General features: G+C 38.6%; 1 protein-coding gene across 3 annotated transcripts; it reads right to left on the bottom strand.

Moving 5' to 3' along the window:
* Positions 1-22,735: 22,735 nt before the first annotated feature.
* On the bottom strand, positions 22,736-244,185 carry aff2 (AF4/FMR2 family, member 2). Of its 3 annotated transcripts, none has more exons than XM_055016689.1 (26): positions 243,971-244,185; positions 185,698-185,818; positions 175,578-176,244; positions 173,694-174,127; positions 123,689-123,733; positions 118,321-118,407; positions 114,868-114,904; positions 112,747-112,807; positions 106,504-106,558; positions 91,964-92,001; positions 70,143-70,260; positions 69,128-69,233; positions 68,894-69,044; positions 68,506-68,721; positions 66,466-66,670; positions 56,955-58,004; positions 56,734-56,849; positions 50,399-50,642; positions 49,212-49,345; positions 47,582-47,645; positions 46,848-46,984; positions 45,281-45,352; positions 39,789-39,882; positions 36,250-36,302; positions 33,277-33,500; positions 22,736-32,093 (listed from the first exon to the last, which is right to left on the bottom strand). In XM_055016689.1, the coding sequence occupies exons 1-26, from the start codon at positions 244,021-244,023 to the stop codon at positions 31,972-31,974; spliced, it is 4,704 nt and encodes a 1,567-aa protein (XP_054872664.1). In that variant the 5' UTR covers positions 244,024-244,185; the 3' UTR covers positions 22,736-31,971. The 3 variants fall into 3 exon arrangements, with proteins under 3 accessions (XP_054872664.1, XP_054872665.1, XP_054872666.1); XM_055016690.1 differs by having other exon boundaries at positions 50,399-50,639; XM_055016691.1 differs by having other exon boundaries at positions 68,894-69,008.
* Positions 244,186-248,718: the final 4,533 nt, after the last annotated feature.

Here is a 248,718-nt window from a genome sequence, read left to right as displayed (position 1 = left end):
TGAAGTCAAAAAATGTCCCAAAGACCAGGGCAGCACTTCACATCTCTCCCCTACCAATTTCACCTCTTCTAATCATTTCTTCTCTTTTCAGTCAGTGCTTCTTCTTGGCCTTTGAACACATCCGCATTCAGCTTTGCTTTGTGGTATGCATTTCTTTATCTGTATCAGTGTGATGCTACTTAAAGACGCACTGTTAGAAATATTTTATTGATCAGCTTAAATGTGCAATAACTGATTTTTCTGACCACTCAGAGGCAGCAGAACCAGATTAACAATGATTTCAATAAGATATATGAAGGTAATTCTGTGCTTTTGACAACCTGCAGTGTTATTGAGCAATGATTTTACAGTTGGGCCTCTGCTAAAAGACAACAAGATACAGATTTCTTAACCTTTATTTAACCAGATGAAACGCCTTGAGATCAGGATCTCATTCACAAGGGTGTCCTGGCCAAGAGGTCTGCAGCACACGTCATAAAAACAATTACGAGATGACAGCATGAGTTAAAACACAATTTTGAAGGTGCAAAAGGGTGCTACAGTAAAAAAGTGCGGCAGCTGTAACACAGACAATGAGCAACAATTTAAAATGTGAAAACACAAGCACTGTTCAATGCTCTCACACAGTCTATCCCTCAGGATAGAACGGAAGGCTTGAAGTCAGGGGTGTCAAACTCGTTTTAGTTCAGAGGCCACATTCAGGCAATTTGATCTCAAGTGGGCTGGACAAGAAAATACAGAGCATCATAACCCATAAATAACCACAACTTCAATTCCATGTCCCCTTTGTTTTAGTGCATGAACATGTTCACACTTAATGAAAAATCTTTTGACAAAACATTCTGAACTTGAAATTTCTTAAGAAAAGTAAAGGCAATTCCAACATTATGCCTCATTTTATCATTTACACACTACGACTGACAGATCAGTGTCTACAACTCAACAATATAGTATTTTGCTTTATGATCCAAGCAACTTGTCAAGATCTAGAAATTATTTGAAAGTCATAGTTTTACAAATTTTCAATTTACAATTAATGTCTTCTCTGTAATTTTTGCCCTTTTCAAATTCATCCCTTGAGCCGGGTTGGACCCTCTGACAGGCCGGTTTTGGCCCACGGGCTGCTTGTTTGACACCCCTGCCGTAAGTGGCATAAATTCAGACAGTTTCAGTTCCGTCTGTGAAGTGTTCCTTGTTGAAGGGGCAGCAAAGCTGTAAGCTCTTTTTCCAAATTCAGTCCTTACATGAGGAACAGATAAAACAAGAGTGGTGCAGGAACGTAAGGCAGAGCAGCTGTTTGTTGTTTGTAATAAATGCACAAATAGGGAGGAATTATGTCTAAAAGAGCCATATAAATTAGAGTTTAAAATACAATTGACAATGGTGGGTGAGACGCCTACAGCCAGCAACAAATGTCAGTGCCGAGTGAAAAACAGTGCCCAAGGACTGGAGACATTTGGATGAAGCATTCGAATAAAGCATTTCTCCATAATCAATTATGGGTAAGAAGGTCGCTGTCACTAATTTCTTTCTGACCCTGAGAGAGAAGCTGGTTTTATTTCTGAAAAAGAACCCAAGCTTCACCCCAAGTTTAGAGACCAAGTTGGTGACATGGGCTTTAAATGAAAGCTCCTGCATTGCTTCTTGTTTCACTCTTTCTGCAGATTGACACTTGGCAAAGGCAGGAAATTCTTCTACAAGTTTGTTCGACATAAATGATGGAACAGTGGAATGTGGGGAGAAAAGCTAAATGTACAGGGCACCAGCATAGTAAACATTTGCCTATTTACTTGAGTCTTATGCCATGCCCAGCACAACAGTCATTTCCAGGTCCAAATACTTTCAGATCACGACAGCGAATGAAACCTGTGAGTATCTACACAATGGATTGCTTCATAAAAGAGCCACCATTGAGAGTTCCTGCAACTTCCCTCTGTAGGAACTCTGGACAAGTACAAAGGGTGCAAATATTAACAGTAATACTCACGTAAATATCCCTTTCAGCCTGTCTGGTTCCATTGCAATGTAGCATCCGACGGCTTCGACCACGACAAATGCACCAAAACAACAAATAGTAGCTACTGGATGTGACTCCGGTTCGATGAGCACAGAGGAAAAGGAACAATGAGAATGTATGTTACCCTGTAGTGAATTTTTTGCTGAAGATGATTAGAGGCCACTGAAAATGGCCCGAAAAGAAATTGGGGTGGTTGTTATGGTAGGAAGAGGCACAAAGGTTTAGGGTTCCCTAAAGCCGTCTACATGTTTCTGCAATGGAAAACGCTCTGTTATATTTGCTCCTCCAGGTGGTACAGTTAAGAGCAGAATGCAGACATCCATGAAGAAGAGGATTTGTGAGGTTGAAGTGAGTTAGATCTTGGTAGTATAGTTGCTCGCTAGGTGACATCTTAAGAAGAGCTATCATGTTCTGACAACAACAAAAAACCCACAAAGGACTGTTAAAACTGTGGATGTGAACGATCACGAAGAACTAAACATGTACCAGCCAGATTTTCGAGGGTTAGTGAAGCTAGACAAGTGACCATAGACCATGACCATGAACTGCTACCTCACTGCTCTGATATAAGCGGCACCGGAAATGTGTTTTATAAGTGTTAGAATCAGGATGAGACTGTTTTCAGTTGGCTATAGGTGCACGTTCCAGAGAAAAGTGCCATCATGTGGCAGTCTTGTTGATTTGGGTTGAGAAAAATGTGTCCTGCATCGACTTGGAATGCCTGTATTGTAAGAAAAATGAAGGATTGAATGACAAGTCAATCGTGTTTTGGACTCAAATCTATTCAGACAACAAGTGACACAGCACTGCATCATGTTCAAAAGACGAGAGAACCCAAAAACGGTCTTATAGAAGGTTGTCACATCTCAACAAACATTTTTACACATCCAGCAGTAACAGATTAACATCTAGAACTGGGTTTATGGCCACCAGATGAACATTAGTCTGACATTTTCTTATTTCTTTGAACTTTATTTTGGTCTCCACCACCTCCAGAGTGGAGTATCTGACTCTTTTGCTACTGTGATCATCAGCAAGCTGTGAAAGATCTCAGTATGCTGATTTAGTTTTTCTTCCATTGGAAAAGTTTTATGCAATACAACTACATGATTGATACGAATAAACCAGCGCAAAGTTGCATTCTGTGAAAAACCAAAACAAAGAGCTAAAAGGTGATAAAAGTGGCACTGCAGAGCCTGGTGGTAATTCTCTGGAGGTCTGGCACCAAAGTTTACTCCTTTCCCTCGGTCAGTTGATAGCTTGAAGCCAAATAGGCCAGCTTTGTTTGATATTTCATGGAGCAGTTTGTGTGTTGGTGCCTTGCCCTCCTGAGTTTCATGCTCATGCTTTGAAAGTAAAGATAAAGTGTGAGTCAGAGCAGCTGTAGCTGCTCTCCACTCTGCCTGTATTCATGTCAGCTCATATTTCTGCCTCAGTGGTTTTATCAGATCAATATTTATCATCACAAGCACTGATCTCTGACCACAATCAAATTGATCTAATGGCAATTACATTACTGTTTACCTGCTGCTGTTTTTTTCTCTTCTCTCCGGCTGCCTTGGCTGCTGCTGCTGTCCTCTTTTTTTTTTCCTCCATCTTACCTGCTCCTTCTCTCTCATCCACTCTGTCTTTGTCTCACTCTCATCGTCTATCATTATGTTTCATACACTGGTAATCGCATTACCGCTATGGGCTCATATTCTGGCAGGTCACACTGCCTTTCTGTTAACGGTGGTGACATACACAATTACATTAGAGAGAGGCAGAGCGTGCGCGTAGAAAGCGCTTAGCTCAGCTGCATTAAGACCAGAGTTCGTCTCAAGGGTGTGCGTGTGTTTACTGTGTGTGAATGAATGCAGGGATAGTAAACAAACTGTACTCGGCCTCCCAAGGACTTGATGAAGTGGACTTGAAGAGTACTTTGTCAGATGAACTGTTTTTCAGCTGAACTGCAGGCTAGTTAGCTAATTAGCTGCTCAGCTGCAGCTAGGGTTGCCACCTGTCCCTGAAAATACGGAAACGTCCTTTATTCGACAGTTAATTGTTGCTTCCCATATTGAATCAATACGGGACGCAAGTCGTTCCGTATTTTCATAAATGCCCCGTACACGTCTGTCATACACTCATCAAAGCTGCATAATGAATAAAATAAAACAGGAAATATTAAGGGCAGCCATTTTCCTCTTCGTAGGACCCACGTAGCGAGGACCCGATGCCAGGTCCAGTGGACAGACTTCAGACGTCTCTGTGTGTCCGGTCCTGTCCGGTCCTGTCTCTGGTTGCCAGGTTACAGACGCTGCTGCACCCGCACGTTTAAAAATGTCTACACCTGAAACTCCACCACGTCTAAAGAAGCAAAAACGTTTGCAAATGTACAGACTGGAGTGGGAAGAGTGGAACCCCTGGCGGTGGGTACAAGGCAAACTGTGTTTTCTGTTGCTCATGGACTGGCTGAAGTAAGGCAGCATCAGGAGACAAACATGGAGGAAATATGAGAACAGAGAGAACCCAACCAGCAGGTCACAGTTTATCATCATCTAATCATCTCCTGAAGTCCATATGGTAAGAGACATCATGATGAGATCAGCTAGATTTCCTACAGTATATGGCTGTGAATTTACCAGAGGATGCTTATAATAATGCTGATGTGGCCGTAGACTCTACACTATTTTAGTGACTCAGTAAATGCCTAAGTTGGTTATTATTTTTTAATGCTTTTTATTTTTTAATAAACATTTATTTAATAGCCTATTTGTAATCAGAAATGCCCTTTGCCTAAAAAGAATATTTCATTGCACAAGTAAATGTATAGTAATTTTTAAAACTGTTCAAATTATTATATGTTGTTAAAAAAACTAACAAAAAAACAAACAAAAAACACATCATAGTAATATGTCAATTAAAAAAAGCCTATAGTATAGCGTGTTGCCCAACAAACGTCATAGTATGGCCTTTGGTCCAGAAAATGTCCATAGTATAGCATGTCGCCCGAAAAACGTCATAGTATAGCCTTTGGTCTAAAAATGTCATAGTATAGCCTTTGGTCCAACAAACGTCATAGTATAGCATGTTGCTCTTAAAACGTCATAGTATAGCATGTCGCCCAAAAAACGTCATAGTATAACATGTCGCTCAAAAAAACGTCATAGTATAGCCTTTGGTCTAAAAACGTCATAGTATAGAATGTCACTCTAAAATTGTCATACTTTAGCATGTCGTCCAAAAGACGTCATCCTATAGCCTTTGGTCTAAAAATGTCATAGTGTAGCCTTTGGTCTAAAACATCATAATATAGCATGTCACCCAGACAACATCACAGTATAGCCTTTGGTCTAAAAACGTCATAGTATAGCATCTCATCCAACAAACATCATAGTATACCATGTCGTTCTTAAAATGTCATAGTATAGCATGTTACTCTAAAACTGTCATAGTATAGCATGTCGCTCCAAAAACGTCAGAGTATAGCCTTTGGTCCAACAAATGTCATAGTATAGCATGTCACTCTAAAATTGTCATAGTTTAGCATGTTGCTCTTAAGACATCATAGTATAGCATGTCATCCAAAAAACATCATAGTATAGCATGTCATCCAAAAAATGTCAGAGTATAGCCTTTGGTCCAAAACATGTCATAGTATAGGATGTCGCCCAACAAACGTCATAGTATAATGTCACCCAAAAAACATCATAGCATAGCATGTCATCCAAAAAACACCATCGAATAGCCTTTGGTCTAAAAACATCATAGTATAGCATGTCGCTCTAAAACTGTCATAGTTTAGCATGTCACTCTTAAATCGTCATAGTATATCATGTCATCCAAAAAATGTCATAGTATAGCATGTCATCCAACAAACGTCATAGTATAGCATGTCGCTCTTAAAACGTCATAGTACAGCATGTCACTCAGAAAACGTCACAGTATAGCCTTTGGTCTAAAAACGTCATAGTATAGCATGTCGCTCAAAAATGTCATAGTATAGCATGTCGCTCTAAAAACGTCATAGTATAGCATGTCGCTCTAAAAACGTCATAGTATAGCATGTCACTCTAAAGATGTCATAGTATAGCATGTCGCTCTGAAACGTCATAGAAAAGCATTTAGTCCACAAAACGTTGTTATGTCCCGGCTGTCTAAAGTAGGTGAGGAGCAACACAAAAACAGTCCAAACGCTGGTTTCCAGAGGGTTAGACGAGTATTTATTTGAAAGAGTAAGTTTACAACAACACAACATGTGAGGGAGTTAAAAGCAAATGGGTGTTAGTAAAATAAAAATAAATAAACAGAATTAAAAGTGAACTTCACGTTGACATTGATGGGCATTCCAACCAGGAACAAAGTAAAAGATAATCAATACAAAAAAAAAAAAACTCTTCCTGTTCACCTCTTAAAACCCAAAAACACACCGCAGTAGCACCCTAAACTAAAACTACCAATGGGTTCCCTGTTTTCCTTTCTGAACAATTCAAAGGTCCCTCTCTATCTCCCCACACATCCACCAACCACTGGAACACATCTCCAAAGTTCTGCTGGGCCAGCTCAGCTTCCCTTCAGAAGAAGTGCTGCCACCTGCCAGATGAAGGAGCCTTTTGAGAGGCAGCTGGCATCGTGATTGGACTGTACTTTGGTCTGTTCCAATCCAGCTTCAGCTCCAGAGACGGCAGGCGGGACGAGTCAACGGAGGCCGGATGGACGAAGGCATGAAGCTGAGTACAATCCAGAAAACAACAGAGGAGGAGTGCAGTGACCCAGAGCCAGAACAAACACAGTATGTCTCTTAGAAAACATCATAGTATAGCCTTTGGGATGAAAAAACGCCATCATATACATTGTATATTGTACAAATAACAAGTCAAAGGAAAGAGACATACATTGTAAAATTGTAGTAATTGTGGGCTGACTGATTTACTGATTATGAGTATTTTATTTTTTACTGATTTATGGTAATAAATCAATTTAAAAATGGTGCTACTTTGGCTCTGAACCATTATCTACCTGTGGTCGCTCTGTCTTCTGGAGTGATTTGATTGGTTATACGTCATGAATAAAACTCCTTTAACATCTGTAAACAAAACAAAAACGTATCAACAATGTTTTCTGTTAGAGTTTGTGTTCTTCTAAGTTTAACTCCAAGATTTTAAATACTTTCATTTACTGCAAATGAATAACTACTCCAAATGTCTCACTAATAATCATTATCAGCCTTAAAAACCCACAAAACACCCCTCTATACTCGACCACACTTAGTACAGTCTAGTTTCCCTTTCTATAAATCTGCTTGGAATCGTCCACTTCCTGTTTGTCAAAGTGGCCTTCTACCTGGACAGGTTTTGTTGGAGCTCATGCAACAAACATTTTGGGTAACTGCACTTTAATATGGATGGATGACACTGAATTAGAGTCTGTTTTAATGAGACTGAGTTAAGATGTGTAGCTCTGTCATTAAATAGTAAATTATTTCTCAGAATTCACAGAGAAAAGTCTGAAATGTTTGCTAGGTTAGCGTCCCACATGTTCTTTGGCTCAGCTAAAGCTAACTCTCTCCAACTTCTGGATCTCTTGAGTTGCTTGTTGTTAAAATATCTTGCTAGAGGTGCTGAAGCTCAGAAAGTCTGAGATGTTTGTTCAAAATAAGCTCATTCTCAAGTCTTATCTGAACTGTCCTCTTTTGTTTGAACTTTCCCTAAACTTAGTAGTTAAAGACAGAGCAGCACATCCAGGCTCAGTCTCATTTATGTAGAGATTAAACTTCAGTGTCATTCATTGATGTTAAAGTGCAGTTTTTCAAATGTTTGTTGCACATGCTCCCGACCAAACCAGTCCAGGTGGAAGACGATGTGAAGAGAAAGCTCCAGAGGATGAATATCACACATTTACATTGGAAATAACTGTCCTTTCATTAGACATTGTCATGCAAAAGTTGGATTTCCCTTTAATGATGTTCAAATCTTTGTTGAGTGTTTTGTTGATGTTGGTTTCTAAATGTTTTCTGACACTCGGTCCCAAAGATTTAAACCTCCTACGGCTCACAAGCTGCAACAATTCACACATTATCAACAATCTTTCTGACTAAACTAAGATAAAAAAGTGGAAAACTGCCTGATTCCTGCATCATGAATGTAAATGTTTTTGGTTTTTATGACAGTAAACTGAATGTATTTGGGTTTGACATTTTATAAGCCAAAACAAGAAATGAATTAGTGGAGAAAAGAATCAACAGATTAATGGACAATGAAAATGTGTTTTCCAACATATATGGCTGAATTACTCCAACATTACAAGATACATACAATTTTAATTCAATTTTATTTATATAACGCCAATTACAGGTCAGATTGTCTCAAGACGCTTTATTTTTATATTTTTTTGGTCATATTTAAAATATGACAAAGTAAGAAATTTAAACCTCTTGAGTAATCCAATTTATAATTTGTTTTTTAAGAGACTAATCGACAACTAAAATAACTTTCTCCACTAAAACTAATAAACATGAGGTCAAATAGAAGGAACAGTTTTAAATACTGCAGTCCCACGACGACAAGAATAAAGTATGTCAACAAAAACTAAATCTGCTGGTGGATTCCATTAAAGACATAATAAATGATAATAAAGTGTGATACTAAAGGTTTGTGGTGCTAAAAATCTCCAAGTAAAGATATCAAGTTGAACATCTGGATGGAGGTTGATAAAAGTTGACCTCCCTTCATTTCTCTGGAGCGACTCCATGGATTTTATGGATGGTGGTTAAAGACCTACTCTTCTAGTCGTCTTCCTTCTAGTTGCTGTAAAAAGTCAGTCCATCCTGGCCGACTTCAACACCTCTTCATGACAACTTGTTCTGCGTCCGACCTGGTGGAAACTCAAGAAACTCGGGGAAAACCTGTTGAGACTCGAAGAACTCGTGGAGACTCGAAGAACTCGTCGGGCGGGGGAAGGTGTGGTGGGCGGTGGGGGAAGGTGGGGGAGTAGAGGGGGGAGGCCGCCACCCACCTCCCCGCCTACTCTCCACCCTGACTCCACCCAGTCTCCGCCTTGCCTCCGCCCATGTGGTCACTTCAGGAACTACGATGCCAAAGGGACGACGAAATCATTTCTTTTCATCTGATCTGTAGCTCAGTGAGTTAAGGATTTGCCTATGGAGCTGCAGGTCGCTGGTTCAAGACCAGGTCCTGCTTAAGTTTTATCAAAATCCTGACAAAGACAAAGAAAGAAAACTGCCACTGGCCGGTCTCGAACCTGCGACCTTCCACTTGGTAGTCCTCTTCTTATCCCCCTGAGCTACTTGCTCAGATACTAATTCTCCTTTTTTTTGCGCATTTATCATCTATTTTTTGTCGTTTTCGATTTTTTTTTTTTAACTCGAGTCTCGTCTCGACCGTTTTTCTCAGGAGGTTGGACTTCAGCCTTTGTGCTGGAGGGTGGAACCCTCAGTTCCAAGACTTTCCAAAGCCTCCACACCTCCCAAGTCCTCAGGACCTGAGCTTTCACACAGTCTTAGGGCTGAAATTTTCTAAGTCCCACAGTAGTTCTCTGTTAGTTTGAACCTTCAGACAGTCCAAGGACTGATATCTTCTAAGTTCCTGAGTAGTTCTCTGTTAGTCTGAACCTTCAGACAGTCTGAGGACTGAAAACCTAAAAGTTTCTCAGTACTTCTCTGTTCGTTTGAACTTTCTGGTTAACAGAAGCCTTAAAACTTGTGACCATGAGTCTTGATTTAACATTTAGACCATCCATCTGAGTTCCTCTCAGACCTTCACCTGTGAGTTTTTTAGAAATCCTCAACAAACTTTGATTCTCTTCACTGAACAATAAAGTTTGTGGAGATCAGAAGGTAACATTAGTTTGATCAATGCCTTCAACGACAAGTAGACTTTGTCTGGAAAGCAGTTTTCTGAAATGAGTTCTTAGTAAATCTACCCGCAATCAAACCAAGAACATAGAAAGAGGAAATGTTTGAAGAAGCAACTTGATGTTTTCATTTCAGACTAGAAAAGGCTTTAAGACATTTATCTGTTTTTGCTCTTTTTGATCGTTTTATTGTCTCTTCTGTTTAATTTGATCTTCTGAAGTTTAACTGGTGTCTTTTCAAATGTTTTGTGTTTAGTTTGATTCTTCTTAAATGTTTAGTTTTGCTCTTTTCTCACCTTTTATTTGTTTCTCATGTTTAATTTGATTTAAAAATGTTTTGTCTTTTTAATGTTTGTTGTTTTTTCAAACGTTTTATCGACTTGTTTGAAAAACTTCCTTTTTCTTTCCCAATGTTTAATTTTTTGATTAAATCTTTGTTAAGGTTTTTCTTTTTAAATCTTTTACCACCTTTTAATGTTTAATTTTCTTTTAAATGCTTCATTGTATTTTCTGTTTAATTCCTATTCAAAGTTTTATTGTCTTTAAGATTTAATTTTCTAATTAAACATTTAATTTTTGAATTAAAAGTTTTGTCTTTTTAAAGGTTTAATAATCTAATTAAATGTTTTGTATTTTTTTTAAATGTTTAATATTCTTGTATAATTGCATTTTTAAATGTTTAATTATCTAAAATATTTCATCTTTAATGTTTAATATTTCTTTAAATAATTTGTTTAATTTCATGACATGTTTTGTAGCTTCTGTTTCATTATCTAATTGAGTATTTTCTGTTTAATATAATATAACTTCATTTAATGTTTAATTTTCTTTTTAAAAGTTTTATTGTATTAAATGTTTGTTTCCTTTGATTTAATTGCTTTTTTAAAATGTAGTTTATTTCTTTAATCGTTTTTTTTCAGTCAAGATTTTAACCCCAACCTTAAAAATGAAACAAACCCTTAAATCACAATGAAAATACTTCTGCTGTCACAATCATGAGTTAGTCAATTATTCAGTTTATCAATTCAACTTTATTTGTTTAGCACCTTTCACACAGATGACAAAACTAAACAAGCAAAGAGAAAAAAACGATGCTAAAACTGATTAAAACTCAAAAACATATTTTAAAAAAATAAAGATTTAACATGGTAATAAAACATGTCAAGGGGATGGAGGGAGTTTATTGAAGTCTTCTTGGGCTCACATGGGAAATCATTTAAAATATAAACTTGATATTCAGTCTAAGGAAACTGGAAACTGCAGAGCGACAGAAGAACCAACAATATCTCCTGTTTTCTCCTTTAATGAGTCGACTCTTCTTGTGCTTTCAGACCAAAGAACTATAGACTCTTCACAACCTGCTCAAACTCTTGGTACAGGACCTCACCACACGGGTCAAGAAGGTTTCTGTCTCATTTCTACTCTGAAGCTCACCTTCTCCTGCTCAAACTGCTGACAAATGTTTCTGCTGCTCTAAAGTCTGGTCTCCAGAACTTCCTAAAAACTCTCAAAGTCTCTTCTGCTGCAGGTTGCTTTGTAGAACTGTTCCAGAAAACCTCACTAAAGCACATGGAGTTGCCTCAAGATAGTCGTCCAAATGAAACCGTACAAAAACCAAACTAGCACAACCCAAACACTAAAGTCTCCTGCAGCCTACCAGAGAACCTCTGAGAACAGAGAATCAGGACAGGAACTCTTACCTTCTGGACAACCAACGTTGCTTCACAAACAAGGATACAGAATGTGTCTGACCAAAAACCTCTAAAGACTCACTACAGCCAAGATAAAGACACAACTCAGCTGCACCAAATCCACTAATCACTGCACACATTAACACCACGTGCAAACTGTGGCTAAAGAACCACATTTACCAAGACAACTATCCGGTACAAAGACCTAAAACACACCAAGAAACACATTAAAGACGATTTTACTGCTGGAAGCTGCAAGCCAACGCCTAAAGAGGAAACAAAAGCAATGGAGCCAAACCCGGTTCAGTGGTGAACAGAAGCAGAGGAAATGTTTGGATGCAGCTAAATAAAGCAGGAAGACACGGAGCGGCTCAGGTGTTCCTGATAACACCAAGCAGCCACCTGGACAGCCAATAGGAACACAGCTTACTGGAAGTCCAGAGGGCTGGGTTAGTCAAGTAAATTTAATTTAAAGTTGAAGCAGAAAGTTAACAAAGAAAGTTGAAAACCACCTTCTGATACCTGAAATCTTTGAGTTTTCACACAGATAACACCTGAACATGTCAAACTGGTTTCATAGTAGAACCATCATTGTAAAAACGTCATAGTATGGTGTGTTGCTCAAAAAACATTACGACCCGGTTGTCTAGGGTCGCCGAGGAGCAACACAAAAACAGGACAAATGCTGGTTTCCAGGGGGTTAGGCTGCTATTTATTTGAAAGAGGAAGTTTACAACAACACAACATGTGAGCAGAAAAATCACAAAGTCTGTCTTTAGTTCAGCTGAAAATATTAATTTTTGTCTTTCTTATTGACCAAACTTTTCAGGAAGTAGATGAAGAATAATTAAAGCTCTCATGTAGAAGTCCAACTTATTTTGGATCCTTGTGGAGAGTTTAATCTTCGAGTTTGTCAAGCTGTTGAGTTTTTAGAGTCACATGGATTGTTTTGACATCTAATAACTGAGTCCTGAAATAAAATTACAGTTGTGGATTTCTGTCATTTAGTCTGGACTAAACAAATAACAGCAGCATAAATCTCAAACGTCATGAGGAGTCTGGATTGAGGTTTCTCACTTGATTATGATCAAAACATGAAATTTAGGTTGGTTTAAAGGAATATTCCACCTTAAATCTTTGAATGTTGACCTAAAAGGTTGGTTTCAAGAAGTATTCCACCTACAAGGTCCTCACACATCCACCTTAAAGGAACATTCCACCAAAAATCCTTGGACAGGCACCTAAAATGTTGGTTTAACCGAGTATTCCATCCAAAATCCTCAAAGAGACCTGAGGGGCTGGTTAAAAGGAATATTCCACCTTAAACCTCAAATATAGACCCGAAAGGGTGGTTTAGAAAAGATCCTTCAATGTAGACCAAAAAAGTTATGCGATTTTTCAGCATGTTATAAAAACGTGCCATACGATCAAATAATGTAAAGTAGGCTGTGAAAAACACTCCAGAAAGGTTTTCTTTGAAAAAAAATCATCATGAATTTTGGCGTAAAAAAACGCCATAGTATACTATGATAAAAAAAAGAATGCGATTTTTCAACATGTTGTAAAAACGTGCTATATCATGAAATAATGCAAAGGAGGCTGTCAAAGACACTCCAGAAAGGTTTTCTTTGAAAAAAAAAATTATCATGAATTTTGGCACAAAAAAAACGCCATAGTATACTATGTCGAAAAAAAAATGCAATTTTTCAACATGTGAAAACATGCCATATGATGAAATAATGTAAAGGAGGCCGTGTAAAACACTATGGTAAGGTTTTCTTTGAAAAAAAAATCATAATGAATTTTGGCGCAAAAAAACGCCATAGTATACTATGTCGAAAAATGTCATTTTTCAACATGTGTTGTGAAAACGTAAGTATGGAGGAATATTCCACCTGAAATGTAGACCTGAGAAGTTGGTTTGGAAGACTATACCATCCTAAACATCCTTAAATGTAGACTAAAAGACGGTTTGGAAGAATATTCCACCTAAAATCCTCCAATGTAGACCTGAAAGGTGAGTTTAATGGTATATTCCATCTAAAATTCACTACTGTAGACCTTGGAGGTTGGTCTGATGGTATATTCCACCCAACATCCTTCAACATAAACTTAAAAAGTTCGTTCAAAGGAATATTCCACCCAAAATCCTTCAATGTAGACCAAAAAAATCTTGGTGTAAAGGAGTATTCCACCTTAAATGTAGAGCTAAAGGATGGTTTGGAGTAATATTCTACTCTAAAATCTTCCAATGTAGACCTAAAAGGTTTATCTGATGGTATATTCTACCCAACATCCTGGAACATTTACCTAAAAGGTTGGTTGAATGGTATATTCCCAGAAGAACCCTTGAACATTGGGCTTAATGGTATATTGCACCCAAAATACTTGTACATAAACCAAGAAGTCAGTGTAAAGGAAATGTAGACCTAAAAGGATTGTTTAAAGGAATATTTAAACGATTATTTTCATTATTTAATAATCTGTTATCAGTCAGAACCCTGGCAAACTTATTTTCATCAGTTTTTTTTAGTGGAAGTCACAAATAAAGGAGCTCTTGGTTTTTCCCGGCGTTACTGAGTCCAAAGCTGCTGTTTCAACACAGACACGTTCACATGCATCCACAAACCTCTCAGCACTCAAACACCCACAGACAGGAGGCCGGCTGGGCCGAGGCTCGGCGGCGTCCTCAGACCCACGAGTCGGGGAGTCGGTGAACTTGTTGGTCCGGTTTGAAGGCCTCTGTGTGGTCCAGTAGAAGTCCATGTAGTCGGTGTTGGCTTTGAACCGCAGCCACTGGCCGCCATCAGGTGGACCGGCTCGTCCTCGTAGGACTCCTCCTGTAGCCTTGAGGGGACCACAGGAACATTCAGTAGCTGTTGGAGTTCTTCCTGTCAGGCTCGTGGTAGAACGGCTCTGAAGAATCTCGTACTTGTCTTATTTGGAACAATCTAACAGCCTAAACTGTTAACAGCAGTGTAAAGAAGCAAACACACAGGCATAGATTAGGACTCAAACTAGATTTATTTTAGAAAACAAATCAGCTTAGAGGCATTTGTTCACACGTGGCTGAATAGGAGGCCGTCCAATCAGATTTGAGGTCTTCACTCTGTAGGTTGTTTGTTGGGTGAGACTCTTGGACCTCCATCAGCTCACGTGGATGTTTGATGGTCTTCCTCTCTAGTGCCATATGATTCATCCATGAATTCAGCAGCTACAGACTGAAATGAAGCTCATGCTGCCGTTATTGAATTCCTGTTCCAGATCAAATGTTCAGAGCTCACCTTGAATGCAGCCGTCTGCTGTCTGATAGTTTTTCTCATTGTAGTCTTCAATAAAGTCTTTTTCCTCATGTCAGGATGTGGTGAGACTCTTTCTCAGTCGCTGCAGACGTCCCTCATTGTGCATCTCCAGAGAAGAAACAGAAAAACTGGTCACTGCTTCAGCATCACAAACGTTCTCCAGCATTGAGAGTGTTTTAGGAATTCATTCATTGTGTTGTGAACTTTGAAGGAGCAGAAACTTCACAGCTGCCAAAGATATGAGCTCCAATTCTGGATGTTTTAGGAAATGAAGTTCATCAAATGAACACTTGATTTTTGCTGATAACTCTCATTAAATTACTGAAGAAATCTAACATAAAAACCTGTAAACTCTCAGGCAGCTTTTGTTAAAGTTTGTCTATAATTCTATCATCATGTTCTGGAACCAGGACTCTGCAGAAGTTCCTTCAATCAGATACTTGTGTGTTTCTATTTAAGGCCTCAGGTTTGAACGTACAGCAGAGGATTAGAAAGGAATGATTTTGATATTTAAATCAGTCCAGTAAATGTTTGGAGTAAAAGTGATTAAAATTTTGATTTAGATAGATTTGTGTCAAATAATATTGTAGAGTCTCACTTAAATATATCCAAATGAGTTCAGTGTATTTACATTTTATAGAATATTTGATTTCTTAATCTCAATACTGTCGGGTCTGACCCTAAATATTATAATAATGATGTAAATTTAAATAATAAATAATATTGTAGTGCAGAGTCATAAACTTTATTCAGCTAAACTTACATAATAAATATCACTGTACAATCTTAACCTGAACATTCATATTATTGAGGTAAATTTACATAAATCATGATATTCTAGAGTCTTAACTGGAATATGTCTAACATGAATCTTTTTGTATTGTGCTGATAAACAACAATAACCTGACTTTCAGATAATATTTATTCACTGTGTATTGGGTAGTACAGAAGTATTAGTACAGAATATTATTTCTTGTTTTATGTGTGATAATTGGCAGTAAACATTCTAAGAAGTGGAAATTGACAGGGTTGTAATAGTGCTGTTCTTGCACAATATTTGTCACTTAATTGCCCTCAGGATGCTGTCGTTGAGCTACCAGTTTTACAGAACAGGCAGATGTTGCATCAATGATGTTGTAATTCACATAAACAAGGAAACAAGTCCATCATAATTTGAATGTTAACAGTCCAAAATGAAAAGGTCATATACAGCTTTCCTATTGGGTTAAAGAGCCAAAAAAAACCATGAAAAATACTTTGTAAAAGCGAGAGGTTGGTAGCAGCTTTCATTTTTTCTTACAACCCCCCCAAAATATCTGTTGTACCCCCCTGTGCCCCCCACTAAAATTAATCTAGATCCGCCCCTGTCTGACATGAAAGCTCGGATCGTTCTGCAGTTACTGTCCTCAACGAGCAGCAGGCGGCGCTGTGAGCTCCTCCCCTTCCAAAGCACAGGGGGTCAGTCTAGTGACCTGCAGCATCCCACTGTCTGATTAGAGGAAGGAGACCCACATCACTCCATGTCCAGACGGCAGATAAATCAAAGTCTCTGCAGATCCCGTCCTGCTTACAGAGCGGGATGGAAATGAAAATGTTTCTTCACTGTCACACTAAAATAAATCACTGCATTTAGCCTCTAGTTCAGAAACATATTTTGGGTATTTTAAACTCACTTTTTGTCTCTCCTACAACGTTGATTACAATTACATGCAAACTGGAAATTATGCAAATTAGGCGATGAGGTCATTTAGCGACTTCTAGTGACTTTTAGGACAGCCAATAGCTACTTTCCTTACTGAGGAGTTGGCAACACTGGTCAAAACATAAACGATGCCTCTTTTCCATCGTTGTAAGGTAGACAATGTGCTACAAGCCCAGTTTTATCAACAGTAGCTGTCTTTCAAGCTGCATGAATAACATTGATGTCTATGGAGTGAACAGGGACCTTCTGCAAATTGCAAAACTGCTGCAACAGCAAAGAGAGACACAAATATTCAATAGCTTCTCTCTGATACACTGTAGTGTCACCAGAATCACTGCAGCCTTCAACTGGCTCCTGTTGACACCAATGTTATTTGTGCAGCTCGAAAGACAGCTACTGTTGATAAAACTGGGCTTGTAGCACACTGTCTACCTTACAACCATGGAAAAGAGGGATCGTTTATAATGAGGTATTGATGGTGGAATTCTGAATCTGTGAATATCTTTCCGATTTTACTGAACTGTGGCCCCAAGGAGCCGTGGTGGGCATCCTTTATTTTCATTTCTGAAAGGTGGCAACCCTAGCTGCACCACATTAAACAGCATGTAAACCAGGCTGCAATGTCACTTTGTTAGATGCTAGTGTGGTAATGGTTCAATGCTGCTGTTCAATGCTCAATGCACACTGTGGGCCCATGATGTCTAGAAAAATTAAAACAACAGTTTGTGGTTTTTGGGGGAGTTATTTCTTAACTCTCAAGCCGTTTCCCTCTGCGTCCAGTCATTATGCTAAGCTAAGCTAATCACCTCCTGCTTTGAGCTCTTCACTGACAAACAGACGTCAGATTAGTAAAGATCTTTCACGCAAACTCTAAGAAAGAAACTGTATTTCCCAAAATGCTGAAATCTTCTGTTAGTGTTGTGATGTTGAAAGCTTTGTAGCAAGTTGACATGGGGTTTATCATGGTAAAATACTGCCGTGGTCCATAGAGCAGAGCTGGATGAGTACTTTATACATTTTTACCTGATGTGACAGTGGTTTTGGCACCTGACAGGGGAACATGTTGGAAAACACAACATCACCTTTATTAGGAGGATGTTGTGTCTTCTCATCCTCATGCCGGTGTTTTCATGTCCTCCGGCTTTTCTTTGCTTCACTGTCTTCTTTCTGACCCGAGATGTAGACATCTCCAGAGTGCACACAGCATCGAAGAAGCAGCCAATTAGAAGTCAGACAAGATGCGATATGTTGCCTGTCAGTGTGAAACTATTTTAATCAGGAGTCATTCAATTAGAGCTGACGAGCTCTTACCTCGTTAGCGCCTCTGGAGCGGTGAAACACAGAGCTGAATAGAAAACTCCCTGTTTTAACAAAATCACTTGGCAAAGAATGAAGGGAGGGGCAATCCATTAAACCTGCCACTCGGCACGTCGAGACAGAGGGAATGGATTTCTGAGTGGGTTTCTTTTAATGAAGTTGAATGGCTGTAATCAACTCTTTTGGTGGCAGGCGGTGAGGGAAGTCTGGCTTTGAAGAAGGGGTAAAATGCATTTTTAGTGGAATGTCTTTGTAGTAATAATGGACTACTAAGATAAAAAAAAATGTGAGAAAAATCAGGATTTTTTAAAAATAGAAGTGTGTCTTCTGGTTCAGTAGTCCTCCGTGAGTTTGTCTTTATGGTATTGTAAGAAGGTAAAATGATGTTTTTATGTCATGAAATTAGGAGTCTAAGTAGTATCATCCTGGACAACTTCTTAAGTTTTGTTGTCATCTTGGATTAGGATGCTGGCTTTTTGTTAAATTTTGCATTCATGAGCTGTCAGATTCACTACAGCACTCTGATGGCTCTTGTTAACCCAAAAGAGAGGCTGATCTAGAATATCTTATGCATTTAAGAAAATGTATACATCTATGCACAGGTATGAAAACCACATGTGCCTCTGTTGGGATGAGACTGAGCCAACAAATGAGGTACATGAGGACAAAACCCACATTACTGTAGATGTGAAAGACGTCACAAAACATTGTTATATATCTATGCAAATTCCCCAAGTTTGGGTTTTCTATTTTAGTTGAATTTTATTTATATAGCACCAATACACTACATATACCATCTCCAGGCACTTCACATAGGAACGTGAAGAAGTTACAAATTTTAAACAGAGAAACCCAATAAATTTAAGGTTTCCTTTAGATTTCCTTTGAGTAGTACTGAATGACAGTTGGGGGGGTCCAAAAATCCTCCCCCAAAAAACAAAAACCTCCACCTCTACCAGATTCCTGGGAGTTTGAGGGTTCTGCACAGTATCTCTGCTGTTTCTAGGAGTACACTGATCTGGACAGGGATCTCAGAAGTTGCACCTGGAACCAGGGGCGTACCTAGTCATTTGGGGGCCCAAGGCAAACCCAGTCATTGGGGCCCTCGACATTCTGGTACTGCACTGTCTAAAGTTTTATTCTCACCTCAACATGTCTTCAGTGTGGCAGCAGGAGCAGGTTCAGCCTGGAGTTCCCTGCATGCTGTGTTACTATAAAAGAAGACACCACAAAATATAACAAGGTCAATTATGAGAACAAAAATTTCAACAGTATAATTTTTTTAAAATCAAATTTACCTTTTGTCTTTCTTTCTTTCTCCCTTTTCTATTTTCTTTCAGTCCCTCATGTCTTTGTGATGTTTCTTCTCTCCCTCTTTTTTCCTCTCCCTTTTTCTCTGATGATTTTCTCTCCCTGTTTTCTTTGTGATGTTTTCTTCTCTCCCTCTTTTTTATCATGTTTTATTCTCTCCATCTTTCTTTCTCTCCTTTTTTCTGTTCTTTGTTCTCTTCCTCTTTGTTTGTTGTGTTTTCTTCTCTCCCTGTTTCTTTCTCTCTCTTCCCTTTTCTTTGTGATGGTTTTGTCTCCCTGTTTTCTTTGTGATGTTTCCTTATTTCCCCTTTTCTTTGTGGTGGTTTCTTCTCTCCTTTCTTCCTATTGCTCCCTTTTCTTTGTAATGGTTTGTCTCCCTTTTTTCTGTGATATTTTCTTCTCTTCTCTTTTCTTTGTGATGTTTTCTATTCTCCTTTTTTCACTTCCATTTTTCTTTGTGATTTTTTTCTTCCTCAATTTTATTAAAATTATCACACTAAAATTTGACTTTTCGAGCCTTTGCCTCAGTAAACCTTGAAATGAGTAGGTCCATATCCACTGACTTTCTGACTTCCTGCTCAATGGAAAGAACTGCAAGTGCTGACAGCCTATACTGGGACATAGTTGACCTCAGGTAGGTTTTAATCATTTTTAGTTTTGAAAAACTTCTCTCACCTGAAGCCACTGTGACTGGAAGAGTGAGAAGTAGTCTAAGAGCGATAGTTTTAGTTTACCATCACGACCGATGTAGTACTCACAACTTCGTGAAAAGCATCCCTTGCGTCACTTTCCACTTTCTCTCCTCCAGGGCTGACACTGACAGCTGAGCTGCTACTGACGGCAGCATCTGGCTCTGTCTGTCGTCCTCCTGTATTTGGCACCACCGTGAAAAAGGTTGATACCTTTGGTAGTTTTGATAAAAACTGTTGGTTTTCCTCTCGCCTTCTCCTCTTCTCTGCTCCACTGGGCTAACTCCACTTCATCTTGCTCACTGCTCACCTCTCAAAACCGCGCCAACAAGTTTGTTTTGCTGCCGTCTTCCTGAATTAAGCCTGCACATGCGCAGTAACGTGGAATAGTCCATTGTGTGAGAAATGAGGGGGGAGAACGATCATGACAGTGATAGACCAACCATTTTAATGTATTTTCAAGCGCACAAATTAAGACAAGAAAAAAGTATTTGTTTCAAATCAAAGAAGCGTTTATTATTCAGATTTTATGAGACGTTTGGGGGCCCCTGGAAATCTCGGGGCCCTAGGCAATTGCCTATGTTTGCCTAATGGTAGGTACGCCCCTGCCTGGAACCTGCTGGAGCCAGTCTTCCAGTTTGGTAATCATGCCCTTATTGCCACCGGGAGCATCTTCCACTTCACTTTCCACCATCTGTTTCCTTCATTTTGGTACTCTCTTTGTCTTCTCACGCTCCTTCTTCCTGATGTTACTGTCAGCTGTCATGTCTACTACAACTCCTCTTTTCGGCTCCTCTTTGGAGACCAATATTTCAGTGTTCACCTGTTGTTGACTCCCTGAGATCCTCATCATGGATCCAATTGGACACTGAGATTTCCAGGCACTCAGGCATATGGGTTCTGTAAAGCGTCTTGAAGCAGTTTGAATTGTAACTGGTGCAATATAAATAAAATTGAATTGAACTGAATTACTTATAGCTGTCCTGCCTTGTGGTATCTCCACCTCCTCAGCCATGATCGCCGTAGCCCTATTTAGCACTACACTACAACTACATTAAATTACAGCCTTCTAGGATGTATGAAGAATCCTATTCCTACCATTGATCTGTTATATTCTACGGCAGTATTTGTTCAGTTTCTTGTTACTACAGAAATTCTTTCCGTATACTACTCACCGACTTGATAGTTAGTGGTTTTAATGGTGTCATTAAATTCTATTTGATGTTTAAAATGAGACCCCATAAACGAGCCATCCTTCCATCTCATCTTCTCTAACCACTTGGCCTTCGAATCAGGAAAGTCAGGCTGCTCACATTTTACAGCAGGACACAAGGACAAAGCAATGCTATTTTCATGTTATAGATATACTGTATATGCTACTAAGATGTCCTTGATGCAGATTCAGCAGAAATCAGAGTAATTGTTGGTTGTGGCTGACCGCCTTTTTACTGCCGGTGGAACTAATAATTCAGAAACATACATATTCCCAGTAGTATTAGTTCTAATCATAAAGCACTGAAGTTACTTTCTTTCAAAAATTCTGCATTTCATTTGAATACGTATCCATTAAAAATGAGCTCTCTGCTGCTCAAAGTCAAGTCCAGCATGTTTTCCTTTTAAAGGCACAACGTGGAGCTTTTTATTCACTGGAAGAATTTAACATGGGAATGGATAATGAGCCCTTTCACAACTTCCAAACTCTTGTCTGCATGCCGGGAGCATTCAGAAAGGGAAGGGAAGGCTCTCACATCGGCCGTCTTGATCACAGCGCCAGTCCACATGTAGAAGTCGATAACGGCGGTTCCAGCGCTCACGCTCCATTAGCTGTGTTTCTCTGCAGCTGTCTCAACACTCCTCTGAAACGTCACACAGAATAAATGCAGCGTGTTGTAGCTTGCTGCACTTCAATGCTCATTTTCAGTGCAGTAATTTTAAAAAGTGATACGTTAAAGTCACTTTCGTATTCTGCTCAGGTCACATTTGCCCATTGGGGCTAATGGACACTTATTTCTGGAATATGTGTGTGTGTGTGTGCGCGTGTGTGTGTGTGTGTGTGTGTGTGTGTGTGTGCTAACCCATATCTCTGAGAGCTTATTTGACTGCATGGTTACCTATGGCAATTAAACCTATAAATCTAAGCTGTCAGTGTGTTGTCTCTACACCAAGGACACACACACACACACACACACACACACACACACACACACACACACACACACACACACACACACACACACACACACACACACACACACACACACACACACACACACACACACACACACACACGGTCTTGCATATCTGAAGGCCTGCAAATAGGCTTTCCACCTCCTTACTCATTTATGGAAATACTTAATTAGACAGGATTTATGTCTGGCAGAAAATACACTTTAATTCCTCGTTTAACAGCAGACTCCTTCATTCTTCTCATTTCTCTCACACACTCTGAAGTCCGTCTCCCTTTTTTTTTCCATCATCACACATGACTTCTCCTCTTCCCTCTTGAATTGTAATGTGCTGCTACATTCAATGAATTAATCATGCATGGTGAAGTAGGCTAATAGTTGCTATGATGTAGAAATAAGAGTTCATTAGTGCTAATAAGAAGACTCGCCTGCTTCTTATAATGTACATCAAGGCCACTCAAAGGCTGTTATTTATAAAAGAGTGTAAAATTCCTATTGTGCTCTTATTAAAAGAGTGTACATTGTGTTTTTTAATGATTTAAAAATGCTTTTAGCTTTCTTTTGTTACCTTTACCTAATAGGAAACTCTATCATGCAGCGTCAAAGTGAAGTTTGATGTTTTTGCAGCTGATTTAATAAAACAGAAGTAAGACAGCCAGTGCAGCAGGATCACTATTTCCAACAGATTTTAATCCATATTTCAGAGACATTAAATATTTAAAAACAATGGAACTGTGTCACAACTTCTGATCATCACATAGAACAACTTCATTATAAAAAGAACAATAGAAAAGGCCAAAAGATCGCACTGATAGAAACAGAAAAACAGCTGAAGATGTGCAACACAGTTTAAAAATACAATGCAACCCATGTTGGACAGGTGTGTTAGTTTGTCTTTACAATGTTGTGTTTACTCAGTGATGTACGTCAGATCCAGAGACAGCTGTGTCTGAGTTGGATCAGAGGCACTGTGTTGCTGCTGTACTCAAAACCACCAAAGTCTGGCTTGAAATGAGTCAATGGAATCATATTTGGATGCCCAACAGGTTCTGCCCAACATTTTAACATTATAAAAACAGATTTGGACTCTTTTGTGTAATTGCTGTAACCAAATCCGACTATCCCCATGAACACCGCGAGTCTGGATGCTTTATGGCACTAATCAGGAAAAGGTTCTGCTCCTGCTGAGGACTACTGAGGCTCCACAAGTCATAAGATGTTACCACAGTCCCAGTTTTTTGGATAATTATACCAATGAATCTCAAGCAATTTCACTATTATGGTTTGATGCCTAAAAACTGCTACATCTCACACTTCTAAAGATTCATTATTAAGAGTTGCAGAGCAGAATCCAACCAGCAGTTTTTCACCGCAGGGAACAGAACCACTGATAACCTTAAAGAAACTTGTTTTTAATGGTCGGTTTCACTCGGTCTGTTTTGATTTCCCACATGATTTAATGCTGCAGGAGGGAAGCAAAGTGGCAATCACAGAAATACACGAGACAGTGAACGCTTCGTGGTGGAAGTTAACGTGATTTCAAAAGGAATATGATATTACTGATTGGTTGGAAGCAGAATTCTGCTTTTTTTTGCTGTTTACTGTAAAATAGGGAGCAAGTTGACAAATTTTATGAACACACAGCTGATATCTGATGATTAAATGAGAAGCAACTTCACTGTAGGACAAGCAGTGTTGGTTTTCTACTACAACGGGTTTAAAGGAAGAGTTTCGCATTCTAGGAAACATTCTGGATTATTTTATATATATATATAGTGTTAAATATGGAACCAGAACCAGGAGGTTTGTAGCTTAGCTTGGCATTAAGACTGGAAGTAAGTTAATTTTGTTCTGTTCAAAGTTTAAAAGTCTGACAGTTAATGCTGCTAAACTCACTAATTAACAAACTGTATCAGGTTTATTTAACTGACTTGTACTGGTCACTTGTACAATTGCTTTCCAAATTCAGGGGTGTCTGTATGTAGCATGATATTTAAAAATGAAATGTTGGCATAATGTTAATATTACACATATGATCAGAGTTGTGAAGCTGCAGGAGTGTGTACCTGAACTGTATTGCCATTTCATTTTTCTCTAAGTAAGGAAAGCAAATATTTGCAGTTTGCTAATAACATTAAAATCCAAACATTTCTAAAGTGTAAAAGCAAGAGAGCCAATACAAAAATGACCAGTTAGTGTTTTTCTCTAGTTTATATGTTAACTATTAAGGGATGAAAGGCAGAAAATTATCCTTCTGTTTTGTGGAACAGCTACAACAGTACAATAAAACAACTTCAAACTGATTTGAAGCTCCTATTTATACCTTAGTCGTCACTAATAATGCTAGACTTCATAATTGTTGGGGTTTTAAGTCGAGTTGTAACATATTTATTTTTAAAAAATTGCTTAATTATCGGTCATTTAACTGATAACACTGAGACAGCACTGATAAAATCCTTTTGATGCTGTTCTTTTTGTAAATAACTGAGTTGCAGCCAGACTTTAGGACTTAATGAACTCCTCGTTGCTTGTGTTTTCAGTTCTGACTAATGTATGTAAACTTGCTTTCACAGGAAAAATGCTAGGAAAAAAATATTATACAGCTTTAGAAATGAGTCACAACTTAACTGTGCACAGACATGGGTGTCAAAACTGTGATTCAGCACATAAGCAAACAGCACTATTTCCCTTCATTTGATAATATTGTGAATAATCCAGTAGTATAACTACTGTGTAGTTATAAAGATTTTTATTTGCCTATACTTGTATTTTTAGTGCAGTTCATTTGCCAAAACAGAGACAAAATACACATTGAACAAAGTTAACAAGAAAAGCACTCAGAGAGCGCAGTACTCCGCCAAGGCTGTTCATTCCCCCAAATGGTATTATCAGAAATGCAGCATTTTTATTTTTTAAGAAATGCAGCATTTGTTTATTCGTTATTGATGATCAGAAATCACGGCAACATAGAATGTGACCATTTAATATAGATGTAGCCACAAACAAAATGACCTTGCGCTGAGCACAGGCATGTTATGCATGTATACGTAATGTACGGACACCGAGGTTCTACTGGCTTTTTAGCTTTATGCTAAGCTAGGCTAAATACCTCCTGGTTCCACATCCAAGCTTCCATTCACAAAATCAAGAGTGCTGAACTCGTCCTTTTACTTGCTTTGCAAACAAATACATGTAGACAGAGCCACAGTAATTTAGCTGCAGAGCTCATTCACCAATTTGGTGCATTCTACGACAACACTAGTTCGTTTTCTCAGGAACAAATTGAAAGGGACTTGTTGGTTAAATATAAATAAATACAAATTAAGAAACATTATGTAACATTTAGCACTTATTTTCTACAAGCGAACAGTGTGGTAGTGAGAGCGTATTATTGTCTGCTTCCAGTGACCTCAGCAAATGGTTATTTATTGGATAGAGAATAGATTTTCATATTTCTAACACTGTTGCATGACGCTGATTCGACAACTGAGGACAATTGAATACGAGAAAAAAACAAGACAAAAGCATCATTCTGATAGATTATAGGAATTTTCAAAGAAAGAAACCAAACTCTTTATTATCCTTGTAAATACTGTTAATTCATTTACTGTATTAGCCTGTTCCAAAGCAATCAAAGTGTATCTGTGATTTTGTGAAATGCAAACAAATATTTGAGACACTCATCACAACTGGAGAGATTATCAGTGTATTATCGGCTTGCTTCCATCTGTTGTCAAAAAATAAATCAGTCTGTTTATCTCTCTATTGTAATCACAACAGCAGTGATGTTGTTTCTCTGTCACTGCTGCCTTTGATAAACAAGTTGACAACTGTGATAATGCAACAGGAGCTAATGGGATATTTAATAAGATGCCAGCAGAACAACAGGCCATGCTGAGGAAGTCTGTCTCCAAAATGTGTCAGAATATACCCACATATTGACATTGCATATAAATGAACTGCTGCATGAATTCAACATTTACTGTAGCCATCATGTGGCGTAATAATGGAATGAAACTGATGTCTCCCATGTCACCGATGCAATGTTTTTGACTTTTTACAGCATATTATTGAGTATTTTACCGCTGCATATAATCAAAAGAAGGGACCATTGAGTGAAATTAACAATAACCATATAGTAACATCACTGTTTCACCATAAAACAAAACAACACCAAACATCATTGAATTGGACTGAGCAACACTGTGGATCAACTACTGACTGCTGATGACTGAGGTCAAACAGAAACAGATTGTGGGTTTTGTGTGCTGGCTGTCGCAGAAATTCATTGGCTCATTGGGACATTCCTAATTTGACTTCATGACCTCAAACAATTAAAAAAAACATCTTTAAAAGGCATTTTTGTTAAAAAAAAATAAAACAAACAGGAAGGAGTTTGGACTGTTGTCCAGAAATGTCACTAGTAAACATATTCAGGTGTTCAGATGAAGAAACATGAGTCCATTTTAACAGAATAGTTTGACAAGTTTGCTTTCTGGCTGAGAGTTAGAGAACAACATTGTCTGTACTGTAGTGAATAGACAGAGCTCGCTGTAGGTCAATAGTTACTTTTTTTTGGTCACTGTCCTTTTAATAGGTGTTCCAATTTATGCTTTTCAGTTGTTGACAACTTAAATTGTTCTATGAGTTCATGTGTAGGTGTGGCTCCATCCCTGCTGTAAAGGTCCACTATGAGCAGCCACTTAGCCTAGCTTAGCATAAAGACTACAAACAATGGGAAACAGCTAGCTTGGTTCTGTCCAAAGTTAACAACATGTGACGACCAGCTTCCCAGAAGCCCACTTACTAAGACATTATATTATTATTATTTAGGCTGTACAGAAACATTTATTGTGCCCAGACAAGAAACAATCTGTAACTCCCAACACACGTTTCCTTTACACGTTTTATATATGTTTTTGGACATAATAATCAAGCTACATACAATGTGTTTTATTAGTGAGTGTTGGAGGACACATCTGGCTACCTTTGGATGGAGCCAAACTAGTTGTTTCAGCATTTCCAGCCTTTACGCTATGCTAAGCTGACTAGCTGCTAGCTCTAGCTACATATTTAATGTACAAACATGAACGCTGTGTCTTACTCTCAGCGAGAAATAAGCTGAACTAATGTAATTACCAAAATATCCAATTGTTTATTGAAGGGTTTGTGTTGTTTTTAAGAGACGTGTCCACCAATGTGTGTTTTTGACCAGCTGGTAGTGCTTTTGAGCGTTTTGGATGTGCAGGTTTTTTTTTGTTTGTTTGTTTGTTTGTTTTTTCAGCTGAGACACTTTGGTTGCTATAATATGCAATATTTGTGGAAATAATGTGCTGCAAGTAGTTAAAAAAATCGGCAGATAGTTTTTGTCAAATGTATTGAATCTAAGTAGAGAGGAAAGTCTATTTTAACTGCAAAAAATTAGCATTCTCCTGACATTTTTAGTGTAATGTAAATTTTGCAGACCATTATGACCATTCGACAGTCTGACTGTATCTCATTATCATTCTGCTATAGGGAGGATAAAGCCTCGTTGTATTTCTTTAAAGCGATTACAATAGTCCAAGCCCAGGATGCAGTGATGGAGCCCCGTCAAAATAGTAACTGGGGAATTGATTTGGTGACACATTTGGATGCTGGGAGCCGAGCACTGCAATTAAAATGGCCACTTCAGCAAATAAACAAGCAGATCTGCCTTATTGCATGATCCAAATGCTCAGCAAAATTTGGTATTTTTACTGTGTACATTGATCCTCAGAGGTTTTTGTTGTTGTTTCCCCAAAGCAAATGATTTAGAAAACAGCAACATGCAGATAGTGGAAGTGCAAATGATTAAAAGACATCTGCTGGCCTCAGGAGAATCACTCTGGTGGACACGTCCTGTCAGTGTTGTTCACTTAAAGCGGCTTCATGTTTCCAGGTGAAGTTAAACATTCACACTGTAAATGACTTGTGCAACAGGAAGTACATTGACTGTTTTTTTTTTTTCTTTTTCCAAATGGGCACAAGTAGTTCTTGGTCTGAAGCTATCATTTATTGCATGCGATGACTTTAAAATTTCAGGCATTTCAGACAAACCCATTCTTGCTCAAATCATTAAAAAAAGAAAATACAGCAACTGATGCAAATTTGACACGTTAAATCACACGTCTTTTTTTCTTAAAGCCAAACCCTGGTGTCGTCATAAACGCCAGTAAAAAGCTTATGGAAACATTTGATTTTACGAAAAACAATCTCATATTTATACCAATATGGTATGGAAAATCATTTAGATTCATTCTTTGTTTTTAAATAAATAGAGCAATTCCCACCGGACACAAATAGAGGCACTTGAGTTTCTTGTTTTTTTTTCTTTTTGTCAAAGTGAAAATTACTTTTCACATCCGCATTGTCTTCCATACACATTCAGCGATGGTCAAATGATCCAAAACTTAAAAGCTCATGCTTGATGTGCTGGATTTACAGAGACCATGTTAATAAAGGGATTTTAAATCTTTATAGCACATGGGAAGATTAAAGAGAATTCACTTAGAAACTGTGTAGACTCTTGTTTTAATGCGCCACAAAGAGTTAAAAACACACTATTTTTGGTGCTGTGTAAATGCAGCCATAGCCTGTGCATGGACACGCACACACACACACACACACACACACACACACACACACACACACACACACACACCCACACACATATATAGATCCCTATTTTCTTCCTTCACTTCTTCATTCATTCACATTGACTCATTCACAAGACACTAAAAAACAAAAACAAACACTGTTTTCAGGAGTCACAGTCTGTACATTATGGTACACAAACATCGTTACTGTTCAGTCAGGTAATGATTTAAATAGACTTGACAATCAGCTGTACACGTATACACACTAACAACACAACACAACAAATGTTGGGAAACCACTATAAGATGCCCAGCAGTTGATTTGATCTCATTAAGTGCTGTACAACGTCGCAGATTTTATTTTGACATCAGGGCAGAAAAGCCGACGTGAGATTTTCACCCTGTTTACTTGCTCTGCACGTGGGTGGGGGCTTAATTAGAGCCAAATCATACTGAATCTTGTAGTTTTTCCCCCCGCAAGTGTTTGACGCCTTAGTGGGAGGGTTACTATGGGAACTAGAACTGAGTGGAATTTCACAAAAGCCCATAACCAGCAAGGGGAGAACCAGAAAAGTGCTTTATTTGACTTGAGAAAAGGTTCGTTTGTGGGACCAGTAAGCTGACTGCTTGTTCTTCTGACCAGGTTCTACTTAAACAAAAAGCTCATCTGACTCTTACAGACGTCCAGGTCCATGTCCTGACCAGAGTGGTACCAACATGTCTGGTCACACTGGTAATGCTACTTTTAGACTGTACTTTTCAGGAAAAGTCAGGCGTTGTCCACATGTACATGGGTACTATATAAAAAGTAGCTCTGTGTGTTTTGTCCACAAGCAAATACAGTTTTAGGTCACTGAAAAGGGAGATTTTGTAAAAGTTTAAGATATTTGGAAACTCCATTTGCAGTGTAGACAGGAAAGGCTGAGTTTTAGCTTGTGAGAGTCAGAGTTTGTGCCATTATCTTTGTTTATATGAGACACTTTTGTGTAATGGTGGCCAAAGCAGTGCTGATGCTAACCGCGCTGACGGGACGTTTTATCTGAAGGCCTTATTCTTACATTACACATCATAACAATACATTATTCGGCAAAGAACAGCCTTTGGTTAGCCTACTGGAAAGTGTAATAGATTTTTTCAGGCTTCTGGTTGGTCAACATGGCTTTGATTGGTCAACATGGCTTTAGGGTTTGGGTTATGTCGCCACCTGTTGGCTTGGCATGCTCATGACAGCCACTGTGCTCATCCTGTGTATACCCACACTGTATATAAGACACTTTAATGCTCTCCTCTGGTTAGATGGGAAACTACATTTTGTTGTCTTAGTGCTTGTACTTTGTGCAGTGACAGTAAAGATGATCTTATTAAACCTAATGTGGACCAGGCCTCAGATAGCTGCTATTTTGGCTTCAATCATCAAATAAAGAGAAGGAAATTGGGTAATGCTTTAGATCACAAATGACAAGGGAATAAGCACCTGAAAATAAATGACACTGTAAATACGTATTAACCAGTAGCCTTTAAGTCTTAACAGCTATGTCTTATAAAGGATTAAAACTACAGGTTTTCTCTAATATCATTTTTTATCATGAGGTGGTTTACCACAACATTACTGCTCCCCAGCGTTTTATATTAACTTTGCAAACATACACAAGTATCTCACAGCCGTAGCTATAAAGACACAACTTTCCTTTTAATATTAATAATGAACACCATATTTACCCACTTTTTACAGTGCATGTTACTAAACTAAACTAACTAACTAACTAAAGCTAGTTTCATTGCAGCGTCGGTGCTGTTACAGGCTTTTTCCTGCTCCAAACAGGCCTTTAGGGGGTGATTACACACAACAGCAAGCATGATTTCTCCCCATTCAGTAAAAGCAGTGTGTCTGTGTTGTCTTATTTGACAGAAATCTATGCATTTTCTTGTTATTTATGAACCCTTGAAAACTGATAAAAAGTGTGATATTATTCAGTAAAAGACACTCCAATTAACTTTTATTCTCAATTCTTATAATTGTGGTGATCTTTCTTTGGTGCTGCCGGAAGTATCTTTGGAAGATCGCCAAAACTAATTCCCATTTGCAGGTAAAACACTGTTACTCTGTTTCTTGGATGTTTCCCGCCTTGTTACCCGGTAACAACATTACTGTCTACCATTATTTAATATAAACTTAGCATATAAGTGCAGTGTCATTTATTTCTTGCTCTTTGCCATACACTTGTTTCTCCTTATTCTTTATCCTCTTGTGTTTTTCTTCTATGGTAACAAATTTGATCCAGAATAAGTGTCCAAAAAAGTGCTTTATTACTACCCCATAAGTAGTAGTGTATATTTACATTGTAATCTGTGGGATACAATCTAAAGCGCTGTCAAAATTTTGTATTTCTTACGTTTATTGATAATAAAACTCATTTATATTGAGACAAGACCAAGAAAAATGCATTAAGAGTCAGGTGAGGTATTTGAATAAACTGATGGTAACCTGGAAGGTCATCAGGTTAGGGAGCAAATCTAAATGTAAAAATGTCAAATTTGACAGATTTGGCCATAATTCTTTTCACGCAGCAGCTTCTAGTTGTAGGTTGTTTCTGAGGCTTCGTCTCTAAAGACAGAAGATGGACTGAAATAGAAGCAGAAGGCTGATTCAACCTCCATTAATTCAGCTCTTGTGTTTGGAGCCGAGCCTCTTTCCTTTACTAGTATGGTCCTTATCTAATGGATTGGACCGGTACTTTTCCACTCGGATCAATAGCAGCCCGAGGCTTTAATTCTAGTCCCAATCACTGACACATTTCTGGTCCACTGCTGAAGGAGATGAGCCTCAGTTGAGCTCTTTCCCTACATTCAACCTCCTTAATCACAGCAGCCTCTCACTTATCTTGTTGAAAATGATCCCATCTTAGTAAAACCTTTTTACATTTCTATTCAGGGACACAGGATGGTTTGGAGCACAGTATTGTCCCTTCAGCATTTAAAGCTACCAGCACTGACAAACTGTTGCTCCAAAACAAGCAGCATCAGCCAGATTTTTAATACGCTAATTTGTATTTTGCGATTCCCAGCTGAAATTCCCAAACTTATTTACTGCTCAGTCCTAATTGCTGGTGAATTTCAGTCCAATTTATCCACACAGTGTTTGCCATTACATTACCATGCGTGGCGTCGGGTCATTTGAAGGATCCCAGTGGGAACCGAAGCATCGTCCAGAGTCTCATCTCACTCGTTATCCCAGTTCTAGCTCCCAGGCCCATTTCTCTTTTGAAAATGTTGGCTCCGGTCCAGTCTTTACAGCAGGTGAGCCTCTATGCGGAGCCAGTGCAGTCCTTGCCTGATGTAGCGGACCAGCTCCGTCATGCTGCTCTGCTGACTCAACGGCTCCATCACCGAGTCCAGCTCCTGGAAGAAGCCTACAGGAGGGAGAGGCAGAGTTACTGAGGCTTACAGTATCTGAAGGGAAACATGCAGCTACAGCTGGAGGTTTTCTGATGGCGCTGTGGGCAACAACAGACAGGCGAGTTATTACTCCGCCAAGGAAGTTATGTGACGATTGGCGCTGGTTTGTCTGTCTGTTAGCAACATTACTCAAAAACGGACTAACAGGTCAGAAATGACACAAGGACCAAGTGATTAGATTTTGGCAGTGATGCAGCTTATAGTCTGGATCCACAGATTTGTTAAAGATTTCTGTATCATTGCAAGATAGTGGCACAGCATTACTGTAACCATGACAACAAGTGAACGCTACATCAGCTGCCTGCTGACGATCACAACCAAAATCCAGCGAATTTCGCTGGATTTTGGTTTATTTTTTTCTGAATGTTCTTAAGAAAAATTTCTAACATTTCTTTTTTTCCACCAAAAAATGTTCAAAGATTTCCCAAAAATGTTGAAAATGTGGACATCAGAAGTTTCACTGTGAAAATATATTTTTTTCCGCATTTTCAAACTTTAAAACAGGTCAATTTTGACCCACAGGATGACACGAGGGTTAAACTTATTGAGTTTTCTTGTAAAATACAACTCAAAACAAGATTGTTTGACTTAACAAGATATTTGAGATGCATTGTCTTAAAACAAGTCCCTCCATCCTGCTGAAATGTCACTTGTTCAGTGAATTTATCTTAAATCGAGTGGGATGAGACATTTTGACTAAAAATAAGACAAACAGACTTGGTAAGATTTCAAGTTTTTGCAGTGTACTGGTATGAATCAACTGCTTCTCTGTAATATTCTGCTGCCTACTCTGTGTGGCTGCGATCTACAGCTAGTTCATAAAAGCTTTTCTATTATGCTCCTCCAAACGCCTGCTGTCTGGTGGGTGTTAAAACACCTCTGGAGCACAACTTTTTACTATTGCAGCAGAAAAGACAGCAGGTTAGTGCGAGCTGCGATTCACACTGTGGTAGAAAATGACAGAAACCACAGACCTCTGGTGCAAACTACAGCAAAAGAGATTTATGACTAACCATGATTCCAGATGTTAGAAATGTGAAGTCATGCTCAGTCAACAGAGCTGATTGATTTTCATCCTTTTTCCCTCCGTATGTGGCCGCCGATCTGAAAGTACATGTAAAGTAAGTGTAGTACTACCTTGGCTGTCGGTGGCCAGCCGGTCAGCCGTCTCCCAGTGTTCATAGCTCCGCAGGATGTTGTTGGTGATGTTAACGTGACTGGCGGCCATGTGGTGGATCCTCTGGGGGATCGCCACGCTGCCCGCTGACCCCGGTGCTCCCCCGGATCCTCCTCCTGCTCCTCCTCCTCCACTGCTGGCTGGAGACGGGCTGAGAGAGAGGGGAGATGGAGTCCCGTTGACTCTGAAAACACAGAACACCAGTCAGTCCCAGTAACCTGAGGGGAACTAAACAGGGAGGCTCTGTGGGCTGGAGGGGCTTTTGGAGCTGAAACATATGAAGACAAAGTGTTCAGGTGTTACATTCTTTTCTGAACAGCCTCAATGCCCTGTTTTCTTTATTTACGAGGGTACGTCAAAAAATTCTTCACCTCAACAGAAAACGCCACAGGAAAAAGATTGTTCTTTGCAATACTGATCAACATAGTCTCCTTTAATTTCAGTGCACTTCATCCACCCGTGTTCAAGCTTCACTATCCCTCTGTGGAAGGAAGAGACACATCTTGGACCTTCAGATTCTCCTCAGAAACATGCATGACCTTTTCATCATTCAGAAAATGATGAATATACAGAGTAAGGTACCAGTGCAGGGCGGATGAGGAAGGTTCATGGAGCAACAGTTCAAAGCCTCATTTGGCTGCTTCCACCACCTGATGCTGTGTGGAGCGACACATTGTTCTGGAGCAACAGCAGCCAGCTCCAAGCTTTCCTCTCTCTTTTTATCATTAACTGCTTGAAACATTTGAGTTTTTGCAGACAGAGTTATAAGGTTTTATAGTATATGATTACGCCCCAAAACAGGAGTTACGTCGCTTGTTTCCTGGTGAAGGCAAGAACTTTTCAAAAGGCATAATGAGGCCATAGCTGGACTTGACGACTACACATTAAGCTAGTTAGCATTTAGCAAAACTAGTTTGTCTGACGTTCCATTTTCTACACATTCTAATTTAAAATTTAGCATTGTAATATTTACTTCAATAAGAAAAACTCAATCACTAAGATTTTGAGACTTCAAAATTGAAATTTCAATCAGAAAAAAATGAAAAAAATGTGTGAATTAGCCAAAGCTAATGGTATCGTACCTGCTAGCTGTAATTAGCCAGAGTGCAGTCACTGTAGCTATTTTTTTCTTTATCTCCAATTTACAGAAATTCCTATGTTTTTTCCTTCTCCAAAATTAAATATTTGATGGTATAATGGTTGCTATTGTGGCATAAAAACTCAGCCGGACTCAGTCAGATTTTGGTCTAAACTCAACTGACACACATTGTGTTTTGAGTTTGTAAAGCAAAGCTGTCGAAAATAATCTTCTATCAATACATTAAGGGGGGCCGGTGGGAAACAAAATCAAAACAAAAAACAAACAACCTTATCTATCAGCCTAAGGAAAGTAAAAGGTGGAAAGTCAAATATGTCATATGCCAGGTAGAGGCAAGCGATTTAGAGCGACATAATGCCAGCATTAACAAACAATGTGATATTAATGCTGCTTTTAATATGTTCTGTTGGCCACTAGGGGGCAGGAGGACAAGCTGTAAACACCACACTGACATATTAACAGATATGGAGCAACATTCTCAATAATTCTGCTTGTCATCCTGCTTACTAGATGACTTAAAGCTGAGCTAGGCAGTTTTTTATATGGTAAAAATCCCATGCTAACCATTCAGACTGTTGTAATTGAAGTGATGTGAGAGGAAACAAAACTTCGGCAGATCCTATTGACTTCATTTTCAAGCTTTAGAAAATCTATCCTGTGATGAGATATTTCAACCAATCACAGGGCTTAAAATCTTTAGCCTTGGATCAGGTGAGTTTGTGTAAGCAGCAATTAAGTCCAATTACATGAGAGTAGGTTGAAAAACTGAGGATTTTCACTTGGGAGAGCAGGGTTTGAATCCCACGGGAAAGTCTTGCTGTATATTTTGTAATTCTGGTGTGTTTATTTAGATTTTTCAGGATTTCTGCCAACTACAGCTTTAAAGTACAGCATTCTCTGCCTCTCTATGACTCATTATAGTCACTTTATTTTAGCTCCAGGTTGCTAATTTAGAAAAAGCTGAAAACATCCGTATTGAAATAGCGCTTTTAAGAGGGTAAAATTAAACCAAATCAGTTTCTTTGTGTGAACGATACAATCAAAACAGTTTCATTTTTTTAATAGTAATTTGATCAGATGTACACATAACTGCTTTAAATTGTGCACTTAGCTCTGTGGTTGGTTAGAACAACAACAAAAAAGAAATTTAAATTGTTATATTACAGCTGCTGGTAGAAACAGTGAAAAGCAGCTAAATTAACAATGATACAGTTTACTGATCTTTATAATGGAGCACATTAATTATAGAGGAAATTAGTCAGACAAAACAACAGTCTTTTGTTGTGGCTTTGACTTTACTGGGGACTTTTTCAAATGTGAGGAAAGAGATGTAATTTCAGGGCAGTAAAAATGCTAAATGTTTCTGATTTTCACTGTAACATTGCTGGTACAAGCTGCTCTTCCTGTCCTGCCCGGCGCTGGCAGTGATGTAAGGTCTGTGATGTGGCCTTGACCCTCGCTGACCCACAACTTGTGCCTGATTCACGCACAAAAACACACACACACACACACACACAGACACACACTGAGCTCCAGTCCTGCTGTTGTGCAGCGTCAGAGCTGTCCAAACTCATTAGCTTCACATCCTCCACGCCTCTCCTCCTCCATCCATCATCACTCCCTCCATCACTCCTCGCCTGGCAGCCCCTCCAGTCTTCTGCTTCTCACATCTACAACAAATCAATCCCTTTATTTGCTTCCTGAGGGGTTTGTTTGAGCAAGTGGCTGTCAGGGCCGGTGTGGTATTCTGCAGCCGAGCTCCGGTGAATTATAAATTCTCAATTATGTGGGTGAATGAAGGCGGGTTGATGCTGAGCAGCGTGTTTGTACTCACTTCCCATTGGTCCTCCACGGAGACGGGGCTTGGTGGGAAGTCTTGGCTGAATTCTGGATCACAAAAACACACATTTGTTAAACCTCAGTGTTTAAGGCTCACCAGTGGTGGAAAAAGTACCAAACTTTGAGTAAAAGTACCAATACAAAAAGCAAAAATGGAAGTTAAAGTCCTGCAAATAAAAGCTCACCAAAGTAAAGGTACAAAGTATTATCAAAACAGTAGTTGTTTCAGTGGTTGATGACAGATGGAAGAAGAATTAAGAATAAAACTGTCATTTCTTTCTCTAATTATTCTCTAATAATTGGAGTAATGTGTAAAGGGGGTTTTCTACTGTTTTTAATCTGTTAGCTTAATTTCAAAAGCAACTGGGAGCTGCAGTTGTCAGTAAAGTAAAAAGTTCCCTGTGAAATATAGTGAATCAAAGTTATAAAGTAGCATATTATTGAAATAAAGTAAAAACAGAAGAACCTCAAAATGGTTCTAAACTACAATATTTGAGTAAATTGACTTTTTAGAACTGCAGTGGTGCATTAGATACATGAAAGACTAGAATGAAGAGTGAAGGAATAATACGCACCAAACGTCATCATTTACATTTAAAAGAACAGTTTGTTGAAATATGTTTAGTCATTTTCTTGTTTTGAGTTAAATAAGAAGATGGACTCTCATTTCTCTCCCTTCAATACAAAGCAACAGTAAGAAAGAGTAGCTCAGCTTTCACAGAAACTGGAATCTCACTAATTAACTCTTCGGATCTCATTTGGTAAAAACAATAATTTTCATGCACAGGTCACCTTTCTGGCATATTTAGCTTTATTACCACATTTTCTTTCAGACAGGTGGAAAGAAAAATCATCTAGGTGTTTATTGTACTACATCGGCCAGATATCGCGTATTTAATCATGTAATTCCTAATTTGCATATTTAAACTAACTAATTTCTGACAACTTGTAATCCATGAAACAACTGTCAACTCAGGAGGTTTTATGGTCATATCTAACAGTTAAAAATTTTACACTGAAGTAGTGCTTTCTAATATAAATGTGTGAATTCTACAATGAATACCTCCACAGGCTATTTTCTCAAGATGAGATTCTTCTTCCACTCTGAGCCAGAAATCTCCACTTCAGTAGCACTCAGAGTCAGCAAACTCTCCACTTTTATTCTTATTTGTGTTCTCAATGTTTGTAGAGAGCCGGATTTAAAGATTTATAGAACATTTTATTCGTAAAAACATTGTTTTTTTGCTGGTTATGAGGTGTCCACAATGCCCTCAATGAAAACCTTAAGACTTTATTATGCCAACTAAAGGAAACCACTATTTTAAGCTGGTTTTATCCAGTGTTTAGATTCGTATTTTGGAAATTATTGCTAATTTGGACATTTTTAGACATTAATTACTTAAATTGTATATTTAAACATAGCAGTTCAGAATTGTCCTACTGTAAGTAATCAACAGTGGACGCTTCATGTTGGAGCATATTTTGTTTAATAACATGTCTTCTTACAGATAAGTGAAAAGAAAACTTCAGAAACAATCACCAAGGTGTTTACTACATTTAGTGTATTAGACAATTATGTAAAATAGGGCATTTTTAATAAGATAATGCCTTATTTGCATATTTAACCCTCCTGTTGTCGTCATTAATGGGCACCAAAAATTGTTTCCTTGTCTGAAAAAATCAGCAAAAAAATTCCCCAAATTTTTGAAAATTTGCAAAACCTTCAGAAAGAAAATTTCAATAATTTCTTAAAAGCTTCCCTTTAAAGTTTTATTTAAAAAAAAAAAAAATCCCCCAAATTTGGCAAGAAAATTCTTGTAAATACTTAAAAAAAAAAGACTAAAAATCTTCCAATAAAATCCTAAAAATGTCTAAAGTGATTACATATATATCAGTAAAATTTTTATATTTTCTTTAAGAACAATCACATAAAAATCAATCAAAACCCAGCGAAATTCACTGGATTTTGGTAGATTTTTTTGTGAATGTTCTTAAGAAACACTTTTAACATTTCTGTTTTTCCACCAAAAAATGTTCAAAGATTTCACAGAAATGTTGAAAATGTGGACAACAGAAGTTTCACTGTGAAAATATTTTTTTTGCCCACGTTTTCAAACTTTAAAACGGGTCAATTTTCACCCGCAGGACGACATGAGGGTTAAACATAGTAGGTATATGTAACTCGTCAAGACAAATGAAAATGTAATGACAACCACACCTAAAACACAACAGGAAGCCGGCCATTTTGATTCATGTGTCATATTTTGGACGATTTTGGACCAATTTTTGCACATTTGCAAAAGCTATGAACTCAAACATGGTAACCCTGGGGCACTATGGAGCCATTTTGCCACATACGTGTGCATTTCCCTTAAAATATAAAATTTTTGGACAGTCCTGATGTGTGTGCAAATTTTTTCAAGTTTTCAAGTATGTTTAGGGCCTCAAAAATGCATTTGTTTCATCTGGAGAAGGAAGGATAATAATAAGAAAAATAAAAAACCCATGGGTTTCAATAGGGTCTTTACATCATTCGGTGCTCGGACTCTAATTAAACTGGTTTAATCCGACGTTCACAATTTTATTTGCACAATTTCCTTAGCTGCATATTTAAACATAACATTTCAGAAAACTTGTAATAGAAAAACAATCATTGTCTTATTATAAATAATGAAGAGGTGAAGTTTCATGTTGATAAAAATGTTACCCTTTTCACCTGTATGTCGCAGCTTAATCCTCACCAAAGCAAAACTGTAAAAAAGTTGTGGTTTTATGGAGGTTATGTGCAGAGTTTTTCCACATTGGGAAGAAACAAGTCTCACTTCTTGCCTGGTTTCAATCATTCAGTTTATGCCAGGCAGTGCTGATGAAAAATAAATCAATAAAGCAACTGAAGTGGAATAAGTTTGAAGTAACTGCTACCTTTTAATTGCAATTTTTAATCAAATAGCAAGTTGTAATTTATGTTAGTTTGAAACCCAGCTGAATATTAATACTAATATAATCTCTGAACATTGAACAGGTTGTAATATTATTCATTGGTGAGAATTTAAAATCCAAATTGAAAAAAAAAAAAAACTGGATTACAGCCTGTTTTTGTGCCATTTTTCTTTCAAACTGAACTGCTCTGACTCTCTGTCAACACAAACTGTATGTACACAGCCTGCACACACATGCGCAGCTAAACCCCCAGTCAGCCGCTTCCAGAAATCCAATCCCATCAATGCAAATGCAGCACTGTGATAATGACATCCTCAGTAATTAATTAAACTAAACATAATTAATCAAAACAAGCACATTAAACCCTAACAATTCACTGTGATGATTGATGGTGCTAATTAATACATTAATATCAAAGAGAAAGAATGGAATTTAATAATGCCATGCAAAATTAATGCACAGGCACCATGGAAATGAATATGAAATGTATTGAGGGCTTGTAATTGACTTTGCGTGTGTTTTTTTTTTTTTTCACAGAGGGAGAAAATTAGAGTGAGAGTGGAAGGAAACAAAGTCCAAGCGTGTGTGTTTTACCTTGAAGTACTCCATGAGCGACCGCGAGTACTTGACAGCGTGGTCTTTCTTCAGATGGAACATCCTCAGATACAGCAGAGACAGACAGCGGTTACTATGGAAACAAAAGCATTAGAAGGCAGATGAGTCCACCGAACAAAATTCCCCCTTTTAAAGCTCAGTGTTATTTTTCATGTTGTCCATGCAAAATGCACCCGGACTTCAAAGACGAATCTCAAGTTCTTGCAGATTAGGAGGAAATTCAGCAGACTGAAGAACATGGGGAATGTCGAATACTGTTATATGGAAACAGAGAGTTTGTGTTTACAGTGTTTGTGCTTTATGAGTCCATTTAATCAAAGTACAACAATCAGAGTTGCTAAAAACACACTCAACATTGTGTGGATCACTCTAGGGAACAGCAGTCCTTTCCTCTGAAATATAGTGGAGCAGAGTTTTTTAAGGTACCAAATAACTGAAACTCTGAAATAAAACAGGAGCATCTAAAAATGCTTCTGTACTACAGTATTTGAATAAATGAATGCAGCTCACAGTGATATATTAAACTAGAAAAAAAAGAAAAAAACAGAGAATAAAGAAAGGAAAGGGGATACGATGATAACCAGACATCATAATTTACGTTTAAAAGATTTTGGAAACATGTGTAGTCAATTTGTTAAGAGTTAAGCCATAAGTTTTCATTTCTCTCACTTAAATATGAAGCAACAGCAAAGTGACAAAATCCATCTAAATCCTTCTCTTAAGTTCACTAATTAGCACATTATTAATTAAGTGGAGTAAAGAATTTATAAAAAGAAAGCTGAGCAACATTACTCAAAAAAAGACTAACGGATTTGGATGAAATTTTCAGTGAAAGTCAGAAATGACACAAGGACCAAGTGATTAGATTTTGGCAGTGATACCGCTAATAGTCTGGATCCACGAATTTGTTCAAGATTTCTGTATCATTGCGAGATAGCAGCACGGCATCACTGTAACCATGACAACAAGTGAACACTACATCAGCTGCCTGCTGATGATCACCTGATTGTGATCCTACTACAAATCCACCGCTGCGGACTCATCAGGACTTATTCGTCAGAAATGATACAAGGAACAATTGATTAAATTGCAGAGTACTTGGCGGAGTACTGCGCTGTCTGAGTGCTTTTCTTGTTTATTCTATTTTAGCTTTCCTTTTATACTTGAGTCTGGGAGTACCTCTGTAATTTCACTGTAATGCTGGCAACAGTTTACAATGACAACTAGAAAAGCACTCAGAGAGCGCAGTACTCCGCCAAGGCTGCTCAGTTGATGTATAATTTCCGAAGGATGAAATCTTTAATAAAAAATGACCTTGTGCTGAGCACAGGCATGTGTTATGCATGTGCATGTTCTGTATGGATACAGAATTGCATGTAAATCACTCTTATAATGGTCTATTGATCCGTTCATCATTTTTGGCAAGCCTTTGTTTTGCTAGTGTTAAAATAACCGTTCCCTCCATGCTTTTATTTTGAAGGCGTATTTTTAATGGTACGGGCTTTTATTTTGTCACCATTCCAGCGGCACAGGAAGTGTTTATCTAATAAGTGGTTTCTTGACATGATGAAGACGCTGCCGAAAAGTCCAAAAATTCACGTAGAGATGAAAGAAAACGGTTCCAGCTGTTGCTGTCTAGCAAAGGATGTGTCTAAACTTAGAAGCAGCTGGAATGGAGACAAGTTCTGACGGTGTTTCCTGAAGAAAGGAGGGAAGGACAAAAAGGTGAATTTGTGTTTAAAATAAGGCTGATGGCAGAACGTAAATAAAGGCTTTGTGAATCATCAGGAGCTTCACCATTGTCTGGCTGGGGTTTGCTACATACGTGACCTGAATATGTAGCCGGCGGCAGGAATTAATGGGACTCAGAAACACCCCACAGTTTAATCATTTCTTCCTTGTATGATTTCCAACTGATAAATCACAGTCAATTTGTAGTAGAATCACAATCATTTGATTGTCAGCAGGTAACTGACACAGTGTTTACTTCTTGTCATGGTTACAGCGTCACCGTACAGGCAGCTATATCTCCCAATGGGAAATCTTTAAAAAAGCCGTGAATCCAGACTATAAGCCGCATCACTGTGAAAATTTAATGAGGTGGTCCTTGTGTCATCTCTGACTTTCCTTGAAAATTTCATCCAAATCCGTTAGTCTGTTTTTGAGTAATGTTGCACACAGACAGACAAACAGATTTACAGACAAATGTACGCTGATCGTCACATAACTCCGCTGTTCCTTGGCGGAGTAACAAAACCTCTTATGTCTTTTGCCTAATGAATGTGTGAAATGTATAAAACTGTTAAAAGAAAACAGAAAAATTTAACATTTTGTTTTTACAGTTCTTGTGCATTATAAATTCATTTAATTACAGAGCTACAAATAACACATAGAAGACATTTGCTGGAAGACAATCTCCCAGTGAAATAGGAGCAGAGTTTTAGAGTAGCATGTTACTAAAACACTGAAGTAAAACAGAAGCTCCTAAAATGATTGTAAACCACAGTATCTGAGTAAATGCATGTGGCTTATAGTGATATATTAGAAAGTCAGAGAAGGAACAACATGCAGCAGATGTCTTAATTTATATTTAAAAGAATATTTTCAACCTGTGTGGAGTCAGTTTCTGGTTAAATAAATCTGTTTTTGTTTCCTTCAATTTAAAGCAACAGCAAGGTGACAAAATCCACCTAAATCCGTCTCTGAAGTTACTAAGTAGTACTTCATAAAATTCAGTGGACTAATGTGGAGAAGGTGAGAAATGTAGAAAAGTATTATATGAAAATAGGAAAACCCAACAGTTTGTGTTTATAACGCTTGTGCATTATCACAAGACCCACTGAGGTACAAAAACACACTCAAAATGTTTGTGGAAAAGAAAAAACTACAGGTTGTAGAGTCAAATTAAAAAAATTGTAGCTTTGGAACAGCTTTGTTCTTTCAATCAAATGTTCCTCCTCCACTGATATTTTCAAGACAAAGCTCAAGACGTCTGTGTTTTCAATGATCTCTGGCTGCTGTTTATGGTGCTAACATTTCCTATTTATTTCTCTTTTAGAAATTGATCTTAGAAGCTGCTATCCTCTTTTGCCTGTTTTAGTGTTTTACATTGTTTTACTGTGTGATTTTACTAGTTTTTTATTGTCTAAATATGAACAGTCGAGAACAGAAGTTTCTGTACACATTTAAAGTCTTTATATGTACATCTCAACTGTAAAATCACTTCATCTTGTAGTTTATTTGTCAGAACAATTCATCACGTGACGCTGCAGGTAATGAGCGTCCCTCTCATGGTAGCTTGGTGAATTAGAATTAAAGATGACACAATTAGTCTAATGATGTTCAGATAAACGAAACAATGAAAAAATGAAACAATGCCACGTTATTATCTTGTTCCAGCCTTGTAAACGTGAGAATTTACTATATTTCTCTGTAACATGAATAGCTTTAGTTATCAGCAAACATGAGATATGTTTGATATCTGATATTAAACATATGTAAATATTGTGTAAATCAGGGAAGTCTTGAGTTTCCAATGACTCCCATAAATCCGAATTTTCTGTGATGAAATCATTACAGTACATCTGTTTTGGTCACAAAAGAACAATCATATATTTTGGTTGTTTCATAGATTTATTACAGGTTTTCTGAAAAAATGACAAAATGTGATGGGCCAAAAATATCCTTACAGCAACTTGAATTATCAGTTTTCATGATGTAGAAAGTTGTGTTAATCTAACTTTTCCATCAATGTTCTGAATTCAGAGTTGCTGGAGTCATTTGAAACTCAAGACTGCATTAATATACATGACCTTCACAAGTGTATGGAAACTTTTGTTCATGACTGTATCATTTATATTGTCTATTTTATTTTTATCACATCATTTTTGTGAATGTGGGGTCAATTTAAGTTGTTTTTAAATGTGCTATATAAATCAGTTTGATCGGATTAATTCCACAATAAATAACCTAGACATAGTGGGGACTTTATAAATGGTCCTACGAAGAACCACTTGAACTGAGTGGTTCTTAAATATTTAAGTGAATTTGTTGCATTAACTAAATTTCTCTGCTTTGTCATTAAACTATAATTAAACTCCTTGTTACTGCAGGACTGCTGCTCTGATCTCTGAATGAAAGTGGAGTTTCTCTCTGCAGCAGCTGCCTCAGTCTTCATGCAGGTTTCTGTCATTGCTGTCAGGTCATTGCACCCAACAGTGCACCATCACCTGCTACAAGCCCATAATATTCTTATCCATCTCCGTGACTGGCAAATCCCCTCGACTTCCCATCAAAGTCAGGACCCACATCGCTTTAGCAAAAAAGGGTTTTTCTTTTTTAGCATCCACCTTTATGTTAAACCTCTGAACCGCAACACACTGATGGGTGGAAAGGCATGTTTTACTAAAAGAAAAAAAAACACCAAAATTACCATTATCAGAGTCAGAAACTGTAAAAACTGAAAGAATTGTCAGATTTCTGTGCTGTAAAAAAACTCAACGTGCTAAAAATCATGCCAGTTTTTCTAAATCACCTTATTACTCTGCCAAGGAATTGATGGGACTTGGAAACACCCCCACAATTTAATCAATTGTTCCTTGTATCATTTCTGATGGCTAAGTCCTGGTAAGTCCGCAGCAGTCGATTTGTAGTAGGATCTCAATCATGTGATCATCAGCAGGCAGCTGACGTAGTGTTCACTTGTTGTCATAGTTATAGTGAAGCCATGCCACTATCTCACAATGATACAGAAATCTTTAACAAACCCCTGGATCCAGACTATAAGCTGCATCACTGTCAAAATCTAATCACTTCGTCCTTGTGTCATTTCTGACCTTCCCTGAAGATTTCATCCAAATCTATTAGTCCATTTTTGAGTAATGCTGCTAACAGACAGACCAACAGACAAAGAAATGTACACTGATCGTCACGTAACTTCATCATTCCCTAGCGGAGTAATGAAAAAAATCTAATAAAAGCAAAACTAATAAATTAACTTTTAGTGTGGTTTTAGGAATCTCCCCATAAAGTTGTAGCACTCATCAGGTTAAATATTTCAATAAATACATTTAATCAATATGACTAGTTTATCTGGTCAGGAAAGTTTGCTCACTCCAGTTTTAAATACTCAAGCAAAACTCATGCATATTTTTTCCTTTTTTTATTTCTTTAAATTCTATTCCTATTACATTTTCTAATTCTGATCATCATCTATCATTTTTGCTTTTGATAGTAGAAAAATGGCAGCAAATTAGAGAGGAGGTGGGACAAACAACAAAACTCCCATGTCCAATTCAAAGTCAACCTTTTAATTAAATATTAATCATCTAAAGAGTCAAAAGAGAGACTTTTTTGGTGTCTGGTCAAAATAGTGTGAGTGCTGTAAGAAACTGATGACATGTTTCCTAAATCCTCTGCACCTGCTGTATTTTACACACAAACACAAAGACAAAGACAGAAGAAAATCGTACCACAACACAGCGAGCTTCTTTTCAGAGACGGTGGCTGAATGGCTGGTGAAGTTCTTCAACCTCATGGCGTACCTGCAGCACAGAGACGCTCATTACTCATCTGTTGACATTTCCAGAGATTTATGAGGGAGAAATGTAAACACGCAATTGAATGGACGTATACTCAAGGTTCATTTTAATTAGAAAATCAAGGTTAAAATCATTCAGAGAGCTGCTCTTCATGACAACAGGGGGACGGTGGTTAGTGATTAATTCCTTCAGCTCGCTGGCAGCCGGCAGAAACCCTGCTGAAGTGGCCTTCGGCAAAACAAGCTACATGTGAGCTTTAGCTAACCCTGTGGAAGGAAGGAAGGATACACTTCTCCTTCAGTTATTTATTAGATAGTTAAAAAACTCCTTCAGTGGTCAGCTGTTGCCTCCTGCCTTTGGTGACCGAATCAACCTTCTCTGCTTAGCGACGGTTTATCAGTCCAAATGAAATCAAGTGAGAGGAGTCACACTTTAATACTTTATTGATTTCAGCAGGAAGATTCAGGTCCTTTCTCTTCAGGGAGGTCAGAGGTCGTAGCCTCTGATTAGCAGCCCTGCAGCTGTTGAAGATTCTGTGTTTGGCTCAAGGACACTTCAGCAGGATGGATGATTGCAGCCGGGCAGATCTTGAACCTGAGCTCTGTGGTTTCTATCCCACAACACCACCCTGCTGTCGACCTGCTGACTTTCACATGTAGCAGTCATTTATTATCCTCAGTTTGCTCTCTTTGAAGTTACACTTGGCGACTTCACATATTTTCTGCTCTCAAAAACTGAAAACCTGCAGTTCCTGTAGTGTGGCACTAGTTAAATTACACCAACCAGCAGCCTTGCAGGTCTGCAAAGCTGTAGACAACAAAGACAGAAAATACAGAAGTGGAGAGTCCAGCTTTTTAAGAATGCAGCACTGGTTCACGCTTACTTCGTTGGCAAACAGAATATTATTTGAACTTATCCTACCGTTCAAAAGTTTGGGCTCACCCAGGCACTTCCATGTTTGCCATGAAAACTCACACTTTTATTCATGTTCTAGCATAACTGCACAAGGGTTTTCTAATCATCAATGAGCCTTTCAACACCATTAGCTAACACAATGTAGCATTAGAACACAGGAGTGATGGTTGCTGGAAATTTATATTTCTAAGGGATCCCAAACTTTTGAACCGTAGTGTATTTCTCATGTATGATTGCACAGTTATCACTCCTGATGTTTAGTTTCATTGCAGCGACTGTTTTGCAAAATACTATGCTTCCTGTTTTAAAATAGTTTTACAGTATTTTTAATAGGTTCTGGAAAGAAACGATCACCGCAATCTGTCTTTATACACAGCAACATTCTCAAAGAGTTTGGTTTTCTGAACAAACTAAACACTGTCTACATTTCCTGTATAATTAGCAGCACATGACAAAGTGCTTTGAAGGAACTTTCCCTAGAAAAAATAGCAGTTATCACCTTCATCCTGCAAACTCATTAGGAAACAAGAAAGCTATAAATTCCAGTGAATCCTGTTTGTTCCTTTTTGCTGTCTGTCCATACCTGATTAGCTCCACAGTCTCAGAGTACATCGTATACGGTGATTTGGCCTCCAGTGGATCTCGCTCCATGGCGTTTCCACACTCGATGAAGGAGAGAGCTCCGTCTGCGTAGTTCACCGCTTTACCAAATTTGTCCATCTGCAGGTGAAGTGTAAGAAAACGAATGAGACGGACAGAAACAGAGTGACAGAGACAAAGATGAGATGAAAAGAGATGTGACAGAGAGAGGAGACATGAATAAGTGATGGAATAAGCGACGTCTTAACAGCATTGTGGCAGAAGCTCAGCCTTCTCTTTGAATAATCTCCCACTAAGATGCAAATCCCCAGATAAATCCGAGGAAACAACGCGTAAACATAAGATAAATAACAAGTTAAATAAATCTCATTTCATTGTTCGGGGGGGATCCGATAATTCTTTTGATATTGTATAATCTTGGAGACATCATCAGTCCTTGAATGCAATGTTCCCTTGGAGACAAATGGTGCAATAAATAACACAAATTATACAGTACGGTCCTCGATACGAAATAGGTTTTCATTCTACGGAGACTTCCAGTGCACACATAATTACAGTCTAGACTGTAGATGTTAACATTGTGTGTTTTGCTTTCTGTGTGTTTCTAACCATCTGTCTTCTCTTTGCCTCCTGTATGTGCTTCAGCACGGAGGAGTAAATATGTATGTCTTCCACTGATTGATTTTCGGTGAAGTGTTGAGCCTCACAACGTCTTACCAAAGCATCAGCCTTGTGCTTCAGTCTCTTGGCCTCCTGCATGTAGAAATCGGCGCTGTGGACTCTGCAAACAGCACAGAGAAAAACAGAACATAAAGAGTGCATCTGCACCGACACATCGTTTAACAAAAACTAAAAAAAAAAAAAAGGAACATCCTGCATGATAGAGAGCGATTTACATAATCACTGAGTACAAGCAGCTCACAGTGAGCCGTACACAGTCGCCTACTTAGGTATACACACCTCGGGCTCAGTGTAACCTTAGTATAACAGCAAAACATGTTGTATAATGAATAATGCAGAACCCTTTTGGGACAAATAAGTAAGAAGATGCATCATCTTTCCAGGTTTCAGCAGAACTGGACAAGTGGTGCAGCAGTTACAGCTATTTCCACCATCTATATTACACTAACAGGCCACCATTTGGCTCAGACGTACAGCGAAATAGTTGTGTTACGACAGACAAGACAATACAACAATACATTACAGGTTCTCGTGGGTCCACTCGGTTCTTAGTATCGCAAACTCAAACCCAAGATCCAAATTGGACTGTGCCCAAATAATATTTAGTGTAATCGGGCTGCGCAGCTGCAAGCCTCAGGTATACCGGGACTTTCCTGCATACATAATCACAATGTTTGTGTAGGCAGCCTGCAAAGAAGTTATCGTCTGCACTAAACTGAGAACTGAGAATGAAAAAAAGTCTGTTTTGTTTATCAGTTTTATAGATAGATAGATAGATAGATAGATAGATAGATAGATAGATAGATAGATAGATAGATAGATAGATAGATAGATAGATAGATAGATAGATAGATAGATAGATAGATAGATAGATAGATAGATAGATAGATCTTCTGAGGCAGTCAGTGTCTGCAGGATAATACTATGAGAATACAGTCTTCCCTCACCATATCACGGTTTACTTTTCACAGTCTCACTGTATCACGGCTTTTGAAATTGCATTTGGTATTGCGGGAGTTTGCAGTATATTTTATATATTTATTATTTTTATTATTTTTGCAGTAAAATAAGCATTTTCTAGTCTAAAAAATTGAAAACGATATTTAAAAAAATAAAAAACAATGATTAAAACATATTAAAAGAATAATAAATCGCTAATTCATCATCATCTTCATCATTCAATCTATAGTATATTCACTGGTGAATACCCATGTAGAATTTTACATGTTGTTAAAATTACATAGGTTTAAGAGTGTAGAAAGTGTTTAAGAGCATAGGAAGTGTTTATAAGAGTGTGGAAAGTGTTAATAAGAGTGTGGCTAGGGTTGATAAAACCTTAAAATATATATAAATAATAAAATAAATATGGCCGCTGCTTCGCTGATTTTCCTCCCCTGGGATAGACGAGGGACCACTGTAATAGGAATTTATTGATAAAGAATCAACATTTGCATGTTACAGCTGAACAAATAAGCACTTCCATGTAAAGAGAAAACACCTTTTGTGTTCTAAGAGCTACGTGCAGAGAGAACAAGTACAATAAAAGCCTTTTTTACTGAATAGATGTCTATAGGAGACCAAGCCTTTCTTCGTAACTGTCCAGAGCACTTATCTGATAATGACTTCTAACGAATCATAATACATGCTGCTTTGTTCTTTTACATACGTGTCACTGAACAACAGTCTCGGCCTGCGAGGTTCTGCGGGATCCATCAGCGGTTCCGACCACGCCTCTGAGTCTGAATGGCCGTTGGCATGGTAACCGTCTCCGCAGGGCTTCTCGCCGTGGGAATCTATTTCCTGTAGCACAGAAGGCATTGAAATTGGTATCGTAATGTGTGAGCTTTTCAAACTTTATTGCTGAGCTGCTCATTCACTTCACCAACTGAATTACAGGACCAGTCAAGGTTTTGAGCGGCAGTTGAAAGAACTTCCTCAATCACACATAAATGGTTCTTTTCAGTGTATTTTGCTTCTTGGTTCAGTGTCATATTCTACTGTGGACATGTGGAAAATCAGCAGGTGGGATTGTGGGACTTTTTGTATCATAGTTGACATTTTTGCTGTTTTCAAGCCTAAAATCAACATGGTCACCTATAACCAAACACCACATGGTATTTTTACAGAAAGAGTCTTCTAAATATTATATGTACAACTGAGTAAAATTGAAAGTTATTTCTAAAGATATTGTAGTAAACCTGTTGACATGCCATAAATCCACACTTGACTCAAACACTACTTTACATTAAATAACTCAGAAAGCCTTGGAGTCTGGCCAGTCTTTTCTTCAGGAGGAAATGACATCATGTGGAGCAGGTCATATGATCTGGAATTAATACACTTCCTTGAGAGGTGTTTTTGTAATGGGGAACTTGGTTGAAAGTGATTTCTTGGACACAGACACAACTTGATATTTTCCATATAGAATTTGATATATTGTCCAAAAAGAAATATCTGTCATGATTATCTCAACTTAATGAAAAGAACACAATCAAAACAGTTTCTGAATAAGCTCATTTTATTGTTGTTTGGCTAATTAGAAGGTGGTTGTTATTAAATATGGACGGTTATTTAGTTGACATTTTAGTGATATCCAGTCATTTTTTTTTATTAATAAGTGACTGTTTCCATAATAAATAATCATGAAATTTGTAAAGACATGATCATAACGAACATAAAAACAGTATTTTTTATTTTATTTTTTTTTTACTTTTAATAAAAATATATGCAAGATATATCCCATGGACTTCAAAAGTCCCTCAACTATATATTGACCCAGGTGTTTATCCTGACAGCATTGCACAATCACATTAAGCTTTGTCATGTAAACGTTGACCTACGGTGGTCACTTACGTTGCCGTTTCTCACGTGCGATGACGCCTTTCCTTCACCTCTCCTGTGTCTGTGTGAGGAGGAAGAGGAGGTGGAAGTTGAGGAGGCGGGGCAGGGCAGCATCCCGGCGGCGCCGCCCTCCTGGCTGAGAGAGGAACCGCCGTCGCAGCTTCGTTTCCGAGGGGGATCATCAGAGAGGGGGGACAGGAGGGGCGGGAGCAGCTTCTCATCACGTCGTCGAGACTGCTTCCTGTTTATAGAGCTGCTGAACACACAAACACAGTGTTTATTTTGATAACAAGATGGCACTGAATGCTTTTTACTGCATGTTCTGTGTCGGATTTGTGCTCTTGGAGATCAGAGGTCTTGGAAGAATCCTGCTCACATGAAACACCTGTGTTATTGTTTTCTTTCTGTTCCATCCTGAAGTCCTGTTGTTTTTCAAAAGTGCTGCTTCTCCTCCATCCAACAATTCTCCCCTCGATCCCCAAACTGATTCTCTGAGCTGCTCGTCCTTCTAGCCTTCCTCTCAGCCCCTGTTGAACTGTTGCTGGACTTTTTTAAGGACCCACTTGTATGTCTATTTTTCTGTCTTTTAGTTTTAATATTATCTTTTGAGTTGAGTCAAATATCTTGTTGATTATTGTATAATGACACAGAATTTCAGGGCTAATTATTGGACTTTTTTTGTCGGAATCAGTGCAATCTAACACAAACACATCCAGCTCATGAATCCCTCCTTCTATAAGCCCAGCTAACAAGACCTAACTATGTTGTTGCTACTTCATTTGCGGTGTCTGAATGATATTTTCCTTCTCAAATTGTTGTAATTCTGTCTTTCCTGGTAGCGCCTCGATGATTATTCCCTCAGCTGCCTTATGGTAGCTCTTGTGACTCATATTGTTTGCAACACAACAGATAATAGTTTTATGTTTTTCCTCTGCCTGAGAAACTCGGGGGGTTTGATGCAGCGAGAAAGTTGCTGAGCTCGCAGAACAAGGCCCCGGGCACCGACATTAGTGATAATATACAAAATCAGGGAGACAGAGACTAATTAGCTGCTGTAGAGAGTGTGTGTGCGAGTGTGTGAGCACGCTTTTGTGTTTGTGTGCGGCATACTTAATGTGTGTGAGTGTGTTTGTGTGTATGACTATGCTAATTTGCGTGTATTTGTGTGTATCTATCCTTAAGTGGATGCTGCCAAAGTGTGTGTGTGTGTGTGTGTGTGTGTGTGTGTGTGTGTGTGTGTGTGTGTGTGTGTGTGTGTGTGTGTGTGTGTGTGTGTGTGTGTTAGCAGGGAAGCAGGTGAGAGCGCTCTTCTCTTAAAGGCAGAACAAGTTAAGAAATTTAGAGTCCATTAGCATAAGCTGACCACAGTGTTTCTGCCAAATGTTCATCTGTAATACATTTGCAATGACTCAACAGTTACTTAGTCAAGTGGGAAGATGAAATTAAATGTCAATTTTGTCTGAAACAACATGAATATTTGCTCTGTAAATGTGATGTACCCTGTTCTCCTTTGAGGAACAAATCAGGCAGACTTTCAGATTTGGGATTTTTTTTGTAGGAATACCTTTATATGAGGACCTTATTTTGATGCAGCTGATTAAAATACTGTGTTATATTATGGGCAGACGGCAGTACACATAACAGCAAAACAATCTGCATCAGCTTTTCTTGCAGAAGCCTCCTTGTTATCTAACTTACCAACACTGCTGACGTCAGTTTTCAGTTAGCTCATTAGCCGCTCAGCTGCAGCGCATTAAACAGCATGTAAATGTGCCTGCGAATGCCTGACCCTTCAGTAACTGCAAACAAAACTACCTGCTGCTGACTTGTTACAGCTACAGAACAAATTCACTCAGCTCAACTCAGCCTTCAAAGTGCCGTCAGTGAAATATAGAAACCAACACGTCCCTTCAGCTAGCATACACATTTCTGATATTTCAGCTTTTTTTCAGGACATTTTTGCAAAGATTCAACACTGATTTAACCTTAGTCAGAGCCAATGAGTTGTTCTGACACAGTGTTAATGTTGCTCTTTGTTGTGTTATCAGCTAAAACTAAAATATGCGTGTTATATTAGACAATCAGCTCAGGTTTTGAGCTTAAAACAGCTGCACAAAATGATGCAATATTCAGAGCTTTAAAGGATTCAGATTAGTAGAAAGTCGTAGCTGTGTTTACATATAACTGTCAGCAAAATGCTAATTACTCTGCCAAGGAATGACAGAGTTATGTGACGAGCGACATACGTTTGTCTATCCGTTAGCAACATTACTCAAAAACCGAATAACGGATTTTGATGAAATTTTCAGGGAAGGTCAGAAATGACACAAGGAGGATTAAATTTTGGCAGTGATGCGGCTTATAGTCTGGATCCACAGATTTCTTAAAGATTTCTGTATCATTGTGAGATAGCGGTACGGCATCACTGTAACTATGACAACAAGTGAACATTACGTCAGCTGCCTGCTGATGATCACATGACTGTGATCCTACTACAAATCCACCACTGTGGACCGTCGGAGATGACACAAGGAACAACTGATTAAATTGTGGGGGTGTTTCTGAGCCCCATCAATTCCCGCCACCCGCTACATATTTAGGTCATGCGTTCCGGTATCCGTACATAATGTACACATGCATAACACACTCCTGTGTTCAGCGCAATGTCATTTTGTTTTTGGGAACATCTATATTAAATGGCCACGTTCTATAGTGATTTTTTTCAAGATTTCATCTGTTGGAAATGATACAACTGAGCAGCCTTGGTGGGGTACTGCGCTCTTTGACTACTTTCCTTGTTAGATTTGTTTCTATTAACTGCTTTGGTGTGAACACACGTGATTGTGCAGTCTTGCAGTTGTATTGCTTTAATAAACAGATTAGAAAAAGTAGAGGTTGTATATTGGAAACAAATTCAGTTTGTCAACTGTTACAAAAAAGCAAAAGGAAACAAGCAAAAACTTTGGCCATCTACAGTACAGCAGAAAAATGGAGGAAATTCTTTAGGATTTTTGTTTGATTGAACAAGTTGTAATTCTAAACATTATTAAACATATTTCATGTTGTCCAGACAATGAAAGAGCTGGTCAGACATAAGCTTAAAGTTTGCTGCACTTATCTGAAAAAGGTGTTTCCATTTTCCATTATCTGCATAAACAGTTTTTTCAAAAAGTCACAAACCGCCTCATACAATTTATTTTGCAACATTTAGGATGATTTTCCTTTAAATTTTGTCATTTCTCTGATGATTTTCTAATGAAATACTTCAAAATATGCATAACATGTAACACAGCTTGTGACATGTTGGTTTTAAAACAGCAACCGACACTGAAAAAAAATAAATTAGACCAACAGTGCAGAAGAATAATCTGTTGGTACACTTAAGTTAATTCAGTGTTTATGTTGGTGCTATGTGGGCCCAGTGAATTTAGAGTACATGAACAACACATCACAAAAACACACTGAAAATGTATTCTTGACTACAAGAAAGGGATTAAATTGGGTGTCAGATTGTTTATGGCCTTAAATGAGTGAACACTTCATCCAAGTTTCAAAGGCTCAAGACAAGAATATAAAAGGCAAAACAGAAATCTGAGTCGCTGCAAATTGTCTGTTGTCAGATTATGTCTCCAGTGATGAAAACACTTCAGATGATAACTGTCAAAAACTAACAAGAAGCTGCTAACTGGCTCTCAACAGGACGACCACATCACCTGGTTTACAGCCTGATAAACACTCAGTGTCACAGGTTCAGCTCCAGGTCACTTCCTCTTTTCCCTTCCACGTCTCACTGCTTTATGCTCTTTGATAATGCTGAGATGCTATAAAAATATTTCCTCCGTAGCTGTCGCATTGAGGCTTATTTATAGAGACAGCCAGCTTAGTGTGTTTTTAATAATTCACACGGAAAGCTGAAATTCACGGTTTGTCATTCCTGTGTCACACTGTGAATTGAACTCGCCTGTCTGGTGGCTTCATCACTACATTCACATTTAAGGCTTCCCTAAAAAAAAATTCTCAGTCTCCAGTTAACTTGTCTGATTACCTCGACTAGCGTCTGTGGCAGCCACTTGAGGCTGGGCTGTTTAGTAGAAGAATTACTTCAGTCATGTTTTTGAAAGGTAGAGCATTTTAAATGCTATAGACACACTATTACTGACATCACTGAAGCAATGCATGACAGCGTCTTACGTTTCCATCACATGGCTCAAATCTCGTTCTCCACATTCTCTTGTTTATTAGAAACAGAGTAAGAAACCTGCTCTGCAAAGCTGAATTGCAAGTGAGTGATAAAGTAAGAGAGTTCAATTTATCCTGTGGAGGTTTTGACAACGAAAACAACCTTGTGGAGCATTTTTTTAAGGATTTGTTGCCATCAAGGGTGCTGTTAATAAGAGGGTCAGGAGTCATTGGCTACAGCTAACTGTGTTATCTTTATAAGGATGATAGTAGGTCATTTACATTGGCTGTGTTTAGGCTACTAGAAGCCACAAACAAGGAGTAAATCAAAATGGAAGGAGGATGGAGACAGCAATAGGATGTTCTAAAAAGCAGTGTACTTTGGGAAGTTGGTGGCTGGCGACGTGAGGTTCCTGCAGGTTTGGATATGCTTAGTAGAGAGCATCATGGGTGTAGATGGGTCAGAGGGTGACTAAGCAGTGTTACAGGTAAGTTCTGAATAAATACAGACACATTGCATGTGTCCACTTTGTACTTAGCTTGAGCCTTTATTTCCATCCACTGTCATACAGGTGTCAGGATGGAAAAACACAGTGCATAAAAAAGCCATACATTTTGGCTGGATCACATTAGGCATCACAGAAGTCTTTGTCATGGTGCCCATTGCTAGCTAAACTTGTGCAATGCTTTGAAGAACAGCTAAAAGTCCCACGGAGCACTTCCTCGTGTACTAAACAGTAAGAAGCTGCAGCTAATCGACTGAACATTTTCTGACATTCACGTCATAAACACAGGCCATCTTTCTGAGCTTGTGGAGCCACATTACATCTCTAACACTACTTTCAGACAGTGTCCTAGTGGAGCTTTACAACAAGGTTCCTGCCACTTAAAGAACAATAAGGAACAGTTTGGATGCAGAAATGCATTTTTTTTTTAAATTGCAGAGCTGTTTTGTTGTCAAGCATATAGATTGTATTGATTTGAACAACTTTAATGTACTTAAAGTGTGTATTATCCAGGAAAAGTATCAGATTGTGATTCTGTATCGGCAGACAGTAACTGTTACATGATTTGTATCAGATCAGTGGCTATATTGGATGGTTCAGCTCCACTCACGGCTGTCAGGAATTTGTCCATCCATCACACAAAATGAACTCGATCAAGCTGCATTACATTTCTTTTACAAGTATTCCTTCAGTTTCTGATCGCTGATGACTACAAAACATTGTCTAGATAAGAACAGTGCAGAGTTGTAGAAGCAGACAGATGTGTGCTTTTATATCCAGCAGGCTAGACTACTGTAATACTCTCCTATTCTCAGTCTACCCAAAAAAGCTTTAAGTCAGTGACAAATGATGGAGAACTCTGCAGGCCAGGAGCAGGAAAGAAGACATCAAACAGGTTTTGAAGTCCGTACATTGGTTGTCTGTCAGTTTCAGTATCGATTTCGAAATTCTTCTACTTGTCTTAAAAGCACTTCACGGTCTTGCACCAATCTACTCTGACGTGTTCAGTCTCTGAACCAGGACGATCTCTCACAAAGTCCAGCAGGACTCTTCTAGGTGTTCCAAAGTGCAAGGCAAAAAGTTTTGGTGAGGCAGCTTTTAACTTTTATGCTCTGATGGAGGGTTTTAGAACAGCTCTGACCTTTGAAACGTTAAAACACAAACTCAGCGCCTGTCTGTTTAGACCTGCTTTTAATTATACAGTTCTATGGCCATGATTTCAATGTATTTTAATGTATTTTTATTGCTCTGTTCCCTCTTATTGATTTAATTTCACTTTGTCTTTTATCTATTTTGATCTGTTCTGTTCTATTTTATTGTATTTATTCGGTTTTACAATTGTTGTCATTGCTGTTGTTACAATTATTATAAATATTTTATTGGTCTCAGTATGAATTCTAGACCACTTTGTGCATTCTGGTCTTGGATTTGTTTAATTTTTTTTCCCTTTGAACTGTGACATTGTCAACTTTTCCATCATGTGTAAAGCTCTAACCTGTATAAAAGTCACTCTACTAAGTTTACAGCATGTCTTCCTTTCTAGTCTACTAGGACTACTGTTGGTTGACTGTTATTAGCAACCTAATCTTCATACTGTTTCAGTACAGTATCGTCCTGTTGCAGAGCTGAAGTGATGGGTGTGTTTCTACTCTTGATACTCACTCTGCTGAGCTGTTCTTGTGGTTGTGTATCGGTGAGATGCAGGGTGGGAGAAGCAGACAGTCTTTGTCCAGTCGCAGCTTCTTATTGCCGTTGACCGAAGACTCTCCGTGGTCCGACTGGGAACGTAAAACACACACATGAATGGGAGTAAAATACACAAATACCAGAATTTTGAGGGACTTTGATACAGAGAATTTCAGGAGGAAAATCCTGTTTCACACCTTGTGTTTCCTCTTGCTCTTGCTGTTGTGTTTCTCTGTTGGAACCACCATGTTTGCAGCTGCCTGCCTCCTGTGTTTACCTCCGTTTTCTCCTCTCTCCGTCCTCCCGGTCAGCCTGGGATTACTCTGCTCCTGCACAGGGGGGTTGTCCAGGACCCCCAGACCTTGGCATATCTTCTCCCTGTCCCTCGCCGCCGTCCTCTCCCCGAGTCCGAATCTCTCCCTGTCCTCTCTATCCGTCTGCCTCTCCCTCTCTGCTAATCTGTCTCTGTCACCTTGCCTCTCTCTGTCCTGCACTAATCGCTCATTTTCTTCCTCCTGTCTCTCCCCTTTTGTCAGTTTCTGTCTCTCTCTCAGGCCTGGCCAGTCTCTGTCCTCCTGTTTCTGTCTTTCTCTCTCTGCCACACCTATCCTCTCCCTCTCTCTCCCTTCACTTCCATCTCTTTCTGTAATGCCCACCCTAGGTCTCTCCCCCAGCCCCTGACCAGGAACCCTGCTGAGCAAACTCAGGTCGATTTTCACCCATAAACTCTGGATCTCCTGATATTCCCTTAAGGGGGAAAGAGGCACCTCGTGTCCCACATTGGAAGGTGGCGACATGGACTCCAGGTCTTTACTCTGCCCTCCTAACCCTCCAGGATCGGGAACAGACGTACCAAACGAACCACTTATGTTGCTGATGCTGAGGGAGTTACAGCTGCTACTGCTGCCATTACTGCCGCTGCTGATGCTACTATTACTACTGCTGCTACCATTAGTGGTCACATTGCTACCATCTTTGACTCGGAGTCCTTTCCCTCCAAATGTTCCCAGACTCCCCACACTGCCGGCAGAGCCAAGACATGGGAGCAGAGGCGTGTGGATGTGCGTGTTGGACAGAGTTTGCGTGTTAATCGCGGAGCGTGTCGGCTGAGGCGGCAGTGTCGGGATTTTGATGGCTTCCTCGGTGTCCGACTGGCATTCTGACGAAGAGGAGGAGGAATCTGTTTCGATAAATTCTCTGGACTTGGGCGTGATCCTGGTACTGGGACCTCTGTGTTTCCTTTTATCCTATGTATATGAGAACAATGAGAAAAGAAAAGAGTATTTTAAACAGAACTACTCATAATTAGTCAAATGCGCCAACGTTTAAAGATCACTGTGGCTGCAAATGTAGAAAAAGCAACATGTAAAGCCCACACAGCTTATCTTCTCTCCATTTAGTCAAAGATTGAACCACCGCCATGATAAAAAGAGCTTTTTATCTTCTATCTTACACTATCTAACTGAGAAAATCTGGCTTATATGCCATCCACTGATGCACTTTTAAACCCAGACAGAAAAAAAAAACTGCTGTAGACAAACATTCTAATCAAAAGCTAAGCATATACAGTGTATTACTGAATGTGATAATATCATGCAAATTAGGCAGCACAAGTTGCCAGCTTGTTCTACTAATCTGTGAAGTGAAATGAAACATGTTTGACTGTCTAATTTTGAATGTCAGCGATATTCGCTGCACACAAGTCACACAGCTGAGCACAGGCAGTCTGTTTGTCACATGCAAATTAAAAGATGCATCTCACATTTCTTATTCTGAAGGATGTCTGAGCAGCAAGTGCTCAGTTTGATTGGAAAAAGGGTAGCTTTGCCATACTGTAGATAACTGTGTCCACTGAGAGTAAATCCTCAGTGGCTGCAGCAATAGTAATAAAAATAATAATGAAACTAACAGCAATAATGTCACAAAAATGATTCATGCATGGATTAAAAAGAACAGTAAGATAATAAAAAGAACAATTAAACATTAAGAAAACATCAGTTAAAATTGCCACAGATATGAAAGACTTAAAAACTGACTTGAAGTGGAGAGAACTCAAAAATTGTACGTATTTTCTGCAGTAAGTCAATGTTATAATGCCCAAAATAATACAAAAAGGAAAAATAAGTTAGATTTCTTCAATTTTTCATTTGACTAAAATTGTGAAAATCAGGAATCAATGTTTCAAATGCTCACAGATTTAACCAACACTGGCAAAAAAAGGGCATATATATATATATTTCATAGCTTTTATTTTTACAAACTTGATGTTTGTCACACTTCTCTGCAGCTTGAGAAACACATTTCACAGTGCTGAATTGATCTTTCAGCAGCTTGCTTAATCTATATACTGTATTTTAGCCATAATGTAGCTCAAATATGTTATATTTTACACTCTGTCTCTTTTATATGTTTTCATACTTGTCTCCTATCAGCTTTGTGGAAACACAGCCTGCAGTTAAGCTAAAAAGGTCAACATGGATTCTCAACTGTGCTGAGGAGCGCAGAATTTTTTAGCTTTTTTTTTTTTAACAGAATCTATTCCAAACTATTTATTTTTGGCAGATTTCTCAATGAGGTATGTATGTTAATAATGATTGTAACAAAAAATATATCTCAATTTTAAGCTCATATCACGCATGAGTAGTTCAAGGGCTGTAGGAAAGTGGAAAACCATATGTTTGTTTCTGTTTTCACAGCTTCTGGTTCTGACGAACAGTGCAATTTTGGCAATTTTTAAAATGATATCATGTTCCATCTGAACCTACTAGGGGGTTTTGGGGTTCATGGCTTAATGCAGAACTACATCAGTTCCATGTTTGAATTCAACTTTATGACGTCTACAGAATTCGTGATAGTTTTCCTCTTGTTTTCTTTTCTGAAATTCATTTTTCTCTATAACAACATTTCAGGAATACTGTTGATATTTTAAAATAATGTTTAGTCTCTGTCTATGGAGCTCAGGATCCAATAAGACAAACTGGTCATAAATATACAGTTTCATACTCTAAAGCAAATATATAATTTCCTACATCAACAGGGGACTGTAGTTTTTTGAAAATGTCGCTGAAATTACGAACTTTTTGAGGACTATTTTCATTTTTGTTGATTAGTACACATCTGATTTTCTAGTGAGTATTGACAGTAATAAACATCACAACAACACAATCTGGTTTTGTGCAGCTATGGAGCCTGATGACAGAAGAACAAGCAATGTCAGGCTCTAGTTATAAAGACAATAGTTGTCAGAAGGAGAACTGATTGTTAGTTTAATTTTACAGTTTGTTAAAAATGGAAAAAATCTCACCCAGGTTTATGTTTTAAGAAACTGGCTTCCTGTTTGTGTATCATCAATTCAACATCTTGGCAATTATTGTTCTTTCTTCTTGTATGAACAATGTGCCAGCCAACACAACCAGCCAAAATCCTCTTATTTTCTTCTCCAGTGCTGCACAGACACACCTGCATCTCTGGCCTTGTCTTGTTTCCAATCAAAACTGACCATCTGATGTTTGAATGCTTAATTTCAGATGTGTACTGATCAATTGTCCTCAGTTGAAACAAAGGGAAGTGAGGAGCAGCTCTGTCTGCGCAACATCAACACAGGAAAGTGACTACAGAGGCAGATGCAGTGAAGAAAACACCACTAATGTTCCCAGTCTTCAGCAAAACCCACTCGCTTGGCAGACGCAAACTTCTGGAATCTCTCCAATGCATGTTGCTATCTGCAAAATCCATTCTCAGTAAATGCCATGTTGTGTTTTGTTGAAGAGGGAAAAAAAGGGGGGAGAACTGTCCCTTGTATAATGGTTATTTAGACTGCTGGAAAATGCTTTGCCTTTCTTAAACGAAAGTCCTCGGCCCTGTTTTCTGGAAAGTTCACCTCTTCTCGCTGTTGACATTAGCTGTCATGCCAGCTGTTCTGCACAGCTAAAGCTGGCAGAGGATCAAACGGTGTGACAGCACTCACAGCACAGGTTGCAGATGTTCGCACTCATCCTGCTTTTCAGGTAATTTAAGGAAAGCTATATCTTTTAACAAAACAAGAGAATTTTCGGCTGTGTAGTCTCAGGTTGTTGTTGACAGAAGGCAGTGTAATGAACACCTACATGCATACTGCAGAAAATGTATGCAATGTGAAACCATTACATCAATACTAAGTGTAATTTGGTGTCATGGACGGTTCTACATTTTATAGTTTAAATTTAAATTGTCTGTGTAGCTACTCAGTCATCCAGGTCGTGATACAGACGGGTGACAAAAGAAAGGAAAACATAGTATAAAGTTTCTCAGTAAGCTGCTGGACCACCAGAACAGCTTTAGTTCTCTTTGAAGTGGACAATGTTGTATTGATTAGCAGTGACTCTTCCGTCTTATGGTGGATCCAAACCATGCCAGCAAAATTCCCCTCAAAGCATAACAGAGCCACCAGATCTCCTCACTGTAGGGGTCGAAGGTTTAGATTTTTTTTAAATTTTTTTTCTCTAAATCAAAGTGATAAACCGAAGGCAGCTCAGCTTGAGTTTCTTGAAGACGTTTCACCCCTGATCCGGTCGGAAGCCTCACTTATTACTCCGCCAAGGAGGTGGAACCTTCGCCAGAGTTATGTGACGACCGCCATTGGTTTGTCTGTCTGTTAGCAACATTACTCAATAATGGACACACGGATTTGGATGAAATTCTCAGGGAAGGTCAGAAATGACACAAGGAGGATTAAATTTTGGCAGTGATGCTGCTTTTAGTCTGGATCCATGGATTTGCTAAACATTTCTGTATCATTACGAGATAGCAGCACGGCGTCACTGTTCACAACAAGTGAACACTATGTCAGCTGCCTGCTGATGATCACATGATTGCGATCCCACTGCAAATCCACCACTGTGGACTTATCAGAACTTATCTGTTGGAAATGATACAAGGAACAACTGATTAAATTGTGGGGGTGTTTCTGAGTCCCATCACTTCCTGCCTCCCGCTACATATTTAGGTCACGTGATTTGATATCCGTACACATGTATAACACACCTCTGTGCTCAGCGCAAGGTCATTTTGTTTGGGGGTACATCTATATTAAATGGACACATTCTATGTTGCTGTGATTTCTGCCCCAATTTTTTTTCAAGATTTCTGTTGTCGGAAATGATACAACGACTGAGCAGCCTTGGCGGAGTACTGCGTTCTCTGAGTGCTTTTCTTGTTTAAGTCCTGCATCTCTATGGAAACAGCATAACCTGGACTAGATGTACAGAAATCTCACAAATGTGTTTTATGCAGTAAAGTACAGTTAGAATACCCTCAATCATACAAAAAGACAAAAACAAGTTGAATTTCTTTGATAATTTTTTTTTGTCTTATCTGTGTCTTGTGACTTACCTGAGTCTAGTCTCTCCAATTAGCTCTCTCTGTATATATAGTTTTGGATTGTCCCGTCTTCCTGTTCACTACCCTCCTGTTTAGTCTTTGAGTTTGCTACCGTATTCTGATCTTGGATTAAATGCCTGTTTGTCCTCCTGTGTTGTGTACTATTTAGTCTCCAGCTGACCTATTCCAGCCTGACCTCTTCCTTGTGCTCCATGTGGTCCTTTGTTCATTAGATTTGTGTATTTTTGGTTTTCTCTGGATCAGTTACTTTAGATATTTTCTGGACCTCCAAACAGCTTTTGTTTGCTCTTCTGCCATCCTGAGTTACAACCTTTTGTTAGTTAAAGTTTGATTAAAGTTTCTTTTGCACTTTCACCTGCCTGTTGGTAGTGTCTGCATTTGGGTCTTTCCCTGCTAATCCCGTGACACTTTCTCAAGCTTGTGGCTAAAGGTCCGTTATTTGTTACTATTTTATGGTATAGATACAGAGGTACAGCCTGCAATGTACATAGGTGAAAATGTTACCAAAACCAATAACCTTCCTTAAATTACCCAAAAAACAAGGTAGGTGCTAACATGTGTTTCACGAATGATCTAACAAAGGATGGGACTCCCACCAGTCAGCTAGGGCTAAAGAAGCCTTCGGGATGGAAGGTGGAACATCTTCAAGAAACTAGGACAAGTCTAGAGTCCTATTCATGTCTTCTGTATGCTCATTGGTGACAAATGTAGACTGTGGTCTTGGAAAACACATTGAACAAAGAATACGCTTGGACTCCTATTAATGTTTCTGGAAGTGTGACTTTGCACTTTTGACAGTATATGGTTGGTCCAGATTGGACTGAAGCACCATATCAATGAAATTATTCCAGAAGTGGGACGAGCACAATGAGTGGACAAAGGTCAGAATATCTGGGCAATTTCTGGACAGTGTTTTGGCACCACCATGAAAAGGACGTACTAATTAAAGCACCTTCAAAATCTGGCACCAACCACTTCAATTATAACTCTTAACTTGTGTAGATGACGAAATTTATGTCATGTGGTCCCTTGCAGGAAAATAGAAGTATGAACTGATGTAGATGTAGATTTACATTCATACACTTTAGATGAGGTAAAGCCTTGTAGAGACATAATTTGAATGATAGTCTTTTATTTTGCTTTCCTGAAGCCAATTGTTGTTGAAAAGAGCAAAACACAACATGTTGATGAGTAGATATTGAATAATTAATTACACGTGCTGAGAGAATTAATTCAAATGTTGAGCTCTGGATAGCTGCCAGGTTGACTGAAGCTCACTGCTGACGTGGAAGGCGTCGGGGTCGGATGTGTCGTACTGGGTCACATCTCTAAGTCTTGTGTCAGGCTGTGACAGATGAGCTGCTGTTTGCTAGTTATTGCAGTTTTCCTTGTTTTAACATCAATGACAGCTGTCAGAATAATTTCCTCAAACTGACGGCATAAAAATGGAGAGGAAATTTGTTTTCAAAGCAAACAAAGATAATGATGCGAGGCACCTGTGTCATAAAGATCAACAAGAATCAAAATGTGGCACATCCTGAAAAAAAAAATCCTCCAGTGTGTTGTGTGAACTGATGTTGATGTCTTTTGTTCTTCCAAAGTCGAGTGCATATATTAATCTCTCTCACGCATCAACCCTGCTCCAGTTGTCTGGAAAGTTTTCCTCTCGAGTTACATGAGGTCAACATTTACAGAATATGGGCTCCTACAGAGGCAGCTTTACTTTGACCTCAGTTCATCCTTGAGGGTTATTTCACCACCTTTACATCTCAGCTCTTATCCTACTCAATATCAGGGTCAGCCATACATGCTGTATCTTGTTTTGTTTGGTCTCGGCTCTGAGAATCTTTCATTATTTTAATATAATAACACTTGCAGGGTTTATTTATGATAGCCTTTATACCAAAGAAAAATTATTATGAAATTGGAATGTTATTGCTCATATATGACCATAAAATGTTTGCAATACAGATGGGTCAATATATAATTGTGGGACTTTTTGTATTACAGTTGACATTTTTGCTGTTTTTGGGCCTAAAATCAACATGGCCGCCTATGACCAAACACCACATGGCATTTTTACAGAAAGATTCTTCTAAAATATTATATATACAATTGTGTAAAATTGAAAGTTATTTATAAAGATATCGTAGTAAACCTGTTGACATGCGATAAATCCACACTTGACTCACACACTACTTTATATTAAATAACTCAGAAAGCCTTGGAGTCTTTTCTTCAGAAGGAAATGACATCATGTGGAGCAGGTCATGTGATCTGGAATTAACACACTTCCTTGAGAGGTGTTTTTGTAATGGGGAACTTAGTGGAAAGTGATTTCTTTGACATGGATACAATTTGTTATTTTCCATATAAAAACTGATATATTACCAAAAATAAACATCTGTCATGATTATCTCAACTTAATAAAAAGAACACAATCAAAACAATTTTTGAATAAACTCATTTTATTATTGTTTAGCTAATTAGAAGGTGGTTGTCATTAAAGTTGGACAGTTATTTAGTTGACGTTTTAGTGATATCCAGTCATTTTTTATTAATAAGTGATTGTTTCCATAATAAATAATTTTGGAATTTGTAAAGACATGATCATAATGAACATAAATAACATCAGTTTTTTTTTTTTTTTTTAATTTAAAAAAAAAAAAAAAAAAAAAGCAAGATATATCCCATGGACTTCCAAAGTCCCTCAATTATATATTGACCCAGATATCTTTTCATAATTGTATAAGGGAGATTGTCTGGAGTTGGATTATATCACAACCATAATATTGGGATACTGCATGGCTCAGCACTGGGGAAGAATATGTGCTTACTGCCAGACAGAAATACAGTAACTGCCATTATTTAATTCACATTTACAGCAGACTACCTTTGAATCATTGCAATCAAAAACGAATCAATTATTTTCTGTTTATTTTTCAGACAAGGTTGGATGTAATGTTGGAGACACAGAGCAGGAATGTGCTGTAATTTCAAAACCAGACCACCCTTTGGCACACAGAGAAACAACCAGAATCACTGGAAAGGCTGAGTTATGCGGTTTAATTTTATATGCAGTATGTCATGAAATGATGGGGACTTCTTGAGCTATCCACCCGAGAAGTAGGAGTGAGAAAAGGAGGGAAAGAAAGTAGCAAGAAAAACACTTTGTTGAGGTGTGATCTGTCTCTTATATGTTATCACTTTAGTATGTACAAATATGTAACAAGCAGAAATGCAGAGCTTCATTCCTGCTCTTTCTTTTGAAATTATATTAACTTACCTTTGTGATGATGAGCCCATGAGTAACTGAAACAAGATGGATGCTGTAACATTGTAACTATGATTAAACTTGATGTAAATTTGAACTCATTTTTTTCGCTGAGCACACAGACAAGCAGCTGGCATTGTTGGAAAGCTGAAGTTGCGTAGTTTCATTTGATATGTGCCACATCTTATTGCAATAAACATTTCCAAAGCAATTCAACTGAGAAGAAGGGATGTGAATTTGGATGCAGAGTGCAGAGTCTGATGGTAAATATTATTATCGTAATACACTACCGGTCAAAAGTTTGGGCACACCTTCTCATTCAGTGATTTTTATTTAATTATTTTGTACATTGTAGATTAATACTGAAGACATCCAAACTATAAAATGATACATATGGCATTATGCTGAAAACAAAAAAGTGTTAATCTTTAGTATTAATCTACAATGTAGACAATAATACAAATAAATGAAAAGCACTGAATGAGAAGGCGTGTCCAAACTTTTGACTGGTAGTATATATCGTACAATGTAAAAACATGTAATTTTTATGTCATACTGTGTTGATCTGCTGGTGTTTCAATACAAACATGTTGTATTTAAGCCATTTATTTGAAGAAACTCTATTTCCCTTCTCATTAATAAGTAAAGAAGAGTGAGATTTTCATGTGCTGCATTCATTTCCTTGTATAATTTATTGTCCAGTCTGTGCTTTTCTTTTATATATATATATATATATATATATCTCAGTTACATAAAGCCTCTTGATTGAAAGGTTTCTATCTTTCTTTCTTTACGAGTCAGTGATTAACCATATTATTCATAATACATTTTTTATGCTGCATGACTTTGACGAATCATCTACAGACGTTAAGATGAAGTGATCATTACAGGATACATGGACAATGTATTACATATGTGCAGGATTTGGAGTTGAATTGTATTCCAGATGTTTCGGAGTGCAGGGAAACTCTCCTACGGTGCTCAAGTCATGCACTCCATTTGTCAAAACACACACACACACACATGCAAGTATCCGAACCCTCCAGAAAACGAACCTGGTTTACGCTGACAGCAGGTACTGGCACCGGGGTTTGCTGTAGTGCTGCCGGTGGAGCGACTGTGTTGTTGTTTGTGTTGGTAGCACTGCGAGGTTCCTTTCTCGGGGCTGTTTTCCCACTGGGGGGTTTGCTTCGTGGCCTTGCAGGGTTCTGGTGCTCCAGGGAGGGGGGAGGCAACAGGTCCTTGTCCCTGGCTGCAGGGCTGAGGGGGGAGGAGGGGAGAAAATGCAATGAAAAAGAGGAAGCTGGCTTCACCCTTGAGCAAGGCACTGAAGCTCCACCTAGTCGTACACTTGCCAACAGTGGAAGATAATGTTTGTCTCGGAGAGCTCCAGGGGGTGAATGTGTGTTCAAATGAAAAAAAATATAAGACAGCATGAAATAATTGAAAACAGCATGTATTCAGCTGAACTTGTTTGGATGTGGGGAGCTTAAAATGGAAAGAAGGAGGAAGGAGTGATTGAGGGAGAGGAAAATAATAAAAATAAAGCTAGGGAATCAACTTTTTTTGTTTTTTTTCTAATTGGCCTTACATCCAGTTGTGCGCTGAATTTGGCATGGCTTCTACCCAATCTGAGCATTATTTTCCCCCAACAGACATGGGAGTGACAGTCTTCAGTGGCTCAGTGATCCAGTGCAGTCCCTGTTAGCTCTTTATACTACAGTAAGTGGCAGCGTGAGGCAGGCTGGTAAAGGTCCTAACAGTGATTGTAATAGTTTGACCAATAACATACATATAGCATCCTGTCAGTTCTGTCAGCTACAAATTAATAAATACGATTTTTGCATTTATTTTATTCTCTTTGAAATATTTGGTGGAAGTTGAAACACTTTAATGTTTCCCTCCACCTTCTGGTCGTGTTTTCCTACAAAGGAAGCTATGATAAAAAATAGCTGACTTAACTGTGTTGATTCAAAGGGATGAATGCAGACATAAAAGGTCTGCTTGTACATTATAAATTCAAGAGTCACTGGTTTCCAGTGCAGCTTTTGGTTTAATCCTATTTTAAACAAACATTATAGAGAAATGCTGGGACACTTCCTGGTTCGAAAACCATAATATATATGAGGTTGCCAAGCGAAGATCCAACCTTTAATATTAATATTTCAATATATCAGTAACAAAAAAATTAGATTCTCATGCAATTTCATTTTTATGCAGATGATGCTGCACTGATAATTGATATTAAACTATAGTAGATAAGTTCAACAACATGTTGGGTGGCTGAATCAAATATAAATACATAACAAATCAAAAATACAAGGCATTTTGCAGTCTCTTCACTTACTTTCTTTGGACCCTCCCCTTGACCTAGAACAAATGCAATATTCCCTAACAAATCATTCTGTATTACTGAATAAAGATATGCTAAAAGGTCATTCCTGTTACAATCAGTGAATAAATGAACCCGTCTAGATCCGAACTCTGTCAGTACTGATTGGTTTGACCAATGAAATATTTTTATGTCTGAGAGAATTTAAAAAACTATCGGTCTTGCCTCCGCATCTCATTTGTCCTTCTGCAAAATTTGTCATAATATAAAGAAGTTGAAATTATGACAAATATATATGTCTTAAATCAAACCAGGATCAACTTGGACAATATTCCTACATGTTAGAGGCATATGTAACAGCTGTCTCTGAGATTCATATCATCTGGCTTCAAGCAGCAATATCAGCACAGGACAAGTGTCCAGTGTGCTTAACATGCAATAGAGATTAATTAATTAATTAGTGTCTTTAGCCTTGGGGATCTAACAATTTTGCTTCTTTGTCAGGACTGAAAGTTTGCAGTGTTTTGCGTTTTTGCTTGTGTAATAATAATTTAAACTAATTTACCTAAAAACAGTAAATATCATCAATCATCATTTCTCTGTGTATAATGGAAAAGCTGTTGACCACCACCAACAACAAAAAGTTGCTTTAAGGTAATGGTCACCAATGCTTTTGAATTTGAAATGAGTTATAATCAATCTGTACATATGAGATGCATCTCTTTTTACCAAAATGGAAAGAGCCTGTCAGTTCTTCCCTTACCTGTGCTGGTTTGTCCGGCTCCATGTCTGGTTCTGATTATCCTCCACACTGTTTGACCTCTCCGTCCGTCTGGGCTGTTTCTTCCCTGTGGTGTTCCTCCTCGGGGTCGTGACCTCTGGCCCTGACAACAGGCCCGGCGACAGCCTCATCTTCGACCTCTGACCCTCCCCTGAGGCCTTCTGGCTGAGCTTGGCCTTGGCCTTCTCTCTGCCTGGGCTGCAGAGAGAGAAAAATAGATTTTTTTCTTTTATGGCCAGAGACACATTTTTGTCAGCTGCTGCCAACAATTTGTTCACCCATCTGTCAGTGTTTCGTCCATTCATTCATTTATTCAACAGATGTTCTTCAAAAAGTGACTTTGGCAGTGCTCTGCACTTGTAGCGCCTACCAGAAGGTCGCCCTGGTATCCTTGTGCTCGACTGTAGGTGCAGCTGGAACCGGTGTGTTGCTGCTTCCACAGGGTTTGGTCTTGGCAGCCGAACCCACTGCTGGTGCTTCACTCCCTGGAGAGAAAGTCTCCTGAGCTTGGTTGATGGAGCCTAAGCAGTGGACCACAATCATTATTTCCAGTCAAACTAAAGCTACTCAGACACTATGACTTTAAGTTTCCGTATCTACTGACCTGTGCCATGATGCTCTTGCTGTGGGGGAACCAAGGGTTTGGTTTGAGCTTGGACTTTATTCAACCAACTGTCCAGCTGCCATTTGTTAGTAGATGGAGGCTCCGGCTAGAAGAAGAAAACAGCTTCATAAATATATCAGGAAATATACTACATTTCTTTTAGGATGGTCAGACAAAATTTTATCTGGTCATAAACCAGTAGAAAACTCAAGGGAAGTTTCAAATGAAGCTTTAAAGGACAGTACGTCTCAGAATCATAAATCACTGAAAAGTTTTTTCAGTGAAATATGAAAGTAACTATTTATTCTGCTGTAACATAGTCCGCTTTGCATGTTTGGACTGAAGCAGCTCCACTGTCACGATTTTCTTTCTTTTTATCTGCATTTTTCTCTCACTTCCCCTCAATGTGTTTGACTGCATAAGCCTATAAAACCAGGCGGCATTGAGTCATCAAAATAATGTGATAAATAATGATATAATTCGGCTTTCTGCAGTTGGAGTTTTATGACTTTCAGAATGCCGCCGAGAGACTGTGGGAAGAGAGCATTTAATGTACGGTCAGACTCATGGTGAAGTGAATAGTGGTGAATCAGAGGGAATAAAAAAGGCAGTGAAAGTGCATCTGTCTCTTTGCAAAATATAAACAGAACTGGAGAAACTGAAGACGTCCACTAACTCAGTGTGCTTTTTTTTTTTTTTTTTTTTACTGTTGAATGATTGTGAAACTGTTTTTCTGCAGAACAGGCTAATGCTAATTCTAGAAAAAAAGTGGAAAATTAGATTTAATATCTAGTAAAAACAAAACCTTATATGATATATTAGTTCATATTATAGTACTGATTTATTAACATTGCTATTCTGGGATTTTTACCAACTGCACTTATTCATTAAACTTGACTAATTGACAACTCTGAGTCAACCATTCCACATGATCACATTACCCACTGTGTGCACACAGTATCTGGGAATATTCACCTACACACAACAACACAGACACACACAGTTGTTGTCGTACCTCTGGAGTGTTTGTGCGGGAGGCCTGATTATACTCGCTGTCGCTGGAGCTGCTTTCTGACTCGTCGGTGTCAGACTCTGAGCTGCTCTCTGATTCACTGCTGCTCCCCGATGCACCACTGAAACAGAAAGAAGAGAATCAACATGTCACAATCCAACAAAACTAAGCCGGTTCACTCGATACTGAGGGAGCATATTGATGGACACTGTCACCAGAATGTTTCACTCCAAACTTTTACACTCTGGACAGGCGTGTTCACATTCTCCTTTCCTTTTTGGTATTTTAAATGAACCACCTTTCAGCACAATGAAAAAAGAAAAAAAAACAAGGAATTGCTGTAAAATCAGAACACAATATTAACATCTATGCAGATGATGGTCTACTTTATCTTCAAGCAATACATCACCAACAAGTGTAAATCAACCATACTTACTGTCTCAGAAGCTATTTCCTTTCACCAAACAGAGTAATGATATTTACTGCAGGCTACATGAGAGGTTTAATCTTAAACTAAAGTCCTTCTCCGAGAAAAATATGACAAGATTTTAAAATTCTCCACCTTGAGTCAATTATGTCTTTTTATTGATTCCAAACTTTCTACAGCTTTCTGCAAACAATCAGGCACTGAATTCATTTTCTTCTCGACAAAAACTCAAACCTCGCTGCCTATTCCAAATTTAACTTTTCATTGTCAACTTTGGAAGGTAAATTTTCTTACATGCAAAAATATATTAGATTTGAGCTACACATGTAAATATATCTATAACCATAAATAATTATGTTCTTTACTTCAGTATAAGTTCTAATACCACACTGTAAAAGTACTCCAAGTAAAAGCCCGTGTAATTGTTATAGTGTTGATGAAAGTCTGATTAAATCTTCAGATTATTTTGAATTTATTTAGTTTCCAACCGCAACTAATAATTATTTTTGTTATTATTTAATCAACTGATTATTTTTTCTATTCATCTTTTGACTATTTAGCTTGTAAAAGTCCTGAACATAGTTAAAAAATAAGAAAAGGCCTTAAAATGTACCCAGAAAAATTATCAAAGTTGCCTATTTTCTGCCAGCTGACAAACCAATTAATCAACTGATTGTTTCAGCTGTACTTGTATGAACATTTACTCAGGGTACAGTACTTGAGTAAATGTACTTTGGTACATTCCTTCTCTCCATATACTTGCTTCAAAATCCCTCTAAAAATATTTTAGAGGGATTTTGGAGGGATCGTTTAAACCTGATGGACTTCTGTTTATATTAACAACCTACAAATGAAAAAGCCATCAGTGTTAGCTGAGACGTTTGATTCTCTGCTCGTAAATGAAGCCCTGAAGTCTTTTCTGACTCATCTGTCAGTTACAGCCTCAATCAGTGTCAAGGTTATTTAAGGTGCTTGATGGGTCACGGCTTCCTCTCTTTCACCGATTTGTTCTCCGGCTTTGATGTCGAGCTTGTAGCTCCACAGTTTGATTGAGATAAGCTGTAAGCTCAGATGTTTCTTTGACATCTCTATAGAGTGGCAATTAGAGAGCTGGACATCTATTGTATTTATCAATCAGTCAGTCAAACTGAGTTATATAGCACTTTTTAAACAAACCACATGGAAGTACTTTACAAGCAATTGATGAAAACATAAACTTAGAAGCTAAAACACACCAATCAACAAAATACAATGAGACAAAATAGAAGATGGGTGTTAGTAAGATGACAAAGCAATGTAAACTAGCGCACCAAAACAGCTTTTGCCAGTTAATATGTCCTGCTGTAATTATACAGAAGGTATAACTTATATAAGCACATTTTACTTTGAAAAGCCAGCTGTTTCACAAGCCCTGAGCAGTATCTTTTAACTTGTTTGAGCTTTTACTTTGAAAGTGTAGAATAGTGCAGATCAATCAATCAGCTGTGAGTCACTGATCGCAGAATTATATATATTTTTTAAAAATAACACAAACTGCGACTGTGTAAAAACCATAAAAGATTTTAAAACCAGGATTTATATCAGTCATATTTAAAGCTGTATGGCCCATTTAAACATTAGATTTATACTTTTAAAAATGCCAGAGCTACAGGGTTTCAAACATGGCTGGGTTTTGGCAGTTATCTTCCCATTCATTTTAATAGGAATTTCAAGGCAGTTCTATTCGAGTTCGTAAAAATCATATGACGAAGAAGTCTACTACCAGAAGTCACAGCACACAATTACCGACTTCTTTACATCTAATTTGTATGGTTTTTGTAAAAGCTGCAGGATGAGTTAGGCGCCGAAAATCGTGTCGGAAGAATCTATACCAATTAGCCCAAGAAACAGTGGTGTGTCCTTCAAAGCTTAAGCACTGGTACATTTACTTCAATTAAATAAAAAACTATAAACAAGCAATAATGATGAATGATAAAATAAACAGTGCCTATGGTACATGTTTGGTGGAAAGTCACGCTAATATAGTACCATCTCAGTAAAGCTGCTGTTATGTAAGTTAACCACCAGAGGCCTTGACTTGGAAGCAAGTTTAGCATAACCAGGATATGTTTTCATGATCTGGCTTAAATAAACCTGACAGCTGCAGTCATCCGAAGTTGTCACATTTCACCTCGATCAGTCTGAACTTAGCTACAAGTGTGTTCACATTTTTAAAGAAGAAAATCACAAGACAAACAAACTACGACCCTAAACCAAAGAAATTTTTTAAAATAATATATTACAGGGTGAAAGGTACACAGGATAGTCAGGTAACAAAGGAGGTAAGAAACTGCAGACTGTGTGAAAGTAAATTAACATGCTTATCAATAACACCGTCCTAACATTAAAGGCACCAGCAGATCTGACTTATAATTGGGCTGCAATCGTGTATTTTTTGCTTAGATGCTGCCTTTTGCTATGGTGTGTAAGTTTTATCCTTATTCTCTCAGCTCAACTTTTGGTGATAAACACTCTTTGGAGTACATTAAAACATAATAACTCCAACCGGTATGTAGACCTACTGCGACTCTTTTAAGGTCAACAAGTGCAAAGCTTTAGTGCTTTGTCAGTTTCCTGCTTTAAGATAATACAAAGCTCTACAGAAAAACTCAACTGCTTTGCAATTTCTTTCACTCGACAGGAAAAAAAGGAAGAAGCAAGACTCAAGTTCACTCCATTTTGTCTGTCATATCTGTGTTTATATGCACCATAAGTTACCATGGCGATGCACCCATGTAAGAAGTGAACCGTAGTCGAAGCCCTGAAAACTCACAGTTAAACTTGAAGTCACGACCTCAAACTGTGCTTCAGATGCAGGTCTCAGTTCTTAACAGTGTTTTCAAATATACAGAATAGAATAGAATAGAAATATTTTCTGATATCTGAAGGGAAATTTTGTTGCTACAGTAGCAAAGTGACTACCGCTACATTAGAAAAATATTAAATAAAATATAAATATAAAAACAAATACTAAGGTACAAAATGCACAATAAAATATAAAATATACTCTGAATAAAATATACTAAATTGAAAAATGCACCATAAAGTGTCAAATGCTAAATGCTAAAACAGCACATTACTCTCATTTATGCACTGTGTGGATGAGGAAGGTGAAATCTTTTCCACTGTTACCAAAGCAAGACCAAGGCAATTCATAACCTTCTCCTACCACTGCAATTACTGCGACATAACAGCAAACTCTTCAGAAAAAAACAACACTCTAAACTGTATGAATTAAACCTTGTTTTCTGCTCAGTTACGGTTTTATCTCAATGTTGAAAAGGGATAATAATCAAAGAGGTCAAACACCTTGTAGCTCACTAAAAGCTCACTAAAAATGAAGCATCTGATGGAGAATGTAATAAAATGGCTATTAATAAAGGCATAAACACAGTGTTTTGAACCTGCTCAATTGTCTCATCTTCTCTGGTGCTTCAGCTCGGCCTTGTGTTCATCCTCCCCTCCACAGTGCTTTAAATGGCCTCCTGGAGGCAACACACAGCCGCTCGGCCCGACTTAAGAATACACACAAATGCACTTGCGCACGTAGAAATTGCAATTATGTGTAGTGCCTTTGTGTACGTGTGTGTGTGTGTGTGTGTGTGTGTGTGTGTGTGTGTGTGTGTGACAGTGTGCATGTAATTTCAGTTCAAGGCTGCCATCACAGCAGGCACCAATCTGTGTGAGCAGTCAAGCAGCAAATCCATCAACTGTTCCTCAGGCAACACACACACACACACACACACACACACACACACACACACACACACACACACACACACACACACACACACACACACACACACACACACACACACACACACACACACACACACACACACACACACACACACACAGCAACAGTGACAGATACTGTATGAATGCAGTCCCTGTCCTGTTTTTCTTCTTTTATCATTACTCATCTATTCTCTGTCTCTCCTTAGATTCTGTCTTTCAATTTCAATTAAATTTTCACGTCTGTTCGCTCTATTAGCGTTCCATTTGAAACAATATTGGCAAAATGTCGAGTGAAACCTTTGTGCATGTTTGTGCATGAGTGTGTGTGTGTTCTTTATGCAGACTCTACTTGCCACTTGTGTGTTTGGGCGACGTACTAAAGCAGCTTCAGACAACATTTTGATCTAATACAAGTGATTTCACTAAACAATGCAACCTACAGAGAATCGCAATATGTTTTCTTCATTTTCTTCTAAGGTTTTCATGCCGGTGCCTGGCTGTAAAATCACAATAAAACAAGAAATGAGCCAGAGATATGATTCTCAATTAACTATATTTTCCCCCTTCTTGTTAAATTCAGCTTTTTCTTTTAGCAGGAGACTTTGAATTTCCACTGTGCTGTGACAGCTGTGTACATAGAGTTTAATGTCAGGATCATCAGATACCCTTTATTATGCCCCTGGGGGAATTTATTGATGAGGCAGAGTGCTTTCAAACAAAAATTAGCTGTATATCACAGCAGGCAGGGCAATTAAATACAACAGGAGTGTCAAAGACAGCGCTGTAAGAGCTGTAAGAGTAATATCTACCACATTAAGTAATGATTGTAGTGCCACCATCAATGCAAGTAGCTGGAGTTTAAAGTATTAATTTACTGTTACTGGCCCCTGGCAGGCAGCATGATGAGCTATAAGCAAGAATAACATATTATCATCTTACAGGCTAATATACTTTTTAAGCAATTATTTTTGGGGCATTTTTGTGCTTTTATCAACAGAGAGACTGGACAAGAAAAATGGAAATATTGGGGAAGAGAGCAGAGAAAAGACAGTTGCCTGTTTATACAATAGGGCCATTCCAGAACTGGAGGACATTTTACGTCCCACCTATCAAATTTCAAATAATCAATGTACAAAATACTACAACATGCAATTGTTGCGTAAATGTACTTGTCCTGAGACCAAATCTGAAAAAAATGGGAGAAAAGAATGTTTGAAAATATTTTTAAAATACAAAATAAATCTGGAGCTCCCCCTAAATGCCAAAAAGATATTTTTATTTTTGCTTTTCTTCTCTACTGTTTTCCATCAGTCAGTTTGTCCTCTTGGTCAGCAGTAACAGCTAACTAAATATCTAGCTTCTACTGCTGAGAAAAAGCTAACATTAGCATGGATTAGCAACCCTGTTACTGTGATTAGAGTAGGGTTAGCAAACAACTAATAAAACATGGAATAATAATGGTACCATTGATGTGTAAGCTGAGCCAATCAAGCCTTTGATAGTTTATTACCTATTATTGATGAATATGAAGCAGAAAATTGTAAAAGAGAAGGTTTATTTTTTAAAAATTTTGAATACCAAATGTCCTCTAATTGTAGAATGACCTAATAGCAGACAATATTCATTTTTTCACACTGAGTGATCGTTATTGTCATTTGATAAATATAATTCCAATATTCGCTCCACTATTTGCTCTATTTTTGTCTCCACCAAAACTCAGGCAAATATTTGGCTCTATTGAAGCTTAAAGCTCCCATTTCTTCTCTTGCTAACTTTGTCTGTTGTTTGGTGCTATTAGTCAGTGTACAGAGGCTTTATCTGTGCTTTATAGCTAAGAATACCTGTGTGGGAGCATAAGGAGTAAGAATGAACCAAAACAAAAAGCTGAAAGAAGCTAAAACATTCAAAGGAGCTCTGCAGCTTTCAGAGGAAGATAATTCTCTGCAAAATTATTACTAAAAGAGACATCTTTCATATTAAATACGTATATTATCTACTACAGCAGGCAACACTGCCATATGCAGATATGGATATTTAAAGTTTTAGCAATGAACTGTAAACAGGCTGTACCCAAATCTCTCATTCATTCACTACTTCTTATACCATAGATACTACATGGTTTACCACCATTACTACTGTAGGTTACTTTATGTTCAGCAGTAAATTGACACTGATCAATAATGTTACATCACACACTGATCAATCAATTTTATGTCATCCTGACAGAATGATATTTTTCCTCAGCTATAAAACTGATAGCAAAAACCAGTATTTAGACTATGGACACCGTTTTACTCCATTGTCGGAGTTCTCAGTTGCTAATTCATATTCACTTATTTAACTGCCAGACGGTGAATAGGCTACTATTGTGAATATGTTAAAAGTATTTGTGTATTTACTGTAATTTTAGACAAAATAATCTGCTGATTAACCAGTTGCTTGTTGCTGCTCTAAATCTCTTGAACATAATCTTGAATTTTTCCTATTTGTCCATTATCAGTGCAGTTTTGGGCAGCAGGATTGTTTCTAAAATACAACATCTCTCTACACTGGACTATAAAGTATGTGTTGTGCCTATTAGCTGCTATAGCTGTCTGATAAGCAAGTGGGATGTAATCTGACAAATGATGTGCAAAAACAACAGATATGACAATTCTTGGATGAGGATTGTCAAACATTGTTTCAGTCGCTGTAGGCAACAGCCTGTTTTTGCACGGATTACTGGAAGACCGAGGTAGCGAAGCCAGACAGTTGGTGATAGCAGACATATCCTGGACTTGTGTCTAGGTCTACTTTTTATGTCCCTTATTGCCTTTAAAGAATCTTTTGATGTGCGACTATAAAGAACCCAGAGTGCTGTGTGTGAGTCAGCAGCAGTTCTCTCTTGCAGAGGAGACTCATTAGTATTATTGATTCAAATCCAAAAGATCCGGACTGTGGCGCAGCTACAGTATGTTACTTTTTATTCATCTGAGGAACGGACAACTTTTTGAATAGACAACTGGGGCCGACATTTTAATCAGGTTTCTGCGGTTGTGAACAGCAGCAGCAGCATTCAAATGTTCAAAAACAGTAATTTCACTATAACTTAAGAAACACCAAGATCATGAGACAAACCCCCCCTAATGACTACAACAAAGTCATGCTTTGGGGATTTTTCATACTCGGCAGCCCAGTTTCAATGGTGCGGTTTCTCTTAAAGTCAAACAAAGTCACCTCCTGGATTTTTTTTCTCAGTTCTACCAGTAATTTTGGCAAACTTAAATAGATATTTTAGGAAACTATTGAGAAGGTAGGATTCATGAATAACCCCAAAACAGTATAGACCTCTCAAGCCTATTACAGAAGATATGACTTCAGTATCTTCAATGCCTGGCTGCATGGTGGCTAAGTGGTTAGCACGTTCGCCTTGCAGCTAGAAGATCCTCTGTTTGCGTCCCGGCCTTCCCAGGATCTTTCTGTATGGAGTTTGCATGTTCTCCCAGTGCATGTGTGGGTTTTCTCCGGGTTCTCCAGCTTCCTCCCACAGTCCAAAAACATGCCCAGGTTAACTGATATTTCTAAACTGACCATAGGTGTGAATGTGATTGTGATTGTTTGTCTCTCTGTGTAGCTCTGCAATAGACTGTTACCTGTCCAGGTGTCCCCTTCCTTCACCCTAAGTCAGCTGGGATAGACTCCAGCCCCCCATGACCCTAATGAGGATTAAGCCCTATATAGATAATGGATGGATGGATGGATGGATGGATGGACGGATGGATGGACGGATGGATGGATGGATAGATGGACGGATGGATGGATGGATGGATGGATGGATGGATAGATGGATGGATAGATCTTCAGTGCCTTCATCACAGCACCAAACCCTGCCAGGTCCCATGTCCATTTCCCAAAAATGGTTGGATGCTCATGATGAATGCAAATGTGAATTTTCAGGGAAACATAATGAGTCATTCTGAATAATCCTTTAGGGACCATGATTATTTGTGCAAAATCCATCCAAATATTTGAGATATTTCTGTCTGTGGTGGATCAGCCAACTGGCCGACACACTTTTTCATCCCGGGAATCATGATAATAGTTCCTATTCATAACTTTCATTCAGTAATATATCATGCACAGATCAGCAACAACATTAAAACCAACAGGTTAAATGTTTCCTCCAGCAGGATAATGCCGTTAACCTCTGAAACTGCTTAGGAATGGCTCAAGGAACACGGCAAAGATCCCAAGGCGTTGACTTGACCTCTAAACTCTGCAAACCCCTAACTAATGAAGTATTTGTGGGATCCAGTCCACTGAGTATTGACCTCACAATACAATGGATGCAAAGGATTCACTGCTAACATCTATGACTGTTTTAGCAACATGAAGGGAACCTATAAAATATTCTGCAGCTGGATTCAATGTTGTGGCTGCACTTGTTTTTACTGGAGAATAATGATTATCTGGGATTCTGCTCCACTTCAGCCAGATTGATTAGGAGATGGCATGCAGACGGTCTACAGTTTATCACAGATACTGTCCAACTGTTTCTCTTTCTGCCACCAAAAAAACAACAACAAAAAACATTTGGAGGATGCTTTCATCTAAAGCACCTCATTGTTTGATGAGTGCCTACATTGTAACTCCAGGAAACAAATCACTTCCCCTGGTGGGCTAGCCCACATTGTCGATAAGACATTTGGCAGGAAATCAAGGTGAGAACAAACATCAGCTGAGTGTCTGCTGCACAGAAGAGCACTGTTCTCACTTGTCATTAGTGCTGGATAAGAGAGGATTTCTGGGAGCGCTGGGCTTCGCCTCGTATGAGTCCCTCTGCAGACTGAAGCAGTGCACGGAAAAATGAATGATTTAAGTCCGTCGGTATGATTTTTGGTTTTTTTTTAATCCGCTGTCTTGCTATTAGACGTTTACAACATGAAATTGTCTTTTATGTCATGAGAGAAACTCTCCAAAAGGCTGTGCGTAATAGACCAAATAGTGCAGGAGACATTTAATAAATGTGATGGTGGATGGTTTTTATGGCATCTCATATCAGCCTTTCGTTTGCCAAAAGATAAAATTGACTGGAAGCATGAGTCGAGTGTATATTTCCCACTCTGATATGTTTGTCTTTTTGTTTAAATAGCGCCGTGATAAGTTAAAGGAAAGCGTGAGCGTCTTTTACTCTCACTGGGATTTTCAGCTGAGTGCTCTCTATAGCCTATTTTATTCTGGCAACATAAACAGTGTGTGTTAGAGGAACAAGATGAAAGGAGACGAGTATGTGTGTGAAAGCATTACATCTGGCTCGCTTTCCTCCTCTTTTTTTCCCAGGAATCAGCCATCAGCCGTCAAAAATAATTTAATGCCGTGGTTGGTGCCAAATTAAAATGCAACACCAGCTGGTGCAGACTGACAGAGCAGCTTTTAACTGGACATTTCTGCTGTATTTCTATGATGTTTAGTTGAAGTTAAGACATATAAACTTCATCCAGGAGTTTGTCTATCTGGAAAGATGACTTGCAGGACACTGAGTTCCTATTTTTGTGAAATATATCTTCCTTGCAGTCAGTTAGAAATGGAAAAAAGGTCAGTTATTTGTCAGTAAAATACCATAGCTCTTTATCCACAGAGCAAAGTATCTTATTTTATTACCCACATATTCTTTGTATTTTATCTTTCCCATAATATTTCCTCATCTGTGCATTTAGAATCTTTATTCAGCTCCATGTAATTACACTAACATAAATAAATAACCATACAACATAACCTTAGTGACAAAAAAGTCTATTAAAGATAATTTCCTGTTCAAGTTGGTGTCTTTCTGCTCCTTTCTATATCTTATGCATCCACCGTGTTGTGCTTATTTAGGACACAGAGGCTTCACTCTCTATTTTTTTGTGTGTACGCCTGTGTCAACGTTGCATAAGTAACACAGATAAGACTTACAAAATAGCCTTTGTCAGATCCTCAGGCTCCAGCAGAAGCTTTGGTGTCTGTCTGTTTATTTGTGTGATAAAATCACAAGCACAACAGGGGAAATGAAAACCTTACAGCCTTGACAAAATGATCTGTTGGTTTGATATGTCCAGTGGGCCTCACAAGATCCACACGACACCCACATACTTAAAGGCTGCAGCAGAGCCACGCTTGTGAATACAAGGACTTTACAAAGCTGCCAGTATTCATGGTCGGAACCAACAACAAGGTCAAGAGGAGAACTGGCTGCGAGTAAATAATGTGGTTTTACATTACACCTGAGAGACATCTGAAAAAGACAGTTGTTCAGTTCAGTCATGCCGTGGCCTTAAACTAGACGGTTTCTAACTTTGGTTGCAGATGCACTTGAGCTCGTCCTTTTGTACCAGCTAACAATCTTCTAACACATTATAAGCAGGAGCTCGAAACTCAAGGTGTAAAATTTCAGTTTTCACCTTGAAAGCAATTATCTGAAAATCTTAAATACTTCCTCTACTACTTTTTGTTAGCACTTTCTACTACAGGAGCATGCAGTTCACAGTTTTTCTCAGCCAAAGCATTGGGCTCTCTAGGCAGGGATTATTCACAAATGAGTTTAAAAACTGGTTTTATTAGTTTGCTAACACCTAAATAGAAATAATGAGCCTTTATTTGCATTAACCCTGTCTCATTAAAATTATATCTTGAAAATACTACATAATTTGAAACGGGTTTACATTTGAAATATGCTGAAAACGTAGTGACTCCAAGGTCATAATAAACCCTTAGATGCATAAGTGGGTCAAAAATGACCCGGTGAGGTTGTTTGTCATGAAAAGCTTTTATCATTTCATATTCCAGCTATACCTAAAAAAAAAACATGTTTTTGATATCATCCCATTTAAAAATTTTAAGTTAACTTTAATACTTGAAATTGTATTTTTTGTATTATGACTCCAAGCTCTTGGTCACTGAAAACATCATACAAGAGGTGATGCACAAAATTGGACGAATGGAAAGTAACAATAGCTGGAGGAAAAGAATGGAAAATGTTAACAAAATCAATGATGACATTCTTCTATTGCTGTTCTGTGTAATATTCTTCTTTTTCAACTATCAAAATGTTCAAAATCTGTTATAAAGTGAAAAATAAACATATTTCAAACATAAAATCATTCTTGTATTGACAAAAATAGAATATAAACAATAATATAAATTATTATTCTTAACCAAAATGACAACAATAGCATAAAAACACATTGATTCTTATATAGGTCTTTTTGACCCACTTATGGATGAGTGTAGGGTCCACTCACTGGAGCATCTAAGAGTTAAAGAACATTATTAAATGAAAATTTGTGTAACATTTATGCTGAATATATCAGCAAAATGTTCACCTAATACAGTGTTAATTTGGTCTCTTACAATATGTACTCATACTTGGTGAAGGTTGGAGAAACATCATGGTCTTGACTAAATATTGAAAAAATCAATAATTCACATTTATTCCGCTTCACATGCCCACCACCAGCCCAGAACACCTCCCTGTGACTTAATTGCAATACAAGAACAAAGCACTTTAGGTGGAAATATCCATCGCCTATAAACATAATTCGTGTGTGTTACACTTAAACTGCATTAAGTATTTGGTCATTTTTAGGAGACAGCATGTACCAGACTGAAACAGACACAGAACAGCCACAAACCACACAAATGTCTTTTTTGGGGGTCATTTTTGTTGCTTATCGCTGATTGGCATCTCCTTGTGTTCATTTTAAGCCTCTTTGTAGTCATTTTTCGTCATTTTGTGGTCATTTAGTGTCTCATTTTGGTGGTTTTGAATCTTTTTGTGTCTCACTTTGTGTCTCATTTTGTTGTCTTGTGATTCATTTGGTCTTGCTGCATCTCTTTATTGTGATTTTGTGTTTCTTTTGTTCATTTTACGTCCTTCTTGGGGCTTTTTGAAGGTAATGACTGAGGAATTCCTTGTGCCCATTCAGTAATTCATTCATGGTTGACCCTGAGTTCTAAATCAGGATCTGAAGTACGTTTTGCATCTTTTGATTGAGATTATGTATCTTCATCATGATGTGAGGGAATGCCTTTCTTTTTTTCTTTTACCAACTGCTGTGTACTGATTGTGTCCTGAATTCTCTTCTCTCCCTAATGGATTCCTAAACTGTCCTTTTTATTTTGTTTATAATGTACTTTTGAAATATGTCTGATTTTTACATTTTATCCAAAGTCCTTGGAAAGACATTTACAGGGATAGTGGACAACTCTATTGTTCCGAATATTTATTAACCTACTATGACATGATTTGTTAACAAGAATATTACAACCACAGAGAAAACACTATAACAGAAAATAACAATTTCTCTCTTTTTTAATCTTAATGTTGGAATTTGAAGGCCGATTCTGAAGATTTTCACACTCAATCTCTGTATTTTACTCCAGTATCTTAGTGATAATGCCTTCTGTATAACTTTTTGAATATACCCCTGATACCAATGTTTGCAGAAATCACTGGGTTTGGTTTTAAAAATGTTTCATTGTTCTGTTTTTGATATTATGTACAGTCCATATATTGATTACCTGGACCTTAATTACAGCTAATTATAGTTAATTATGCAAATATGCCGTCCTACTCCTCATACATGATTTTCTGAACAGTGACACACGTTGTATTGCTCTAAAATCAGTATGTTTTCCTCGTGCCTTCTACAATCCTCCAGGGTCCATGTGTGCTACACTGTACTGTTCTGTTTGGACTCTGCCACCATTAATTAACCAGCAGGAATTGAACATAAGGAGGACAATCAACAGACAATAGACAGTCGCAGCTTTTTTTCACGGTCCAATTGCTTCTGCTGTAAAACTGAATTGATCCGCCTGTACAGACAATGAAGCGGGTGGCTTTGAGCCAAGACGGGCCATGGCTCAGATAAACTGCAGCCAGTGGAGACGAGATGTAGCAGAGAGTGTGGAATCATGCTGAACAGGTAAATATGGGTTCTTAAAATAACTGAAGAAGCGAGTGAAAATACGTGGAATTATAACGGCATTACGGAGCTGTGAAGTGAAGATGTGCAGGCCATCTGGGCTCAGTTCATCTGTCATCTTATCATCTGCCTTCAGCTCGCTGGTTCTGCCCTCCACTTGGCAGAGATTCCTGCTGCACAGCTGGCTTTACAATCTCTCTCTGTCTGCCTCTCAATCATGGGAGTGTATACGCACCAGCAAGTGTTTGTGCATCCACTTGCATGTGTGCTTGCTTGCCACATTTGTATGTGTGTGCAAACCTATAATACATGAAGCGTTTTCAAAGTATTTATGACATTACCACAGTTACTGTAACGCAAAGACATCAAAATACATTGAACCATTTGAACCGCTTACAGGAAAATGGTGCACAATTGTACTAAACGTGAAGGAATGTCATTAACAAATCCATAAATCCAAAATTACAGATGGTTAAGATTAATATTATTGCACTAACTAAATCATACAGTACATCTACTATACATGGTCCCTTCATAAATCACCAATTCAAAGCTGAAAAATAGAACTTTTGCTCATTTGCTGATTGATTCTAGCACTCGGCACAGCGTACATGTGTGTGTTTGTGTGAAAGTGTGTTTGCCTGGGGCAGTACTGTGGGGAAGGCTATAATAGGTTTCCATTTCTACATATGTAGTGTAATGCTCCCTGGCAGCAGCAGGAGTGACAGTGTTTGAAAAGGTGTTTCACATTTGAACTCATGTCACACTACATGCACCTGACTGGCAGGGTGCACTTACACTGCTTAACCTGTGCGTTTGTAACCTGCCAACATGTTTGTATTATTGATCGTGGGCGTGAGGGCATATATCTCTGATGAGCTACATTATAGGACAACTGAGCTGATGCTTCTGTTTAGCAGATCTGAGTAAAATGCTATTCTTCTCTGGCATTAACACAGCGCAGGCTTGTTTCTCCAGTGGTGAGAGCTAAAGACTGTTGTTGCTGTAGTGAGGTTATCAACACTGAAGACTGAGAGGCATTTTCAGAGGTCCTGGAGTATGTGATTTCAAAAGACATTGAGTTCACCAGGCCAAACACTCAAGCGTTGCAAAAAAAAAAAGATGCTACCAATAAATGTAACCTTAAGGGCACCAGAATGTAATAGCAAAATCTTAGAGCAAAAAAGGAGCGAATCTGCACTTATCTTTCGCATCCTCATGTAAATAAATTTGCACCATTGACCAATAACAAACCATCTCGACAGTAATGACCTTTGAGCAACAGGGAGCCAGAACAGACGAAGCGATCAGTCATAGCTTTAGCTGTGTTGCAAGATCAACTTTTATTTAACCTTCTCTGCTGGAGCAAAACGCTCCATCAAAGTTATGAGACAGGAGCCAATGGTACAGATAAATAAACTAGGTTGCCAACTTTCAGCTACCTACCAGCTGGAGTGAGAATCAGAGAAGGCCGAGGAGGGTGATAGTAAATTAGCCAAGAAGAAGATGCTGCGGTGTATTCGAAGGGAAAAACCTTCACCCATAGGCAAGACATCTAAAATTAATTTAACACTGAGAATTCTGTCTATGTGTGATGATTATTTAACTACAGCCACTTATAGCACCGTAAAACTGTTAGTGGACAACCTGTTGCCAAATTGCGGTATCTGCTTAAACAGATGGACAAGTTCTACATATAGTTATAGGAATATATAAATAAAATATCCTGCTGTTAGACTGTGAAACTGAAAAATCTTGGTCATAAAAAAGGATATAAAGCTGTTGTGTCACGTACGTAAATACAGGCTACTGCATCCTGCTGTGGTCCAAAGCTACATGATGCTATTACAGACTCTATTTCCATTACAGTAAAGTTGTATTTTTACTGAAATTTCATTTGTAGTTGCAAAACTGTAGAGAAAGGTGAATGAGGCAAGGCTCATAAAGGATGTTTTATGACTTTCGGAGGGGTCTGTATGTGTGCTCCTGCCAACTAAGTGCATGCAAACTGTGTCTTTTGCAATCTCAATGTGGTGCTAAAATATGTACAAAAGCCTGATGTTGGGATTTGGTCCTGTGTGTAGAGAAAGATTCTTTTTAATAAATTAGGGGCTCTGAGGCTTCCTCTTGTTTGGCATTGGTTTGGGCAGTGAGAGTGTGAGACTGAAAGCGGTGTCTGGTGCCAAAAGCACGAGAGTTGGCAACCCTGATGTAAATTGTGTGAACTAATTGTCCTGTTAGCAACCAACCCAGCTACCATGCTAATTGATAGTCAACAATCAGTTGGTTCTACGAGCTACCGAAACTGTGGACTGTATGTAAAAGGTGGACGTAGCCTCCTGGTCTGAAAAGTAAAGCCAACATTATGGCCACCTGCCTAATATTGTGTTGGTCCCCCAGGGTCTGGATCAGATGACCTCTCAGTGTGTCCTATGGGGTCTGGATCAGATGACCTCTCAGTGTGTCCTATGGGGTCTGGATCAGATGACCTCTCAGGGCGTCCTATGGGGTCTGGACCAGAGGACCTCTCAGGGTGTCCTATGGAGTCTGGATCAGATGACCTCTCAGGACGTCCTATGGGGTCTGGATCAGATGACCTCTCAGGGTGTCCTATGGGGTCTGGATCAGATGACCTCTCAGGATGTCCTATGGGGTCTGGATCAGATGACCTCTCAGGGCGTCCTATGGGGTCTGGATCAGATGACCTCTCAGTGTGTCCTATGGGGTCTGGACCAGATGACCTCTCAGGGTGTCCTATGGGGTCTGGACCAGATGACCTCTCAGGGCGTCCTATGGGGTCTGGACCAGAGGACCTCTCAGGGTGTCCTATGGGGTCTGGATCAGATGACCTCTCAGGGCGTCCTATGGGGTCTGGATCAGATGACCTCTCAGGGTGTCCTATGGGGTCTGGCACCAGGACGTTGGCAGTGGATCCTTTGGGTGCTCTGGGTTGTGCAGTGGGGCATCTGGAAATCAAACTTGTTCAACTGCATCTTGTTGATGTTTTACCAGAATGGGGTCTTGGAAGTTTGGAGGTCAAATCCACATCTTGGGCGATTGTCGTGTTCCTCAAGATGTTCCGTTTTTTTGATGTGGTGGGGTGTAATTTCCTGCAGGGGTAGGCCAGTGACATTTAGGTTTGCTATTTGCATGAGGGAGTGTGTTTGTTCTGAGACAATGTTTATATGGGTGTCTATGTCTCATCAACATGGATGCCAGAATCCAAGGTTTTCCAGCAGAACACCACATAGTACCAATATTATCAATGTTATTCACTTCACCTGTCAGTGGTTTTAATGTTGTGGCTGATCGGTGTAGGTCTGATTGTATAGAAGTCTATGAGGAAATGTCTCTTCTTCTCACTTGATCTGTTACCTTATTAAAAATGTTCCTAATGATTTTATGGTCTAGCTAGTTTCAAGTCTCCTTCAATACAGCATGATCCTCTTTTTGGAAATGATGTTCCTGTGTTGAATAAAACAGACAATAAAGCAGGTCATGTTACAGGGTAGGGTGACATTATAACTGACACGTTGTTGCTGTATTGTCGAGCACAGTGTCCTCAAGTTCAAATCCATCCATCCCTCACTCATCATGTCCAGTTTCAAAAGACAAGACAGCAATGATCAAATTGCAAACTCACAGTAGTCCACAAAACAGTGGGTGATGTCCTAATGGCTGCACTACTACATCTGTCTTTAATTAAAGTCTGTGATTGTAAGTAACCAGTGCTAAAATGCTTTCACATGACTTGTTTGCAGTTAGCTCATGCGGCGTTAACACTATGTTAAGAAGCTTCTGGTATTACTTAACCTGGCTGTGTTACTTTCTGGTGTGGCCAGGAGTTAAGACATAACTGGTCATTGTTGTCAACTTTGATTTAGAGACTTTTCAGAATTCTTCAGTCTTTCGTGTCTTTTCTCCCCCAAATTTTGCATTTAGCGAGATATATATTGTTTTTCCTCTGTGCATCTAATGTCCTGTCCCACAGCATTCTTTGGTCTTTAACTCACGCGTAGGAGTTTGTCAGATGACGTCACAGTTTCAAAATCAATACACTGGGGATGCAGAGCAGCAGCCTGGACATGACATTTAAAGCGACCATTGATGAACATATAGTCTTAAGATTCAGTAACTATTTCCTATTCATGCTATCATCTAACAACAGAAACAGAAAAACACTTAAATGAGAACAGCTTTACAGAGAATTCAGCTATATTTCAGGAACAAAGTATAATATATGTGAGCACAGAAGAGAGCAGGAGAGAAGCTAAGAGAAACTACAGGCTAACACTGGCTAATATTAGGCAAAATGCTGATATCATGCTGGTGAATTACTGAATGGTGTAATTTAACTACATTTAATAGCTTTTCACGCAGGCTTTACCTACTTTCCATTAAAAGTAGGTGGCAAAACAATGTAAGTGCTTTCAGACTGGTTATCTCAAAGCCTAAAAGTCACTATTTTCTCCATATCCATCTCTTTTTCCTCTTGTCTTGGTATGGTAATGAATTACAGTCAGAAAACATCAGTGCAAGAACAACTTTTTTTTGCTCACATTGATATTTCTAAGCTCACGTGTTCACTTCAAAATGGTGTCTGGGGGAGAATTTTTGTCCATTCATGTCCATCTCTTCCCCCCTGACTTTGTATGCAATAACACCCCCTTTTAGAGAACAACAGAGCTGAGAAAAGACAGCAAAACAGCTATTAGTAGAATTAGGGGTCAGCATTTCTCCTCACCGGCTGATATTATTTTACTCAAAAATTCTTCTGCGATGCCAAAAACATTCTGTTGTGTTTCCTTTTTGTGTATTGAGCACAGGACACACCGAGTTGACAGCCGGCATCTGCAACCTGTTTTCACTATCGATCACGAATAGCAAGCACATTCATCTTTGTTGAGTTATACTGTATTGAGCTATTGATTTCCCCATGTCTGAAGTGTTTTGAGTCATTGCTCATCCCAGTTATGAATACACAGGACCTGTAAATCAAATAGCTCTCAGTAAACACCCATGGAACGCAATTCACAATACCACCGAGTAAAATAACGTTATCCATACAGTATCTCCACTAGCTACTACTAGTACTTCTGCTATTTAAAATAATTACAATAAAAATCCATATCACTGCAAGCAATTTTTCTCAGCAGGGTGATGAAGGATGCACACAGGATATAATGGACTAAACAGAAGCAGATTGTAAAGATTACAGAGCAGCAATATAAGACGCTGTAATATACACTGCTGGGATGATGGGGTGGGTGGTTGCATGTGCGCGAGTGTGGCAGCAGAATAACGATTGGTATGTGGGTGAGGCTGTCAGAGGAAGGATTAAAAAAAAAAAAAAAAGAAGTGTGTCTGTATGGATGGTGTGAGGAGTGTGGGTGAGACAGTGTGTGTTGCTTTCCGTGGGGGATATAGCCGGTGGATCGCTCGCAGCATCTCCAGTCCCAGCGTCCCCGTGGATGCATGTGTGTGCGGCGTTCGCTAGATTGGGCTGCAGAGTGAATGGGCTCATTAGCGGTAGCAGAGTAGCACATGGCCTGGGGCACACACAGACACACAACACACACACTCCCTCTCTCCCTCTCTCTTTCGCTGTCTGGCTGCCTCGCTCGCTCGCACACAGTCACACTCCAGACTTGCATACTAATGCCCTCAGATTGTGAGCACAACGAGCCTCATTTATAAAAGATTCTTATATTCTTATGCCTGGACTCCTTCAACACAATCCCCAGCAAAGGAGGAACTTATGAAAAATTGATCTTGGTGCCAAAATCAGCTGTTTACATGAGTTCTCTCCAATGTTCCAAAGCAGTTTTTTTCCTCTCTCTAATGATTAAGTAGGTGACATGTTCCCTCAAGATGTTAACTCTTAACCAGAAGACAATAATGTGTAGCCCACACAGTGCTGAATGGCAAATGAAAGAATGTTTAAAATAATGGAAATGGGCGGCAACACCTCCAGAAAAGTTATTATTGATGACAATGTTTCATTTACGTCGTCTCCAGCCAATTACATTTACTTTTAGCAGAAGAAGGAGAGCCTCATACCTCAACCCATATTTTAGATTATTTTAATTAGATAATGAAAAAAAAAATACTAATATGCAAATCTCCAGAGAAAACTCGACGCATCTGACTAAACATCTCTGAAGATATTTGTTTAATCACAGCCTAAGCTTGTAACTGTGATATCAAATACATTTTTTCCTGTAAATGTAAAAAAAAAAATGAAATCAGTGTACCAGTCAGTTGTTCCCTAAATTTCCACAAAAAGTCCTCAAACCAGTGAGACTGTAGAGGTCGTTTGTTCCTCCCCTCTGACTGGGACCCACAGGAGTGTTTCCTGAATTAGCATCAGCAGGTTATACAGCACAGATATTTTTCACCTTTCTAGGGTTAAGTGCCTGAGGGAAAAATCAGGGTTTGGGTTTAAGAAGGCGACTTTTGTTTTCATGGTGGTTTTGGAACAGTCACAGCTAAAAGTAACTCTTATTACCAGTTTGAAATATGAAAAAAAAAAAAAAAAAAAAAAATGAAATATGAAATGAACATTAAATGAAGACAAATGTTCTGCTGACCCATCCATCCACCCCAACCTCCTCCCTACGTGGTATTTTTATCTCTCTGACTTCACCACCTTATTCCTCCCTTTGCTCCTATGATATTTTCTATAGCCAATAAAGGATGCTGTCTGAGTAAAACTAATTATGGGCTGCATGCATTAGTTTTTATGGAAGAAAGCATGTCAATTTCGTAAAAGCAGATTGTGCAGTTTAAAAAAAAAAACTTCTTACTGATCTGTCACTGTCCGCCAGATGTGGTAATTTCTTTCTCATATATTTAATGTAATTTAAATAAGTCTGAATGATGCTGACCAGCTGGACAAATGTAGCTTCTTGCAACAAATCTAATGTCAATATCTGCTAATTAATTTTAAATTCCGACATTAAATTCCCTTCCACCGCTACAAATGTGCATCTTTAGTCTTTTCTTAAACCAAGGACAGCCAAACCCTAAGAATGAGGAATTAATTTAGGTTCTCATTTTATATCATATTAAAGGGTTATTATTGCTCCGCCAAGGAACAGTGCAGTTATGTGACGATCCCAGTATGTTTGTCTGTTTGTCCGTCTGTCTGTGCGCAAAATTACTCAAAAATGGACTAACGGATTTAGATAAAATTTTCAGGGAAGGTCAGAAATGACACGAGGACCAAGTGATTAGATTTTGGCAGTGATGCGGCTTATAGTGTGGATCCACAGGTTTGTTAAAGATTTCTGTATCATTGCAAGATAGCAGCACGGTGTCACTGTAACTATGACAACAAGTGAACACTACCTCAGCTGCCTGCTGATGATCACATGATTGTGATCCTACTACAAATCGACAGGTGCGGATTTATCGGGACTTGTCTGTCAGAAATGATACAAGGAACAACTGATTAAATTGTGGGGGTGTTTCTGAGTCCCATCAATTCCCGCTACATATTTAGATCAGGCGATTTGGTATCCGTACATAACGTACACATGCATAACACACACCTGTGCTCAGCGCAAGGTCATTTTGTTTGTGGGTACATCTATATTAAATGGACACATTCTATAGAGATTCTATTGAGATTAACATAACTGTCCTATTAATGTAATACAGTAAAAAGTACATTTATTTTTGTGATATTCTATAAATTAACACCCAACAAAAGTACCAACACCTAAAAATTGCATTTATGTACAATAGGTTGCAATAAATCCATATAACAAACTACCAAACAACACAATGCTTGAAATGTGTCAAAGCCAAATTAAAGAACAAAGTGCTGCACACTTGAATGGACATCAGAATGCCAACATGTTAAAACTGTGTTAAGCTGTAATGAGGCTACATTTAATAAAAGGGGCCTGAAGACGTTTTACTCGCTGACCTTCAAACATCAAGCGTGCACGCATGTACACAAGACTGAATGTTTCCTCCTTTGAACCGCAGTCCGTGCGTGCAGAGATCCTCTTCAGGTTTGAGAAAGTTTCAGCTCCACAAACAGTGAGTACAAAGGACATCTGCTGTCTAAATGCAAATGTTACAGACTGGAGTGTGTGAGTGTGGGCTGCTGACTGGGTTTATCAAGTGGGCACCTGTCATCACAGATATTTCACTGAATTAGAGCCACTACACCTCCAGAAGCCTTAACGCTGACTGCATTTGCAATAACCTTCAACTATTACGACTCCTTAATGAATCTTGCATCCTCATGAAACACTTAAGCAGCATCCAGTAGCTTAAATCTGCCCATCTTTTAGATTTAAGGTGGGAAATAATAACTCTGTACACTCCTGCTGAGGGGCTATGTGGACTGACTTTGGTTTTCAATGTATTTGACCTTAACAGTGCTTTCAAAAACCACAGCTACCTCATCTGTATGTTTCAGGATTAAAAAAACATGTCTTTCTAGCTTGTTTTTTGATTGATATTGAAATGCTTCATTGCATTTCCTCTGCAAGAGATATACTGACCACCAGGAATATATGGATTTAACTTACTTTCTGTGACACACGTCATCTTAAGAGCTTGTATATGCAAAATGTGCAGCTCTTTGCTCCATTATTTTGAGCGATAAAAGATGTGAAATGGAGATAAATGTTACAACACAGTCTGGCTATTTGTCTTACCTTAGAGCTGTGCCTCTGGCTTTGGGCTTGTCAGACACCTGTCAACACACAAAGGCAAAAACAAAAGGAATGTTAAGACACTGTATTTAAAATTTCAGGACAAACTGTGCCAACAACATTAAAAAAAGAAGAGGAGTGAATCTTAGCAGCGTACAATGAATGTGATTAGTTCTTGTATTTATGTAAACTGATCATTTTCAGGTTCTTAGATAAAAATCCACACCGTGATTGATTCCGTAATTCTGTGATCAGCAGTGAAGACGAATGGTTTGATTCGAATCAATTCTCTGCACAGTGTCAATTAATTGATTTGTTCAATAATTAGATTAAGTTCAATTAGATTAAATTACAGCAGCCACTGAGTAAACAAAGAATCGACCAAATCAGCACTGTCAGGAGAAAACTGTAAACAGGATCTAATGAGCATCAGAACCAGCTGCATCTTCACCTTTGTCACAACACTTTATTAGGTCATCCAGCGGTTTGTTCAGCCACAAACACAGAAGAACATTCAGGGAAATCCTTCATCACAAAAACTGAATTAGTACATATGGCAACACCAACACCACATTCTCATATATTTACAGTAAAGTGAAGAAAAACATCTAAAAAATGCAACATTATCCATATTCACTATATTCTACAAACTGAATCGCATCAGTGTAGCTATTTGTTCAATATATAAATTATAAAACATCATATGAGATCACATATTTCTGTCTGTTTGGATCAGATTTTGCTGTCAGTGGTGACAAGAGATGATATTACAAAGAGGTCCAAAAAATAAAAGAAAAAGAAATAATAAATAAATGCAAATGATCATTTGGACAATCAAGTCACAATATTATGAGATAAAAACTTTTGTTTGTAGTCTATTTTGAGAATAAATAATGATAAACAAGTATTTTATCAATATAGAAAATGATAATATAGTTATAAATATTGACTGGTGTATTCTGCTACTATTCTATATTAAATACTAGTAATAAAATTATATTATGGTTATGTTATGACTGCTCCTTTGTGTTGGCATTATGTCCATGCTTACTGTGGGTCTCAGGTGTCGGTTGTTTTGAGTGTTTTTAATGTTATCTTCATTGAAAAAAAGGTGCTCTTCTTTCAAAAATAAAGACATTTCTAAGTGACCCCAAACTTTTGAACACGGGTATATACACACACACACACACACACACACACACACACACACACACACACACACACACACACACACACACACACACACACACACACACACACACACACACACACACACACACACACACACACACACATTTGGTGCCTTTTGGTAACTTTGGTGTATTACTGTTCAGCAGTGGAATAAATACTCAGATCCTTTACTTCAGTACAAGTACCACTACAGCAGCAATGTCAACAACACTCCATTGCAAGTTAAAGTGCTGCATGAAAAATCTGACTTTAGCAAGAGTATATATGTATTTTATTCAAAATGTAGCTAAAGTATTGAAGTAAAAGTATGATTTGGTCCCTCTGATGTAATATTGTATAGGACATAACAGGTTTAATAATAGTGAAGCATCAGAGTGTCAGCAGTATGTTACTGTTGTAGCTGCTGCTGGTTTGAACTACTTTATATCTAGTTTTATAAACAGAGACAGGAGATAAATCTGAGGGTCCAAACATAATTAATGTGAGAACAACAAAATTCTGATCCACAAATCTGTCCTGGGTTTTTCATTAGTCTTTGATTTTTGGTGGGATATTGAATCAGTGGAACATTTATTGAAATGTGAGAAGTTTATAGAGAAAAATCTGTATTTGGAGAAAATGACATCTGAAATGTGACCTAGATGGCTGATTTAATCTTTGACATTGTATTGTATTTAGAACTTATCGCATTTTCCATGGTGTTAAATCAAATGATATAAATAGAATGCAATGCAGTCTTTATTTACATTAGACAGGTTATACTGAACAAGGCTAGTTCAGTATTTTACAGTTAATAAAGCTACAGAATAAATGACAGACTGCACTAATTGATACAACATGAAGCCACAATCTACCTTTCACCCTCTTAAACCTTCACTCCTCTTAAACTGGCTTTTCTCTCCTCATTCAGCCCCTTTTCTCTCCCTGTCCTTCGTAAGAAGAAGAGAAGGGCTCCTTGTCATTAAAAGGACAAGAAAACCTCTCTATTTTCTCATTATCCTCTCTTCCTTCATCCCCTCCTTCCCTTGTTTCCTCGCTGCCCTCTCTCTTCACCCCAGCCTCTGTTCACGCCTTTATTTCTATTCATACTTTTCCTCCTTTCAGCCAAAGAATGGGGTGATTAAGTTTGTCAGTGGAGTCTTTCCTAACCCCCCCCAAACCCGTCTCCCTCATCCTCTCCTCCTCCCTCCATCACCTCCCAGTCAATTTTGTACATGACTACATCAATTACAATAACAAAACAAAAACAGTAAACTCAATTTCTGCAAATATCAGCAATTAATTTCTCTTCAAGCACTGTGGGCCGACAATTAATATGAATTAGTCAAACAAAAACGGGACCTTTTCTCGCCTCTGGCTTGTTGCTTCCCTCTCTCTCTTGGAATAAGGTGATTAACTGGACCAGTGAAGTTTCTGATAGATCGATGCAGAGCTGCAGGCTAGAACAACAAACCTCCTCAGATCTTTGGCTTTGGGAGACTTGCAGGGCTCACGGAGAGGATCTATGTGTGAATATATTTAGCTAGCTGGTGGCTTTACTCGGATTTAAATAAAGAACAACCCAACCGGCTTTTACTGTATTCACACAACCTCCTCTGTTACGGCACATCTGGAAGTATTGCTCCTGACACAATGAAAAGCCGTTTCACCGAAAACAAGACAATTCAGACCTTAAAGCTTTCAGAGATGTGTGTGATTTCATTTCTAAAAATCTCCGTATCCTCCTCTCTGCTCTTTTCTCACGTGGGTGCAACACATCACTATGTTTCACAGCAGGCCCGGCAATACAGTTTTAACAAGGCTTTAGACACCCCCACACCATCTTGAACAGCGACTGAACAATGAATTCTTTGCTTGTCTTCACGGCGTCGCTTTACTTTGCGTGAGAGACTTTATAAAGGATTTCTAACACCTGAACGCCGAGTTCAAAATCCCGAATTTCCTGATGCAACTCTTGCGCAGGGCTTGCATTGACTGAAAATGTAGCAGCTACTGGATTTTCACTAGTGGAAAACAAAGAGACTCCACAGGCTGCATGTTAGCATCTTCCCATCGGCTGCCAGCTGGATTTGACACAGAGAGTCCGAGTTCCCAAAGACTTGTGGCTGCATTCACAAATACTAATCTGTCCTACATGCACAGTCCACCTCGCCTCCTTCCTCTATTACCAATCATGTACAGCAGATAAGACACAAAATGAGCAAATGTTTTCCTTTCCCACATGCCAGCCAAGATATGAGACGTCTCTATTTACTCACCTGCCTTTAACTCCATGTAGTCACTCCTCTCCTTTCCATTTACTCAGTAACCTTGTGAACCCATCGATCGATACCTTTCCATACCTCACACATTCCTGTTTGCGGTAGTTTGTGCTGACTGTCTGGTTTGCTCTGACCCTTTGTTACATGTTATCACCGTTTCAAGGTTTATTAGTAGCCTTTGCACTTGGCTTTTTTTTCCCCTGGATGCATTTTGCTGCTTCTCTACGAAAAAAAAAGAAGAAGCTGGACACAAAGCACCGACTTGATTTGTAATGCACAGCCCATACCACTGGACATAATCTGAGCTCTGAGGTGCAGCACCTATCATTACCCTGAGAATAAACAAATGATGAGGTGTGTTTACTTCATCATAGCAGCCGACTGGCAAAACAGGTGATTATACAGACAGAAAGTGAGTGAAAAATACCATATCTAGCTAGAAATAAGCATAATTATTCCAAAAAATCTCCAGTTTGAGCTCCTTTAATCAAAGCTGTGCTCCATGCAGAGTTTTGACCCTTGTCCATTAGGCCTCGGCTTCTCTGCAAACACCCATTTTTTTTTAGATTTTCTTTATACACAATGCATTGCACATTTACACCAATGAAAACTGTGATTTGAGGTCACTCTAGAACTGCATGCTTCAGTTGGAGGGTGCTATTAAACTGGTAAAGGTCAGCACTGCTCACTTCAATACCACACTGCTGGCAGATGTAGAGTCAATATGCTTAAAGGTAACTCAAACACAGCTTTGCTTAGTTTCTCACTACAGTGCAATATTTGAGAATTTAATGTATTGTCTTCATAAAACACACAACAAATCAGATATGTCCATCATGCATTTACATCTGTTTTCTTGCTAGCAGTCCTCTTGCTGTGTTTTTTGATGAATTGACAATTGATCAGTAAAAGACTAATTTGTCATGTGTAGTTTTCTACATGTGAAAAATTGGCATTTTCCCATGACTCGTGTGGTTACTACAAAATGCAGGACATACTTCGAACTTGAAAACATCCGATCAATGCATTGTTTCTAATGAATTCATCCACCTAAAGTCATTCACTACTTCAAACCAAAGGATAAAATACAATGCTAGTTTAGGAATATTCTCATTCAAAAACATCAATTTCAACAAAGGAGTTTTCTTTTTATAATCTCGTGTTATCAAATGTGTCAGGCAGAAAACATCTGCAATCCAGTGGGCCTGTAGATGTAGACTCAGTATGCTTAAAGGGTACCTGAAGCACAGTTTTGCTTAAACTGTTTCTCACTACAGTGAATTATTTGAGCCATTAATGTATGTCTTCTTCACAAAACACACAACAAATCAAATCCTGCATGTACATCTGTTTTCTTGCTAGCAGTCCTTTTGCAGTTCACGCTAAAATACAAACAAAATTTGGAGTAATGCACAAAAACACTGCTTTGTGGCATTATTAGAGATCAAACGGTCCACAGTATAACTTTAACTATGCATTTTGTGATCCATCAAGAACACAGATATTATTCCAGAGCTTCTCACAGTGTTTTAAAGTGCTACTGAGTCCACTATTGTCAGAGGAGATTATTACATTTTATGAAGTATCAGTCCTTCTAAGCCTCGGGGTGCAGCGGTGCTACATCACATAGCAAAGGCTGCATATTTAATGAGAGGCTGTTTAAACACTCGTCTGCTCTGATTAGCCACAGCATTAAAAACAATGACAGGTGACTGGCTCACATGATGTCCTGCTGGTGAACCTGGTTACTGGCATTTATGTGGATGTTACTTTGACATGACAATATACCCGACCACACACCGAAAACTGTTCTGCAATGGAACAAGGAAGACAACAAAGAGCCCAAAATGTTAACCTCAAAACTCTGAAGATTCCAAGCTGAACAAGCCTCAGGTAGCACCAAAACATGCCCGATCACTGGAGGCCTCACCCTTCTCCCCACAGGACATAAAGGATCTGCTGCCAATGATTATATTCCAGACACCACAGGACACCTCTAGATATGCTGTGTCCATGTCCTGACAATTTAGATGTAGCATGAAGGTGACCTCAACAATATTTAGCAATATTTTTCATGTTGTGACTGATCAGAGTAGTCCGACAGTGAGATGAGATGTATTAGGATATATTGGATCTCCTAAACTTTTCTGTCTTTGACCCCCAAAACATCTGACACAACCATAATAATATTATTTTATACTAGTATTTGATATTGGTTAGTAGCAGAATACATCAATCAAAGCAATGTATACTACCTCTCAAAGGTTTGGGGTCACTTAGAAATGTCTTCATTTTTGAAAGAAAAGCAGATTTTTTCAGTGAAGATAACATTAATCAGAAATCCAGTCTAGACATTGTTAATGCAGTAAATGACTATTCTAGCTAGAAACGGCTGATTTCTAATGTAATATCTAGCTGATTTGCACAGACACTAGTGATGTCTGTAACAAGCTGCGTTTAACTACAATTTTTGCAAAGATTTTTGACTAAAATATTGAATTCCTATGTCCATCCATCCATCCATCCATCCATCCATCCATCTTCTACCGCTGGTCCGGGTCGGGTCGCGGGGGCAGCAGCTTTAGGAGGGAAGCCCAGACCTCCCTCTCCCCGGCCACATCATCTAGCTCCTCTCGGGAGACCCCAAGGCGTTCCCAGGCCAGCTGGGAGACATAGTCTCTCCAGCGTGTCCTGGGTCTTCCCCGGGGTCTCCTCCCAGTGGGACGTGCCCTAAACACCTCACCGGGGAGGCGTCCGGGGGGCATCCTAATTAGATGCCCGAGCCACCTCATCTGGCTCCTCTCTACGCGGAGGAGCAGCGGCTCTACTCTGAGATCCTCCCGGATGGCCGAGCTTCTCACCCTATCTCTAAGGGAGAGCCCAGCCACCCTGCGGAGGAAACTCATTTCAGCCGCTTGTACCCGCGATCTTGTTCTTTCGGTCACTACCCAAAGCTCGTGACCATAGGTGAGGGTAGGAACGTAGATCGTCCGGTAAATTGAGAGAATGAATTTCTATGTGTTTAAAAATTTTTTATTGGATTTCTGCAAATCATCTCACAACCCAAACTGATTTACCTCAGTAGGTAGAACAGTAGACGATGTTCACAGCACAGACTTTGATTTGTCGAGTTACTAAAAACAGACGTGTAATAAGTGTAACTGAGGTTTTGTTAGAAAATTTGTGTCATCTGTGCTTTTCTGGCTATGACAAATCAAACTTTCTGCTGTGGACATGGGCTGTTGATTGATTGAGCACAATGTATATCCACTTTACAATAGATAATAAAAGAATAAAAGGAAATGAGTTGGAGAACCACAATCACCTGACGATGTGTTAAATGAATGAAATTATTCCATCATAACACCAGCAATCACTGGTTTGATGCAGATTTTGCACCACTACTTCTCTAAAATTCCACCTTACGAAAAGCTTTAAATAAAAAATCTTAAATATGGCCACTGGATTCCATTAAGCTGCTCCAGTTTCAGGATCCTTGTATTTTTCAGGCTGGCTCACTGCCACAATGGCTTTAACAGAACAGAGCCACTGTTAATCTTAACACCTGTACTCTTCCTGCTGTAAATGACTATAGCGTGCATCAAACTGGAGTTAGTTTAAAGTTTGTGTTGACCAGATGGACTTCTATCATCAGTGGCTGTAATTAGATGAAGTTTGATGCACGCAAGCTTCCAATAAGCTTCCAAACGCAAAACCCTCGAGGCTATTATAATTATTTCCTTAAGACTGATGTCATCCATGGATTTATCTTAAAGCCACACAGTCTATCAGTACAACACCTCATAAAACCTGTGAATAGTTTTGCAGAACCACATCCACCCCCTTGTGCATTGGACATTTATTATTTTTTTTTTTTTACCAACTGTGCTTTTATATGAAGACAGAACTTTTAGCCTGACTTTGCTCAGACCAAGGTGATCTGTCATCGCGAGCTCGCGCCGAGAAAAAGAGAGAAATACAGGGAGATGGAGACAAAGGACAGTCCTGCAGCAGTAATTGGGTTGCTGTTTTTCTGTCAGTTTCTAAAGTCATTAGGAGCATCTCTCTCTCTCTGCTGCTATCACTCATTCCCTCTCCTCTCTCCTCCATCTCTCCTTCCTCTGCTCTTTCTTTCAATTCCCTCCTCTCCGCCGTCTCTTTTGCTCTGTGCCAAAAACATATTCATCATACTCCTCTGCTGCCCTCACAGCGTTGTGCCACAGCATACTAATGACGGTGTGCATCTGTGTGTGCATCTGTGTGTGCGTCTGTGTGTGTGTTACACGGAGACTATGTCAGCATGTGTTTATATTTATGTGTTTGCTGGCGTAAATGCTTGTGAGTATAAAGTCTGCGGCGGCACACTGTATGCTCTTGTATGTATATTTGGGTGCACGTGTGTAATACATGCGAGGCTGTGTGTTTTATTGTGAATGTGTGTGTGTGTGTTGTGTTTCACTTCGGGCTATAAAAGCTTGATAATACACCATGCACTCATTTGCTATAAGCCTGTTAACAGCATGCACAGAAAAATGCCACTGAATTCATCTCAGCCTCTCTCTCTCTCTCTGTCTTCTCTTTGGTCTCAGACTTCTTGTTTTCTCTCCATCTCTTTTCTCTTTATCTTCGCCTGCTGTCTCTGTTGTTATCAGCCTGTCTCGTCTGTTTTGGTCTTTCTCTCTCCATCAGTGTCCCACTAACTTATTCGCTTCTTTCCTTTCTTTCTTTCTTTCTTTCTCACTTCCCTCTCTGTTTATTTAAATCACCCTCCACGTCTGTCTTGCACTGAGATTGACGACGGGATAAAAATACACACAGAGGGAACGTGTGGTGGAGATTCAAAAGAATACTTCAACGTTTTTTTGGAGACACACTTATTCACAGTGAAAAGCAAAATACTTTCCCTAAGACTTAATCCTGCACCCTATAGCTTCCTCCTGGCATGTGCCAAATACGCTTTGTAATTTTATATAAAATTCTAGAACATATACAAAATTTATGTTATTTTGAACATGAAGGTGTCTACATAAATTTGTCCAATGCAACCTAATTCAATCATCGGGAAGCACATGAATGGCCATAAATCTCAGTATGTATTCCCTCACAATAAGCTGCACAAAGAAAATGAAAAAGCACCTGCACACTGCTATCATCCTGCTTCTTTTGGATTCTGCAATGACTTGACAATGTGTCACCCACACTTAGCGGCCCGAGGTGTGGCTGAAACGTTGCCAAGTCCGTAGAGCCACTAACAAAAGCTGTCATACCAGTCGGCAGTTAGCTTGTGGGCTACAGCAGCTAGCAGAGGAATGTTGCTCACCAAAATCAAAAATATACCTCTGCAGCTGACTTAGAAACACGTTGAAAGAAAAAAATGTGTGGATTTAGGGGGAGTTATGTACTGAAACTATGTTATTTATATTAATATAGTTATTAAAATTATCTGCAGGACAGTGACAGCATATGAAACTATTGGCACCACAAGACAAGACCATGCAGTAACCATGCAGTTCCATCAATGTCCACTTGAGGCTGGCTCCAAAAGTGAGTCAATCCCTATAGACTCCCATATTAAAATGTCCAGCTTTACAGCTGAAATAAATATGTGTACAGCCTTGTGCAAAAACAGCTTTTGGTCTCTACAGCTAATTTTCCCATTCAAGACAAATGCACAGGGTGTGAATTTTTACATAACTCAGCCATTTAAATCGTCTAAAGGCTTAAATTTATGCCTAGTTAAGAGCGCGGCCAATTTGAGTAAATGCTGGGTGCCCTCACAGGACAGTCTACAGGCCTCATCTCCATTCATGCTTCACATCTTTGCTCATTTTTAGATTAGCCAGAAGTCAGTGCCGTAGCTAGAGATGCTGCATGGAGCTGTGAGGTGGATGTATTCTGCAAAAATGTGGATCTAATTCTTCAAAGCCCTGAATATCTATATGTTTTATAATAATAATGTGTAAAATGACACTGTGTAGTATAGGGAGTTTCAGCTCATTATCCATGTGGTTCCATCTCGTGGTTTTTTAACCCTTAGATGCATAAATGGGTCAAAAATTACTCGGTGAGGTCGTTTTCTTACAATATCTATGTAATGAAAAGTTTTCATCATTTCATATTCCAGCTATTCCTCAAAAAACATGTTTTTGACATTATTCAGTTTAAAACTTTAAGTTACCTTTTATATTTTTAAAGAAATGGTTATATTTGTATTACTACCCCAAGCTCTTTATTACTGATAATATCATACAAGAGGTGATGCACAAATTTGGAGGTTGACATTCTTCTATTGCTGTTCCATGCAATATTCTTCTTTTTCAATCATCAAAATATTCAAAATCTGTTATAAAGCAAAAAATAAACATTTTTCAAACAAGAAATCATTCTTGTGTGGACAAAACTATAATACAAACAATAATACAAAGGATTATTCTTAACCAAAAAAAAAAAAAAAGGCAAAACCCCCCACATTGATTCTTATATGGGTCATTTTTGACCCACTTATGGAAGAGTGTAGGGTCTAATCACTCACGCATCTAAAAGTTAAGACAGATGGGGCCAGCCAGTTACCCAAAATCACATTTCATTGGCCAAATAGATGAAGATCAGACTTCAAAAATAGTGTAATACTTTACAGGAAGTAATAAACAATATATGTTAACATAAAATAGTGATTAATGCAGCAGTTTTTATGTCACAGTGTTTTTAAGGTGGGATAAATGCTCTGAAATCCAACAGGAAACAAAGCAAGACAAAAAATTAAGGTATATTTTGAAGCAGAAAAGTGAGATATAGACAAAGAAGAAAAAATAATTGTACACATCCTATTTCATCCTGTCTATTTTTCCAATGCCAATAGTAATCATATATGAGCCCTATGATTAGGGAAGCCACTTGTGCTACAATTCTGAATGCATACTAACTATCTGTAATTAACAGGTCTACTTTCAACATAATTATAATAACTAAAAGCACTATAAATGACCTGCCATCATTTATAATTACAATATCTACCATCGTGGCAATTATACAATCAGAAGGCCAGTTAAAAGAGGATGAGAGGAATGGGTATCTTTTCATTAACAGAAAATATCTCTCAGACTCTTTGATGAGCGCTGGTATCCTTCTGCACAGTGGGGGAGGGGGCAGCGACGAGACCCCCACCGACCGCTTTGAACTCATCTCTGGCATCATTAGTGCGCGATGACAGTGATTAGAGCAGAAAGGGCCACCATGCCAATTTTCATGCTGGAAAACAAGACAGGAAGAGCAGGACAACTGCACGGCTCATATGCAAAGTGCCCCAGAGTGACAATCCCAACCCCTTTAGTCGGTGGACACTGCCTAACACGCTGCTGCACCCCCACCTCTCTCTGAATAAACAACAGCAGGAGGAATCGCCGCTCCAAGGTTTGCAAACATCACACAAGTGATGGAGCAGCTATGGCATTTCAAAGTTTGAGTTTTTTTAGCCGCAAAATTAGCATGCAGAGCCTGGAGTGACTGAATGGCTTAAGTGTATTTAACCGTAATAAAGTGATCAAATGAAACAGCTGTTATAAAATAATGCATTAAAGCAGTATTTAGATGATGTATTATAAAACCTAATGTTAAAAAACACATCATTACATTTCCTAAATCTGCCTTCAAATAACTAGTCAAGGATTCCTGTAAAAGTATTCAAAGGTTTTGAATTTCTTCTTTGTTTGAATGCTTAAAGACATTACATCTGACTTTTCTACACATCTGTGATCGCTTTTTATTGAAAACAATCTTCCATTTATGAGCTCTCCTGGAGCTTTCACACAAGTGGCATGATCTTCATCCCAAGATGGAGTTACAATAGTAATATTAAGGAAATGAAATGCTCACAGAAAATGCAAAATTCTATGCTAACTGAGCAGCTTATCACCATGTGATCTGACTGAAAGCTCCAGAAAGGCTTCCAAATGGACAAAACAAGGATCAAAACCTTTCTTTACATTTTTTTTAACTTTTTAATGCATTATTTTTGTTGAAGCTACATTAAAACAATTACTATTACTCCGCCAAGGAACACGGTGGAGTTATGTGACGATCGGCGTACGTTTGTCCATCTGTTTGTCTCTCTGTTTGCAACATTACTCAAAGATGGAATAACAGATTTAGATGACATTTTCAGGGAAGGTCAGAAATGACACAAGGATCAACTGAATAGATTTTGGCAGTGATGCGGCTTATAGTCTGGATCCATGAATTTGTTAAAGATTTCTGTATCATTGCACGGCATCACTGTAACCATGACAACAAGTGAACACTACATCAGCTGCCTGCTGACGATCACATGATTATGATCCTACTACAAATCCACCACTGAGGACTTATCAGGACTTATCCGTCAGAAATGATACAACGAACAATTGATTAAATTGTGGGGGTGTTTCCGAATCCAATCAATTCCCACCACCCGCTACATATTTAGGTCACATGATTCGGTATCCATACATAACGTACACATGCATAACACACGCCTGTGCTCAGCGCAAGGTCATTCTGTTTGTGGGTACATCTATATTAAATGGACATGTTCTATGTTGCCGTGATTTCTGATCATCATTAACTAATAAACAAATGCTGCATTTCTTAAAAAAAAAAGCTACATTTCTACAAAAATATGCTGCAATTCTGACAATGACATATGGGGGAATGAACAGCCTTGGAGGAGTACTGTGCTCTCTGAGTGTTTTTCTTGTTATTTATTATTATTATTATTACATAGTTTTTGTTTACATTAATATTACTATTTTATTATGTTGCTCTTATTATGTATCATTTTCTGAATAAGTAAATGTACCCTATAAATAGATCATGATAAATTTGCTTTAAAATATCAGCTCATTTGACATCAATGCTGCAAATACCTACTAGCAGCCCTGCTTTTGGTCACTGTGCCTTTTGTGGCACTGCTCGGCAGGTTTAAGAATTACAGTCAAGAGGAACAAAAACTCAACAGCTCAATCCTTTCTGAGTGGACACAGTTAATGTGTGAACTACAGTCAGGGGAAACCTAGCTTCTCTTAATAAGCCATAAGCTCCTCTTAAAACAGGCTAATTTTGCCATACATCTTTGTTTTTCAGTATCTTCACCGTCATGAATCATGTTAGACTAATACTGATGGATGACTGATGATGGCAATTCATCACTAATTCACGTTAAAATCATAATGTGTGCTTTTCTTGCCATCGTCATCAAAGCATGGTGGTGCAACTTTGCATATCAAAACAGAAAAACAACATGGAGCTGAATGCAGACAGCATTGGTTACTTTTCTTCTGTTTATTTATTTATTGTTGTCAATAGGAATAATGATAAATAAAAGGTAAATTAGGTGTTTTATAAACGCTGTATATGTAATTTCAGAACACGGAAGTGAAATTGGTCTCAACAGAAAACATATACTCATGTTCAGTTCCTTGCAGGTTTATTTTTTTCATTCTACCACTTGTGTCATCAGAAATGTGACTTGAAAGCTGCTTCTATTGTCAAATGTAGCCAGAGCAAACCCACCACACTGAAAATGTCAAACGTTGCCAAGGATTTGAATTGTGTCGTAAGGAAGCCCCGTTTTTGTTTTGTTTTCTTCTCAGTGAATTCCATCTTAACCACAGTGATTGTCTTTCTGCATGAAAATGTTCCATCACAATAGTTTCTATCATTACTATTTTAAGGAAACACCAAAGCCGCATCCTTTGCTAAACTCACAATGACTGTGATTGGTTTAAAGAAATACAAACAAGCCAAAGCGTTTTTTTTTCTCCTATAGCAGAAGGAAACTTTGGTGTAGCCAGATACTAATGTTCTACAGTATCGACAGGTTAACCAAGACCAAGACTATAACTCAGTGGTCATATTTAGCTTGCTGCTTAACACCATTTAGTCTAAATAATAGACAGTTTTTTGAAAAAACCTTAAACACAAGGGTTTCAGATTTATCCTGTGCCACTCAACAAGTCAATAAACAAATCAGAATGAATATTTTGGAACAAATGAGTCAAACTGTGACCTAGAAAAGAGTCATTATGGCCACCCTTACACAGTAATGATGTACAGTTCCTCTGTCAAAAAACCCTGATCTACCACTTGATTACTACAAAGCAGGATCTACACTTTAGCCTGCTGCCGTCTCTACAAGACTCAGGCAGTTCAAAAGGCAGACCTTTTTCCTACAACATTTATACAATAAAACTTGAGCTTTTACATCCTAAACCTTTTACAACTCCAGTACAAACATTTAACTGGAAGGTTGTTTTAAAGTGCTTTGCTTTTTACCAGGCCATGATAGTTTGTTACTGCAGTGATTTAGGCAACTTCCTATTAGATTTGACTTAACAACATTTAATCGCAAATAGTCTTCCTCAGCTGTCTGTAGACCGATGTAGGATCCGAGAAGCATAGAAGAAAAAGAAGTTCTGCAGATTATTGACCGCCAACACCATTAAATATATACATGTATGGATGGACAGTATTCTTTACACATAGTTACCTGTTAACCCATTAATTCGCTGCAGAAGGACAGTACTCTGAACACTGTTTAGCTGAGTTTTGGACATGAACTAACTGGTTTATCTCACTATCAGTCAACCTATTAATAACTGAGGTTCCTTGAAGTCTTCGGAATTAAGGTACTGACTATTACCTGTAATGTTTCAGAATAATCCTGGACTACCTACTGTCACCTACTGTGAACTATCGAAAACGACATTGCATTCATTTACTGTCTATTATTGCAATACTTATATAAAATACACACAATGCAGGTATTGACCCTTGACCTCTATGACGTCACAAATGTTAGTGATGTGCTTTTTTTGCACTAAAAAATGAAAGCTAATATTGTAATTATTGGTAAGAATCAAGTCAATCCTACTAAAACAAGTTTTTTTTCTAATAAACAAGCATTTTGTGAAATTTTTACAACAACCGCTTGTAAATGTCATGCCAGTTGAGTGTTAAGCAATGTATGTTAGTGGATGAATCACCGACTGGTGGAGGACAAGTGAGCGAGGGATGATGTGCAGTAATTGAATAAATGGACTTGTGGTGGGAGCTCACCTGTTGTTCGGCCTCTTCCTCATCGCTGCTGATCTTCAGGTCATCCTCCAACATTCTGCACAGAGACAAAGGGACACGTGTTATTGCAGCCGTGACCTCCTGTCTGCCTGCATTAGGTGGGATACGGCAAGTCGTGATCTGCAATTCCCTTTGAAGAACCTTTCTGGTGAACGGATTAATTACAGAGCCAAAGTGGAGCTGGTGGTTCATGTTGAGGGAAAGAGGAAACAGACATTCACGACTAAAAAACCCACCAGATGTTTCAGCTCTGAGAGCTCGAAAAGAAAAGCCAGATTGTTATTTCACCTGGAAACTTTCTGTCTGACAACTGCTGACCTACAGCCAAGAATTCCTTGGAAACAAGGGGGACGTGCATGGCTGAGATCGGCCCTTCATCTGGGTTGCGCATTGATGTTTAAAGAGGCTTCTAATTGGAAAAAGAACCAGGTCATTGTCCCGCTTCTTCTACTTGTTCTGTTTGTTTTACTCTCCCAATGCTAGGCATCAAATTCCAACAATATAGATATATGCATGCTATGAAAAAGATATACAAGGCAGAGTCGATAACATGACCTCCCTCAAAGCATCACCTGCTCCTTACCACACAAATTATTCAGTATTTATGTGCTGTGCATTGGCAAGTTCCCATGTTTTATTGCTTTATATAAACCCTCCACACAAACTACTGTTATTTTAAGCTGGCACTGCTATTGTTATGACAGGAGAATCCCCTAAAGGGATTTTTACTGCCTCACGAACCACTCTTGTCAGTGCTTGCACCACTAAAAAACACTCCCCAGTGTTGTGGTGTTTTCAGATGGGGCCGTACGAGTCGTGAATAACTGAAGCACAATAAGAAAAAGCTTTGCAGATAAGGGGCACAGTGCAGCACACGGCGGTGATAGATATGTTTGAATGAATGAATAATGGATTCATACTTTATTTCATAAGAAGGGACAGATGGAGAGAGGGAGATAGTGAGTGAGATGGAGATGATAATGACGGGGAAGTGAAGGGGAGCGAGTGGCAGGGGGGATAGAAAGAGAGAGGGAGGTGGAGGCTGAACAGAGAGAGAGAGGCCTGGGAGCATGGCAGGAAAATGAATAAAAAGCACAAGAGAGAATAAGCGTCTATGAGGACAGACGCAGTCAGATATAAATGTGTTATGGACTAAAGCATCCATGACACGCAGGGCTTAGAAAGCAGAACATCACATTTCTACTAGGTGCGGATGCCCTTAATTGCCTTTATAAAATGGAGTCTTTTTATTGCGAAAAGTAAAGCGCTGCTAGAGCTTCATTACTTGTGGAAGTTTGTCTGAGAGGATTTTCATATTTTCCAAAGCCAAATCAAAGCCTTGCTCAGTTAATGACTAATTGCTCAACACTCGGCAGTGGAGAATTTCAGATGCACATCTACTCAGACTGCAAAACAAAATGTACCCATGAAGTGATTGGCTCGTCTGAAGCCGAACAAGCAGCTCATAGCTTTCATTTCTGTCAGTCCTGCTTCTTCCTGCTCATTCTCTTGCTGTGGTTTGCATGGAGGTCTGTATTATCCTGCAATTTACACATTATTTTTACTTCAGTTTGGTGCTAAGGGACTGTTGCTATACTCAATGACTGCAGGTTCACCTTGGACTTCCTTTAAAGGCTTATAAAGTTCTGTAGTTGGAACCAATAATATAATAATAATATATATATATAGTATATACATATATCATGTCTGTGCCAGATGGGTCTTCTAGGAAATACACTGATCAGCCACAACAATAAAACCACTGACAGGTGAAGAGAATGATATTGATCACCTTGTTAAAATGCAATGTTCTGTTGGGAAACTGTAAGTGCTGACATTTCAGTGGATGTTACTGTACCGACGAATTGTTGCAGACCTAGCACACCCCATTGTGGAGACTAACCAAGTAACCACAAAAACTGCTCAGGAGCTAAAAACTACAACATACAGCATAAGATATTGACCCAACTGCGGATCTACAGGATGTGCCAGAAGAAACCAAACTCTCAGAAGCCCCAACATGCAACCAAAAAGACCCAAAGGATCTGCAATGCCTATGGTCCAATCAGTTTGAGCTGTTTTGGCGCCATAAGGGAGACCTACACAATATTAAGCATTAGGTGTTTCAATGCCGTGGCTCATCGACATGATCTGATCAATATGTTGGGGTCTCACTACTCTGATTAGCCTAGAATCTTGCTGCAAGAGGTAGCTGTTTTTAGCAAAATGATTGTGATAAACCCACTACCTTCCTAATATCAGATAGCAACAACAGCAGACAGACAAATTAGCAACTAGCTGCTGAAGCTAGTGAAGTAATTAGCAGCTACAGAGCCAAACATGTCTGTCAGGAGTTGGTAAAGTCCAAAACAGTGTGAAAAGTGGAGTAAAAATCAGACACTGTAAATAGGCATGGTATGTTATATGTCTATGTCGAATTTACATCTTGTTGTGTTGTTCCAAGTGAGAAAAATGCTGAAACAACAACAAAATAAAACTTTAGCAACCAAGTTCTTGCATCATCTGACCACCTTATGAATGATATTAAAGGTGGAGAAGCGGCAGAAGGCCAGTGCAGTAAAACACTGTAGCTGTAGTCCAACAAGATGATGTCCATCATACACAAGTTTAACAGTTGTTTCGCAAACTGAGACCTTTGGGTTGCTTTTACCCACTTCTGGGTCAAGAGTATTGAACAGCAATCTTCATGTCCTGAACAACACAGGGAACTTAACCACGGTATTGTTTGTGTCTTTCTCTGCATATTGTCCACCACAGTACAGGGCTCTACCTCTGCATATTGCTTTAGCAGCTGAACCAATGTGGGAACCAAATCCAGCACTACGTAAGTTTGAGCCCTTTGTGTTAATAAAAGCAGACGTTTTCTGGGTTTCTGAGCCAGCAACACATAAAAGCTGGCTTCACTCTGGGAGAGTTTTACTCACTTCTTCCACTCTGCTACATACATGCAGATGTCTGAGCATCATATGATTGGATCAGATACAATATGCTCTTTACTCATTGCTCTAATGAAGGAAAACATAAACAGCTCAATTCTCTCGGATTTATTTGTACTGAATTAAGGTGCAGAGCCAGTTTGAGAGGAATTACTGTTGGATGAGTTTTCTGTAATGCCAGACATCGTAAATATTCAGCAAAGAATATAGCAATTAGCCTAAATAGCTCAATTACTCTTGAATAAGATGAAGTAGGCCTATTCATTATCTAGAACATTTTATGCTTTTGAGCGTCACAATAAAAAAACAGAGAAGAGCCTAATGGCTGCAGTAAACAAGGCATTGTTTTAACCAATAACAATTATTTCACCCTAATAAACAAAGCAGCATTTATGTTTGAATAACCTACAAGATGGGGAAAAAAATTACACCTCGGGGCATACATTGGTAATCAACAGAAATAGGCTTATCAGCTTCACAAGCAAAATAGTGTAACAAGCCACAAAAACCACAACAGCTCCGGCACACACCATCCTAACAGAGATATAATTAACTATTTAGTTACATACCCAGAGTGGTGGAAATTAGACTTTATACGCCAACCTGGAACTTTCATCAAACTATCCAACTGAATTACTCCAAAGACCATAATGACTTTTTCTTAACTTGCAGGATTTTTGCATCATCTTCTGGCATCGAGTCTCTTTTAAATTTTAAACATATACTGTAAGCTCACCACACATTCTCTTCCCTTTTTTTAAATTGGCTTATTGATAAAATGCATACATAAAGCATTAAACATAGCACTTGAAAACCCTCATTAGATATGTTGTACCAGAAGTGGTGAGAGCTAAAGAAATTAAACAAGAAGAAGCACAGCAATGGTTGCTTTCCTGCCATGTTTTGCTACGGTGATGTCAAAAGTCCCCATTTTGGGTTTATATTATTCTGATACCACAAATAGAGGCAAGTCTTTAGTTTGGGTTTATTTTTCTTTCTTTCAAAGCCTAAGCAACTTTGTTCTGAAAAAAATTACTGTTTGCTAACCGTTGCTATTCTGTTTGCTAATTTTATTGCTATGCCTACTAAGCTACACACAGCACATTTCAGTGGTACAGTGACTTGCCATGAAAAAATATTTTGGCAACAATAACAAAAGAGCAGGTGTTAACTGTGGCTGAAATAAGACCTCTGCTCAACTCATTTGTGTGTCTTGTAACTTGTTTATAAATGGTAATACCGCAAAAGGGATTTACATGCTTTAAATAGCTACATATGGAATATTGTGCTAAAAGTGTGAGTCTAAAGCAACACAACCCTGGCAAAAACAACAACAACAAAAATCATCACTGACCTGCTGAGGATTCATTTAGGAGATGCAGAATCAGCATTGCTCTTGAACTGCAGAGTAGACCTAGTTAGGTCTACTCTTATTTGTATATTAAAGAAAAATGTATGCTAACATTATCATTTTGTTCTAATACAACTATCTGTCACTGTTGAGATTACATATTTGTTATCTTCAAATAATACTGTATGTTTAGTGCTCACGGAGGAAAGGTTTATAACATAAAGACTATCCAGTGTGTTTGCCAAACATATTGTTATATTTGATGCGAGTTTTGGATGACTTTGATTGGGGTTACTGAAATGTAAACTTCCCTAAATCTAAATCAAGCTAAGTGCAGAACAGAGTCTCTAATGTTAACTTGTAGTCTGCTAAAACAACAAAATAACAAAGTGTGACTTTGTTTCAGGTAACCATAACATCTAACTATAGAGAGTAAATAAAATATATGGACTACTGTTGGAATTTGGCCCTTGCCATTTTTGTCTTTTAAAAACAGAATGAGGGACGGACATGACAGACACTACACACATCGATAAGGTAGCCCTTCTCTAAAACACACCTTTAAGTTGCTTTATTGTCTATTTTCCTTTAAAGAAGAAGATAATAAACAATATTAACACCATGCTGTATTTAAGGAGACTTGAAACTAGCAATTGAGCTAAAAAAAAAAAAAAGATGAGGAAAATGTTTACTAAGGTGATAAATCAAGTGAGAAGGAAGGTCATTTTCTGATAGACTTCTATACAATCTAGCTTCTTTTTGCTGCTAGAGGAGTCGCCCCCTGCTGGCTGTTAGAAAGAATGCATGTTTACGGTACTTCCGCATTGGCTTCACTTTCAGACCCGGAGGCTATGCTCAGTCTTTTGTTTACAGTCTATTTCTGTCCTTGGCAAAAAGTCAAAGTCAAAGTCAGCTTTATTGTCAATTCTTCAATATCTACATGACATACCAAGAATTAATAAATAAAAGACATTACTGCGCTTGTATTGCAGAGTCGACCTAGTTCATTCTAATAATTGAAGATCTGTAACAGCTTACATGCATGTTGGCATTTTCAAAGTATATGTATAACTTTCAACATCACTAGAGAAAGAGCTTTTAGGATGAGGACTAGCTAATATATCTGGAAAACATATTGCTATCTTAGATATGAGTTCATGGTTAACTGGGGATGCTGAAATGTAAATATGCCTTAATCCAAACCAAGCAAAGAACAGAAAATCAGTGCTAATGTTAGCCTTTAATCTCATATAGCAGAATTCAGGAGCAGTTCCCACGCAGTGAGTTGTGCCCTTTTTTTTTTTTTGCATAACTCAAACCTGTAAGCACTTAGAATGCGGTAAGCCTCTGACATGCTTCTTGGTTTTGGAAGTAATGCTGGGTTCGGTTACTATTACAGGTAGCAAGCTGGTTAGTCAGTCACACTAATGTTTGCAACTTACATTACAACAGAAACACAGTCTGTTTAATCCTTCCTTTCACTTCTGCACTCATGTTTTTAATTTTGCAAAAGCTGAAGTCCTGCTGCACCTAGTTACGGTACAATTCCTGCTCAAGGTGTTGACAATTTCTAAAACAGAATCCTTAAACTTGTTGTGGTCACGCACACAGACAAGTCAGGGTCATGATTTACAAGCCAGCATTTCTGTGCAGGTCTGTGAGTGATGTGGAAGTGGGCTGCAGCCAGAGATGTTGCAATATGCTCCTGGCTCACGTTAAATTAATGTAGCTGCACTTTCCCGCTCTGATCCACACAATCTTTTTTTTCCCCTCCTACCACCAGTGAATTTCATCCAAGAGTCAAGTTTAATTTTACCTTGAGGCAAAAGCAGCAGCAGCGGGTCAGAAATTCTCACTTTGGATGTGTGTTTGTAAGCGTTTGTGTGCGTGTCAGAGAAAGAAAAGAGAAATACTCACGACTTCTGCGGTGCTGTTGGTGGTTTAGCAGCAGGCTTGTTAGCTGATACAGTACATCGCTCTGCAACACAACAGAGGACATTCAATCACTGTTTTGCATGTGCTGCAGTTCGTGTTTGTGTGTTGATTAGCATTTGACAAGAAGCCAAACTCAACAACACTGTAGTCTTGTAGTATTGTCACACTGGAAAATGTGACATCCTGCTCTGGTGCCGTTTAATTAATGCGCGTGTGTTTTTCCTTTGCTTGGGTAACAGGGATTTGGGCAAAAACACTATGTAATATTGCAATAAAATTCAAACTGAAATACACTGTCAAAAAGTTGAGGAGATGATTCATTGTCTTAATGAATAAACAGATTTTGAGAACAGAACCCTTTGGCTGTATTTTATATTCTAGTCAGTCGTATGACTTCTTTTCATACCGGAGAGAAAAACCTGCCAGTGGGGAAATATTTCAGCTTTATATACACCACAAACACCTCAAAACTCTACAAGCTGGGTTTAACAAAGAGCAACAGCTTCAGAAGAGCTGTTGATCTGATACCAAGGCTGGGACTCAGAACTGCTGCAGTGTACCACATGTAGTAGTGGCAGATATACAGAGCCTATAAAAAAGTATTCACCCCTCTTGAAGGTTTTCTCCTTTATCTGCTTTTCAACATTGAACTGTGGTCAATTATATTTGGCTTTTTTTGAGAAGAATTTCCAAAAAGAGTCTTTCATGTCAAAGTAAAAATTCTTCAAAGTAATGTCATTTAATTAAAACATGTAAAATAAGTCTTAGCGTAAATATTCACCCCATTTAAAGGGATTCACCTAATTCAACAAAGGTGCAGCCAGTTGGTGCTAGCCATCACCTAGTTAGTAAAATGAAGATTATCTGAGTGCAGTGAATGTATCTGAGTGATTGTAGTATAAAGACACTTGTATCTGGAATGTCCAGTCACTGCTTAGTCAGTACTCCTGGGTATAACTACACCATGAAGACAAAAGAACACTCCAAGCAACTTTGTGAAAAGGTTATTGAAAAGCATGGATGAATATAAGAAAATGTCCAAATCATTGAACATTCCTTGATGTACAGTTAAATACAACATTAAGAAATGGAAAGAAGCACATGCATAAATCTGCATAGAGTAGGCCGTCCTCTAAAACTGAGTGACTGTGAAAGTAAGAGGCCACCAAGACATCTATGAGTCCTCTGAAGGAGTTGCAAGTTTCAGCAGCTGAGATGGGAGAGAATGTGCAGCAACTGTTGCCTGTTCTTCACCAGCCAAACCTTAAAAAACTCATCTCTAATCTAGACTACAGTTCACCAAAGGCATATGGGAGACTCTGATATGCAAGACTGATTAACACCTATCCACACAGGTCAATGGTGCATGTGCTGAACATTGATTTAAAGAAGGTAAGCACTTATGCAATCATTTGTTTTACCTTTAATATTTTCAAGTAACTGGTTCTGACGTGTGATATTTATCTCGATACATTATCTGGATAATGATCTAGATCTGCTCAATGGGCCTTTGCATTAACACCTGGTATTAATTAGTGTTTTCATTATCTCTAATCTGCCTGCGATGTGATCAGATCTAAAGATGTAAATTAGTGAGGTGGACTGCAAGCAATGCCATTAACATGTTTCATTCGTTTTAAATACTTTTTTCGACCTGCACTAAAAGATTTTCAGAACCCCAAAGGATTGTATGCTAAATGGGATCTAACTCAAAGAAGCATATTCCTGTTGGGTTATTTTGTCTTTAAACTGTTTATGATTAAATTTTCAACAGGAACTACTTCAGAATGATATAAAATGCTATTCCAAAATTGGATATGCTGTGACAGAACATTTTATCCAGATTTCCCACTTCTGTCTTGAAGCACCTGCTAAACACTATGAGCTCCACTCACCACTTAATCATGTTTGTTTGATTACTTGTTCAGATGAGCACAGAAAGATAAAAGCAGAGGTTTCCAGACTACCCTCGTCCTGTGGCTATGAATTCATTTGAACATCAGCTGCGTTCTCACATTTCTTCTGGGTGGTTTTGCCTTTACGGCCTCAGCAGCGTTAATTATCATAGAGCTTGTATGAGAGTGTTTACGCTGGGAAACTTACTCTGGGTGTTGTAGCCTGAGGTCACATGCTGTGACTCCTAGAGAGAGGGAGAGAAAGCCAGAGGGAGATGAGTTGAATGAATAAACCAACAGATGTCATTATTGATTTCACAGCCGTACAAGGATGCCATTACACAGAATTCAGATCTTCTCATCTCCCCGTGTCGGCGCTCCACCTCATTCTTAAAACTCACTGGCAGGATTAGTGCGACGCTGGGGGCTGAAAGCGCTGCAACAGTTCTTCCTAAATCATTAACTACTGGGTCACAATTACTGCCTCTGTGTTTACGTCGCTATTCCTTTTGACATCACCACCAATCAGGCGTTTTGCATATTAAAAGCGATTCATAAAAGCACATGGCAGTGGGAGAGAAATCACCTGCTGTTTCAGTCAGAATATTACTGGCACTTGTGGGATAAATGCTGAATATAGCATTTCAGATGGTTTTAATGTGGCAGTTCTTCCCACTATTTACATTACAAGCTGTTATAAAATCTTTTTCTTTTGTAGTAGCAGCAGGTGAAGCTTCTGAAATCTACCTTCTGAGTTCTTTAGCTCCTGCTTTCATTTTTTTCTCAGTTGTTTCTGAACTTCACTTCTCATTCACACAAACAGAGTGAGTGATAATATAATGCAATTTCCTTGAAGGTTCTTTAAGCGTCATCCTTTTCTTCAAATGTTAAGAAGTGGTTGTTATCACACAACCACTTATTTTCAGTTTTTTGTGAACAGGAAATCCTTTGAATGCCACATTAGCCAAATACCAAATGTTTAAAGCAGAAAACTAATGATAGCCTTGAAGTGGATCAAACAATGTTGGTGAAGACTGAAGAGTCAAACATTAGAACAACTTTCAAATAAGATACCATTTCCACTCTAGGCTTTACAATGGCTACAATTTCACACATCACCAATTTATTCCAGAGGAAAAGCCACAACTTGAAGGCATTATGAAAATCTGCACAATTTGTCTCATTTAAAGCATGAATTTGTACTGATCAGTGGTAAGCCAGCTTTCTCTCCCAAACATCAACTTCCTGAACAGTTAAACTGCTTTCACAGTTGTTTTCCAGTGTAATACGAATGTGTTTCAAAGAAATATATCTTTGCCGCTTACTTTATTCCGTACTCTCTCTTCTTTTCAGCCAACCAACCATATGTCAGGGTGTAACTCATCACCCTCGTATTCAAGAATATAAAGAAGCTTCAAACATTTTGCATTTTAACCAAGTAGCCAACCATGTATTTTTCTAAACCTAACCAAGAAATGTTGGTGCCCAAACTTAACCAACCTCCTAATAATTTAGTTTCTGTTGTGCCAGTTTGATTTTGTCCAAAACCCAACCAGTTTGGGTGCCTAAACCCAAAACAAAACATTGAGTGAAAACAAACTCAGTCCCACACAGGATGTTAACTGCAGTCCCCTTGCTGCTTTAAACTGAACTCCTTTACTATGATGTTACAGTCTTAACTTTTAACAAGGAAATCTGTTTCTTTTAACATATAATTAAGAATGCAGTCGTACAGGAATCTAATTTTTGAGACACAAGTTTGAGCAATCTGCGTTGACAGAGTTGCCCTCCGACAGAACACAGAGCTGGAAGATCCAAAACACAGAACACTGTTGTAACTAATCTACTTATTTATTAAACTCTTCAATCAGAGTATAAACTGTTCAACAAAAGAGAAAAGACCATAATAAATGAGTGGCAGAGATTTTTTTTTTGAATATGGCATTATTGTGACCTATTGTCCTGTTTCACGTTTTTTTTTTTTTTTTTTTTTTTTTTTTACCTGTCTGGGAACTGTAGACGTAAATTAGCATTGTTGCTATAATCTGGCATATTTACATCTATTGCTGTCTAAATACATGTTCATTAATGTGCACTGTCCCTATCAAATAAACAAATAAATAAATGTAAACGTCTTGTCCCTTAAGTGCAAACATGCTTGGTATTTGACAGGTATTAATCAGTAAACAAGATTGTTAGCTTGGACTCTTTCATTAAGAACAAAATTAACACATTAAGTTCAAAAAGGAAGAAAAAAATGGAAGAAAATGTCCTATAATTACAGATCCAGATATTGTGATTGTGAGACAATATGGTTATCAGTAGTTGCTATTTAAAAAGTTAGACGTATTGTAGAGGCGATTAATATGATCTTGAGGTGTGATGTTGTCATGGATACCGTGGGTGACACTGTGATCTGCAATTCAAATCTCAGTTTTTAGTCTTTGTTTGTTTACATTTTGGGGAATTAAGCATGCTGAATTAGCTAGTCTGAGTTCCTTTTTGCTTTGTATCAAAGGATAAACTGACAAATATCACTAAATTACTTTGACATTAAAGATATCTTAAAAATCTGATAATTCTAAGTAAAGTTCTTTAGGGTTCAAAGTCTTTCATGATTAACAATTCTACATTATCTCGGACTTTAAAAATCCAGACCTTGTAAGATCAAAAACCAGATCCTTGTGAATAGTAACCCAGAACAAGAGTTGTTGAGAAGATTATTGTGCTCTGCCACTTTTTGCTGCCTTCAAAGGCCTTTAAAAAGGTTTTGGAAGTCGCACACAGTGCTTTTTAGTACCATAAAAATAGTATAAAAATGACTGTTTGATAAAATAATTACTTGACTTAATAGCCAAGTTGTTTACAAAGTCATTAATGAATCATCACTTTGCAATAAGCCAAGAAGTCTTCAGTTATAAGCACTAAGTCACTTTTATTAAGTCACTTATTTACAATATAAGTTGTCAAGTAATCTTTAAATTACAATAAATTCATATTACATACTTTTTAATCAGTGCATCTATAAATGTCAATAAAAAACAATCAGTTTTAATGTGTACGTATATTCTATAAGTAAATGGACTTTAAAATGATCAACAGTATCTAATAAATACAAGACTGAAAAGGCAAAATAAAAGCCCTGTTGGAAAATTGACAATGACCAAAAGTGATCTGGAAACCAGAATATTTTCTTATTAACAACTCTTGTCTTGTTTATGAAGCATTAATAATCAATTGATGAATTTACAATCAGTGATTCTTTTTAGAGCACAGCAGTTCTAACTTAGAGAAACAGGGCCTTGTTTAACAGCGCAGTCCAAATGTGAATATTACCAGCTACAGACTTCAAACTGTGGACACCCAGTGAGGAGGTGAACTAAGCAGGAACTATTTAACACTGTTATTTCACTGGATGCCAGTTGTACTACTGTGCAGACTGAGGCATCAGTAATACGACTGTATGACAGCAGTGAATTACTGATTCACATCTAATCAGCAGTCTGACGAGTTTCAATGATAAATTGCAGTTAGCTTGATTGTGAGCCACCAGTAATTGAGTTTCAGTGAAGGTTTTTCCCAGGTTTTCCCGCCATTCACTGACTGATACACAAATGAAAAGTAATTCAAAATGAATATGCACTATGAAGAGCGGACTCACCTTGTTTGGGATTGGAAACTTGGTCTGATCAGCTTTCCCAGGAGTGTGAATGGCTGTGAGCGGAGGAGGCCAGGAATGGGTCATCTCCTGAACACACAAGCATACATCTTCATTACATTATTGTAAATATGATACAATAAACAGCTACATAAAGGACATAATTCAGTAAATACGAGTTTGCTCCTGTGTTGTGTGTAACTGGTGAATAACAATGATGGCTAAAGTTTAGCAAATTTGAGCAAAGGGACTGCTTACGCAACATGTTTGGTGCAGAGGAGTGGAGTCAGCATTCAATCAAGGCACCATCCCCATCACAGCGGGCTTTAATATAACTCATAGTATAAACTCAGAGGTGCATGGGGAGTTGGTGGCACACCAGGGATCAGTGTACTGAGAGTGAATTAAGTGCAGAGCTCTTGAATTACCAAAATAAAAGCTGACTCCAGTCAGCTGCATTACAAATAAGCAGCAAAGCAGCAGCAGCTTCCCCATTCAATTATTCTAATCACACTCTCTTCCCAGTTGAATTTCACTCTCAGTATGTAGAAGCTTCAATTAGTTAACAAGATAAGCATATGTGTGTGTGTGTGTGTGTGTGTGTGTGTGTGTGTGTTGGAGCTATGTAATCTGGTAGATATTGCCTGTTTCTCTTTCCCACCAACAGTGGAAACTAAGTGCACATGTTGGGAAATCTGCAAAACACAATGTTTATATGTAAAATTACCTGGTAGTTTGTTGCTGTAAACACATGATCAGTTTCTGTCTTTTGTTCCTTCTCTGTCACACACACACAAACTCTCTCCTTTTTTTGTCCAATAACCTATTTTTCTGAAACAAATCTCCAACAAGCATCAATACTACTCAGTGTTATTTAACTGTGTTTAACACACATGTAGAGTCACACAGCTACCATACAGCAGGTCACTGGGTCAAGAGGGTTGAATTTCCCATCATGCATGTCTGCGTCCCCTTTGGTAAAGATGACTCATATTCAGCAGATGACGCATGTTTTCGTCTGTGTGTGTGTGTGTGTGTGTGTGTGTGTGTGTGTGTGTGTGTGTGTGAGAGAGAGGTTGTGTGCATAAGTGAGTGCAACACTACTGAAGATGCCCGAGTGTGCGTCTCTGTGTGCGTCTTCCTGCTCTACAGTCGTAATGCACTTGCCCTGACGACATATGGTGTGTTGCTAAGCAACTGCTCTCTGACATCATTATGTCTGTCCTCGAAGAGTTCCTGTGCTTTGACAGACGGGACGCCTGATTACTCCTGAATACGTGTGTGTGTTTGTCTATAAATGTGACACTACAGCCGCTGTATGTGAGGAAGTCAGTGTGTCACATTAACACACATCATGTCACTGAGCTTGTCCAGTTATTATCTATTAGTCATATAATCTATTATCCAACCTCTATTAAACCTGAACACAAACACACAAAACACACATTTATCTCCCGAATGTATGAGCTTTTATACAAGCCAGTATTCAATCATATATATATATATATATATATATATATATATATATATATATATATATATATATATATATATATATATATATATATTTGTTTTTAAACTAACAACAGATATAAAATGCATGTAAATAATCCTTTTTATTTGTGCTAACTGTGGACATGTGGCAAAAGTATTTCTTGCTAATATGACCAAAGAGAAGGAATTAAACAAGTAAAATAAAGCATCACAAATTACTTCATACGTAGAAAATCAAAAGGAGTTCGATATTTAACAGGATAGGCCTGCACAATTATCAGATTTGATATTCAGCATTTTCTCAATTCTCAATACAGTTTTTTTTTTTTACTTATTCAAAATACAATAAATGAATTTCTGAATTGCTATGATGCTGCTGCTTCTCTCTATCTGTAGTCTAACTGCTTGCACATCAGCAGTAATGGCTTATCAACACTGAAGGATAAAAGTTCACTTTTAAATCAATATATGTAAAACAATGATAAAAAAAAAAATACATGTACACTTCAACAAAGTTATGTGTCCCAATTTTGACACCACGATTTGCATTTTAAAGTAAAGGTATGTGGGTGACAAATATCACTTACCAACCCATTGATTACTAATACAGGGGGTGCTCAATTTATGGCTTTTCGTTGTTATGTCGAAACTGGTTATATGACTAGTGGGCGAGCAGAGCTGATGAGTACGTCGCTATAAGACGGTTTTGTTTACATTCGCCGGTTGTGCGCCACCTTGGATTGTGCTGCATTCGCTAAATTTTTGCCCGTCATTATGGCTCCCAAGTGTGATCAAGTAGACCAAATTTAAAAACTATCTTCTTGTCAAATGACTTATACATGCATGAAAGTCATTGGTATTCATGACGTTCCAGAAGAACTGATCGATATCGTGATGCACATAACGGTTTGTTTACATTTTCGCTGGAGTTCCGACTTGCGGTGAAAATCATCTTGCGTCAGGCCGTAGGAGTGGAACTCCGACATAAGTCGAGGACCTCCTGTAATTACAACCAGTATCAGCCCTGAAAAAATATATCTGTCAACTCTCATTACACAACAGACTTTGGAGAAAAAACTTTAATAGCCATACTCGTATCTGACTGACTAGTAGCTAGTGTCGTGTCTCCGAAAAATTACATCCCTTTACAACTAAAGCACATTCTCAGTTAGGGTTTGAGGGAAAACCATTTTCTGCCAGTTTGTGATGCACCACAAATATGTTTCTCATCAACACATCCATTTATTGTGTAGCTTCACTGTACTACAGTAAATATACATAGAAATGTCCCAGCTGTATTCAAAGAAAGGAGCTTTGAGTTGTTAAAAAACAAATCGTCCGGGTCCCCAAATAGCTCAGCTGGCTGAGCGGGTGACTCATAAACAGGGGCTACAGTCCCAGAAGCAGCGATGATTGCTTTGAATCCAGCCCATGGCCACTTACTGCATGTCATTCGCCCATGTTTCCTGTCTCGATCCTCCACTGTCATGTATAATAAAGGCAAAAAGGCCCAAAAAATAACCTCCTGGTATTTATAATCATGTAGTTTTGGATTCTATTCAAGCTCACATATTCATATTTAATGGCTTCCATTTGTTGTGTACAGAAAACATGGTTTGACCAGGCTTGAGTTGGAGCTACTGAGCCGTCACTGTTGCCATTTTATTTTAAAGAGAATGATTTCAGCAGAGTCTTTTAGCACAAGCATGTGAAGTTGTAGCTCTCACACTAGGTTTCATGTGGGTGAAGTTTGGTAGTGACCTGTGTCTTGCCCAGACTTACAAAGACAACTTTTGGAGCCAAACCCTGCAGGAAGTCATTCATTGTGAATGTACTCTGTAATTTTTGTGCAGTTTTTTGCCATCTGACGCCACTGTACTATAACAAACTCCTGTGTAGTTAACCAGAGTGACTTCACATTTGGTTGGTGTCACAGCGCTGTGGGTGGGACTGGTCATCCTGGTAGTCCAAAAAAAAAAAAATAAGAAAAGCTTCAAACATGTTGTAAAAGCGTCATATTTGAACCCAAACCATGATATTTTCCAAAGCCTAACCACATAGTTTTGGTGACTAAATCTAACCAAACAGTTGGGAAAAACTGACATTAAACAAGTGAAAACTAAATGTAATTCTAAGAATAACAGTCCCACAATGGTTGCAAATCCAAATCTCCTGGGTCAAAGTCTTGCTCCTCATTTTCACTACGTTGCAATGTCCTATCCTACTTTCCTAACGCAGACTTTGTGGGTTCTTAAAAGTGGAAGCTTTTCTTACTACTTTATAGTGTCACCTTTCAGTGAGATAGCACATTTCTTTCAAAAATAAAATTGCATTTCTTTCAAAATGTAAATTAATTTGTAGTTTAGTTGTATAGGAATGTCATTTTTGAGGGGGTCAGGGTTGCTGCTGAAGTAGTTGCAGGATGGCTCAAGAGTTAATTTGTCTTTCAAAATAAATCATTTTCCATTTACCTCCATTGTTTTGGGGCTTTAACAGAAACCCTTTAAAAATACAGCCTTGATGCCTTCTTCTGCTGAAAACACCACACTATAAATCGGGCAAGTCTCATCTATCTTTGGAATCAATTGTACAAGTCTTGAGAAAAACACATTTTATATATAGACCCATATTTCACAGGCTTTATGGTAAAGACTTTTACACCAGTACTTATATCTGATTTGCTGGTGCTATCTCCCAAAACATTACATTACTGCACCACTAAACCACATTTTCAGTCAGGTTTTGATATAAACATGTTTTTTTTCTTGTTTCTGACATATCACAAAGGAGACATCTCATAAGCTAAAACACTAGCATGAATACATTTACCTACAGAAGAGAATAACAAAGACAATATGCCTATTTGAGGATAATGTAGGACAAAGAGTTCAAGCACTAAAAAGTCAATATAGTCTTAAAAAGCTCTGACTTTACTTGTGTGCACGACGTCTGTGATACACACTGTTCCCTGAATTGTGAAAGACATCCAAAACAACAATGTTTCTGTGACAACCGGCTTGTCGCTGCTCCGTCACAGAAAGAGAAAAATGAAGTGCAGGCCTCCGCTCCGATTCACCTCACCTCACATTTTGAACTCCTTGATCTTTCCACTTGACACAGCTAAAAACCACAGACTGAATTCAATAGTGCACCAATATTATTGACAAAGGCTTTTCATGCAGCTCACAGCAGACTATCTGTCACACAGCCTGTTGACCAGCATATTGATTTGTGAAAGGGAGAGAGCGGTGAATGACAGAGGGCAGGGAGGGATGAAGAGAGGACGGCAGGAGAGAGGTAGCGCAGTGAATGGTGGGACAAAAGAAAGAGGTGGCTCGACATAAAGCAAGAAGGTGCTTGTCTTTATAGCTGCAAATCTTGTGACCAGAGAGAGGAGATTAGTGGGAGAATGGTCGTGTTTTGACACGAGTCTAAGGGAGTAACAACAGAGAGTCAGAAGAGGGGAAACGGTGGAAAAAACGAGTCGCTTGATGTGATTTTGATGACATGCAGATAGAAGAGAAGAAGACGGGAGAGCTGTGGAAAGGACTTCTGCATGATGTCATCCAACAAAAACAAAAACTTGTATAATCATTGACCTGAGCCAACAGATCTGTTCTCTCCCGCTGCCTCCTCTGGTTCTCATTTTCTCTCCCCTGTCCTTTTCTTCTAAAATCAGACTCTCTGGAGAGGGACCAAGGTCTTTGTGAGCAAACAGAAAACAGCTGATAATCAGTGTAATTACCGCCTGTGTGTGTGGTTGTGTGTGTGTGTGTGTGTGTGTGTGTGTGTGTGTGCGCGTGCGTGCGTGCGTGCGTGCGTGCGTGCGTGCGTGCGTGCGTGCGCGTGTGTGTGTGTGTGTACCCAAGCAACATACCCGCAAAATCTCTTCAACACAGCTGGAGTCATTTGGGAGGCTGACCTGGAGAAAACAAAGGAGAAACAGAACTGACTTCAACGCTATTTATAACAGCATTACATTACACCAAACAGCAGGAACCAGAGTTTTAAGCAGCAAAAATATAAAGCAGATCCAACACTGCCACAATCATAATTGACTGCTGACTCTCACGGCACATGTGCAGTTTACAGTGATCCATGTGGCAGATTTACCGCTCACAAGTCGTCATAATTTCTGAAACAATAGGCCCTTGATTTCAGGAAGAAGTAGACAAACGCTGCTTTCTTCTCTCTAGTCAGAGCTGTATTTCATTGGTTGCAGATTTTATCAGGTGTGGCTAGTTAGCTAATTAAGATAAGCTTAAAATAAATCCTCATTGGTTAATAAAACTTTGTTGTCGTATTGCAGTGCAGAGTTAAAAAGGTTGGTGGGTGTAATGTGGCATCGCCCTCTTAATTTGACCAGCTTTACAGTTTTAAATCAATTCAGATCGACATATTGGATTTTTATTTGACAGGTTTAGTTTGTACTGACTTTACAGATTAAAAATTTACATGCAAAATACATGATCAGCTAATAAAACTGTATTAAACTGCCTAAAAGTACAGAAAACAGTTAAAATAGCTTCACCATGACCAGTAAAATGCAACGTCTACACTGATTAATGACGACTCACAGAGCAAAGGTTTTATTCATAACAGAATATTATTTATCACTATACAGTAATATATTTTAAGATGTTTTTTTATTCATTACTCTGCCATGTGACGATCGCCGTACATTTGTCCTTCTGTCTGTCTGTCTGTCTGCAACATTACTCAAAAACGGACTAATAGATTTGGATGAAATTTTCAGGGAAGGTCAGAAATGACACAAAGACTAACTGGTAAGATTTTGGCAGTGATGCAGCTTATAGTCTGGATCCACAGATTTGTTAAAGATTTCTGTATCACTGCGAGATAGCGGCACAGTGTCACTGTAACTATGACAACAATGAACACTTCGTCAGCTGCCTGCTGATGATCACATGAATGTGATCTTACTACAAATCCACCACTGCAGACTAATCGGGACTTATCTGTCAGAAATGATGCAAAGAACAACTGATTAAATTGTGGGGGTGTTTCCGAGTCCCATCAATTCCTGCTACATATTTAGGTCATGTGATTTGGTATCCGTACATAACGTACACGCGAATAACACATGCCTGTGCTCAGTGCAAGGTCATTTTGTTTATCAGTACATCTATATTAAATGGACACATTCTATGGTGCCGTGATTTCTGCCACGAATTTTTTCAAGATTTCATCCGTCAGAAATGATACGACTGAGCAGCCTTGGCGGAGTACTGCACTCTCTCAGTGCTTTTCTTGTTTATTTTGCACTCACACCCACATCTGTGTCCCTTTGTCTCAGTGTATGTGTCACTAGTGAAATAGTTAGCAGACATGTATTTCTTGTTGACAAACCTTAAAAGTGCACCGATGCACTTGCTTCATTGTTGTATTTTTGTGAGTTATTACAGTTGTGGGTCACTGCATGACAAAAGAAGGTATTCTGAGCTTATGAGTCAGACTTGGTACAGTTTTACTAGGAATATCAGCATAATAATAACATAATAATAACTTTATTTATATGACACTTTTATAAAACTGTTTCAAGGTGTTGTACAAAGTAGGCACTGAAGTACAAAATATAAAAGAGCAAATGATGTGAATACAATGTGAAAGGTTAAAAAAAAACAAAAAAAAAAAAAACAAGCAGGCCGACACAGTAAAGTAAAATATAAAAGAGTAAAATAAACTAACCACGCTAAAACCAATTAAGATGAAGTTTGCTTGGTAACACTGGAGGCGCTGCTGTAAATGCTGAAAAAGGAAACAAAAGTCTGTTGTCAATTTCTCCCTGTGGTCATTTGGAATTGCCCATAAAAGCATTTTTGCCATAGATCACGGTCATAAAAGAGCATTTTTTTAAAACTGTTGACATGACACCAGCAGCTACCACGGAGGTCTGATATTTGACAAACCTCCCGAGCGCTTAGAAGCAGATTTATTTCTTTCATGGCTCATTGCATTTGTAAAATCTATGGGCCGAGTGGGAAATTGTGAGTGGGGTCTGTGTGGGAAATCATACAAAGTGATCCACACAATATATAGCCAAACCCCGAAGACAGAAAACTTTCTTGGTTTTTGACCCAGGAGAGCAATTCTCATTTATTTGAGCGTATCAGTCCAGTTCTCCTTCATGCAAACTCAAGTCAAACGATTGCAGCCTTAATGTGCAACATCCCAAATGTGTAAATCTTCCACATACCTGCATTTTTGCACCGCTACACCTCCTTGAATTCATAATTAACAATAAATCATTAGCATGGTAAGCTAACTACCTTACTACATGACCTGGTAGTTGAACATAAACACATCTTTTAAGCCTTTTCTTGCACTTTCGCTTATTTTTGTTGAAACAAACATCTTAAATAGACTCTTGAAATTCCAAGTTCTTTTTATGACAGCCCAATGCACACCACTGCAGCATGTGGAGAAATCCAAAACTCCAAAGTCCTGCCAGGTGCTCCACCCTCAGCGGTTCAGTCAAGGTCAAAACATTCATAGAGATCATTTAAAACTGTGCAATTACTGCTCTACGGTTGCAAATTTAATATTAACAGAGTGGAAATCCAAACATTTGTGTGCTCTTGCCTAAGACATGAATACATCATTTAGCTGCCTCATTTCATCCTCGAGTGATTGATAAACACTGGTCTGTGAGTGTGGCTCAAGAGAAGTAATGAAGAGACAGTTAGAAAGCTGAGATATTTCAGTTTTCAGATTCTAAAAAAGCCATGAAATGCCTGTGGTTTGGCCTGTGTCGCGTTAACAACAAGGCCATCTCAGCTCCACAAGTCATGGCTGTGGCGGGAGTGTCATTTGAGAAAGATAGAAAGAAAGAAAGAAAGAAAGAAAGAAAGAGGTTGTTTGAGCTTAGACATTTGCTGCTACTCCGATTAACCAGTTCAGTGACTGCACACACTAATCTGTGTTAACATGCGCCGCTGTCAATAAAGTCTCCCTTTGAGAACAGGAGTAGTCTGAAGTGATGACTGAAGCAGCATGACAGTGGATGGAGGCCCATCAGTTTAGGCAATTTATATATTAAAACTAGGGCTGGGACTTTAATGCATGAATTTCGATTAATTAATTACAGAAGAAATAACTCATTAAATAAAAATATCGCATTTAATTGCACCTTTCTCAGTTTCCTAATTTCTGGCACACTGATAACTCTGATGAACACTCCAGCCCAGTAGGTGGCGGTAATGAACCTAAAGTTTGTTTGCCAGCCGTGAAGAAGATGCACAGGAAGCACTGAGTGAATCAACGCACAAGAAAATTTGGTGAACAGTGAAGGAAGACAAGACCGCATTGAGCTTGTTGGGTGGAAAGTTTCTTTTAAAAATCTTCCCGATGGCAGCTTGGATAAAAGCCTGGTTGGGTGCAAACTGTGCAACAAAGAGTTTTCTATCACCTCAATGCAAAACATGTTGCTAACGTTAGCTACGACAGTCCCGGTACCGGCAAATGGTGTACACAGCCCATAATAGACCACTTTTTAAGACACTGAAAGTGCCTGAGTTTACAAAAACTCTTGAAATGTTGAATATAATTGCTACATTTGCACTTGAGTTTGCAGTAATCTGTGAATGCAGTAGACAGATGGAAAATGGAGACAACCATAAAATAAACATTTTTGTTGTTTAAGTTCACGTATATGTCTATTCATCGATTCAGTCGTCAGCCAAAACTTATTTGAATTGAAAAACTTTGCTTATTGTGTCAAATATTATTTGACAAAAATGCGATGAATCGTGACAAATTAATTACAAAGATAATTTTTTTAATCGCGTCCCATCACTAATTTGATTACATTAATGTTTAAGTTGAGATTCACAAGCACTATGTTAGCTGCTACAGTGTAAAGAGAATACTGCTGTTAAAAAGCACCCTTTTTGTTTGAAGTGTTTGCAAACCAAATGTTACTGCATTTTTGTTCAAATAGCAGCACTTTTAAAATAAAAGTGCAGAATAAAATACTTTTAAATTCATTATTTAATTAATCGCAGAAAATCATGTGATTAATTAAAAGTTTTAATTGCATCCCACCACTAATTAAAATGTAAAAAAAAATAACTTTCTGTAGCTGTCAAAGTCTGTAGTATGTGTTGCCGCTCACGCAGAGATCTATTTAGTCATTATTGCTGCTGCTGGAAACACATGATTTTGTTTGCTAAAACCTTAAAAAGACTAGAATAAAAGTCCATATCCTGAATTACTGCCTTCCCAAAAAAGTAACTAACAACAAAATAAAGCAAGTCGCTGGGTCAGATCTTGGCTTGGATCAGTCCAACAAACAGGCTCATTAAAGAAGGAAAAGACAGAGCTAAAGGAAGGAGGGAAGAAAAAACTCATGTCTAACATATTACAGCACCATAACCTCTGCTACACACCATTACTAATAGCACTAACACGAACAGAGGAGCGATTTAGTAACCGTGATGAGGACGATGACTTCATATTCAGACCCAAATCGCCAACTGTTAAAACAACAAAAGGGAGTCTGGCCTCAGTGTGCGGTTCAGTCAAAACTGCTTGAGCTCACCGACCGAAAACAAGAGTCTGTATGTTTTCTAGACATGAGCTGAGTTTCCACACGTTACCCGACATCAGAATATTAATTAGACAGTGAGTCAACAGGAAACCAGAGTGGGAGGACGAAGACGAGTTCTTCCCAACAAAAGACCCGAGGCTACTTTCTACCAAAACACATCTTACAGACTTTTGCTCTGGGCTATGACAATAGAAAAACAGACCTGGTACATTTCTATCATGTGATAATAAACCAGCACCCAGGTGTGTAGTTTATGAAAGAATATTATTGTCTACACATGAGGTTTGGATGCAGATTAGAAAGACATCGTTAGCATGTAGCAAAGCATCATCTGACATGAGACAAATTACAGTCTTGTTGTGGTGGATGAGATATAGGAAGCAAATATGGTCACATTTTCTCCTTTTCTTGAGAGTTGACAGTGTTTTGACACCTGCCATACTCTGTTGCAGTGTATCGTCCTTGAACCTTGCATTCATTGATTTTTTTTGGCCTCTTGAGGCCTCCGTAGAGGTTGTAAACAATCCCCTTATATCACCGCTGAAGAGAAAACATGTTGGCAAAAAGTTGCTTATAAACCTGTCTAGCAAACTAGAGCAACATAAAGTTGACTAAGTATTTATCCCTTAATTTTCTAAGGTTCAACATTCAAATCAGCCACAATGAAAGTAGTACGAGATTTGCTTTAATCAGAGTTCAGCAAAAACCAGGTTTAAAGCAGGTTTTCCTCCTTTCCCTGTGTGTTTTTACTGCCAGCATTTGACACTTTATGGTGCATTTTGTAATTTGGTCCATTTTTATTCAGAGTATATTTTACACATTTGTATCTTAGTCTATTTTTCTATTATATTTCTACTTTTCTATTGCAACAGTAGTCACTTTGCTTGCTACTGTAATAACAGAATTTCCCCTTGGGGATCAATTAAGTATTCTATTCTATTCTATTCTATTCTATTCTATTCTATTCTATTCTATTCTATTCTATTCTATTCTATTCTATTCTATTAAAATACGTAAATCCAAGATTAAAACAAGAAAAGCACTCAGAGAGCGCAGTACTCCGCCAAGGCTGCTCAGCTGACGTATCATTTCCAATGGATGAAATCTTTAATAAAAAAATGACTTTGCACTGAGCACAGGCATATGTTATGCATGTGCATGTTATGCATTTATACCGAATCACGTGTAAATTACTCTTATCAAGGTCTATTGATCAGGTCATCAGTTTTGGCAAACCTCTGTTTTGTTAGTGTTAAAATAACCGTTCCCCCCAGGCTTTTATTTTGAAGGCGTATTTTTAATGTTATGTTGATTTTGTCACCACTCCTGTGGCACAGGAAGTGTTTATCGAAGAAGCGGTTTCTTGACATGATGAAGACGCTGCCGAAAAGTCAGAAAATTCACGTAAAGATGAAAGAAAACGGTTCCAGCTGTTGCTGTCTAGCAAAGGATGTGTCTAAACTTAGAAGCAGCTGGAATGGAGACAAGCTCTGACGGTGTTTCCTGAAGAAAGGGTTAGGACAGAAAGGTGAATTTGTGTTTAAAATAAGGCTGATGGCGGAACGTAAATAAAGGCTTTGTGAAACATCAGGAGCATCACCATTGTCTGGCTGGGGTTTGCTACATACGTGACCTGAATATGTAGCCGGCGGCAGGAATTGATTTTGTCATTTTGTAGTAGGATCGCAATCATGTGATCGTCAGCAGGTAACTGACACAGTGTTCACATCGAGGCCGTGCTGGCAGCTATATCTAGCAATGGGAAATCCTTAACAAAGTTGTGGATCCAGACTATAAGCCGCATCACTGCCAAAATCTAATCACTTGGTTCTTTTGTCATTTCTGACCTTCCCTGAAAATTTCATCCAAATCCGTTGGTCCGTTTTTGAGTAATGTTTCAATGTGTCAAACGTGATGTTCTAAAATAGCGTCTGCTTTACTGTTTGTTTTGTTTTTTGGGGGCAAGCTGATTTCAGTTCACCGTCGGGAAACACGGAAGCAAAAAAAAAAAAAAAAAAAAAAAAAAGGAAATATGGAAGCAAATCATCCTCACCAGAAACTGAATTTGAATAATTTAATTTGAATTTCTATTTATTAAACTGAAACTATATTCCAATAAACCTGAACCGAATGGATTAGTTGGAATTAAATTCTATTCTCTGAAATTGTATTTAATTCTCACTGAAAATTCAACTTACTTCCAGATGTCTGTGATGGAACCTGAAACTGAATTTGGAGAAGCAGATTTTGATTCTTCAAATTCAGATTCTGTCACACATCTGTAGGTAAACTGGATTTTATAATAAAGATTAAATACATTTTCAGAGAACACAATTCCAAACTATTTCAGTCAGTTTCAAGTTTACTGGAGCACAGTTCAATTTAATAAATACAAATCCAGTTTCTGGTGAGACTGTTTTGCTTGCATAAGGAAACATCTGGTGGCGTAAAATCTCAGTTTGGAGCTTCTCTGCTGGTGCAGCTGCGTTTACTTCACTGACAAATCTTCCTCATCATCTCCATAACAGTTTCCTTGATGAATTTTAAGAGGAATTCAGCAGCATCATATAACTCAGTTAGGTTGAGTCCGTCTATTTTCTTGGTTTAACAGGATTTTTCTGCTCAATCTGTTTTAAAACAGCAGCCATTTTAAAAGTTAACCTCTTCCAGAGTAAGTTTAAAGTCAAAACCACATTTTAAAGTGGAGTTCAAAGTTTTAGTGAAACTGAATTAAATTTAATGTAAATTTAGATAAATAACTAAATTGAGGTTAAATTTAATCTTCATTTCAAGATAGTTTGAAGTTGACTGAGCTGGGTTTAGAAAATGACCAGTTTCAATGAAACTCAGCGTATCTCATGTTGTTTCCAGCACTCTGTATTTAAGTTGAACACCTTCCTTTAGCTCTGTTTTGCTCTTCAACACCTCCTCAGGGAAATATGTGACTCTCCAGCTCATATGTGCTCGACTGTGTTCATCTGCGAGCTGCTGCTGCTACGTTACAGCGGGTTTATCAGAGCTGCAAGTGGAAATGATGCTCATTAGAGCCGTGAGAGAGGACCAAAACAGTAATGTTTGCTGCTGTACAATTAAAACGATGAGCTGGAAAACACTAAAACACGTCGTGCAGTTGAGGGTAACTGCAGAGTTGGCTGTCCTGAAGGATGGTTTAAATTTGTTTGATGGTTCACAAAGAAATTGTGTAATCGTACTAAACAAAGGGAAGTCCCAAATAAATGTAGATGGTTGAAAGAGAATGAAAGAAAAGTATTTCTGACATCTTTTATATGTTGACCACAGTTTTACTTTGCTACTTTGAATGATCAGTGATGCAGAATTTGATGAATTATACAGTAGTTACATATTCTGCTAGTAGTTTCAAAAATGACTGATAAATTGCAAATGTAGCAATCTTTCAGCTGTAAACAATAAATGATACTTGTATTACAAATTGCAAATTGTCAATGGCTAAATAGAGTACAAATTCTACACTGTAAACCGTCACAAATAGATTGTAAATTATAAATTGCAAATTATAAAACAAAACTCAATTATAAATTCTAGATTATATTTTAAACAATCTAAATAAATGATAATATGTAAAGCAATAATGTTATTGGGATTACATTCACAAATGATTTTCTATTAATTGATGGCAATAATTTAAAAAAAAAAAAACAACATAAAAAGCTTTACTTCCTACTTTCTTAACGTTCATTTGTATTTAGACAAGAATTTACAGCATTTACAGCTACTTAGTAATGTGTCTCCCTACATAAGCATTTTCAAATACATAAAACTCAATAGAAGTCAGAATAATAGAGGCACTCTTGTCCCAAACCAATGACAAGTAGCACCTCATGGGCAAAATAACACTTTTTCTGTGTCGTTTTCTTAATACTTTCAATCTTTAAGGAGTCAAATCTGAATGAAGCAAACAAGAATATTCAAATGTTTTGTCACATCTGTATGAAACGCAGCTGATAGGTAAAAATGGAATGGTATTTATTTTTATCTCCATCCATCCCTCTATGCATCCGTCTCTCCTCCTTCCACTTTAGACATCCTTGTTTTACTTCACTGGAGCACAGTGACACCAGCAGGTTAGTCTGAACTCGGTATGTATTATTGTAAACATGCCACTGAGTCATTTCAAAGAATTCCACTCAGACTTGAGTTCAAGAAAGCAGGCTTTAATGGCTTTTAATGGACAGGTGACTCTTCCATGTAAATGTGTGTGTGTCATTGTGTGTGTTTGTGCGTCTCCCTAATTGATCTCACTGTGAGATCGCGGTTAACGTCAAGGACTAAGAGATGGAGAGAACACAAAAGAAGAAAAAAAATAGGATGAGTGAGAGATGCAGAGTGAGTCTGCAGGAGGAGAAAGGACAAAATTCAGAGAGAAAATAGATACCAAAGAAAAATGAGAGCGAGAGGCTGAAGTGAGGGAGAGATTCGGGGGGAAAATATAGCCGAGGCAATTACTGAGGCAGAAATCCTTTCTCTCTGAAATAGCTGCTCAGATAGATAGACGTCCACACACAGACACACACACGCACACACACACACACACACACACACACACACACACCTACACACACGCAAGCACACACACACGCACACACACACACCTACACACACACACAGACACACACACGCACGCGCACACACACACACACACACACACACACACACACACACACACACACACACACACACACACACACACACACACACACACACACACACACACACACACACACAGACACACACACACACACACACACACACACACACAGGAAGACACTCAGAGATACATGGGGATTCACCAAAACACACACTTACATCCGCACAGTTGCCTTTACACACAACCACTATGGATTTACCTTGTTATTATTTCATCAATTAACTGATTATAAATGCAAAAACATATTGAATAAAATTCCCTGAGGTGAAGCTGTGAAATTGTTTGTTTTGTCGCACCAGCACTCCAAATTTAAAAAAATGTTTTAGCCTTCTGTCACCAATGTTCAAGAAAAACTGAAAACTAAGGAGCTGAATTCAGCGAATATTTGGCTTTTCTGCAAGAAGAAAAAACTACACACATCTGCTACACTGTGGATTTTTACTGATTAATTTGCTTGGGCTATAAATGTAAAAACACATTGGAAGAAAATCCTATATCCCAAGGTGATGTTGTGAAATTGTTTGTTTTGTTGTTTTAACACTCGCAAATGCTCAGAAGTGAGGAGATGAATTCAGGAAATATTTGGCTTTTCTGCTTGAAAACCACCACAGATACAGACACTCCGAGATACATGCGGATTCACCCAAACACACACTTACATCCACACAGTCCCCTTTACACACAGCTGCTACACTATGGGTTTGCCTGATTTTTGATTTATCAATTAATTGATTATTTAACTTGGCTATAAATTAGGGCTGGGACATAACACGGTAATTTCGATTAATGAATTACCTCAAAAATAATGCCTTAAAAGAAATAATGCACCTTTCTTAGTTCCTTAATTTCTGGCTCACCGGTAACACTGATGAACACTCCAGCCCAGTAGGTGGCGCTAATGAACGTAACGTCTGTTGGCCAGACGCAAAAAAGATGCACAGGACGAACCGAGTGAATCAGTGCAGAAACGCCAGACCAACATGGCGGCCAACTTTGTCTTTTATTACAAAAACAGTTCAGCAAAAAGTATTTCTGAAAGCATTGTAGGTGAGAAATAACCTGCTGAATCTGTCCTTGTTTTAGCTCAGTGATGGATAATTTAGACATGTAACGAAAGTTTCGCGATGCATCGGACCTCCGCTGCATGCACTGAATTTGCATAAAGTCGAAGTCAAATCTATTTTATGCAAATGAGCTTGGGGAAAACGCACCGGATTGCAGCTCGAACACAACGCAATCAGCATTGCAATGCAGTGCGTTTCATATAAACAATGAATGGAATGTGAGAAATTGAAGATCCTGTAGACACATTAGCTATGACAGTCCTGGTACTGGCAAATGGTGTAGTCATCCCATAATAGGCCACTTTTCAAGACACTGAAAGTGTTTGAGTTTACAAAAAGTAAAAATAATCTGCTGAATCTGTCCTCGTTTTAGTTCAACGATGGCTACTTTCAACGTTTAGCTAAATTTTGCGATGCGTCGGACCTCCGTTCTCCATGCTGCAGGTTAGGGTTGCATAAATGAAACTAGTGATGAACTAATGAGCTCCGGGGCGACACACTGTACGTTAGCTACAACAGTCCTGGTACCGGCAAACAGCGTAGCCATCCCATAATAGACCACTTTTCATAACACAAACTGCCAGAGTTTACAGAAAGTAAAATGTTGAATGTAATCGCTGTAATTGCACTTTGAGTTTGCAGTAATCTGTGAATGTAGTAGACAGATAGAAAAATGCAGATAAATCTAAATGAAACATTTTTGCTGTTTAAATTCATGTTTAGGTCTCTTCATCGATTCAGTCGTCAACCAATTGAAAAACTTTGCTTAATGTGTTATATTGCTATTTGACAAAAAATGTGATTCACTTAATTGCAATGCCTGTAATTAATTAGATAATTTTTTTTAATCGCGTCTCACCACTACTATAAAGACAAAAACACTGAAAAAAAATCCCATCTTCCAAGGTGAAGCTGTGAAATACTTTGAAAATCTTTCATCCTTCTAACACTCATGTTCAAAGAACAACCACTCAGAACTGAGGAGCTGAATTTAGGGAATATTTGACTTTTCTGCTTGAAAAACAACTTTATCACAGATACGCACGCACTATAATGATCACTGCAAATCTTTTATGACTCTGGCAGGCACACATAAGCCCACATGACACAGGAAATATATGAAGCGGTTGACGGAAATAACATCTTATGTGTAACCGTTATAAGTTACAACCTCTACAGAATGAAATCTAACACAGCAATGTCTCTATTTTTAAAACACGGAGCTCTTCGGTGATGAAGGACATTTTACTTGGAGAAAAATGCATTTACCAGAATGCATTACATCAATCCCCTCCTGAGAAGCTCAACAGATTGAAGGATGTTTTGCTGGTAGTCACTTTAACACATTTACTGCAGGTCAAGAAACACTTGTCAGTTTTGTGTTTTTAAAATGAAAACATGACTGAGATCACTGAAAGGCTGATCATTTACTGTGCATTTACATGTTTTGTGGTATCACAAAGGGGCTTGTGAAGGAAGTGATAATGAGCATTATTGGCTCAAACTGCAAAGCACCTTGTGTAAAGTGTATTGAATTATGATATACATGTAGAAACAGGAACACGTGTTGTTGCCTTGCATTATTCTTTCATGAAAAACTGCACGTACATAAATAGAAGGTAGACAGAGCATAGCATAGTCCCCACTCCACCTTTTAATTCTCCCCCTGCACTCTTGTTATATGTGCTTCCATGGTTACAAGTAATCTTGCATTAAATTTTTCCACTTAAATTATCCGTTAACCTCATATCATCACCTTCTTAACAGTTTGATTACCCAGTGGATTTTATATTTAGAATCAATGCTAAAAACATGTCGACTACACAGAGCATCGTGGTATTGGTTCATTTTGCTGATGAAGCTCATGAATCAAAGCTAAAAATGTTCTGTTTAAAAGATAAGCAGTTTTTAAAGACATTGTGGTGCCTCCTTGATTAGACGTAAGCATCTGTAAATGGACGAGTTGTATAAGAATTTACCACCCATACAGCTGGCGTGAATGGGGGAATTAGCTATAGATACCAAAACTGTTGTTTTTTTTTGTTTTTACCAGGCTGGAAACATGTTTATTTCTGCTGTAAACTTTGGGTTTATGAGGATTAACTTGCTTTTGGAGCCAGATTCAAGTTTGGTCAATTGCATTGGCTTAATTTTTCTGCCACGGGGGTTTAAAATAACTTTAAATGGAAGCCAATGTGTGTAAGTCATATAAAGTTCAGTACCACAGTTGACTACTAGTTGGTGGCACCAAAAATCTATACTCAGATTCAAAATGCATCAAATTGCCTCATGAAATACTAATTCAGGACATTCAGTCCACAGGTCAATATGATGTCATTAGCTATGTTCACACCTTCTGAACGGTGGTCTGGCGTCCCTGTTGAAAATAAATCCATAATTCCACAGGTATTAGGCTTTAAATCGAGGTAAGTCTGGGGGGTTGAGTGGATTAATAGACAGCTGTTTGGAGGAAACATCCAGGAGCATCATTCAATAGAGAACTGGAGTCACATCATCACTGTGTTCATTCACTAGAGATTTTTTAATTACTTTCTTGTCGTGTTGGTTTAGCAGTTAGCAGCAGCTAAGTGACTCTCAAGAGATTCCAGTATCCAGCTTTTCAGGTAAGCATTTGGGTATTTTGTTGATGGTTTCAATTGTATTACACATTGTATGTAGTTTTAACTTCAGGGAGGATATCTACAATGCATGTAATTACTCTGCCAAGGAACATGGAGTTTGTCTGTTTGTCCGTCTGTTTGTCTGTCTGTTAGCAACATTACTCAAAAACAGACTAACGGATTTGGATGAAATTTTCAGGGAAGGTCAGAAATGACACAAGGACCAAGTGATTAGATTTTGGCAGTGATGCGGCTTATAGTCTGGATCCACGGATTTGTTAAAGATTTCTGTATCAATGCCAGATAGTGGTACAGTGGTTTATGACTACAAGTGAAGTCTACGTCAGCTGCCTGCTGACGATCACATGATTGCGATCCTATTACAAATAAACCACTTATACATATAATAAATAATACAAAGAACAATAAATTTTGGGGATGTTTGAGTCGCATCAATTCCCACCGCCTGCTACATATTTAAGTCACACAATTCAGTATCCATACATAACATACACATGCATAACACACATCTGTGCTCAGCGCAAGGTCATTTTGTTTGTGGGTACATCTATATTAAATGGACACATTCTATGTTGCTGTGATTTCTGCCACAGATTTTTTCAAGATTTCAGCCATCGGAAATGCTACTATGACTGAGCAGCCTTGACAGAGTACTGCGCTCTCTGAGTGCTTTTCTTGTTTCTGTTATATTACACCGATGATGCTGTACGCCTCAGCTATATGCTCTAATGAGGTTTTTGTGGAACCCATTGGGGTGAAAGTATCCATTTGCATCCATCTTATGATCTGTCTTTGGTTTAAAAAATGTGCACACTGAGATCTTTGACTTGCTTTATATAAGGCTCTCCGCTGTAGCCATTTCCACACTCTAGATATATGTCTAAGTCAACGTTTAATATGAACATGGAGACGCTTCAAGTAAATCTGAATAATCATTTGCATTGCAATCGCTGTATCGTGAACACCAAACATCAATATATACAGTATAAAGAGGCTTGAATCCAGTGATAACAGCTGTTTAAAAAAAGGCTTGTTTTTGCTGAAAATATACCATAAATTATGGCCTGACACTCCTCTCTGATTTACTGAATGGGTGCTTATTGCATTAATTTGTCACATTAGCGAGGAGCCCGTTTATACTCCACAAGCATTCACCTATAAAATTACATAACAAACACATTTAATGTGATTCCACTCATATGATTTTCTTTTATATGCTTCTGTCTTTTCATGTTTCAAATCCACCAGAGTGTCTTGTTTCTTTTGTACTGGAATTAAAAATCATTAGGAGGTAATTACAGTAATGTGTTTAAGACTGAAGAAACAGGCTCCACGCTCTCGGTATGTGTGAGGGAGAGATGAATGACTCAGTGAAGGTGTGTGGGATGACAAAATATGAATTAATAACAACACCCCCAAAACACACACGGTCTATTCATACATACAGTAACATAGAGATGGTAACGTGGAGATTGGCAGAAACAGGAGATGAAAGAGAGAAGAGAGGATAATGAGCAAAGAAACAGAAAGACAGAGTCAAACAGAATGAAATCTCCAGTCTGATGAATGTAAACACGTTCTCCTGCACTGTCCTCTGAGAGCTATTAACACATCCACTCATATTTCTGCTTTATTTTACAACCATTTTCTCAGGATATTTTCTCAGCAAGATGAAGAAAAGATTGACTCTGTTCGCTAAATTACACAAAAGCATCAAACTTCCTCCTTTTAACGCGACTCTTTGAGGCCAGAGAGAAAAACTGTTGCTTTGCTGTCATGAAAAACGCCAAAGTCAAATGAAAACTGTCAGTCATCCAGTCGGTTCGATTGAAGTTTCGAGTCGTGTACGGTTCAGACTGAGGTCCAACAGGGTTTGGAAAATCTTCAAGGATTTTTTTGTCCACAGGCTTCTTGTTTATTCGGTTTCATCTGCTCCTTTTATCATCCATATTTCAGCTGTTTACAAAGCTGGAGTGACCGCCATCACTGGGATTACCAGCATGCTAGACAGATCACAAGCGTTGCCCTCAGAGGAGACTGTGTGTGTGTTGGTTCAACAGCTGTGTGAGAGTGATTCACTGATATGTGAGCATGTTTATGTATGAGTCAGCCTCCCTAATAATCTAAGGATACATGAAAGTAGGTCTGTCACCACATGTGCCCTCTTCACACACTTCCACCGACTTCATCTCTCACAGAAGCCACTTCTGGCTTGTGTCAGTTTTTTCCCTCGTGGAGTTCGTATATATTAAGTACTTTAAATCCAAATTTTAATTTGCTGCACAAAATGATTTATTTATTAGTGGTAAGTTGCTGAAGTTGTTTTTGTCACAGTATATAACCATTACTGCTATCAGCTCACATTAAAAGCAGCGTATTTATCTATATTTTTATTAAAGCAGGGAACACACTGCATTGTAAATCATCTTAAATGTATCCAGCTGAGGAACATAAGTTCCCTTAGCCATCCTAAAAATGTGATTTAATAACACTTCTGTGGATTAATGACTTCACAGTCATCTTATGAGCTGTGAAAGAGTGAAACTAGCTGTGTTAAATGAACTGAACCTGAGAAAACAAGTTCAATAAATTTAAGATATTAACTTGAATCAACTAGTCACTTAGAAACAGTCAAGTTTAAATAATTTCATCCTCAGGTGATGAAGTCATATTTAATCAGAGTCAGTACAAACTCCTTTACTGTTTGTCCATCCATATACTTACAATCAATTTAAAAGTTTTAGTTAACTTTATGTAAGTACACAATTTTTGCTCGATAATGAAATTTGAAATGTGGGTTAACTGCACTTCTGTTAATGAGTTCACAGTCATCTTATGAATTGCAAAAATGTAAAAATAATCGCATTAAATTAGCTGAACTTGAGAAAACAAGTTCAACAAGAGAAGCACTCAGAGAGCGCAGTACTCCATTAGGCTGCTCAGTCGTATCATTTCCGATGGATGAAATCTTGAAAAAATTCGTGGCAGAAATCACAGTACCATAGAATGTGGTCATTTAATATAGATGTACCCACAAACAAAATGACCTTGTGCTGAGCACAGGTGTGTGTTATGTACGTTATGTACGGATACTGAATTGCGTGACCTAAATATGTAGCAGGCGGCGGCAATTGATGGGACTCAGAAACACCCCCACAATTTAATTAATTGTTCCTTGTATCATTTCCGACAGATAAGTCCCAATAAGTCCACAATGGTGGATTTGTAGTAGGATCACAATCATGTGATCATCAGCAGGCAGCTGACGTAGTGTTCACTTGTTGTCATAGTTACAGTGATGCTGTGCTGCTATCTCGCAATGATACAGAAATCTTTAACAAATCCGTGGATCCAGACTATAAGCTGCATCACTGTCAAAATCTAAAGAGGTGGTCCTTGTGTCATTTCTGACCTTCCCTGAAAATTTCATCCAAATCCATTTGTCCGTTTTTGAGTAATGTTGCCAACAGACAAACAGACAGAGAAACATACGCCGATCGTCACGTAACTCCGTCGGGTTCCTTGGTGGAGTCATAAACTAAAGATATTAAGTTGAATCAACTAGTCACACAGACAATGTCAAGTTTAAAGAATTTCCTCTTAAGTTGTTGAAGCCATTTTTCATCAGAATCAGTACAAAATCTCTTTTCTTTTTGTCATCTTGTATGCTCCCGCTGTAAAATGTCATACAGGAATTTAGTTAAATCAACTCAAGTTTTTAAGTATAATTCATGTCAATGTATGTGTTTTTGTAACTTCTAGTTAATTTAATTATTTTATCAATTGAAGGTTAACTGCACTTATGGGCTGTGAAAGAATGAAACTAGCTGCCTTAAATTAACTGAATTTCAGAAAGCAAGTGTAATAAACTTAAGATGTTCAGTTGAATGAACTAGTCAAATAAAAATAATTGCAAACCTTCTTTCCTCATACATTTTGTAAGTTTAAAGAGTTTTCTGTTTGGGTATTGAAGCCATTTTTGATCGGAGTCAGTACAAAGTCTCCTTCCTGTTTGACAGTTTGTATACTCACAATGTAAAACATCAAACAGGAAGTTAGTTGAATCGACTCATCTTTTCTAGTTTATTTCATGTAAATATTCAAGAGTTACAAATCTGTAGTACTTCTCTAAGAAATGCAAGCTCTTCTGCTGTGTTAAAATGTGAGTTTGAATTAACTGAAATTGAGAAAACAAGTTCAATAAATGTAAAATATTATGTTAAATTAACTAGTTTCATAGAAACTGGTTACATACAGACTTGTTTCTACATTTTCTAAGTTTAAAGAGTTCCTATTTCAGGCATTGAAGCCATTTTTGATCAGAGTCACTACAAAGTCTATAAGGATGCTCCCAGTTAAAGAGAAATAAATTATAAATCTATCAATTAATGGACTGAATTCAACCATTAACCTTTGTCGTGATCAGAACTGTTTATATTATTTTGAAAAAACAACCAGAATTTCATTTAACAAAGACATGCATCAAGTTTACACCATGTCTGTTTTCCCAAACTACAAAAACAAGAATCTCTTGGTAGTTTAGTGAAGTTTGGTTATATGCTAGTCTTATTTCTTATGAACTTAACTGAAGGAGTTGAGTAAACGCTCATAGTTTTCAGTCATTGTGCCCCAAGTTATAAGAAATTGTGTTTTTTTTTTAAACTTTTAAATTGATCTGAAAATAAAAAGGAGACATTTTCAGTCCAATTAACTAGAATTGAGCAAAACTCATATATTTACATCAAGTTAACCAGAAAATCCGAGTTCTTCATGATGCTGTACAGCCGGAGAGAAACAGAAAAGTTTGAGGAGTTTCTATTAAAACATTAAGTCACTAATTCAATCTGTTGCAACGAAAATAAATGGAAGCTGCTATTCAAACTTTAAACAGCCACGGCAGATGGTGATACTAAAAAGCGGAACTAGATTTTTGAGGCCAATTCTGATATTCATAATAAAAAGGAAAAAACAAATCTGCAAAGATTTGATTTTAATTAAACAAAAAGAAAGCTGTTTTTACTGGTATATAGCTGCACAGTCCGTTCCTCAGGGAGTTATTCTGTCTGACAGAAAAGGCTGCTCCTGAACTGCCTGAAACACCTCGTTGGCAGTCTAGACTTTATGTCTTTCACTTATCTACTTCACCATGTAACACATTTGCATAATGCCCGCCTAGCGGCTAGTTTGGCGAGCCCTCAAACAAAACTAGTTGGAGCCGAAGCTGGAAGAGTTTCGCAAGCAGTATATTGAGAAGACACTGTTTCCTCAGTGCAAACACAAATTCCCTTTGAATTGACTTCTAAACGAAGACAAAGTAAGGAATCAGTGGCTAAAATTCATTTTTACTCCGATTCCTCAGCAGTACAGCCGCGACCTTTTGTTGTATTCAATTAATTTTTACCAATGATTGCTTCCTAAACTGACACACTGCTCAAGTTCACTTTAGTGCTGAATGTTTGAAACAGTTAATCATGTAAGATTGGGACATTTCACCTTTGTTGGGTGAATCTGGAGAATAAGGAACTAAGTGTAAATGAGTTATGTCTAAGGCAAACAAGGTAGCTGCAGTACCAATCAGAAGGAATGGATTTGGAAGGAGGGGTCTTAAAGAGACAGGTTATGAGTGAAAAATGATGACAAAAATAATGTGTTTTTTGAACAATAAAGGATGTAAATATATATATCAGTAGAGCCCCAAAATTAAATTTGCCTTTTTATATCAGCTTTAACCACATATTAAATTTCCAGATGCCATGCAATGACAGATGGTTGACAAATTAATGAAAAAACTAATATAAAGTGTCAATGCCAAGAAGCTTCATTGCTTTTTGGCATTGATTCTCCAAGTCTCTAAAACTGTAATGGAGGGATGATCACCATTCTCCCAAATTATGACTATAAGGGTCAAAGCATACGATTCATGGCATTTTCATACCCATTAAATCATTCAGTGACCTTTATGCCCTATGGATGGGAGCACTATCTTCCGAGAAGAGACCACTACCATCAGGATAGAAGGTTTATTCTTTAGAACAACTTTGTAGAGATCTACAGTGACTCTCCCTCGAAGGGGACAAGTGAACCCAGACCATGCAATCAAAATGCCCCCCAACAGAGCCACCAGATCGCCTCACTGTGGAGATCCAGGGTTCAGGTTTTTCCTTTAATTTGTCACTCATCTGTATATATTATTTATTATTCTACTTCAGATCCTGTGGGCGAGAGGTTCAAATCCTGGATGAGCCCCCAAATTTGTCATAACCCAGCAAACAGGCACTGACAAAAATTGGAGAAAACGTGAATCACTAGCAAAAGAGTATTTATATAAATATTAAAGAACACAGAATGTGTCAATCAGCATCGGTGGTGCAAAACAGGCAGCACTACCCACTCAGACTCCTCCACCTCAATGACCTGAAAACAGACTACAAAATATCATTGATTTTATAATTCAATATAACTTACAAAACATGTCACTGACACTAACTGTGTGGACTTCTGTGTCTATCAGCAGTTCACTTACTGGTACATTTACAGAATCTGGAAATATCTATACATTTTGCATTTTCTACTTTATGTTTATATACTGAATCAGTACATATGTTTACATACAATATGCATTTTTTGGACCACTTTAAGCCATATATGTCCACCAATGTGAAATATTAAGCAGTGGAACATCAGTTACACTACTGTTTTAATACATTTTAACACACCAAATATGCTATCCTTACAACAATAAGCTACTGCATATTAGGTTTTGTTTGTTTTTAGGTTACACTTAAACAGGTAATTTTCAGATGACATTTTAATATGTTTGATTGTTTGTTTCTTACTGTACAATCGAAAAACACTGTTATTTGAGTAGATGAATGCAGTGACAGGATTGCTTTCATTCTATAACATGTAATGGCAATAAAGGAATTCCACTACATTCTGTTCTATATAATGCAGCCAATATGCCAAAACCAACCTACAGGACAGGCCAGTCACACTTAAATTTTACCTTTTTTCTTCTTTATTATTTGCCAAGAAGGCGAAGCTTCAGCAGAGTAATAATAAATGTGACAATCAGTGTACGTTTGTCTGTCTGTCTGTCTGTTAGCAACATTACTTAAAAATGGACGAACGGATTTGGATGAAATTTTCAGGGAAGGTCAGAAATGACACAAGGACCAAGTAATTAGATTTTGGCAGTGATGCGGCTTATAGTCTTGATCCATGGATTTTTTAAAGATTTTTGTATTGGAGATACAGCTGCCGGCACAGAGTCACTGTAGCTATGACAACAAGTGAACGCTACGTCAGCTACCTGCTGACGATCACAGGATTGCAGTCCTACAACAAATCGACCATTGCAGAAATGATACAAGGAACAAATTATTAAATTGTGGGGGTGTTTCCGAGTCCTACCAATTCCCGTTGCCCGCTACATATTTAGGTCACGTGATTCGGTATCCGTACATAACGTACACATGCATAACACACACCTGTGCTCAGTGCAAGGTCATTTTATCTGTGGGTACATCTATATTAAATGGCCACATTCTATGGTGCCGTGATTTCTGCCATGATTTTTTTTCAAGATTTCATCTGTCGGAAATCATACGACGACTGAGCAGCCTTGGAGTAGTAGTGCACTCTGAGTGCTTTTCTTGTTTTTCTATGAGCAGAAGTGAACTGTGTTTTTGTTTAAAACACTCCAAACTCTTCTCTGGAGAAATGATCTCACTGATGGTGGCATGTTATATAAAGAAGAGTGCAGTTTTTATGTATAGCAAATCAATATTTCAAGCTCATAAATCTCATAACTTGGTGAAAAATCCTGTTTAAAATTCGATATGCACCAGCTTTTATTTCAGTGTGTCGGAACACTCAATATCAATCAGCAATCAGCATGTCATATCTTCTGCTGCTCAGCCAGTCCTCAGGCTGGGGCTGCAGGTTGTGAAAATTAATTAAGGCTAGCTGAATAAATATTAATGTTGATGAATTTAGTTGGAACCACTAAAAAATAGTATTTCCGTCTTCACATGCAGCGGCAGCAGATCACAGATCGAAACTGAATTGTTGAGTTCAATTTAATGAGATTCCAGAGGGAGAAAACCTTACTCACATGTATGTTATAGGAAGAAAAGCACATGTGTGATTTATAACATAAATAAGAGCTGCGTTCTGTTTAACTTGCAGCGCACCACTGTGTGCTGGAGAAACATTCATCCTTTCAGTCTTATTTTGCTGATTTGAATTGCAGGTTTTACACGTTGTACAACCATCATGCCGGTTGCTTTTCTCTGTTGTTGTGCAACTGCCTCCTATCAGTCTACAGTTTCCACTCGAACATTAAAAGTTGTATTAAACTACTGTACACACACTTATTAACGTGCACCCGTTTCGCCTCTTCCACTCCACATGCCATTGAAACATCTCTTTTCATTTGTTTGTGTTTTTCTCACTCTCCTTCTCCCCCTTTTTCCTCCTCCGCCTCCCTCTCTCCCCCCACACCAGGCTGTGGAGAGGCTGATAAGGAGTTGATTTACCATCCAATTAAATGTCGTCATTGAAACATTGCTTCAAATAAGCCCGTCGTTTTCAACCCGTGCTAATTGGCCTTCCTCTAGCATGTGCATGCGTTGGGATGTGTGAGAGTGCTCTTGTGCTCTGTGTGCATTTTGTCTTTTTGTGAGTATATAATGCTTTACTTAAGACAAGCAGATTCAGATTGGGGCTGCTACTCACTTAAAAAGAGGGTCATTTTAAGTTCAAACTAAGTGGTGTGAGTGGATCTTTTTGTCTCTTCTCCTCCCCTTTTCTCTCAAGCACTCAACCACTCAACTGAGCTGAGCTACGAATAAAAAAATGAATTAATAAATTCTCAGAGCTCTGTTAACCATCATCCTACTGACTTGGGTTCCCCAGAGCTTTACTTTTTCTCATAGCTCACAGGTGCTTTATTCTATTATTCTGATTTTTTTTTGACTGTGTCAGTCATTTTGTTCTGAATGACTTCAAATCACTTTTTTCTGTTGTTGTTTTAATTAGTGCTCTTAAATAATACCACAGAATTAAGGTCCTAGGGGAACCAAAACCACCTCATTTCATGTATAGAGTTTTAATAGATGAAACTTTTTAGTGAGTTCATGTTTGCCAATTTAAAGTATCACATAATATCAGGGAGGTGATGTCACTCTGTCGGTCATTTTGAAGGAGACAGACACAGATTTGCTCATGAGCTCTGTCAACAACACTAAATACTGCTCTTTCTGAAATGAAGTTATGTTCAAAACAAAAAATGCAACACATAGCTTCATGAAAAAACGCTTTCTGCTGTTAAATTAAATGCTTGTTTTGTATTATGTAAGACAAAACAAGAATGGTATGTTATGCTTGTGTCAGAGTGTGATCAGGCTGTGGTGTGAGTTTGGTGAAAAGCACAAATGTGAACCTTTTTTAGGCCACAGGAACCAAGGAGAACAATTTAAGAAGTTTTGCTGTGTTTTTCAGTATTGAAGCACTGGTTGGCTGGAATATACACTACCGTGCAAAAGTTTGGGGTCACCCAGACAACTTCATGTTTTCCATAAAAACTCACACTTTCATTCATGTGCTAACATAACTGCACAAGGGTTTTCTAATCATCCATTAGCCTTTCAACACCATTAGCTAACACAATGTAGCATTAGAACACAGGAGTGATGGTTGCTGGAAATGTTCCTCTGTACCCCTATGGAGATATTCCATTAAAAATCAGCTGTTTCCAGCTACAATAGTCATTTACCACATTAACAATGTCTAGACTGTATTTCTGATTAATTTAATGATATCTTTATCGAAAAAAATGCTTTTCTTTCAAAAATAAGGACATTTCTAAGTGACTCCAAACTTTTGAACAGTAGTGTATATCTATCATGTAGTTTTGGATTAAACCAGTGATGTTCTCAAAACAGTAATGGCAAGTCCATCCATTTTAGAGGCATTTAAATGCAACACAGAATATATTTGCTTGAAATGACTGAAAATGGAATGATACCAAAATCAAAATATAGCAAATAAGCTTTGAAGTGTGAATGTGTTGTACACATTATGCAATTTACCTCCTTTCAATTTACCTTTCTTAAAATATTAATAATTGTTTTCGTTAGACATTAACTACCAAACTGAAATCTAGTTACATGTGGAAGGAATGCTTTTTTTTTATTATAGAAGTTTATTGTTGGGGTTTACAAGAACTCCAATTGGTCATCCTCGTATGTAATGAATATTTTTCATGTTGACACAAAATAAAATGTCTACGTGTAAATTGAAAATGGTCAGTGGGGTCACACAACCGAAACGTTACCCCCTTACCCCAATCTTAACTTGCTAGGCATCATTATAATTAGGCTCTTATCCTGATTTTTTCCCCATGAATACTGTTGCACTCATTTAAAATGTGTTAAATGACACAGTGGCATACTATCTATAATTCCATGCTATCACATTGTTTGAAAATAAATTATTCCCAGTTTTAACATGAGCTCTGGCACAAAACAAAAATGTGTGTTTCTTTAGTTCAACTGAACAATCTTTTGAACAGCTGGTATGTCAACTATTTTCATGGTAACTGTGATGGTAACGGTGTGGTGGACTATCATTCCTTCAGCTCAGTAAAAGGATTATTGTTGCCTGTGGAGGTCATTCAGGCCCTCAAGTGTACCTTAGACCTAATTCAAACTCCATAAGCTTGCCATAGGGATTTCTCTCCCTACTTGGTTACTGCCTGTCTTTAGCTTGGCTCTGTGGAGGTGTAGAAGCTTGTGGAGCAGAACTGAGGACCTGAGTTATGTCATCTAGTGAGGCAGGATGCTCTGAGTCCACAGGTTCATCTCAATCCACTGAGAGAAGTGTCAGGATGACTTGGGTTGCAGCATGGGGTCCGTGTGGGAGTCTCAGTAAGGTAAGATCATCACTGTTCTGCACTGACTGTTACATTTCCTTTTTCCTTTATGTCAGTGACCCAAACACAATCTATTGACCTGAGACGGTCCAGGTCATAAGCTCTGTGTCTGAAATGTCTCAGTTTATCTTTCTCCTTCTGTTCTCTCTCGGCCTTACAGTGACATTTATCTGTCCTGGGAGGACGCTAGACGCTTACAGGTTTCCTACCATCAGTAGCTCTGTACAACTGTATGCATTAGTAAGCTAGAATTCATCGCTTATTCTGCCTCGTCATTAGCCTCAATTCTGAAGAAACTGAGGCTCATTATCTTAAGCTGGAAGTGAGGCAAACAGACAGAAGTTATCTGCAGAAAACTGAGGTTCATTATCTGTCCTGACCTCAGCTGGTGTTCCATGATGTGCAAACACTGATCTAACCTGTTCAATTATGCAGCTGTTGTGGTCGAGGATAGTTTAGAAATAATCAACGACAACCAAATATTGGCTGCTGCAGATTTTGTTCCATAGTTGCAAAACGTAAATATTCGTGATGTGCAAACAGATCCATCTCAGTCTCCAGGTTTTTGCCACCCATAGCGCAACATGTCATCACTTGCTATGTTTTTATCTGGAACATGTGAAACAGAGTATGAGAATCTCATCCGTCAGTCTTCGCACACATGGAGGCAACTTGTCCAAGTTCTTTGATCAGAAAAGTGGCCCCAGATGCTTATGGTTGGTTTCTATGTGAAACGTGATGCTAACCAGGAAGGCTATGAATTACTCACATGCTCAGGTGCTGGCTGAAGATGCTTTTGCTATTCTGTCCATTCAATATTGTCGAGTGCCCTTGAAGCAACTGGTTTTATTGTGCAATTCTTATGTCCCTGGATCAATACAGCTCCCATAAGAAGATGCATCGGTTGAGAAGGTTGTCTGTAAAGTGCCGAACATGGTGGTCAACACAACTCACTGATGCTGTCAAAAGCCTTCTGTTGTACATTTCTGTGTATCCGCATGTTCTTTGTCCTCAGTGGCTCTCTCAGTTGCTGTATGTTTTCCATTAGTTAGAGAGGTATTTGCCTGAATGATCCACCATTCCCAGTTACCTTCTTACCACATTTACATCTGTGGGCTTCTCTGTGTTGCTCTCAACTTGTCTGGATCCACTATTTCTCCTGTCGATGAGCTGCCCCAGAAACTAGAGACGGGTTTTGGACCTTTCACACTTCTCAGTGTCACACCTGCTTTTTCCAGCCTTTTCAGCACCACCAACAGCTGTCTGCTGATCTGTGTCTCAGTGTGGACCAGGACCTCATCCATCTGGCAAACTACTCCATCCAGGCCCTGAAGCAGCTGAGACATTCTTTTTTGAAAGCTTCAGGTGCAGGTGGAGATGCCAAGGCTGAGTCTGTTAAAGCAGTTTACCCCAGATGCAGTAGTGGATGTGGAGAGAAAGGTTGATTCTTTTGATAATTTGCCAGAGTTCTGATTTTGCATCCAGTTTTGAGAATGCTTTGGCACGATTCTAACTCTCCAAGAGTGTGCTCCACTAAAGTAAGCATTTGTCTTTGTCAACAGGTTTTGGTACACGGACCATTCCTGCACATCATCCGTACTCTGCTTCACTTTGGAAATCACTCCAAGCTCCTCCACGCAGTCCAGCTCTCTCTCGAGTTTGGTGGAAGAGGATGGGTGGACTCGTCTGGGTGCTGACATGGCGAATGGTCTGGCATCTGTTTTGAGCTCAAGCTTGCACTCCTCTTTCATTCCACTTAGGTCATGAATAGTTCTTGAACTGCTGTTTCATGTACTCCACTGAGTTCAATGACATTGTCTCCACTCTCACTACTAGTCCAAGTGCGACACTTCCAGAGTGGCTGAGTGGCCTCTTTCTCAGACCTGCCACAACATACACAGACTACACTGCATTTTTGATGACTGTGCTCTGTTTAATTGCACATTTTCTTCCGAGTGGCCACATGCATGCACTGTGTACAGTTTAATCTTTGTAGATTGCAACTTTAGTCTCTACTACAGCTTGATACTGACGTTCTGGCAGCACAGTTACATCTGCTCTTGTGTCTATTTTGAGCTTGCAGTCGTAGTTCATTACTGTCGCCGAAGCAAACCAAGCAATGCTTATGTCATCTGAAGTCAGTAGACCTAAAAATGCAACCTGGCCCTCATCATCCTCACATACAATCTGGATTTCTTCTTTAGCCTCTGACTTGTACACTTTTGCATGGTGTCATTTCATTTTGCAATAATTGCCACATTGTTGTGTCTCTGTAATATTTCTCCATTTAGCCTGAGCCGTTTTCTGTTGGAGTTGACTTACAGGCCTACATGGTTTGTGCTCTTATGCCATCAATATGACAAGGATGACTTTCTGCTTAACTTATTCTTAAGTAGGTTTGCTGTTTTTTCACAGGCCCAAACTGGCAGATCCAGGTGATTCCTCTGTCCAGAGTGAGGCCCCGTTGTCCCTCAATCTGTGAAGTCTGTCCCTTATCATTTCACTGTGCAGTGCTTCATAGTTGCAATGAACCACTGATAGAAAGTTGTAGTGAAATTGTCCCCTTCATCTCTAACTTTTTGCTGTCTTTGGTCAGTCAAAAACAGCATTTCTTCATACTACAGAATGTGCAACCAGGTTCGCTTTAAACATTTTCTATTTACTTGCTTCCTGGTACATGCAATTATGTGCTAGTTTGTTAGTTTGCCTGTAGAGCTACACTATTTTGGCGGTACGTCACTCCTTCTAATGCCTTGTTTCCACATATCTCTGTGTATAAATATGGCATAAAACTGTCTACCTATCTGCAGGATAACCTCCTCACTTATGTCTCATCATGAACTTTTGGTCCTGTTTTTTGGGGCAGAAATGCTCCATGGGTGTATTTCATAAAACTGGATTGTAAAAACTGAAAATATGGCTGCTGTGAAGTTTCCACTCATAATGACATGTACTTCTCATTGTTGAACATCAAGAGTAATGATACATATATTAAATGGCATTATGGAAAACAAACAAAAATGTGTGGAAATAAGGTGTGTCTCCTGACTAATTCAAAAAAGAGGCGGAGGAGGCGTGAGTGGAAGTGAGGTGAGCTGGGCCATGAATTGTTGTATGACGGCATCCATCTGTCACTCAAAGCTTCCATGCCCTAAATTACGCATAACTTTTGATACAATTTAAATTGGTAGGTTTTTATCAAAATTCTCCCTCTGTGTAATTATCATGATTAGGGAAATTAGCTATAGATACCAAATCTGTTTTTGTACTAGGCTGTAAACATGTTTATTTCTTCTGTGCAGTTGGGCATTTTAACATGGAAGTCTATGGAGATTTAGAGTAAGCATCAAGTGGTCATTTAAGGAATTGCGTTAAGATGGCTTTATTTTTCAGTGCTGGGGGTTGTTTGGTCAGAATTAACGTAGATAACTGACATTTATCCTGAGAGAGGCCCTCATTTAGCTTCTTGTTTTGTAACTGTCCATGATTGTGGGACAGTTACAAAACAAGATGCTAAATGAGGGCCTCTCTCAGGATAGCTGTAGTGACTTATGAAACGTTTGACAAAGATGGCATCTTCTCAACAGTCACATCCTTTTAGGTCTGTCTGTCCATTACAAGAGGTAACCTCATACAAAAAATTGGGGGTGATATAGGAACATTACTCTGCAAACACCTGTACTAAACAACTCTTCAACTCCTTGGGGCTCTCTATGTAGCTTTTAGCCATTTTTATGTCCATTAATGCAGTTTTACCACACACTTCTGATTTGGCCTTACCTCCTAGAGCTTGATGGTGAAGAATTAATCACCTACATAAAAGCTAATAAGATATCTGACACCAAAAAAAAGCTGAATTAAGTGTCAACTTACACTTCTTGCATTGCAAAAATATGACTTTAAATGAATTCCATTGTTGCTGTGAGTCAGAAAATCGGCAAATGTTGGCTAACGCATTAACAAGAAGATGATGATATGTGAGGTTACATTGCTTAATGGGTCTTCTGGCTCACAGGCCCAAAACCACTGATACAGCTAAGCCAGTTTCTAACAAAACTATTTGACATTCAGCCACATACCATGTAATAGTCCACCTTCCTCCTTTTTCTCTCTAACACACACACACACTGAAAAAAGGTTTTTTTTATAGAATTTTAATAAATCCATGGGAAAGTGCTCTCAAAACTCATTTATCAAACATTTAACAGTGACTTAGCTATTAAAGGGGGCGAGAGAGGGACAGAGGAGGATAGATTGAAGAAGAGGAGCTATGATCAATGCCAGTGGACCATATAATTGCACCACGAGTGGGCAAGCTGAAAACATTAGCCTTGTTTTCTGATGGATCACATCCTGAAGCCGGCTAGCCAAGCTAAACGCTTCAATCTGTATTAGTACGACCCCGAGTCATCTGTCTAAAGGAACTGTGCCGTTAAAATTAGCAAAAGTTTTCTGCAGTTGATGAACGCAAACAGATAAAATTCTATAACGCCATTGTCGAAGAAAGAAAAACAGATGGTTGGTTATTGCTTTGTAAAAGTACTTAAAACCTAGTCTTTCTTTTTCACTTCATAAGCAGAAGTCACTTTTATTTCAGTAAATGGAAATCTCTCCTTGACACCACGTTTGAAATTGTAAAGTTCAATCTCTTGCATTTTCAACACATATTTTCTTCTGCTGGCTAGATTCCACACATCGATTTGCAGACAGAGTAATGATTTTTTTTCCCACCTCACCGTCTGTGCAGGAGCACATACGGTCACATATGAAAAGAACTACAACACATCAGCTCCTCGGCAGCAACAATCACTGGCATTGACCTTCTGTTGAGTCATTTTGTCACCTGGTGCACCATCAGACGTGCAGAGGGTTTCCAGCTCACTCTTATCCCATTACAGGATCTTCTCCAGCAGCTGCTCTCTGAAAACTACTTCAGATGTGCGACAAGAGAAACCAGCCACTTCAACAACTGTTTTCCTGCCCTTTGCTGTTGCAGGGACATTTCACAGTGTGACTCCACAACTGGCTGCTCAGTGTGCCACTATTAACTTATTGTGCTTCATTGTTAAACTGGTATCTTGTGTGTTACGGCTCTGCATTGATCTGATTCAATATGCAGTGTTTGCTTGGAGGCCCTGCTCAAACACTCTGGTGTTTTTTAATAAATTCCATCTTGGCTGGTTGAAGATGTAGCAGAGCATGACTGACAATTATTGTATGTCTGATGCAGACAACGATTTACACATAATAAAAATGACAAATCTTGCACTGATTAGCATGCGATATAGGTGTGAAAAATGTCAATCAGGTACAAATGTAGACATTGACACAGACCTGAGAAGAGGCTTTTTATCAGTGACAAACTGAAGGCACCAGAGTGGATGGAGTGAAACAACCACAGCTTTTCAAATCTGGACAACACAAAGAACTTTGGGCATTAAATATACATATTTGAGTGGTATTCAAAAGGTATGGAATCACAGGAGTGCCATAATACAAGATATATCTGTTAAAAATAAGGAAATGTGTAAATATAAAGAGAAATAAATAAATATGTTAAAAATGAGGAAATAAATGTGTAAACATAAAGAGGAATAAAAATAAAAAAAATGAATCTGTTAAAAATAAGGATATAATTGTGTAAATATAAAGAGGAAAAAATAAAAAAAATAAAGTAAAAAATATGGAAATAAACAGGTAAGGTTTGTCTTTGCTATTCCCCTTTGCCTTAGTTTTTTCCATTTTTTGTTTTGTTTTGTTAAACTGAATATACAAAAAAAAGGGTGTGATTTGGATTCTGGTTTTGTCACTAATAAAACAGAACTTGAAGGTATGAATTTCACTTCAGGGATCTATTTTGTGAATAGCTCAGCCAAAAAGAAAGGCTTCTTTCAGTTCTTGAACCCAACAGGTTTGTGTTTTGCTCTATTGTTACTCTATTAGTGAGCTTCATTAAATCATCCAACCTATGGATAAAAGCAGAGTGTAACGCTACAAACAACAACCTCTAGAACTTTTAATCAAATGCAGGATAAGATAAATAATAATGCTTGATCTACTTATGCAGCAGCAGCCCCGTGGAGTTACTGCTGTGGACATCTATATTATACGACAAGGGGAGGGAGAATCACTGCTGTGATTAATTGCGAACAGAACACCTCCTACATACACCCCCACACACTCCATCTCTTTCTCACACACATTCAGGAGCAAAGAAACCCCCTTTTATAAAAACGCACCACACACACATACACACGCACGGCTATATTAATGGAAAGAAAAGCGCTTTTTACAGCCACACACGCACCTCTGTTTTAATTAACGGAAAGAGGAAACACACACACACACACACACACACACTGTGCTGCTGCAGCGTGGCGGCTACAAGAGGATGATTGACAGGTGTATGTGTGCGAGTGTGCAGAGGCAAAACTCAAGCTGAGTGTATTTGATTTGTTCTTTTGGGAGAGTGTGTTTGTGCTGGCTGTGTGTGTGGTCCGTCGGTGTGTGGTTCTCAGCATGACGCCGGCGTTCTAACTAAATAAGTGCCTCTTGAGAGGGGGGGACGGCAGGTGGGAGGTGGGGGGGTCCTCAGCTGTACAATAGGGCATCAGATGTGTGCGTCTGTGTGTGTGTTCCTCTGTGCATTTGTATGTTTATCCATGTTCACACATACACAATTCCCAGAGGACTGAATAAATCCCCCTTTGCATATAAAACAAATGGCGTCATTTCATTTAATTGATTTTTTTCTTTGTTAAGAGAGAAAACATTTTATAGATTACATGCACACTTCTAATAGAAAGCAATAGAAAACAGCAGCTTTGGCCTGTAAGTAAAACTTAACAGCATGGTGGATCTGGGCTCCACTTTATAACAGCAGACTGAAGCATTATTTTTGATCATGTTAATCAACAAATAGATCTTTCAACAAAGGTTTGGTCTCTTCAGATAAAGTGTATTCACCCCGGAGCTTTCTAATCCACAACAGAGAACCAAGACAAAGCAGTTTGCTTAAACGAGGACATACTGAGTGGTTTTTCTGAATCCTGTAAAGTTTCAAAACTGCAGTCCTTGCCAAGGAAAGTGGTTAAGCAGTAATGGGTTACTGGTGGAAATTGGCAGGTAAATAACAATAACCGACTTGTTAGTAACTCAGTTTGTCAACAGCATTTTAAAAAAATGAACACATGCATTTGTTAGTAACAAAATAAGTTAGCTATTAAATATATTGTATCTTCTATGATTTATATAGCTTACAAATTATATATTAGTCTGTAACTGAACTGCAGACCATTAGAAATTCTGTACGGAATAAAAAAAATAATAATGAACTTCCAATTCTGAAGAGTAGTATTTTTGGGAAATTTGATCTGAACCTGGAGATCTAATGCAATCCTTCAAAAGACGGCTTGGTATGAATTTCTGGTGAAGCTCTATTGAAACTATTGCAAATGTTTAAAGGCATTGAGTTACTAAAATGTTTAAAAAGTGCAGAATGTTATCTTTTCAGGTAGTTAAAAGCAGCAACCTGGGTGTCCTCAATAATCTAATCTAATCTAATCTAATCTAATCTAATCTAATCTAATCTAATCTAATCTAATCTAATCTAATCTATTCTAATCTAAGGGTATCAATCAATCAATCAATCAATCAATCAATCAATCAATCAAAGTTTATTTCTGTAGCCCTTTACAACAGCCCAGACCAAAGTGCTTCACAGTGAAAACAAGACTACAATACAGTAACTTAAAACAGGACAAACAATCACACTCGCACTCAGACTTATGGGCAAATTTAGGATAATCAATTAACCTCAGCACATTTCTGGACTGAGGTCCACCAGTGCTGATGCCTGGTTTCCAAACCTAACTTATGACTGTTCGACATATTTTCTTGGAATCAGAAAATATGATGGTTTCAGGTAAGGAAGGCAGCGTAATCATCAGTAGGGGTGTCTGATGTAACCTGAAAGACCATGTAAAAGGTTTCTGAATATAACATGTAAAACATTTAATAAATAACTTACCAATCACCTTGTACATTCTTTCCTGTCAATGCGCTGTCCATCACCGGTTCATGTAATTCTGTCGAACTGCACTTAATATCTGAAATAAGATGACCTGCCATTTTACTCATTTGTCCTTGAAATACCTTTGCTGTAATTATAAATTAGTTTCACTTCAAATTGGTGGAAATGTGGGATGGTTTGCAAGGAGCCACTATCTAGAAGCACAGAGCAGTGGCTGAATTGAAGGATGTGTTTCCTGAAAAGCGGTTTTAAAGCTCCAGCCATGAACATCTTGCAATTAACAAACTCCTCCTAACTCCAAAACTCATCCAAATATAGGAATAAATGTAGAAGTGGAGACCAGCACCTGAACCACTTGTCATTCATGCCTTAAATTATGAATGACTTCAATCCCTAATACAATACAAACAAGTGACTTCTAAAAAAAGTTTCCCCTTGTAGACATGTCATTAATGGGGAAATTAGCCATAAAGACAAAAACCGTTTGCCTACGAGGGTGTGAACATGTTTAATTCTGCTTAAAAGTTGGACATTTTAACATGGGGGTCTATTGGGATTGACTCGTTTTAGAAGCCAACCCCAAGTAGCCATGTGAGGAACTGCAGTTTTTGGTACTTCCATATTAGTTTCACTTCAGCAGTTGTCTGAATGATTCTGCTATAAAAGTGGTAAGAGGGTAAAAAAAAAGGTGGCTAAACCATATTTTTAAACCAGAATTACAAGCAGCAGAGTGGAAAAATAATTAACGTTAGCCATCGACTTCGGAAATATCGGTAGTAGCTAAAAACTGATTTTGCTCGGTAACAGGCAGCTACAGTAGAACCAGCAATCTTGGAATAATACATGTTCACCCTGTTCTAAGTCAGAAAAGGTGCCTTTTTTCCTCTGTCTCTGCCGAAACTGTGTAAACCCAGCTTTGCACAATAATGGCCTCGACATTCACTTCATTTCCTCAGATTCCCAAATCATTTACTTTAAAGACAACACAATAGGCCTTTTTCACAACAGATATTTTGCCTTGTTAAAGCAGGAAAATCACGAGTGTTGTAAGGCCACTAATAACATTACCAATAGCTCTGCTCTATTCAAGTGTCCCGGTAAGTCATGAAAACATGATAATGAGCCAGAATGCTCATTAGCAGCACCCTGAAACTGAAGCAGCTAAATGGCATTATGCCATCTGATATTTTATCATTTACCTGTGCTTTTCAAACTGTGGCATGTCAAAATTGCACAAAAAAAGGCAGCTTTGTGGCATGCAAGTGTAACAGCAGCACGAGGATTTAAGAGCTGCAACATGTCAACAAAGTCAGTTCTTCACTAACAAGATGTTATCCTCTCGCTTAAAAGATATTACCAAAGGGGACATATAGAGGATGCTGCTGAAATGGAACAAAATCAAGTGAATTACTAAAAGCTATATAGCCTCTTGTTGACATCTTTACTCCATCCCTCCTTCACTGTCTGTCTCTCTCTGCTGCTTGGTACCAATAAATGTGTTAAAGGATGAGCTACGTCTGCACAGATTCCCCAGCAGCAGCAGCAGCAGCAGCAGCAGCAGCAGCAGCATCATCATCATCATCAGCAGCAGCAGCAGCAGCAGCAGCAGCAGAAGCAGCAGCAGCAGAAGCGGCAGCAGCAGAAGCGGCAGCGGCAGCGGCAGCAGCAGAAGCAGCAGCAGCAGCAGCAGCGGAGCCTCAGTCGGCCTTCGTCCTGGACGCTGACAGCCACAGAGCTATAAAATGAGGTGAGACCTGTGTGACTTCACAGGTGAGCTGAGCATGTTTACACTGCAGCCAGAAGCAGCGCTGCAGTATTTCACACTCGCAGGACGACGAGGCAGCGCACTTGTGACTCACACACACAAAACACACGCTTTTGTCAATCGAGAGCTTTTTCGTCATCGGTGCAAAATAACACCTCAAAGTCTGATATATTTATCTCCTTCTCACTTTATGAAAATCTGCCCGACTTGTGTAATTAACTTTTCTCTCTGGCTGCTTCCTCTGTTTATTCCAAACATTGTTTGTGTTAGAAAAATGTGTGACCACAGCATAAACTGCAAATGAACACGCCTTCCTTCCTTCCTTCCTTCCACCTTGACTCTTCTTCTTTTGTTGTTTGGTATTTTACTCTCTATTTCCTCCACTTTCCTCTCCTCCTCGTCCTCCCTTCTTCCTCTCCTCTGTCTCTCTCTTGCCTATCTATGCAGTTTAAGTCTAAATCAAGGGATTTGGGGGTGTTAAGAGCTGAGGTGTAAAACACCGGCTGGCTCTCTGTAAGCTCCTAAGAGGAGAAAATAATCCAACACAAAGTCTTTTTCTCAACAGCAGCTCTCCTCCCCCCTAATCACCCTATTAGCTACATATTCCTCCTCCTCTTCCTCCTCTTCCTCTCCTCACATCATCTTATTCAAAGTCAGTCATGGTTGTTTGACTGACTTCCCAAATGCCTGCTAATGTTAACGTCCATTTAAATCATCACTGCCGCCGCTGCACAACACTGACGAGACGTTTGTTCTGATTGCAGGACGCCTTTTGTTCAGTCAGCCAATCACGCTTCATGTTTATTGATACCGAGCATTTCCATGAATCTCATCCTTTGTGCAGAATGCGACGGAGTTCGTGTGTAAATATCAAGGAGCGATATCCAAAAAGAGAAAAAAAACATTGAGCGAGGGAACCATTTAATTGTCTACCTTCCATGTAATCTCTCAGATGCATTCTCCCGTTCAGAACTAAATAATAAACTGTTGCATGCAGGAGAGAGAGAGAGAGAGAGAGAAAAAAAAAGAAACAAGAAAATGTTGTTTCCTCTCACTTTCCTCCCCCGGTCATATCTCTCCTCCCTCTATCTTCGTCTCTCTCATCTCTCTCCTCTCACTTCCATCCTTCTCCCTCTCTCTCTTTTTTATATTCATAGGATTTTAAAATGTCTGTAATGGCCCTGCTAGATCAAAACACTCCTTCTCCCACTGTGTGTGTGTGTGTGTGTGTGTGTGTGTGTGTGTGTGTCAGTCTGCTAGTGTGTGTTTACGCCTCTGTGTGTGTGTGTGATTTGCATATCGTGGCTATGCTCTGATTGGCAAACTGGCAACGCAGAGCCCAGCGGGGCATTTTTTATTAAAAGGCCCTACTACACACACACACACACACACACACACACACACACACACACACACACACACACACACACACACACATACACAAAGTTAGGAACAGCCACTGGCCTGTATCAGAACCTAATGAATAATACTAAAGAGCTAGCAGTAGGGGTTCTCCGTGTATTGTTCTGTAACGCCAAGAGCAATAAAGATTTTTACTGCCATATTTTTTATGGGCGCCAGACATAAGCTGTTATGGAATCATCAGATATTTTATTAGTCGTTTGGATCAGTGTTTTATTGTCCAAAAGAAAGTTGCCTTGTAATTTACTATATTTTACTATTCAAGATGTTTAAGTATTAGCTAGGATGCTTTTACTGCCGCAGTATTAATATTATTGCGTTCAAACTGTGCAGCGTGTCATTCAGTCGCATGTCAGCAGCGTGTTGGAGACAACATGAAAGAAAATGTAATTTTGAATTCATCTGGATTTCAGTTGAACATTAACAAACGCCCAGCTCTGTAATGAATGAAGTGAAGTAGCCTACAGTGTCATCAGAGCATGATACATAGACTACCACTGGAACAGTATAAAAAGGCTTCTTTTTTTGTAAAGGAGAGTATACAATACACTTTATTTGGCACCATGTGGGCACATAAAAGAATAAATGTACTTTCAGAGCAGCCAGCTCCAGCTAGATGAGAAGAAATAATACAGTGAGATATAATGAACTGAGGAATAAACTGCTAGAAAATGTGGATTTACATTTTCTCAAGGCCTGGCTGGGAGACATATGAGACAATCTTCTCTGTTTGCAATTAAACACATCAGTGCTGCAGTGGATTTAGCTCCAGCTCTGAACCAACTATTTACACAAAATCTGGGCTGGAAAGTGGGATTTTTTGGGGGGGATTTCGTCTACTTTGCTGGTGTATTTATAATTTAAGGCATCCTCATACCTTCACTTCCCTACATTTCAGAGGCCAAACTATTTGATTTATCTCAGCTACATTTACTGGACATCGACAGCTAAACTTTCAAATGCTTCATAGATTGCTAGTACATATTTTACCTCCTTTTTTGGATTGATTTTGCTCAAAATGAAATGTGAGAAAAAGACACCTTTAAGCAGTATCAGTGGATTATTTGGGAGCACCAAAATGAGATCAATCCTTGTGGCTAATGTGTTATATAGACATCAAAGCTAGTTAGTTAATTTTTGTGTGTGGTAACTTCATAATATTCACTATTTTTCTTCTTAGGTCTAGTTTTGGTCTCCACAACTGCTGAGGGAGATATTGGGCTCTTTAGTTACTGAATGATCCACTTTTGTTCACTTGCTAGTTGCTAATTGTGTCTGTGTGTTTGTCTGGTGCTACACAGATGTTGTACGGTGGGATTATCGCTGCTGTTTTTGACTTTAAACAGTTGCGTGCTGCAGTTTTGAAACAGTAAAACCATAACTAAAGCCACAACACAGTATACATTTACATTATACCGTCAATCAGTTCATTGTTAAACTGAATACATCTATTAGTGCAGCTTTAGCATGACAAAACAGGCACTATTTTGATTAAACCAACAAAAATATAATTCTAATAACAATAGCTACATCCACATAATGAACATGTTTTCATTTCAAACATGTCATTGTCCTCTTTAAGGCTGAATTAAAAACTGGACAACTGGTCTCCAAACCCCAGGAGGCCCAGTTAGCCTGTACACTGGCTGCATGTCAGCTTTGGTTATTTGATTAATTGCACCACTGGGAATCTGCACAGTTAAAGCACAGTATCAGCTAAGCAGCATTATGACCTGATTTTGTGCCATATTGTTGTTTAAAGAGTTTCATTATTGGTGCATCAGTGGCTTGGTGGTTAGAACTTTCACCTTGCAGCTAGAAGATCCCCAGTTTGCATCCTGGGATCTTTCTGCATGGAGTTTGCATGTTCTCACTGTGCATGTGTGGGTTTTCTCCGGGTTCTCCGGCTTCCTCCCACAGTCCAAAAACATGCTGAGGTTAATTGGTGGCTCTAAATTGTAGCCATTGACTTCTAACTGTAGGTGTGAATGTGAGTGTGATTGTTCAGGTAAAAAGTAAAGCGTTTTGAGACAATTTCAAGTGCAATTGGTGCTACATAAATAAAATTGAATTGTTTGTCTCTATAGGGTGTCTCCTGCCTTCACCCTAAGTCAGCTGGGACAGACTCCAGCCTTCCCATGACCCCAGTGAGGATTAAGTAGTGTATAGATAATGGATGGATTATTGATGCATACTCCTCGATATAGTTCTCTTCAATTAAATTTTAAAAAACTCAAACTTTTATTCTTGTGGCTGTAATCATTCTATAAGGCACGGTAGAGCACATACATTTGTAAAAATGCAGCATACCTATTTAAATCAGCAGTAATATTTTATTTACTTTATATGATATATACCGATCAGGCACAACATTATGACCATTGACAGATGAATTGAGTAACATCGATCATCTTGTTATAATGCAACGTTCTGCTGGGAAACCTTGAGTCCTGACATTCATGTGGATGTCTGACATGTTCAACCTACCTAAATATTGCAGGTCAAGCAACCCTACAACCCTCATGTTAACAGCAGTCCTTGATGCCAGTTGCCACCCTCAATAGAACCATGCACCCCAACTCACCACAAGAACGTCTCAGGAGTGGGCCGGGGAACACGACGGAGCTAAGGTGTTCCCCTGGGCTCCACACTCCCCAGATCTAAATCTCATTGAGCATCTGCAGGATGTACCAGGATAAACCTGATCTAGGTAGGTCCCACCCTGCAGCCCACAGGACCCCCAGAATTCACTGCCAGCATCCTGGTGCCACAAACGTCCCCAGAGGTCCTGCATCCATGCCCCACTGGGTCAGAGGAGTTTCAGCAGCATAAAGGAGACCAACACAATATCAGGCAGGTGGCCATAATGTTCTGCCTGATCGGTGTAAACTGTAAGTCTCCAAAAAGAGTCGTTTGGTATTCCACTTTTCTCCTAATAACTTTAAAGCAGGACTTTTTTCTTCTAAGTGAATAATTCTACACTGTGGCATTGCTGCTTTCACTTAACCGGATCCGAACAGTTCTTCCACTGCCGCTGCCCGTAATTATTTTATTAAAGTGTCACAGACTCGGGCTTTAAACTATGAATTTGAGTCTTGACTGTGTGAACCCGTGACTCCAGCTACATGCTACTCTTGGCTCACTAAGCTCCCGAATCACTGCAGCAGGCGACGGGGAAGCTGCTGTTAAAGTGCAGGGATTGACTGCCGTGACCCTCCCTGGTCAACGACCACCGGGACCCGCTGTGGTGCCGAGCGCTCTGACCTGAACCCGACTTGAACCGCCGACCTGGGATAGAACAGAGCTGTGTGCCCTGAAATCTTATAATTAAATCAGCTGTTTTTTTTATCTGAGCAGCCCTCTTGGAAGAAAAATTCAAACGGTGTGAAGGGGAGGATTTACTTAGGAGAGAGATGACGGCACTCTGAGGGCCCATAATGCACACTATCAGCCTCTTCTAGTGACAGCGGAGATCAATGCTGATCATTGCGGCTAATCCAGTAAGCAGAGCTATAATGTTAATCCTCTGGGTAAACAGTTCATCTGAAATCATATCCTGTCTGTTATAAACAGCATCTTGGAATAACTAACCGCTCCGTGGCAGTCATAAAACCTCCCTGCTGCTCTCTCTTGGAGGAAAGCAATCTGTGAAACGTAAAGAGCAATGCAGGAGTGTACTTTTGTCTTTGTCAGCAGTGTTTTAGCTGATGCTGCTGCTAACATGATGTCACGCCGCACCACCTGTTATCTTGGAACAAACCTGAGGAAGATCCTGGCCGTTGAAATATGGCCACAGAGTCCAGTCCAGGCCCTTCTCTCCGCTGTGATCTCTCTTATCAGCTAATGTGTGTGATGATGCCACGCTAATCCGAGCCCTCCAATGCTTTTCTTTTTGTCTTTGAGTATATTTCTCCCCCAAGCACCCTCTTCTGCATCTCACTGCAGCCACTCGAGGGGGAAGTTTTGATTCATGGAGCTGCGTTCTTTGTTTCTAGAAGATGATTTTATGATGGTTTTATTATCAGCATAAAAAAGGCTAAATCATTCCATCTCCTTCTCTGCAGAGGCAATTAGTCGGCTTTATGGAAATCAAATAAATTAGGGCGTTAAAAAGCTGTGTCACAGAGAAGCTCCGGATTCACACGGCGATGCAGAGGTCTCACAGATGTGCTGACTGTAAATATGTAGGTACTGATACAGAGAGAGCTGGTGTCATGTGAGTGTATATATATCGGTGTACGTCTCGGTCGTGAGTTGACAGGCAGCCTGAGGGAAAGAAAGGCCTGATGGGTATTATGCAAATGAAGCCAGCTGTTTGCTGCATTGGCAGACTTCCTCATAACTCTCTTCTAGTTCTGCTGGAAGTGAGAAAATGTTTTATCCCCCCCCCCCCGTTTCCCTCGTCGCCACTTTCTCTTGCCTCTTCTTTATTTCCTCAGAGAGGGTATTTCTATATACTGTAATTTTATATATATATATATATATATATATATATATATATATATATATATATATATATATATATATACACCCCACTCGCCACATTTTACCATTTATTCCCCCGCGTGTGCCCGACTATCCATCTGCACTGTTACAGTAATGAATGTACAAACAGGGAGAGCTTCCTTAAGCATTTGTTGACTTCTGCAGAATAAATAAAGTAAATCGTTGTGAGGCTTCATAGCTCGCTGGAAAACTAACAAGGAGCAGTTTTCCATCGATATCTCTCATGTTAATGCAGATCCAGACTCAGACTAAATTATTGGTACCAAAAATCCACAACTTTCTATCCACTATTCTCTATTCCATATTTACCAGATACTTTATTTTAGATTTTTGATGCAGCATATAGATTTAAATAACATTACAAATGTAAATGCCAGGAGCAAATCTTTTTTAAAAAAAAACAAAACATTGCAGCCTTAAAGTATTATATGTTGAACTTACTGAAGGAGGAGAAGATTTTGTAGCCTTTAATTTGACCACGCATAGCAAATCAACTCTTATTTTTGTTTTGGGAACACCAAACACCTCTGCATTAGCATAGCATGTGCAGCGTCAGGCCTGTCTCCATAAATTAAGTTCTTATACAACTAAACTGCACGCTCAATTACATTTCAAGGGAAACTTATTTTGTGTTTGTAACATACAAATATGTTTCTAATCAATATATTATTGCCTTTTATTTAATTTCCTTTTCAGTCAACCAATCATATGTTAGACAGGCCTGGATATGTCACCCTGGTAACCAGAAAAATGGAGGAGTAAGAGTCCTATTTTAAACCAAACTGTAATATTTCCATGTAGTTTTGGTGCTTAAATGTAACCAGCAAGTGAAAACCAAAAGTGATCACTGAGTAAAAACAAAATTTAACATAAGAATATAGGTTGAATAGACTAGCAGGATATCATGTGATCTAACCTTTTCATACCAGCAGACCCTGATCTTAATCTTAGTAAGATCGAAATCTCAATAATATCTCAATAATATAAGATAAAATGAGACAAAATGAGATCAAATTTTATCAATCCAAAAAGAACATTTTAATTCTATTAATTTCTAGGAACTCATACATTTGTGTTTTAACTCTGTTTTGGTCTCCACCACCTCCTGAAGAAAATATGTACAAAAATGGTTTCAACAAGCAATAATTTTACTCATTGGTTTCCATTGGAGCTGGATTGAAGCCAAGGGAAGGATTTTGTGGTTAATGCCATTTTTTAAGGTTGGAGCCTGGAGCAAATATTAGACTCAGAGTGGAGCACATAGGTAACACGTACAGCATCTTCGGTGTGTTAGCAAATAGACAAGGTGTATTGTGCATACTTACTTAAAGCTAAAACTGCATATATTGTATTAAAACTGAAAACCACTAAGAATATGTTCAAATATCTCAAAACTGGATATAGGAATCCCTTGAGAGTCTGTTTAACCAAAAAAGAGACATATTTTTAATTCTATCTAATTGTAGCAACTCATTCATTTGTGTTTTAACTCTGTTTTGGTCTCCACCACCTCATGAAGGAAATATTTGACCCACTTGGTCCAGAACCTGTTTGTTTCTGGAGTGTATTGTGGGATGAAAATAGCTGTGTGGAAATGAGATTGATGAAAGGTGTACAAATGAGAACCTATTAGTGTAGCTCTAAAACGTCCTTTCATTGTAGCAAGGTGGCTAATGGCCGCTCAGATTGGCAAGAGAGTTAGCTACATGTAAACTACTTCGCCCGCAAGCTCAATGTCACCACAAATTACCGTTTCTAACCACGGCAGAAGGATCTGAGTGCAGCGACTTCACAAGCATTTGCTAATAAATCAGCACAGCTGCTGCTGAACTGCACTGACTTATCTTCCTCAAAGATGCTTAATGTGGCAAATTAATATGCAAATCAGAACGTGACATCATCTGGCACCTTCCTGCAACACTCATAGCTGCTTCCCCTCAAGCATCAGTGACAGACACAGCGACTTTACAAGTTTAACCCACCACAAGTAAAGTTAGCGTCTAAAATTCAAGGCTACTGTGGTGATGATCACAACACTTGCACTCCTCGTTCAAGACTGTTAGCAGTTGAAGAAGTTTTAGCAGTTGATTTATAAACTCCCAGCGAAAGTGAGAAGAAAACTTTTGAAATGTCTCGCCTACGCCACTGTGCTGTGATAATTGTGATTTTTTTTATGCACAATAAATGAATAAAAATCTGAATGAAAATTCTTTCTATTTGCAGTAGAGTATATTCCAGCTAAGTGTTGCCTGCTGAAAAGAAACAAGCTCCTGCTGAAACATAAAAAAACTGACAGGCTGTAGTTTAGCAGGAGAAGAGGCAGCGATGTTGTAGAGAGAAAGTCCATCTAGAGTCGCTTTAACCAGCTTCTTAGGCTGACATCAATTTTGATAAATGTACATTCCCGCGTTCCTTTTATGAAGCGAATGTGTTACATAAAGGCAGAATCTTTTCATCCAAAAAGCCATAAATGAATGCTTTCTCTGAGAGCAGAATTGATTTGGTTGGTGTTAGCCTTACGGTGATTACTGACTGGAGGTCTTTGTCTACTCTGCTTCTTATTTACCGCTACATTAGCGGTGAGGCGCCGCATGCACCTCCAACACACGCCTGACGGAAACACCACAGCAGGCCTTCAAATCACTGTGAAATTACATCAGCTCTATACTTTGAACTACATGTAAATGAACGTTGTCACAGTACTGTTGGAAATGTCACCTGTCACCTCCATGTTTACCTTCTGGCAGCTTCCCTCACAGGGCTTCACAAATACACTCGTATATCCATTTGACTCGAATGTTGTTTACCTGGATGAGAATGCAGCCGAGACGGAGAGCAGCTGAATGTCATTAAAAGCACAGCGACAGCTCGACCTCCTCTTTCTATAAAGTCTTCTGCTACTTTTTTCTCTCTCAGGAGAAAAGGTGAGTCATTTCATTCCACAAATAAAATAGTATTTTTCTATAGGAATAGTTACAGTGACTGGATATTAGAAATATTAGAAAGTAGTTGGATTAAATAGGATGTTTTTGAAGCTACTTTTACATACAATCGTGTTGTCATGAAGGTCTATCAGTTGAGATGCAAATCAAGGCTGGACTAATCAATAAACAGTAAAATGGCAACATTCATTTTAAACTAAAGCTGCCACCTAAAGAGTTAATATATTAAACTGACATGACGGAAATGGACACCGCTTTTATTGCAAGTGGTGTTTTTTTTAGGCTTCACATTTCTATTTTAACACTGCGATAATTTGCACAAGGATTTGTTTTGATTACTTATTTGCTTTTTTCATTGGTGTTGTTGTTGTTGCAGTGGGGTGTGTAACTTCACTGACTACACATTAGCAGGTAGGTGGAGTCTGACGGGTTGCAGGAAAAAAAACCCTCAGATTCCACAGAAACATTCATAAAAAGATGGTTGGTTACTGTTACTAAGATGATCAGATAGTAATTACATCTGCTGGACAGAAAATGCAAAGTGTGAAATCATTTTAGAGGGTCAAGAAAGACCTCAGAAAGGTGACATGGAAACTCCTGGAAGCATGGAGTACGCTGTCATTTACACCTCCACTGATAGCCACACAGAAATGACCACACGGTTCCAACAAGAAAAAGCTGTGATAAACCCGCTGGTGAAAATAGCAAAGCCTTTAGCAGCTAAAGCACCAGATACATCATTCAGGAGATGGTGGACACCAAAACAGAGCTAAAAGCAGAGGAACTATTGGATGAGAAAAAAGGAAATGTCATGTAGTTCCATGCACAGATCAGGATTTAACAAACTCTCAATCAGAATCTGTTGAAAATCTATGAATTGTTTGGCTGCTTTCAATCACATCTAATCAAACTACACACATCCAGAGTCTTGATGAAACATATTTTAGGGGTCTTGACTGCCATATTTTTCATTTTCATTTTAATTACTATTATTATTATTATTACTTTTAGCCTTGTTTTTATTTTCCTTTGTTCCACTTGTTCTTTTTCAGTAATGTGATATGGCATTTTTGTGCTTTAATTGTCTTATCTGGTGATGTTGTATTGATATATTTGGAAAATCTTTTACCATGTTTAACTGTTTTTTTTCGTTTTTTTTTTTTTTTAAAAAGCCTCTCTGGTCTTTTTCTTTCTGTTTGGACTGAATGGCCTTCTGCTGTTCAACAATCTAACCGAGTATCCTCTGTTTCTTTTTTTGCCCTGTCTGTAAAACACTTTACAAACTCTGTTTTTAAATGTGCTATAAAAATAGAGTGAGCAGGATTAAGTACAAATGTTTCTGTTGCTCCTTTAATTATAAAATCCACTCGACAAAGTAGAGAGTATCTATTACATATAGCAAATTAAAGTTTGGTCGTTTTCTTTCTGACTTTTTGTATTTGGCTGCTTGTTTATGTAATGAAGCTCCAGCAGTAGTCACTTAACTTGATATCTCAAATTGGATTGATCCAAAGTAAAAATCGTGCAGTGCCTTAACTCCTGACAAACTGACTGTTTGAGTAAGTGTGTGTCCAGAGGTAGATTTAAGTCTACTGTAAGTGTTAGGAAAAGATCAATAGTGTTATCAGTCTCTCACTCTCTGCCTGCTTCTCTCTCTCACACACACACTTGGGAATAAAAGGCTCTAATCAATAATTCTATAGTGCTAACAGAAAGCTTCCACAGCAGTTTAAAGGCCTGTTACACACACAGGAACACACATATACACTCAGTGGAAACTCAGCAGCCCAACTGTGAGTCAAATATCGAGTATTTCCAACACATTCATGGCACCTGAACTAATTTGAAAACCGTTACATGGAAAATCCATCATGTTGATTCGCTCCTCGGGGACGTCTTTTATTGGTTTTGCATTGATGTGATGCATTAGGACTCCGACCAGCAGGTGATCTGAGGCGGAGGGAGGTGAGGTGGGATGCCTCCCCCCTTGTTAACCTGCCATTTCTCCCTTCCCACCTCCCAGCAGCAGAGCCAGTGCAGGGGCAGAGGGGTCGTTGAGTAGAATGTGTTGGTCTAGTCTGTCTGACTCATTGATCCTTTATCTGGCTGAGGTTTGTGCAACTTAGAACCTATGGACTCGACGGTGGCTCTGAAATATCAGTAACCCAGCCGAGTATTGATAAATCCACGGTGCTGTCCGTGGTGCTGAAGAAGCAGACGGATTTGTAATTGTGCATTTTTCTGCCTTGGATCTATAATATATTCTCAACTATATACTATCAATCCTTAATTCTACTCTTTTAATGCCTATATACTTTATTGCGTAGGGCCCCTTTCTTGAGCATTCCTGTAATCCTGCTTTAATATACACGACCACTCAAAAGTTTAGACACATCTTAACATTCAATGCTTTGTATTATTTTCTACATCATAGATTAATACTGAAGATTAACACGTATTTGTTTGCAACAGCATTCCATATGTATTCTTTTATAGTTTTGATGTCTTCAGTATTAATCTACAATGTAGAAAATAATTAAATAAAAACCATTGAATGAGAAGGTGTGTCCAAACTTTTGGCTGGTAGTGTACATCATTCAGGAGCATCTGTGGGGTTGGAAATACATTCCAGACCACAACATCATGACAACAAAATATTTTAGAGACAAATGATAACAGATACACATATTACTATCATGGTGTAGCGTGGGAGTGGAGCAGGAAACAAGGAAATGAACCTGCATTGATTGTACCACAAAAACGTGAAAACTATGATCTATCTTAAAAAAATATATATATATATATATATATATATATGTATATATATATATGTATGTATATATATATATATATATATATATATATATATATATATATATATATATATATATATATATATATAAATATATCTCAAAATAATAACTAAAATGCTCAATGTCCACAACTAGAAAAAACAAAGACCTACAGACCTAAAGACGTAAAACTATATGATAATTCTGCAGTTTCAGTATAAAGTGGTCATACAGTAGCAGGTGTGGGCAAACGTGAGTCTCTTCCGTGTACAGATGAGCCATCAGGGAAAGAGAAAATGCAGCAGCAGCACAACCAAGGGCTGCTCAGAAATTAAAGCTGCAGTAGGAAGAAATCAGCAAAGAGGGAAAAGCATTACAAAACACCAGAATTTGAAAACATACAGCCCCCTTCCTGCAGTTCTCCTCTCTGTTCTAAGCTCCTCCCACTACAGGCATTTCAAAATAAAAGCCAACATTCGTTTGTGGCTTCAGCTAACAATAAAACTCGAACATGTCTGTCTAACCCGTTGCTATTGCCATTTATGCTCGGTTATTTACAATCTTATTCGATAAGTAAAAGGCACAGTGATTGGTTGAAATCTCCTGTCAGGAGCTGCATTTTCTAAACCCTGAAAACAGTCAAGAGTAGGAGACGTCTAGTTTCCTCTCAGATCACCTGAATTACAACATGCTGGAAGGTTAGTATGGAATGTTTTCACAATGACGCTATGAAAGTGGCCTTGACTGGACAGAAGCTTTTCAATTCATATTTTTCAAATAAATCCTTGTGGCTGCAAATTACAGTGATTTTCTTTGAATATTCTTTGGACATTTTCACCTTTGTTAAACAAAGAGAGTGAAAAGACAAGAAATGTGGTGAAAGACAGTGACGCATGTGCAATATCTATTTTTCTACATATAGTAGAACATATGCTATATAGTTATTTTTCTACTTACAAATAAATCTACGCAATACAGATAATATGTTCAATATTAATATTTCTCTTAGTATTATTATTCATGAAAGAATGTTAGTAGTGCATGTTAACCACACTGCTCCTCCTTGAGTGTAAATGTTCCACCAAAATGTTTCTTCCATCATCTATTTGAGGGAACAACAAAGCCCCATAGTCTGCCCAAGTTGATCAGGATTGGTTTAAAGAAATTTTTTTCTATTTCCCCCATAGCAGAATGATAATGAGATGCAGCACGATCATTAGGCTCCACAGAAAGGGCTGGCTAAGCAGGACTGTATCAAGTTGTCCAAAACTGAGTGTTTATTCAAGGTATATTCACTGTTTACTTCAATATACAGTTAAAAATAGCAACTGTAGAAGGGAAAGAAGGAAGACTACCAGCTAAAATAGAATTGTAGAGTTAAAAATGCCACAGTTTTCGTTAAAGCATCCGGCAACAATGTCCTTCTGGAGATGTACATGCATGTAGAACTCCTATTGGACCGCCTGTCTTTGTTAAGAAATAACAAATCGCCCAACTATTTCTGTTACAGTGCTGCTTAGCTTTCAGTGCACAGATTCTCTAATCAAAAGGTAAAAAGTGGACGTTTTCCCCCTCGATTACTGACATAAAATGAGCAGCAGAATTCTTGAAGCCTTTCATTTGCGTTCTGGTTCAGGCCTCCGCTTTGCTGCTGTTTGCTGTTTAAGCTGCAGAACACATCCAATAACTCATCTAACCAGAACAAATACAGCAATGATAAGGTGCTGTAATCAGTCAGTCATTGTCTTTCTCCCTCCCTCCCTACATCCCACATTTCTCATCATCACTCTCCCCCCTATTTTCCTCTCATATCCCTCTTTTTCCTCCCCCTCAGTCTGTATCAAGTTTACATTTTCCTTCCAATAAACCCTCGCCAGAGTAAATATGAGAGGAGTGGAAAAAAACAAAAACAAAACACAAATATCCACGGATGTGTGGGTGAAAAACAAAGTGAAAGAAACCACTCATGGCCATGAATGCTCTCCCGCTCGCCCTCCATAAGAAAGTGTTGAAAGTACATTTTAATTCCCCTCCCTCTCTCCCCCGTCTCCCCCTTCGCTTTCTCCTTCTCGGTGCCATATGCTCAAAGCTCCATCTCGGGCTCATTTGCAGCGCTGCACACACACCGGCTCTATCAAAGCACAGGAACAGCTGGCTCTCTCGATATGGATGACTACTCGCTTGTCAACTAGTTCCACACAACACACACTGACTGACACACACACACACACACACACACACACACACACACACACACATCATCATCATCATCATCATCAAGCCTTTTTCTCGCCGTTTTGAGGAGCAAAGTGAGTGAGCGACAGACAGATAGACGCAGCGAGAGAGAAGAGCAGGTCGGAAAGTTAAGTGAGTGAGCGACTCGTGGAGGAGCCGGGCTTCGTCAGGCTCGTTTGACATAACAATTAGCCCAACGTGTGAATATTCATCGTGATATTATTTAACTAAATAATACCGGCGGCTGGAATCGAATCAAAAAATGCAAACATGCACTCGGCGTCAGAAGAGACAGAAGTGACAGCATGTGTCACCGTTAACCATCTCAACCAGATGCTCATGAATAATTTTAGGTGTTATGAGGGGTCTATTTTAGCAAACACTACGTCTCCAGCATGACTAATGTTACAGTATAGTGTGCAGCCATTTAAGTGATCATTTGCTCTCCTGGTATTAGAATTGTGAATTTGTCCAACATTTTAAATGCATTATAACAAAAACTATTAAAAAAACATTACAATTATTAATCTTGCATCTTTTTTATTTCATACAAATATAATTTTGGCTGTTAAATACAAAATAGATCGGAAATTATTGCTAAAAATGAACCCCTGAATGGCATTTTTATAAAATGACTAACAAGTTGTTTAAGACCTGAAATCCAGTTTTCTCTTTTATCTTTTTCTTAAGAGCGAAACAATTCCACACGAACACCTGTTTTGTAACAGGTTTGAATAGACTGATTTCTGTGTTTCTTTTCTCACTGGTTTGCAGTTGGAAAAAGCAAGATGCCACATATTCCCATCCACCAATCAGGATTCAACCTAACCAAAATTTCTACATGACTGGTTGGTCAATACGTTTTTATTTTACCAAAATCTCACACAGACTATCATTGGTGTTACATTCATAATGAGAAAAGCTCTACATCAACAGCCTTAAAGGATTAATCCATTATCTTTGGTGGCAGAAGAAACAAACTACCTGTAAACCTGTTTTTACAGCTTAAACGTTCACTGAACATTTACTCAGTTCCAAACTAATTAGCGCCGTGTCAAAGTCTTTGTGGCTACATTGTGTTCAAACAGATGGACAAAACGTTGAGCGAAAACTTTGCAGCCAACACTGATACCATCTAAAAACAGCAGGTTTAATTGCCTATTCTTCTCTATTCCATAATTATTTTCGTGCTGAGACGACCAGTTCATAGAGTTGAGTCTATTTTCAGAAATCCAATAAATATGTGCAGGTACACGTTGGTCTGCTCTGAGTTTGTAATAATCAATTCAGTATAAAATAACCAGGTTTGAATGATTTAATATGCTGCAAATACTAACTTTTTCTGATTATTTTTTAGTGAATTTAGGCTAATAAGGCCAGCAGGTACAGTCTGCTCAGTGGACTAAGTTTATTTAAAGACAGATTTTTGCTCCCGCGACAAATCAGTTGGTTGAAGAGACGGTATGATTTCAGTCAAATCAAATTTTCTTCGGTAGACTATGGGTTGTTTTCTCACTGTCAGTCCGTATTTTCAACCCCATTTTTTTTTATGTAGACATGAGTCAATGAGAAAAATCCAACAGAGTAGTAGCTGAAAATGTTTAAGATTTTTGAAAAGGCTGAAAACTCCTTGGTTTCTGAATACATCAGACTCCTAAATAAAAATGGATGCTAATGTTATTTTATTTTCATAGAACCTATTAAAGGGACTGTTAAAGATGTAAAATAATAACACATCTGCTGTAACGGGAACAGCAGCCGCTATTATATATTATATTATCCATCTATACATTTTATATACACCACTGATCCTCATTAGAGTCTATCCCAGCTGATTTAGGGTGAAGGCAGGGGACACCCTGGATAGGTCACCAGTCTATCACAGGGCTACATTTTATTATATTATATTATATGATATGATATTATATTATATTATATTATATTATATTATATTATATTATATTATATTATATTATATTATATTATATTATATTATATTATATTATATTATATTATATTATTATTGTGAGCTCACCATACATTGTAAAATTTAACTATACTTAACGACATGGTTTTTGATCTCTCTGCTGTGTATCACAATTCTGACATGTATGACAAGTATTTATAATTCTTTGTAAAACCACTAATAATTAATTTATAAAAAGACGGCATGTTTTGTGTGACCAAGTTGACAAAAATGGAACCTGCCACTGCTCGGATCACTTTATCTACTTTTCACTTAGTCCTCAGTGCTCATTTGTTCCATGTGGATAACAGGTAACGGTCTTACCTCTCCCGTGTGGCTGAGACTCAGCTTTGGCAGCTTGTTCTTCACATTTCCAGAGTTTCCTCCGTAAGACTGACTGCTGCTAAATCCCTCTGTGGCCACTAGAGGGGGCTTCAGCTGGGGGGAGTCGCTGGGCGCCTGGTCCTGTCCGTCCATTGGTCGAACGTACGCTGTGGGCTTCTGCTGCACGGCGATCGGCTTCCCTGACAGGCTCCCAGGTGGGAAGGTGGGCGTGGTCAGTCCGGACGTGGGCGTGGTCAGACCTGGAGTGGGTGTCGTCAGGACCGACGTGGAAGCCAGTGGCGAGGATGACGTTGAGAGGTGAGAACCTGTTTCATTTTCAAACGGGGAGGATTTAAAATGTCCACCATTTTCTGTGTTAGTGGAAGACTTAAAGTGGCTCCCGTCGACGGTAGCAGATCGAAAATTGGCACCATCTGCAAGAGAGGAGGAAAAACAAGACAACCAGAAGAAGAGTAAAGTTAACCAAAGAAACACCTGTTGCAATGCTAATGAAGGTTGAATGCCAAAAGTTCTGTCTTCCAGATGGATGCAGCCAATCACAATCAAAGCAAATTATGTTGATGGCGGTTTTGAAATCAACCGCATCGTGTGGTTATCACTGGATGCAGGTGCTAATTTTCATAAAAGGTGATAAAGTCTGTTTTTCACTAAAATTATTCACTTAAATTATGCATCAGTGCTCATGGCTCAAGCAAAAACAAAGAAACAGATATTCATGTCTATCAGAATGTGTTGTGTATTAAAAGTTAGCTTTTTACTGACTGATAGACATTCCACACTCCTTTAAAAGGACAAATAAAACTAATGTACTTAACTAAAGTTGCATGAGAAAATGACACAGCTCTCATGTTTGTAAGCTAAATATAATTTTAAAGACAGGAATTGATTAGCTTCGTCTGGCATAAAGATTGAAGGCAGAGGAAAATAGTGAGTCCAACAAAACAGTAGAACAGTGTTGATAACATTGTCAAGGAAAAACCAAGAAAAAGATAATTCATGTTTATCAGAAAGTGTTCATATAAAAAAGTCAGCTTTTTGTTGCGTGTCGGCTTTAATCAAATGCATTGTGAAATATTCCTGTAAAAGGACTGACTGGACATGGTGTAAAATACACTACCATTCTAAAGCCTGGAGTCACTTAGAAATGTCTTTATTTTTGAAAGCAGATTTTTTTTTCCAGTGAAGATGACATTAATTGAATGATAAATCCAGTCTAGACACTGTTAATGTTGTAAATGACTATTCGAGATGGAAACGGCTGATTTTTAATGGGATATCTACATAGGGATACAGAGGAACATTTCCAGCAACCATCACTCCTGTGTTCTAATGCTACATTGTGTTAGCTAATGGTGTTGAAAGGCTCATTGATGATTAGAAAACCCTTGTGCAGTTATGTTAGCACATGAATAAAAGTGTGAGTTTTCATAGAAAAGATGAAATAGCCTGGGTGACCCCAAACTTTTGAACAGTAGTTTACACAAAATTCATCATTTACCAAGAGTTAGATGAGAAAAATGACACTACTCTCGTGTTTGTAAGCTAATTATCAATTTAAAAATAGGAGTTTATTAGCTTTGGTTAGCTTAAAGATTGGAAGCATAATGAAATAGTGAACGTGAGTCCAACAAAATCCAACTAGTAGAACAATTTTGACATATGACATGTTAAATTAGACATCCAAGAAGGCAGAACTTTTAGTGTTTGAGAGCCAAGCTAACAGTTTTTATGCTAGGTTTAGGTAATTTGCGGCTCTACCTTCATATTTAGACCTGAAAATGGTGTCAGTTCTGTCATCTATTCAACCAAGAAAGCAATCAAGTTTCCCAACTCTTCTTTGACGCCGTTCTGTTTTGGACGTACCTGGGAGAGGATGGGTTTTAGATGGATGGGAGGAGTGTCTCCTAGAAGAAGAGGAGGAGGAAGAGGATGAAGAGGAGGAAGAAGGGCTTGAATCTTCCTTTAGACCAAGTTCATCTTTCAGTGAGCTAAACAGCTCTTCGTGCCTTTGCATTTGCTGCTCCTCTAATAAAGACATCTTCCCTCTGCTGCTTGTAGCTGCTGCTGCTGCTGCCACCTGCCCCTGTCCGTTCTGTCCCAACCCCAGGACGAGGCCTGTTGCCTGGGCGTTCTGTCCGTGGCCTCCCTTCGACCAGTCCATGGAGCTCCGCGACTTTTTCTGATGTGAGACCGTCGTGGCGTTTGACGAAGACGTGGCCGAAGCGGGTGGTTGCATTGAAGCTGAAGATGAAGAGGGTGCCGTCCTCTTGTCCCCACCTCCCTCTGCTGCTCCTCCTCCACCAGAAGTTCCTCCTCTCAGGGCTTCGTTGAACAGCTGGCTGGGCTCCATGGCGGGTCTCTCCGTGGTGGAAGTGGTCGGGGTTTGCTGCAGGTTGTTGTTGGCAGCGCTGCCTTTGGGGATTCCCACCAAGTGGCTCTGGTTGGAGTGGCTGGTTAACAGGTCCTTCATCTCTTCATAGGAGCCCAGTGTGTTCTGGACACGACTGGCCAACGCATCACCTTTATTAGTCTGACAGGAGAGAAGAAAGAAGAAAAGGACATGGGGGAGGGAAAAATAGAAGAGTATTAATTAAGTCTTCCACTTTTCCATTTCTTCCAGCTTGATGAAAAGCCCTCTTTACTCATCTGGAAAGGAATAGTGAAAGATAGATAGTGTGGCCACTGACCAGGCATCAGGATGGGATGATTAATTAAATACATGCCACTCTTAAGAGGGTCCAGTCCTGGATAGAGCAGTAAAATTAATGGGGCAGGAATCATTATTAGCCTGACCCCAGATTCGCCAGCAATCATCGCTTGGAGGACAGCGCAGATGACGATATAGCACCTTTAGCTGCAGCGCTGTAATGCTGAGATGGTCCTCAGAATAGCTTAACAGCACCTTCTGTGTCAGTCATTGACAGACTCCTTAATGATGAAACTACATGATTTGATCATTTGGCATTTTTGAAAGGACAAGGGCAATCAGCAGTGGTTTCAGCACTTCTATATTTGGAACCGGATCCTTGCAAAATGCCATGAAAGAGGAGGAGAAAAAAAGTGAAGACCAGTAGATTTTTATCCCCATCCACTGACATTTCTTTTCTCCCTCAGCAACAAATTGCGAAGCAAATATTAATCATGAGCCAAGTTTGAATTATGCAAGATCTACAGCCTATAATTTAAGCGTGACATTTCATCATCAAGTACAGACAAGGGATGAACAATGGAAACACTGAGTAAGATCAATGTGAAATGTGGCCCTGTAATTTTATTGTACATCAGTTTGGTGGCTTGGTCAATAGGCTTTCTCAGGCATAAAGAGGAACAGTGGAGTGACAGTGGGATAATAAATAAATGTACAGTAGCTTTAAAGGCTGAACAATGAAAAAGAGTGAAAAAGAACTTCTATCTACTCTGCAAGACAAGGTGAAATTGCTTGTATTTGGAGCGCTAAATGAATGAATGAATAATTTAGGTTCATACAGAGGAAGAGCTTAACTAATTTTGAGTAATATTAGTGGAGATCATGTTATATGTCACACAGCTGTGAGGATTCATAAGAAACTGCTGAGGTTGATTTTCAAATTACACTTATTTTTACTGTGATCATAAAGAAAAAACTACATAAAATTGCTTGGCACGAGGAGGTTATGGGAAAATCAATGAATTCAATTAATGAGCATCATCCACGTCTTTTATTCTTCTCCAAAATCCAGAAATCCTGGCGATGTCTGTGTGTGTGTGGTTTTGTTTTCCTATGCACACAGCTTCAGTCAATAACCAAATAATACTGTAATAACATGCAATGATCCATGGAGAGGTCTTATTGCCGAGGAGGGAATTCTAAGTGTCTGTGTGTGTGTGTGTGTGTGTGTGTGTGTGTGTGTGTGTGTGTGTGTGTGTGTGTGTGTGTGTGTGTGTGTGCATGTTGAGCACTTCACAACATTACAAATTAGTTTAACATCACCCCGATATTTGCTCTAATAGAGGGCCATGTAAGCACCATTTGATGATAATTGCTATATTGTGGTGGCCTTTATTCATAATCAGATTAGTTTGACAACTGAAACGGATGTTTTGGTTTCCAGCAAGTCACACAACCGTCAGAAACAGTGAACCACTGTTAATCTTGAACATGATGTGCCCATTATTTCTCAATTAGCTGATTAATCAACAAAATAAATCAGAGAAGCTGAGTATACAGTGATGCTACCAGCTGAGTAAGGAAAGTGGTGATTTGACCTAAATGCTAATATCAGGATGCAATGAAAATCCTAGTAGGTGTATTTAGCGGGTATAATGTTTAACATCCTCGTTTACTTTGTTAGCATGTTAACATCGCTAACAAGAAAAACACTCAGAGAGCGCAGTACTCCGCCAAGGCTGCTCAACTGTCGTATCATTTCCGACGGCTGAAATCTTGATAAAAATTGTGGCAGAAATCACGGCACAATAGAATGTGGCCATTGATATAGATGTACCCACAAACACTGAGTGACACTGACCTTGCGGTGAGCACAGGTGTGTGTTATACATGTGTACGTTATGTACGGATACCGAATCCTGTGACCTAAATATGTAGTGGCCAGTGAGAGTTTATGGGACTCAGAAACACCTCCACAGTTTAATCGACTGCTCCTTGTATCATTTCCAATCGATAAGTCACGATAAGCCCGCTGTGCTCGATTTGTAGCAGGATCGCAATCACTTGTTGTCATAGTTACAGTGACGCCGTGTTGCTATCTCCCAATACATTAATCTTTAACAAATCCGTGGATCCAGATTATAAGCCGCATCACTGCCAAAATCTAATCAGCTGGTCCTTGTGTCATTTCTGACCTTCCCAGAAAATTCCATCCAAATCCATTTGTCCATTTTTGAGTAATGTTGCTGACAGACAGACAGACAGACCAACACTGATCGTCACATAACTCTGCTGAGGCTCCGCCTCCTTGGTGGAGTAATTAGCACTAACCGATTAGTATTTAGGTATTCGTCCATAAACCAAAGTCATAGACACATTTAAAATTTTGACCTAATGATGGCGCTCTGGGAAAAAGGTCATTAGGATTTCTCTTTGGGTACCATCTGTACAAACTTTCATGGCAATACATCAAACACAATGGTGGAGGAAGTATTCAGATCCTTTACTTCATTGATTAAACTCATAAAAACACGTTTAGAAGTTCTATTAAAATAATCCCTTCCTGCCTTAAAATTTTGATGGAACTTGCCTCCTTTAAAATACGCAGATCTATGAAGTCACCGCCTCTCTCTCCACCAATACCTCCAACTTCCTGCAGCTTGAGCACACCAGCTCTCCTACGATTCTGCTCAAACAATATAAAATCACTCTTCACAACACAGTGGCAAGTTGTAAAACTGGAGTAATTCGGCCGAACATGTTCAATCTGGAAACTGATTCTGAAGAAGAAGAATGATACAGAAACCCTGCAAGTTGACAGGATTGAATCTGTGTTTTTGTCATCGGTACACTGCAGTTTCAAGGTGGAAATACTCAGCCTTGACACTTGTGATACATTTTCTAGCTTATTAAGAAACCTGTAATATAAAAATACTCCATTATAAGTTTAAGTCCTATGTGAAAAGCCTTACAAGAGAGAAAGTACATGAGCATTAGCAGCAAAATGTTGCTAAATTACTCATTTATTACTGTGTCAGCAGCAGGTTGCTGCTGTAGCTGCTACAGGTGGATCGAGTTTGAACTACTTTATAAATAGTTTTATATACAGGGACAGCAGTTAAATCTGGGGGCTCCGAACACGATGAATGAAAGAGGAAAGAAGAAAAAACACAAATCTGTTTACAGTTCAGGGGCATTCTCTATAATCTTTGCTGAGATATTGGATCATTTGAACATTTAATGAAATGAAACCATGTGGGAAGTTTAGATGGAAAAGTCAATATTTGGTTGAGATGTTAACCATTCATAGACATCTGAAATCTGAGCCAGACTCCACTTTGGTTTAGTAAGAAGCTAAAAAAGGGTGGAAACCATTGGTTTAATCTGAACAGGGGTTTTATGTATTGTGTAAAATCTTCATCTCAAAAGTAACTAAGGCTGTCAGATAAATGTAGACGAGCAGAAAGTAAAATATTTCCCTCTGAAATCAAGTGGAAGTATAAAGTACCATAAAACTGAAATACTGAAATTATGAGTACAAGTACAGTGCTTGAGTAAATATCTTAAGATTAGACTTTCCATCACTGACTAAACAGTTGTTGAGATATTTCAGATAAAACCAAAGTGGTGGAACAGTCCATCAACTGTTGACCAATCCTGCCTTTGCTACCAGTTGTCCCAAAAACTGGCCATCCCATTTTTTCAGAGGCGAGAATGATATTTTTGTCTTTTGTTTAACAAACAATCCAAAAGAACGCAAGAGGTGTAATTTACAATCATATATAATTATAAAAATCAGCAAACCATTGTGTTTCAGAAGCCATAAGCAGCAATTCTTGGCCTTTATTTGTTGTAACAGGTTTCAAACCGTTATTCGTGTGTCAGAATAGTTTCTGATTAACTGGGTAATCACCTCAGCTCTGAAGATACTCGCATCAGGCTGGAATTCCTTTAGGAAATCAACTGATTTATGCAGCAGCGCCTCCTCTCCCAATTAGATCAGTCTAGTAGTGACATAACTTCTGCTTTTGCCTCGTGCATTCTCTCATTTACTCCACAATCAATAGTCAGATGAGCTTCAAATAGGAGCTTTTTAACTTCAATCCCGAAAAGTCTGTGTTTCACAAAACATGGTACACATCTGACCTCAGTTTACATCTCTGCAATGGCTACAAATCATAGGTTTACTCTGGTAGTAGTAGTCCTGAGTTTACAATGACTAATCCTTAGGATTCTGTGCAGCACAAAAACTTCAACTCAAACCTGACTGGAAGCTACTTCACTGTATCCTTCATTTTTTTTATACTCTAATAAAGCCGGAGAGGCATGAAAATACCAAAAAATGAAACAGGGCAAAGAATCAAGCCTTATTTACAAAAGATTCCTACAAGAAAGGACAGAATTGCATTCAAATAATCTTAACAGATGTAATTTCTGCGTGTACACCCTCGCACACACGCACACACAAACACTACACACCGTGGCGAGCCAAAGTTAGCTGTGAATAAATTAGCCCATCTCTTCTCCATCTCGGGCTCATGAATAAAAGATCTGGTGGCTGAAGAGGAACAGAAAACACATTTACAGAGAGGCAAAATGGAAAACAGAGGAGAAGGAGAGGATGAATACCTATGTGTGTGTGTGTGTGTGTGTGTGTGTGTGTGTGTGTGTGTGTGTGAATAGATCATCCCAAGTAGCTGCTAACAGCATAACGCTCTTTAACAGGATTAGAAGAGGGATTAGCTAATAGCTGACAGAGAGAATGAATACTGGAGAGAGGGAGGGAGAAAGACAGAGGCAGGAAGTGATGGACACACGAAAAATGAAAGACTAGAAACGATTAAAGCTCTATAAATTCTATATGTGATAATTACAAGGAGCAGTTCAGTGCAGAGAAAGTGCAGCGAGGTTGTAAAGGCAGTGCTAAAGGCGCTGAGTTGTATGAAGTAAAGCAGGTATGAAAAAAAATCGAAATTGTTCGCATGGCAAATAAATCAGCAGAAGAAAGCAGCAAGGTGTGCCAAAGCTGTTTTTCAAGTTTAGCAGCAGCGAGAGTTAAAGTGGGGAAGAGCACGGAGGGAAAAAGATTAGTTGGGCAGAAGCTGGACTGTTAAACTAGTAAACATGTTGTCCTCTATAAATGAAGCAGTGACCCAACCCCTTTTATCTGAATTATTTTACCTTCAATTACAGTCTCCCTGTTAAGCTAATGACTGTAATTAATGAGACACTGAAAACCTCAGTTCAGCAGCACATTACAGAGGAACTGCCTCCATAACAAACAATTGCTCATCTCTGAATTCATCTCCAAAGCCAAAGGTCAAACTCAATGTAAGAAGTTTTGTGCTTTCTACGTTGCCAGGTTGATAAACTGTCATACAAGAAACAGAAAAGTGCATCTCATCACAAACTTGCAGGTAATAATTGCCCTTTAATTGACTGCAAACAGGAATTTTCCTCAATCTTAAAGGTGTTCTATGGCGCTTTAATGTACAAACAAAAGTAAAATTGACATTTAGTGTTCATCATCAAAACACCTGTGTATCTTTGTGACCAAATGAACATTAAGCAGATTTTTTTTCATTTTTTCACACCACTTCCTAATGGTACAAAGTGATGACCCATTCATAAAACACTGCTTCATAGCGTTATTATTCTTGAAAACTCCTCATGGTAGCTTTAACAGGGGTTTTAGTGACCTAACCTTACCCCTAACCTAATGATAAGTAAGTCACAGGAGTTTTAAGCCTCACTTTCCATTTATTGTTTGACAAAATGTTCATTTTTACTCGCCGTTTAGTTGAGTTTAGGCACCAAATCTCCTTGGTTTCGGTTTACACAAAGATCTTGGTAGGGTTAGAATATGACAAGAGAAACTGCTCATTGCACAACGGTGACGGCACCAGCAGAGAACATTTGGTTACGGCTTCCTGGTGCCTATTTCTGACATTGTAAGAATTCTATAGGTCAATTGCATCAGCCGGCATGTTGGAAAATGCCGCTACAAGGTACCAAGTGCATTAAAATGTGGCGCCAAGGGGTCATGACAAAGCGTCTGTATGTGACCAGCTGGGAATAAGACCAGGCTCTGCTCGCTCTTCCAGTACAAGGCCAGAAAAAGCAACCATTTTTCTTATTTCTATCATATCGCTGTATTTTTAAAATTGGAACATGGATGATTCCCGTAACGTCTGAAATCTCACCTCCACACAGAGGCCAGGCCACAGTGATTCAGGCTCTCTCCTCTCACACACATCTTGACCTCACCTCAGCACCATTAATTAGCTGGAAACAATTAGTTGGAGTGTGGAGGCACCCCGGATTGGATTCATTATCAGAACAACCTCTCATTTGCTTCCGCTGCCCCCCGAACCAGCGAGCGGCATCTTCGGGAGAATCCCCTCGTGTCCTCTGCGTTCAGACACAGCAGCAGTTAAACACATTCTGTCAAGATTCAAAGCCAGTCTGTCTCAAGGTCGATACACTTGGCAGCATAACCAAGTGTTGAAGTGCCTGGCGGTAGCAAATGAGAGTTAACAAACCAAAATCAATTTTATACACAGGGGCAGGAGAGTGGCCATGGGCTTCATGCGTGGCTAGTTCACTTTCTGCTAAAAGAAGAGACAAAAGGATGGCATCTAAAGCACCTCCAAGCAGAGCAGAACAGAACCTTATGCCTGAGGACATAACACGTTTGGCCTCGAGGGGAAAGAGCACGAAGAGGAAATGTTTACATCATCAGCTTTGTCACCCACAAAAACAGCAGTAAATGGGATGAAAAATGTTTGGATAATTGTTGGTTAGCCATAACAATTCCTCTCAATTGATTGCTCGCACGCGGCAAAATTGTTTCATACGAGCCTAAATCACAACACGGGGGCTGCTTTGTAGGAGAGTGGCACTTCCTCACTGATTAAGATGTTGTAAATTCACTCCATTTCCCCAAATGAAATTCCCGTGTCAGGTATGTCCACTTCTCCTCCTGCAGAGATCAATCAAAACTTAACAGCGAAATATAAAACTGTCGCCTCAACAGCACTGAGAGAGCACTCTGCAGAGAAAGAATCACAGCTCTGTCGGGTTGTAAAGATCAGCGTGTGCAGCTCACTGACGTTAGCATAGAGGCCTGCGTTAGCTTCAGTCCTTAGATTTAAACTGATAAGAAGCTGCCTTTTAATTTACATTTGTGAAATAGATTATTGAATAAGATTTAAAGTATTAAATAAATGTATTCTTGGGTGGATAATTCACCTTCTTTATGAAACTAAGCGCATTTCAGACGTGATTTTCAACACTGATGGCTTCATCAATCTGAATGTCATTCAGACATAGATTTATGTTAATGTTCCCCATGGCTTCATTCAGAAATAAACCATATTTGATATTTGTCATAGGACAGTACATTAAGTGATGTATGACACATAATAATGCTCCAACAGCAAACCAATAGCAGCTTATTAAATTGTCCAAATAACCAATAGCCTGCTTTACTCGCAAGTGAAAATTCTGTGTGATAATAATCTAACTACGACTTTGCCAACAGTAAAATACCAATATCACGATGCTGTGATGAGTCATTTTTTAAAAAGTACACAGTGACTTGCTGTTGCATCCTGATCCGTTCTGTCTCCATATGAGGGATAATTTATCATTTTAAAGTTATTAATGACATTACTGCTGTTGTTCCTCATGCATAAATGTGCTCACATGGGTCCTGCCGCTGTCTGATGTTGCAAGTGTTCAGTATATTCAGAGGAAAGACTCCTACAAACAACTGGAAGCAACAAACTAAACTTTAGCTTAAAGTTGATTTAAAACCGGGATTACATTCATTATTTTTTAGTCTTATTAACCTGTCCAGGCAGAGAGAGAGGGAGATACGATGCAAATTAAGCTGCAGTAGAGACTCTAGGACTCTTTTTGTGTAATGTTGACAAATAAATTGCGTCTTTTGTGCTCCCTGTAATGCTTTTGGACCAGTGTTGATGCTGAAACATGGAAAAAGCCTTCCCTAAATCACTTCTCACAATGTGAAGTAAATCACTTGTGCTTGCCTATCTGTAAATCAATGCTTCAACATAGTCTGATTTTTATGGGAAAAAAATGGAAATATGAACAATATTTAGATGTCGTCAGGTTAATATAGACAGGTTAATGTATGGAAGGGACTTTGGTTGAGAATTGTTGAAGAAAATTTACCCAAAGTCCGCTATACGATGGGCTTACCAACACAGAGCGTGAGTCTGTGAAGGTAAGCTGACCCAGAACATTTACAGAGTTAAACATTTTATACAGCTGGTCGGACAGTTGGGAAGGGACAGTAGGTAAATATAGAAGGGAATAGTGGTTGGTTTGCATATAGTTGCTAATCAATACCAAAAGGTGACTGAATCAATTGGACAGGCAGACAACAAATGGTAAGGGAGTTATCAATGACAAAGGTAATGGAATAAAGAGAGACACTAAGGGTCGTGGGTGTCTGTAGCAAAGGGACATGCTATTTTCTTCATCAGAATGCACTGTTAGATGCAGAGCTGGAGCTAAAACACGAATATCATAGCTAACATTTACAGATACTTAGCATCGCTCTCTGAAAACAAAACATGTCTAACTTACCAACACATGCTAACTGATGTCTAGTGAGTCACTCTAGAATTGGAGGACATTTTACGTCCCACCCATCAAACTGTAAATAATCCATGTACAAAATACTTAAACATGCAGTTGTTGTGGAAATGTACTTGTCCTGAGACCAAATCTAAAAAGAAAAAGAAAAAAAACTACGAGAAAAGAATGTTTGAAAATATTTTTTAAAATACCAAATAAGTCTAAAATGACATTTTTCTCCTGTCCTGCCGACTTTTTCTTCACTGTTTTCCATCAGTCAATTTGTCCTCTTGGTCAGCAGTAACAGCTAGATAAATATCTAGCTTCTACTGCTGAGAAAAAGATCACATTAGCATGGATTACCAACCCTGTTACTGTGATTAGAGTAGGGTTAACAAATAAAACATGGAATAAAAATGGTACCATTGCTGTGTAAGCTGAGCCAATCAAGCCTTTGATAGTTTATTACCTATTATTGATGAATATGAAGCAGAAAATTGTAAAGACAAGGTTAATTTTTCAAAAATTTTGAAGCCCAGATGTCATCCAATTCTAGTGACCATTGTTTCTCACTTAATTTTTTGTTATGCCCACACAGAACAGTAAAAATGTTAATAAAAAATCATTATTTGAAGCACTCAGACATGACAAAACACAGTGACAAGCGAGTGATAAAGTAAGCAATCATTTTAAACACGATAAATTATTGAATTATCGAAGTGCTCTTACTTTGTAGGGTTCTCCAAACAGGTTGAATCCAGTAGAGAACAGGTCTTCATCCTGTTGGACCTCCTGATTCCTCCTCTCCCACTCCCTCCTCTTCAGGACGCTGCGCTCTGACTCCAGATGACTGAAAAGACACAGAGAAAAGCTCGTTAGCATCCACGACTGAGGCTGCCACCGATGAAACCCAGCGGTTTTTAATGAGTATTGCTAACAAGTCATTTTTGGAACTGCAAGGAACATTGGCTGAAAATTCCTTCTCCTGCAGTGTCATTAGTCGGGTGGCTGGTAAAGGAAAATAACAGGGTAAATCATGCCATTGCGCCATCTGAAAATCACTCAAATTCCTCATAAACAAGAAGGAAAGAGAAAAATGAGAGAAAAACTAAATCCTGGCATGAGTGACAGCGAAGTGACAGCAAGAAGCAGAGGTTCCTGCAAAGAAGAATTCAACACAGAGATGAGAGCTGGAGGTAAAAATATCCAGCTTTACTTGGCAAAACTTAATGCAGGTAAATGGTTTGTTTAAGATTACCGGTGATATTTTCAGATGGAGAATTTATTACACCGGGATCTCTGGAGACAATGCAGTTTGCTATTTACCTCACTTCCAACATAGGCCTGCTGTCTTCCTCTAAAAGTAATATCCTGATGATCCTGTCCTATTTAAATACATAAACTGTGTCATAAGTGTTGGTACAGAGCGTTTCAAAGATGAAGAATGTTTTCTGTCTCTTTAAATCAGCTCACTGGGTTTAAGTGGTTATTTTTACTCTGGACTTCTGAATGAATTCCAGTAATCTTGACTTTGATTTGCACAGGCTGTTTGATCTTCAAACTCCCATAAAATACTTGTCTCATACTATCACTGACATGTAAATGTATGTCATCGGAACTTTGTCTGAGCTATCGGACTTGACTTTGGTGGTGTGGTTTGTGCAAAGTCTATGCAGGAAACAGTTTGATTCATAAGGAGAACACGTATTCTGGTCAGCCAAGGTCAATACGCTTGAAAATTCATGAGGAACAGTTCAGCAAAATTGTCTAATTTTAAGTTACTCTTCCTATTTGCTGCAAAATATTTGATGAATCATTGAAATATGGAGGAACGGGAGATCCACACGCTGCTAGCTTGACTTTGTTTAAACTTAAAGGTATACCTACCAACAACTTGACCTATGAACAAGAACAATGAACATGACAATATGCGGCTTTAAGGGAAGCTGTGGACTATCTTTTTTCAATATAATAAGTTTGCTTATTCACTCAGTACATCACTGTACTGGACTTTTAGTTGCTGCATGTACACTTAAGCTGAAAAAACAATCACCATATGCCAAATTTGTCAAATCACAGTGTGGAACTCTTTGTTCTTTTTATTCTGCTTTGCACTATGGCTACTGACACTTAAAAACACTTGAATACGAGTTTAGCATCCACAATGTGCAGCTCTCTCATTGATGGACCTCAACAGCAGCTCACTAAGCCGTTTGGTTGTGGCCATTACTTGAGACTGACTAGTAACTGGACAGAGAACTACTGCATCAGCTGTTCTCAGTCTCTAGTGCATCTCTGAGTGGGTAGAGAGCGGTAGAAATTACCACGACTGCTTGGAATGAAATATAAACTGCGTTTTCTCAAACATCCGCAAAAATTTCAAGAAGTATGAATGGGATTGTAGTGAGAATGTTTTGAGATATTTAAAGATAGTCAACGTGTTTCTATTAAACAAAGTTTGGCACATGTATGAATAACTTTGGGTTAATTGTACATACAATACACCCTAAAACACATCCAATTAGTTGTACATAGTGGACGGATTAAACAAATAAATAATAGAGGTGCTTGTATGTGCATTTTTGAACTTTACACTGAGCTCCAGCCAAATGTGTCCCCCTCCTTCCAATCGTTTTGCACAGCTAATCTCATTATCACCAGCTGGCTCCAGCTCAATAGTTTCTGAAAGAAATCCTTATCTGATTTCTTTCTGAAAGTATTGTATTGTACTTTCTGTAAGTATTCTCTCTGAAAGCATCGAGTTGGAGCCAAGAATATCTAACTATTCCTTTGTACAGCCTGTGTTGTATTTGTGAACGGCTTTAGGGGTGACAGAGATTGAAACATGTCCTCCAATAAACAATGAAATTAAATAAATGAAACAATCAAGTATCATCACACGCCCACACATAAATTACCCAAGCACAAGGATTAAATAGTCAGCTTCTACTACATGAGCAGTCAGAGCTCAAAAACCTCTTCATAATTTTCTATTTTTAGTAATGGTAATATGATGTAACACATGCCATTAGCTGGGTAGCTTTATTCATGAGTGCATTCATTTTTAACATAGGTGGACCCAGTGGGACCTGAACTCCTCATCCAGGCAGTGTTTATGACATGATGTCCACTGAGCCACTTGAAAGGACACATGCATTTAGGTGGTTCCACATCCCAATAAACCATGCTTTTAGTCTTCTAACCTTCCTACATTACTGCTAGTAGTTCACTATTGCTTGATTTCAAATATTAAAACCTTTAAAATACGACACAGCTGACAGTAAACAATGATATGATGACTAGAAGCGAGGGAGTCCAATCTTTGGGAAGCACAGAAGCTGGTGAACCCCAGGCTTTTGGAATATTTTACTTACATAACTGTGTATTTTTAGCTAAAAAAACCCTTTTATTGCACAGTTACAGATTCAACTTGCCCTCCTAAACTTTTTCAGTCACCAGCCTCCACTGAGAAATCTACAAGCTGGCAGCCAAATTCAGCAGCACAAAGTAACGTGAGAGCGATTGCATGTTGCGCACGAGGCTGTGGCCTGCTGACCCAGGAAAGGCCATCCTGCTTTAACCGCTTCCACTGCTGAGAGATGAGACAGGCCGGCTAATTAGCCATCAACACAATTAAAAGAGACTTCTTCTCCACCAGACCTTGCCTTCAACATTTAATCTATCAGCAAGATGTGAGTGGGAGGGAGAAAGAGCGGAGAGGCAAGAAAGAAAAAAAATCAGAGACCCAAGGGAGGAAAAAAGACCCAGTTTCAGGGCAATAGGCAGTTTCTTTAAAAGGGAAGAAAAATCACAGAATGATGAAAGACAGAGTGGAGGGATGGGGGAGAGGAAGGTAAAATATGGGGAAGGGAGGAGCAAAAAGTGAGGAGGAGCAGTGGGAATTCCAGGCAGAAGGATTGACAGGTGAGGTGTTTCTGTGTACGTGCGTGTAGATTACAGCAGCGTACGTAGATGTGATCATTGCATGCGCTGGGACTGCCGGCTGACATGTGCATTGTCTGTCAGTGTAGGAAGATAACTGACAGAGCTGTCAGCAAGACAAACACACACATGTATACAACATGCACACACACATATACACAGCACTGCAGCCCCATGTGACAGATCACTGTCTCCGTCGCCGTCTGTCGCATGCTAGACATTCACATGAAGGGAATCAGGTCAGACGAGGTAATTAACACATCCAGGGTTTATTTCCCAGCATGCACCAGGAGCAGGAAATGGCACTCAACCTGTCACACGTGGGTGAGGGTTTTGTCACTGAACCGGGCTTATTTTTTTATTTGCAGGTTTTTGAACTGCAGCGCATGTGGTCAGCCAGGTCAGGAAGAAACTTGTAGGAAAGAGAATTGCTGCACAAGGTCACTCTGGCGGTGTGCAAAACTGTTAATTCAAAGTCAGAGTTGTGTTAAGGTGAATAAAATGATGTGTGTGTGTGTGTGTGTGTGCGTGTGTGTGTATATATATATATATATATATATATATACATATATATGATGGTATCTTGCATGCTAATGCTCCATTGCATGTTTTAAATCTATTACACAGGGAATATTAAACTGAAACCTGACTTTAAAAATTATATCACAAATCAAATCGCATTTTTTTTTCAGAAAAATCGCAGTTTTGTACAAGTTTTACCCAAATCCTTCAGCCCTTGTAACAAAGCTGTTCAACAACATGACAGAAGCATAGACTATATGGAAAATTGGATGATATGGAAGACCCCGAAAAGTGAAGCCAGTTATCTTTATCGCCCCCTTGTGACTGGTTACAGTATCGGTCATAATCCACCATTTTCTTCAAGTATACCTCTAATGATTTTTTCAAAAATATAAATTTTGTCATATTGAGTATTCACCTTGCTACACTCAGTGTTAACTGTTTTTACATGTGTAATTTGATACTACAAAAAGCAGGTACGTTATCATGAATGACATATGTGATTGGCAGCTGAAAACGTAGCCAATAGTGCCACGTTCTGATGACACTACACAGCATACTTTACTCACGTCAAAGCAGGTAATAGAAACAAGCCTAATTCGCATTGCCATTGCTTGATAGCTTTTTTTTGTATTGTTTTTTGCAACATTTTAAAATTAGCTCAATATCTATACAGAAACATGGCTCTAGAGGAACCCAGCACATTTAAGCACAGAACACCATTTCCTTTTGTTAAACATGTAATTTATGGTTGTCTCCTTAAAAGCAAGTTGAGTGTTCATGTTCAAGGCTAACTTAAGTAGCAAGTTAATGCTACAACCAACAAGCGAAAAACACAACAAATCTACGGGAAAGAGCTTTATGCAGCTACCTGGAGAGCAACCCTAAAATTTGAATTTCCGCTCAGGTTTGAACTATAAATATTTTGATTTCTGTATTTATATTCGTTCTTTGATTGAATCACAGAGGTGACAGCGTCCTGTTGTAAATATTGTCTGCACTGGTCATAGATAACAGTAAAATATTTCAAAGAATGAAATGAAGAAGGAAAAAAAGGAATGGAAGACATATAGATGATGGACACACAGATGGATTGGATTGGTGGGGATTAATAGCAGTGGTGATATCAGCAGTGTGCAAACTGTCGATGTTGATATTTTCTGTGAATGAAAATGTAGCGGCGGCAGCTTTCTTTCCTACCACTCCGCTTTTCTTTGTGTGTGTGTCCTGAAGTAATGCTGATAGTCAGAGTAAGCTCTGGGAATTTAATCTCAGTAGAGCTATGCTGTGCTCCCCTGATAACTAAATGCACACATACACAGTCCAATGTCTCTAACCGAGTCTCATCACCCTCTCATTTACTTTCACTGCACAGATTTTCAATACCAATCTGTGACTTCCGCAGCAATTTACCATAGTGCCTTTTAACAAGGCACTGAACCTGCAACTTCTGGGTGGAAATGCAAATTCCTTGATGAGCAATTTGTATCACAGGGGTCATCACAGAAAAAAGGGTACATTAGATAGAAACTGAAGCTGACAGATTACACCACAATTTATATGTTCAGACGGCAAAAATGCGAATGGAACTGTGCTTCAACTCCAGCGTTTGGCTTTATTTATTATATTTGTTCACATTATATTAACTGGAACCCTTACATTTAAGGCCAGTAAAAACCCAGTACCGTTTCCAACACGCCGCACAGCAGCCAGATGTTGAAACCGGTCAGTGGTTTGAGCCGAACATGAACTGACGTTTCTGTGTTCTGTCGTCAGTGGGAAGAAAGGCTCCGGCCTGCGTATGTCATCAAGAGAGTTTCTGGAGCTGCTTCATTGAAAATCAACTGGAGCCTGACTTTGCGGACTCATGCTGCATTTGTGTCTTATGGGAATAGCTGTCAGAGCAGTTCAAGGCAACCATTTGGAAATGTATTCTAACTCATTTGAAGCCATCATAACATTCTCAGGAAGGCTTTCTGTACATTTTGGTCGTTTGCGATCAGCTTTTTGCTTCCGTCAGATGTTGCTGTGGCATTTTACTGTTATAGTTTGAATTATATCCTTCCCCATGAGATGAAATGCATTGACTTAAACTGGAGTGAATGCATCATTTATTCATAGTTTTGCAGTCAGAATAGTGCTTTGTCAGATACAGAGTGTAGTTTGTCCATTATTGGATAGATGTGAAGCAGAATATCTACAATACTGGACACTGATTGGCTGACAGCATACAGCAGCTCTACTAATTTACATGAGGGTCATGCATGACAGGCAATCTTGTGGCTCATGTACAACAGAGATTTACTGACACTGTAAACAAATGAAAACATGACGTAGCATACAGTTAGCTCAGCAGAACACTGAAGCTGCACTTGTATCGGCTGATCGGCATCAGCTGCTTCATTCATGTGTCACCATCATTGACTCACTAACTGTGTGCACCAGCTGACACTGATAAGCTGCATTTGTACTTGACACTCCTTCACCAATTCTTGGCAGTTTGCTGAAACTTATTCCACCACCCCAACCATGCTCATATGTGGCATTTTTAGTGTTGTTGATTTAACTTCAACATTCAAAATCAATCTCTTCACAGCACGAGTCTTTAACAGAAATGATCTCCAGTCAGTTTGGGACCAGGATGTACAATTCAGTGGCATCTACCATTGGTGTTACAACCTCTCCATGTCCCTTTCTTTCAAAACATATAGCCAGTGGTGCCAGTATTTGGTTTGTTGTGGTGGAGTAATAGAGACTTACCACCTAAAGAAACCACTTTGAGAATTCCATGATGCCAAAAATGCTAATCAAATAACACATATTCATTCTTGCCACAAAAAGCCAAACCAGGAAACATCCAGCCAACTGTATTGTAGCATTGACACAAGTGTCGTGTTGGGAAACTGGGCTCATGTGTAGTAGAAGTATAACTTGATGATCAGAATCAGCTTTATTGGCCAATTATATGAAGACTCAGCCAACACTGTCCTTTTTGGTGACCGATCCTAACCAGACAGTAGCTGAACTGCAGAGAACTGACTTAATTATTGCAGCTGACAATGGACCAACAGTTTCTATGGTAGGTTCAACGTCCTGAGTTGACACAGGAAGTACATCCTCTCATGGGCCTTTCTGTATTGTGTCAACTTTCATTCAGACCTGGACTTGTTAGCCCAAAAACTGCCCTAGTGGAAAACCAAGTTGCCTGCTGAGTGGCGAGTTTTGCCTATAAAGATTTTGCTACAGAATCCCAATCAAAGTTTGGCAAGCAAATATACAATGAGTTAACTGTAAAGTTCCATCCAGTCATCCATTTTTTCTTCTTTTCTTGCATTGGGTCATGGTGGCAGTAAGCCAACAGGGTATTCCAGATGTCTCTATGCCCAGCAACACTTTTCAGTTCCTCCTAAAGGATGAAAAGACATTCCAAGGCCAAATGAGATATGTAAATCCAAGTTCTAGGTCTGTGTCAGGTCTATCTACTCCCAGTTGGACGTGCCCAGAAAACCCCAAAAGGAAGTTGCACAGGAGCTATAATTGTGTAAAATACAACTTTACTGCCATAGTTACTTTTTAAAGTAATTTTAAAATCACTTGGAGAGCGCACTTCTCAACCAAGGCCAATGCAGTATCTCACCAAAAAGAAAGAAACTTTAAAGATCCCGATCTGCACCAGAATCTAATTGGCCATGCTCCACCTGTCCACCAGATTTCTGTGTAAACCTTCTTACAGACAAACAGACAGATGGACAAAGACCCAATCCCACAGTCTCCAGATTCACAAATTCACAGACTTTGAGGTTGTTTCTGCAAAACACACACAAATCAAAGCGAGGATGGTGCAGGAAGAAATCTGCTAGGAAGTTTATCTGTGAGTGACAGCATCTGGCTGCTCGCTGTTGTGGTTATTTATTAGATATTTGCAGAGTTGCTTGTATTTTCAGTCAAATACAGGATTTACAGATGTTCATGGCTTTCCTGACTTTTGGTAGTTTGCTAAAACGTATAAACACATGGGAAGTGAGTCCAAATTCACTTCTTATTTTTAATAGAGATGTGTGATTTATGTGCTGTCACGATAGTGTCCCTTTCTTTCTTTTTAAATCATTTAGAGGCCTCATGAACTCAAACACTACAGCTGCAACATCAGTTGAGACTCTGAGGGTTTAGGGTGGAGATTAAGATTGGACCATTGAAATGACACTGAAAACAAACCTAACTTAAACCCTATTTTTTTCTGATCTAAAAAATAACCCCTATCTGTAAATCAAAAGCCCTGATATAATCTGAACTGTGAATAGATATTTTCCAGCTCCCTCTGTAGATATCATGGAATAATTCAAAGCTAACAAAAACCCTGCAATTCCTAGTTACAGGTGATTAATGAAAACATAACTATGAATACTATATTACATGTCTACTAATAGTTACCCTTGTAATCTACACACTCAACCCAGTTTCCACAATATTAGGTTCTAATACACCTGAACTGCATTATCAAATATGTTTTGAGGGTAATTTATTTAGGAAATAAGCATACTTTTGCAACCTGTGACGTGGTGGGAAAGACAGCCAGTTGGAAAAGGTGATAAAGTTGGAGTTGTATGGCAGGAGGGTGGATGGTGAGTTTACATCCGGTGATGGACAAGAGATCATCAGTGTCTGGATTATGTTTCGCTGCCGTTTACTTTCAGTTTTCTTTTACTTTCTGGTTTGGTTAGGCCAAAATACATGGTTAGATTACAAAAGTAACTCTTTTACATGTTTGAAGCTTGGTTAAGTTTAAGTACCCAGACTGGGGAAATGGGGAAAATATCATGAATTGGGTTAAAATATGACCCATTCACCACATATTTTAAGCATCCCCTTTATTTTCTTGGTTACCTGGGTGACAGCTCCTGCCCAGTTAAATTTATGTTTAGTTGGGTGAAAAGAATTGACAGTGAAGACTTTAATATGTGGCAAATATAAGTTGGTTAGAAATGCATTTGTGATACGCTACAAACTATTGTGATCCGGCATAATTTCAACATAATTGAGAATGCAGATCAGTTGTACAGGAATGGAATTTTGTGTAGACTGTGTGTTGACACACCGCCTTCACTATCCTCTCATCACCTCGTCAGCACTGGTTAAACCCGACACTGGAACTCTGAGATATGTTCAGCTTTGTCTTGTGAATTACAACAGAAGTGAGTGCCGGAGTTTTTGTTCCACAAAGTGTAAAATCCCCCTGTCACTGAGCACAATGGAGCTTTGTTCGTGTTCACAGAACTGCCGAACGCGATGGCAAAACCGATGGGAGAATCTGTTTTTATTTTACTTCAAAGATGAGCCCACGCTTTTATTAGCAACACCTCTGCCAATAATGAAGTCATTATGACAATTCGCTTTAAAATAAATCGTCCCGTTAATCTATAGCTTTTAGAAACGCTGCTCATAATTACACCTTCAGCTCAAGTGGCGTTATAAAAACCCTTCATATTCCATTCATATCCTCTTTGTGTTTTATTTAACCTGCATTTAACCAGCTCAATTAGGAATAAACCTTGAATGCGTTTGCGGCGTGTGTTTGTGTGGGAGCCGGTGAGGGGATGAGGGGGTAGAGGGAGTGTTTTGGAATGACAGGGAGAAGTGAGGGGGATAATGAGAGGAGGAGGAAGAGGAGGAGAGGGGGAAGGAGAGAGGAATAGCTGTCAGGCAGCAGACAAAAGCTTTGTTTGAAGTGTCAGTTCAACAACGCATTTTGTGTGCGCGTGTGTGTGTTTTCAGGTTTGTGTGTTCATTCAGACGGCATTAGACATCAGAGAAATATCAGCAGGCATTCCTGGATAGACAGAGGAGAAGAAGAAGAGGATCCAGAATGCCATCAGTGTGAAAATATACAGCTTTTAGGTGCCTGTATGTGGATGGATTGGAGGAAGCAGGATAGCAGAAATGACTGCTTTTTGTGTGTTTGTGTGTGTTTGACATGAGAGCAGGTATAATAATGAGACACAGCCTTCAAACACATTGCTACCTTCCGGCTTTGTTTTCATGCACATCACACAAACCTGTGTGTTTGACACTGATGGATAGATAACAGACTGAGAGCGAGGACAGAGCAGCAACAACAGAGGACTTTGCTGCTTTGAGTTTTTTGTGTGCGCATAGAGACACACACACGTATAGAAATCAGACAGTATGTGAAGGAGTGCTCTCATTTACATATGTACACATTTCCTTAGTGTTTATTTCTTGTCTTTTGTTTGCACTTAGGAAACAGTGACCTCAAATAATGCATTCTAATCATTTCTTTTTTTCAGTAACCGCAGAGAAACCAGCCAGGACTAAATGTAACAACAACAAGTAAAACCGAATCAAGTTTGCAACACATCCCACGTTTTACATCACAACTAACTGTTTCACACGCTGTGCTGCTAGTTTTTTGTATGTATTCTGTAGTCCATGTCAAGCATACATTGATTTATATCAATTTCTGCAAAACAGGAAGTTCAGAGATCAGCCAAAGTCAGAGCTGTCGCCCAAACACACACAAAAACATCTTCCAACCACATAAATGGTGCATACATGGCCAGCTATCTACTGCTAATGTCTGCACAGTTAAATAAAAAAAAGCATACAGTAAATACAGAATGTGGAAAAAAAAAGTCCTTGCAGTTTTATTTGCATGAATTGCTTTCAGTCTGAACGTGCTATCACGGGCAATATAAAGTCTGCATTAATAATACACACATGCAGATTCACAGTGTAAGTAGGTTTGGCTTCATACCAAGGACATAATGTTGATTTTGCATCTTTACTACAAAGTAAACTCTGCTTTACTATAAAATTTCTGAGTAGCATATTGCTCCAGTTACCTGATTTAAACCAAAACAAAACTTATAAAACATATTTGAAAACAATCTGTTCTCTACACAGACGCTTTCTCTAGATTTTGCAAATCCCCCCCACCAGTCAGGTATATTGTCAATATACCTGACTGTATGTTAGGACTTTCTAAAGTCACACACCAGACATTAATCAGTTGTACAGTTCACAGTATTTGAGCTCAATGTGGTGATTTTAAAGTTATTTTTTATCATATCTAACTAATAATCCACTGACAGGAATAATTAGTCGACTGTTTAGAGAGGGTTTCTTCATCTGTGCTTTAAGTATCACTGATGTCTAAGTAGGTGTGTCTGAAGTGTCACATTTACAGTAAATTAGAATTGCTTCATTCATTCTGCAACATATGAGACAGAAAAATACCAATCCCTAAAAAGGTGTTTGTGCTGAAGTGTTAAATCGTGCGCCTCTATCATGTAGGTACTCTAACATAATGGCTTTTTGGAGCCCAGTGAAACAAAAGATTAAAGCGAGAGAGAGAGAGAGAGAGAGAGAGAGAGAGCGAAACGTTGAAGTGTGTGTGATACAATAAAAACAGACCACTCAGGCACATTTCCGAGTGCAAACACTTTTGAGTGGAATCATTGTCAGAGCAAACACAGACTCTAGTGACTGTACAGGCCGTTCTCACGCCATCTCATCCCACCCCTCGGTGACCATCACCTCCCAGAGGTCACTGTAAATGTTGGAAATGACCCCTCACTGCTCTCAGCACAATGATCAAACTCATGATAACACGGCCTCTTAAAATGTAGAATTCTTTGGTTTTCATATACAAAAGCAGCCACAACATCAAAACTACTGATGAATGAAGAGAAAACGTTGATTATCACATTGTAGTGGCACCTGTCAAGTGGTTTGGTATAATATTTACTGGTGGAGAGAAGTTAATGTGTTTGAAGCAGGAAAGATCTGAGCAACTTTGACAAAGTTCAAATTGTGATGACCACATCTCAGAGCATCTCCACATCACTACATATCTACTAAAAGAGATCCAAGGAAGGACTAACAGTAAACTGGTAAAGGCTGCTGATCCCAAAGAATGGCTGCTTTAGCTCAAACTGCTGAAAAACCTTAATGCTGCAATAACAGAAAGGTACCACAGTGCATCACAATTTGTGTTGCATGAAGCCATGTAGCTGGAGCCTGGTCAGACTGACCCCTGTCCACTGAAAGCTCGTATGATGGGCATGTCAAAGCTGAACCATGGAGCAATGGAAGAGAGGGTAAATCAAATGTTTTTCATGTTATATGGGAGACTGGTGCATTGTTCAACCTGGTGAAGTGATGGCAGCAGCCATTCTAGACAAAGTTCTTCTTGGAACCCTTGGATCTTACATTCCTGGATGTTAATTTGACATGTAAAGCACATAAATGTTGTTGCAGACCACTTCACCACTTGCATTCCCCAATAGCCTCTTTCAGCAGGTTCACATTGCTCCACTGCAAACGCTGTTCAGGAACGGTTTGAAGATCATGACAACAATGTTGAGTTCAACATGTTGTCTAGGCCTCCAAATTCCCCAGATCTCAGTCTGACTGAATGTCTGGTGGATGTATTGGAAAAACAAGTCCAGTCCATGGAGGTCCCACCTCACAGCTTCCAGGACTTAAAAGGATCTGCTTCTAACGTCCTTTAGCCTGATACCACAGAACACCTTGAGTCCAGGCCTCAATGGGTCAGACTTGTTCTGGCAGCGTAAGAGGGACCTACACAATATCAGGCAGGTGGTTTTAATGTTGTGGCATATCAATGTATATATGTGTATAAGAGATATTTTCACAGTTTTACACTGTTAAAAGAAAGTGTTAATTTTGAAAAAGTTCCTAGTCCAATTGCACATCAGTGATTGTGACCTATTCATCTTTCAGAATACAAGAACAGCATTGTTAAAGAAGTGTGATAATTCACAGCTAAGCTGTGAAGATTCATACTGTTTGCATTAATAATGGAATATGTAATCCTTTTATTAACCAGGTGCTGCTGAATTATGACCAGATAAAATGTAGGAAAGGATTCACAGCTTTTTAAAATACAGTAAGAAGAGTCCTACTGACAACACACAGTTTACTTCTGGATTAAATTGGTACTTATTTATATCCACAACTGGATGAATGCATCAACACTTTGACTCAGATCACTGGAAAAATTAATAGATTTACTGATATAACTTTGACTTGAAATGTAGTTTGAATGATTCAAACATCACAGGCCAATGAATGCAGATATTAGTCACCCTCTTAAAAACCACACTTTTGCACACACACGTATTGCAAACATCTAAGCTGAATGCACCTGTGAGACGATGGATTTGTCCTTGAAACCTGGAGTGAGGTTTAGTTTCAGAGTAAACACGCTGTACAGTGTTTGTAGAGAGATCAGTATTAAAATATGTATGTGTATATGCTTCATTCCGATCACACCAGAGATGAGCAGCAACTACTATTGAAATGAGAAAGTGGGGATCTTATTAGAGTCATACACAGGTGAGCTGAACATTTTCTATGAATTAATTGATCAGTAGTTGACCAAAAATGAGCAGAATTTTGATATTTAACTGATTCTTTAAGCTGTTTAAGGACTGTATGAAAATTATTAGGCAAGTCAACTTAATGTTTTCATTTTTTGAAAAGTGAAACCAACCCCTCCAGAATGAATTAAACTAAGTTGATTAGTAAAAGGGGAAATCATAAACATTTTAAAGCACCTCATAAAACAACTGCAGAGCCTATTTCAAGGCTTCTGTTTCGAATGCTTTTAAGCTGCCTGTACAGATGAATTGCAACCGACAGCTGTTGATCAACTGAATAAAACCCACATCAGGAACTGCATCTCATTACCAGAGTTCTCATGTGTTTACATGATACAAGCAAAAATGTGACTTACATGTAGAAACATTGCTCCACAGTAGTACGGTAGCGACAAACAACACAACGAGCCTTTAAAGATGCAATGTGTGACATTTTGAACACAAATATAGCGTTAATATAACAGCTATGTGCTATCTAAAGATATAGTGGAGTAATGGCCTCCTGAGTGTTAAAGGGTTTGTAGTAATCTAAGCTTCTCTTATCGATGTTTTATCAGCTGGTGAATATTCCGTCTTTTAGTAATGTTGCTAACAGACAGACAGATGGACGAATGTATGCCGATCGTCACATAACTCAGCCATTCTTTGGCGGAGTAATAATTTGTCATGTTGAGAATCAGTAAGAGTCACTTGAACTTTTTCTGATCTCTCACAGTCTAAACAATTAAGACATGGACTGATAATAAAAACTGTGGAAAAGTGAAATTGTTAAACGAGCCAACATTGCATTTTCATACATCAAAAGCCATTATTTTACTTCCTGATTTGAATCGAATTACCAACAGTTCTCAGTAAATTACCATCAGTGCTAAAATGTTTTGTGGACTCCTTTACTGCATCCTCTGCCTTCACCCTGATTTCCTCACAGGCTCACAATGAACTTTGATTACACCCAGCAGCACTAATGTTTTGACGCTACAGAGGGCTGCTTGCCATCATCAGATTTCAAGATTTCTTTCTGCTCTGCCTTTGATGTGTAACTCCCAAGTCCGCCTGAAGGGTGTTTTCATGTGGCAGCGTGCCCAGTGACTTCCACACTGAACCCGACCAAAAAAACAAAAAAAGGCATGATGTGAATTCATGGGTGGGGGGAGGTGAGGAATGAGAGAAATGGCACTGGCCTAACATTAAAATATGCAATTATTTCACAGGAAGAGAAGACATTGAGACGCAAGATTATAAATGATGGTGTGCAGAAAATCCTGATTGCTCACTGTTGCCTTGTGAAAGGAAAACTGATTATTTCCCTGATTGGCCCCGATCAGTGATAAGAGCTTCCTTTATCTCCTGGTTTTCACCTGATAATGAGGGGTTAACAATTTAACACACACTTATAAAGCAACCCCCTTTTCCTGAACACACACACATGCACACACACACACACACACAGTTAATCTGCAGACTATTAGCTGATGAGAAAGAATTAGCGTTTGCTAAATTAGTTAATTAGATAATGAATGAACACAGTGAACTACATCCTGTATTCTGTGAAATCAGAGAGAGGGAGAGAGACAGCACATGATCAGATAACAGGTTCGAGAGGAGGACAAAAGATGGGGGGAGCAGACTGAGACGGAGAGGGAAAGAGGGAGTCAGACCAAGGCATCTGGTGACGTTAATGTTTGCCTCCAAATGCTCCGAGATCTGGAGACTCAGTGTGGCTAAAACAAACACACACATGCAGCATCCCTCAGCATCTCTCAGCATCTCTCAGCATCTCTCTCAGAAACACTCATTAGGTGGTGTTCTTGCACTGATACACACTTGGCACACACATAAAAGAAAAAAAGGCAACAAAAAAAAAAACACACACACCCTTGTGCTACTAGCGCACACACACTCTTGTGCTACTAGCACACACACACACACACACCGATAAGAAAACAACGTTAGACAGGCACTTTATCATGAGGGCAGAAGGAGACAGAGAAAGATTAGAGACCATCCTCATATTCACTGGATTCACAGGAACATAAACACTGTGTGTGTGTGTGTGTGTGTGTGTGTGTGTGTGTGTGTGTGTAGGTGTGCGTGTGTATGTGTGTGTGTGCGTGTGTGTCTAAGCAATTTCCAGAAAATGACTCAGAGAGGAAAAATAGGTAATTTTGGAAGAATTAAATTTAGATCTATCTAATATGAACTTGACATCTTTTGGTGCACACATACTATATACTGCATGTGTGTCTGTGTGTGTCTGTGTGTGTTTGTGTGACTCCACATCTAATGTCATTATGTTTGTTAATATCTGTATCATATAATCCCTGTGCTTTAATCTCTTTCACTTACATTCCTGCATATATACATTTCCCCATCCCCCCATGTGTGTGTGTGTGTGTGTGTGCATGTGTGCGTGTGTGTGCGTGTCTGTGTGTGTGTGTGTAGGCCTGCTCGTTTCCACGGTGAATGCAGTGTTTAAGACTGTTTATATGTTAATGAGATCTGTCATCTAGAACATAATAGCTTTACTAATGTAATCACAGCCATTATCACGCTTATGATCTCTGTCTCAGACATTATCGCTGGTGTCACATGCTTGTCAACGCTGCTGGGATCCACTGACAGTGCCGCCGTCACTCCTGTGATGCACCGGCCGCTCACACGCTGCTGACATTTCCTGCTTCCTCAGTCGAGGAATTACGGGATTTTGAACATTTAATTGGAAAGACAGCCATGTAATCCTTGTGCTTTAATCTCGCGCATTTACACGTGTGTGCATGACCACGGACATACATGTATACATGCACATGTGTGGCGTTGCCGGTGGCTAATAGATATATTAATTTATAGAATTACAGTCAGAGATTTTCTTTCTAAAGACAAAGAAACAGCAAAAGTTTGCAAAGGTTGATTCATAAATTGACCTTTCAGTGAACATTAAGTGTTGATATTATACTTATGAGGCTGCATCTCATGTGGTTATGAATGTATATGATTTTTATTTCACTTCATTTTTGCATTGTTGGACCATATGCTTCTGTAATTGTGGTCTGGGAATGTACAGTACATGAGTGCCAACACGTCTCTAGTAAATGCAGAACACGGCCTGCTGGGTCATCACACAAAGTGGCACAGTGGAGCACCGCTCTGGTATCCATCTATGCACATGGAGGCATGAGTCCAGCACAGCCAATCATATCTTGCATGAGGTGTTTTATCATATAGGGCCGAGCAGACGGTCCCACTGAGCCAGACAGCACCGACAACCCGCATTAACTTCCCTGCTAAAGTCTCCTTCTTATCTAATTGGCAAACATGAACACATGTATTATCTTGCACCTTGCTGAACGAGGAGCCACCAAACAAACATTCACAGGGGGAAAGTGCACCGCTGTTAGCAGGTTAGCTAATTAGCAGCTCATCTGCAGCGCATTAAACAGCATGTAAACGTAGCTGCAATGTCACTGGGGTCTGGTTAGATGCTGATGTGCTCCTCACTGTTCAATGGCACTGCTAACAACACTCTGGGCGAATTCCAGTAGCCATACTGCCATACTACAGAGAACGCCAGACAAAGATTTACTATGTCCCAGTGCATAGTATGCCAAATCTAGTAAACCAAAAATACCAGAACGTCCCACTATGGCCAGTCTTATTTTGCAGTTTGCACGCCAGCATGCTTTTCTAGTCACACTGACCCACAATCCTCTGCACAGAAGTACATCACAGTATCTCAGTCAAGTAACAAGCTCAGTTGCCATTCAGCACAGAGACAGGTGAATTCACAAAGCAGACTACAAGAATACACTACCGTTCAAAAGTTTGGGGTCACTTAGAACTGTCCTTATTTTTGAAAGAAACGCAATGAAGATAATATTAAATGAATCAGAAACACAGTCTAGACATTGTTAATGTGGTAAATGACTATTCTAGCTGGAAATGGCTGATTTTTAATGGAATATCTCCATAGGGGTACAGAGGAACATTTCCAGCAACCATCACTCCTGTGTTCTAATGCTACATTGTGTTAGCTCATGATGTTGAAAGGCTCATTGATGATTAGAAAAGCCTTGTGCAGTTATGTTAGCGCATGAATAAAAGTGCGAGTTTTAATGGAAAACATGAAATTGCCTGGGTGGCGCCAAACTTTTGAACAATAGTGTATATGTGCAAGACGGTTGACCCAAGTTGTCCGATGCATGCAACAGTATGTGCTTTGAAGGGCAGTTGCAGTACGTACCAAATGAAAAAGACAAAGTACATGATTTGGTCTGCCTCCTCAAGACTAATAGTTCCGCTGTGGCTAGCTAAGACAAAAAGTAGAATTTTTGACATTTTTTTGAAAACCCTTTTCGTCCAAATAATTATTAAAAAATAACAAAAACATGTTTAAAGAAATGTTAAAAATAGGTTAAAAGACAAAGAAAATCAAAATGTGATCTGAGCTTTAAGTTGAGTTGAATTCAATACAACAAAACAGAAATTTCAATATAATCATTTGTTTCATCAATACGTTCAAAGTCTTTACCTGGTCTAGTAAGGCCAGTAGCTTATGGTGGCTAACATTCATTCATTTTCAGGATTTTAACCCTTCAAAAGCCTTTTGCTGTTGTTTCTTTTTTTAATGAAAAAATGAAAAATGCTGAATGAAGTGGCCAAACAATTATAAGTCAATTCTTATCACAAGTATCCAAAATCTCAGTTTACTGCTCAGTAACGAGCCAAATACAAGTGTCTATGAAGGAGTGGTGAGTATGTAAATCATCTCAGTGTCTGAACTCCTCTCCATGAGTTCCCAAATGGTGCAACATGCATCGTATTTCTATCAATCTAATCCTGTGCAGATGTTAATCTCTTTGCACAGCTGAGGCCATCTATCTAACAATAAAGCTCTCATTAAAATACCACATGCTTCTAATTCTCAAGTAGTTCTTAAATATCAGCTATTGACAGGTTGAGTGTAAATATTGGATCAAAGCGACCCTCGACTATCATAAAACCTACTATAAAATACCATTATGCACTAACGCGCCGCAGCGTGTACTACGACACAACAAAGTGCCACAAAGTAAAGCCACAGAGTGCTTTTTCGGCATTTTATGGTGCTCTCTGCAGAACTGTTGTGAGCCAGCTAACCGTGCTTTATGGCACCTCGCAGAGCCAAAACTACCTGTTGTACAATAGGCTGACAACTAGAGAAAACACAAGAAATAATGAATGAGTAAAAGCCAATTATCCCCCTCCAGTGGCATAAATAAAGCATCCTGCTGTTCTTACATGACCTCGTCTACTCTGCTGCAACACTCCGCCTGTCCTGCTTTTCCTTCAACAAAATCTCTCTCTTTCTCCGGTTGTGTGTGTGTGTGTGTGTGTGTGTGTCTGTACGCTTTTGCCTGCCAGCATGAACAAGCTGTACTGGACACACACAGATAAACACACACACACACATGCACACACATTCACACACAACTGCCTGCCAGTGCAAGATAGACGAAGGAGCCGCATGTGTGTGTGTGTGTGTGTGTGTGTGTGATTGTGTGTGTGTGTGTGTATGTGCGAGTGTGTCTGAAAAAGATAATACAATTTTTGGGACTCCGGCAGCATTACCTCTTCTTCTATGTTGCTATGGTAACAAGCTCCGGACCAGAGAGTGAGAGCGAGAAAGATGGATAGAGAGACCCCCAAGGACACACACTCGCATACACAAACACACACACACGCACGCACACACACACACATACATTCACTGCAAACATGCCTCCACACCAACACCACCTTCTTCTTCTTCTTCTTCTTCCCTCTCTCTCCCAGACAAAAGGCTTTTCCAGCCAATTATCCAGCCCCGGCACACGAGGGGTTAACAGCTGCTCGGTGTCTGTACCGCTGAGATTTTACCTCGAGCCATTTGGTCTTGGCTGTAATCGCTGCACACTATTCTGTGGCGTTACATGTATGCCAGCTATGTGAAATAGCATTCGCTCATTCTGGGGAAATTTCAATAACAGACACACTAACATGCCAGAGATGTGACATGCCCTGACTAAGCGACATACCGCCGTACTGTGGCTTTGTTCTGCGGCACTTACTGCGACTCTGAATGAATATCTGACTGTCATCTGACGTACTTTCATGAACTTCATTAGTATCTGATAATCTGTGTCTCACTTTATCTTATTAGTGACTCAGAAAATACATATTTACATGTATTTGTGCTGTAAAACTGAACACAGTCACCATTTTTAATCCATCATCTCTCATTAAGGTAAATCAATATCGCAATGTTCTTATTTACTACTGTAATTACACAAAGTCAATAAACCCACAGTGGTTATTAGTATCATTATGGTAATTTTCTAAACAAAAGATTGTCTAACAGTGTCAACAAACCTTCGCCTTCTTTGTTTGAAATTTAGCACGTCTGTCAGCCCATTTAAAAAGCTTTTTAGTTGATTTTCATCATTTCAAGTAAGAATGAAAGCAGCTAATGTTATGTTTTGGAATGTGTGAGTCAATTTTAATCTTCATGCTAAGTTGAATATACTGGGAATCTGATGTATCACATCACAGAGGGGTAAAACAAGGTTGTCTTAAAGGAAGACAAATGGGATGATATTAAGGAGTCTGCTCGAGTTTATCAACCATTATTATCAAAATCGCATTTAAAAAGTCCACATATTTACAAATGTTCCTAATATTCTATCAATATTGGCCTTTATTCATGAACAGAAAGCATTGATCTTTCAAGATAATATACATCTAAAGGGATTCAATTTTTTTACCTGCAAAGTGCTATGGTTTAAGCTGACATAAAGTAATTTATTGAAGTTAAGCTGCTGTGGCAAGTAAAGTTTTAGCATGGAGATATACATTTACATATCAAAATCAAATCAGATTTATGAACAGAGCATGTTTAAAACAGCCTGACAGGATCAAATTTGTAAAGTTTAAAGTTTAAAATAACACAAAATATGGAAATGGGCAAAACAGGGAAGCAACTTGTAAGATCAGTTTCTAAAATAATAATCCATATGAAATGCTATGACCATTAAGAGCAGCCAAAAGCCGTTGAAGACCTGTACATATTGAGGTTTTTCTTGAAATATCAATGGAAGATGAACATTTGATTGAAATTGGAAGGTTGTTCCTAAGCTTTGGAGCTGCTACTGCAAAGGCTTCATCTCACTTTAACCACCAGTGAGTTAAAAGCAGCTGAGGACCTGAGAGGCATGAGGTGGCCAAAGGGGCAAAGAAGTTCTAAAGTGTACCCAGGTGCCAACTCATGCATGGCTTTATAGAAGAACCTTAAAATAAAGTCTGTATTTAACAGGCAGCCAGTGCAAGAATGCAAGTACAGGTCTAATTATCTCTAATATATATAATAGATGCTTTCATTTGAATTCAAATTTTGCTCCTTGTTTAGCTCCTTTTTTGGTCTCCACCACAATGGAGCCTTTAAACTACCAAATGTTCACCTGCTAGTTGCTAACTTTTGGTTCTGGGCTAAAGCAGCTGGTGTTGAAGGAAAACAGTAAAGTTATGGACCTTAAACATCCAGTGTGTGGGATTTAGTAGCATCTCGAGGCAGCAGATCATGACCACCTTCTCTTACTCTACTTTCCACATATATGCAAACCATTGGGTGGCTTTTAGCGCACGTCAGTTTAAGAAGGTCATCAAAAGCCAGTGTTTGGTTCGTCTTGTCTGGGCTACTGTAGAAAGATGGTGGAGGCTCCATGGAGGAACACCTACTCTTGATGAAGATAAGATGATAAAATGTATTGATTGGGAGTTTTAGGTGATGATGAGTGAATGAAAGCACACATATGAACAATAAATTACATTTCTGCTAATAGATCTGCCTAAATCCTACGCAGGGGTCCTTAAAAACCAAAACATGAAGCTGAAAGATACTAAAATGGTATTCAAAGCTTAGAGGAGTGATAATTCATACATGTATATATACATTTATGTTAAAGCACAGCTGGAGATGTTTTTTCAGCTGCCATGTCTTCAAATAATAATATAATAATAATGTTCACAGTATCACATGAATAATGAGAATATAAAGTAGTATAAACATAAGTGTAACAGAGTATGTGGTTTAAAATATGCAGTATACTACAGAAGAAGCTGGAACACAACGATAAGTTATCTTTCATAAGTTTTTTTTTTTTTTTTAAGATCTTTATGACCATTTTTGTCAATTCTGGAGACGGTACAGCGTTCAATTTTCAGATCGGTAAGCTCAATGTAGAAGTACGACTGCACTGGGAAGAGAAGAAGAGGCTCTTACAGATTGGCAGAACTTCATTTCGATCACACAGATCGAAGGAAATGACCTTTTCTGTGAACTTTTAGCTTCTTTATCCACCGAGTGCAATATATACAGAGAAAGTACAGACACCGTTCTGTGGAACACTCAGACTGACCAGCCGGCTGTTGAAATCCTGACACAGACAGCTGTTCGGGATGTTCTGTGAGCACTTTAATCTCTCACTTCAGGTATATGGAAATTTTTGAGCAATTTATCTCATCCCCAGTGGCACTAACTTCAGCAGTTATAAACTTCTCAGATATGCTACAACACAACAGTGGCTCCATGAGCTCACTTCAGTGTGCTTACTGGTAAGACGAACGTGGGTGATGCAGGTATTACCCTACTTATTCACTCTTATAAAAGCCAGGCCAAGCTAGTGTTTGTTGACTTCTCAAGTGCTCTCAAAATGTGGTGGAAGTCTATTGTAGCAGCAACAAGGCGCTTAGGCTGAATGTAAACCCTGAGCTGATCCTGTGGATTCAGTCTTTTCTAACAGCGGGTCAGATTCAATGGACACTCCACACACTGTAACACTATCAGATCTGTCTCTACAGAAAAGCCCTCAGGGTTCTGTATTATCACGGCGCTGTTTACTTTGCATACAGATGACTGCGGGAGCGCACACCCTGATATGGTCTCTCTGAAATACTCTGATGACACCGTAATCCTGGACGCATTTAAGAGGTTCCTGAGTGCCACCGGCTTCAGCTTCCTGGTGGAAAAGCAATAACCTCAATCTGAAAGCATCCAAAACAAAAGGAAACGGTTATTGACTCCCTGTGTAACCTAACACCCCCATCAAATCTGACAGTGGATGGGCAGACCATCGAGCAGAGATGAGTGTCAGTACTTGAGCGTGGTAACTGGCCACAGGCTTCACTTTGAAGAGCTGTGATGAACAGATGCTCTTGAAACGCCAAAAGAGACTCTTCTTGAGAAAATGTAGGTGTCTATTTTTCAGCAAAAATCTGCGCCAAAGGCCTTTTACAGATGTGAATTAATGTTGGGGTTTGGCATCATAGCCTGGTTTGGATCTGCGTCTGAGCCCCAAACTAGAGTGTAAGTGGAAAAACCATCATCCAACATCTGCCCAAACTGACACACACACAAAAAAAAAAAATGGCTCTTCGGAAAGTCTGAACAGTACCTGCAGACTCAAATCACACACTTCACACTGAGTATAAACTACTGCCAGTGGGGCATGAGTTTTACAAGTAATGCCAGCACAGGACTGTACAATATGTTAGTCTTTTCAGATAATCACATTCTGAGATTAGAGCAGTAATTTTACCAGTGGGTGTAACACATGGTATGTTGGACCGATCAAAGCTTGTCCGAGATCAACAAGAACCACCACCTGCAACACCAACAAAACTATTCTTTGCTCACATTGCTGTGATTTGAGCTGTGTGTGGTTCACATTATGGAGAGACTGCTGCACAGGCCATTCAGGAAAGGGCTATTGTGCCAAAACTAACAAACTGTACAGATGATTTTAAAGAGGCCGTATTCTGCACATTTACAGGTTTCTAATTTTGTTTTTGTCATTGACTAGAATATTTTTGCATTTTTTAATGTGCAAAAAGCATTTTTTTGCTCACACCGTACATTACTGCAGGACATCTTTTCACCTTTTGTCTGAAATGCTCTGTTTTAGCTTCGGTCTCTTCAAGGCTGCCTTCTGCTCTGATTAGTCAGATCCGACGAAAACGAGGCAACGTTGGTCCTTTAATGTTAAATCGAAATGTACAGGAATGCAGTTTTAGCATAGGCAGCTACAGCAACGAAATAACTGTGAGCTTCACAAGAGCTGCACAGTCTTTGTTCGAGGGCAATTAAAACTAGCAGAACAGAACAGAAGACTAGCATTAATTTACTGTCACCGCCATTGATATTTACAAAATCTGACATTTTTAAGTACAGTAACAAAACATATAAACATAAAAATAGTATTAGTAGTGGTATAAGTAGTATAGTATAAGTGTATGGATGAAAACAGTGATGTTTTGTGAGGGTTAGCTTATTTTGTGTATTAGGAACTTCATGTTGCACTGTTGGAATTTGCATACTGCTGAACATATACAAAAATGTCACGACTTCAAGTTGTGCAAAAAGTACATACAAGATGCAGTTGTATGTAAACTTAAGTAAGCATGCAGGTTTAGTATATGAAAACAATGTGCAGATAAAAGGGGCGGAGTTGTGAAAATGTGTCACATGGTGATGTCAGAAAGTACCAGAAGAAAAGCCTGGGCCTAAAACGAGGCATTTCAGGCAGGTAAGGAGAAGTGTTTTCAGTTAGTTAGCTTGCAGACTTTTTACTCACACAAAAGAAGCTATAGCACGCTCAAGGATGGGAGAAACCAACAAAAAAAATGAATATGGGCTCTTTAAAAGTGATATGGATTTCGAGTAAACAGGAAGAGCACAATCTAATAAAGACGAAACAAACCTGACACTCCGTTCTTTCTGTCTTGAGGCATCTTGCTTTGGCTGTCTTCCTCTATCACACCCTACATGGGATAAAATAAGCGGGTGGGGTTGGGCCATTATTAGGCTGATGTTTTATAATCCAGGAATAAGAGAGCTACTGTATATCCACCTTTGTCCTTGCATCCATCTGTCAGAATCCCTTTCATCTGCAAAGACTTTTACAGCTGCCTCCATGAGCTCATACAAGCAAAACACATTGCATAAAGATGAGCTGTTAAGTCCGTAGAGCTCAGTTGGAGAGATCTAGTGCTGCGATAAAGACCTACTACAGCCTCTTTAATCAATTACTACTAGGACTAAAAATACAAGCAGTGCAATGATAGTATCAATGCTTAAGTAATATAGGTCTAAAGTAATGTAATTTTTTCTGAGCTTTAGGGAGAAAAGCAGCTCGGTGCAAGGCTCAAAATGTGTTTTATTGACCTGGAGAAAAACATATTGAGTAACAGAAGTTGTTTTTTGGACAGAAATTGGAGGAAAAATGCTTTGAAGATATGAATAAAATGTGAGCTGAGGTGAAAGCTCACTGACTGTGACATCTGATCTCATCAAAATATTGAAATGATGACTCTCAGGGGGGTAAATATTCATTCATTCTTTGTCTTTTTTTTTCTTTTTCTTTGTCCGTCTGTCTGTCTAGCCGCATTTTACCTGCAGCCTCCAGGAAAAAGGGCCTGACAGGACAGGCGTTGTTTTCTAGGTCAGCTCTTCTTGCATGGCAGACCATCAAGGCCACCCACGTACCTGGTCGCTACACTGGGGGATATGATGTCTTAAGATGCTTTGTTCTTCAGCAGATTCAGACAGACAAGGACTTTGTGTTCTGTCAGTGTGAAAACGTCAGACGGGACCTGGAATCTGTTTTGGGCTGTTATCCCTTCACAGGCACAGGCTGGCTCATCTTGATGTGGCGTTACACACTGACACACTGAGGTCCGGGATAAAAAAAAATAAATAAATAAACCACCAGTTCAGAGTCAGACAGAGGGATCGGTTTGTCAATACACCAGGCAGACGCTAACACAGGTAGAGTATCGTCCTGAGAGCAGCTGAACAATCTGGTCAGCCTTGATTACAATTATAGTATGGTTCATAGATATTTCATACTTTATTTTATTCATTTACACTACCAGTCAAAAGTTTGGACACACCTTTTCATTCAGTGGTTTTTATTTAATTATTTTCTACATTGTAGATTAATACTGAAGACATCAAAACTATAAAAGAATACGTTTGGAATTATGTTGTAAACCAAAAAAGTGTTAATCTTCAGTATTAATCTACAATGTAGAAAATAATACAAATAAATAAAAAGCATTGAATGAGAAGGTGTGACCACATTTTTGACTGGTAGTGTATGTCATTGTTATAATGTTTGATTTTTCTGTTTTATTCTATTTCTTTTTCAAATTTATTACTAGGTTTTATGTGTATTTCTACATATCTGTCTTTTTTATTATTTTATTGTATTTTTATGCTTTGTCTTTTAATTCAGTTGTATCTAGCTTTAAAGATTCTATTTTTAGTTTTCTGTTTTTATCTATTCCTTTTTCATTTATTTTATGCTCTACTTGCTCCATCTTATTATCGGCTTATCGGTCATCTGTCAGGCACGTTGAACGGCACTAAGCTGTCTGAAAAATGCTAAACAAATAAAGTTAGACTGATTAATTGGCTTGAACCACTCTAATAAGGGACACACTTAAACTCCAAGGCATAGCCTGACATCTGAAAAAGTATTTGTTTTCTTGCCAAAAGTTACACAAGAAGATCGATCCCACTCTCATGGCTGCAAGTTAAGTTTAAAGATAGAGCTAACAGACAATTAGCACAAAAACATGACACAGCTAACCTGAATATGTTGAAAGAGAAATGAAGTCTGCCACCATAAAACACAAGTCAGCCACAAAACGATCATAGATTCCATATGAAGACGGACAATACCAAGTTGTAACTTAAAGTTTCCACATGCCTACTTATGTATAACTTTAAGCCTTAATGCAATGTAAACAAGTGAGTTATATAAGAACTCATCCACCGTACAGTTGTTATGAACAAGATTATTAGCTACAGAGACCAAGACTGTTTTCGTATCAGGCTGTAAACATGTTTAATTCTGCTTTAAAGTTGGACCTTACAACATGGTGGTCTATGGGGATTCACTCAATTTTGGAGGCAGAAAGAAGTGGACATTTGAGGAATTGCAGTTTTTAACACTCATATACTGGCTTCATATTCTTAGCCCTAGAAATTTTTGCTTGGAAATAATCCAGCTTGTACAAATTTAGAAAGATTAAGATTAAGGTTTTTTGTTTCTTTTTTTTAAACCTGTAACTAGTGTTAGTCTTGCTGTTTCCAGGGTATTATTATTATAAAGTAAGTCCCATGGATTAGCCATGTCTCAAAATAAATTTCATTCCAGTAAGACTAAACTGCCCTGTCAGTTATGTTTTGAGGGAATCATATTTTATTCCAGATTACATTTGTTTGTGAAATTTCTAATAAACATATCTCCGCCCTTTATATTATTGCTTTGTTACTTGTTTTCAGCCAACCAGTCATATGGTGAGGTGGAACTCATCACCATGGTTCTCTTTTCCTAAACCTAGTAAGATAATAGACACAATAGCTAGTCTCCTGGGTGGAAGTCATGTGTTGGACTGATGCCACCACCACTAATCCAACCTTCAAATGTGGACTTTGTGCCTCTTTAGAAGTGGAAACATTTCCTACAACACCATACTATTACCTTACCAAAAAAAATCTATTCCTTTCAAAATAATTTTAACATTCATAATACTGATGATCAAATAGCAGCATTTCTGAATTGCATACAAATACGACTGGATACATACAGTATTTATCCTTGGAGTATGTCTTGGTCTTATGGCTGAAGCGCTGGCCTACCCAGCAGGGTTTTTGCTCAAGGACACTTCAAAATATGAACTCCTACCCTGAGATTAGTGCTTGACCTGCCCCATCACCTGAGCCGCAGGGCAGTGAAAAAAAGTATCATTCAGACAAGCCAGTCAACAATGAGCAAGCAAGTTATTCCACACATCTCAGGGGTTACTGAAGAGCTACGAAGAAGCAGTGAATCAAGCAGCTGCTAAACAACAGCTTTGGCCTTTTCAAAGAGCCAGTTTCTCTCAATGATGGAGCAGTGGAACCAGAACAGAAGACAACACAGGAATGATAGCTATTTTACTGAAAGCGAAACATGAACAATGGAGATTTTTTTTGTCTTTGCTACTAACAGCATCAACAGTAACACCATATATGCATCATTTACGAGTGACATCCACCTTATCACAGCTGTGGCACCAATTACCCTACTTGTACATTCTGTGAAAAGCTCATATGGCTTTTAAATAAAGTCATTTTGTACTCCTACAGGACTTTTTTAGGACCTACTAGCAACTTCTGCAAATTCACGAGATGATAAAAAAAGTCTGAAAGCAATTACTGCTGCAGTCTGAGCACAGCGCGGTGTAACATTATAGAGATCCCCTTTAGTCTCTAGAAATAGGAAAGTCGAACATTATCTTTGACTAAAATAACTAAAGCACGATACTATAAAATAAATGAGGAAAATATTACAAATCCCCGTGAAGCCAAAAGACTTCAGTCTCAAGGATTTACTCTGATAACATGGTGATTATACTCCGAGAACAAGAGCGATAGAAGAAGGAAACCTGGGAGAAAAAGAATAAGACAGAGAAATGAGAAGAGTAAAGGAAGATAAGGAGCAAAGTAGGGAGGACTGAATTAACAGCGTATGGAGACACAGCAGGAATTATGCATTTATGTGTAAGAACTTGTGGGAGGTGGTATGTATGTTACCCTTTCTGTTTATGTGTTGTTATTTACAGTAGCATTAACAATTTGACCTGGTTTCTCTTTTTCTATCTTTTGAGGTTCAAGCCCCAAAGGGTCTGATGCTTCATTGTTTTGGCTTAGGTTTATTATCCTTATTATTCTCCTCGTACTGTTTCACAATTTCCCCCTGAGAGCCGGGAGACTCGTGTATAACTACATATCTAATGATGTGCGAATGCTTCATAACAAGCCGTGATCCCGTTTGCCTAATGGTGGCGCTAAAAATAACACTCAAAGCAACAAAGAGCCACCGATGTAATTATTGATATGTGCTACCTAAATACTAATATATCAACATTTAGTGGCATCATCGTCTATTATTGTGGCAATGTCCAGAAATTAAGAGATTATTGAGCCATATCCAAATATCTTAGATTTCTTTTTCATATTGTGGAAGACATGTCATTTTATCCCCCACTTTCATCTACCATTAAGGATTATATAGGGGTCTATAGTCTAAAATGATAATGTTCTAAAGCAAATTTTAGCACTGTCATGTTTTATTTTTTTTTAAATTACATTGAGGTAATGGCTTTCTTTAGTCAAAGGGAGCCACGGATAGGATAATATTCATTAGACATTGGGAGGGTCTTTATTTATTTATTTATTTGCTTGGAAGTTAAGGATAAGGTTCTTCCCCCATCATAATTATCTCCACATTGTGCCTTAGTCTCAAAGTTGACTAAATTACCCTACCCTAGTGGTTCCAAACCCTTAAAAACAATGAAAATCGAGCTGTTTTTGCATTGTTTACATGTCCCTGTGGTGTTTAGATTTGCTGGAAGACACATCAGGAGTGAAATAATTAGTTAATGTCATAGCTGAGCATCAGAACCTAAAGATGCTAAACTCTTGGAGATAAACAATGTGAAAACCCCACAATAACTTCATGTGCTGCTAGGATGTTGTGGTGCAACAGCTCTGCTAAAAACTGGAGGAAATGTGTGCTGGTTTGCTAACTGGTATACTTCTTCCACACTACAGAACAGATATTGTGGCTTTTATAAAGGAAAAAGGTCAGACCAAAAGGGCTGCAGGCTATCTGCTATAAATATACCACAATGAAAATTCAAGCCTATATATTTTTAATTATTGGACTTATTTTTAATCGCTGGGATTAGTTTGATATCTCTATTGTTCAGTAAACAAACACAGTATGTAGCAGTACAGGATCGCATCAATCACATCAAACTCATCTCCTGAGACTGAGTCAGTTGAATGATCTCTAAACAGTGTTTCAATAAGAGGCAGGCAAGCGCATAATAACAGAAAAACATTAGCAAAGACAAAATAAAAGCAGTCTTCTTCCCTCTCCTCCAATTATCTATTGAATAACAGTGCAAAGAACATGAGAGGGAAATAATGATGGGAACACATCAAAGAGACGATCTGAAAGACAAACTAAGAAACAGCAGTGAAGAGACGTGGGATTATGGACAGCAGTAAACACAAGCAGTCCCACCAACTGAGCGTATATTTGTATATGTGCAGGAGGATAAAGCGAGTGAATCTCTGTCGAATACAAGCCCTCGATGCATGTACATCCTGACACAGAGCTGCTTCTATCTGTAGCTCTCATACTTTGTTGTGTTTGAGGGTGTGAAGCTCAAACAAGACAGGGAATAAAAGGCTGTTCGACCCCAAATGCATCAGGTTTAATTCCCGACAGCTGAAAAATGTCCCAAGGCCACTTTTAAAAATCACGCTGATGAATCAAGCCGCAGCTGACTTCATCTGTCATCATTTGTGTGTGTGAGCCAAACTTAATGAAACTAAAACACAGCAGACCATCAGTTACACAAAACAACAACCTCGGGATCAATACGCATTTAGACGGCCTGTTCGTGGTTACAGATGCACGGACACACAGAATGCAAATGCACACTCACGGCCGCACACACACATACTTAGTGTATTGATTGAGCTCCCTGTTGGCCATTTTCTCCACTAGCTGTATGGGCAGACTGAAGGGTTACAGCTTGCAGTCTGTCCTCACCAAACCACTGCCATCTATCTACAGGTTAATGAGGCTCAACCAGCTTTTTTTTTCTTCTTTACTGTGCTTAGCAGCAGTATAGTCAGAATTACACATAGATTTAAGGAATATATCTTTCTTCCCGGGATGGGAGAATAGCATGAATCTAAAAATGTCACACAGAATCTATATATATGCTGCATTACATGTGCTAAATATTCACTACCTGGTATGGACGTATGGTTAATTCACTGCCTTTCAGAAGTTTGTGGTCACCCAGATAACTTCATGTTTTCCATGGAAACTCACTCTTTTATTCACATACTAACATAACTGTACAAGGGTTTTCCAATCATCAATGAGCCTTTCAACACCATTAGCTAACACAATGTAGCATTAGAACACAGGAGTGATGGTTGCTGGAAATGTTCCTCTGTACCTCTATGGAGATATTCCATTAAAAATCAGCTGTTTCCAGCTAGAATAGTCATTTACCACATCAACAATGTCTAGACTGGATTTCTGATTCATTTAATGATATCTTCATTGAAAAAAAAGATTTCTTTAAAAAATAAGGACATTTGTAAGTGACCCCAAACTTTTCAACAGTAGTGTGTATGTGTATGTACTAATGCTTGCATCTGAAATCACAGGAATACTATACTGAAAAAATAAATCTGTTAAAAAATATGGAAATAAATGTGTAAATATAAAGAGGAATTAATAAAAGAATAAATAAAAAATACATTTGTTAAAAACATAAGGAAATTAATGAGTAAATATTACACATTTATTTCCTTATTTTTTAACAGGTTTATTTATTTTTATTTTTTATTTATAAATACAAAATCTGTTAAAAAAATAGGGAAATAAATGCGTAGTATTTACACATTAATTTCCTTATTTTTTAGCAGATTTATCTTTTATTATGGCGCTCCTGTGATTCTATACTTGCATATTTCCCTACAGGAATGTTTTGTTTTTATTTAACTTTCTATTCATACTAGACACTTACATTCTCTTTATCGACTTTTCAGCTGTAATTTCTACCCTCCTGTTGGTATTATTATCCCAATCTGAGGCAACAGGAAACAAGAACTAATACGTTCTTGTTTTAAAGTTCATAACTTCTGCTACATGTATAACCCTACTTTTGGACAAAAAAGTTAGGAAATTCTGCTGTTTTAGTTTGACAGTTGTAGAGTTTTATTTTTATCTGGATGAGCAAAAATGGAGACTTTTGGAACAAGCAGTGCAGACACCCATATTTGCTTTCTAATAGGGTGCAAACTGTCACTCCATGCCAGTGACTGCATACAAAAATGAACAAACCCTCTGGGACGTCACACACAGGTTTCCTGAAAGAGCAAAGAGGTAGCCAACCTGTTGGTCTAAGTGCCACATCCTTCCCCCCTTCACCCCCCATGCAGCTGCCATGTATGGGAAAATTAGATATATACACCAAAACTGTTTTTTGTACCAGGCTGTAAATAAGTTTATTTCTGCTGTAAAATTAGATTCTTTTCCATGGAGGTCGATGGGGATGCAGTTGCTTCTGGAGCCATGTTTAATGTCTAGTGGACATTTCAGGAACTGCAGTTTTTGGTAATTTGACAGTGGCCTCTGATATCAGCTGACATGAAAGAATAACTACAACTTTCAACCACTTCTGATGACTTCTCTCCAGTTTTCTCCCATAGATGGTCAAAGTTTTGTTTGTTGCTTCTTTTAGTTTTTTTGCGTTTGTTTTGTTTGGGACTTTTCCCATTGTAGCCAGGCATAACATCACCTCCTGACGACACTACTCAGTCTAGTCTTAATTACATTTTTAATGTTGATTCATTTATTTATTTGCAACAAACTTTCAAAAGTTTGGTTAAAATTTGGTGGACAATTGCATTATTTGCTGAAAAAAGGAAAAGAACAACACAATAATCTGGCAAATAGATAGTTAAGATAGTTATTTATTCTTTTACTTATGTCTCTTTATAATTACACCTTTATTTCCTTATTTTTTAACAGATTTATTTTTTCATTATGTATTCCTGTGATTTCAGATGCAAGCATTGGTACATACATACACACACTACTGTTGAAAAGTTTGGGGTCACTTACAAATGTCTATTTTTAAAGAAATCTCTTTTTTTCAATGAAGATATTAAATTAATGAGAAATACAGCCTAGACATTGTTAATGTGATAAATGACTATTCTAGCTGGAAACAGCTGATTTTTAATGGAATATCTCCATAGAGGTACAGAGGAACATTTCCAGCAACCATCACTCCTGTGTTCTAATGCTACATTGTGTTAGCTAATGGTGTTGAAAGGCTCATTGATGAATCGATGGAAAACATGAAATTGCCTGGGTGACCCCAAACTTTAGAACAGTGGTGTATATGAGGGCAGTCTTGAGTTTCCAGTGATTTCCATGACTCAGAATTTTCTGTAATGGAGTTATTGAAACATGTGTCTTTGCCAGAAAAACAATCATGTGGTTTGGTTCTTTCATAGATTTATTGTAGGTTTTTTGGAAATATGACAACAGCTGCAGGTTCCAAAATATACATACAGTAGAACCAAAATGCATTATTGCATTCAGTTATTCCATCATCGACAATTCTGAGTTGTATAAGTCATCAAAAACTCAAGACTACCATGATATACTCGGTCTTTACACATCTGTAGAGCTCACTTCAAAATAATTTTAAGGAGTTTTTTCCACAGTAAAGATGTAGTGAAAATCTGGACCACAGTTTGAACACCCCACTACTCTTACACAAATCCCATAATTACATTTAATTTGCACTATTGTATTGTATTGTTGTACTTGTATACTTTCATTGTGTTCAGTAAATTGGATAGGCCCACCTGACTAATGCAGGCACAGTGTCAGAGTTTCACAGTGTAGTTACAGTCCACTACACATCTGCAGACTGAACAAATACAGACTTCAAGTCTACAGTCACAAACCACAGTGTGGCTCTATTATAACTTACTTGCTTTGGCAGAAATTCTGCCTCGACTGAAAGCTGCGTAGACGACAAATGCAAACATGTCTGATATTCAGATGAAATTACTTCTGACACCACTGCTGGATGAGCAAGGGATTTCTTATTGAGGGTTTGTGTGTGGGCAGGTATGGAGGGGTTAGAGTATCAATTCACAGCAATGTTAGCCATACTGGTGCAAAGAAACAAATCATCTGCTGCAAATATTACACAAAGTCTGCTGTAAGATGTTTCCTCGTGTCAAGTGTACAAAGCAAATGAGATTTTCCTTTTTTCAAGGGTAGATTCAGGCGCCTTGTGGGCAATTCCTCCGAGGAGGCGATGCTACAGGGCAACAGTGGAAGCAAATGCTAATGGCTATCACACAGACGCCATGAACCCAGCATGGGAGCCTGCCAAGGACTGTAGACCACAGCTTGAGAGCCACCGGGGTTAGAATACACACAAAAACACAAAAACACAGCACCGACATACCAAGACGCAGGAGAAGCTAAGAGAGAATACACGAGCTCACACTGAAAATGGATCTCTGTGTCCTGCTGGCTTTCAGACAGACAAATCGCCTGTCTGCAGATAATAGAGCTTCAGAAGCGAGGAGGATGAGGAGCCATCCTGAAATTCATCTAGTCCAAAACACAGAGAGGGAGACAGAAGAAAAAGGCAGAATGAAACAGGAGAGCGTAAAAGAAGACATCTGGACAGAGTAATAGAGATAGCTGTGACTCAGACAGAGAGGGGGCATGTTAATTAGGGAGGAGGTTGATAACAAATATATTAGCAGGCCTCTGAAGGAAGGCAGGGGCGAGGAAGAGGGGTCAGAGAGATAGGAAAAGGTTAACAGAAAGAGGAAAGAGAAGCAAAGAGAGGGGAAGACTCGGAAGAAAAAGGCAGAGAGAGACGCAGGATAATTATGAATTAGTTGATAAAGAGGTAATAAATGTCCTGGAGGGGAGCAGGAGTGACAGAGGACACAGAGGCGCAATGAAGGAGAAAATGAGGACCGGGATTCTTTTGATAACAAACTTTGAGCATTGAATTTTTTTTAAAAAAAGAAAGAAAAAAGTTATTACCGCACTTATTTATTAACTTTGATGGATAACACTTCACTCGTGATGTCATGAGGTCAGAGATGATTTCCTCCTGCGGGGGAATAAACAACGCAGTGCCCTTTGAAATGCTAACTTGACATTTTTTGCATTTCTGCATGGGTCACGTACTCAGCGTTACATCGGGAGGCAAGCGAGACCACGACCCATCTACACACAGGATACACATAATGCTTGGCTTCCTTTCATATACACTTCAATCCTTTATATTTGTATAATATAGACTGTTTTTAATTTGACGTTTTGTATTTCATTCCTTTCATGTAGCTTGCAGCTGGAATCTCATTATACAGGTACAATAATCCTAAAGGTTTTCATATAAAGCTGAAGGACATTACCTGGCTCAAGTTCTGTTGTTAAAATTTGAGTCATTTTTTCTGAGACTTCCACTCTGCTAACATTTATTATTATTTCATTATTTATGTCTGCTGTTGATTGTCATTCCTGTTTGAAAAAAGCACCAGATGTTACGGTATTTACCCATATTTTGTAAAAGCAGTACACTACTGTTAGATTTTGGCTGTATTTTTACAGTTATTTGTGACAGGACTCACTGTCATGTCCTTGCCTCTCGCTCCTCTACCACGATATTATTAGACTGTAGTGACAGCAGGCCACTTCAGGCAGCATTTCGTATGTCATGTCAGTGTATTTTAAGGTCCTGTTTGTAAAAATTTTAATTTTTAACAGTTTTAGTGTAATTTATTTGAACAAAACCGCAAAAGTAGTCTTGTTAAGTCTGAGATAATAACTAATAAAGAAAGAAAAAGAAACAAAAAAACAGGCCAAAACTGTAAATAATGTAAATATTTTAAAAAATCAGTATTTTTATGAATAGTAATTTGTTCATTTAAACTCATAAGAGCCGGGCTTTGGTTGGGCTTGCACTTTAGATTTCTTCTAGTTATTTGGGATGAGGAGTAACTAATAAATATAATAATTGGATAATATTTAATATCTGATTATTATATTTATCATATTTTATTATGTTAATATTATATTAATATTATATTTATATTGTTATTATTGTGGTTATTTTTATTATTATAATTTTTTTTATTGTTATCATTATTCTGAACGATACGCTCTTTTTCAAAAACAAAAGAAGTCTACATATGTGGACACCAGGTCCTAGGAGGTTAAAATTACACACATTTTCACCATATTGAAAAATATTTTAAAATAAATATTATTTGACAGACGTGCCATTTTCTGGAAAGAAAAAATATTTATACTAAGTAGGGCTGTCAAAATTAGTGCGTTAACGTGGATTAATCCAGCACAGATAGTAGTAGTACAGATATCGAATTGCGTGACTGAAATATGTAGCGGGTCGAGTGAATTGATGCAGGTAACTGAAACAGCATTCTTTTGTTGTCATGGTTACGGCTATGCCGTGCCGGCTGCTACATCTCACAATGGAAAATCCTTAACAAATCCGTGGATCCAGCCTATAAGCTGCATCACTGCCAAAATCTAATGAGGTGGTCCTTGTGTCATTTCTGACCTTCCCTGAAAATTTCATCCAAATCCGTTAGTCTGTTTTAGAGTAGTGTTGCAGACGGACAGACAGATTCACAGACAAACATGCGTGGATCGTCACGTAACTCCTCCGTTCCTTGGCAGAGTAATAAACAAATCGACACCGAGAGGAAAGTTGCCCTGCACATGTTGACTATGTTTGGATCAACATACAGCTGTAAGCCAGCTTCTCAACTATGAATATAATCCAAACTAAATATGGTTCCAGACTCACCAATGAGCTCCAAATGTGTTTGAGAACGACCCTGACACCATTAAGCCCAGATTCAGAATACTGGCAGCTCAGTTCTCCCATTAAGCAGCAGGGATATAAGGGGAATGATAATAGAGAAAAAAAACGTGTTCAACCGTTAAAATTTTTTGAGATTTAGATATTGTTAAAGAAGTATATAAGTTGGTTCAGGTTGTTCAGTCATTATTTTTCACTCTTTTTCAGATGTACAGTTATATCAAAAGTTATTTATTAATAAATGTTGTCAAAATGTTTCTGAACTGTACTGAATTTATTTGATTTTACGGTCACTTATTGATTGCATGCAGACGCTAATAAAACTACCAGATTACATCAACATATATCCCACTAATTCAGTTAGACATTAAGATTTTCTGGACCTTTGCTTTAATACATTTTCTCTGACTCGACGTCTTTGAATTTTAGTTGAATACCTCTGCACTAAACAGCATGTCAGCCCTCTATTTGAATACAAAAAACCCCCAAACACGAAACGGTCCACCAACTTACAGTAATATGAACACTCTGCAGGAAGGAGTTTTCTTTTCACTGAAGCAGTGTTTAATAAACATGTTAAGTACATATATATATTCCCTTCTTTCTTGAATCTGTTTGCTCACGCAAAATGAAGCGCGATTAATATAGACTAAAAATGAATGCTATTTAATCGTGATTAATGGAAATTAATCCACAGCAGCCCTGTGATTAATCTGATTAAAACATTTGTGTGACAGGACTAATACTAAGGATTGAAGAAAGGTAAATCGGAATTACAGATTCTTTTCCTGTTTTGTTAAATTACAAAATAAATTACAACAAATCACAGAAAGAAATGTTAATTTACATATTGACTAAAAAATCTGTTATTTTGAAATGTCAGAAATGATGACAAAATGACACAGGTTTACTGTATTTAAATCAGCTTATACTATAGATCATATCAGCATTTTACACATATTTGCTGTTATTTACACACTGTTTAGAGTATTACACTTTCTCCTCTTTCTGACACCCTTGCTGCTGATTTTTTACAGTGTGTATACAACTGGGTGTAAAATGCATATCAGAATAAAGTTTTAATAATGCAGAGGAACTTTTCAACACTCTGTAATTGAAACAATTCAAAATCCCAGAAGCTGCAGTTTAGGATACGTTTATTTTTTTTTATTTATATATATATATATATATATATATATATATATATATATATATATATATATATATATATATATATATATATATATATATATATATGCGTTTGTGTGTATACAGCACGTCTGATCCACAAATTAAACAGCAGTGTCTGTGCTTTTACAAAATCATGCCGTCCTCCTTGTGTGAAAGGTAGTAAAATCTGTTACAAAGTGAACATATGACATAACAAATGAAATTGCTTTCGAAATAAGATAATTTCCTTCAAATCACTCTACTACTCTCTGATTACAGCAGCTTTTCGGTCTCATGAAACCCAGACACTGTTGCCACACACTGGGAGAAAAGAGTGTATTTCTGCACAGGGCAATTCCAAGATGATGTTAAGCTCAAATATTATCCTTTATTCATTTAAAACGTGTACTTAAAGAAGTAAAATCTAAATATTAATATGTCTGTTCATTCCCAAGTGCCAGACCATTTAACTACTAATCCCTTTGGCGCTTCCCTCCTCGGATCGCCCAGGGGACACTCAGAGACTAAACCGTTCTGTAGGGAACCAGGTCTGCTCCTTCAGGGGAAATAAAAACCACTGAAACGTCTTTATTTCAGCTGTGCTTTGTTTAATGCAGCAAAAATAATGAAACAAAAGGAATTATCATTATGTAATACAAATTAATACTCTGCCTTATCAGCTTCTAATGATACAACGTGAGATCCTGTCAGCACTGGAGCGTTTTTTGGATTCGGTGTGTGTTTTTGCCAAGGATCTGCTGTCAATCAAACGGTCCCTCCACAGATCAGCTGTCAATCAAAAAAGTGACGCCTCTTTTATCGGTTGTTCTGCTGAATTTTCCAGGTGGTCCTCTGTTTTTTCCTTCTATCCAGCAGTGCTGCTCATGCTAATTATCACACACGTCTTCTTTTCTTTAGGCTAAACTAATGGAAGACATCAAACGCAACACTTTCTCAGCTCCACGGGGGGTTTTCTCCCTGAAAAGAAGAACCTGCGTGACATCAAGTGTTTGCAGCAGTAAATAAAAATGCTTTAATGAAACGGCAGCCGGCTTAAAGCTGCAGAAAAGAGAATAGTAAAGCAAGCTGTTGTTTATGCACAAGTGCTGCAGGAGATTATCAATCTGAACGCTCTGACCTGCATCCAAAATTAAAGCATCAAAATGTTGTGTTCGCAGCTCATGGGACGCGGCGGCTCCGTGTCAGAAACGCAGGTGTTGTGATTTGATAAAAGCATCATTAGGCCAACTGTTAGCAAATGTCTTCGGGGTTCTCGTGTTAACACTGCAGACCAATTACAATCAAACATGCAGACGCTCTCCTCCTGCCTCACTCTTCTCCTGACTCGCTGTGTTTCTTCAGGTCTCGCTGCCTCTTCCTAGCCGCTGTAAATAATGTAATTTGTCACAGACAGGCCTCCGTGTAGGAGATGACCTTTGGAAACCTCACAGTAAATTGGCCCGGCTAGCGAGGCTACGTCATTAGCCCTCTCCGTCTCCGTCTCCGTCTCACTGCCTCCACGTCTGCCTGCTTTCAAACTCACTTTTATTATTTCTGTTTAATTTTAAATTCACTGTTTAATCTACTGTCCTGCGAGGCTAACTAGCTCTCTCTCCCTCAAATGTGTCGCAGTCACAGACACATAAAACTGAACCATAAAGGCCTGCTGGGAGTCATTTATGTGGCATTTTGATTGGCTGATATGACTAAATTGTTAACAGAAAGAGTTCCCAAATGTGTCGTATTAAAGCTGCCTCTCTTTTGTTTTGTATATATTATATGTATTATGAACCCATTCTTGCACCAGATCAGGTAAAAAATACTGTCCTCTGAAGTCACAACTTCATTGTATTCTGTTTACCTCAGATCAATAAATGTGTATGTATATCAAATTCTCTGAGGAAAATATAAACACCAATAGCTGCTATCTAGCATCATACTAACACTTTGCAATGACATATAATACATCAAATGTTTGCTTTTATATAGTTAAATTAACTTTTCAGCATTGTGTGGGAGGAGATACACCACCATTCAAAAGTTTGGGGTCACTTAGAAAGTCCTTATTTTGAAAGAATAGCAGTTTTTTTTCAACGAAGATAACATTAAATGACTCAGAAATCCAGTCTAGACATTGTTAATGTGGTAAATGACTATTCTAGCTGGAAACAGCTGATTTTTAATGAAATATCTCCATAGAGGTACAGAGGAACATTTCCAGCAACCATCACTCCTGTGTTCTAATGCTACATTGTGTTAGCTAATGGTGTTGAAAGGCTCATTGATGATTAGAAAACCCTTGTGCAGTTATGTTAGCATGTGAATAAAAGTGTGACTTCTCATGGAAAACATGAAATTGTCTGGGTGACCCCAAACTTCTGAACAGTCGTGTATATTAAAGCTATAGTAACACCAAAACTTTAAAGACATATCGTCTTTAAGTTACAAAATTAATCAGCCAGAAACTGTTAAAGCAGTAAGAATGGTCAGATTTTAAACTTTCCAATTGTCCTTGAAATGATCATATGTGGCGTGTGGCTCCATCAGGAAAAATAACCAAAAAATAAGCCTAAATCGTAATATTTGATCAGAACTAACACTATTCTACATGTGCCATTCAAAAATGCAACTGTTTGCACCAGATTCTGCTGTAAACTGGTGACAAAAAATCATGGACTTGTCGGCTGAACTGCAGTCAGTGTTTACACAAAGAGTAGACAACCAAAACAGAGAAATTGAGAGCAAAAAAAACCCATACTTGATCAACACAGTAAACGCAGCATGGCTCAAAAATGGTGTATGGAGGAGCCAGCTGTTGGAAGATACGTTCAGAATGGTTGAAGAACTTTCTAGAGTTGATGTGAAGACTATTGTTACAATGCAGAAACAGTCAGATATCTATAGTATGTAGAGACGCCATGTTTTTCCAGTGTTGGCACCCGTGGGCACTTCAAAGACAATGTCGAACATGATGATTCTGGGTTTTAACATTTCTTGCAAAATTATTTTTTTTTGATGTTGAGTTTCTGAGACCTCTGTATAGAAGCTGATACATGGATTCTGTGGATTATCATTCCTCTACAGATGATTTCATGGCTACTCTCATGAAATCATCAACACACTTTTTTTAAGGAAAATCATTGCTCATTTTGAAGAAGTAACGGTAAAAGTAACATCTAAATTGTTGCTAATTTTTTAAAGTATTTTCTGCATTGAAAGAATGTATATTTAATAAGTAATTCATTGTTTATATTTTAATTAACTTGTGTGAAAATGTCTGTATCAAATTTCATACTCCAGGTTTATAATGTGCTTTTTACCTGAATCGTCATGTCACATTTTTGTCATGTAATCTACATTAAACCTATGAAATTACAAACATACACTATGTTGATGGCTTAATTAAGTTAATTAATGAATGAAATGTCATCTTCAAATGCATTTGGAGTATTTTTACAATAACAATTCCTCTGAAATTATAATTGCTATATTATACTGACCCATTTTTAGATGTCAAGAAGAGTAGGATGAAGAGAGATAAAGAAATTACATTGAAAATGTCATCAGTGAGATATTGGATGGCAACAAAAGTGACATGGAGCAGTTAGCTAACAAAAATATTTCATAAACAAAATGATACGACAATTGTTATTACTTTATTTTTTTGTATTTTGTTAAAAGGATTAATAAACGTCTCAGTTCCAAAAAAGTAGAATTTTCTAGCTGTGTTTTGATGAGTCAGGTTATACAGAGTTAATGATTTATGGCCTTTTAACTTTTTTATGCTACACAGAAGACATTTTAGGTCTTTCTACGCCTAGCTGTGGTTGTCCAGGACATTGTGTTGCAGTGTAAAAAGAGCCCACATTAAAAATGAGACAGACGCAAAACAACTAACAAAAAAAAAAAAAAAAAAAAAACACAAACTGCTTGGGGTTTAGAGGGTTGAAATGAAAGTGCAGGATACAGTTATATATTCGGAGAACAGCTGCAATTGTTTGAGGTACTGGCAACCTTGAAATTGCTAAATTTCCTTTGCTGTTGTCTAAAACTACTGAGCATTAGGATTCATGAGTTTTTCTTGAGTTTCTCTTCAACTATTGCTTTTTAATGCAAATTGTGAGCAAACATGAATTTGTAATATAGCATGTCTGTTAGACAATGACTTTCTAGTTTGATACTTCAAAAACAGAGAAAAGTAAAACTAAATTAGTTGCCGTAAAATTATTTCAGCATCTTCAGGGACATATGAATGAAATCATACAGTGAATTCAATCCCAGCAGTCTGTGTTTGAGTAATGTTCAGTCTTTACACTCAGTAAGAAGAGCAATTGTCTGCATTTTGAGATTAATTACCATTAGACCCTGCTGTCACATCAGAAGATTTAAATATTTAATGATGCTTCACAGCAGGAACGTTCCAAAGGATTTTAGAAACACTGACTTAAAGTCGCACCCAACACACCCGCTCTTATTCCTCTGGTAACTGAGGCAAGGTGTCAAAATCTCTAAATGGTCTTTATTATTTGTATTTTTAGGGATTTTTTTGCCCAATATTAACTTTTATCTATATTAACTAGAATCAGCCAATTAAAACCCCATCATGTGTAAATTTTACAATAATTGCAGACTGTAAATCCTGCCAGTTGCTACATCACCAAGAAGCCTATAAATAAATGTGCATTAAATGTCTGTTTGGGGTTGTTTTCTCTCTGCTTTCTGCTTAAATAAAAGATATCAGGCTTAGTGCAGGTGAAGGGCAGGTGAGGGTTTACAGATGTGGACCTCTGCCAGGAGCATCACAACGTCTTGATGTTTAACGATGTCGGACACGACGAAGCTGCTAAACATTGAAGTTCAGAGACACTACTGTGGTTTACAATAAGGTCTGTGTGGAGCTGGATGAAGTCGGCCTTCTGCCACCTCCAAACACTCGCACCGACTCAAAGTAGGTATCAGCAGCATCACGGCGCCAACTACAGCAGAGAGCAGAGAACCACCAGAGCACCGGGTTCAAGGCAGACTGTGTGTGTGTGTGTGTGTGTCCGTGTGTGTGTGTGTGTGTGTGTGTGTGTGTGTGTGTGTGTGTGTGTGTGTGTGTGTGTGTGTGTGTGTGTGTGTGTGTGTGTGTGTGTGTGTGTGTGTGTGTGTGTGTGTGTGTGTGTGTGTGTGTGTGTGTGTGTGTGTGTGCGCGCGTGCATGTGTGTGTGTTATCATTCCTCAGCACCATGCTCCTCTTGGCAGATGGTTCTGCCAACCTCGGGACCTGGGGTGTGTGTGTTATTCTGTGTGTTTGTGTGAGCGAGTGTGTGTTTTACTGTGTGTGTACGTATGTTATTGTGTGTCTGCGAGTGTGTATTGTCTTGGTATCTCGGGGGCACAAGGGCAGAAGCTACCTGGTGTTGACTGCCAAGTCTCTCGCTCTCTTGTGCTCTCTCTTTCTCTGAAAACCTCCAAACACACACACACACACAATAACACACACACACACACACACACACACACTGACACACACTCAGACACACACTCTCCTGCTGATATGCCTTGCCCAGTCACGACTTTTATTGCGTACGGATTGAATTCAGTCTTTTACAAAGGCACCAGTCGGTTTAAACTGCTCTACATGTACAGCAGTACAGATGATGACACAGATTAGAATTATTATGTAGAGTTGAAAGATGATTATTTCATCATATTAGCTGCTCATCTCGTCTTGTTCAGTTGTTTTGGTGAACATGAGACTTAAATCTGTTTTAAACATCCTGTGTTTTGTAAATTGCTTGTAAAACACTGAATTGCATTTGAATTGTGAGAAGAACGACATAAATAAAGTTTGAATGATTGATTGATACACTGGAGTACGCCCTCACTGGAACCACAAATGTTTCTCTCCAGTGATGCCATAGACGAGCCATTTTTATTTCCACAAAAAAAAAAAAAACTAAGACAGCAAAAGGGTCTTTAAACAACCATTTTTCAAGACCTACTAAAGATGCATCAAAGAACCACTGAAGAACCTATTTTTGTTGGAATTTCTGGAGCACCATTATGATTATTTTATTTTTTAAGAAAATATTTTCAAGATAGTTCTTTGTGGTTCAAAGTGCCATATGAATGTAAGTTGGATCCATTAATTAATAGCACCAGTACACTCAGAAATATAAGTGCAAACCCGAAGTATGGATGATTGTTTGTAGTGATGCCATAGAAGAACCATTTTTAGTTTCACAAAGAACCTTATAGTTCAAAGTTTTTTTAAAAGAAGCCTTAAAAATGCCTCATAGAGTGGTTAATTCAGGCGCCACAAATAATGCTCCAAAGAACTTCAGCAAAAAATAGATGGTTCTTTATGGTTCAAGTGTTATAGAAATAAAATGAGCTTGATTGATTTATCGATAGTATAGTATACTCAGAAAAATAAAGAACTGGAAGCTCAAATGTTCCTCGATGCCATAGAAGAACCATTTAGAGTTCCACAAAAAAAAAAAACTCAAATAGCATAAGGGTCTTTAAACAACTACTTTTTAGACCCCTACAGATGCATCAAAGAACCATTAAAGAACCTGTTTCTGAGCATCATTTATTATTCTACTTTTATAGCAAATATTTTCAAGGTAATTCTTTGTGGTTCAAGTGCTATATGAATGAAGTTGGATCCATTAATAGTACCAGTACGCTCAGATATATAGGTGCTAACTGGAACTACAAGTCATTGTTTGCAATGATGCCAAAGAAGAACCATGTTTCGATGCACAAAGAATGTTTTAGTTTGAGGTTTTTCAAAGAATCCTTAAAAGTGCCTCAATAAAGTGGTTCATTTAAGCATCACAAGTAATGCTCCAAAGAACTTTAGCCATAAATAGATCGTTCTTTATGGTTCAAGTGTTACATGAATAAAATGGGTTTGATTGATTTATTGATAGCAGCAGTACATTCAGATATATAGGTGCTAACTGGAACCTCAAATGTCTCTTTGCAGTGATGTCAGAGAAGAACCATTAAGAGTTGCAGAAAAAAAACATCTCAGCAAGACGTTCTTTGAAGAACCATTTCAGGCACCAGATCTTTAAAGAACCCCTATAGGTGCCTCAAAGATACCATAAAAAATGGCTCCTTGTTCACCATGAATGATTTTCCAAAGAACTTCAGCAGAAATCGGTTCTTTAACCTTCGTGTCGTCCTGCGGGTCAAAACTGACCTGTTTTAAAGTTTGAAAATGTGGGGAAAAAATATATTTTCACAGTAAAACTTCCGATGTCCAAATTTTCAACATTTTTTGGGAAATCTTTGAACATTTTTTGGTGGAAAAAAAAGAAATGTTAAAAATGTTTCTTAAGAACATTCACATAAAAATCAACCAAAATCCAGCGGATTTCGCTGGATTTTGGTTGATTTTTATGTGAATGTTCTTAAGAGAATATCAGAAGTTTTACTGATACATATGGAATCACTTTAGATATTTCTAGCATTTTTTTGGGAAGATTTTTACTTATTTTTTGAAAATATTTACAAGAAAATTACAAGAGATTTTTTAAATGAAGCTTTTAAGGAAACTTTTAAGGAATTATTGGAATTTTCTTCCTAAAGGTTTTGCAAATTTTCAGAAATTTGGGGAATTTTTTTGCTGAATTTTTGGATTATTTCAGACAAGGAAACAATATTTTTTGGTGCCTGTAAATGAGGACTAAAGGAGGGTTAAGAAACAATTTTTAAGGTAGAGCTTTGTGGTTCTAGTGCTTTATACTGGGAGCTGCCACTATTTAATGGAATTTTACTGGAAAATGTAGTTGATGTCGTTGTTGTTGTTGTTGTGTACTTCCCTCTAGAAATCTACTGAGCTCCGGTTAAAGCTGCAGGTCAACGTTATGATAGAAACTGATTTCATACTAAAATAACATCCTTTCACATTATCATGACTCACAACTGTGCCTGAATTAGTGCTTCAGAGCAAACACACCACTCACTCCATTAACTAATTCAACTAATTACTAATGAAAATTTCACAACAAATTAGGCGACGCTACTTCTAGCAAATACTTGATCGACTAATTGAACTAATTCTTAATTAGTTTTAACAACAAATTAGGGAATTAAATTTCAAGCAGGCTCTCTATTAACTAATCCGCCCACTCCTAATTCACCTCTGCCAGCAAACGAGCAAATATTATCTTAAATAGTTTGCTAATTAAACAAAGTCCATACTAAATACACTAAACATACACATTTTATACTACTGTGCACTTCATACTGCGATTAGCGGCACTTCAGATCCTGGGAGCTAACGGATATCTCACTGTGCTGCAGACTCTGGTAATTTTTCACATTCATTTTCCTGCTTTCTCCTGCTGTTTGAACGCGGTTCAAAAACTCCACCACGGCTCGTGCCTCCCTTATCTCTCCTCTGTGTATTCTCTGATAAAGAAAACTACCCCAAAACTAATCTTTAAGGGAAAAAAAAACACTCTGGAGCAATAACAGCGCAGATAAATATGAGTATTAAAAGGTGGGAAACACTTTGAAGACAATGACTCTGCCAATATTAGAGGAGCAGCTCCAGAACAGAAGCCTGGTGATCTGATCCCGTGGGAACGATGTGCTTCACTCCTGTACAGTTACGCTCAGCTTTATAGTCTAATTAATAGTTACAGGGCTTTTAGTCACATCTATTGACAACAAGGCGACAGATCTTAGTGCAGCATTAACAGAGAGACAGTGAAAGAATCTGTGTTGGTTTATTTGATAAGCTGCCTGAGCTGCACATGTAAGTCTGTTTTAATGAAGATACTGCAGCTCAGAGAGACGTAGCTCACTGTAAAGAGCTTCAGCTGCACTCAGGAGTGATGTTTTTTTTACTGCACTTATTGATCCACTGAGTACCTGCTGGTGTCACCATCTCATGTTTGTCGTTGTGTTTTGCTGTGCGGTTTAATTTATCATCATATTTTCATTATCTCTTCGAAATTTGGTTCTGATTAATTCTCATTTAGCATAAATGATGAAAAATGTGCAGAGTTCTTACTACAAATTTGACATCTGAAGTCAACAGCTACACAAAATTTGATTTGATATATTCAAAATCAATAAAGTAAATAAAAGTTTGATTTCTGGGCTCACTTTGCTAATTATCCATGATCCAGGTTATATGAGAAAATGCAGAAAAATGTGCAGAGTTCTTGCTACAAATTTGACATTTGAAGTCAACAGCTACACAAAATTTGATTTGATATATTCAAAATCAATAAATTAAAAGTTGGATTTCTGGGCTAATTATCTATAATCCAAACTAGATGAGAAAATGCAGTAAAATAGGCAAACCTCTTACTACAATCTGACATTTTTAGACAACAATTACACAAAAATTAGATGCGTTTTAGGATTTGATATGTTCCGAAATCAGAAAAGAAATTAAACCTTGTCTTCTGGGCTCAGTGGTGCACTTTGCTGAGACTTGAGGCTAATTATCTGTGGTCCAAATTACATAGAAAATGCAGAAAAATGTGAGAGTTCTGAAAATGAGTTCTTGCTACAAATTTGACATTTCTGGTCAACAACTACAAAATAGTTAATTTTTGGCAGGATTTGGCACCTAAATCAATTAATTAAATAAAAGTTTGACTCTTGGGTTCAGCGGTGCACTTTGCTAATTATCCCAAACAACATAGAAAATGCAAATTAGGACACCAGTCTTCAAATTTTGGAGGCCAATATGATGCTTGCATGTGAACTGAGGAGGAGGGAGGTGCAAAAACTTCCCTGATAAAGATAAATGTTCTGCTGAGGAGTTTTTATATCCCATCCAGATGGTTACTCTTAATTTTCTTATAGGACACTTAAGAAAGCGAACAGATGGCTCAGCTCTTTATGTACAAACCCTGAAACACTCCGACTCTCAGCCGCAGAAAGAAGGACTCCTCTGTTTACCTGCTAATAAACTTTCACCAGCTGACCTCTGTTTTGGTACGAGCTGTGTGATGTGATCATATAAGTGGATTATCAGTTGAACAGTTAATTGAGAAGCTCTATCACCTGAATTGTTATTGCAAAGAATCCTACAATTAAGGCATTTTATTCTCCCTTTCACACCTCTGCTGACTGACAGCATCTTACTTCAGATATCAGACTTTCAAGGTTGCCAGATCTCTGAAGACTAAAGCGATGTTGAAAGGAGCCGTCGGTAGTAAGTGATGATCATATGAGAGAGATAACTGGAAGAATTCAGCTGAGAATTCTACATCTCATCTTTTCTAATCCTAATATGTCACAGATGTCAGGCTTTAATCGACTGTTTACAGCCTGGCGTTGTGCTGCAGCCTCTAAATCCTGAAAAGAAAATATTTAAAGTTGATTCGGAGATTCTGTCTCATTATTGCTTCGACTTCCCTGTTAAAACACATAAACAGCTGCAAACACACATCTGTATAGTATTACATCCTTCTGGATTTGAGGAGAAAAAGTCTGCAGTGGATCACCGACAAGTCGTCACAATTACTGCCTGCCTCAGATCTGAGTAAAAACCTCTGGAATACATCAGATCCTCAGGAAGACTGGGAAACGCTGTCTTAAAGCCACTCTAATCAATATATTTATTTGAACAACAATGGACTTAAAAGAGTGCGTGATGTAAAAGAAACACGAACTGTTTCCATTAGACCCACAGAGGAGTATCGGCCACCCCTACAGCTCCACAGTCATGGTTTTGGTTTTCCACTCCCTTACATACGGTCAGTGCTGGTCACTAGTTGGGCTACAAGCAGCTTTCAGAAGAGATGAAATATCTAACTGTGATTCTTGTCACAGATATTGCAATTTGATGGAGCACCTCAAGATACTATCAGTATATTAAATGCTCTACATTCTACTGCAAGTATACAGACATAAATACATGAATCATTTCATGTATTCCAACACGTATTTCTTACATTTTAAATCAACTGAACAATTGAACGTGTACTTTAAGTTACCAAACTCAACTGGTATGTTAGATGCTATTTACATTTTACTGGTTATTTTACAGGTTTTCCCTGTTCTGCTGAAGTACAGATATTAATTTGTATCTTCTACAACATTTGGCTTTAAACTTACAGCATTTTTTCACTGCATTTAAATCAGCAAAACCTAGTATTATTTCACAGACATTTGCTGTTGTTTGAAAGACTAACTATGTAAAGTAAAATTAGAGAAAGACAGATTAATACATACGTATTGAATATTTTTAAAAACTGGCCAAAATTGAACATAATGTCCACGTGAAAAACTTGTGTTGTTGCTAAAAGTAATTTGTCTTTTTACAATGTGTGACTATAAAATTACAGCTTAACTGTATATAAACTAGCCATTTTTACCGTTTTACAGTCTTTGAATGCTGACATGACAAAAATTCACGCCGATGTACTGAGAATCCTTGGGTTTTGTACATTGACGGCACATAAAGATGGAAAAACTCTACATATTCAGTCTTAATACAATTCAAATAAAGACGTTTAAATATATTTACACCCTGTACAGTTGTCATGAAGAGGGAAATTAGCTATACAGACTCAAACCATTTTTTGTATCAAGCTAAAAACATATTTTAACATGGAGGCCTTGTAGGAGTTGATTCACTTTTGGAGTCAGCCTCAAGTGGACACTTCAGGAACTGCACTTTAAGCACTGGCTTCATTTTTCAGCCCTGAAGGTTTTGGACTGTGAGTTAGACACGGGTTTGGAGGATGTAGCTGTTGGCTGACAATTTTGTATTTTTACTCTGCCAAGAAGGCAGAACCTTAGAGTTATGTGACGATCGGCGTCTGTCTGTTCGTCTGTCTGTCTGTTAGCAACATTACTCAAAAATAGACAAATGGATTTGGATGAAATTTTCAGGGAAAGTCAGGAATGACACAAGGACCAAGTGATTAGATTTTGGCAGTGATGCGGCTTATAGTCTGGATCCATAAATTTGTTTAAGATTTCTGTATCATTGTGAGATAGCAGCACGGCATTACTGTAACTATGACAACAAGTAAACACTACATCAGCTGCCTGCTGATGATCACATGATTGTGATCCTACTACAAATCCACCGTTGCGGACTGATCAGGACTTATCCATCAGAAATGATACAAGGAACAACTGATTAAATTGTGGGGGTGTTTCTGAGTCCCATCAATTCCTGCCACCTGCTACATATTTAGGTCACGTGATTCGGTATCTGTACATAACGTACACATGCGGAACACATTGTGCTCAGTGCTAGGTCATTTTGTTTAATTATGTTGCCATATATGAAAGGTCACATTCTGCAGTGCCGTGATTTCTGCCACGAATTTTTTCAAGATTTCAGCGTTTGGAAATGGTACTTAGCAGCCTTGGTACTGCATTCTCTGAGTGCTTTTCTTGGTCACTATATTCTGACTGTTCTTACTATTTTTGGATGATTAATACTTCAGTTAGAAAAACATCTTTAATGAAGACCAATATTGCAGCCCGACCTCAACTTTTGTTGCCTTGATAAAAATGAGTGAAATTAGTTTTTCACTTTTCCAAATACACCTCGTCCTTCTATAACCTGGTGATGTTTATTCTTTCTCTATTTTTATCAGCTGGCAAGATTAGTTTTAGCTGTGAATATCTGAAATTATGTGTAATTGTTGAATTATTTATGCATATATTTGTCTTTCGTGGCATCAGGACTCCATTTATAAAAGCACCAAAATAAAGCGAGAAGCAAAATGGATCCATTGGTGTCAGTATTTTGTGCAGCAGCAACAGTTTCCTCCCAGATGGACTCTGGGTGATGTGACTGGTTTTACCAGCTTCTTCACACCTGCTGACAGAGCTTGCATTTTACAGCCCTGTGGGATAATTGTACTGCCAGTATGGGATAAAGTGGATTTATTCCAGATAGAAGACTTCCTTCAGTGTTATCTGCTGTCGGTTTAGGGAGCATTTGTTTGTGAATTCTTGGCAGTTTGGGCCGAGACGCAGCTTCCTTTCACAGCCGCTGATGATGTTGGTGTGAAGTATCATCGAGTGGAGCTGGTTTGGCAAGCCGAGGCCGGTCGCACGGCGAGGATGGAAATTTCAGTGTGATGAATGATTTTGCGCTTATTGAGCTCGCACGTGTGACTGAGCTGATTGAGAGCTGTGCAGGATTGACGGGCAGATTGAAGATTGGACTGTGAGAATGAACGTTGAATGAATTGACCCTGTCGACATTTTTTTCCCCGCAGATTCCATCTTCTCTTCTTGAGTGTTTTTTTCCCTCCAGGCTGCTCTGGAAACAACATTTTGATTTTTTTTTTTCTTTTTTAAAGCACCACTGAAGGAAACAAACTAATAAGAAGAAGAATAGTACTAATAATCAGAGCATCTTCCTGCAGATGTGAACTTTTAGGCTCCAAAACACGCAGCTGGAATCTTATCATTCCACGCTGGCGAAATGTGTAATCAATTCTCTAATTAACTACTTAAATGGTTCAACCAATCACCATCAGCGTCAATTAACATTCAAAGCGATCTCCCCCAGATTCCACTGCCATGATTAGCCGGCTACATGATGGGCAATTACAGCGAGGAGTACGCAACATTCAATGCGAGCCCTATTACAATCATACAAAGCCTTCAGATCTCAGAGCGAGAGATTGAAACAAGAGGCGAGAAGGGAGGAGGAGGAGGAGGGAGGAAGAGCAACAAAGAGCAGAAGAGATGAAAGGGTATTTCTTCAGGAGGAGGAGGAGGAGACCTACAGTGTTCGTTCAGATTTAACAAAGGCGTGGGGAGCTTCAAGATTGTTTTCTCTCTCTCGGTTTTTCTTTTTTCTCTCTCTCTCGTTCCCCTTTAAGGGAAGATCTACTGTCAAACACCAGTCGCACATCAATGGCGAGTGACAGACTTTTAACTCCAATCTGAGTGATTTTTCGTGGTTTGTATTGAAGGTGTGTCGTCTTTTGTGCCTCTAAAATCCATTGTAAAAAATTTTAGGAAAATAGATCCTTTTTCAGAATAACACTGTGGTTTTCATCTCCCACTGCTGGTGTTTTCCTTCTTTATAATCTCGGACAGTTGAGTCCATTTGAACATTTATTAGCACTGAGTCGCGGCTACATCAAAGCAGCCTTTAGAGCTGTTAGTAAAAGACACTGACTAAAAGCAGACTTGGGAGAGAAACAGCAGAATCATGTGCTGCACTGGGTCTGTTCCCAGCCAAAATACATGGGATTTCTTTGGCCTGGACTATGGCTAGAAAGTTTATTTTATTACAGTACAAGCATTTGGCTGATTTAAGGGTTCAGTGTGCAGAAAATGAAAGTCCTACCCAATGTCCTTCTCTGACTGTGTCCTCATTGGTCGGATAATAGCCGGTGTCACTTTCATAAGGAGTAATTAGATACATCAATAATCTTGCAGGATCGATCCAATGTTTTTGACAGCGGGAGGAACAGAATAATATTTACTAAGCGTTTACTTGAAGTTAGCCTCAAGCTAACTGACACCATGTTGCCTCGGCTGCATTTTGTTCAAATGAATGGCTGAGACCTTGAATGAAAACTTTGCAAACAGCAGTTCGCTCTTAGTTTTTAGATGATTCGCCATGTCGGATGCGACTTAAACTCAATGGACTTAACCTGTAGGTGAAGCTTTGCCTGTCTGTGAATGAATGCATTCATCTACTTTCCAATTGGATCCAGTTTTTATATCACAGCTCCACTACCAACATGTCAAATCATCTGAAAACAGTGGCTAGCTTCTCTGCATTAAACTGCTCAATAGTTACTCCACCAGGGAGTTATGTGACTATCAGCGTTGGTTTGTCTGTCTGTCTGTTAGCAATATTACTCAAAAACAGACTAACGGATTTGGATGAAATTTTCAGGGAAGGTCAGAAATGACACAAAGACCAACTGATTAGATTTTGGCAGTGATGCAGTTTATAGTCTGGATCCACGGGTTTGTTAAAGATTTCTGTATCATTGCGAGATAGCGGCATGGCATCACTGTAACCATGACAACAAGTGAACACTACGTCAGCTGCCTGCTGATGATCACATGATTGTGATCCTACTACAAATCCACCGCTGCTGACTTATCAGGACTTATCCATCGGAAATGATACAAAGAACAACTGATTAAATTGTGGGGGTGTTTCAGAGTCTGATCAATTCTCTCCGCCTGCTACATATTTAGGTCAGGCGATTTGGCATCCATACATAACGTACACATGCATAACACACGCCTGTGTTCAGCGCAATGTCAGGGAATGAACAGTCTTTGTGGAGTACTGCGCTCTCTAAGTGCTTTTCTTGTTTTGTGCTGTGATCAGCACAAAACAAGGTTAAAATACTTTTCTTTCCAGAAATCTCATGAACATATGGAGCTTCTCATCTCCAAGCCTGTTAATTACGATTTCAGTGAAAATAACCAGGTTAAAAGCATTTAATATGCTGCAAATAGTTGCTTTTTATGTTGATTAACATTTAATTTAGGCTAATACAGTTAGCATGAAGAGTCTGATCAATGTATTTAGTTAATTTATGGATAACAAGCAGGTTTTTTTCGTTCCCAACGCGATCAGGGTATTGAAATCATACCTGCTTCTCAACCAGTCAGCTAAGAGTTTAGCTGGTTGACTGCAGCCCTTGTAGCTTCAACACAATGGGTTACACTGATAAGTAATAATTTACTGGGCAGCACTTGTTTGCACATATGAGGTAATTGAGTTAAGAAGACAAAAAGTGCTCACTGGTCTCAAAAAGACACATAATTAGTGTCAGGATGGGGTTTCCAGATGCAGTTACACACTCCAACGAGCCCTTCATATGAAGCATTCTGAACCCACTGAGTTTCATTCTGTCCTTTTCACCAGCAATTTATCACTTGTAAATAAACTAATAAGGACTCCCAAGTTGGTTATTGTTGGAAAGAAATTTGGCAGGCTTTTATTCTCCACATCAAACAATGTTTTTTGTTTTTTTTGTCACCATCTTCCAAAATTTGGAACATTTTTTGATCGTGTGCTTTTATTGACGGGACAACATTGTTTGTGTCTGAAAAAGCCCATCACTGAAATAACTGGCAGCACTATTTTCTGATCCTCAACCACAGTGGTGACGGCGTCGGCTGCTGTGGGGAAACGAACGGTCTCACATGTCTGAATCCCACGCTTTGGTGACAATAACGTCTGTTTTTGACCAAAGTAGCAAATTAATTAAATACCTGACAAATCACAGGGCTTCATCACTAAGTAGTCCTGTTCCTAAATTTAAAACACTGTATTGTTCGGCTACTAGTTAAAAATGAAGCAGAAAGTCCATGTGAGTGTGAAAGAGTGAAGAAACAAGCAAGAAAGGTGAGAAAATGTGACAAATTTTTTTTCAAATAGTTTCATTTTGCTTTTAGCATCTTGTCACCCCTTCAGGTTCATTGTCTGACTATGTGGAGGGGCAACCGCTGGCCTTAATGCACTACAGTTAGTTTTAACAGTACGAACAGATGCTACTTTGTGGTGCCAAAACGTGAATCTTTAATTATATATCAAGGTGAGTCTTCTACTTTTCATTCATTCACCTACAAGTTAATCAGATTTTATCATCCACCAAAAATCAGCCTCCTTACCAGCAGTTACATTCATTGTCTAGACATTCACTAGACACATTATCATGGTCGATGTTTGGCATTTTCACCATTACTGCTATTTTCTCAAGCAAAAACTGCAAAAACTGAACAAGAAACACATGCCACCACAAACCAGGAAATTAGCTTCTCTCACAGTGGCTTACGCTACGCTAACAGCTAGCGACTAAGTTAGAAGGCAGCCACAGATTACTGTGAAAACAATAAATAAGAAAAGCAGTCAGAGAGCGCAGTACTCCGTCAAGGCTGCTCAGTCGTATCATTTCCGACGGCAGAAATCTTGAAAAAATTTGTTGCAGAAATCACAGTAAGATAGAATGTGGTCATTTAATATAGATGTACCCACAAACAAAACGACATTGCGCTGAGCACAGGTGTGTGTTATGCATGTGTACGTTATGTACGGATAACGAATCGCAGTATCTCCACAGTTTAATCAACTGTTCTATGTATCATTTCTGACGGATAAGCCCCATTAAGTCCACAGCAGTTGACAATCGTGATCGTCAGCAGGGAGCTGACATAGTGTTCACTCGTTGTCATGGTTACAGTGATGCTGTGTCGCTATCTCTTTAACAAATCCATGGATCCAGACTACAAGCCACATCACTGCCAAAATCTAATCCTTTGGTCCTAGTGTCATTTCTGACCTTCCATGAAAGTTTCATTCAAATCCGTTAGACTGTTTTTGAGTAATGTTGCTAACAGACAGACAGACAGACAGACAGACAGACAGACAGACAAACTTACGCCGATCGTCACAACTCTGCCATGTTCCTTGGCGGAGTAATAAAGCTTTAAGATATGGAACTTTTTGGGCCACAAAACTGACAGAACAGTGAAAACTAAGAAAATAGAGAAGAACAGCAGACGGAACTGCAGGAGACAAACTGATCAATCTCAGTAAATCCCACATAAACAAAGGAGAGCGTCCTAATTGAATCACACCTATTTCTGTTTTACATATTTAGTCATAATCACTCTTAATAATGAAGAAGCCTCGTTGTGAATGACAGTTCTCTGCTGTCACATGCTGTTAAAATCAGTTATTGTCATTTCTTGAGCACCAATAATCAACATCGGTGTCAGCCCTTAACAAAGCCACATAGTGGATCTCTAACGTGATCTACATCCCTGTACTGTCTCTCCTGGACCGGAGCCTGTTTCGCTGTGAGCCCAGCAGACTCCCATCAGGACCACCTGACAGCGGCGTAGTGATGGAGTGGTGGCAGGGGGAGGGTTACATGTGCAGACACCCTGAGCTTGTTGTCGAGCCCTGAGCAGCTCCACTCCAGCAGCGGGGGGTTAAGTACGTTGCTCCGGGGCCCCTCCATGGTGGCTGCTGAGGGACAGCAGTGTGTGTCACTTTCCCTGCAAGGACTCTCCTCGCCGGAATACGAATCCAAAACAGCAACACGGTTGCCAAGTTATCGCGCTCCCACAGTAATATAGAGCTGACTGTTATATAGACTTTACCTCCCACAATCCTCCACACTGTTTCAGCACTGTTTGGACATAGAAATATTGAGCATTTAGTGAAATAATCTTGTATCATCAGCTGACATTTTTAAATTTGGTGAATCCACAGGGGCCTCCTGATGTTATATATTGAAGCCAGTATATGAGAACGGTTATAGCTTTTCAAAAAAATATTTCTTTACTCCAATTTAAGGATTCTTGAAGAGATATGTTTCTTTAATTTATTCATAACATGCTGGTTCCACATGAGCACAGCGAAGTGAGCGAGGAACATAGAGAAACACTGAAAACGAAGATTTGATTGCAACAAGAAATGAAACATCAGTTGCATAGGAATACTGGTCTCAGCATTGTCTTGCAAGTGTTGCAGCCACATGAGGCAACCCATTCATTTGACCTTTTAAACAAGCTCTGAATGACATCCAAAGCAAAAAGAACAAACTATTTTCAATTTCTTTAGCAGATATGAGAAAGGTTCCAAACTGATTTTTACAACTTTGCTTTTAAATCACTTATTTTTGATGCAGACGCACTCCCCTACAGAATCACTCCAGTCACTCTGGATTCATTAATTCTTTCCAAATCGTGGCAAATTCCTGTAATTTTTTTAAATTGTTGCACAAAAACAAAACATCAGAAAGCCAGATTTATCCAATTTCATGCAGCCTTAGCTTTACAAGATCCAAAAATATGTTGATAAGGATTGCTTGTGAACTGTTTTCGGTCATCTTTCTATATATTTCTGCATGTGTGCTTCATTTGCACATGTACTGAAGCCACAGTTGAGCCTTCTCACAGCTGCATTGCACTCGCTGAACACCGTGAGGACTGCTCTAAAACAACACACTCAAAATACATCCTGCAGCATGTAAACATTTCAGCCAAACATGCCCACTGTCTGCATTGTTTCTGACCGTGCACATCACCTTACATCACACTCACACACAGTGAGCAGCTGTGGTTTCAGGGCTGGAGACAGAAAACAGGTGAATCAGAGGCAAAACTGGAAAAGTGCTCAGTGTAAAAATGCTGCATGAAGTTCGGTCTGAGCTGAAGAATCCACAGGACGCTGCCCAGTGCAACCGGAGCGAGAGCTGACAAGCTGTTCTCAATTTTCAAATTGCTCCTCCATTACTTTTCATAAGCCCAGTTTCTGCACAAATGCACTGTTAGAAAAGATCCCGAATCACGCAGAGAAATAGAATAATGTTTAATATTTTTCTTGCAGATTACAGCCGCTCTGTCATCTCTTAAACCTCCAGCATCGTTGGGCTTCCACAGTTTTAAAAGCCTTAAAAAGAGCTTCTCCCCGTGTGGGTCTTTGTTCTTATGTCCTCTGCTGCATAGAAAATGACTTCAGTGAGCAGCGCAGCTCTGTACAGAACGGAACATTAATTTTAATGGCAGACGATGGTCCGACTCAGACTGATTAACAGTTTAGTCTGCATGACGCAGAAACAAATATTGATATTAAAAAAAAAAAAAAAAAAAAAGCAGGATTCAGCTTTCCTTGCTGCTGAAAGAAAACTCACATGGTTCTCATTTTGCATGACTAATCAACAAGAAAAGTCTGATAGAACATCAGTTAGTGTGATTTAAAGGTTCCCAGAGGTTTTTAACTTTATCAGAAGATGGTGACATGCTGGTTCCACATGTGTCAGACAAAAGGAGCGATTAACACTGAGAAGGAAGGTTCGATTGCAAAAGTTGCATGGAAATGTTGCTGTTGATCAAAATCATTCACTCCGTCAGCAGAGTCTTGCAAGCGCTGCTGCCACATGAAGAAACTCATAGTCTGACCTTTTAAATGAGCACAAAGCTCCTCACAACAAGGCCTGCATGGCAGCCAAAGCAGAATAACCATTTTGAATCTCTTTGGCAGTTATAAAGAAAGGATTCAAACTTGTTTTTTTTCTTTTTTTAATAAATTATTTTTCATTTTCCCCTACAAAATCATCTCCAATCACTCTAGACCGCCTACTTATTTCCAAATAGAGTTATTCAAGTCATCTAGTCAAATTTCTAGTCTTCCTTCATTCACATTGAAAGGGATTTTGAATCCCTTTGGCTCTTATAAGGATCCAACGTGATTTTTTTCCGCTTTTTTTAAACTGATTTTTTATTTTTTCGATTTATTTTCCTCTACAAAATCAACCCCAATCTTGCTAGACCACCTATTTCTTTCCAAATAGAGTTATTCAAGTCATCTAGTCAGATTTCTAGTATTTTTTCACGTTGTCGCAGAAAAACTAAATATCAGATTGCCTGTTATTTCCAATGGTGATAGCATCACAATCACTGCCTCATTATTTATGACAATGAGACTTCTTCTATTTTTCTATTGTTTTTAAAGAATGCTCTTCATAGTGTCTCATTGCACAGCCTTGGAGGAACGGTTTGCATTTCACTACACATCCTGTATGAGCAAATAAAGACTCTTCAATCTTGGCATGCAGCCTTAAACGTAAAATAAACTTTAAATTATATAAAAATATATTTATGTGGCTCCTTTGTATTTTATTTATTGGTGGACAAACTACAGAACAGTGACACTGTTACGGTATATATTTCTGCACCTCTGCTTCATGTCATTTATGGGCTGGTATGAACACAGATTGTGGTATTTCTGCACTGACTTCAAGCCAATTTATGAGTTCCCTTGTTTTGTTCAACCAACAGCTGATATTAATTTGCAGTGACAATGATTTCTTTATCAGAATAGCAGCTGGTAAATAGAACAATCATGAGGCTGAGTGGACCACAACACTCCAAACACTGCTGTATGTTGAAGATGAACTTCTCTCCATCATTACGCACAGTTTGCCCCAAAAACCAGACCAACACCTGTAGGCTGCTGCACAACCACAACTCTGTTTGTCCACTAATGATTGCACAAGAGATTTTTTTTAAGAGCAGAAATTTAAAAAAAAAAAAAATCAAACTACCAAACTTATGCGAGCTGCACAGTTTCATTCCCATTTCCTGCACCGGTGCTGCTGCGTCTCGCCGCATCCACAAGCGAACATTCCTTAATATGACAATGAGGCAGTCATAGAACCGGCTTGTGCACCGAGTGTGTGTCCGTTTGTGTGTTCGGGCTACGTGTGCATGCCTCCCGGTTCGTCTCCAGCAAACAGCGGTGACACAAAGAAAGACGGTTTTGCACGATGTCTCACTTTGGCTGCGTCTCCATCCACAATAAACACCCTGGAAATGTTACATTTTCAGCACTAACACGCAGAGGTCCACTCATCCTCTCCACGCAGGCACTGGAAGCCGGAGAATAAAGCAGAGTGCGCAGGACTTACCATGGTTGTTCAAGCTCCCAGTCTCTGAAAAAGTCGAATTCAAAGAGATCCATTGAAGCTTCGAGCTGCAGGAGGTGATGATGAGGAGGAGGATGGTGGTTAAAATCCAAAAGCTGCTGCTGCTGCTGCTGCTACGTGGTTCTACATACAGGCTACTGATTGTGAGTGTCAGAGACGGAGAGTAACACAAGCTGCTGCCAGGAAGCTGCTACGTGGTCGAGGCGAAGCTGACAGCCAGGCAGAGGTGGAGGGAGGAGAGAGAGAGCGCGCACACGCACGCGCACACACACACACACACACACACACACACACACACACACACACACACACACACACACACACTAGAGACAAGTCACTGACATATTCACAGCAAAAAATATTCCCTCATAACAAGCAACCAGCTGTTTATTCTGCACAGATCTCTCCAAAATAAAACCCCAAAAATGAGTCATTTAGTGAGCAGCAGCAGCATAACATGTCTGAGTGATGTAACTGTGCCTGATGCTGACATGTTATCAAGTTCATCTGCGCAGGAAACCACACATTACACACCTCTGATGACTCATTTCTGATTAGGTGTCCTTCTGAGTCGGAAAAGCTGAGAATCTCCCCTCAAACCGTCGATAAATAGTGATTATTTTGCACCTTTTCTATGGAAAATGACATTAAAACTGAACCAGTTGTGAGGGTTTCACTTCTTGCTATGTCAACTTATTTATGCAGTCATGTTTTCAGTTTGAATAACCGAAGACATTAATTACATTTTAAGGATATTTAGCCTTAAAGTGCAAGAATCAGATCTCCAAATCCACCATGTATAATTTGTGTGAGTGTAAAATCCTCCTCGGCTTCTTGCAAATGCCCCAGTAATGCTCAGGACGTGACCTCGTGGCCTTTCTGTGGCCTCTCTGTGCTTTGTGATATAAAAGCAACATTTTTGTAAGCAAAAATTAAAACAGCAGAGCAGGAAAAAAAACAACCCAAAGAACAGAATCGTGCTCAGGAGCACTTTTGATAAACAGAAAAAGACTTTAGCTGAAGTACATTAGAGAGTCTGCTGGACTGAACAGGCAACATTTCAACCCTACACTGTAAAAACATGTATCAGGAATTTAGTTGAATTAACTGATCCTTTCTAATTAATTCAGTTCAAGATATCTAGTTTCTGCTGTCTAGTTGTTGGATTTTAGGTCTTTTTAATGAAATGATTAGTTGATTAAATCTGCAGCTGATAGTTCAATCAAGTCATTAAATCAAGTTTTTAAAGAAAGAAAGATTGAGTGTTCCCATCATGCATTGTTTTGGAGTTTTATAGCTTAAAGAATTCACAATGAAAACCTGCTGTGTCCTTTAATATATCCGTGTTGTTTCTGCATTATTACTCCGCCGAGGAATGATGGAGTTATGAGATGATCGTCGTACGTTTGTCTGTCTGACTGTGCACAGCATTACTCAAAAACGGACCAACGGATTTGGATGAAATTTTCAGGGAAGGTCAGAAATGAGGACAAGGACCAACTGATTAGATTCTGGCAGTGATGCGGCTTATAGTCTGGATCCACGGATTTGTTCAAGATTTCTGTATCATTGCCAGATAGTGGCACCTCGTCACTGTAACCATGACAACAAGTGAACACTACGTTAGCTGCCTGCTGATGATCACATGATTGTGATCCTACTACAAATCCACCGCTTTGGACTTATCAAGACTCCATCAGAAATGATACAAGGAACAACTGATTAAATTGTGGGGGTGTTTCTGAGTCCCATCAATTCCCGCTGCCTGCTACATATTTAGGTCACGTGACTTGGTATCCGTACATAACGTACACATACATAACACACGCCTGTGCTCAGCACAACGTCATTTTCTTTTTGGGTACATCTATATTAAATGGCCACATTTTATGTTGCCGTGATTTCTGCCACAAATCTTTTCAAGATTCCATCCATGGGAAATGATACGACTGAGCAGCCTTGGAGGAGTACTGAGCTCTGAGTGCTGGTCTTGTATAATAATGAAAACAGTACAAACTCGTGATGAAGATTAGAAATGAGTTCACCTCTGTGCACATATTTTATAAAACACAGTAACTAGAATAAACTTGTCTGATGTACAAAAGGGTTTCAACACTTGCAGCTGATAGGTCTTAATAATTCAAATAAAGAACCAACTTCTCAAACTGAGAGAAGAGATTGAGTGTTTTTAAGTTAAACAAACTTAAAATGATACAAATTGCTCATATGGCTCAGGTGACATGGTATTTTTGCAGCAGAAAATGCATTAAATATAACTTACAAATGTATATTGGTGAATACAATCGCAAAAGAAAGTAGGTCATATTAGTAAAGATCCCTTAAAACTAAAATTCGGCATTTTACTGTGTTAAAATATAGTGTCACTGGTAGAAAATGACTGAAAAACTCAGCTTCACTGCAGATCTATAGTAGTCTTATTCTGCATTCTAATGTGTATTTCTATCCAGTATAGGGTGTTAAGTCTTGTGCAGTCTTGTTATGTCGCGCTCTGTATTGTTATTTTGTGATTTCTGTAATAACGGTTGTTGCAGCTGTTTGATTGTTGAACATATTAGGGCTGTCTTCTCCGTCTAAAATGGAAAGTTTTAGTAGATTTGTTGTTGTTCGACTGATCTGCCGCATGTGCTGTACTTTCATTAAAACAGTTTGATTTGTTCCCATCGTGTGCAGCTAACATTACAGCTGGGGGAGGCATGAAAGCTGAGAGCTTCTGTGTTCCAAAAGAATAAAGAAAATCTGAGCTTGAAAAGACAGAGTTTACTTCTAGGCGGACATAACGGCTCAAAACGTTGTAGGTTCAGCCCGGTGAAGCTAAGGAGAAACAGTATAATTTACTGTATGATTTACTCTCTGTTTTTGCTGCCCCTGTATACGCACTTTGCCTAATTATAGGATTGTGAACAGAGCTGCTCCTCTGCATATTCTAAACTGGCACCTTCTGAACAGCAACTCAGTTTGTTTGGTATAAAGCAAGTTAAAGCTGCAGTAGGCAGAAATCTAGAAATGAAAACGTCAGAATTTGAAAAATGCAGCTCTTTGTTGCTCTTTCTGCGCTGTGATTGGCACCAGTCTTGAATCTTTAGCTCCATTTTGCAGAAGTCTAGTTTCCCAATGATGCTGTAAATATCCTGCTTACTCCAGCTTTAGCTTCTTTTAATCCACGTGGTCTCAAACTGCTTTCATTACCTGTTTTTGTATCTTTTTTTTTTTTTTTTTTTTAGCCACGTTGCGTTAGTTTCAGATCAGCCGAAGCAGTTTAGCAGCTTATTCCCCATCACACTCCTCCTGCAACACATGCCCAGCGGCACGTTTTACTGTTTACGCCTTGCCATGAATAATGATTGACCAGATGGTTGAAACTTCTCACTCAGCATGTGCGGTGGCTGCGACCGCCGTTGCATTGTGACATCGCCGTCCTCGCCTTTAAAAAAATCCTCCTGCGAAAAGAAAAAAAGATAAAAAGAAGCATTTTTTTTTTTTTTTTTTTTTTACCCACAATGAGGGGAGAAGTCCAAATGTATCAGGAAGGAATATTTGAAGATGCACTGCTGGCTGTGTGTTTGCGTGTCTTTGTTTTGGATGTTGTGTCACTTTGTTGGTGCGTGTGTTTGTGGGAGTATTTTGGTCTGGTCCGGGGCAACATGCCAACACCGCTCTGCATCACAGTCGGCAAACAGCAGCAGAGAAGAGAAGAAAAGACAAGAGAGTTAACCACAGTGCATGATGGGAATAAAGCACTGCCAGCCATTAGCAATGTGTCTGATTGTGCGAAATTGCTGTTTCGTGACCTTGATCAATTCCAGCCATTCCAGCCTCGCAAATCAAAAGTCCAGACATCTCCAGACCCTAAGAAACGCCAAACTCAAACATTTTTCAAGGATTTTAAGCACCTGTGGGACCACCGATTTTCTGTGTGTGCTGTCCAAAACTAGGTCAGACACTGAGAGACAGAATGACTGGAGCGAGAGGCAGAGGAAAGGGGAGACAGATATGGCACAATTTTTTCAAAAAGCAATTGTAGGATGAGTTAATGGGGAATTACATGATAAAAAGAGATGGACAGACATGGAGAGAAAATGGGATTAAGAGCAAATATGCAACGACTGGTTTCCTGCTCAATCCCCAGCTGTTTGTTTAGGAGTTTTTAACTGTTTTTGTTTGTGTCTTTTGCAGTATTGTTGAAGCCACAGCCAGAAATGTATATTTTAATGATGACATTGGGAGACTCACACACACACACACACACACACACATGGAGCTGGAAAGAAATACTAACTGATAAAATAGTCAGGAAGGACCAAGTTCTCAGCTTTGAGCTCATTATACTTGCTGTGTATCTTGCAGAAGTTGAGAAGTGCATGTCATGAATTTTCAATATGTGCTCAGGCTTCTCTTTTGCTCCTCTTGTTTCTCTCTGGTGCATTCAGGAGAGGTAGTGTTGAATCCTGCAGTGCCACAGCTCCTCCATGTGGCTATAAGTAGGTATTACACCATGCACAGTTTGCCTGAATCAGATTTTTATCACATTCACTGCCAGTCCAAAAAAAGTAGCCACCTTAATGTAACAAAGCAAATAGGTAAGAGCCTTCCATTGGATAATTACTGCAGTGATGTGACATTGCAGAAGCTTATCCAAACGATACCACGGCAAATGAGTGCCACACTCAAAGCTAAAGGCAGTCCAACAGAATATTAGAGTGTGCGGCTTT

Source organism: Amphiprion ocellaris, chromosome 13 (genome assembly GCF_022539595.1).
Source record: "Amphiprion ocellaris isolate individual 3 ecotype Okinawa chromosome 13, ASM2253959v1, whole genome shotgun sequence".
NCBI lineage: Eukaryota > Metazoa > Chordata > Actinopteri > Pomacentridae > Amphiprion > Amphiprion ocellaris.
Note: the sequence above shows the minus strand (reverse complement) of the source record. Positions and strands in the feature narration are given on the sequence as shown.

Bases quoted from the DNA above. Each gene is read 5' to 3' on its own strand.
- aff2 (XM_055016689.1), bottom strand. From the start codon at position 244,023: ATGGATCTCTTTGAATTCGACTTTTTCAGAGACTGGGAGCTTGAACAA. The intron at 112,808-114,867 runs GTAAGTTTCCCA...GTTGTGTTGCAG, and splicing joins CTCAGGCTACAACACCCAGA to AGCGATGTACTGTATCAGCT. The intron at 46,985-47,581 runs GTAAGACGTTGT...CTTCACCTGCAG, and splicing joins AGCACAAGGCTGATGCTTTG to ATGGACAAATTTGGTAAAGC.